The sequence below is a fragment of the Sorex fumeus genome, unplaced genomic scaffold (assembly GCF_029834395.1).
Source record: "Sorex fumeus unplaced genomic scaffold, SorFum_2.1 ptg000045l, whole genome shotgun sequence".
NCBI lineage: Eukaryota > Metazoa > Chordata > Mammalia > Eulipotyphla > Soricidae > Sorex > Sorex fumeus.
This window is the reverse complement of record NW_026606102.1, coordinates 13,181,066-13,441,445: the sequence shown is the minus strand read 5'-3', so window position 1 is coordinate 13,441,445 and position 260,380 is coordinate 13,181,066. Positions and strand designations below refer to the sequence as shown.

The 260,380-nt window shown below is 59.5% G+C and overlaps 4 protein-coding genes across 5 annotated transcripts; 1 reads left to right on the top strand and 3 right to left on the bottom strand.

Annotated features, from left to right (window-relative positions):
- Nucleotides 1–28,801: 28,801 nt before the first annotated feature.
- On the bottom strand, nt 28,802–47,527 carry CDCP2 (CUB domain containing protein 2). Its single transcript, XM_056122271.1, has 6 exons — nt 47,449–47,527; nt 40,001–40,348; nt 34,837–35,172; nt 33,799–34,152; nt 30,133–30,311; nt 28,802–29,128 (listed from the first exon to the last, which is right to left on the bottom strand). The coding sequence occupies exons 1-6, from the start codon at nt 47,525–47,527 to the stop codon at nt 28,802–28,804; spliced, it is 1,623 nt and encodes a 540-aa protein (XP_055978246.1).
- Nucleotides 47,528–63,170: 15,643 nt separating this feature from the next.
- On the bottom strand, nt 63,171–76,172 carry LOC130031040 (NADH-cytochrome b5 reductase-like). Its single transcript, XM_056122273.1, has 6 exons — nt 75,965–76,172; nt 75,627–75,775; nt 72,993–73,080; nt 69,667–69,771; nt 63,592–63,795; nt 63,171–63,374 (listed from the first exon to the last, which is right to left on the bottom strand). Exons 1-6 carry the CDS (start codon nt 76,163–76,165, stop codon nt 63,171–63,173), a joined length of 951 nt encoding a protein of 316 aa, XP_055978248.1. The 5' UTR covers nt 76,166–76,172.
- An 8,334-nt stretch (nt 76,173–84,506) lies between these two features.
- MRPL37 (mitochondrial ribosomal protein L37) lies at nt 84,507–97,599 on the top strand. The gene is made up of 7 exons (XM_056122272.1): nt 84,507–84,887; nt 87,048–87,231; nt 87,317–87,432; nt 90,708–90,893; nt 93,002–93,159; nt 95,846–96,049; nt 97,440–97,599. Exons 1-7 carry the CDS (start codon nt 84,542–84,544, stop codon nt 97,533–97,535), a joined length of 1,290 nt encoding a protein of 429 aa, XP_055978247.1. The 5' UTR covers nt 84,507–84,541; the 3' UTR covers nt 97,536–97,599.
- Nucleotides 97,600–103,544: 5,945 nt separating this feature from the next.
- On the bottom strand, nt 103,545–230,141 carry SSBP3 (single stranded DNA binding protein 3). Of its 2 annotated transcripts, XM_056122167.1 has the most exons (18): nt 229,885–230,141; nt 229,042–229,114; nt 228,759–228,820; nt 226,038–226,122; nt 134,379–134,468; nt 119,206–119,283; nt 118,305–118,364; nt 115,652–115,718; nt 115,488–115,564; nt 111,561–111,625; nt 110,900–110,948; nt 110,559–110,594; nt 110,325–110,379; nt 109,031–109,101; nt 105,979–106,057; nt 105,861–105,889; nt 105,682–105,783; nt 103,545–104,943 (listed from the first exon to the last, which is right to left on the bottom strand). In XM_056122167.1, the coding sequence occupies exons 1-18, from the start codon at nt 229,938–229,940 to the stop codon at nt 104,914–104,916; spliced, it is 1,164 nt and encodes a 387-aa protein (XP_055978142.1). In that variant the 5' UTR covers nt 229,941–230,141; the 3' UTR covers nt 103,545–104,913. The 2 variants fall into 2 exon arrangements, with proteins under 2 accessions (XP_055978142.1, XP_055978144.1); XM_056122169.1 differs by lacking the exon at nt 119,206–119,283 and having other exon boundaries at nt 229,885–230,095.
- Nucleotides 230,142–260,380: the final 30,239 nt, after the last annotated feature.

Here is a 260,380-nt window from a genome sequence, read left to right as displayed (position 1 = left end):
TCAGGAATCACTCCTGGCAGTGCTCGGGGGACCATATGGGATGCCAGGGGATTGAACCCAGGTCGAACACATGCAGGGCAAACGCCCTACCCACTGTGCTATCACTCCAGCCCTTTTTGCGATTTTTAAACATTTTATTTTCATGAAGTAGTTCACAAGAGTGGCCTCCTTTTCTAAGTGTCTCACACCCCTGGCCCCTTGGCTGTTCCGCATGGTGCCTTGGCAAGCACCTGCCTCGGGGACTTTACACATGTGCCATTTTCCTTGTGTGCCTCCGGAACCATGTTCTTTGCATCGGGAGCTGCGTCTACCTGGCCCCTCACTTCATTTGACTCGGCCACATCAGAAAAGTCTTGACTGACTCTACCGACGACTGTCAGCAAAGCCTGCCAGCCGTTCCCCTCCCAGCCATTCCCAAACATTCTTTCTGCTTTGGGTTGTGCTTTGTGGGTATGAGGCCCAAGCTGATCCCTAGCCAAAAAAATTAAAAAGCTTTAAAATAATTGAATAAATAAAAACTTTCTACCTGGCTTTCTTTCAAGTATTTCTCACCCCCAAAGCATTTATTTACTTCTTTGATGTTATCTCCTTGTGCATACACGTTCGTTCTCTCTCTCTCTCTCTCTCTCTCTCTCTCTCTCTCTCTCTCTCTCTCTCTCTCTCTCTCTCTCTCTCTCCCCCCCCAGCCTTCCCCCCAAGAATTTAGGCTGCTGGAAAGTCGCGTAAACCTGGCACGAGCATCATTCTTTAGCAAGAGCATCATTCTTTATTAGTTGAGTGACTCGTGTGGGCATGTGGGAAAGGCCTTGTCACTAACCAGGGGCTGCTTCCCGGAGGAAGTGATAGATGTGCGCAGTCTTAAAGGGCAGAAGTCGTTAATTGGATGGCTGAGGGTAAACCCAGCAGGCAAAGCAGAGGTGGAGCAAGGACCCAGAAAGCTGAGATGCCCAGCAGGTGACGGGGATGGCCAAGCGGGGGTCAACAGGGAGAGCGTGGGAAGAGGCCAAAGCAGGAGGCTTGTGAGGATGCAGTGAAGGCCTTTGGACGGGATTCAGGCAGGCCCGGCTTCATTGCTGTGAACACACTTCGTGCCGGAGAAGCTGGGCAGCAGAGTCTAAGCAGGAGGCTTCATTTATGCATTTAAGGGTTCTGCTAGCCTCAGAGCCCCAGGCAAGCTATGGACGATTTCCTCACTAGCTGCCAGACGTCAGTGGTGCTCCTTGGGAGCACAGTGATCAAGGTGAGCTGAGAGATCCAGAAAGCAGGCAGTGTTATTCGTGGCTGTTTTCTCCATGGTGCGTGTGCAGAATTTCCATCACGCTAACGGAACTGCTCTGTGGTGTGGGAAGGGAAGGAGGCGTGCCACAGCCCTCCCCGGCCAATCAGCAGCCTCTCAGCTCTGGCCTTGTGGAAACCAAAGTCTCCACTCATGTGAGAAGTTCATGAGACCTGAGTTTCCTGCCAGTCTAGGGACCCTGCATGGATCTGTCTTCTGAAAGTGTTTGGTTGCTAGAGAAATTTTGAGGAAATCTAAATACTAGTGGAGACCTGTCCTCCAGCTTATTGGTTTTGTTTTGTTTTGTTTTGGGGCCATATCTGGAAAAGCTCAGAGTTACTCCTTGCTCAGCACTCAGGAATTAGTCCTGGCAGTGTTGTTTTGGGGACTGAATGGGATGCCAGGGATTGAATGCGGGTCCACTGCATGCAAGGCAAGCGCCCTACCCACTGTACTATCTCTGGCTCTTACTGGTTCTTTTCTTGTGGTGGCTCAATTGGAAGTCCCTGCCTTTCGTGTGGGGGGGGCTGAGTATTTTTTTCTCAACACACTGGCATTGCGCATATCTGTCTATATGCTCCAGGGCTCTGCAGGGTGATAGAATTTCTAGCCTTCAGAAAGCCCTGAGTGTGGTAGGAGACAGCCCCATTGGGAAACCATCAGAGCATAACATCCGCCATTTGTATTGAAAATGCGAGAAGACTGGGGGCAGAGCGATGATGGAACAGCAGAGAGGGCGCATGCCTTGCGTGCAGCCGACCTGGGTTCTATTCCCCAGCGTTCCATGTGGTTCCCCAAGCACCACTAGGAGTGATTCCTGACCACAGAGCCAGGAATAACCCCTGAGCATCACCAGGTGTGGCCGCAACACACACACACACACACACACACACACACACACACACACACACACACGAGAAGGGATTCTCCAGCACCATTTCTCAGCAAAAGAGTCTCTACTGAGATTTACTATTTGAACCAAACTTAAAAGACAGGTAGGTTTTGGGTGGTTATTTTTTTCTTCTTTTTTTATTTCACCCACTTCCTCTTTTTCTTCACCATTGTTATTGCTGCTGCAGTGACCAGCTCATGCACACACGCACCTGCACACACACACACACACACACACACACACACACCTACCTCGCTGTGGATCTCATACACTTTGAGCTGCAGTGCTCACGGGATTGTACCCAGGTTGTGGACTCATGCACTCAGCTGCAGTGCTCACCAAAGTTCACATGTCTCTAAGTATGGTGCTTGCATGGGAGTCACACTTCTTAGCCAAGACTCATAAGTCATGGTTGTGGTGTTTGCCATGGGTCTCTGCACTAATCAGACGTGGACTTGCTGGCGGGGGGGGGGGGGGGGTGTCACACTTTCACACTTTCTCACTGTGATGCTTGCCCTTCTTAGTCACAGTGCTCTCAGAAACTGCGTGGGGCCCCGGGGATTGCAGGCAGCAGTACTGTTAGGATCACACTCTGTGTATGTGGGGACACTGGAGATTTGAACTCGTGCCCATAGTCACAGGCATTCTAACCACTTCTTCCCCCTGAACCAGGGGTTCTCTCATATTTTTCTTGTCCTTTCTTTTCTTTTTCCTTTTGTGTTACTGGAGATTGAACCTCCCACATGTGAATTGTATCCTCTTCCACTGAGCTACCTCTGTAGCCCCTGAATAGGGGTCCTTAATGCAAAGCCACAGATGGTTAAGGCCAGTGACGTGGGCTGGCAGACACATGAAGTTCTTAGGAATGAATAATGGCAAGTAGCCAGGAAGGTGACCAGAGCAATAATACAGAGGGTAGGGTATACTTGCCTTGCACGCATCCGACCTGGATTTAATTCCTGATTTATCACATGGTCCCTCCAGCACCACAAGGAATAATTTCTGAGTGTAGAGTCAGAAGTAACTCCCGAGCATCACCAGATGTGACCAAAAAAAAAAAAAAAAAGTCAGGAGGAGCTAGAGGTTCTGTGAAGAGAGTTTGGTGGACTTGACCTTGCCTTCAATAGAAAGAGGCCCTGAGATGGGCTTTTAAGGAGATGAAGGTGCTAGTAGTATATTTTTGTCTTAGAAAGATAAAAATGTATGCTGGAGAGCTAATGTAAGGGTTAAAGTTCTCGTATGTAGCTAACTTGATCCCTGGCATCATGTGGTCCCCAGAGCACCTCCCATCACCACCAGAAGAACTCCTGAGCAGAGTCGAGAGAAGCCCCTGAGTTTGTGGCCCAAACCCCCACCCCTACACCTGGCCAAAAAAGGTGACTCAAAGAGTTGTCTCCGATGGTGGTGAGAGCACAGGCTTTGCCTGCGGGAACCCCAAGTTTGAGCTCAAGCACTTCAAGGTCCCCAGCATTGCTGGGGTTCTCCCCCCCAAAAAAGGCTGAGGAATTAATTCAAAGAGATAGAGCACCTGCTTTGCGGATGGAGGCTCTGGGTCTGATCCCCAGCACCAAGCCAGGAGTAGCCCCAACACCAGCACCCCTGAGTATGGACCAGAAAACAAAAAGGAGAGGAAGAAAGCTAGAAAGATTCCTTACAGGTATTTAAGAAAATGTAAACGCCCAGTGCAGGCAGAGGAAGACACACTTGAGATTCAGTAAATTAGAGATTCTGTTTTTGACAAATGAAGTTTAGAGTTGACCAAACAGATCTCATTAGAGAGTCCCAGATTTGAAAAATGGCAGGAAGTCAGTTAATGCGTTTACTGTGTTCAGTGGTGGAGGAACAGGCAGCCGGCCTTTTTTCATTTCTAGAATATCAGGTTCTTCAACTTGTGCCTGTCAACCCTGGTTTTCTTTCGCTGCAGCCTGGGGCCTCGGAGCCTCACTCTGAGCTTTGTAATGTGCTCTGGCTGTGTTTGTCATGACCAGATGGGGCGAGGGCTCAGTTTGTTACTGCCCATTATCGCGGCTGAGGGGAGTCCATCCAGAAAACGGCTGCGTAGCTGCGATTAGTCTCACAGTCCCGCTTGCTCTCCCAGAGAGAGAGGCAGTTTGATTGGATAACATCGTTTTTTCTTTCAAATCAAGCAAAGTGATACAATTGCTGTCTCGGTAGACTTCCCCATAAACTGAGGAGGCTGATTTCCAAGATCCAAGAAGAGGAGGTTTGGAGATGGGGCTGAGTGTTGGCTTTGCGAGACCCAGTGATCCCCTGGGTCTCAGAATCAGGCCCTGGCACCAGCGCAGGTGACTAGGTGTGTTACCCCAGCCCTGTCACGTTACCACCACCGCGATGAAAATGGTATCTGGTGGATGAAGACCCAATCAAATGCTGGTATCCGGTATCTGTGCACCCAATCAAATGCTGCCTTTTCTCACCACAAACGGATGGAGACCATTGCACCCAATCAAATGCTGCCTTTCGTCTTGTTAGAGTCATCCATTCCCTACCTCATTCCCTACCTATTCATTGCTGCGTCTCTCTTTTTGGGCCACACTTGGCAATGCTCGGTGGCTGCTTCCGACCCTATGCTTGGGGATCACTCCCAGCAGTGCTTAGGGACTGTAGTATCAGGGATCAAACCCAGGGCTCGGGCATGCAAAGCCCTCGGAGCCATCTCCTTGGCCCTGTTGATATATTGAGTTCCTGTATGCCGGGTCTGGGGGTCACAGGGGTAAATAAGAGGGCGCATCCGACCCCAAGAAACTCACAGGAGACATAAAATAAGCCAATATTTTTCCTAGAAAGATGTGAATGATGGGGATCTAAAGCAAAGGAGACCAAAATGCCAGCAGCATTGTAGAAACTGCCCAGTCTGACTGACTGGAGATGGGGGAATGTGCCCTGAAAAGGTGCCTGTGGGGTACGGGGCTCCCCACTGTCTCCACAGTTCATTCACTAGTCAGAGGTGCCCTGGATGTGTGGTGGACAGGGGCAGCAGCCAGGGAGGTGTTCTCAGGCCATGCCGCACCTGCGGCATCCTGGAGCCCCACAACCAGGCAGCGTTTACTTTCCCTTTCCAATCAGGAAGGACCAGAAAGCATCTGCCTTTGCAGCCTTGTGGCCTTGCCTCAGGGAAGAAGACTCGCTCTCCCACCCTTGCCCAGCCTCCGAGAAGCCCGGCACCGGCTGCATACCTGCCGGATATCTGTTGGCACCGATGAGCCTGGAATGGCAGAGTACCGTAGCCTTGGTGAGAAACTTGCACTGCAGAGAGATGGGCCCTTGGCTGGGGATGTGTGGGGGCTTTCCTGCCAAAGGAAAAGGCAAATCATATCCGCTCTCCACACACACCCCTTTCAGAGGGGAGAACAGGGCCAAGGCAATAGCATGGGCGTTGGGCGTAAGGTTTCATGCCAAGAGCCTGAGTCCCCGACACCCATATAACCCCTCGGCACTTCTGGGTGTCACCCTGGAGGCCCAGAGCAGTCAGGGGGGTTTCTTAAGCACAGTTTGTGTGCTGCACCCACAAACACCCCACCAGAAAAAGGACACATAATGCCCAGTGGGCCTCTGGGTTTGGAAGGCGTGCGCGCGCGCGCGCGCGCGCACACACACACACACACACACACACACACACACACACACACACAGTCTATCTCTTGTATTGAGTGACACAAAGGCCGCTAGTTGTGATGAATCTGAAGCAAGAAAGGGCTCCACAGCCGCCCAGACACTAGTCCAGGCCCATAGTCTAAGGCTCGTGCTCTGTGGGGACCGTGATGTGGCTGCCCTGCTGGGGAAGGTGCCTGCTGAGCTGATGACAAGGTCTGGCAGGAGAGATGCAGTGTGTGCCCCAGGGCTCCAGAGCAAGCCCTGCGCCTGCAGCTGGGAGCAACACCCTCCAAACACTCGCCCTGGTTTGCCCTAGATCATGACACGGGGCTTCCAGTGGGCCACCCAGAGGAAGCTGCCCACCGGGAACGGGGTTCTCTCCACTCCTCCACATCTTGTTGTTAGCAAGGCTGGCAGCAGCTGCACACAACAGACAAAGCACATCTGGGAGCGGGCGCGGGGCCGACGGCCTGGCCCTCCACGCCCAGCGGCCTTTCTGCAGTGCCCCTCCCCCGGCTTCCCTGGGCTGCACAGAGCCCCTCCTAGCCAGCGAGAAGAAAGCCGAGCTTTGTTCGTGGTTGGGTCAGCTCATCCTGGGTAAGCAGCCCAAAATAGTCTGTCCCTGCGCTGCCAGCCCACACATGGGGGGTCCTGGAAAGCAGAGGGCAAAACCCTTCCCGTGGCCAGAGCTTTGACTAGGATCCTCATCAGCCAGGTTTAGTGGAAAGAAAAGGGACCCGGACCAGAGAGAGAACCCAAATGGCACGGCATGTGGCCCAGTATGTTTAAGGCCCGGGGTTCAGAACAGTGTGACACTCTGAGCACCTTTGGCTAGGACCCCAGGGACCCCCAATCACTGCTAGGTCTTGTACGGGTGGCCCCAACAGTGAACTATAGGGCCCCCACTGCGAGGAAAAAGAAAAACAACCCAAGGTTAGAATAAATAAAAGCACACCTAGAGCCCATGGGCAGTGGCGAGAGTCCTGGAGAGGAAAACACTGGAGACAGGAGGCCTGGGGGGCCGGACAGGACATCAAGTGTGACTGTCAGTGTCGTGGCAATGCCCGCCAGAGACGGAACACCGAGGCAACACCAAAAGGCTCTGTACCCTTAACAGCGCCAGCCCGGAACAGGGACAGGGGCGCCCACGTGGTGTGGTGGCAAGAGAGAGGCATGCAGCCCTGTGGCCCTCTCCTCACCAAGTCCCATAGCTACCGTGGATGCTGTGTGTCCAACCTGCCGGCTACAGAGACCAGAGCCAACTCTGCAGGAAAACAGCAGCCACTTGGCACATGGATTCTGCTCTACGCTGGGAAGAGCCACGCTCCATTTTCAGGGAAACACAAAAAGCCCACATACGACTTGCCGTGACTCTAAGGGGCTTCATCCTGCACAACGCTCCGAGGGTTTACGTGGTGCAGCCTGCTGGCCCAGGACCCCAGGTGATCCTGCAGTGAGGCGGGAGCCTGTGGGCGCCTGTGCGTGCAGCCCCTCTTCCTCTCTCACTGTGCCTGCTCTTTAAACTGCCAGCTTGGAACTATCTGCTGAAATCCCAATATAGGAGCACCGCCCTGGGACTTTCCCGGGGCAGCTCATCCCCCAGTGCTCAGTGCCCAGCAGGCAGGAACCCAGAGGCACCACAAGATGACTCTCACTTCATCCTCACTCCTGGGAAGCATTTCTGATTCCAGTCCCATGTCTGGATTCTGCAGGGTGGGGTCCTGCTTCCCCAAGGGACATCACTTCCCCCGGAAGAAGCATCCAGAAGACTGTTAAACGTTTAGCCAGGAGTGCCACCTCAGTGAGTGCTTTGAAATCCTTGTGTCAAAAGGCCAGCAGGCAAGAAGGGAGGCGCCGTTCTTCCAGGGAAAATGAGCCCTGCTTGCTGGAATGGACGGACATGGAGGATTAGCTTTGAGAGGGAGCTAATTGATCCCTTTGGAGACCCACTGCTATGCCCTTATTCATTATCAATAGATGGACAAGTTCAAGAGTCACCGCTGGAGAAGAATCGGGGGACTCCCAGCACAGAGCACCTAGACTGTTGCCTCCATATCAATACCGACAGAAAGGGACCCCAGAAGAAACTGTGGAGAGGGAGAGGGCAAGTGTCCATTGCAACCCAGAGACCAGTCACAGGGGCCGGAGGGACCAGGCAGTGGCTTGAGTCATCTCTCAGATTGTGAATATAGTCTCCAGGGCTGCTGCAGACACGAAGCAGGTGACCCCAGAACAACCACAGTGGTTTCTGGTGTGAGCACCACCAAGGGCTGCCACCCCAGCAAGCACCAGAGCCAAGAACTGTGATGCCAGCAAGTGCCCCTTCCTGTGAGCACCGTGGCCAGGAGGCAGGGTCCAGGGGCTAGCTCACGGGGCTGGAGCATATGCTTGGCAAGGAAGCCTGAGTCTGATCCTCAGCACTGTGCCCCCCCCACCCCAAGCACTGCTGGGAGTATCCCCTGATCCCTACTTGCTATGACCCCGCACCAAACCCCAACACACAAGTGAGCACCCCAACTGAAGGATGCACCGTGAGCACTTGTGTGAGCCTCAGTGAGCACTAAGTGTGCGAGCACCAGGGCCTGCTGTCTCTCGGAACAAGCATCACTGCTCAGCTGTGAGTGCCACAGCCAGCCCCATGTGCAACCCTGCTCAGCCCAACGGCAACAGCGATGAGTTAAAGTGGTGAAAGAGGGTCTGAGCTGAGTTCGATCCCCGGCACCGCTGTGGACCCTCAAGCCTCACCAGGAGTGATTCTTGAGAGCAGAGCCAGGAGTAAACCCTGAGCACCACCAGCTAAGCGCCCCCCCCCCAAAAAAAAAAAACAAATGCCCCAAAGTGTTTTCTCTCTTCTCCCCCAGAAAGGAGTACCCAGTTCCAGAATGAGCGGCTCCCGGTCTTGAATGAAGAATGCAGCCGTCCTCCAGGACTGCCCAGACTCCCCCACCCACACCCAGGGCCGGCTTCCCTCCACCCGCAGTCCTGCTGGGGATGCCCTCCCCAAGGCCAGCCCTCCCCTGGGCAGGTGGCTGAAGACTGACTCTTCTGTCCCAGGGCAGGACCCGGCTGCACCCCTGCACTGACAGGTCTCCGTCGGCTCTGCCCTGCTTAGCTTTCTGCCTCTCTCTCTCTCTCTGCTGCTTCACTCCCTCCACCCCACTTGGCAGCCGTTCCAGGCCACGTCCTGGGTGCAGGTCCTGGAGGTGTGTCTCTGTCATAGTCTGTGTCCAGGAACCGGTTCCTGCAACGCTCCTCCAGGGCCGGGGAGACTCTTCCAGCAGGATCTGCCAACTGTCTTAGCCCGGGACGGAGGGTGGGGCTCCCGTGGCAGAGCACACACGTGGCATGGCCAGGCCCTGAGTCGAGGTCTTGACAACACATGCTCACCCAGCCTGTACGGCCAGGAGTGACCCCAGGCCCCTGAATACCGGTCACCGGGGCCACGTTCCATAGTGCTCAGGGCCTTTTCTGGCTTTGTGCTCAGAAGTGGCCCCTTGGGGCTGGAGCAACAGCACAGCAGGTAGGGTGTTTGCCTTGCACGCAGCCGGCCTGGGTTCAATTCCCAGTATCCCATAGGGTCCCCCGAGCACTGCCAGGAGGAATTCCTGAGTGCAGAGCCTGAGCATCACCGGGTGTGACTCAAAAAGCAAAAAAAAAAAAAAAAAGAAGAAGAAGAAGAAGAAGAAGTGGTCCTTTGCGGTGCTCAGGGGACCATACATGCGGATGGGGATTTGAACCAGGGTTGGTGGGATGGAAGGCAAGTGCTTCCCCCTGCTCTTTCTCCCTGACACCCCCCAAAAAATGTTTTAAATAAGGGTCAGAGGGATTCAAGAGATATAGCACAGGGACTATAAGGCATACAAGGCAATTACTTACCTGCTGCACTATCTGACCTTCCATAGAACTACTGACCAGCTGGCAGTGGGGTGCTGTTGACCAGTAAGCCTCAGCCTGCCAGTTCCAGCTCCAGAGAAACATTTTGACATGTGCACTTAAGAGGTGTGTACAAAGATTTAATTATGACATGGTATGGTATAACAATATATTGAAAGTCTAAATATGCACACGAAAAAGAATATTTAAATCAACCTGCCTTTATAGATTGGAGGATGTTGGGGCTGGAGCAATAGCACAGCGGGTAGGGTGTTTGCCTTGCACGCGGCCGACCCAGTTCGATTCCCAGCATCCCATATGGTCCTCTGAGCACCACCAGGAGTAACTCCTGAGTGCAGAGTCAGGAGTGACCCCTGTGCATTGCTGGGTGTGACTCAAAAAGAAAAAATAAATAAATAAAATTTTAAATATATATATATATATATATATATAAATGAGGATGTTAAATAGCAGGGAAAACAAAAGAAAAAAGAAGTAGTATTGGGGCTGGAGCAATAGCACAGCGGGTAGGGCGTTTGCCTTGCACGCAGCCAACATGGCCGACCCAGGTTCGATTCCCAGCATCCCATATGGTCCCCCGAGCACCGCCAGGAGCAATTCCTGAGTGCATGAGCCAGGAGTAACCCCTGAGCATCACCGGGTGTGACCCAAAAAGCAAAAAAAAAAAAAAAAAGTAGTGTAGCAGTAACAGCACCTTCCAGCAGAAATTATGCAATTAAGCCACCTATGTAATTAAAAAAAAATTCCAGTAGAGGATCAGGGATTTTAATTCCGAGGCAGGTGGCTTGCCTCAACTGAGGCCCTCAGTTTGGTCCCAGCAGGCACTGCAAAAACAAAACCAAGAAGAACATACTGGAAGTAACGTCTGAGCATGGCCAAGTGTGGGCCCCAAACACAAAAATGTGATTTTGTTTGTTTGTTTGTTTGTTTGCTTCCAACAGCACATTAAAATTTGTAAAAAGGGGGTGGGAACAGTAGTACATCAGGTAGGGCACTTGCCTTGCACACGGCAGACCTGGGTTCAATCTCCGGCTTCCCATATGGTCCCCTCAAGCCCACCAGGAGTGGTCCCTGAACGCAGAACAGGAGTAACCCCTGAGTATAAAGATTTGTTTGTGAGAAGAGGGCCAGAGAGTTAAAGCACAGAGATTAAGGTTCTCGCCTTACATGGAACTGCACCCATGACAGTGGTTTGACTCCCAACACGACACATGATCCCTGAGCCCTGCCACGTGTGGTCCCTTCGCATAGAGTCACGTGCAGGCCCCTGAGCTCTGCTATGTGTATGAGCCTCCCCTCAAAAAATTGTTAAAAGACAACCGGGTGATAGCCAGAGGCTAGAGTTGGCAGGAACCCCAGTTTCTCTGCCACTGCATAGCTCACTGAGTAACCAGGACGGTGTCCAGCTAGCTTGTCCACACCGCCAGCCTCAGTGTCCCAGTCTGAGAAGAGATGAGACTAGTTCATGAGTGGGCAGGGCGGTAAAGGATGAGTTCTGTAAGTCTGCAGGTGTGCAGAGCTCAGGCTCTTCCCGGCAAGGGTTAGCTTCTCTTATTTATGCTGGAAAACAAACCCAGAGCTGATGGCCCTTGAGATCCCATATAAACAGATTCAGTAGTTACAGCCCCTCTTACAACCCTAAAGGGCTGTCCTGCCCTGCTCTCTCACCCCTCTGGGAGCACCTGCTCCCCTTTCCTGCTCTTTCTCTCCAATGTTCAACCCGCCCCAAGGCCTGGCACTCAAGCCCTGCCTGGGCAGGCATCCCTGGCCCCTGGCCCATGCCCTCTTGGGCCTCCACTCCCCCTGTGCTCCTGCCCCCGAGTGGGACCACTCACGGCTCCCTCCTCTGCACTGGGCCCTGTGTGACGTGAGCCTTGCTCATGGTCAGATCAAGTCAGTGCCCCCTGGTCATGGGGAAAGCAGAGGCCGGAGTGGAGGGCTCTGGGCCTCACTGAGATACAGACAAGAGGATTCCGCCGGGTCTGGAGAAATCAGGAAGCTGATTTGACAATGCAAACGTGAGGTCGAGGAGGCTGCAAATGTGACCCCCATGGCTCTGCATCTGCCATCTTTGGTGCCACAACTAAGTGTGTGGTCTCAGTACACCGTGCCTAGCACATGTCCCCAGGCCCAGCGTGCATGTCCCCCACCCATGTGGTCTCTGGGGCCCAGTGCATGTGCAGAGGAAGGAAAAGGTGGGAGGGGAAGAGGGTGGAAGTTGGGCGGTGCTCAGGGATCACCCCTGCTGGGGCTCAGGGGTCTACACGTGGTGCTGGCTTTGACCCCAGGTCAGCTGTGTGCAAGGCAAGTACCCTGTCCACTGTACTATCTCTCCAGCCTGGGAAGCTAAATATTTTAGCTGACCTTGACGGTTGCTTGATTTGTGGGGTGGGGGAAGTGGTGTCCCAGGTACCAGGAAAGGTGTGTGCAAGGTAGAAAAACGCCAGTTACTGGATCAGGGTCCCATGGAGAGGGCGGCGCCCCAGCGACCGGGAGGTGGGGTGGCCTCACAAGCCTAGAGATAGGGGAAGGCCAGCCAGGGCGTGGGGCCCGAGTTCTGGGCAGAAAATTGAGGGAATTTAGAGTTTGGGACAGGAAGTGCTGAAGTAAACTAACCTCGCTGTCAGGGCCTGAATCAGTGAGTTGCTGGTCCCCAGGACCCAGTAGTCACTGTCCACTCCACTCACCTGTGACCCAGCACATAGTGCAGGACAAACACTGCAAGCATGGTCAACTGAGTGCTTCTGATGACAGGGAGACCAGCCCAGCTCTGCACAGGATCTTCCTCTGTGCTCAACTCAAGATCTCTCTCTCTCTTTCTCTCTCTCTCTCTCCCCCTCCCTATCCCTCCCTCCCTCCTTCCCTCCCTCCCTCCCTCCCTCCCTCCCTCCTTCCCTCTTTCTCTCTCCCTCTGCACAGGATCTCCCTCTATGCTCAAGATCTCCCTCCAAACACAGGATCTCCCAGATCTCCCTCTGCACTCAGGATCTCCCACTGCCCAGTAGTCAGCACTAAATCTGTGACTCTCCCCAAACCACACCTCCCCCTGCCTGCCACAGTGAGCAAGGAAGACTCCAGAGGAAGCGCTCAGGGCTGCTGGTGGCTTTGGAACCAGCAACCACGATCCCTTCGAGCGGAGCACCTGTGCTGGGTAAATCTCTTGCGCTGCATGTGCAAGGGCCTGGGTTGGACCCCCGGCACCACCCCCTGTAAAAGGAAGGCCATTCTCTTTGGACAGGAGACAGAGGTCAAAGGGCTAGAGCACATGCTTCACGGGCGAGAGACCTGGGTTTGATCCCTGACTCAGTATGGCCCCCCAGCACTGTGGGAGGGACCCCCAAGCCAAGAGTCCACCCCCAAGCACTGCCGTTGTGGTTCAGAAACAAAATAAAACATGTGGCGGGTTGGAGTGATAGAACAGCAGGTAGGGTACTTGGGTTGCACGCGGCCAGCCCAGGGTTTGAGCCTTAAAACACCGTAAGGTCCCGAAGGTCCCGAGTGCCTCCAGGAGTGATTCCTGAGCTCAGAGTCAAAAGTAAATCCTGAGCATAGCCAAGTGTGGCCCAAAACCAAAATCAAAGATTAAAAACAACAAAAACCCAGAGGTGAGTGCCTCTGTGACCTGGGGAATGTGGCCTGCGGGCACCCACTGGGGAATTTGAGCAGATCAGATCTGGGGTTTCAGAGGACATTACCTGGGGGCGCTGTGTGGCAGAGGAGGATCAGAGTCACCAGCTTCCAACTCCCAGGAATGAATGAGCCCCTGCGTGATGGGCTCTGCCGGCAGCCCTCTTCCCCCTCCCCTCCCACCTCTCCTGGTGGTACACTCCTCCCTCCTGTGACCAGTTCTCCCACAGCCGCCTGCATGAATGTCACATTGCCCTGCTCTTCCCCATGGCCCCAAGCCCCCTGTGGGGTGAAACTCAGGGCCTTCTCCCTCTTGTCCAGCCGCCCAACCCCAGGCCTCTCAGTTGCTCACACTGCCCTTGGTGGCTGTTCTGGGGAGTGCTGGTGTCTGCTGACCGCTCTGCCTAAGTCACTCTGTCTGGTGTCCCACAGTGATGCCTTGACATTCAGAGAGGTCTTCTGGGCCACCAGCCCCCTAACCCATTCTCTGATGCATCAGTGACCAACGTGGTGGGCACACTCTTTTTTTTTTTTTTTTTTTTGCTTTTTGGGTCACACCTGGCGATGCACAGGGGTTACTCCTGGCTCTGCACTCAGGAATTACTCCTGGCGGGGTGCTCAGGGGACCATATGGGATGCTGGGAATTGAACCCGGGTTGGCCCCGTGCAAGGCAAACGCCCTACCCGCTGTGCTGTCTCTCCAGCTCCGGTGGGCACACTCTTCACTGACTAGTTTCCTCCATTGTTTACTCTCTCTGGGTCAGGGACAGGCTGACCATGAGGGACAGTACCCTCCCCTCCAGCCCAGAGTGCCACGTAGTTGGTACAGGGTTCCTGGGGCCCCTACAGTGCTGATGTCCAGATGGCCACTTCCCCACCCCTCTGCACATACAGACACACACGCAAAGGGGGGTGGCTGTGATGAGTCCGAGGCCCTCTGTTGGGAGGGAAATAACCGAAATACCATCAGGGCAATGGATGAGGTAACATCAGTTACACTTGATCTGTTTCTCAGCCACATTCCAGAAACACCCTCCTGCAGGGTGAGTTCAGGGAGGTCAGAAGAGGTGGACGCAGAGGGTCACACAGAGTCCATCTCAGCGTCTCCTGCCCTCATTGACCTCCAGAGTGGCCTGTGAACCCTCACCGGTCCAGGCTACAAACCCATTACTGCCTTTCACTGCTGAATGGGCTGGAGGCATGCACTTTGGTGCTGGCTGTGGTAGATCTGAACCATAAATACCGGCATAGAAACTCCGTGGTCTATGCTTCAGTCCTAACAGGAGCAAAACTTGTGCCAGGCTGCTGCCTACAGGGCTTACAGGGATGAGGAGGTGACCTGGTAGCTCCCTCCTCCTCCCCTGGGCCCCCCACTCCTCTGCAGGGGACCTCAGCATCCTCCAATCCGCTCCTCCCTGGTTCAATGAAAACCTGAGAGTCAGAGAGGCTGAGACTGGCCCAAGGTCACTCAGCAGCCCAGAGCTGAGGGCAGGGGCAGACCCTTCCTCGCAGCCCACTCTCCGGTACCACACACCCACCAGCACAGACAGAAACTCCTCTGGCCAAGAAGCCGCTTGCCCCAGCCTCTTCCTCTTCTGGTTTGTCAAGGACCGTTTAGCATCTTGAAGGACTCATTTTCCACCAAGAAAACGAGTTCTTCAAAACGGCTTTATAACAAAGTGTGTAATCACCATACTCACATTTGTGGGTGTTGGAGCTGCACTCTGGCGTCATCATGTCCCCTTTTGAGGTTCCATTAGTTAATTTATTTGAGTAGGGAACCTCCTCCCTGAGAGGTGGGGTTATTTTCTGGAGGGTGGGGTGGGGTTGGGATGCTGCTTTTGGACCACACCTGGCTGTTTTCAGCACTTACTCCTGGCCCTACCTGCAGGGATCATTCCTGAAGATGCTCCGGGGACCACAGGCAAAACTGGCGATGGGACCTGGGTGGGCCACGTGCAAAACAAGTGCCCTGCCCGCTGCACAATCTCTCGGGCCCATTTTATGTCTTTTTAAAAAGATGGTGAAAATGGGCTGGCGAGAGACCTTAGTCTTCCTCCTCCTCTCTCCCGCTTGCCGTGACAAGCCCTGTCCCCTGTCCCCTGGGTGTCTGCAGACCCCCTGACCGCTGCAGTCCAGTCTGAGCCGCTCCACAGCCGTGAACCTCCCACCACCAACATCCATTCCATGTCAGGGACCTGACGGCCCCCCAGGAAGCTGCTTCAAGAGGCAGAGCTGAGACTTAACCCCAAGAGGCATTTAGAGCCACACCCCTAGGGAGGTGTTCCCCTCAAGCTCCATCCCCGAGGGGTGTTTCCCTTATAGACACATCCCAGGAGGAGTTCCCCTTATAGCCACACACCCCGAGGGCATTTCCCTTATAGCCACACCCTCGGGTGGGTGTTTTTCTCATGCTCCACCCCCAGAGGGGCAGTCCCCTCATGGCCACACCCTAGGGAGGGTTCCCCAGTAGCCACACTTCTGAAGGGTTTTTCTCATGCTCCACCCCCAGGGGGCGTTCACTCATGGCCACACCCCAGGGGCAGTCCCTCGTAGCCATACCCCAGGGGCCATCCCCACATAGCCACACCCCAGGGGTGTCCCTCAGCCACAACCCCAGGGCATTTCCCTCATAGCCACACCCCAGGGGGCGGTCCCTCGTAGCCACACCCCAGGGGGCGGTCCCTAGTAGCCACACCCCCAGGGGTGTTTCCTCATAGCCACACCTCCAGGGGGGCGTTCCCTCATAGCCACACCCCAGGAGCGATTCCCTCATAGCCAATCCCAGGGGGGCGATCCCTCGTAGCCACACCCCAGGGGGGCGTTCCCTCATAGCCACACCTCCAGGGGGTGTTCCCTCGTAGCCACACCCCAGGGGCGGTCCCTCGTAGCCACACCCCCAGAGGCGGTCCCTCATAGCCAATCCCAGGGGGCAATCCCTCGTAGCCACACCCCAGGGGGGGCGGTCCCTCATAGCCACACCTCCAGGGGGTGTTCCCTCGTAGCCACACCCCAGGGGCGGTCCCTCGTAGCCACACCCCCAGAGGCGGTCCCTCATAGCCAATCCCAGGGGGCGATCCCTCGTAGCCACACCCCAGGGGGGGCGGTCCCTCATAGCCACACCTCCAGGGGGGTGGTCCCTCGTAGCCACACCCCAGGGGTGGTCCCTCGTAGCCACACCCCCAGGGGCGGTCCCTCGTAGCCACACCTCCAGGAGGACGGCGGCGGATGGGCAGAGCGCCAGGCAGCTCCACGTGCTGGTCTTGTAGCCCAGGTGCTGCCTTCGCGGTGGCAGACAGGGAGGGAGGCGGTCCCTCCTGTGTCCCCTTAGCCTCTAGGTCCTCCGTCTGCACTTCGGGGGCGGGGCTCCCACAAATGTAGGACCATAAGGCCGAGGAGAAATTCCCAGCTCTGTCTCTCGCCCCCTCTCTGGTCTCAGCATGTCCGCCTGTAAGGTGGGAGATGACGTGGAGTCTGAGCGGACTGACAGTCCTCGAGTGGGGCAGGGGGGACATGAAGGCCACACGGCAAGCAGCCAAGCCCCTCGCGGATCCCAGCACTGGACCGCCTGCTGCCTGTCCCAGCCCAGGATCATCAAAAGCATCAGCAAGGAGTGGGGAGAGAAAAACTGAACGATAAACCAGGTTGGATTAACCAACTGTGCAATTCAAAGATACCCAGGGATACGGGCGGCAGGACACCGGGCCATTTTCAGTCCGTGGCTTTTACTTTGCCTTCGTCTTTACTATGTCAAGCCAGTGGCAGAAAAGGGCAGAAGATGCGCACCCCACAGCAGAGGGTATCTGTCACTTGTCACTTGCTGGGATGAAAAAGATATTGGAATCCCTGAATATTTGGAGGCCTCAAGTTCATCATTATATAAGCCATGATTAGTCAAAGAGAAAACTACCCCCAAAAGTTATAGGAAATAAGCAACCCTGAACTGACTGATCTGAAATTAAGTAGAAGCCACTTCTAACAAGTCAAAGACCCCCCCTGGAGGTTTGCTGCCCGTATGAGCCAGGACACCTGCTGTCTCTTCCTGCATGGGGATCTTTCCTATTGCCTCATGCTCTGAATCCCAGAGCTGAAGCCCAGCTTCGTGCTGTCAGCAAAGCACACTCCCCACCCCGCTTGGGTCACACGAACATCAACCCACCTGAATTTGAAGTGATTCAGTGTTACTGCCGTGGCCGGGCTCCCTGCCTCTGCCCCCCAGGGGAGTCCCACCCCTTCCACAGCAACAGGTACCCAGGCTTCCCAAAGGGTCCCCCATTATTCCCAGGAAGCCTCAGGAGTCTCCACCGAGCACCTGCAGAGAAACGGCTCCTGGTCCCAGGAGAGACATCCTCGTCTTTCTCCCCGAAGTGTGGCCCTAGGAATGGCACCACTGAGGGCCACGTGAGGCCACGTGCACAAAGTGCTGTCAGTGGTCATTTCCATTCTTTTTTTTTTTGTTTTGGGGCCACACGTGGCCGAGGTCAAGGAAGCCTCATAGTTCTGTGCTCAGAGGTGACTCCGAGGGGAACATGTGGTACTGGAGATTGGACCCAGGCATCCTGCATGCAAAGCGCGTGCTTGCCTGTTGGGCTGTGTTTCCTGCCTTTGTTGTTATTATTATTATTGTTGTTGTTGTTATATAGTTTAAGGAGGGTTCCCCCATACACAGGCCCTAAGAGAAGGATTTGAGGCAAATGGTTTTATTTCTGTGTGTAATCTTTTTGGTCATGGTTTACATAAGATGGCTACAATGGTTATGTTTATGGTTGTGCTGTGCAAAGTTACTGCCACCCCAGCATCCCAAAGTGTCCCAAATCCTCCACCCCATCCCTCTGCCACCTCTAGTCCACCCCTTCATTTCCCCCATCAATCTCTCAAACAGGCGGTTCATCAGTTTTGTAATGCAAGGATTCTATTCCCTTGTTTTGTTTATATCCAACAGATGAGTACGATCATCTGCTGTTTGTCCTTCTCTCTCTGACTTTTTTCACTTAACATAAGGTCCCTCAGTCCCATCCATGTTGCAGCAAACTGCATGACTTCATTTCACTTTTCCTGGTGGCTGCATAGTATTCCCTTGTGCGCATATATATACTGCTGTTTGTCTTTGGGGGGGGCAGAAATATGAAGAAATGGAACTGCTGGTCATATGGAAACTCTACTCTTACTTTTGGGTTTTTTTTCTTTTTTGCTTTTTGGGTCATACCCGGCGATGCACAGGAGTTACTCCTGGTTCATGCACTCAGGAATTACTCCTGGCGGTGCTCGGGGGACCATATGGGATGCTGGGAATCGAACCTAGGTCGGCTGCGTGCAAGGCAAATGCCCTACCCGCTGTGCTGTTGCTCCAGCCCCTACTCTTACTTTTTCAAGGAATCTTCATACTGTTTTCCATGAAGACCCACCCAGACGATATTCCCACCCTTTATATTCCAGTCCCTTCTCCCCACGTCCCTTCCAGCTCTGGTTATTTTCAGTCTCTTGACACCTGCCACTCTCACTGGTGCGGGGTGAAATCTGGTCTTGATTGGCATTGTGCTGATGGCAGGTGGTGATGAATGTTCTTTCATATCCCCGCTTCTTTGAGGAGAGGAGACCAATGGCTCGGGTGAGCAGTGATCAAAGGCAGCATCTGTAGAGGTGTCTTCAGGTAAGATAAGGAACAAGCAGGTGTGTAATCAAGCAAGTTTCTGCTGCAATCAAGCGGGCATTCCAGGAGATGGTATAGATGGAGCCACGGAGATCTGCCCACCTCTGAGAAGGAGCTGGGGAAGGCGCCCACCAGCCATCAGCTGGGAGGAGGATGCCAAGTCCACAGCTTCACTGCATGCCAAATCAGAGCAGCCAAGGCGCAGCAGAAGCTCCGGCCACAGGAAAAGTGGCCAGTCAGGCATTCCCAGAAACGTGAGCACAGGAGGAGACACCCAGGGGAGACGCCTGGGCAAATGCTGGGGAGCGCCGCCTTGTCTCAAAGACCAGCCGCTCCAAGCCCCTCCTTCCCCACAGACTCAGAGGGCGGAGGTGGCTGGGATCCCCCAGCTCTGTCATCTGGGGAACCAGCATGACCTCCTTCCAAGCGCTCTCTGCTCCTCATTTCCTCGGCGGACAAGTGACGAGTTCAAAGCAAAGGGATCTTGAGATCCCAGGCAGCTCACAGTCACCCCACAATTCACCTTTCTCCTTTGATTTGCTGCTCAGGGCATGCCTGGGGGAGAGAGAACAGATAGGATTCCCCGCCATCGCAGAGAGAAGGCAGAGAAGGGAAGTGGCTAGACCAGCAGTTCTCTGTTTGGGGAAGAGCTTCCCAGTGGTGCTGGGGACCACCAGGGCTACACCGGCAGTGTTTGGGTCACCATAAGGTTCAACCCAGTTCCTGTGCACAGTACCTCCATCCAAGCCAGGGCTCTTACCCTCCACGGGTGCAAATCTGCACCTTAGTTTCTAGTTAGAAATGGGAACTCTTGCCCCAACTCTCCCTCCCAGACTTAGGAAACCAGAAACTCTGCTAGTGAGGTCCAGCAATACAGGTCAATTCCTGGTGGTTCTGTTCCTGTGCATGCTCAATTTGGAGAGCCAGGATTCAATGGCACAAAGGGTAGTCTTGTAAGCACAAGTCCACAGGTTTGATCCCCAGTGCTGCCCACATACGTCATCCCAAGCTCACACACACCATCATCCCAACCACACACACACACACACACACACACACCATCATTCCAACCATACACACAATATCATCCCAAACACACACATACACACACATCATCCCAACCACATACACCATCATCCCAACCACACACACACACCATCAGTGCAATCACACAACCATCAGCCCATCCACCACACACACTATCCCACCCCCCACACACACACACACATACACTATTCCCACACACATACCATTTCACACTCTTCAGAACACAGAAAAGCAGCTGCGGCAGTGAGGAAAGCAGGAAAGCGAGCTTCCTCTCCAATAGGAGCAGACACGGGGCTCGTGAGCAAGGGAGGGGGCTCCACTCTGCCCTGGGGGGGTCACAGAATTCCCCAGAGACGCCCGATCAGGGGATCCCCAGCTTTTATGCAAGCACCGGAAACAGACCCCAGGGAGGGGGTAGGGAGCAGGGTATGGGGGCCATGGGGGCAAGGCCAGTGAGCCCAGGCCAGGCTGGAGGGACATAGGCGAGCCCACGGTCTGGATGAGCACGGAGCAGGGGCCAGGGCAGGGCGGCCAGAGGAGGCTGGCTTGCAGCACGGAGCAGAACGGACCTGATGGAACTGAACGTGCGTGTGAGTCGTGGGGAGGGAGGCTGGTGGGGGTGGGTGGACACCCAGGCTGGGGTCATCAAGTACCCATGGGAGGAGGCTGCGCCAGGAAACACTGGGGAGCGGGGCACGGTCACAGGCCTCTAGAACCCTGTGCCGGGCTCTGGACCCCGCCCCACTGCCCGTTGGTCTTCTCTGGCCACTCTCGTTCCTAGTTCCTCGGGGTAGGCCAGTCTGTTGTCCTTCCCTGCTCTCCGATCTGCAGATCTGCAAGTCCAGTGTCCTGGGAACCCTCCCCCGAGTCCCCAGTGGGCCAAGGACAGTGGCCCCTCACTTCCCCTTGGCTTCGGGCTTTGTTCTGTCTCCCAGGGCAGCAATAGGGTGGGGCGGGGGCCACTGGGGCGCAGCAGAGACCAGGAGACCGGGCGGGGCAAGGCCTGTTCTGGAGTGGAACTAGAAACACAGAGAGTTGGGGGGTTCCTGGCCTGAAGATGGGCTGGCTCAGTGGGGTCTTGGTGCCTTCTGCTCTCTGCCAGGAACCTGCTTCCCGCTGTGCCTCTGAGCCTCCGTTGCGGCCCCACAAGGTGGCGCTGTGCCCAATGCCAGGTGGGCAGAGGGACCTGGGGAGCCACTGACCAAAGCTGAGCCCGTTCCCCCACCCTTCCCAGGGCCTGGGGCTCAGAAGGGTCTGGGGGAAGGAGCAACCTCTGCACCCACAGGGCGCCCCACCTTCTCTCTTGCCGGGCACGTAGGCACCCAGACACTCCCCAGGTACCCCCAGGAAGGTGTTGGGCAGAGCCCCAGGGCCCGCGGGAACCTCCCTCATCTCTAGAGACGGAGCCACAGGCACGCCCAGGAGCACTCACGCCCATTCCGCCTCATGGAGCGGGGCCTGAGCCCGCCTCCATGCCACCCACATGCCACTGTGCAGAGACCAGATGTGCAGTGCACTGTGCAGTGCCTCACGGGAGACACGAGGAGCAGGGAGCAGGCCCAGCCAGGGCGGGGGCAGCAGGCTCACGTGTGCCTGTGGCGGGGAACGTGTGTACCATGGGGGTGTATGCCAGTGTGGGAGAGTGTGTGCCCGTGTGTGCCTGTGTGTATCCGTGTGGGGGAGTCTGTGCCCATGTGGGAAAGTGTGTGCCTGTGTGGGGGAGTGCGCACCATGTGGGGCATTCATGTGCCATGTGCATAAATCCATGTGATAAGTGAAGGACTCCCCAGCTGCCCAGAGGGTGTGCGGTCTCTCAAGTGACCCTGGAGCCTGATTCTCAAAGACATCTGTGGCCTTTGCGACCCGTCTCGAGCTTCCTCGCCTCACCATGCCTCAGCTTCTTTGCCTTAACCTGGAAGTTGTGACGGTAGCACAAACACCGGAAGAGGAGGCCGGCCTGGCCTGGAGGGCTGTGAACGGTAGCTGAGGCCCAGGTGCTGCGACTGCCTCTGTGCCCAGCAGCCAGCACTACCCGTCATTCACTCATTCACTCGTTCGTTCCTCCCACTCCGTCTCGGCCTGGCCTGCCGTGCTGGTGGGTGGGGACACACGGTACACTGAAGGATCCTTGATCCCGAGTGGCACCCAGAGATCCAGGGTAGCAGCTCTGCAGGTGGCCCACGCTGGCCGAGCAGGGCGTGAGAGCCAGGGAAGGGGGGAGAGGCTGGCAGGGAGAAAAGGGTGCCCCACGCCCCCACACTTCCCGTGCACCAGCCCTGTTCCCACGCTGCCCCCGTTTTCCTATCTCCAGGGTCCCTCCTCAGCTTCCCCTAGCCAGGACCCCTTCCCTCCCCATCCTGCGCCCCTGAAGCCTGAGCCGCTCCTCCTCTGAGTGGTCCTGGGCTGGGCTGTACCCCTGAACGCAGAGTGAAGACACTCGATTATTCCAGAGCAATCTACATCTTCACTGGGGACTATAAGAAAACCTACCAGGAGCTCTAATTCGTGGTTGCCACTGTGCTCCAACTTCTCCGTCCCCGAGTTAATCATATTCATTAAGCGCGTCCCGTGCGCCAGTCCTGCTTCCGGAGCAGACACGGTTCCAGGAGAGTTGTTGACGACTGTGTGGCCAGCAGCCTTCAGCTGGGAATCCCAGCTCTAGCAGAGCCTTCTGGGGGCCTGAGATGCGTGGCCCCCTCTCGGGCAACAGTTTTTCGCTCTGGAAAATGAGACAGGTGTGAGCATCAAAGGGCGGGATGTGGGTGGAGGCATGGGCACATGGGCACAGCTGGTACCAGCCAGAGGAGTTTTTTGTTTCAGCTCTGGGCCTCTCCTGGGCGCGAGCCAGGGCCGTGCGTGCCCCCCAGGGCGTAGCTGCTGACCCGAGGCTCTGGTGGGGCCAGGTTTCGGTAGGGGTTTGAGTTTGATTTCAAAGACAGGGAAACTCCCCCGTGCAGGTGATGAGGGTGGCACCCAGCCCAGAGTTTCCAGGGAAATCCCGAGAGCGGGTGAGCACCCTACGGTGTGGGCGGAGGCTCCCCCCCAGAGAGGAAGGATTGTCCGGAGACACCCGTGTCCCCGGGAGTCAGGCGCTGCTGTCATCTGGGCAACCGCAGGTCACATGCCTCTCTGCAGATTGAGGTGGAAAAACTGGTGTGCTGGGCTCCGGTTTAGGGAGCTCTTTGCACCCCGGGAGGTGCTGAGGGGCCCCGAGATCACCCAGGCTCTGCGACAGCCAGGCCCCGTCCCCCGGCGTGTCCTGCCCGTTCCCAGCCACTCTGCTGTGATTGTCTGTGGCCCTGGGCTTCCCTCCACTCACTCACACTCTCCAGCATCCCCCGGCCTCTCTCGTTTGCGTCCGCTCAGTCCCAGGCCCTGCCCTGGCAATGCCACCGCAGGGACCCTGCCTGCTCCCAGAAGGTCCTGGGGCTCCTCACCTGCCAGGGCACTCCCCACTCAGGGAAGCCCCCCGAGTGGTGAATCATTACCCCTGGAGGGTCCTCTCAGCTCCAGGAGCCTGGCACCATCTACGGGATGCCGGCAGTTTGGTTTGAAAGAAACAGCCCCCCTGGTATGGTGGGTGGGCCTGGCTAGCCCTGCACCCAGCTGGGTCTCAGTTTCTCAGCTGTGGAGAGGGCGGCTGTGGGCACTGCAGGGGATGGTGGTGGTCTGGGGAGTCAAAGATGGAGGAACCTGTCTACTCCACTGCCCAGTGTCCAAGGAAGCCCCCAAACTGCTGCCAAAGATGCTCCCAGGAAGGCCCCCAACATGGGCACGGCCAGAGTGGCATTCCTGGGGACTAGAGTGATAGCACAGCAGGTAGGGCATTTGCCTTGCACTCAGCTGACCCGGGTTCGAATCCCAGCACCCTATATGGTCCCTTGAGCACCGCCAGGAGTAATTCCTGAGTGCAGAGCCAGCAGTAATCCCTGTGCATCACTGTCACCGCCCCCCCCCCCAAAAAAAAGGGAAAAAAAGACAGTGGCATTCCTGGGCTCCTCTGGGGGACCCAGCAGGGGGCAGTGAGAGCCGCAGATCCTTGGGGAGAGGCTCGAGAGGGGACACTGAGCAAACACTGAGTGGCCCCGGGCCAGCTCGGGCACTGTGTGTTCTGGTGTCTGTGTGGCCGGTTCCTGGGAAGCTCCAGGGAAAGGCCCGGAGCGGCGACAAGGAGCCTGTGCAGCACCGCGGCCTCTGGCTCTCGGGGCCCAGGCCCATGTGGAGCTCACGTGGAGCCCGCTGACCTGAGCTCACCACCAGTGTGCGTCTTCGTGATGCCAAGAAGCGCTGAACACGGAGCAGGGCAGCCTGTGACCGGGCAAGGTGCCTGCCCCTCGGTGCTCAGTCCACTGCTCCGGGTGGTGTCTGAATGACTCCTGCTCTTGGTCTTGGCGTCACCCAATGGAGCCACCAAGCCCCGCCCCCAGCAAGTGTCCAGAGCCTCCCGCATCCGTCCATGAGCCCAGACTCATCCCGGTTCCCCCAGGATGAAACGCCAAATCTGGGCGAGGGGGGCAGTGCTCAGAGGAGCCCCAGTACAGCTGCCCCGGCTCACAGCCCACAGGTGAGCCAGAGCCCGGGCCTCTGCCTCTCTCCTGACTCTCCCTCCTCTCCCTGAGAGGATGGAGTCGAGGCTCGGAGTCTGGGCCGCCTCTGCTGTTTCTCCGAGGAGACGCTCGGTTCCTGTGCAGAGTCCATGAGGAAAGAAAGGCGGAGCCAGGAATGTGGCAGGACACGGCAGCCCACATCCTTCAACACCCCCGTTCCTACTCCCAGCTTGGAAAGGGAGACCGGGACTCGGGGGGGCTGGTGGCAGAGCCAAGACGAGACTCCACCTCTCTGGGCCTGGCCCCCTGACGCAGGTGGAGCAAGAGCTCGGGGGTGCTGGGGACGTGGCAGTGAAGGAGGCGCAGGGGCAGGGAGAGTGGACAGGCCCTGCTGACAGCCCAGGCTCAGCCCCAAGGCTCGGCTCCCTGCATGGCTGTGCAGGACACCCACAGCTCCTCTGGGTGGGGGGCTCTGTCTGGGGAGCTCAGCCACAGCGGGGACATCACGTGGCTGGGGGCCGGGACGCCCTCACACATTGGCCATCCCCACTGTCCTGAGAAGAGCAGGTGCCCGCCACCTGCCTGACCACCATCCACCCTTCCAGACTCACCCCGACCTCAACGGTGCCCCCCACAAGGCCTCCTGCTATCCTGCCCCTTCCCACCCTTCCTGCATCTGTGCCCGGCTAAACCCCCCAGCCACACCCAAACCCCCGCACTGCCCCAGAGCTTACACCACCACCAGAGCTCAGCCCGCACTCAGACCCGTGGTTCTCAGACCCACCAAGATCTGGGGATGCACCTGGCAGTGCCAGGGGCCCAGGGAGTGCGGGCATCAGACCAGGGCCTTGCCTGCACCCAACACACCTGCGAGAGGCAGGTACCTCGTTCCTTACTGATCTGGTCATTCGCCTCCAGACTGATGGCTCCCTCTCCCTACACTGATTCCCAGGAAACTGACCCCCATGACCACACGGACTCCGGGCCCAGCCACAAAGGCCCCCAGGAGACTGGAGGGCAGAGGGACGTGGGCCCACCACTCTTCCTTCTCAGGTCTGAGGGCAGGCAGTTTTCTGGGGTCCTTTCTATCGGGCTCCCCCATCCTGCCTGCGTCTTTGTCCATGGCTCCTGGGGCTCTCCCCTGGCGCTCTCCCCTCCAGACCCCCATGTCACCTGGGGCCTGAGAGAAGAGAGAGCTGCTCCACCTCAGCCCCCCTAACAGGAGGGTGTTGTCCACCTCAACCGTGTCCATGCTCAGGGCAGCTGACCCACCTCCCCTCAGACAGCATCCACCGGTTCCACACAGACGCCCGGAGCTGCAGCCCCTGCAGAAACACTTTCACTGGACGGAGGGGACGCCCTCATCCGCCTTCAGGTGGGGACACACCCCAGGAGGCAAAGGGGGACAAAATACAACCTGACACCCGTGGTCAAGAGGGGCAAGAAGAATGTGCACAGCAGGGTGGGCAGTGCCAGAACATTCCACCCCGAAACCGGGGGTGGAAAGCTTGGCGCGGGGCAGTCTGGGTCTGGGGCAGAACAGCGGGGCCACCCAAGGCAGCAGATAACCCAGCTAGGGCCCCAACTCCCCCTGTGCCATGTGAAAAGGCCAGGGAGGCCGGTGCCAGTCCAGGCTGACAAGCGCCCCCCACAGTATGCCCTTCCCGGGGCTCAGGACCTCGGGGGGCTTCCCCCCTCCCCGCGTCAGCCACAGGCTCGGGTGCTGGCGCTCAGTCCAGGACACGGCCGGAAAGGGCAGCCACGAGGCTCTCCCAGACCCACAGGGACCGGCCAGCGAGGACCCACAGCTGCCTGGGTGGGTGGCACCTCCCAGTCACCGCCCACGTGGACAGAGCTGGGCTGCCCCCGGCTGTCCCCGCAGCCCCCCATGCTCCGCAGCAGGGAAATTGGCAGGTGCGAGGCGCAGACCTGCGGGCAACGCTCGGGCCGGGCGTGTGGCTAATGGGTCTCCCCCAGCCTTTCATTTCTAATAGCCACTGTGCCGCGTGAAGACTGTCATTTCCTGCGGCTCGCGACGGGTAATCAGCGAGCAGGCCGCCCGCATGGCAGGAGCCGGGCACGACCCGGGAGGAAGCCTCCTCTCTCTGTGGGCCCGCGAGTCCTTCCCAGCCCGCCAGGCTTCCCCCACTGCAGGAGAGAGCGGGTTCGGGAGGGTGGGGTCTGGTGTGGGAGTGTGGGGGTCCCAGGTGTGGGAGTGTAGTGTCCCGGGTTTGGGAGTGAGGGGGTCCTAGGTGTGGCAGTGTGAGGTCTGGGTGTGGGGGTGTTGGGGTCCCAGGTGTGAGACTGTGGGCTCTCAGGAGCGAGACTTGGGGTCCCAGGCGTGAAGACCCAGGTGTGAGACTGTGGGGTCCCGGGTGTGGGACTGGGGTCCTGGGTGTGAGACTATGGGCCCCTGGTGTGAGAGTTCCCCCTTTCTGAGGAGCTGGCTAGGATATAGTCAGTGTTGGTTCACACACCCCAGTGCCCCCTGGGCTCAGAGTGACCCCTGGCGGCATCGCTCGGGGACCCTCCGTGCTGCTGAGGATTGAACCATTGCTGGCCACATGCGAGGCAGGGGCTTGACCCCGGTGACCTCTGGCCCCTCGTTTCTTACTTTACAGACTCAATTTTTCTTTCCAGTTTTCCCTGCCGGTCAGCAAGCCCCAGACCCGTCCCCCTGTAACACGCCCCCCACATACTCACCCTCCCGCCCCACCCCACCCCCATATCCGCTCCCTGGTCCCACTGAGAAGCTGGAGGCCAGGCTCTCCTGGGCTTGCTGGCAGCCTACGGCCTGTTACAACAGGCCCAAACTGGCAAACAGGCCCAGGGGCTGTCACTGGGCTGCCGTGTTGGAAACTGGTTCCCGTGGCCAGAGGCTGCTATCCGAAGATCTTTCTGTTACGAGGGAGGAACTGGCTTGCTGGCTTCATTATACAGAGGGGCAGGTGAGCCAGGGAGAGCCGGGGACTGGGAATGTGGGCTCATTTCTTCATTAACGACACTCGCCCCGCTGCCCCGTACCCAGAGGTCTGAGGAAGCCTCCCCTGTTCTGCGTAAGGAGGCCAGGGCCATTCAGGGGAAACTCGCGCCCTGTTCCCAACGGTGAGCTTAGAGAAAGGTGGGCGGCCCAGAACAGGTGTGAGTCAGGTCCAGTGGCGGGAAAAGTCCAGAGTGACCCACGCAGAGAGGAGGGGGCTGGTAATGACCCGCTCTCAGCCCCAGGGATGAGGACAGACATAATCTAGAGCTGCGGCCAGTGGTTCAGTCAAGAAAAACGCCTCTAAAGAAACAGCCCTTGGCTGAGACCCCCATTCCCTGCCTCCAGCCTCAGGACAGGATCTGAGGGCAGAGCTTAGGCTCAGGACACAGGCATGCCCGGGGCAACACACAGCCCTTCCTCAACAGCGACACCAAGTGTCAGGGGCAGGAACAGCAGCACGCGGGCGGGGCGGCGGGGGGAGGGGGGGGCTGAGGACTTTCGCTTCCTGACTGGCGTGAGAAGAAATTCTCAAGGTTGCTCGGTCAGTTCAGGAGAGTCAGGGCCCCTGGATGGACCCTGAGTTTCCTGCTAGTGAAGCCTGGCGTGAGCACTTGAAGTGTCCTTATTTGTCCCCTGACTTAGGAAAGGCCTAGAAAAACTGACTGAACTGTCATCAGCGCTAGCACTGTGACTCCAACTGTCTTCAGAAGTTCACAAGCTTATCTGCCTCCCAAGCCCTTTTCATAAAAAAACTACTGAGAGTCCCCCCCAGATGTCCCCGAGATTTACCCCACCCCACCCCCATCACCCCAGCATCCCCCCACCCCCAAAGTGGTATTGCCCACTCTGGAAAACACTGATCTCCATGGACAAGCAGTGCACACGGGGAGTTCCAGGGAGAATAGCTTTAAAATTAACAACGGCAGAGGTCGGAGTGACAGCACAGCTGGTAGGGCACCACCTTGCACGCAGCTAACCCCGGTTCAATCCCCAGCCCTACATGTGATTTATTCCTCAAGCCCACCAGGAGTGATCCCTGAGCACAGAGCTAGGAGTTAGCCCTGAGTATCACCAGGTGTGACCCCAAAATCAAAGCCAGGGCAGCAGCATTCCAAGAGCTCTTCTTCTGCGTGCTCTTCCCTCATGCTGGGCCCGAGAGAATCAGGGCAGGGACTGTGTCATCACCCACTGTCACCACCAAGTCCAGGCCTGGCCCTGCCGTGGGGTCTCCAAACTGGTCTGCCACACGCCCGGTGCCAGTCCCGCCGGCTCACAGCAGCATCAGAACCACGATGGCAATGACCATGAGGACGCCAGCCAGGATGCACAGGCCCAGGAAGACGATGTCACTGGTGTCCTGAGTTACCACAGCCACGGGGCCCTCCAGCGCCTCCACCTGGTCGCTGGGGGGCGCTTCCTGCAGGTGCTCAGCAGTGGCCGCGTAGGGACCCAGCCAGTCGGAGCCGGACAGCAGGTGCACGGATGCCTCTTTGTGCCGCGGCTCGCAGCGGACCTCGTACTCATGGACGTCCTCCTGCTCACTGTCTGAGAAGTCGATGTACAACACGCTGACAATGACCAAAGTGTGGTTCCTCCTCTGTGGGGCACGGGCACTCACTCACACCTGGAGGGCCGGCCACCCCTGCTTCCCTACAGCATGGGCCCACCCCTCCCGCCCCCTCCTTGTGCAGAGCTGAGGGTCCCCCTCTGTGTCGGGGGAAGGAGGACGGGCTGTCTGGGAGGACAGGATCAGACCTGAGGGGTCAATGTTTGCTCCCACTTTAAGAGGAGGGTGAATTGGCAGGCATGCTCGGGGCTGCTCCTTTGTCACATGGACAAGCCCAATGCAGGAGGGGGGGGATGTGGCTGGTCCTAGAGAGGACCCCCGCGAGGGAGTGACAGACCAGGTGCCGGCAGGCTGTCTTAGCTGTCAAGACTGACCCCCACTTCTCTTCTCCAGCAGAAGGAGGTGGCTGCCAGCAGGCAGAGGAGGTCCAGGGGAGAAATGAAGCAGTCAGCCAGCTGGGGGCGGGGGCGGGGTGCACTGCATAGAGAGGGGACTCCAGGACCCCCAGGGACAGGTCTCGGGTAAGTACATGGATTCTTCCAAGTCCACCTGGCAAATCCTTGGATGCCAAGGCTGGGGTTTCTCTTCGCCCCACCCCCTTTCCTGGCTGGTCCCTAAGAATATGAACATCCGCAGTGCTGGGGCTGCTGTCCAGAGACTTGGGGCGCCCGGACCAGGGTGCACAGACTGCCCCCCACCCCCAAGTCAAGGACGGGAGAGGAATTCATCGGCAACCTTCCAGGGGAGCTGGGTCCAGTTACTTGAAGTCTTTTGTTTCTTGGAGCCCTGGGAGGCCCTGGGGAGAAGGGGCAGGAGGGGTCCTCCTCCCTCTCCCCGCCAGTTATGCTTGTGTCCACTCTGAGCAAGGGTGTTGGGCTAAAGCCAGGGGGCCTCCGAGTTCGGCCTCCAGCAGAGCCGCGGGGGAGGGGGTGGGATGGGGAGCTGATTTTCTGCAGCAGGGCGCAGTCCCCCGTCCCGCCCCCCACAACCCCCACCCCCACCCCCACCCCCATCCCCGCCGCCCCATCCCCTACCTGAGTCTCGGAGCCGCAGGTGTCGAAGCGGGCCTGGATGCGGAAGTTGCCGCCCACCTGCTGGGCGGCGCAGCTGCGGCTGCCCAGGTAGACCTTGGTGCGCGGCAGCGGGGCGAGCGCGCGCGCCGCGATCAGGATCAGGAAGTCGGTGCGCGAGCAGCTCACGTTCATGGGCACCACTGCGGACCGACGGACAGACGGATGGACGGGGAACCGACTGACGGCCTTGGGGGGGGGGGGCAGGCAGGGAGGCCCCAGCCCCAGTCCCCGCCACAGGGGCGGTGACAGGAGAAGCCCAGCCGGGGTGGGGACCAGGGACGTGTTTGACATGGAGCTGTGCTCTCCACCCCTGCAGGACCCCGAGCTCCCCAGGGCGCACGCTCCGGGCCTGCATCCTTGGAGCCGGGCGCAGAGCTCGGCGGGCCAGAGGGAACTGACAGGCCCTGGTTGCACTAGATGCGACTTCTGGATCCCTCTGCGGGTGACGGGCGCTGCCTTCAGCCCTCTAACGAACAACCACTGATGGTCACCCGGGCGCAGGCACCAACCTCAGCGCCAGAGCTCCCAAGTGCTGCCTTTGGGCGCTTCCATCTCCCGGAACCGGAACCGAGAGGCAGTGGAAAAAGGAAAGGCGCAGAAGTGTGGGAATCTGGGGACGGATGCGGGAAGGGGCTGTATCCATGCAAAGGAGGCCAGGAAGCCCCTTCCCCACGAGGACCCCAGGACCCCGTAGGTGGGACGTGCCTAAACCCCCTTTTGACGGTGGGACTCCCCAGCTGTGCTCAGGAGACGTTTGGGACCCTGATGACTCTCCATCGATCTGCTTGGAACCCTTCGGTGCCAGGGATCACCCACGCAGTGCTCAGGGCATCCACATTAAGCACCGAACCAGGGATAACCACAGGCAAGGCCTGCACCTAATCCTGGATGCTCTCCAGCCCCCCTAAATCGTTCTCAGAGTAGGAACCAGGAGCACTGAGAATTGTCGCTCTTCCTGGCACAGAATTGGGTTTTGGGTTTGATTTGGGGCCATGCTCAGGGCCTAAGCTCAGCAATGCTTGGGGCTCACTAAGGAAGTACCGGGGGACAGTGCTGTGCGGGAGATTAAGCCTCAGACCCCTGCATTCACTAGGCCTTTGAGCTGTTCTCCACCACCCGGGGCTTCTGCCCCTCTCTGGGTGCACCCAGCCAGGGCGCCCCAACTCTCAGTGTCCAGGTTTGTGAGAGAGTGTGTGTGTGTGTGTGTGCGCACCTGTGTGTGTGCATGTGTATACTTGTGTGCTTCTGTGTGCATGTCCATGAATGTGTTCATGTGTCCGTGTGTGCAGGTATATGTGTACATGCATCTCTGTGTTCCTATGTGCACACAGGTGTGCGAGGGGTTATATTCATGTGTACTTCTGTGAAAGCATGTGTGTGAGTTGTGTGCTTCTGTGTGCATGCATAAAAGTGTGTGTTCGTAGGCACTCCAGCAGGTATGTTCTGTAGGCGTGTGTGTTCATGTGTGCTTCTTATGGACACATGTATGCAGGTGGAGGCATGTCTAGGTGTGCTTGTGTAACCTGTGCGTGCAGGTGTATATGTGTGCTGCTTGGATGCGTAGATTCATGTGGACTTCTGCACATGTATGTGTACGCCGGTACGTATGTGTGTTCTAGCCCATCTTCTGTGTCAAATGGAGGCATGTAGGTGTGGGAGTGTGTGTTCATGCGTGCTTCTCTATGCACGTGTGTGCAGGTATGTCTCTATATATTGTGCTTCTGTGGGCATGCAAGTGTGTGTACATGTATGCTTCAGTGAGCCTGTGTGCGCGTGTGTGCGTGTGTGTGTGGGCATGTGTGTGTATGTGTGTGTGTCTTTGAGCTTGTATGTGTGCATGTGGGTGCTTCTGTGAGCCTGTGTGTGCTTTTGTGAGCCTGTGTGTGTGTGTGTGTGTGTGTGTGTGTGTGTGCATGCGCATTTGTGTTCAGGGGGACAGCAGGGAGGGAAAGAAGGAGCAGCCAGAGGCCTGGAGCTCTCAGCCCTCTCCGGGAAATGCCTCAGACATTTTTCAGCCTCTGGTGTCTGGGCAGCCAGGATTTATGGGCCCGGCGTCTCCCGCGATGATCTGGTGGCGCTGAACTGTGTCGCCCTGATTGATGGCCAGGCTGGCCTCCTGCTGGGAGGCGGCGGCAGCCTGGGCACAGCTGGGGCCTGCCCAGCACGAGGGTCCTTGTCTGGCCCTGGTCTCCCACAGGGATGGGGTGTGGAGGTGGGGGAGGGGGTGGGGGGGCTCTGCATGGAAGCACCTGGAACAGGAGCTGGGCGGGAGCTGCCTCGCCCGTCTCTGAGGCACCGAGGGAGAAGGCGTGTGTCCTGGACCTTCAGGGCTGAAAGGGACCACTGGGACTTTGAAGATGCTCCAGGGGGAGCCCTGGGCTCGCTGAGCTCCAGGCTGGGTTCTGGAGGGGCCCTTCTCGACGGCTCAGCCTTTAGGAGGGGGCTAGTGGGGGCTGGGGAGGGCCGGGGCCTCCAGCTTGTTGCCTGCAGCTCCACAGCCGCCCCTTGGCTGGGGAGGAAGAGGAAGGAGCTTCTGAAGGCACAAAGGTCTGAGGCCTGTAAGGAAGGAGCCTCCCGGGAAGGGCGACCCAGAGCCAGGCTCCGTCCTGCAGACCCTAATTAGCCCCCCGCATTGCCACCATCCACCCTGACATGGGTCAGTGGGTCAGTGGCAGCATCTGTGAGCCGAGCCTGTGTCTTTCCTGGGCCCTGGAGGCAGCCCTCAGCCTCCTCTGCCTGAGATGTGACCAAGCTCGAGCCAAGGAGACCAAGATGTCTTTTGAAGACTCGTGAACATGCTTTTGCTTTCATAATAAATTGAAAGGATAAGTCACTAGCACCTCCTCTGCCTCTTTTCTGCCTTGACATAGACACAATGTCCGGTGCAGTGGCAGCCATTCTGCAGTCATGTGGCCAAAGGCTTGACAGAAATACCACTGGAGAGACAATTGAGCCAAACCGGCAGGTGCCAGGCTCCAGACTGCTTGTTATGTAAAGAAAACAAATGCCCTTTAAGTCAACCACTATCATCAGGCAGAGACAGACGGGTAGGAACCAGGCGGCAGGCAGTTCCAGAGCTGCCTTCCCAAGGGTTTATCATAAGGATGACTGTCCTGTGTTTGGCCCTGGGTGGGGAGACCCAGGCACACTCAGAGTGGGGAGGCAGAGCCGGGGGGAGGGGAGAATCAGGGCTCTCGGGCCTAATGCTGGAGAGACCCACAGCTGCAGGAGTGGGTGTGGGACAGGGTTCCAGCAGTCTGTCCCACAGGGCAGGACCGACAGAGGCACAGCCACCAAAGGGAGGAGCCGCTAGCAGGGTCAGGGTAAACCAAGGCACTGGGAAGACACCTGGGCCCCTCCCCACCAGCACCCACACACCACCCACGCCCACGCCCTCACACCGCACCCACCAGCACCCACACACCACCCACGCCCACGCCCTCACACAGCACCCACCAGCACCCACCAGCACCCACACACCACCCACACCCACGCCCTCACACCGCACCCACCAGCACCCACACACCACCCACACACCACCCACGCCCACGCCCTCACACAGCACCCACCAGCAGCCACATACCACCCACACCCTCACACGGCAACACCCCCCTCCTGCCCGGCTACCTCCAATGTAGGCAGCAGAGAAGCCGCGGCGGGCGGTGCTCAGGTCCGTGCGCAGCAGAAGCAGGAGCTGGTTCCCACTGGACGTGACAGGCGGCGGCAGGCGGCGGCCACACCAGCTGCCCAGCCCGGGCGCCTCCTCGCTGCCCCCGTCGAAGGCGGCCAGGCGGTCGAAGTCGCAGGCCCGGGTCAGGCTGTTGGGCTCCTCCAGCTCCAGGTCGAGGAAGAAGAGCTTGACCCGGTAGCCGGGCGGCAAGCGGACGGTCCAGTGGCAGTGGACGTTGTTGGGGTAGGGGCTGGGGTACTGTGGGCTGGACAAGTTGCCCCGAAGGGCCGTGTACACCTCCTGGCACTCTCCTGGGGACGGGGACAGGGCACCGAGGAGAGAAGGGCAGAGGTGTCACCCTGAGCACCGCGGACATGAGGCTGGTGCCAGCCCGGCAGACCGTGGGCACCAGGCCGGCAGCCGGAGCCCAGGTCACAGGAATCAGTGCACCCCGCACCCTTCTGCGGGTAGTGTGTCCAGCACCAGCACCGAGTACCGGCCACTCCCCAGTGGACTCTGTGACGTCCAGAGGCTTATCACGGCTTTACCCCTTCACCCTCCCCTTTCTCCTGGCTCCTGCCCTCCCCCCACAGTGCTCCAGCCTACCCTGTGTCTGTCCTCCACGCCTCTGCCCGTGCAGGTGACTAGGCCTTTCCAAGCACTGCTCTGTTCTCCCCACCTCCAGGAAGTCTCCCAGGATTATGACTGTGAGCTAGCACAGACCACACGGGGTCATTGCGGACCAGCTCTCCCACCATCTCCTCCACTAGTTGGTGAACAGCCCCCGGCTTCACCCACCCACACAAGCATTCTACAAAGGTCAGCCCCCCACAAATGCAGTGAGTTCAGTATGGAGACCCAGGCCCAGATAGGGGAAGGCTAAGCCAGGTGTCTTCCTAGTGCCCCAGCAGTGACGGAGCATTCTAGGCAGGCAGTGAGAAGTCGGAGCCGGGAGGCCAAAGGCACCTGGACCCAGGGCAGGCCCCGTGCCCTACCTGAGACGTAGTAAGCCTTGAAGCCCCGGGCCCCGATGTTGAAGTCGGACTTGAAGACCACCTGCATCTCGTGGCCCAGCGACACCAGGGTGGGGGGCCTGGCGTGGCCGCAGTAGCGGTGCCCCTGGGCCGGGCCAGGTCCCCCCAGCACAGCCACGTAGTCGTAGGGGCAGCCCTCACTGTCCTCCACCTGGAAGTCCACGAACACCAGCTTGACGGCCGCAGGACCCGCGGCCCGGATCACCCAGCGACACTCCATGCTGTTGGGGTAGTTGTTGGGGTACTCGGGACTGGTGAGGATCCCAGAGAGGCCCGTCAGGACGCCGCCACACACATCTGCAAGGGAGCCCACTTGGAGTGACCTTCACCTCCCCACAGGGCCCTGACCAGCCTGCCTGGGGACCCAGACCCCCATGCCAAACCGCCCTCCCAAGCGTCCCCCACCCCAGGCCTCCACCTCTGCTGCCACAGGAAGTCAGGCAGACCCTAGAGGCAAGAGAGGGAGCTCAGGAGTCCTTTGGGAGAGAAGGGGGACCCCGGCAGGGAGTGAGAATGCTGTCAGCCAACTGCTGAGCCCCTGGGAGACTCTGGGAGCTGGGAGGGAGCTGGAGCATCTGAACCCCAGAGCTGCCAAAATTCCAGGCCAAGGACACTGTAGGGCGACCAGCTGAGACCTTAGGAAGGGCCCTTAGGCAGAAAGGGGAGTTAAAGTGGAGACCTGCAGGGTCATGGGCAGCGTCCTGACGTCACCTGTGACCACAGGGAGTAACTGCCAGAGGAACTGGAATTGCAAGATTAAAAGATCATACACCATGACCAAGTAGGATTCATCCCGGGATGCAAGGATGGTTTAACAGTTCACAAGTCAATCAACATAATACACCATATCAATAGAATGAAAGATAAAAACCATATGCTCATATAAATATATACAGAAAAGGCATTTGGCAAGATTCAGCACCCATTTATGATATAAAAAAAAAAACTCTCAGCAAAATGGAAGTCAAAGGAACTTTCCTCAATATAGTCAAAGCCGTCTATCATAAGCCCACAGCAAGCATTACTCTCAACAGGAAAAACTAAGAACAGTTCCTCTAAGATCGGGAAAAAGACAAGGTTGCCCACCTTCACCACTTCTATTCAATGGAGTACTGAAAGTACTTGTCATAGCACTTAGGCAAGAAAAGGATATCAAATGCATCCAGATAGGAAAGGAAGAAGTCAAGCTCTCACTCTTCGCAGATGAGCCCTATACTTAGAGAGCCCTAAAGGTTCTACAGAAAAGCTCCTTATATAGTAGGGTGGCAAGTTACAAAATCAACACCCAAAAGTCCATGGCTTCCCTATACACAAATAATGAAAAAGGAGAAAGAGATATTTAAAAAAGCAATCCCATTTACAATAGTGTCTCAGAAAGTTAAGTAACTTGGAATCAGCTTAACTATAGAAGTGAAGGATCTATACAAAGAAAGCTACAAAACACTATTTCAAGAAATGAAAGAGAACACTAGGAAATGGAGGCACATCCCCTGCTCATGGATTTGAAGGATTAACATAGTCAAAACGACATTACTCTCCAAAGCATTGTACAGATTCAGTGCAGTCTCTATAAGGATACCCATGACATTTTCAAAGAAATGGACAAAACACTCCTGAAATTCATATGGAGTAATAAACCCCCACGAATAGCCAAAGCAATCCTTGGGAAAAGAAGATGGGTGGCATCACCTTCCCCAATCTCAAACTGTACTACAAAGCAGTAGTAATTAAAACAGCACGGTATTGAAATAGAAACAGCCCCCCAGACCAACGGAACAGAGTACAGTATTCTGACACAGTCTCTGAAGTATACAATCACTTAATCTTCGATAAAGGAGCAAGAAATGTCAAGTGGAGCAAGGAAAGCCTCTTCAACAAGTGGTGCTGTGAAAACTGGACAGCTACATGCAAAAAAAATGAACTCAGACCTCTGTCAAGGCCAAGCACAAAAGTCAGATCAAATGGATTAAAGACCTTAATATCAGACCTGAATCCATAAGGCACATGTAGGAAAATGTAGGCAGAACCCTCCATGATATTGAAGCTAAAGGCATCTTCAAGGATAAAACACCACTGACTGGTTAAAGAAACTTTGGTACATCTACACCATGCAGCTGATAGAAGAGATGAAATCATGAAATCTGAGTATAAGTGGATAGACATGGAGAGTATCATGCTAAGTGAAATTAGTCAGAAAGAGAGGGACAGACATAGAATGACTGCACTCATTTGTGGAATATAAAATAACACAATATGAGACTGACATCCAAGGACAGTAGACACAAGGGCCAGGAATATTACTGCACGATTTGAAGCCTGCCTCATGAGCTGGGGGAGAAGGCAGCTGGAATAGAGAAGGAATCACTAAGTCAATGATGGTTGGAGGGATCGCTCAGGATGGGAGATGTGTGCTGAAAGTAGACTAAGGATCAAACATGAAGGCCTCTTAGTATCTGTACTGCAAATCATAACACCCAAAATTAGAGAGAGTGTAAGAAAGAATATATCTGGCACAGAGGAAGGTGGTGGGATGAGGTGGGGGGGGGGAGGGACACTGGGAACCATGGTGGTGAAAAACGTGCACTGGTGAAGGGATGGGTACTGGATCATTGTATGACTGATATGTAATCATGAAAGTTTGTAACTGTATCTCACAGTGATCCAATAACATTTATTTTTTTATAAAAAGACTAATTTCAAGATTAATGTGAGAGTAACAGTGAGAATAAACTTGAGAGTAACTTCTTGGAGAGCACTTAGGACAGAGAAGGGAGCACTATGACAACAACTGGAAGTGGTCACTCTGAACAAGAACTGAGTGCTGAAAGGAGGCACAGAAATATACATGATAACCTTTCAGCACCTGTATTGCAAACCATAGTGGTTGAGGGTGGCTTGGAGGCAGAAAAACTGGAGACATTGGTAGCAGGAAATGTACACTGGTGAAGGGATGGGTGTTGGAACATTGTATAACTGAAACCAAGTCATGAACAGTTTCGTAACTTTGTATCTCACAGTGATTCAATTGAAAAAAAAATAATAGAGTAACTGCTTGAGTAACTGCAAGAGTGATTGTGAGAATAACCTCAAGAGTAACTGTGAGGGGCCAGAGGGATAGCACAGCGGGTAGGACATTTGCCTTGCACGCAGCCAACCTGGGTTCGATCCCTGGCATCCCATATGGTCGGTCCCCTGAGCACTGCTAGGGATTCCTGAGTGCAAAGCCAGGAGTAATCCCTGAGCATTGCTGGGTGTGACCCAAAAAGGAAAAAAAAAAAAGAGTAACTGTGAGGGTAACCGGTGAGGGTAACAGAGTAACTGCAAGGATAATTGCAGGAGTAATTGTGAGTGGGGTGGCCAGGCCTTACTGCAGAGCCGTGCGCCTGCGCCTGATTCTCACTGTCCCCTCCCAGCAGCTGGGGCACAGAGTGGGGTGTCCTGGCACTGGCCTGTCCTGGCATCCTCTCAGAGAGGGGCTGTATTTGGGGGAGGCTGTGGAAGAAGAGGGGCCAGAAACCCCCAGGCAGGCCTGCTCTGAGCACTGTGCCCTGGAAGGACACTGAAGCCCCCCGCCCTCACCCTGCACACTTGTGCGGACTGGGAAAGTCCTGAGCCCTGAGGCCAGCCTACTAGGGGTCTCCAGTGGGGCTGATTTTCTTGAGGGACCCCAGCCCCCCGCTGTACTGGGTGACCTGTAGATCTGGTTTGCTGCCCCAAAGTTTCCTCCTTTTTGCTGTGTGACCTGGGAGCAGTGCATCTCTTCGCTGATCTGCCCCAGAGTTCCCTCTTCTCTGTTGTGTAAGCTGTGGGTGGTGCACCCCCTCTCTGGTCTCTGCCCCAGAGTTCCCTCCTCTCTGCTGTGTGACCTGGGGGCTGTGCATCCCCTCTCTGGTCTGGCTGTTGGTGAAAGGAGAGGGGGGTCTGTGACATCCCTTCCACAGGCTGCCAGCTGTACTCAGGGACCTACAGCAGCCCCTGGGGCAGGGTGCAGGGGGTGCCCTCCGCCGAGTGGTCTCCTGCTCAGTGCCCCTCTATTCCGGACTCTCCCCTTCACTTCCCGTTGGCAGCGTTCCTGCGGCGTGGGGACCACGGAGTGCCACGCATGTGATTGTGAGGCATGAGCCACATACTTGAGGCATGGGGGGTTACAGGACAAGAATCACTCCCGGCCTGTGGGCTGGCGCAGGGATCAACCTTGTGACCTCACACTTGTAAGGCAAATGCGAGCCACGCCCCCTCTACAGCTGAGCCACGCCCCCTCTACAGCTGAGCCACGCCCCTCTACAGCTGAGCCACGCCCCCAGTCCCCACCCAACTCTCCTTCAAGCAATTGAAAACAGCATCTGCGGTCACAGAGCTCATATTGTTAACATTTAGCAATTTGGAAACCATCCACATTGGCTAATGCTTTCAGCGATTGGATGAGGATAAGTGAATGTTAAAAATATGAAATTGTCTCCAAATAAATGCCTTACCCTACAACGCTCCTTTTATCTCTTTTACATATCAGGCATTGCCATAAGGTTCCATTCGATACAGGGGTGCTCCTGTATTTGAAAATGTTGGAAAACATCGCCCCATGGTATTTTGACTTTGATGGCTGAACATTCGAAGAAGCTTAGGGTCCAAAATTCCACAGCATGATTGGATCCGTCTGTGGTTCTTGGGTTTCACGGTCTACAGTTCTCACAGGCAGCAGGAATCAGCCACCTTTCGGGGCCCCTTCCCTGTTTGCGTTGGGGTCCCCTCCTGCCTCTGCCATTGTGTGTCACTGGAACTGGCATGAATAAAGTTCAAAGGCTTTGGCCAGGGGACAAGCAGGGAGCCCAAGTGCGGAGTGGAGGAGAGGAGAGAGGGAGGAGGGTGAAGGAGGCCGGAGAGCTGGGGTGCTCCTGCACCTGAGTGTGGGAGACTTGGGGGCTCTCCAAGAGTAAGGGAGAGAAAGAAGGGAGGGCAGACCCACTAGGAATGAGGCTCCAGACAGGTTCCTTTGCCCACAACCTGTGGCCAGGTTGCCCACCCATCCCTCCCCCAGACCCAGATGCTGGAGGTGCTCCCACCCCCTCTGTTCTCTACTCCTCCATCCCGGGGCTGCCCTTCCGCTGCCCTCCCGGGGCCCCCTTGCCTTTCTGGTAGCCGGCGGAGAATCCTGGGCGGGCCACATGCTTGTCCGAGTGGAAGACAACAGACATGACGTGCCAGGAGGAGGTGAAGGGCGGCGGGGGCACCTGCCCACAGAACCTCCCCAGCAGGCTCCCCCTGTCCCCCGAGGCCCCGGTGTAGATCTCCAGGAAGTCGAAGGCACAGGTGTCGTGGTACTCCAGGTCAAAGGCGTGGAAGGTGAGCAGAAGGGACGAGCCCTCGGCCGCCACGATCAGCCAGACGCATTCCGTGTTGTAGGGGTACAGCCTGGGGAAGTTGGGGCTGGAGAAGTTTCCGGAAGGTGCCGAGAGCACCCCCCCACATTTGACGCCTGGACAAGAGAGAGGATGGGTCAGAGTCAGTGCTGGGGTCCTGGGCACGTATCCCTTTATCTCCTTTCAGTACTCAGTTCTTGTCCAAGTGATCATTTCCAACTACCATTGTCCTAGTAGTCTCTTCTCTATCCTAACTGCAGGAGGGCATTTAAAAAACAAAACACTATATCACTGTACCACTGTCCTCCCCTCGATTTGCTCCAGCGGGCCCAGTAACGTCTCCACTGGAGACTTTGTTGTTACTGTGTTTGGCATATCGAATACTCTCGGTAGCTTGCCGGGCTGTCCGAGAGGGGCGGAGGAATCGAACTCGGGTCGGCCATGTTGGCTGCGTGCAAGGCAAACGCACTACCGCTGTGCTATCACTCTAGCCCCTTAAAAACAAATAACAGTAATAAGTGAAATTGAGTCCCATTCATTCTGACGTAAAAAGCACATTGATCTGTGGACTTCTGCACCTGCATTTATATATTTTTTGAAAATGGTGCTGGAACACTGAATATCTGAAAGAACTGTATTATGAGCAACTTTGTAAATCACCACGTTTAAATAAAGTTTCATACGGAAAAATTCAGGGAATTGAAACATATCAAATAAAACGTTATAAAATAATAAATTAAAAGAAATTTGAAAAGAAGGCCAAAGACTTAGAGGTTGCTTGGGCAGTAGTGCCTTGGGGGAGGGGGAACGGGACTGGCATGGAACTCAGAGCTTCACATGGGCAAAGCTGGTGCTCGACTGCTCATCTACGTCACCAAGCCACTAATTCAATTTTTGAAAATTGATGTACAGGAAGAGGATTTTCCTTTCCTGTTATGGCCTATATTTGGGAATAACTGATAAGGTAAATCATAATTTAGACAACCGCACAAAGAATAACAATGCAAGCAGGATTGGGATATGGCTTGTGTGGAAAGTGTATGTCCCTGTGAGACCCTGGATTCAAAGCACCTTCAGCCTTGCCTCTCGGGGGCGCCTAAGCACAGCCAGGAGGAATCACCATCATCACATCATCATCATCTAAAGAATAGTAATAGCAGGGGCTGGAGGGATACTACAGCAGGTAGGGTGTTTGGCTTTCACACGGTTAACCCGGGTTCTATCCCCGGCATCCCATATGGTCCCCCAAGCACTGCCAGAAGTAATTCCTGAGTACAGAGCCAGGAGTAACCCCTGAGCATTGCTGGGTGTGACCCAAAAAGAAAAAAAAAAGAATAGCAGTAACAATAAACCATCGGATGTCTTCGAGCCGGAATGAAGTAACAGATCTCTCACGGTTTGCTTTTGGGTCTTACCAGGTGGTGCTCAGGGATCACTCCTGGTGGACTTGGAGGACCATATGGGGTGCCAGGGGTCAAACCCAGGTTAGTCTCATGACAAGCCACTGTATTATCACTCCAGTCCCAAAAGAATAGATCTTGACTGCATCACTGACGTCTATTCTGATCAATGAGTCCAAAGGGAAGTGAGGAGAAAGCCAAATGGGGAGGGAAATGGGTCTTCCCTGTAAACTTCTCTGGGCTGAGGGAGACAGTCCAGGGCAACCGAGCATACAGGCCCTGGAAACTCAGCAGTTGTAGAATAACATTGGTTTGTGCTTTCTCCTCTGCCACAAGGAGTGTAGGTTTACTGAGTATTACCCATCTCAATGCTCCTGAAGCACCTCCATGCCTCTGCGTTCATTGGAATATAGCTCTAAACATTTTAGAATAACATTGGTATGTCCTGTTTCCCTTGCCACAGGGAGCTTAGGTTTATCACAGTGCTCCTGAGGCATTTCCATTTCTCTGTGTTTATCTGTAAACTCTTCTCTGTGCTCGCTTTCCCGACCGGGTCCATCACCTTCTCCCCCAATCAGACTCTGTTAACTTGTAAGGTCAGATTCCTCAGAAGTCTATGATTTTATATTTGTGAATGAAATGTTGCTTTTCTCCTTCTCTTATGTCCTTTTGCATAGTTTACTTTAAAGCAATGTCCTTTTTGTATAGACACAGGAAGACAGTTAATATTACTTGGGAGTTAATTGACTCGGAATAATATTCACTCTTGGGCATCTGCTTTCTTGACTTACGCCTCAATTGCCCTTACTTCCTAGCACCCCAAAAGCAGGGTTTCGACGAGGGACTGGATGGACCCAGGGCAAGCTGTGAGTTATGCTGGCATCGGAATGGACCAGGCCAAAGCACCACAATATTTAACTGTAAGTTAAGAGCACAGTCACAGACAAATTCTGTAATGATCCAAAGAGTAACAACTGAATTAGGACCCTGCTAGGGTTAGGAAAGACTAATCTGGCCTGAGCAGGGTAGTCTGAGATCTATAGTGAGATGCCCCCAGGAGAGCCACCCTATAAACTTAATGTATCTCTTACTGTGTCCATACAAAATGACTAATATTATATGTTTGTTGGACCAAGGAGAGGGGAAACACACCCATATTTTGCCCTTAGGCCAGTCGTCTTGCTGGATGAGAATTTGTCCTAGAAGAAGCTTCCCCTGAGGGAAGGACCTTCCATTCCTTGACTGTAAGATTGTATCCTTGAATGTGCAATTGTATCCCTTACCCCTCATGCTTTGGGATTTAAGGAAGGTTGAAGAGTGTGGGGGCGGGGAGAAGCAGAAAAAGGAAGGAGCAGTATGAAGGAGCAGTATCCAAGAGTAGGATGAGGGGGGTCAGGGAAGGGGAAGATCAGAGAAGAATCAAGAGAACCCAGAGGAGAATCAGGAGAGAATAAAGACGAGATCAGAATAAACTGCAACTGAGGCGAACTAGCCTGGCCTTCCTTCCCTCCTTCAACCACCCATCGCCATCGGCCAACCCAGGTTGGGGGAAGCGATGCATGCTGAGAGAGAGAGAGAGAGAGAGAGAGAGAGAGAGCGAGAGAGAGAGCGAGAGAGAGAGAGAGAGAGAGAGAGAGAGAGCCGCTTCGGCCTTTCATATTCATTTTTTTGAGTACATCAGCAGTGGTGAATGAATCAAATATCCTCAGATCAGTCCGGGCCCTACCAAAAAGGAAAATTCATTCAACATGGCTAAGTGTTTCAAATTATCCAAGGGCTGGAGCGATAGCACAGCAGGTAGGGCGTTCATTTGCCTTGCATGCAGCCAGCCTAGGTTTGATTCCCAGCATCCCATATAGTCTCCCGAGCACTGCCAGGAGTAATTCCTGAGTGCATGAGCCAGAAGTAACCCCTGAACATCACTGGGTGTGACCCAAAAAGCAAAAAAAAAAAATTATCCCAGTGTGTTTATAGTTTATAAAGAACTTGATAATGGATGGATCAGGTTAATAACCCTCAAGCAATGATCATTCTTAAGGGCAGGAGTACAGTGGGTAGGGCATTTGCCCTGCAGGCAGCCTACCCGGTTCGATTCCCAGCATCCCATATGGTCCCTTGAGCACCACCAGGAGTAATTCCTGAGTGCAGAGCCAGGAGTAAGCCCTGAGCACTACCAGGTGTGGCTCAAAAACCAAAAAACAAAACCCCAAAAAAGCAATGATCAGTCTTAACACTGCAGCAGGTACTGCCTACCTGAACCCCTAGTGAAAACTCACCCACCACCACCTGCAACATGGACTTTAAAAAAACAAACAAGGGCACAGGACCTGAGAAAGTATTTGCATCTGTTTCCAAGTTGCTGTGGCAACAGCAGCTAGAAGGACATTCCGATGGCACTGCAGAGACCTTCCGCCAAGTCAGAGACCTGGGAATTCTAATAACGACCTGACCCAGGCAGCGTCAGCTCTGAGCGAGGCGGGAAAAGGAGTCCCTGATACAGCCCGAAGGAGACTCTGGAGTCAAAAGCCACAGGCCAGGGAGAAAGGGCAGCGAGAGACTCAGGGCTTTCCTGGCTAATGGCTGACCCGGGTTAGATCCCCGGCACCCCATATGGTCCCCCAAGCTCTGCCAAGAGTGATCCCTGAGCACAGAGCCGGGAGTAACCCTGAACACCACTGTGTGTATCTACTCGTGAAGTCCCGCCCAGCAAAAAAAAAAAAAAAAAAAAAAAAGCAGCAAAGTCTGGGCCAGTGTTTGGATGCTGAGATGGTAAACCCAAATAAGATTATTTTTTGCTGTTATTGGAGAAAATAGAACATGAGCTGTGATAAAATGAAGAACTTGTTATTTTCCCATTAGAATGATGTTGGTTTAATATTTACGTCTTTCTCGATTAGAGATCAATTTTTTTTTATTCCCTTCTCGAATCACTGTTGTTGCAAACACACTTGGTTGTGGTGGTCGCACTTGGGTTGTGGTATTGCTGGGACGGCTGCAGAGCTCACACAGTGCTCACTGCAGGGTGCCTCTCCTGCCCACAGTGCTCTTACCTTTCGTTGTTGCTGTTTGGGGGCCACTCCTGATGGTGCTTAGAGGTTACTCCTGGCTCTGCACTCAGGAATTACTCCTGGCAGGGCTCAGAGGACCATATAGGGTGCTGGGAATCAAACCCAGATTGACCATAGGCAAGGCAAACCCCCTATCCACTGTGTCTCTGGTCCCAATGTTCGTACAGTTTTCACTGCAGTGTTGTAGCACCCGGAGTTCGAGAGGGCAGAGTCACAAGGGTTTGTTCTGCCCCTTTTGGTGGTGCTGGGGATCGGACCCATAGCCTCAAGCTTACAAGGCATGTGCTTTTTGCCCCTGAGACATCCCTGGGCCCTAGAAATACAGTCTGAGCTATTTATGGCTGAAATGAAACGCTGCTGAGATTGTTTTTAAATTCCTTCAGATCTCCCCCAATGGAGATGGGGGAGGGATAGAAGAAACAAGGCGGGGCGGGGCAGGGAGATAGCACAGCAGGCTGGACACTTGCTTTGCACGTGGTAGCGCCAGGTTCAATGTCCGGCATCCCATATGGTCCCTGAGCCCCACCAGGAGTGCTCCCTGAGTGCAGGCCAGGAGCAAGCCCTGAGCACCCCTGGATGTGGTCTCCAAACAAACAAACAAACAAACAAAAACCCTACTCTGGGGGCTGAGAATACAGTTCAAGTGCTGGGGTGCTTGGTGCCCATGTGCCAGCCTCCAGCTCTGGTCCTGCATGGGCCCTGAGCACCACCAAGAGGTGCCCAACTGGCCCCCTAAACACCCCGAAGGCTCAGGTGGTGCCGGGAATCAAACCCCACAAGCACCTCAAGCCCTGCGCTTTCTCTTCAGCCCCAAGAGGAGTTTGTGAGCACCGAGAACAGAGCCTCAGGGATTGCTGAGTAAATGAAGAAGTGAATGAGCGACACTCCTCCAGCTCCTGCACTAATGCGCCCCCTCTCCTCCTTCATACAGCAGCCCCTCCCTCTCTGTGCCCAGGTGGGTCCTGCAGTGGCCACTGGGCAGCGCTGGCCCCGCACCATGACCACTGGCCTAAGGGGGCCCTGGTCTTCTAGGACAGCCCAGAGGCTGCCACTGAGTCCTCTTCCTCCCTAGTCCCTAGGCAGAGAGAGACACCCACAAGACACTGTGATCGGGGGTGGAGAGATAGCACAGCGGGTAGGGCGTTTGCCTTGCACGCCGTCAAGCCGGGTTCGATTCCCAGCATCCCATATGGTCCCCTGAGCACCGCCAGGAGTAACTCCTGAGTGCAGAGCCAGGAGTGGCCCCTGTGCCTTGCCGGGTGTGACCCAAAAAGAAACAAAAAAAAAGACACTGTGCTCAGCGTCCCTGACACCCAGACCCACGTGACAGTCGGAACGTCTGCGGAAGCGGCAATCCCTGGCAGCAGGCCTCACTGTGCCCAGCTTGCCATCCCTGCCCCTGCTCACACAGCCCTGCACTTCTCAGCCAGGAGGGTGTCTGTCTCTTGCAACCAGAAGCATCCTGAGGAATACATTTAACCAAAGTTCCTGCAAGAGAAGACACAGTGGGAGCCCGGAGGAACAGTGCCAGAGTGTGGTCATGAGTTCAAATCCCCAGTATCTCACATGTGCTGCACATCGTCCTGGCAGCCCTGCTGACTGTGAGCCCAATGCCGCAATTCACAGCTGGAATCACAGAGGACTGCCCCGTCCACTGTCTGCTGCCTGTCCTCCCCCAGCCCTGCCCGCAGGACGGCACATGTGGTGAGAGCATTGCACCGCTCTCCATGACCCAATCAGGCTCCCTGACCCCCATATGGTCCCCCGAATCTCAATGACCCCCAAGTCATCACCCCAGACCCCTGGGGCCCACAGCTCTTCTCTCTAGCAAGGAGCCAGCAGCCTGGGGGCCTTCACCAGCAACTTCCATTCCTTCTGGGCCTCCATAGGCCCGCAGGGGCCTTTTTGGACCAAGCAGACAGAATCTTCTTGGGCAGGCAATGCTTGGAGTGCCGGAGAGGCCCCCTGCCTCTAGAGACCTATGTGGGAAGAAGTCTTTGGTGACCGAGAGCAGAGCCTCTGAGGCCCGTGCAGGGCTCTGGAAAGCTTCCTGCAGGAGGTGGTCTTTTGACCTGCACCAAGTGTTCTTGGGGTGGGGGAAGAAGTGAAATGGGACCCCTTAGGGTATAAGCCACTCTGAAAGGAGATGTGAGCCTCTGTCTTCAGCCCCAGGCTGCCACCAGGACACAAGGAATCAAGACGGCAGCCAACGCTGGGAGGGCCCTGGGAGCTGGGAGGGGGGCTTGGGGTCCGCGTGGCTGCTCTTGGGGGTGGGGGTGGAGAACACAGACCCTTCCCACCCAGGGACCTTCCTAGTTCTCCAGCCCTTCCCTTAAGAACGAGGCAGAGGGGCTGGAACGATAGCACAGCGGGGAGGGCGTTTGCCTTGCACGTGGCCGACCCGGGGTTCGATTCCCAGCATCCCATATGGTCCCTTGAGCACTGCCAGGAGTGATTCCTGAGTTCAGATCCAGGAGTAACCCCTGTCCATCACAGGGTGTGGCCCAAAAAAGAAAAAAAAAAAGAACGAGGCAGCCCTGCTGAGGTTGTGAAATAAGGGCTAACACTCCCTCCAAGCTGGCCAGGGAATCACACACACCAGGTGGCAGAGTGTCGGTTCCACAGTTCTGAAGCAAACACCTCCACCTCCCAGGTGCTCTCTGCCGCACCCTCCCAGACACTTCCGGAGACCCCGGGGCCAGGGCCTCCCTCGGGCTTTCCTCCTCCAGCGTCCCCAGGAGCACCTACCATTCGTGGTTCGGACCCTGGGGACTAGGCCCAGCAGGGCCACAGCCAACAGCAGACAGAAGCCCCGTCCTGACAGCATGTCCCAGCCAGGGTCCCTCCCAGCCGGGCAGGGCTCAGGACAGGCAGGAGGTGAGGGTCGGGTAGAGAGAGAGGGAGGCTGAGGGCAGGAGTAGATGTGAATAATTCATGGCCCCTCCATCAGTAAACTGACCCCGGGGCTTCTTTACCTCCACCTGAGGTGCTGGATCTGGTGTCTCTGTGCTGTGGCTGCACTGGGAGCCCTGGACCTGGAGGTGCAGAGACGAGGGGCAGTGAGGGGCTGGCACGTGGCAACTGGGCATGAGTTTGGCACCCCAGGTCAGCCTGGGACTCCCCAGGTGACCCGAACAAGGCAGGGATCTCTCCTGGGTCTCCATCAGACTCAGCCGTCCAGTTGTGGCCCCTGGACTGGCCTGGACAGGCTACCGTGGATGAAAAGCGGGAAGAGAAAAAAACAGGAGAACAGAGAAAGAAAAACGTGTCTGCCATCGAGGCAGGCCGGGGACAGGAGGGACACTGGGGACACCAGTGGGGGACGTGGGCAGTGGCGAAGGGTCGGAGCCGGAACACGGTGTGCCTGAGACTCGGTCATGGATAACTTTGTGATTCACTGTGATCAATTAAAGAGAAAAGAGAGGGGCTGGAGCGATAGCACAGTGGGTAGGGAGTTTGCCATGCACGCGGCCGACCCGGGTTCGATTGCCAGTATCCCATATGGTCCCCCGAACACGGCCAGGAGTAATTCCTGAGTGCAGAGCCAGGAGTAACCCCTGTGCATTGCCGGATGTGACCCAAAAAGAAAATAATAATAATAATAAACAAAAAGATATGTGGGCACAAGCTTCAGCGCCCCCATCAGTGCCCACCACGGGCTTGCTGTCCCCTACCCTGCTTTGAACATGAGCCTCAAACCCGGGGAGGAGTCGGGATTGCTTTGATAAGCCCAGAGGGAGTGTGGAGGGTGTGGGCTGCATGGGATGAGGGGAGTGGGGACGTGATGCCCACAGGAGCGGGGCCGAGACGTGCATCTCCTGGCAGCATAGAGCTTCCAGCTGCGGGCTGATTTGTTCTCTCCTTTACTGCATCCAAGCCTGGCTGGACCATCCCCACGGGCCTCTGCTGGGGCTGGCTGGGAGAGCTGGACGAGTCCACAGCCTGCAGAAGGGGGGGGGGTCTTTCTGTTTGCTCTGGTCAGGTCAGCCTGAGGACCCCATGTGAGCAGTCTCTCGGCCCGCCTGTGCCAACCAGCAGCCCATGAGGTGGGCTGGGCTCTGGGGGCTGGACGCACGCATGGCAGGCTGGGGGAGAGGGGTTGAGGGGGTGGCCTGTGAGCCTGAGTGGGGGGATTTGATGAGATAAGGTGAGGGGTGCTAGCCAGGGCTCGGCTCTGCACCCGAGACGGCAGGTCTTTCATTTCCTCCACAGGAGCCCAGGCCACCTCTGTCTGGAAGCCCTCCGGGGCTGGCTCTGGGGCCACCTTCAGGGCCTCTGCTGGCTTCTCCACACACGCCCCCACAGAGGGAAGGCTGGGAGCTGGGATGGTCACTTGGCTTGGGGGCCGCCCCCCGTGGGGCTGGGGTCTGGCGGGCACTCCCCGCAAGGCTGCACCTGCACAGTGCAGACCTGACGTCTCAGTGCTCAGGAGTCACCAGGACCACACCCGACAGTGCCAGGGGGTGGATGCGGGTCCTCACGCCTGCTGGGCATGTCCCCACCTAGTAACCCCAGGACCAGGTTGCTTTTCGTCCAACATTGAGGTGGGGTGTGTGGGAGAGGCCAGAGGCGGGCACCCCCATCACACGTGGCGTGCGTGTCCCTGGCCTTCCACGGGCCCCTGAGGAGGGTCCTGAAGACCACACAGTGGCGTGTGTGCACCCATTCTGGGAGCTGCCCCCAAGAGCACCTGTGACAGGGCTGGGCACAGGTGGGGGGAGGGGCGCGGCTGACCTGTGGGAACCAAGAGGCTCGACCCCACAGACATCCGAGGCCCCACGCAATTCCATGGAGGGGACAGGAAGTGGAATGTTTTTCGCCACCAACTCCCACCTCCAGAGCCCACTGGACGGTGGCTCCCCGCCGTGGGCCGCCAGTGAGTGAGAAGCCCCGAAGCAGGCTTGGGAAGGAGTTGGACAGCCGTGAGTGGGCCAGCTGCCCTAGTGGACAGAACCAGATGGAACAGTCGACCACGCCCGTCCAGCCCGCTCCTGGGCCTTGCCCCTGTCCACCCTCGACTGCCTTTTCTCTCCTTCCTCCCTCCTCTGCTGGGCAGGCCCAGTGAGCCCAGTTCTCCAGGGGCCTGGACTTTCGAGCAGGCTGGCTCCTGCCCCCTGCAGTGACCACTGGGGCCTGTTTACGGCCTCCTGTCCCCCCTCAAAACCCGCACAGCCCTTCTGTGCTTCCACAGACGTTCCCCAGACAGGGATCCCCCATCTCCCCCAGAGCAGGGGCCAGCTGCGGAGCAGACTCCCCTTCCTCTCAGCCCCCCCCTCACCCACTGCTGTCGGAACCCCAACCTGCCTTCTGGCTCAGGGCCACTCTCAGGGACCCCCTCCTGCACACACAGAAGCGTCCCCTGGCTGAAGGGCGTCGCTGGCCCTTCCCTGGGGTCACAGCCAAGCTTCTGGAGGCAATGCCTACTTTTCCTCCAGGTCAGCCAGGCTGCACCCCGGCTCTGGAGACAAACCACCCCCCTCCTGGTCACCCACAACTTCCTGGTGGCTGACTCTTATCAGCGCTCCCTCTTCTTGTAAATAAACCGCCTGCATTCAAACCTCTCCTCAAGGTGACCCAGAATCACCCCTGCCGCTCCCCGAGAGGCCTGGTGAAGCCCCGTGGTCCCACTCTCCATCCTGGGCAAGAAGCACCCACTGCCACAACACAGCTGGTTTGCTCCGCACAGACCCAGGCAGGGGTGACTGTTGGGCTCAGCCGTGTCCTCCGGGGTCCCCAGCCCCCCCCAAACTGCTCCTCCTCTGCTGTTTCTTGTGGAGGAGGTTCAGTATCACCTTGGCATCCGTGGGAGCACCCAGGCCCACCTCACGGGCCCTCACACCGTGTCCCGCCAGCCCTCCAGGTGCCCATGTCACATGGGCACTGACTGGCAGAGACAGCGAGAAGCAACGCCTATCCCACACTGCCGGCACACCAGGGCCCCCAGGACCCCCAGCCCAAGCCACTGTGTGAGCAGATTCAAGCTGCCAGACCTCCTTGGGCGAGTCACCTGGACTCTCGAGGTGTTTCCTGGCCTGGCCCCGCTGCTGGGCATGGTGAGGGTTAAAGGGCTTCAGATCAGGAACCCCGGGAGAGCAGGCAGGGAGGCCCCAGAGCTGGCGGCCTGGCATTCCTGTCTCTAACCATCTCTCCTTGGAGTCCCCTCTGGGGGCCCCCCGCGGGGCCGCGCCCTCCATCAGCAGGTTGGCATAGCCGCCTCCGGGCCCCAGGGGAGCTGGAGGGGAGGGAACAAAGGCACCAGCTGCCCGCCCACTGGTTATTAGGGAGCGCCTGAGCCACCCCAGGCTCCCCAGGTCCTGAGCAGACACCCTCAAACTCGCAGGGGTGCGGGGTGTCCTGGCTAATGCTCCCCGCTGTGGCTGGCTCTGCAGCACCCCGGAGCTAGGGGGCCCAGGGGCTGTCTCTGCAAGGCCGTTGTGAGTAACCCGGGGATGCTGGCTGCCGCGCCCGTGTCTCTCCCTGGGCACGCTCATCACGGCTGTCACTGACTCTGCCCAGGAGACCATCCGAGCCTGGGTCCCTCTGTCGGGTGGGGGAGTGTCCATGTCTGAGCGGGACTCGCCCTTGGAGGCCGGTCTCTGCACGTTCCCGTCCTGCTGGGTGTCCAGACCATCTCTGTCCCTGCCTGGAGCGTGGGTCTGTGAAAGGGCACCTGTGCCCACGTGCAGGCAGCTCTGGGCTTGGAGCGGACCCTGGCACTGACCCTCCCTGGGGGGCCTCGGGCTGCGTCCCGGGCTCAGGCACAGCTGCCAGGGGCACCCGTGTGGGGGGACGCTTCCATCTCCAGGTGTTTTTCCTGGGCCTGAGTGCTGAGGTGCAGGGCGCTTCCTGCTGGGGTGAGCATCTTGGGGTCTGTCCCACCAGCTGGACCCTCCTCACCGACTGACCAGGCATCCCGACCCCCCGCCCGCAACAGAACAGCAGGATGCACGGAAATCCCCCTGTGCGGGAGGCCGGCTGACTAAGGGGGTGGGGGTGAGGCAGGCGCAGGAGGCCTGGGGGGGCCCTGAGTGTGCCCCTCTTGGCTCTGTGTCAGTGGGGGAAGGGGAGGGTGAGTCATGTGGGGGCTAGCGTCAGTGAGGGGTGCATGGGGAGATTTATGTGTGGAGGAAGAAAGGGACATGGACGTGCAGAAGGTGAAGTCAGAGAGAGGGTAGACGCCGGGAGGGGAAGGTGGGCTGAGGGGGGCTGCATGGGGCCCCTCAGGCCCCTGGAACCACACCTCCCCAGCCAGCTTTGCTGAGAGGGGGACCCTGTGCTGCCCCCCTCAGGCGATGCTGTCCCAGAAGAGCAGAGGCCCCGTGGAGCCCACTTCCAGGGAGGCCCCGGACAGGGCCGTGACCTTCACAGCCTCCAGTTTCAGCACCAACAGCAAGAAGGTGACTGTGGGAGGGTTCCCAGCTCTCTCACAAGCCTCCCCCCTGCGGGGAAGCGGGTGTGGGTCCCACAAGCCCATCTGGGAGGTGTGACTGGGGCGGGGGTGGTCAGGACCTCTCAGGGCAGCTGCTCTCACCTGGTTAGAGAAAACGGGGTGGACACCCCAGGTTTGAAAGACACGGTGTCCGCTTCCCCTCTGAGCCTCAGTTTCCCCACATTGAGTGCAGGGGAGGGTCCCATTCCTGCTCTGCTCAGGGAACAGAGTAGGTGCCGGGCCATGCCTTGTACTGAGTGCAGCCCCTGCATTTCCCCAGTGGGGGTGGTGAGGTGATAGGGGGGCAGACTGCAAGCCTGCTGCTCAGTGCCTGGCCAAAGGGGGTCCTGGGGAGGACAGGAGGGGCTGGGGGCAGGGGCAGGGAAGGACGGGGGCTTCAAAGAAAGCCCGCTTCTCCTGCCTGTCCAGTCTGCCCAGCTCTAAGCCCAGCGGGCCTGGCACTAGCCAAGGCGTGTCCACGGCAGCCCTGGCCCCAGGATTCTGGGCGCTCACTCACTGCCACCTCTTCTCTTCTGCTTGCCTCCTTCCTCCCGGCTCCTCACTCACACCCAGAGCCCCGGCCCTGAGGGAGCCCCCCACCCTCCAGCCTGTGCTTGCTCCCTGCCCCCCTCGACAAGAAAGCAGCGATGCTGAGCTCCTACTGTTTGCAGCCACTTTCCTCTCCAGCCACACCCAACCTCCTCGGGAAGTGAGAACTGAAGCGATATTTGCATCGCCCAGAGAAAGTTCTACTTGTTAAAGCCACTAGCTCTGATAATGGTGAAAAAGACTCTAGCACGTGGAAGTTGCATGCACGAAGTTGCAATGTGCTGGAGATTGTCCGCTTGGTTGCGGCACCCGGAATTGTCTGTGGGGTGGTATCAGAGAACAGACTAGCAGCCTCGTACTGCAAGGCTGGCACTCTACCATCGAGCCGCATCCTCCAGCCCCTTTCTGTATCTTTGAGATGCAAACTTGGATCTATGTCCTATAACAAAAGATTATCTCTCTGCCCCTAGATATTTACTTATTTAATTTTGGGCCTGAGCGATAGCATAGGGTGTTTGCCTTGCACATGGCGAGTATCCCACCTGCACAGTAGAGCCTGGCAAGCTCCCCATGGCGTATTGGATATGCCAAAAACAGTAACAAGTCTCACAATGGAGACGTTACTGGTGCCCGCTCGAGCAAATCCATGAACAAGGGAAGGACAGCTCTGACAATGGCAAAAGACTCTAGCAACCCGCCAAGCTGGGCCACCAGCTCTTCATCGTTGGCAATGGAGGTGTTGAGAGAATGCCTCTCACCTGCTCATGTTACCAACAAGCATTTCTTGAGCGCCTACGGTGTGCAGGCGATGAATCTCGCGGTACCAGCTCTGGGGCGAGCCAGGGGCTCGACTGTCCTGGTCGCTGTGTTGCTCCCTGCAGCTGATCTGGGAGGGTGGGCATCTATCCCAGCACGTGGGCAGGTTAAATGCTCTGTTGGAAGCACAGAACCACCTTCGCATAGACGGGAGGAGCGGAAAGCTGCGAGACGTGAAGAGATTTGCCCGAGATCACACAGGCGCTCGGCAACAGCGCTGAGACTCATTCGTTTGAGGGGGAGACCGAATGGTGTGAGAGCTCAAACCCGGGGCTCCCACATGCGAAGCTGCATCTCCAGCCCTTCGAGCCATCGCCTGCCCAGAGCTGAGATTGGCAGCCGCTTCTGAGCAGCTGGAGAACCCGTTTCTGCTGACCAGTGGGAGAGCCATGCTCCACCCACAGACGGACCCTGAGCAGGAGGGCGAGGAGGTCCAGGGCTTCACCTGCCCCCGCCTCTGTCTCGCTCACCTGTGTTTCCTACAGGTCACTGGCCAACCTGCACAGGGCAGCAGTGCCCCCTCATCGGGGCCCCCCTCCAGGAGGGGTCCCAGCCGTGCTTCAGAAAGTCCGGGTGCAGAGTCTGCTGCGCTCAGCCTCCGGGGCCTCCTGGCTGCTCAGAGGCTCACCAGGGAGCTCAAGGTGAGAGGGGGGCCCTGAGAGGGGAGGAGGGGAGCCCTGAAGGGAGGAGGGGAGCCCTGAGGGGAGGAGGGAGAGCTCTGAGGGGAGGAAGGGGAGCCTGAGGGGAGAAGGGGGAGCCCTGAAGGGAGGAGGGGGAGCTCTGAGAGGGGAGGAGGGGGAGCCCTGAGGGGAGGAAGGTGAGCCCTGAGGGAGGAGGGGGAGCTCTGAGAGGGGAGGAGGGGGAGCCCTGAGGGAAGGAGGGGGGCCCTGAGAGGGGAGGAGGGGGAGCCCTGAGGGAAGGAGGGGGGCCCTGAGAGGGGAGGAGGGGGAGCCCTGAGGGAAGGAGGGGGGCCCTTGAGAGGGGAGGAGGGGGAGCCCTGAGGGGAGGAGGGAGAGCTCTGAGGGGAGGAGGGGGAGCCTGAGGGGAGGAGGGAGAGCTCTGAGGGGAGGAGGGGGAGCCTGAGGGGAGGAGGGGGAGCCCTGAAGGGAGGAGGGGGAGCTCTGAGAGGGGAGGAGGGGGAGCCCTGAGGGGAGGAAGGGGAGCCCTGAGGAGAAGGGGGAGTTCTGAGTGGGGAGGGGGTAGTTCCGGGGAGGAAGGAGGGCTGGTGGTGTCCAGGGAGGAGGCCATAGAGGTCCTGCAGCCCAAGAAGACCCTGCCCCGCCCCCTTTTCCTGCTCGGTTTCAGGCTGAGGCCAGAGATTGCAGAACAAGCTAGAACCCAGCCCCCCTCGCCAGGCAGCCCACCTCAGTTAGCACAGCCTGGGGGGCGTGAGAGGGAGGCCTCTCGGCAGGGGCAGCCAGGAGCGCCCTGAAGGAGGGGCTGGACCGAGGTAGCAGGCGCTGGGAAAGGCTGAGCCCGTGCACGGGTGTCAGGGGAGCAGGGCAGAGAGAAGGGAGGGAGGGAGGAGGCGGCTAGCCTGGGGAGGGGGCGGGGAGGCAGCCAGTGAGCACAGGCTTCAGGGCGAGCGGGAGGGACTCTGGGGAAACGTTCTAGAAACCCAGGAGCTGTTCTGAGGGTCCTGAAGCTTCCGGCTCAGAAACTCAGCAGACACTGCCTTTCTCCCAAGGTGACGCTGGGGGGAGGGGACACCCCCACCTCACACAGGAGCAGGAGTTGCCCCTCCCTGGGGCGCTGGCTCACTCCTTGCTCAGATGCGGCTGCAGGGGGGTGGGGTTCAGATGCTCTCAGCCAGGCAGGCGCAGGCGCAGGGCACTTGCCCTCCTGGGTTTGATCCCCCGCACTGCCTGATACTGATGCTAACGACAGTCGTGCCCTTTCTCCACCAATGTCTGCCCTCTTGGACATCCATTCCCTTCCCCATCTATAAAAACAGAACTGAGCCTGCAGAAAGTTCCTAAGGGAACCAGATTTCCTCTGCCCCTGCCTGAGGCTCTGGCTGCCAGGCTGGGCGCCTGATGGGGGGGGATGGGCTGTGCCCAGAAGCCAGCCTTAGGCCCTGTGGGGGGACTCTGTGGGTGAAGGCTCCAGTTCCCCACCCTCCAGCTGCCCCTGCCCTGATCTCTAGCTTCCCGGGGGTGGGGGGCTACTGGCCCACACAGGCCCTGCTGCTGGTCTGGCCCCTCACACCCCCATGTGTCCCTGAAACACCCACCCCGCGCCAGGGCTCTGCCGAGAGTAATCTAGGGCATTGGCAGCCTGAAATAGGCCTAAAGCCCAGCTGGGCAACCGAGAGTTCCCTCCACGCCTGTGTCCACCCTGACAGAACCGGACATCTGCTAGGACGGCATCCCGGCTCCAGCAGAAGCCTCAGCGGCCAGTCAGCATCGTCCAGGAGCAGGTATGGGCCCAGTGGGGCTCAGGAGAGCAAAGGGGATTGGGCCAGGGACCCCAAGCACTGAGTCTCAGGAGCAGGTTAATCTCGGCACAGCCCTGCACGGTCACGCTCGAGGTCCAGGCGCTGGGCAACTTTCCATCCCTTTGTTCCAATTACGTGCCCCAGCTCAGGGTTCGAAATAGAACTTCACGTGTTTTATGCCCAAATCTTTTTCTCTGAGGGCTGGAGTGATAACACAGCGGGTAGGGCGTTTGCCTTGCATGCAGCTGGACTGGGTTCGATCCCTGGCATCCCATATGGTGCCCTGAGCACCGCCAGGAGTAATTCCTGAGTGCAGAGCCAGGAGTAACCCCTGACCATTGTCAGGTGTGACCCAAAAAGAAAAAAAATTAAAAAAAAAAACCCACAAATCTTCTGCTCTGAGACCCCCCCACCCCCATGTGGGTTCTGCTCTTTCCCCTCCCTCGTCCTCTCCTCCCAGGTCCCCTGGTGGTCAGCCAGGCTGGAGGCCAAGTTCCCCTGTGCACAGGCGGAGACGCTGATGCAGGCTCACCTACCCGCGCGGCTGGCCGGGGTCACCTACCACCCGGTCGCCTGTGCCCGTCTGGCCGTGCTGCTGAGCGCCGAGATCCGGGAGCTGGTGAAGGCGGTCACCCCGCCACGCTACAGGCTGCTGTGCACGGTCAGCATCGGCAGCAGGGGCCAGGACGTGCTGGTCTGCAGCCAGAGCCTGTGGGACCCACACACTGACAGCTTCGCCGCCTGCCACTACGTGGGCCCCACACTCTTCTGCGTGGCGCTGGTGCACGCCGTCTACCGGGAGTGAGCCAGGGCCCCCACCTGGGGAGCAGCAGGAATTAAGGAAGAGGCTTGTCCATCGAGCCCCTCCTCCCCCAGGTTCTCCCGAGCCCACCCAGGCCTCCTCTGCCCCCCAGACACTGCTTCGCCTCAGGCTGGAATTATGTCGACCACATGCAGCCCCCCGGCCGGCTGTACAGATCAGAAGCTCTGAGGGGCAGCGTCTCCATGTCTTTGATTAATAAAAAATGGGAGATAAATTAATAATGACTTAATACATGCAATTTGGGATCAAAACCCTCCAAAGCATGGCAGAAATACTAAAAAGTGGAGTTCCTGAGAGTGAAAAGTTTGAGGACAAGTGTCCTCAGAGGCCAGCAGGGGGAGGAGCTGGTGAGGAGGGACTCAGTGAGCCAGGCCCTTCCTCGGGGGGGGGGGGGGGCGCCCGGAGGATGTCCAGTTAGGGGACAAGGGAGCAGGGGCAGGTGCTCACCCCACCCTGGACAGAACAGCAAGGCTCAGCGAGGTTAGGCCACTTGCCCTGGATACTTCCAGCATCACCAGAGCCTGCAGCCCAGGGCAGCCTCCACCAGGAAAACAAAATGAGGGCCGGAGAGAGAGCTCAAAGGACTAGACACAGGCTTTGCATGCGGGAGCCCTGGGTTTGGTCCCCAGTGCTCATGGTTTTCCCACCCTCCAGAACTGTTCTAGTGAGCACTGAGCTGGGAGTAGCCCCCAAGCAATGCCAGGTCAAAAATAAAGATAAAAGAAAGAAAAGAAAGAAAGGAAACTAGATCTCCAAGTATGGCGAGACACTGGGGTTTGGATTCAGGAGAGGATGAGGGACAAGGCGGAAGGTATGAGTGCCCGCGGCCTTCCTGGCTGCATCCAGCCCTGGGCCAGCCACATTTCCCAGGGGTTTCAAGTAAAGACTGAGAAGTTCAGGGGCAGGCAAGGGAATAGACCAGGGCAGGCAGAAGGCATGGTCCTAAGCCTCTGAATGTATTCACTAGGCATATTTTGTCTTTTTTTTTTTTTTTGCTTTTTTGGGGGTCACACCCAGCGATGCTCAGGGATTACTCCTGGCTCTGTACTCAGGAATTACTCCTGGCGGTGCTCAGGGAAGCATATGGGAGGCCAGGGATTGAACCGCGTGCAAGGCAAACGCCCTACCCACTGTACTATGGCTTTGGCCCCCCTATTTTGTCTCTTAAATCAAAAAATAAATAAAACCCTGGGCTGGAGAGATGCAGGTAGAACTTGCCTTGCACATGGCCAACCCAGGTTTGGTCTCCAGAACCCCATATGTTTCCCTGAGCCCCGTCAGGAGAAATCCCTGAGCAGAGAGCCAGGAGTAAGCCTTGAGCACTGCTAGGTGTGGCCCAAACACCGGCTCCCTGCAACTCCCTTTTAAGTATAGAACTATTTCAAATACTTAAAAGAATAAAGCACTCACCACCCGGACTCCTGTTTCCCCCATTCACACTGGGTGTTTTTAGAACAAAATAATGCAGATGGAAAAATACCTTCCCCTCCCCGTGCGCCCCCTCCTGCCCGCAACCTCAGCTCACCACTCTTTCTTGAGCATTTAGCATTGTTTGTGTCTGGTTGTGTTTGGGGCCACACCCAGCAGTGCTCAGGGGATATTCCTGGCTCTGTGCTCAAGCACGATGACCCCTGGGCCATTCTTGAGGGAACACATGTGGTATCCAGGATTTGAACCCGGGTCTGTGGGGCTTAAGGTAAGCACTTAACACCTGGACTATCTCTCCAGCCCCTATTTTATGCTTTTTTTTTTTTGCTTTTGGGGTCACATCTGTCAATGCTCAGGGGTTACTCCTGGCTCTGCACCCAGGAATCACTCCTGGAGGTGTTCGGGGGGCCATATGGGATGCCAGGGATCAAACCCGGGTTGGCCACGTGCAAGGCAAACTCCCTCCCCACTGTACTATCACTCCGGCCCCAGCCTAGTTTGTTTTTTAAACTTTTCAACCATTGGTATCAGACTCTACCTTTTTTTTCCCTATTTGTTCTCAACTGGTACATTGGATGGACTTTGTCCGTGTGGGCAGCTCTCTGGCCAATTACTTTACCTGCTGCATGGCACCCCTATGCATGAAGCTAAAAAGAACAATGCTGGGGATTTTGGGGGTGGTCTGTTTTGTTTCGAACCACACCTGGAGGAGCTCAGAAGTTACTCCTGGCATGGGGTTCAGGAGAGCAGGTGTTGCGGGGGCCTGTGGGACCTCCCACATATAAAGTATGTGTTCCAGCATCTGGACCCATCTCCTTGGCCCAGAGAACAATTTTTTCTGTTCTCTTATTGATGGATATAGTAGGGTTTTCTTTTTCCTTTTATATTTCCTAGTTTTACTTTTGGGGAGCATTTGGGGGCTTGACAGTGCTCAGGCTTTACTACTGGCTTGTGCTCAGGGATCACTCCTGAGGACTATATGGGGTGCCAGGGATTGAACCCAGGTCAGCTACATGCAAGGAAAGCAGTTTACCCACTGTACTATCTCCCCAACCCCTCTGTTGTTTGTTTTTGGCTTGAGGGCTACACCCAGCAATGCTTAGAGTTTACTCCTGGCGATGTTCGAGGGACCATATGGGATGCTGGGGATCGAACCCAGGTGAGCTGTGTGTAAGGCAAATGCCCTCCCTGCTGGACTATCGCTCCAGCCCCCTGCCCTCCTATTCGTATTCTTCTGTGGAGCCAGGGACGGAAGCCAGGGTCTCACACACGCAAGGCAGGTGTTCGGCCGCGGAGCCCCATCCCGGCTTCCCTTTGGGCTCTTTCAAACAAAGCGACAATGAGAAGCCTTCCACACAGCTCGAACACACACTCGGAAGTCATGTGCAACCTTGATCCATTGGCAGCACCTGGGGATAAAGCAATGTTAGGAGAAATATTCAATGTCTCGGCAGCTTAGTCTCCTCATCAGTAAACTGGGGTGATAAAACAGCATACACTGGGGTGATGACTCTGTTTAAGGGGGAATGAAACACTTTTGTGCCATTTGCCAAATACCCCCATGAAAGTTGCAGCTTTATTGTGGCTGGAGCAATAGTACAGCGGGTAGGGGGTTTGCCTTGCATGTGGCCGACTTGGCTTCCATCCCTGGATCCTGAGCACCATCACCAGGAGTGAGCCCTGAGCACAGAGCAAGGAGTAAGCTGTGAACAACACTAGGTCCTGAACCCCATCCCCCCCCAAATGCTGATTTCTGATTTGACATTCAGGAGGTGCAGGGGTGCGATGACCCCGCCATACACACAGGCTCTGGCTGTACAAGCTCAGTATATGACAACGCCGAGTTGAGGGTGGTACCAGCCTTTGCCAAGCACCTTTCAGAGCAAAGGGGACTCGTAAAGGGGACTGTCCGGTGGGAGCTGCCCGGGACCCTGTACATATAGCTGCTGGGGACACAGGCGGGCAAGGCTCACTAGGGAAGTCTGCCCAGCTCTGAACTGCCCAGGGCCTTTTTTCGGTGACAGCTGGACAGTTCATTGGTGCCTGATATATTGAGGCGCTTTGATTTATGATACTTTTTACATTATTTCGAACCCATCACCAGAATCTCAGCATCCCTCCACCCCCGTCTCTAGGTCCTGGCTCGGCCCCCTACTCCATCCCACTTGGCAAACTCTGCCGGCCGACTCTCAGGCTGCTGTCACTGGCCACTGTTAGCTCCTTGCTGTCTCTTCACACTCCACACACGAGCTCATTCAGTGTTTGTCCCCCCTTTGACTCGCTTTGCTCAGCAGAATCCTCTCCAGTTGCACGAAGCGGCAAAATGCAGGTTTTTGTCTTCCTTTACAACTCCCATTGTGTAGGCAGACCGCGACCTCTTGGGCTTCTAATCTGCTCTTGAGCACTTGGGCTGCTTCGGACGTTGGCTGTTGCGCAGGGTGCTGCAATGAACGGGGCGTGCAAATATCTCTCAGAAGAAGGTTTTCGTGTTCTTGGGGTAGATGCCAAGTAGAGGAGTTGTGGGATCACATGGGAGCTCTACTCTCAAGTTTGCAGAAGTCTCCATATTGTTGCCCGCAGATGCCAGACCGATGATGTGGGGGTCCCGCTGCCACCACATCCCAGCCCATGCTGCTGTTTCTGGTCTTCCTGTCCTCACGGGGGGAGGTGATGACTCACTGCTTTAATCCTCATGTCCCTGACGTTTAAGTGATGAGAACTCTTCCACACTCCCATTGGCCGGTCTGGATGCTCAGCATCTCTTCCCATCTTTCCTTGGTGATGGGTTCCCAGGTCTCGGTCCTCTGACAGAGCGAAGGGAGCCCGCCTTCCCTCCCACTCAGCCTGTTTACTCTCATGGCACAGAAACTTTAGTTTGATGGAGTCCGTTTGCTTTCTTTTCGCTTCTGTTTTCTTAACCAACGGCGTCCAATCAGAGTGGGGGCTTCTGAAGTCCACCTCGTGGAGTGCTCGGCCTGTGTTTCCCTCCATGGATGATGTGGATTTGGGTCTATCAAGGTCTTAGTTCATTTTGAATTAACATTTGTGTATGGTATGAGACAGGGACCTAGATTCATTCTTTTAAAAAATTTTATTTATTTGTTTGTTTAGCTTTTTGGGTCATACCGAGTGATGCTCAGGGGTTACTCCTGGCTCTGTACTCAGAAATAACTACTGGTGGTGCTCGGGGGACCATATGGGATGCTAGAGAGCTAACCCTGGTTGACCACATGCAAGGCAAGTGCCCTACCCACTGGACTATCTCGCCTGCCCTTTTTTTTTTTTCTTTTTTGCACATGGCGACCCAGTCTTCCCAGCACCATTTGTGGAGGTTCTTTTTGCTGGACATTGTGCACTTGGCTCCTTTGTCACAGATGAACTGTTCACACATTGGAAGGTTTATCTCTGAGCTCTTGATTTTACTCCCTAAATCCAAGTCTGCCTTTACTCCATGCCACACAGCTTCGATTACTATAGCTCTGCAGTCTAGCTTCTTGGCCTCACCCTTTACAGTGAAATGTAAGATCGGTTTCCTGGATGGCTGCTCCTGTGCCAGGGGTTCGTGGCAAAGGTCCTCTGCAGTGTGCCCATATCTCTCTGCCCGTGGAATTCTGCCTCTAAAAGGTGCTTGGAAAAGGTCGGCACCGCCCTCCACTCTGCACCACCATCATCTACTGAACATGTACGGTACAAAGGTTTAGTGAAACTTTAAGGGCAGTGCAGGGGGAAAAAATCCTTTTTTACAAATAAAAAATAATTCCATACACCCCTCTCGACCCCAGTATACAAATGGCATAAAATTTAGGGCCGGAGAGATAGTACAGTGGGTAGGGTGCTTGATTTGTATGTGGCAGACCCCAGTTTGATCCCTGGCACCCCAAAGGGCCCCTTGACCCCACTAGGCGTGATCCCTGAGCTCAGAGCCAGAAGTGAACCCTGAGCGTAGCCAGGTGTGGCCCCCCAAAACCAATAACAGTAGAACTGGTCAGGCGGAGTGAGTGGGGCGTGAAGACCCTTGTTTTACTGGGGGCAGCTCACTTAGCCACACTGGGCCTGATTTTCCCACGTACAGAGTGAGTCTGTCACAGTGCTCTGGAGCCCTGGGCTATGCAATCTCGTATCTGAAAAGCTAACTCTCCCATCCTGGGGTCCTCGGATTCCCTATCTTCCTATTCGGATTCCAGGACCGCCTATAACCAGTCTGAGCTGGTGCAGCACGGGAGAGCCCAGGCTGCAAAAAGCAGAATTCATTAACTGCAGCACTGCCTGGAGGGCAGGGTCCCTTGGGGGAGGGCAGGGCCAGCGCAGGCTGGAGCTGGGGGTGGGGGGGAGTGGGAGGGGGCTCTTAGTGGGTAGGGCTGGGAGGGACCCAGGCCTCCCAACTCCTGCTCTATCTTTAGCTCTCCATAGCAACCGTCACCAGGGTGGCAAGCTGAGCGCTGCCTGCAGGAGGAGGGGGTACCTCAGCCCGGGGAGGGAGACTGAGGAAAGCACAGGAAGGGTCCAGGGCCCGGACAAAGGAGAGGTTACCTCGGACCCGCCCCACCGGGAATGGGGACGCAGAACCAAGACCTTCCTGGGTCAGCTGGGTGCACTGGAGGTCCGTAAAGCAGCCCCGCTCTCAGAGAGCTCTCAACCGCCCCTAGAATCCCCCTAAATGCTGCAACACCTGACCTGAGCCCCGAGGTCTCTCCAGGGGCTGCCCCAGGAACAGACAACTTCTGGTGGATTCCCAGGGGGGCCCTCAACCAACCCCCGCCATCAGAGGGCCCAGGAAATTCCTCCTCTGCCAAAGCCCACTTAGTGGGGCCCAGGGGGACCTGGCTTCCTCCCAGACCCCCACTCTGTGGCTCCATCAGCCCCTGCTTCCTGCACACAGTGCACCTGCCGGAGGAGAGCTGCCCTCCTGCTGGGATGAGAAGCGGAGGTGAGGATGCCGGTCCAGGGGCCCGGGTGGGGTGCAGGCAGCTCCACGGGCAGGAAGGAGGCTAGAAGAGGAAGTAGTCCTCCTCCTCCAAGCCGGCCCCCTGCAAGCACCCCGCCATGTCCTGGGTGAACTCAGCCGAGCCGCAGACCAAGGCGAATGGCTTCCTCCGACAGGACGCGACCAGCTCTTCCACCAGCTCCTGGGCCAGGCGGCCGAAGCGGGTCTTCTCCTGGTAACTCCAGGGCAGCTGCTCGGGGGAGCTCTCCTGCGTGGATGAGAGACAGGGAGGGGCCCCGTGAGCCTCCCGGGCTGGGGGAACACAGGGAGGAGAGCAGCAGGGGCAGGACTCGGCAGTGCCCTGCTTCTCCCGGCCACGAAGGCACCAACTTCCTTCCAAGGCCACTTCCCGGCAGGCCCCTCAGGACCGGGACCCTCAGACACGGTGCCCATCCCGGTGGGAGCCGCCCCCCACCCCGGCTCACCTGGCTGAGTACAAAGAAGGTGCGCACGTTCCAGAAGCGAGCCTGCTCCTGCAGGAAGGCCTTCAGGTAGATGTCCTCGAAGGTCCTGAAGCAGCCCACCAGGGTGACGAAGGTCTCGTCGTCGGCGTTGTCGGTGATGCTCTGCAGGATGGGCACCATGGGGGCCAGGCCGGTGCCCGCGGCCAGCATGAGGAGCTCACCATACTGGGGGACAGGAAGCAGGTGACCAGGGGAGCCAGAGAGGTCCTCACCCCGCCCACCTTGGGCTTTCCCCTGCGTCTGCCTGAACTGGATGGCACCGCCCTTCCCGCTGCTCTGCCCGTCCGAGTTTCCCTCCACCTCCTCCAGGAAGCCACCCTGGCTTGGGCTCTATGAGATTGGAGTCATAGAAAGCATGGAACTCTGGGGGTTGATAGGGAAACCTGAGAGAGCTCAAGTATAAACGGCGGAGGGGGGGGGCGGAGCAATAGCACAGCGGGTAGGGCGTTTGCCTTGCACGCGGCCGACCTGGGTTCGATCCCTGGCATCCCTGAGCACCACGAGGGGTAACTCCTGAGTGGAGAGCCAGGAGTAACCCCTGAGCATTGCTGGGTATGATCCCAAAAGGCAAAAATAAATAAATAAATAAAAATAAACGGCAGGTTGTTGCCCAAGCCCCCACACCAGCAGGTCCCCCTGCAAGGCTGTGCCCCTCACACTGGGTTGAAACCCGTTCCCCACCATCCCCATCCCGGGTCTGTCCCTTGGCAGCTCCCTCTGCCCCAGGTTGGCCCTGGCGGGACCCCAGGGGCCCCAGGGGCTGTTCCTGAGTCTGAATGGGACAGTCAGCAGTAGGCCGGTGCTTGGCACAGTGCTGGCAGCAGGAGCCAGGCGATCCATTGGAGTCCTCCCCCAAGAGGCCGTGAGAGTCCTCCCCTAAGAGGCAGTCAACCAGAGTCCTCCCTGCAAGAGGAGTCCTCCCCTAAGAGGACATCAATTAGAGTCCTCCCCCAAAAGGCCGTCAGTTGGAGTCCTCCCCCAGGAGGCCATGAGAGTCCTCCCACTAAGGGGCTATCAGAGTCCTCCCCAAAAAGGCCATCAACCAGAGTCCTCCCTGCAAGAGGAGTCCTCCCCTAGGAGGCCATAGCACATTGGGTAGGGCGTTTGCCACTAAGAGATCAATCAGAGTCTTCCCCCAAAAGGCCGTCAACTGGAGTCCTCCCTGTAAAAGGAGTCCTCCCCAAGAGGCCATGAGAGTCCTCCCACTAAGAGGGGCTCAACCAAAGCCCTCCCATAAGAGGCCGTCAACCGGACTCCTCTCCTAAGTGGCTGTCAATCAGAGTCCTCCCCGTAAAGGCGGGTTCCTCCCTGAGCCCAGCCACGCTCCGTCTCAGACCTAGGGGCAGCCCGTGCAGTGAAGTGCTCGCCTCCTGCTTTCTTTTTTTTTTTTTTTTTTTTTAATTTATTTTTTTTTTATTTATTGAATCACTGTGGGAAAGGTTACAAAGCTTTCAGGTTTATGTCTCAGTCATGCAAATATCAAACACATTTCCCTTTACCAATACTTATTTTTTCCCATGAAGAACCCCAATAAAACCCCACCCCTCACCCCTCCCCGTCCCTGTGAGGCAGATGAATTCTAGTTAACACTCTATCCGCTTTGATTAGATTGTTTCAATAAAAGATTCACCACTATTATTTAGAGTTTACCCCCCCCCCCAAATCAGACATGCTGAAAAAGCATTGTGAAGTGATTTGCTTTCTACAGCTGGGTTCAAGAATTAAATGTTGGTTTTGGATTTCTGCTCTTTTACCTATTGACCCTGGAAGTATTTCTACTGAAAGTCAGATAGTTAAGAAATTGGTTTCTGTGTTCTGGAGTCGTGGCCGTGCTGGAGAGCCGCTCGTGGGGGGCAACTGGTGGCCTCGGTAGGGCGTGAAGGGCGGAGCGAAACGCCCCCCTTCCCATGAGGTTTTAGTCGCCCCCACACTCCCGGCTCATACCTGCTGTCCACAAGGCTCCCATGTGGCCGCCATCTTTCTTTCCAGAGAGGAGAGGGCGAATGGGGCAACACCCTTTCCCCTCCGGCAGACTTGATGGCCTGGATCAATGCATAGTCCGTTCACTTTTCTGCTCCAAGCTGCTGGGTTCTGCATTAAGTCCTTGTGCTTCTGGGGCCGTGGCCGTGCTGGAGAGCCGCTCGTGGGGGGCAACTGGTGACCTCGGTAGGGCGTGAAGGACGGACCAGAACACCCCCCTTCCCATGAGGTTTTAGTCGCCCCCACACCCCCGGCTCATACCTGCTGTCCACAAGGCTCCCATGTGGCCGCCATCTTTCTTTCCAGAGGGAGGAGGGCGGAAGGGAGCAACACCCTTTCCCCTCTGGGCAGAAATGATTGCCTGGATTAACGCATAGTCCTTTCACTTTTCTGCTCCAAGCTGCTGGGTTCTGCATTAGGTCATTGTGCTTCTGGGGCTGTGGCCGTGCTGGAGAGCCGCTCGTGGGGGCAACTGGTGGCCTCGGTAGGGCGTGAAGGGCGGAGCGAAACGCCCCCCTTCCCATGAGGTTTTAGTCGCCCCCACACTCCCGGCTCATACCTGCTGTCCACAAGGCTCCCATGTGGCCGCCATCTTTCTTTCCAGAGAGGAGAGGGCGAATGGTCGCCTCCTGCTTTCTACTGCTCAGGCCCTGCAGGCGGCGCGAGTGTCCGCTTGCCGCACTGAACAGCTGCACTGCACACCTCCTGGGGGTGGTGACCCAGTGCTGCGGTCCGGCCTGCTCACTCCCCTCTCCAGCTTCCCCCCTTCTCAGATAGAAAAATCATCACATGCCTAGGAACAGTGGGTGCGAGGAGAGTTCCAGGCTGCCTCGTGGAGCAGGGCCTGTCTCCCGCGGGGGTCCCAGCACTCGGCTGCCAGGCCTGGCCGCAGGCTCTCCTCCTGGTCCTTCCTCGGCACCCCCGCCCTCTGCGCCCCTCCTCACAGCTGCCACACGAGCGGGTGGGCGGGTCTGCCTCCTCATCACACCGCCACCACACGCACACCCCATCACATGGACACCCCAGTCCTGGGGCTGCCGCCCTGGTGCCGACAGACCGCAGGTGTGCGAACAGGCGCAGGGACAGGCCCTGCTAGTGGCCAGTACCAGCGTGGGAGATGCCCTCTCTCCACCCGCTGCGCCGGCTGTCACCTCACTGCACGGAAACGCAGAGCTTCTGGTCCGTGTGAGCGGGGAGGGGCCCAAGGCTTCAGAAAACCCACTTGGAGGGCCAGAGCGCTAGCACAGCAGGGAAGGCGTGTGCTGATCAAAAAACCGGGCTGATCCCTGGCACCCCATATGGTTCCCTGAGCCTCATCAGCCAGCAGTTTCTGAGCGCAGGAAGTAAGTGGGAGCTAGCCCAGAGCACCACTGGATGTGGCCCCAAAGCCATAACTGTCACTGTCATTGTCCTCCTGTTATTCAGCCATTTGCTCGAGCGGTCCCAGTAACGTCCCATTGTGAGACTTGTTGTTACTGTGTTTGGCATATTGAATACCCGTGCGGGCGAGATACTCTCAGTAGCTTGCCGGGCTCTCTGAGAGGCGTGGAGGAATCGAACATGGGCCGGCCGGGTTGGCCACGTGCAAGGCAAACGCCCTACCCGCTGTGCTATCGCTCCAGCCCATAACTAACTAAATATATAAATAAATAAATAAAGAAGAAAAAGGGGCTGGAGCGATAGCACAGCGGGTAGGGCCTTGCACGTGGCCGACCGGGTTCAATTCCCAGCATCCCATATGGTCCCCTGAGCACCGCCAGGAGTAACTCCTGAGTGCAGAGCCAGGAGTAACCCCTGTGCATCACCGGGTGTGACCCAAAAAGCAAATAATAATAATAATAAGTAAGAAGAAAAAGAAAACCCCCTTGGTCAGACCCAGGTGTCTCTTCTGTTCAGAGGGTCAGAGGCTCGGCCCAGTCCTCCCTCTCAAGGGCTTGGAGACTAGGGGACCCTGAGCCAAGCAGAAGACTGAGCAGGAGACGCCACCACACCACTGGCCCCGGGGAGCCCTGCTAAGGGCCGTGGGCGGATTCAGGGGGCTCCAGGCAAGGGCTGAGCCGCAGCCTGGCTCGGAACACGGGCCTCCTGCTTGCACTGGGAGCCCAAGTGCACGCTTGGGAGGAGGCAGGCGGGATGGGGATTCTCGCTTCTCTGGGAGTCCTCGCTGAGATGCCTGCAGGTGTTCTTCCTTTGCCCGTGTGTCTGCTCTGCATCTGCTCATTTGGGAGTAATGAGCACGTACTGCATTTGTAATAAGGAAAAAAAACCAATAAAGCTATTTGTAAAATGAAGCGAAAAGAATAGAAAGGAACGATTCGTTCTTCTCTGTCTTTTTTTTGGCTTTGTTTTCCTAATTATAAAGGTATTAGGTGTTCATTGTGGACGATCTAGAAATTCTAAAGAAGAAAATAAAAATCACCCATGATTCTACCTCCAGAGCAGTCATGGCATGTTTGTTCCATAGTTTTCTGTATATTCATATGCTACGATGGATTCATAATGCATCTCATGTTTACGGCATCATGTTTATAAGCATAAAGAAAATGTTAACATTCATGATGACATATTGTCAAGTCCCTGTGACCCAGTGCCCTTAACTGCCACTGGACGCGTGGCTCTTTCCAATTCCTACTGAGAGAGCCACAATAAACCTATGCAAGAAAGCGAGCAAGCTTGGCCATAGAGCACAGGGGTTAGCGCTTGCCCTGCACAAGACCTACCCGTGACGGCCCCCTGGCTCCCCAGGGCTCCCCAGGCCCCTGTGGGACTGAGCCCCGAGCACTGCCGCGCAGAGCTGAAACTCTCCCTCCCCTTAAAAGAGAGTCAGCATGGTGGATTATTTCCAAGAGTGAAACGGAGGCTTCTTTTCTCTTCCTTCCCAGTGCTGGGGATGGAACCTGGGTCTCACACACGCCAAGAATGAGCTCAGCCACCATGCCCCATTTTCTACCCCTTGAATTTTCAAATTCTTGTTTCAAGTTTTTTTTTTTTTTTATTTTAACTGTTGGGGCTGGAGCGATCGCACAGCAGGTAGGGTGTTTGCCTTGCACACGGTCGATCTGGGTTCGATTCCCAGCATCCCATATGGTCCCCTGAGCACCACCAGGAATAATTCCTGAGTGCAGAGCCAGGAGTAACCCCTGTGCATCGCCAGGTGTGATGCAAAAAATAAATAAAATAAAATTTTAACTGCTGCTGCTGCAACTGTGCAGGGTGCCACACCCACCCTATTCGGACTGGCCCCGACAGGCAGGTCTGCCTCTGGGTCCCATCCTGCCACCCAGTCCTGAAGATCCTTCAGACCCGAGTACATACTGTCAAACTCCTTTCCCAGACATGCGCCACTGCAGCGAGTTCAGGAATCCCCCACGGGGAAGGGGAGGGAAGGATTGGAACTTGCCAGGAAGAGGGGGAGGGGCCCTGGGCCAGACAGGTCTGGGGTGGGGGAGGGGCTTTAAGCATTCAAGCAGCCACCATGCAGCTGTATTAGGGCGCAGCCCCCACTGCTGCTGCAATGTGACATGGAGAGCCAGGGGGGCAGAGGGTAGAGGGGTTCCAGAACTCGATCTGTGCGCCCCTCCCCCACCTCCCGGCAGCCTGGGCCGCTTCTGCAGCCCCACGTGCAGCCCTGAGGGCCAGTTCAGAATAGGCTCAGTCTGGGGGCTGAGCGCGCGTGTATGTGTGCATAAGTGTGTGCATGCATGTACGTGTGTGTGGTGTGTGTGTGCACGTATGTGTGGATGCGTGCTTGCTTGTGTTAGTGTGCTTGTGTGTGCTGTGTGCATGTGTGCGTGCATGCTTGTCTTTGCGTTTGTGTGCGTGTGTTTGTGTGCGTGTGTATGTGTGCACGTGTGTAAGTATGTGTGCATGCGTGTGTGCGTGCACGTGTGTGTGTGGTGCGTGTGTGCAAGAATGTATGTGTGTGTGCTTCCTTGTGTTTGTGTGCAGGTGTGTGTACGTGTGCGTGCATACGTGCTTGTGTGTGCATGTGTGCGTGCATGCTTGTCTGTGTGTTTGTGTGCGTGTGTGTATGTGTGTGAGCATGCACTCACTTACCTGGTTTGGTTGATAGGAGAAGCTTCCAAAAGGTCCCCGCCACAGAGCTGTGTCCCCCGCTTTCCAGGACTCCACGTGCTGGGACATGAGCCCTGTCGGGTAACACTGGGCACGAGCACAGGACCCCTGAGTGGCCCCAGCCCACATGGCCGAGCTGGGTCCCACCCATGAGCATGGTCCTGGCCCTCCCCCACTCCGCTGAGCCCCCCCACGAAGATGCCACCGTCGCTCCCAACTTCCAGACCAGGCCCAGGTCACAGAGGGAAGTGGGAGACCTGGGAGAGTCACAGCACCCCGGGACCCTAGCCAGGGAGGCCCCGCAGGTGACAGACAGTGGGGAACTGGGTGCCAGCGCCCCGGGGGCCTGGGGGGAGAAGAACCAAGGAGGGTAGCGGGGCGAGAGGGCGGACCGGCGGCACCCCTCTAGAGGAAGCCACTTGGCAGAGTCCAACACTTTCTCCGTGAGCCGACTGATGCCATGTCTTCGGGTTTTCCGAGAGAGCAGGAAATCCATACTTTCGTTTTTGAAATGTCAACGACTCATCAGAACATTTTCGAACAACATGCAGGCTCAAACCAGGTACAGCTGCAGGCTGGGGCCGTCGGCGGGCAGCTCGTCTGCCATCTCGGCCTTCCCCATTGCGGCGACCAATGAAGACACAAACACGTGCAACCCCCCCACCCCCATCCCCGTGTCTTCACACCAGGTGTGTGAGCCTGTCACTGCAGCAATCATGAAGGGAAGGGACGGGGGCCTTCCGTGGCGGGCGCGGGGAGGAAGGTGGCGTCTGCCGTGTCTGGGGCTGCCTGCTCCAGCTAAGCCTGTTCCAGGAAGACAACCAGTGCCCGGCCACAGACCAGGCCGAGTTTGGAGCACAGACGGATTCAGGCTCAAAGGGTCCCTTAAGGACCTCCCAGCTGGGCGAGGGCGGGGGGGATTGGGGTAAGTGGGGGGCGAGTTTCAAACATTCTCCAGGGCAGCTGTATCATTCTCTGAGTGCAGGCTCAAACCAGGTACCCCCCTGAGTGATACCACAGCAGGCAGGGCGCTTGACTGGCATGTGGCCGACCCGGGTCCCATCCTCGGCATCCCAGATGGTCCCCACCAGGCGTGATCCCTAAGCGCAGAGCCAGGAGTGAGCCCTGAGCACCACAGGGTGCCCCCCCCCAAACAAAACAACAACAACAAAACATTCCCCACGTGGAGGGCCCTGAGGCGGGGAGTGCTTTCACATGGTGGAATCCAGGAGAGCTTTGAGAGGTGGCATCAAGCCAGCAGAGCCCTGGAGACTCGGCAAGGCCATGGGGGTGGAGCAGGCGGGCAGAGAGGACTCTGGTATCCAGTGGGGGTGGGGGGGTCAGGCAGCTGGGATGATGCTCGGGAAAGCGCATGGGGCGGGTACCAGGAGTGAGGACCTGGTGCTGGCAATGAGCTCAGGTGCCCGCAGCCTACTGGGCACACCCTGACCCACCAGGCCCCTCATCACCAGGCCACAGTGGCCTCAACTGGCCAGGAAGTCTGGCTGGGTGGCAGTTTCCCACCTTGGCTTGCTGGCCCAGCCCTAGGGGTGGCAGCAGCGGCTAGCACTCCCGTGAAAGGAGGGGCCCTCCATCTCCAGTCCCCCCCCTCCCCGTGCTCCCTTGGTCCACTCTGATTCAACAGAAACCGGGCTGTGGCCTCGCCCACTTGAGACCCAGGAAGCGCTGGGATGAAGACCACATCTCTCTTCTCTTCTCCTCTCTCTCTCTCTCTCTCTCTCTCTCTCTCTCTCTCTCTCTCTCTCTCTCCTCCATCCCTTCATCTGCAGGATGGAGTCTGAGGCTGCGGGGAGGAGAGGAGAGCAGGAAGCCCTGCCTGGTGCCCATGAGCTGCAAGGCAGAAGGGCCTCCCCCCACCTATCCCGAGAGGGGCCCTACCGCTCCCCACCTGGGCCAGGATTCCAGCCCTTTCCAACGACTCCGCAACCAACCAGCGGCCTAGGGGTAATTAAGCCCCTCTCTGTGGAGGCGCTTTCTGGTAAACGAAGGAGAGGCTCAGGCCTGCGGCTGGGAGCTAGCAGCCACCCTGAGAACCGTCTCCAGGCTTAGCCTCTCACCAGCAGCACGGCAGACTGGCGGCCTGGGGGAAGCAGGCCATTTGGAGAGGATTTGTGGAATCTCCCAGACAAACAGTTGCGTGGAGCAGGGATCCCTTCCGAGCTTAAGTGTGACGGAAGCAACACTCGGCGGGAGCCGGGGCTGGGAAGGCAGGAGCCGGAGGCACTGCTGCAGCCTGGGGCCTGGCTGCCCCCACCAACCCTGTGACAGTACAATGAGCAGGCGTTTGCCTTGCACAGGGCTGCCGGGGTTCGATCCCGGGCAACCCATATGGTCCTCCGAGCCTTGCCAAGAGTAATTCCTGCGTGCAGAGCCGGGAGCAAGCCCTGAGCACCGCTGGATGTAGCCCCAAACAAAGCAAACAGAGAGAGAACCTGGTGGCAATTCTGACATGCAGGTGGGTGCCAGGATTCAGCGGGGGTGGGGTGAGGGGGATGGTGACAATGACGTAGACTCTAGACGCAACCGTTTCTGAAAGCCAACAGTGCAGACCACGGGCAACGTCAGGGTGTTCTACCTGCGTCCACGGTCCCCCTCGCATACGAGTATGGAGGCACCTGGCTCTGGGGTGGCTTCCAGCCAGCCCGTGACCCGTGTCCTCGCTGCCCACTTCCTCCCGCCACTCACGAGTGTCCTTCATGCCCCCTGTGCCCTCGGCCCATCCCCCACTCCTGCCCCCCTCCCAGATGGGTGACCTCGGCTTACAGGGCTCCGTGTGGCCTGCTGTGTGGGCCCTGTGCCTGCATGCCCCCTTTTCTTCCAGGACAGATGACCAAAGGGCGTCCGGATCGCACTGTGCCCAGCCCGTGCCTCTCCCTCTTAGTCCGAGTGCCCAGGTCAGACCTGCCGCCTCCCCAGCCTGCCTCCTGCAGGTCCACCCACCCTGCTGTGGTGGCATCTCTGTGCTTTTTTTGCCTCCACTTGGATGCCGTACCAGCACACGGGGAGTGCCCGTGACCCTCCACCCACTGCGCAGTGCTCGCTCTTCAAGCTCAAAGGCTCAGCTGGCAACTCTGCTTTGGAATAGGTGCCGGGAACTGCCCTCTGCCCCGGCATCCCTTCCCTGGGAAAGGAGGTGAGAAGGTCCCTCACCTGCCCCGTCCCACCGCGGCTGCTGCCCGGGAACAGCGGGTAGCTGTGATCACACAGGAAGCTGCGTGCAGCCGAGCCAGGCTGGGGTACCCCACTTTGGTCTGCAGTACCGAGTGTCCCCGCACAGGGCAGCTCACCTTGATGAGGACCTCGAAGTAGCCACTCGCATTGGCAGGGCTGATGGGCGTGTAGGCTCTCTGGACATCCAAGTCACCGACCCGAGCCCTGGGACAAACACGGGCACTCGGTCAGGCATGCAGCACTCAGCAGAGCCTGGAGGGAACCCACTGGGTGCCAGGCTGACAAGGGGAGGGAGGCCTAATCACCCCAGGCATCCTCCCCGAGGGGTGGACAAGTGGAGCAGATGGCCGGAGCCATCGTACAGCGGGGAGGGCGCTTGCCTTGCACACATCTGACCCGGGTTTGATCCTCGGCACCCCATACAGTCCCCTAAGTCCCATCAGGAGTGATCCCTGAGCGCAGAGCCAGGGGGAAGCCCTGGGCACAGCTGGGTCTGGCCCCAAAACAAAACAAAACAAAACAAAAACAAAGCATAGCAGAGAAGGAATCTCGGAAGACCACCTGTCTTGGATTCGGTGGCCCCAGGTACCACTGGGCTCTGTGGTGCTGGGCTGATGGTTGGGGCTGCTCAGGGCTGCTGGTGCAGTGGCGGCTGGGGTCAGGCGGGACCGGGATGGGACCTCACCCACCTCACCCAGGAGACACGTGTCCAGCCACGCTGAGCTACCTCCCTGGCTGTTTCTCATATAAGGCTTCATGTCGACATGTGTCAGCTGAGGCCGTATGGCTGCTCCCTGACTCAGGGGACTCAGAGGAAGGAAGGACACACGTGACAGACCTGGACGGTGAGAGCAGAGGCCCACCACCTCCTGGAGACGGGTGAAGTGTCCTCCTGACCTCAGCCGCCGCGGCCTGCGGAGACTCCCAGGGCTGGCCCAGGCCCCCTAAAGCTGCACAGTGACAGAGCAAAGCAACACCAGGCTCTGAAAGTGCCCCGACGGGGGTCTCTAAGGGACAGTGTCGTCTGGGGGCCTGAAGGGGGAATCCGAGGAAAGGGGACGATGGAATCTGTGTGTGTAGCTGCTCTGGGCATGGCAGCGCACCCCGAGAGTGAGCGGGGCAATGGGGTGTGAGCTGCTTGGGGGACATGGGGATGGTTTTTCCCTGATCTCCTCTTAACCACATCGATTGCCTCGAGCAGGCCCCAGTAACGTCTTTTTCATCCTAGCCCTGAAATTATATTCAAGGCTCTTTAGGAGAATGAGACCCATCATTGTTACTGGTATTTGGCATATTTGGTACGCCACGGGGAGTTTGCCAGACTCTGCCCTGTGGGCAGGCTACATTCGATAGCCTGCAAGTTTGTCCAAAGTAGGAATGAGATAATAAGATGTCATAAAAAGATGTCTTGATAAGATGTCGTGCGACCGCAAATGCAGCCGCGCACTTCCGGGAGCTGGGTTTTATAGTCTCTGAGTCTTGGCCGTTGATGGGATTACACGGCGCCAGGGGGCCAGGTGGTGGGTGTGTCCCCTGCCTACTGGAATTTGGAAGGATCTGGGTGGAGGATGCTCGACTTCAATCCGAGTAGGCTTGGAGATCTTGGCCCCGGAACCCGCGTGGATTTGTCCCTCTGCCAGTACCTTCATGTGTGCGGAGAGTGGTCTCAGCATGATGGTGGCTGGTCCTGGAGGTCTTCGGCTGCCAGAGCCCTGGTCGGGGCGGGGAGGAAAGCTCAACCCGCTCCCCTCCAAGGGGCCCCGGCGAGGAACAGCCAGGCGTGGGGGCAGAAGACTGCCTCTTACCACAGGATGACACAAATATACACAACCGTGAGCATTTGCTCAACACCCACCTCCATGCACCAGGAGCACGAGGGCCAGACACGCTCTGAGGTGCCCCAGTGCAAAGGCTGCAGCCATGACATCACCAACGGGCGCCCGTGACACTCCCACCCCAGCAGCCACGCCACAGGATGCGCCCACGACATCCTGACCACGCCATCAGCATCAGCTCCACGGCCTGCGAGTCGATCTCCCACGTCCCAGAACCCCAGATCCCAGGAGGCTCGGAGAACTCTGGGGCATGAGGTAGGGGTGTGCTTACTAAGGCTGGGTGATTCTGGGCGGCCGTTCTTGATGGTATCCTGCCAGCCGGTGCCACCGCTGTGAATCATGCTTCAGGCCTGTGCCTCCAAGTCGGGCTCCAGTGTTTCCAACCTGCATGACCTTGACTAGCTACTGAACCCTTCTCACTGCACTTCCTCTCAAGTATGACCATGGTCCCTACCTCCTCGGACTCGGCGAGGCCGGCAAGAGTCCACGAGTGTAAACACTGTCACTGTCACTGTCCTCCCGTTGTTCATTGATTTGCTCGAGCGGGCCCATTGTGACAATTGTTACTGTGTTGGTATATCGAATACGTCACGGGTAGCTTGCCAGGCTTTGCTGTAAGATACTCTCGGTAGCTTGCCGGGCTCTCCGAGAGGGGTGGAGGAACCGAACTCAGGTTGGCCATGCTGGCTGCGTGCAAGGCAAACACCCTACCTGCTGTGCTATTGCTCCAAGGCAATAAACAAAGTGGTAGCGTGGGGTGTCATTAACTTCAGAACACACATCTGCATGGAGCCCCAGCGCTTGTGAACCCCCTACCACTATGTCAATTCTGGAAACGACCAACAGAGGCGAGGGGGAGGTCAAGCGAGCTGACCAGGGCCCACCCAGGGCTGCCACGCCAGGACCCAAGCCTACCGTAAGATGAGGTGCTGGCCGGGCTGCAGGCCGAGCTGGCCGTGCCCGGGCAGTGCGAAGCGGACACGGTAGGTGTCCTGGGTGAGTCTGTGCACATCAGTGATGCGGAAGGCCGAGAAGGTCTCCATGCTCAGCAGGGAGGGACCGCTCTGCAGCGAGAGGAGATCGGGAGCTAGAAGCCAGGCCTGCAGCCTCCGCATCCTCCCCTCCACCCCCCGGGAGGCCCCTGGGATAACAGAGTGTGCCTCTCTTCGCTTCCTGTTCTAGCTGGCTGGCTCGGCAGAGGTTGGGCCCAGCGTGGAGCCGCTCCCTGGTGCTCTCACCGAACTGGGCCTCACCTGTGGCTCGTCCCCTCGCAGCAGGGCCTTGTCCTTGCTGGCCCGGGCAGCCTCCCACCTGGCCAGGTCTCGGTGGTAGAGGTCGAACACGCAGGGGGAGCAGCCGCCGCCGCAGCACTGGGTGGGCAAAGGTTCCACGGGCTGGAGCTGCAGCCAGGCCTCCTCGTCACTGTCCTCCTCCTGCGCCGCCATCCTCGTCATCCTCGGCGGGGCGCCGGCAGCTCAGAGCGACAACCGGGCTCTGTTCCCCGGGCAGGCCAGGCTCCGGCGCCGCGGGTGCTGGACCCTGGGGTGAGACAGGAGATCAGCAGTGATCAGCTGGGGCCAGAGGCAGAATCAAGAGCTTCCCGCAATGTGCAGAAAATCCCACCGACGGACACTGCAACGATGGTGTCGTGCGTGCGGCGGGACAGGAAGGGGCTCCAAGGATTCTGGTTGAGGAGAAGACCATACACAAGACTCTCACGGCGAGTGAGGGAGGGGCCTTGAGGAAGGAGCTCTGGGTCTGCCGTGCCCATCTGGAAAATGGACATGGTCAGGCCAGGCAAAATCCGCTAGAAGCATCCACAGACACCAAAGTTCGCATCCTGCCAGCCCCTCAGGGCGGCCATCCAGAGCACTGAAGCCCACGTGGCCCCACACAGGAGCCCTCGGGGAACCGTGGACTCAGGCTGGAGCGAGGAGTTGTTCTCTGCAGGAAGGGAAAGTCAGTCCTAACCTGGGCACGGGTAGTCCCGGGCATCACCTTCCCTTGCGGGGAAGAATTTCTGGCGGAGGAAAACAGAAGTGAAGCAGAAGATTTTATTGAAAGAAACGTACTGCCTAAAAAGGGAGGAGAAGCAAGAGAGAGAAAGGGAGGGAGCAAAAGAGAGAGAGAGAGAGAGAGAGAGAAGAAATATGTTTGCCATAGAGGCGAGGGGTAGAGGGAAACTGAGGACTTTGGTGGCGGGAAATGTACACGGGTGAAGGGACGGGTGCTGGAACATAGTATGACTGGAACGCAACCATGACAACTTTGTAACGGTGTATCTCAGTGTGATTCAACTAAAGATTATATACACATATGATTCATATATATTAATTACCCATGACGTATTCGATATGCCAAACACAGCAACAAGTCTTACAATGGAGACGTTACTGGGCCCGCTCGAGCAAAAGCAGTGAACAACGGGAGGACAGTGACAGTGAGTGACAGATTACATATATATAAAAATAAGTAATTTATTTAGAAATGTGAGGTGAGGGGTGGGGCACAGTGCTGCGGGTTGGGTGCTTGCCTTGAACACAGTTGACCAGGTTCCATCCCGGCCACCTATTATGGCCCCCCGAGCACCATCAGGAGTGATCCATGAGCACCCAGCCTGAGGTAGGTCTGAGCACAGCCGGGTGTGGCCCCCCAATTTAAAAAAAAAGGGGGGGGGGAGAAATAAAATAGATGTGAGGGAGAGAGAAAACGAGGAACACGTGTTTGAGAGAATACTGGCTTGGAAGGGCACGCAGGCCTGAAGGGCTTCTGGGAGGTCATCCGCATGGCCTCGGCCTGCGTCCCGCAGTGTCCATCAGGAACGGACCTGGGAAGCCTGTGTGGTCCCTGCATATACTCATCAGCCCTAGAGATTCTTTTTTTGTTTTTTTTTGGGGGGGCCATGGTCGGCAGTGCTCGGGGAGCACTCCTGGCTCTGCACTCAGGGGTCCCTCCTGGTGAGGCCCAGGGGGCCCATACAGAACCGAACCAGGGAGGCTCCTGCAAGGTAAACGCCTTACCCACTGCGCCGCTGCTCTGCTCCACCCCCCGTGGCTTCTCCTTTTCTGAGGGGTCCACCCTCCGTTGGGTGGTGCCTCAGTTTCTCCAAAGCTCAGGACCTGCGTCTCACAGAGCGGTGGTCTTCTTGCCCTTGGGCTACTTCAATACCAGCCCCCTCTCTGTCAGCCTGAATCTCTCAGGCGTGGAGGACCTTGGTTTGCTTTTCTTAGGTTTTTGGTTTAGGGGCCAAGGCTGGCACTGCTCGCAGCTCTGCTGCCTCTGTGCTCAGGCATCATTCCTGGCAGCGCACAGGAAACATGTGTGGGGCCAGGAACTAAACCAGGTCAGCTGTGTGTGAAGCAAGCGGTCAGCTCTGTGCAAGGGCCAGGGTCTTAACGTGTACTATTTCTCCAGCCCAGGGAGAAGGAATCATGCCAGCACCCCTGAGGCCTCTCCCGTGTTCCCTTCCCGACCACCCCCACCCTCAGCCCCAGGCAACCCCCGGTATTTCTGCACCACTGAGAACCCAGCCAGGGCTGAGGATGGGACACCCGCTTTACAGCCGTGCGACCTCCGGCACCACCCTGATCTGGCACAATCCATCCCTTCCTTACTCTTGGTTCCAGCAGCTTCCTTTGTGAGGGCACGATGGGGGGCTCTCACATAGTGCCCAGGAGGGCCGGGGTCACACCAGCGATGCTCAGGGGCTACTCCTGGCTCTGTATTCAGGAATTACTCCTGGAGGTGCTCGGGGGACCATATGGGATGCCGGGGATCGAACCTGGGTCGGCCGCATGCAAAGCAAACACCCTACCCGCTGTGCTATTGCTCCAGCCCCCAGGCCCCGGTCTCGACCATTGTGACTCAGCCAACTCTGCCAGATGCTTCATGCGAGGCCCCAAGGGTGCTATTTGAGCCTGCAGTGCTGGGGATGCGCAGGACACCCCAAAGGTGCTGGGGGCTCTGGGACCCCACCGAGCAGCATTCTGCACTCAGCAGTGCTCTCGGGGCCAGGTGCTGCCAGGAATCGAACCCAGGTGGGCGCGTGCCTGTCATATCCTATTCCCTGTGCTAGTTTTGTTTGTTTTGTTGCTTTGCCACACCCAGCGATGCTCAGTGGCTCTTCCTGGCTCTGCACTCAGGAATTACTCCTGGGGGTTCTCAGGGGACCATATGGGATGTCGGGGATCGAACCCAGGTCGGCCGCGTGCAAGGCAAGTGCCTTACCCGCTGTGCTACCGCTCTGGCCCCTCCTGCCCCAATTTTACCACCTTTCTTTGCCACCGGGCCCCCTGCCCTTCAGCTTTGCCCGTGTTTCCTTGTATTTGAACAGACTGTGAGAGCGCTGGGATTTGTCACTCAGCACGGCTGGCGACACGCGGCCCGGGAGCAACGCCTCATTTACTCTTTCCAACAAGGCCAAGCAGCAGAGGTGTCGTCTCACGGACGGGAGAAGGGAGAGTCAATCACTTCCCCAAGGCTGCGGGCTCCGAGGAGGGCGGTACAGGGCTGGCTCCAGCGAAGCACAGCAGCATCTGGTCCAGGTGAGCTGTGCCCAGGCCTGGCCAGGCAGCGGCGGGAAAGAAATAGGACGGGGAGGGGGTCTGGGTGAGAGGGGGCGATGGGGTGCAGGGTGGCACAGACATCCTGATAACTGCCGCGGATGCTCGGGGAGAAAGTGAGCTCACAAAATGCGGAGCATCAGGGAGGGCTGGGGGAGACCATGGGCTCAGCGCGAGGGAGGCAGGTGGCAGGTGGATTATGGGGGTCTAGGTCTAAGAGTTTGGAGAGGGGCCGGAGTGTCTGCCTTGCACACAGCTGACCTGGTTCTATCTCCAACATCCCATATGGTCCTCTGAGCACTGCCAGGAGTGATCCCTGCATGGCGAGCCAGGAGTAACTCCTAAGCACCTCCAGGAGTGGTACAAAAATCAAGAATTAAAAAAAAAAGGGTAATAACTATGCCGCTGGACCCTGTGCCAGGCTGTTTCACTTGGGGCGCCCCCAGAGGGGGGCGGGTAAGACCCCTTCCCCGCTCCAAGGGACCCAGCTCTGGCAGCTGAAAACCTCCAGAACACAACCGCCGCCATGCTCTCGGCCAAGACTCACCCACGAGTGAACCTTTTCCTGGACCAGGTGCTAATCACATTTGATGGGATTCTAAGTAGGAGGCAACCAATCTTAGAGGGAAATATTGTATTATTTCGATTCTGTTTTGGGGCAGGGATTGGGGTTTGGGATGGAAACACCCAAAATATGGTGGTTGGAAGATGTAATGGTGGTGAGATTGGTATTTGAATATTAAATGTAATCAAGTATCGTGAATTACTTTATGTTTGTAAAATAAAAAAATTAAAACAAACAAACAAAGGACCTGGAGTGACAGTACAGCAGGTAGTGTGTTTGCCTTGCACGTGGCCAACCCAGGTGCAACCCCCAGCATCCTGTACCGTTCCCCCGTGCATCTCCAGGAGTAATTTCTGTGGGGAAAGCCAGGAGTAACCCCTGAGCATTGCCAGTTGTGACCCTAAAAGTCCCCCCTCAAAAAAAACCTTAAATGTTTGGTGAATGAGGGGCTGGAGAGCTAGTACAGGGATAAGGAACTTGCCTTGCATGAGCCCAACCTGGGTTTGACCCCTGAACAGAGTAAGAATAGCTCCTGGGCACCCTGGGTACGACCCAACACACCTTCATCCCCCAAAACGAGCTCGGAAAATGACAGACCCCCAGGGCAGGGATGGGTGGGCCAGGGGAGAGCAGACTCGGGCAGCACAAGTCCTAGAAGCCTGCCTGGCCTCACCCGCCCCCGTGGGCACTGACTGCCCCCTGGCCAGCTCCTCCAAGGTGCTCAGTAAATATATTTCAAAGGGAGGCATCTCTGAGACAGATAGCCAACGGGCACATGAAAAAGTGCTCACCATCACTTACGGTTATGGAAACGCAAATCAAAACTAAATGGGACAGCGGCTCACTCAAGTGTCACTGGCATATACCTAAACTCCTGGAAATAGGCAGTGTTAGGGGATTGTGGTGAGGGAGGAACCCTCATTCACTGCTGATGAGAATGTCGTCTGGTTCAACTTCTAGAAGAAGCAATATGGAAACTTCTCTCAAAAAACGTATGAATATTGGGCTAGAGTTTTAATACAGCAGGTAGGTTATCTTCCTTGCATGCATCTGACTCAGTTTTGATCCCTGAACCTGAGCCAGGAGTAAGCCCTGAGCACTGCCAGGTATGGCCCAAAACAAAGTAAGAATAAAATTCTCATGTTATCCAGTGACACCACTGCTTGGCCTCTACTTCCAAAGCACAAAACCATTAATTCAAATAAACACCTATGTTCATCACAGCACTCAGTACAGTAACCAAGATATAGAAACAACCCAAACACACAGCCACAGACAAATGAATCCAAAAACTGTGGTAGACAAACACAATGGAATATTATACAGCTGTAATAAAGAACAAAATCAAACAATTTACTTCTACATGGACAGAACTGGAGGATATCACGCTGAGTGAAGTCAGTCAGAAGCAAAGGGAGAGACATGGAATGATGGCACTCATATGTGGGACTTACAGGTATACAATGAGGGAGCAACAAAGGGTCAAAGGCAACAACGGAACTGGAGAGCTGGTTCATAGAACTTCCTGCTGTGTTGGGGATGGCCTTAGCAACTTGGTGGAGGGAAGTGGGTGCTCTGGGGGTGGAGGTGCTGTTGGAATGATGACTGTATGAAGCTACCATTGTAAGTTACAATATCTCGATACAGATTAAAAAAACTATTCGAGGATTTCACCTGGTTCTGAATGGCACACTGTGTTCTCTTTTCTCTCTGAGCTGCTTATTCCTGGAGGGTAGAGATCAGCTTTCTAGACATTTCAGTGGCCATTTAAACGTGCTCTGGGTGAATAGGAAGGAAGGAAGGAAGGTAGGAAGGAAGGAAGGGAGGGAGGGAGGGAGGGGAAGGGAAGGAAGGAAGGAAGCTTCAGGGATATTGGATAACAGAACATGACAGATGAGTGAGGAAAAGTTAAATGATCAAGTTTTTTTTTTCCTTAGCTATCTTGGGCCACACCCAGTGGTGCTGAGGTTACTCCTGGATCTACACTCAGGAATCACTGCACTTTGGGGTGTGGGGGCTGTCAAGGTTCTCCATACACGTGTGAACCTCCATGTTCATACAAAGACCTGATAATCTCACCTCTGAGCAAACTTTCCACTTAAATTGCATAGGCCAGTGAAAAAGTGGGCGTGTTTCTTCCAACCTGCCCGAGCATAGAGCTGGGGGTGAGTTGAAGGTCCCAGAACATTATTCGATGTCAGCATCATTCCTCTAAGCTATAACTAGCTCCCTTTCAGAGCTCCAGTCTCTGGCTTCCTCTCTTTCCAGCCTGCCTTCCTGGTGCTGGCTTGGAGGACGGGTTTTCCTCTAAACAGGTAACAAACACCCATGAGAGCAACTGGGTTGGGCAGAGCGATAGTATAGTGGGGAGGGCATTTGCCTTACACACAGCCGACCCAGGTTCGATCCCCAGCATCCTGCATGGTCCCCCGAACACCTCCAGGAGTAACTCCTGAGTTCAGAGCCAGGAGTAACCCCTGAGCATCTCTGGTTGTGACCCAAAAAGCCAAAATAAGAAAAAAAGAAAAGAATAGGGGTCACTTCCTAGGCTGGAGTTTGGGCCAGGCACCTCGTGCGGCCTTACTCAGCGCCTGCAGAGCCTGGGGGAGGGAAGCCAGGCCCTCCTCACTGTACCGCAACACTGGGGGTCGGGGGGGAGTGCCTGGCAAGCGAGTCTGGGTGCTCAGCAGGGTGAGCGGAACCTGCTTCATGCTTCCCCACTGGATCTCACACTTCCAAGAGCCACCGTGAGCATCTTTATCTCCAGTTCCCAGAGCACTGGCCTGACATCGGGCCCGAGGCTAAACCTGCAGGATTTTTGAAGGCCCGCAGGAACTTCTGCAAGGCTTTCATTTTATCCCTGCACACCGTTACAGGCCTGAGGCACAGGCCAAGGGTGCGGGAGAGCAGAGGGGCACCCAAATGCAGGAAGGCAGGGAGACTTGCAGGAAACTCAGGTGGTCCCTTGCTTCCCAGGCCCCGAGACGTGGGAACGTCTCATGGCCCAAAGGCTGAGCGTCTAGTCCCTCCTTCCATCCATCAGCACACTGCCACCCGCTCCGGCCACACCGGTCGCCCACGCAGCAACCAGGACCAGCTCCCCTCAGCCTCAAGATGTGGATGCATGCCTCCCACCAGGGCCCGCAGCGCTCCCTGGCAAAGTCCTGTGCCACCTGCAATGGTAGGGTTGAGAAGGGCAGTCACTCTGCATGCAATTCTTCTTTTTACTGCAGGAAGACCTGATTCTACAGCTCATGAGCTTCACAACATCAGGACGCTCTGGTGGACTCGGGCCCCTTTGTGGGAAAGGCATCCTATTCTTTCAATATTCTACTGTTAGCATAGGTCTGGCATACAGATTGCTCTGGAAAGTGACACATGCACGTTCAGTTTAAAAATAAGGTCTGGGAGCAAGGCACATGGCTAAGGGCTAGGATACAGCAGAGGCAAATAGGATGGTCCGTTAAGTTTGCACCTAGCATGGTATTTTATCACTTTAACCTGTGTTTACTGTGTGCTAAAGACCAGGACGTATCACACGGGAAAGGAATCTAGTCCCCTCTTTATGCCAGCTTCTTACTCCTCAGGGTTTTGTGAGATGGTGTGAGAGAAAAAGAGCTCTGGGGCCAGAGAGATAGTACAGTGGGTAGGGCACGTGCCTTGCATGTGGTTGACCCCAGGGTTCTATCCCTGGCAATGCATATGGTCCCTTGAGCCCCAGTCTGGCACCAAAAGTGTGACCCAAAACCCCTCAGCCCGGAGAGAGAGAGAGAGAGAGAGAGAGAGAGAGAGAGAGAGAGAGAGAGAAAGCTGTGAACTGTGGACAGCTGCCCCAGGAAGAGTCGCAGAAATTAGCCATGTGAGTCATGAGTTTTATTTACCTATTATTATCATTGTTATTATCATTGTTATTTTGGCTTCCTATTCACATCCAGCAGTGCTGGGGGATATTTCCCTCCCAACTCAGGGCTCCAGCGTCCAGCAGTGCTCGGGAGCCCTCCTGCAAGGTCAGGCAAGGAATAAACTTGGCAGGGATCCTGCATGCAAAGTACACACTCTACTATCTCCTTTCACCACCAGTTTCAAAACTCCGATTCATTTATTTTCAATAAATTTCTTTTTTGGTTTTCTGATTTGAAAGCCACACTCGGCGGTGCTCAGGGCTTACTCCTGGCTCTGTGCTCAGGAATCACTCCTGGCGGGCCTTGGGGACCAGATGGGGTGCCAAGGCCCAAACCCAGCTGGCCAGGAGCAAGGCAAGGGCCCTACCCACTGTACTGTCTTTCCGGCCCCCTGCCATGCACACTTCTATCTCTACTTTTACTAAGCCAGGGACACACGGGCGCAAGGGGAGGTGCCCCGTCCAACTGCTCATAAGCACTGGACAGGGCACCGAACTGGAACCGGAAGCGCTGGGCCTCTTGCCCTGGTTCACCCCGGCCCCCTGGCACTACTCACCTACACGGGCGACCGAGCCCTCAGCAGAGGCTCCTCCGGGTTCCGCCCCCAGAGGCGGCCCCGCCTATGAGAACCCGAACGCGGCCGGGGGGTGGGGCAAGACGAGGAACTCCGGCCAGCGATTGGTCAGAGTGGCCGCCACTCGCCCGGCCCGCTCCGGAGCCCCGCCCCCGTCGCTCCCGGCAGGCCTTGCGCGCGGCAAGATGGCGGCGCCCAGGTGGCGGTCCCGGGGCGGCGGGGTCGCCATGGCTCTGGCGTCGGGGCCCGGCCGGAGGGCTCTGGTCCGGCCCGGGCGGGCGGCCCTCGGGGGCGCGGAGGCCCCGAGCCGCGGCGCGTACGAGTGGGGCGTGCGCTCGACGCGGAAGCCCCCGCCCGCGCCCCTGGAGCGCGTGTACGAGATCCCGGGGCTGGAGCCCATCACGTACGCGGGGCGCCTGCACGTGGTGCCGGGGCTGGCGCGGCCGCGCTTCCCGCGCTGGGAGCCGGGCTGGGAGCACCCGCGCTTCCGCCGCCCGCCGCCGGCGCGCGAGCACCCGCTGTACCGGGAGCGCCCGTGCCACCTCTTCCACCAGCGCTGCCGCCTCCTGGAGGGTGAGCCGCGGCGGGGCGGGGCGGGGTGGGGGTGGGGGTCCCCGGGGGCCCCCTGGTCCGTAGGGGAACCTTGTTTTTGCAAGGGGAAGAAGCAGCTTTGACTTCCTTGTTTCTTGGGCTGCACCCCCCATGCACCCCCCAAAGTGCTCAGGGCAGACTCCCAGCTCCGTGCTCGGGTTGCTCCCCGGTGGGCAGGGTCCTGCTTGCAAAGCATGCGGTCCATCACAGAAGCCTTGGCTCCGCCGGGCAATCGCATTTTCAGGCGTCAGGCTACTGCACAGTTAAGGGTGTTTTCCGGCGGGGATGCCACCTGGCTTGCCAGCCAGAGCAGCCCCCAACCCTCTGGCCAGCCGAAGCAGTCACTGAGAGAAGTGACCACGGGCTTCGGGAGCGGCGGCTAGCTGTGCCCGCTTTTCCCTTAAGGACGCAAGTAGACATACGAAAACATCCGTTTGCCCTGGGACACCAACACAACCTGGGATGTGCTTGATTGATTGCCACTTTTTTTTTTCTTTTTTCTTCTGCTGTTGTCTGGAACCCAAGCCTGCAGTGGCGATGAGCCTGTTGGGCATGTTCCGGATACCAGTGAATCATAAGCCATAGTTTTATCCACTTTCAGATTTAAGGTCCAGGCAGAACTCAGATTTCCGCCCCTCCCAGTCTAAGTGCTTTTCTGCTGCACCAAGTTACGTTTCTAAATCATTGTCTTGCTGATGTCTGTGAGCCTTGAACAAACGAGTCTCCCTCATGGCTTTCAGAGGAGGATCTGTGTCTGTGTCAAGGGTGTTTTCCGGTTGGGATGCCACCTGGCTTGCCAGCCAGAGCAGACCCCAACCCTCTGGCCAGCCGAAGCAGTCACTGAGAGAAGTGACTACGGGCTTCGGGAGCGGCGGCTAGCTGTGCCCGCTTTTCCCTTAAGGACGCGCGGGGTTTGGCGGAAAGTGGAACTAGGAATTAGTCCATCCTACTAAAAGGGCTGAAGCTATAGCACAGCGGGTAGGGCGTTTGCCTTACAAGCGGCCAACATGGCCGACCCGAGTTCGATTCCTCCGCCCCTCTCGGAGAGCCCGGCAAGCTACCGAGAGTATTCGATATGCCAGACACAGTAACAACAAAGTCTCCAATGGAGACGTTACTGGGCCCGCTCGAGCAGATCGACGATCAACGGGAGGGCCTTTACCTTTTACCTTTTACTAAAAGAGCTGAAGTAAATTACTACTGAAAGCCTAAGCCAGCTCTGACCCAGGGACCCACACCTTACACACGAGATCTGTCTGGTGGAGGTGCCGGTTAATAGCAGTGATCTACTGTCCAGGGTGGGAGATGCATGCTGAAAGTAGACTATAGATCGAACATGATTGCCACTCAATGCCTCTTTTGCCAACCACAGGACCCAAAAGGAGAGAGAGAACAAAAGGGAATGCCCTGCCACAGAGGCAGCGTGGGATGGGGGATGGGGGGTGGGAGGGATACTGGGATCATTGGTGGTGGAGAATGGGCACTGGTGGAGGGATGGGTACTCGATCATTGTATAACTTAAACCCAAGCACAGAAATTTGTAAGTTTACAACTGTACCTCATGGTGTTTCACTAATAAAAATTTAAAAAAAAATAGCAGTGATCTAGGTTTTGGGTTTTGTTTTCTTTTTCTTGGCTTTTGTTTTGTTGGCCACACCTGGTGGTACTCAGGACTTGCTCCTGTCTGTGGTCAGGGATCACTTCTGGAGGTGCTCAGAAGCCCGCATGCCTTATTGGGAGTTGAACCGCATGTAGGCAAGTGCCTTAACCCCCCACCCCCACCCCCGGCCTATCTCTCTTGTCCAGGATCTAGGTTCTGGCTGGTTGGCATCTGTTGACCCAGTCTCTGTCCAGGGCTTCCTGCTGGATCCCATGGGCAGTAAGACGGACCCTTAGCTGCCAGATGCAGCTGCCCAGGTGGCTGTTTGAATGCTCCTTTGGTGTGCACTAGCTCTCTGGGCAGCTGGTGGCCCTGAGGAAGAAGGCCTCTCCTGCAGTTGAGCTGGGCTCTGCCCCGCTTGGCTCTCGGCTCTGACTCTGCAGATGTCACAGAGCGGAGACCCCATTGCTTGGTCGAGGCGGCCTCCCCAGCAGGCTTGAGCACCTCTTCCTGAGTTGTTTTTCCTGTGAACGGCCCCGCAGGTGTCAAGCAGGCCCTGTGGCTAACCAAAGCCAAGTTGATCGAAGGCCTCCCTGAGAAAGTGCTGAGCCTCGCAGGCGACCCCAGGAACCACCTCGAGGACCAAGACGAGCGTGTCCTCAACGCCATCTCCCACGCGCGCCTCTGGCACTCCACCGAGGACATCCCCAAGAGGAAGTCCTACTGGTGAGTCTCTCCTGCGTCAGGGTCACCCCGGGGCCCGCTCAGCTGCTGTGTGTCGCTCACCCTGTCTCCTCTTCTGTGCCCCCAGCCCTGTCCTCGTGGACAGTCTGATCCAGCTGTGTAAGTCACAGATTCTCAAGCACCCTCCGCTGGCCAGGCGCGTCTTCGCCCAGAACTCCTCCCTGTCCGCCACCTGGAGTCGAGGTTGGTCATCGAATGTTTCCAGAAAGTCTCTTCTCCCAACTTCAACTCATTCCTTCCGCCAGGTCGCATTTCTTCTCCCTCCGGTCCTTCATGAGCCCAGTCCTTGGACACACCCGGGCCTCATTCCCCAGCGCCCTGCCTGTTCTTAAGGCGCTGCTGGCCAAGATTGTCCACGCACCCCGATGTGTTGATGCTTACAAGTGCCCCAGAGGCGACGAGAAGGAAGCGAGGAAGCACCAGCACCCTCTGCCTGCACTGAACTCGGGTTTGGTTGTGGGTGCCCGTGGATGCTTTCTCCTCTCTCCCTCTCTTCCTCTCTCTCTTCCTCTCCCCTCCCTCATCTCCCCTCTCTCTCCCCTCTCCCCCTCCCCCTCCCCCTTCCCATCCTCCTTGCCTCTCTCTTTCTGATTTTGGCCCATACCCAGCAGTCCTCAGGGCTTACTGCCGGCTCTGTACCCAGGGACTCAAGGTACCACGCGGATGCTGGGGATCGAACCCAGGTCAGCTTGGTGCAAGGCAAGCGCCCTCCCCGCTGTGCTCTTCTCCTCCAGATCCGTCCCCACACGGCTGCCGAGGTTCTCTTCTAAAGAGCCCGTCCCCTCACCGCTCCCTTCCTGCTGTCCTCTGGCTCCGAGAGCCGAACCTGTGTGAGGGCAGCCCACGCCCCTGTGCTCTGGCCCCCCTCAGCTTCCTGGTCTCCCCTCCTGCCCTGCCTTCCCTTTAGCCACTGGCAGGTTTTTGGCTTTTGGGTTTTTTTTTCAACCGGGGAGTGGGGGGCCCGAGCTTTTCTACCCATAGGCCTTTGCGCGTGCTGTGGCTCTGTCTGGGCTGCTCTCCTCTGCACTCCTCGTGCTCCTCAGGAGACTCCGCTCGGGTGCCTCCTCCCTGACCACAGGCCGGCCGCGCGCTCTCTGGCCAGTTCCTGTCCCAGGGCCTGTCGCGCTCGTGTGATTCCGAGCCGCTGTTCTGTCTTGGTCCCCAGAACTAAGGGGCTCCGCGGGTGGCAGCACTGACTCAGCTCGGGGATGGTCACGGGTGAATGAGTGCCGATGCCCGAGTATTTCTGGAGGGGAGTTGGGGAACGTGGGATTTCCCTGGGGGCACCTTGGGGCATCGTGGAACCCTTGGGGGTGGTCAGGACGTTGTGGTCATGTTTGTCCTGCCGCCCCTTGAGTGTGGACTTCCCAGCCCCATGACGAGTCATTGGACCTTATTAATAAAGGACTGCTCGACCCGTCAAGACTCACCTTGGACTGAGACCCCCCCCCTTTGGGTGCCGTTGGTGGAGGCTGTGGGGGTGAGAATCCCACGTTAGCCGACGGCCGGGCATGCCCATCCTCACAACCAGCCACGACGAAGCACAGGCAGGCTGATGTGGGGCGCTGGGGCGCGGGGCGTCAGCACAGAGAAAGGTGTGCCCCCAACAACAGTGTCGCCCTTTCACACCGCAGGGGAAGGGTGGGATGACTCAGGGCCAGTGTTGGGGGTGCGCCCGTCATTACAGGCTCATCGGCCCAGTCCCTGGCCAGCTCCCCACCACCTCTGCAGCTTATCCCGCCTGGGGAGATTGTCCAAGCCTGCTGCGGTCAGTGCCGGTCAGTGCCCGCCTGTTCCCGCACACGCTGCTTCTCTGGGGGCTGGACTTGCTGATAGGAGTGCAGTGGCCTCCAGGGTCTGGCCTACCCGGCTGCCTGCCTCAGGAGTCACTGTCTGTCCCTCCCTCCTTCCTCCGGACACCTGTCACTGGCGGGTGTTTCCCTGGAGTCGGCCCTGCTGGGCCATTGCAGGTGGCATTCCTGCCTTTTTTTTTTTTTAATTTTATTTTCATAAATTTGTTCGCAGTAGTTTATTACATTCAATATTTCAATTACCAATCCCACCACCATCGCACCTCCCCACCACCATTATTTCGAATTTCCCCACCACCATGCAAGCCTGCCCCACAGGCAGGTGTTGGATAATTTATCTTGTATTGCCTGTCATGAATAGCATGAGATATCTGGTGGCTGTGCGCTCTTGGAATTCTAAAGTTTTAAATAATTAGGGTCTGGAGGTATCTCTGCAGCGAGCTGCTTGGGTTCTAGATAAATGAATCTCTGGATCGAGGCTGTTAAGGCGCTTAAGTGGCACCCGGAGGCAGTTGGTGGGCGTGACAGCCAGGACCCCATAGGGGCAGGGAGATGGTGAGGGGCACCCTGTTCCCAGCTCTTCGAGGCCTGGAGTTCGGAGTCACTGGTCCCGCGTACCTGGGTTTTTTATTGGGCTCTGGAAGTTCGTGGCTACCGGGATTCCTAAGGGGCAGGTGGAGGGGCAATACCTGTTCTCCTCTGAGGTACCCTGGTAAAATCGCCTGCTGCAAGGTCTGGAGGCATCTCTGCAGTGAGATGCTCAGTTCCGAGTTTCATTGTGAGTTTCTGGCATTCCTCCTTGAGTTTGTCAGGTTTTGGGTGCTTAGGGGACTGCGCAGTGCCAGGGGGCACGTGCTCTGAGCTGCCTCCCGGGCCTGCCACCTCCCCTGGTCAGGAATGTTGGCCTCTCCCTTCTCTGCCCAGCAGACCCTCACCCGTTCATTGGCTGTCGGGAGATCCTGGGTGATGTCTGGAGATGTTCGGGTTGCCCTGACTGGAGCCAGGGTTGGGCGGGGGCAGAAACTCCCTTGGCATCTGGTGAGCTGAGGCTGGGAGTGCTGCCAGGTGCCCCCGGGGTGCCCAGGACAGCCTTCCCGGGGGACTTCAGGTCCCAGATGTGAGTGGGCCAAGCCTGGCCCTCGCACCTTGTTGGGAGACTGACCCCCCCCATCGTCTCCCCAAGGGCGGCTTCCCCATCCCGTGAGCATGTTGAGAGCAGAGAAGAGTCTTGTCTCTGGTCCCCAGTTTGAGCCGTGGACCCACAGAGGCCAGCAGTCCTCGGAGTCTTGGACAAGGGGCACAGGCGGGGAGGGGGGGTGTTGCAAGGTACTCTGGTGAGAGCATCAGGTTTAGCACTTCTCCCCAGGTGGGTTTCTGCAGTGTGACTGGGCGGGCTTGGGAAACGTGGCCGGGCGCAGGCTTTAGACCAGCGCTCCCCAGGGTGGGTGCTCAGCTATCCAGGGGCCCGTGGTAGTCACGGTGCAACTCAGGGCAGCTTTCTGCGTGTTCACTTAAAGGAGGTGGATTTCCCCCACCCCCGCCCCGGAAAGGGGTTGAAGGTCCAAATGGGTCTGAGAGCCTCTGCGTTTCAGCTCTGCTGGCAAAGGCTCAGACCGGGCGGGACTGATGGCGTTTCTTCCCCTCCAGAGTCGATTCTCCTCCAGGTCCACGGGACCAGCGGCGCCCGACTGTATGCCAAGGACCCCCTGCCCCCCGTCGCCTCTAGGGAAGAGGTCGAAGCTACTAAGAATCATGTTCTCGAGACCTTCTACCCCATCTCTCCCACCATCGGCCTTCAGGAGTGCAACCTCTACGACGTGACGGATGACGCAGGTGAGGACTGGCTGTGGAGGGCAGCTGGACCTTCCCCTGGGCTGGTCCTTCCCCGGCTCGGGGGTGCCTGCAGCAGCCCCCGGAGCCAGAGATGGTTAACCCCCGTGTTCCGGGTCAGGAGCAGACTCGGGGAGACACTGTGATTGCCTCAGGCCGACCGCTCTCAGTAACCAGAAGTAACTGCTATGGGGGACATCTAAACCTGGAGGGACTTGGGGCCACTCCCAGCGACACTGGGGCTCACACCCAGGGCTGCCTTTTGAGCCATCTGCCTGGCCTCTGTCAGAGTTGTGATGGTGGTCTTTTTGGGGGAAAGGAGGTTCGGGTCCCACCCGGTGTTGCTTAGGGCTTTCTCCTGGCTCTGTGCTCAGGAATTACTCCTGGCGATGCTTTGGGGCCCATATGGGATGCTGGGGACCCGGTTGGCCATGTGCAAGGCAGGTGTCCCTCTCTCCGGCCGTCTTGGGCGGGCTTTGACCTTGCACTCAGCGTTCTCTCCCACTCACAGGCCCTTTGAAAGCTGCCTCCTTTCCGTGCACCCTGGAAACTGGCCGCTCCTTCTAGGACTGAGGCTGCCCTCAGACTGGCAAGGGTGCTGTTCAGGCCCCGCCAAACCGGGCCCCAGCCTCCTCGCCAGACCGAAACTCAGGTGTCAGCCTTGACCACCCACTGACCCTGCTGTCCACTTCGTTACCATGGGTGTCGCCATGGGCCTGTCTCACAGCTGCGGCCCAGGTCTCCGCAGCCTGTGGCCGTGGCCTCCTCCCGGCTGGCCGCCTGTCCTGGCAGGCTTCCGGAGCACAGACCTGATCCCACACCTCCCCTGCCCGCCTTCCTGTCCTGGTGGGTGGAGCCGGACCCTGTGTTTGTCCCAGGAGCCCACCTGTCTGACCGGGCTCCTCCCTCGGGCCTCATCCTCATCTTCTCCCTCCCCCCGGACCTATCTCATCTTTGCTCACCCCATGCTTTCTGGGCCGTACCCGCTGGTGCTCAGGGCTTACCCTTGACTCTGTGCTCAGGGATCACCCCTGGTGGGGCTCGGGGAACCTTATTGGGTGCCGGGGATTGAGCCCGGGTTGGTCATATGCAAAGTAAGCACTCTGCCTGTTGTACCATCACTGAGGCCCCGATACAGTAGCCCTGCACTGTCCTCCCGTTGTTCATTGATTTGCTCGAGCGGGCCCAGTAACATCTCCGTTGTGAGACTTGTTGTTACTGTGTTTGGCATATTGAATACGTCATGGATAGCTTACCAGGCTTTGCCATGTGGGCAAGATACTCTCGGTAGCTTGCCAGACTCTCTGAGAGGGGCAGAGGAATCGAACCCAGGTCGGCCAGGTCAGCTGAGTGCAAACGCCCTACCTGCTGGGCTATCGTATTTCTTTTAAAAATAATAACCACAAGGGGCCGGAGTGATAGTACAGTGGGTAGGGCGTTTGCCTTGCACTTGGCCAACCCGGGTTTAATCCCCAGCAACCATATGGTTCCCCGAGCACCACCAGGAGTAATTCCTGAGTGCAGAGCCAGGAGTTACCTCTGAGTACCGCCAGGTGTGGTCCAGAGAGCAAAAAAAAAGATCTCAGGACCCTGGTGGTGGCCAAGAAGGTACCCACCTGGCATGGCCCTCCTGAGAGCTGATGCTGGGTGCCGGGTGGAACCCCACAGCTGCAGGCCCTTGTGGGGATCTGCCAGTTTGGTTGACGTGACCCCAGGCCTCCCAGACTGTAACCAAACTAGATAATAACTCTGGATTTTGAGTTATCCTTGTCGTGAATGTAAGAGAGAGGGGCTGGGTCGGCCAGCGGGCAGGAACTGCCCGTGGGGGCTGGCAGGGTCCAGACTGTGGTTCTCCCGGCTCTGTCCCTGGGGTCTCCGTCGGGCCTGCGGGTGAGTGGGCGTGGTGGGGCTGCGGGAGAAATGTCGCTCCCAGCTCCTGGCCAGGGTTGCCGGGCCGGGCTGCTGCCGTGTGCCCTCCCCTGCGCTGCCACCACAGAGCCCGACATCGCTGCGTCTCTGGCCCCTGCACCGAGTGAAGGAGACTGACCCGAGGCCTCAGGGCTGGCTGGTTCGCCCTCTGCAGCCCGCGCCACCTCTTGTGTGCCCCGCAGGATTCCGGGAGGGTTATCCTTACCCGCATCCGCACACGCTGTACTTCCTGGAGAATGCCAACGTCCGGCCACGGCGCTTTCAGCCAGACCAGCTGCGGGCCAAGATGATCCTGTTTGCCTTTGGCAGTGCCCTGGTGCAGGCCCGGCTCCGCTACGGGGTACGTGAGTAGCTTGGCGTGGGGGTCTCCCGCCTTCTCCCGCCTCACGGAGATGGACTAACAGCCCCTCCCGTGGGGGTCACCGTTCCCCCCTCGGCGTTCATTGCGGTCTGCGCCATCTGTGTCCTGGTGGGGGCTGAGCCTCTCCCAGCTCTGCGTGGGGACAGGTGTGCCACCCGCGGGCCCGGGACTGTCATTCTGTTCCACAGCTGCCCCTGCTCTGTCACGGTAGACCCCACGGGGCAGGCGGAGGAAATGAAACCTGGACGGAGGCAGGACCCCGTGGACCCCGTGGCTCTGTTAGGTGGTTGCCGGGAGCCCTCGGCCACAGAGCCTGCCCTGGGACCAGACGGTGCCGTGTGTCGGAGGGTCAGAACTCTCCAGGCTGGAGGAGCGCAGGCGGGCAATGTGTGGGCTTGCTTGCACGGTTGGGGTCCACATCCGGTCCCACACCATCTGCCCTCCCCTCAGCACTGGGTGTGACCCCAGTGGCCCCTGAGCACTCGAGTGACCTCCCCCCCCCAAAAAAAAAGGAAGGAAGGAAGGAAGGAAGAAAGAAAGAAAGAGAAATTGAAGGCCTGGGAGCAGAGGCTCTGGAGGTTGTTGGTGTGGGAGCACCAGCCTCTTGTATGCTTGGGGGTGGGCCAGAGGTGGAGGGTTCTGAGAACCCTGCCTGCCGCAAGGTCCCTGAGAGCCAATGGCCTCCTGGAGGATGATGCAGAATGTTCCCTTCTGCGGGCAGGGCGGGGGCTGTCCCAGGGAGGGGGCGCAAGCACCCTGTGTGGGGAGAGGGAGCACTCACACCCCCTGGGAAGGAGGAGGGAGCACTCACACTGGAGGATGGGGAGTGGGCACGCACTCCCCATCTGGGGAAAGGGAGCACTCACCCTGGCTGGGGAGGCGGAGCACTCACATTGGGGATGGGGAGGACCCAGATGTTCAGGGAGAGGTCATGTCTTCCTGTGCCAGGAAGCGTCCAGGTGTTGCTGCGAGCTGGGGCGGGCAAGCCTGACGCTGACGTGGTGAATCCCGGTAGAGTCCCTGCGTCGCGGCAGGTTCTGTTCGCTTCATCTCACTGGTGGAGATGCCCAGGCTCAGGGTAGACAGGTGACTTGTCCAAAGCCAGCACCGCTGTGACCTGCCTTCCTGTCCGTCTCTGTCCCTGACGACTCTGAGGGCCGGGGTCGAATCGCGGGTGGGTGGGGGAGCAGCAGAGGGAGCCCAGGTCCCTGGCAGCCCTGCTCCCCACTCTGGGCAGAGAGAGTCGCATGCCAGGCCCCGAGCCTGAAGGCTCATTGGCGCTTCTGTGCCAGCTCTTGGCAGTAACGCCCAGGGAGGCTCTGCCTCTAATTGCCACCCAGTTGGGGGGGAAGGAGAGCGTCCCTGCCCCTCCGGGTCCAGATTATTCCTGGGGATGTGAAGTTGAGCAATTATGGGAAGAGTCTCTGTGTAAAAGGTAAAATTGCTGAGAAATTTATGTACTACCTGCAGTTTTATTGATCTGCAGAGAGAGATAAGAGTCAATACGGAATTCTCAGCGAACGCTTAGAGGTACTTTTCTCTTTATTTATTTCTCGTGCCGCCGAGAGCAGGTGTGTCTGAGGCCAGCCATCCCGCGTGGCCGCACCCGGGGCCGCCTCGCTCCTCACCTCAGACTCCGTCCGGGGGCAGAGGCCGGCTGCACCTTGGAGTCGGGGGCTCAGCGTTGCGGGCCTGCTGGTGGCGTCTTTGTCACCATCGGGCTGCCCCACCCGCTGCGGGTGGCCCGGGAGCGGTGGGGTTCTCGGTCGCACGGGGATGCTGTTGGGAGAGACGCGGGCGCGGCCCTGGGGACGGGTGTGAGCGCTGGGTGTGAGCGGGTGGAGGGTGGCCGGGTCTGGTGGCGCGACTGAGGGAACAGTGAAGCCGTCCTGTCTGATGGCACTGCGCCACTGGGCTGAGGGCACCTGGGGAGACGGGGAAGGGCATTGCCCTGGTACCCACCAGGACTGCTAGATGTCACCCAGTAAGCACAGGAGTGCTACCCTGTGAAGCCCTGATCCTGCCACCACTTTAGGGGACGCTTCAGCGCAAACCTTTGACCCGGTCAGGCCTCCGTTGGAGACCAATGGCACCAGGTGCCAGCCCTGAGGAGCAAGACAGGCGGGCTTCCCATCAGCTTTGTGGGCCCCGAGACACGTCCTTGCCACAGACTCAGCCTGTCTGCTGCCTCTGCTGTCAGACGGGACGGGATGCTTGATTCCTGCACCCTCCGCTGTCCGACAGGATGGGACGCCTGACTCATAGACTCTCTCGGCGCCATGACTGTGGGGGGTTTTCTTGCACTGGCACCGTGGCAGTTGGCTCTCAGGGTCCAGAGCCACCGCCCAGGCGGGTGAAGGGAGCAGGCCTATCCCATGGTGAGAACAGTGGATGACAGTGGATTGGTCGACACTGTGGGGACCACAGCTGGCCGTGCGGGAGGCTCAGAGCCTCTCCTGGCAGAGTGTGTTCATGGCCGGCAGTGCCCTTCCCGTGATGGTGCCCAGGGGCCTCTTGTTACCAGAGATGGAGCCCAGAGCCTTGCACGTGCCTGGTGGGCGCCCCTCTCGAGTTGCCGTTTGCTCTCAGGCGGACTGGTACTCAGCCTGGGGCCGGGCCTTGGCTCCTGCTCTGACCCCCTCCCCCCCCGTCCGCTTCCCCGCAGCCTGACGCCAGGGTTTTGGAGCAGCCGGTGGTGGTGCAGAGCGTGGGCACTGACGGGCGCGTCTTCCAGTTCCTGGTCCTGCAGCTGAACACGACGGATCTGGCCTCCGAGGAGGGCGTCAAGAACCTGGTGTGGCTGGACTCGGACCAGCTCCTCTACCAGCACTTCTGGTGTCGCCCGGTGATCCGGAAGAAGGTGGTTGTGGTGAGTGCCGCCTCCCTGGCCTTTGGTGGACTCGGCACCCGGAGCCGCGCTGGCCTGGGGATCGGTGCCCAGGGCCGCTGCCCGTCGCCCCCATCACCCCTTCTCCCTGGCGTGCTGGCTCCAAACCCCCGCCAGCTCCCTTCGGCGCCCACAGCCATCCCTCCCTGCCCCCTCCCCCACACACCTCCCCCCCTGCCTGTCTCTGTCCTGGCATCTGGGAGGCCCTCTGTGATCCCGCACCCCACATCCAGCCTCATCAAGTGCTGGGCACGGCGGGGCTCCCGTAGCCCCCCACCCCTTCCCTGCCTGGCCACGCAGTGTCACTGCCCACCGACAGGCCTTTCTCCAGCAGATCGTGCCCCACGCACCTCCAGGGTGGGCCTGTGGCTGTTCCTTTATTCGTTTCTCACCATGAAGCCGGAGCGTGGCGTGGTGGTCTGGTCACGGTCCCCACCGGGCCCAGCTGACCGTCCAGGCCTCCCCTCCCTGCTGTGGGCCGCTCTCATGGGAATGTCCAGGGCCGCAGCCCTATCCCGCGGAGAGGGCGCTTGCCCTGCCTGTGGCCGACCTGGGTTTGATCCCCGGCAACCCGGAGGCTCCCCCAAGCCAGGGGTAAGCCCTGAGCATTGCAGGGCGTGGCCCGGAACACAAAAAAGTGTTCACAGTAGGACGTCAGAGTGCTCAGCCTGAGAAGGCAGCAGGATTGGGGTGAGGGCCCGTGACAGCCTTGGTTGGGGCCGCGGCTCCTCCTCTCCGCCTAAGCCCGTCCCCACCAGTGCAGGCCTGGCCCCCGCCTTCCGCTTTCCCTGGGCCCCGACGCGGCTGGTCTCTGAAGCCTTCTGCATCCCCCGTTCGACTTGCCCAGGAGACTCTCATTCGTTTCCTCATTCACCCGTCCTGGGTCAGCGCGTTAGTCATTTCCTCCCCAGCTGCCCTGGAGGCCTCCACCCTCCGTGGTCACTTTCTCAGAGCGGCTTCAGTCTGGATGCAGCCCAGTCCAGAGAGACGGTGCCTGCTGTGGGCCGTGGCGAGAGGGAGGGACCCCCGTCCCAGGAGTGAAAGGGGCAGCAGGCCACTAGGGGTGGGAGTGGGGGAGGGGGTGGGGCAGCAGAAGTGAGGGGCCATGGGGAGCAGAGCCCGGGCAGCAGGAGACTGGCCAGGGGGTGCCTGGATGCTTTGTGCCCTCTGCGGCCAGGCCCCACCGCGCCCACTCAGTCTGGGAGGACCCCACCTCACCCGCTCCCCTGGTCTGGGAAGACCCCCACAGTGCCCACTCCCCTGGTCTCTGAGGACCCCCACAGTGCCCACTCCCTTGGTCTCCATTCTTGTGGGCATTTAAAGTTGCTGCCCTGAGACCTCATCGCAGTCTAACGGGTCGTCTTCTTTCCAGGAACCCGTTGGGACAGTTGATTTCCAGCCAGAGACCTTCAGGAAGTTTCTAGCCCTGTACCTGCATGGTGCTGTGAGCCCCGATGTCACCCACTGAGGAGCCGCATCCTGGGCCCGGTGGGGTCTCTGACAGTAGAGCAATAAAGAAGCCTCCTCCCATGCTTCCAGGACCCCGGAGCTGGTGCTTGGTGTGAGGTTGTGACTTTGGATGAGAATCTTCTCCCGGGGTTTCACTGTCCTCCTCTGAGACTTGGGACGAAGACGTGTGTGTGTGTGTGTGTGTGTGTGTGTGTGTGTGTGTGTGTGTGTGTAGCTGGTGCTTGGTGTGAGGTTGTGGCTTGGTGTGAGGTTGTGACTTTGGAGGAGAATCTTCTCCCAGGGTTGTGTGTGTGTGTGTGTGTGTGTGTGTAGCTGGTGCTTGGTGTGAAGTTGTGACTTTGGATGAGAAGACGTGTGTGTGTGTGTGTGTGTGTGTGTGTGTGTGTGTGTGTGTGTGTGGAGCTGGTGCTTGGTGTGAGGTTGTGACTTTGGATGAGAAGACGTGTGTGTGTGTGTGTGTGTGTGTGTGTGTGTAGCTGGTGCTTGGTGTGAGGTTGTGACTTTGGATGAGAATCTTCTCCCGGGGTTTCACTTTCCTCCTCTGAGACTTGGGACGAAGAAGTGTGTGTGTGTGTGTGTGTGTGTGTGTGTGTGTGTGTGTGTTCTGTGTGTGTGTGTGTGTGTGCGCGCGCGCACTCTGCCCGTTCTTGGGGAGAGCTTAGACTGGGGACATGTCCCACCCAGACGCCTCTGGTGTCCTGGCCACAGGCCAGTGCATCCGGGCTGCTGCAGCAACAGGCACCGACCATGCCAGGTCCCTGCCTGTCTCGGCTAGTCTCCAGTGCTATCGCCAGTCCCTGGGATGCCCTGCTATGTGCGGGCCCTGCCGCAGGCCACTCCACGTGCATGTTGGCCTCTGCAGGAAGCACTGTGCAGCGTGAGCTTGGGAAAGGCCAAGGGGGCAGCACTGGGCCGCAGAGACCAGGCTTGGCTCCAGGCTCCCTGCTCCCAGGGGAGCTTCCAGGCCTCTGCGGGCCCCTGGCCGGTCATAGCCAAGCACCAGCAGGAGCCGCCCTGAGACCGGTGCTCCTGTCACCGGGCTTGCTGGTGGCCCTGAGTGCCTGCAGCGTAGCTCTGGGCAGGACTGGGGGCCTGGGTTCACGGGTGTGGCCCGAAGCTCCACGTCAGTCTGTGAGAACATGCTCTTCCTGTTGCCCTGCTTACAGGGCAGTGGCCCAGCTGCCTGCTGGTGGGCACAACCTGCCCGTTAGCCAGTGCCGCGTCCTTGCTCCGTGGCCAGCGGGTGAGCCCGCCAGCTCAGCACCGGGTAAACCTCCCCATGGAACTGCTGAGTCAGAGACTTGGAGAGAGCGAGGTGGGCGTGCTCGGAGCTGGCAGGAGGCCGCGGTCATTCTTGGACAAGGGCTGGTGAGGCCAGGCCAGGAGCAGCAAGAGGAGAGCCGGGCGGCCTGCGGGAGTAAGTGCGCCCGGGACAGGGGGCCCTGGAAGGAGCCGTGTGTCCCGGGCCAGCCCCCCCTCAGCGAGGCTGGCCCTGCTGGCTGGCCTGGGCACCCACTGCCCTTTCCTGCCCTTGGTTCTGAGCGGCCGAGTGAGGGGCCTGTGGGCTTTGCCTCAGGGCCCCTGCAGAGAAAAAGGTGTGCCCCAAGCCCTGTGCTGCCTGCCTCACCCTCTGCTGTCCAGGGCCAGGAGCTGGCCAGTCTGTGGAAGGGGTGGACACAGCTTGCTCCAGAGGGCCCGCCCTGGCCTTGTTCTCGGGACAGCAGGCTGTTTACCGCTGCTCATGTTCAAGTGCTTGGGACCTTCCTCAGGCCTCTCCTGGCGACTTGCTTCTCTTAGCCCAGCTGCTCAGCCTCGTGGCTGCCCTCAGAACCAGCCATGTTGGCTTCAAGCAGGTGGGGCTGAAGGTTTGGCTGGGTGTCGTGCGTTGGTCCTCAGCACAGGAGATACTCCTGCCTCTGAACTCATGAATTACTCCTGGTGGTGCTCGGGGGACCATATGGGATGCTGGGAATTGAACCCGGGTCGGCCACGTGCCAGGCAAACGCCCTCCCCGCTGTGCTATTGCTCCAGCCCCGTTGGTCCTAACTCTTGGCTCTGTGCTCACGGATCACTCTTGGAGGGCTGGGGGACCATATGGGGTGCTGAGGATCGGACCCGGGTCAGCCACGTGCAAGGCAAACACTACCCATGGTACTATGGCTCTGATTTGGCCGGCCGGGGTTTTCAGAAATTGGGGCTTCCTGGGGCTGCACTGCTGTCCCTCAGGCCTTAGACCGCGTCTCCTACTTCCTCCTTGGAGATGGGACCAGACCCCTCAGCATGTGGCTGACCCGTGGGTCTGCTATATGGCGCTGGATGCCCACCCTGCCTGGGCACCTTGCCCCCATGTGCTCCCTTCCCCCAGGGCCCTCATGTAGAGGTGGTGACAGAGAGGGAGGGGGCACGGGTACACCTGAGAGCCCTGAGGCAGGGGCAGGCAGGGGCACGGCGGGCAGGAATATGGGCAGGGGACCTGGGTGGGCAGGGGCACGGGCGGGTGCCCTGGAGACTACACAGCTGGGAGCTTCACAGAAGCTGTTGAGTGTCCCATGGGCAGCGCCTCAGCACCAAGGAAGTGTCTTCCCAGCCCCCAGGGAGGGATGCTGGGCCTCTGGGAGCCCTGGGGGAGTGGCCAGGGGGCGGTCGGGGGAGGAGATGTGCTGGCTCTGAGCAGGGCACCTGGGGTGGGGGCCCCACCTGCAGACCCCAGTGACCTCACCCCCCGGCAGTGCTTACAGGGCTGTGCCAGCTCTGACTCGGGGTAAGCGGCTGAGACCTGAGGAATCCTGGGGGTCCGTCCCCTTTGCCCCTGAGCTGGAGCCCTTGCCCAGGGCCGCTCCCACAAAGGCCCTTCTCAGGGGAAGGATCCTGGGGGCCAGCTGCTTTCTCAGGCCTCCAGGGTGGAACCACACCAAGGGGGTGGAGTAGAACCAGAGGCTCCCCACAGCAGTGCTCTCAGGGGCGGCCCCACGCCTCAGAGAAGCAGAGAAGCAGCCTCACCTGGGAGCCCCCGCGTGGCTGGGGTGATGGTAGAACAAGGTTGGGATCCAGTGGGGTGGTTCAAAGGGCTGAGTGGACACTTTGCATACAGGAGGCATGAGCTGGGACCCCCACATGCTCCCCAGAGAACCTCCGGGCGCCAAACTGAAATGCCTCTCTGCTACCCCAGGGGGAAGCATGTGGCAAGGTGGGGTACAGGGGTGACTAACCCAGAACCCTCTGGGACTAACCTCCACAGAACACCTGCGGGGTGCAGGCAGAGGAGCACCAGCCTGGTGCCCGCACACAGGACCCCTGGCCATGCCTCAGCGAGCCCTGGGCCCTGGGCAGTGTTTGCACTTATGCAGTGTGTGTGTGTGTGTGTGTGTGTGTGTGTGTGTGTGTGTGTGGTGGTGGTGGTGTGTGTGTTGGAGGGAGGGGTCCTGCCCAGGGCCTGACACCTGTGAGGCTTGTGCCCCTCAAGAGTTCACACCTAGCTCCAGGCAAATTGGATTCTTCTAAAAAAAAAAGATTTTATTTACTATTGTGTTTGGTTTGGGGGGGGGGGCACATCTTCCATGCTCAGGGGTTACTCCTGGTGCTGCTGTGGGGTGCGAGGGATCGAACCCGGGCCAGCAATCCTGCTGCCTGCTGCACTACTGCTCCAGCCCTTACAAGCTGACTTTTCCGTGGCCAGTAAGACAGGCCGAGTGGGGGCGCGGCTGAGAGGAGGAAGGTGCTGAGGACCCCTGAGGGTAGGGGGCAGCCTGCAGGGCTGAGGGGCAGCACCCTCTGCTGCTCGCGCCCCTGCTCCCTGCTCGGTGGCTTCTTCCCAAGAACCCCGGGCCCATCCTTGGCGCGGTCTCTCTCCAGCCTCCGCTCTGCCACAGGCACCATGCAAACGCCAAGGCTGGCTCCTGCCCCCACCGAACTCCCTGACTTGCAGGCTCGCCCTGAGCTTGCCCCTTGGGCTTTGCCCGGGGTCTCCCTCCCTGCATGGGCTCCCCACCCCCTCCTGGCAAAAAAGCAGCCCTGTCCTCCTTTGCCTGACCCATGAAGGCAGGTACTTATTGGAAGGGTCCAGGACCACCCCTCATTGCAGGCAGGAGAGAGCAGAGCACTGCTGGGGCGGGGGGGGAGGCAGGTAACCGTGTATGGGGGGTGGGTGGGGAGGGACTGAGCATCCAGCGCCCAGGCGGGCAGGCAGGCAGTGGGGGACACAACTCAGTCCCTTGGGTGACTCTGGTGCCAGTGAGCCTGGGGACGGGCTGCTGGCATGTCTGCTTCCTGCCTGCTCCCCCTGCCCAGTCCCAAAGCCCCAGCTCCACTCAGCCCCGGGCAGATCCCTCCTGGGAGCTGGGCCGAGCTGCTGCCAGCGCCCTAGGGCCCTTTCCTGGCTGAGGGCAGCGAGGCGCAGGTCTGCAGCCATGCCCCCCACTCGGGGCTGGGACGCTGCGGCATCCAGGGTGGATGTTCCCTAGAACAGTCAGACAAGCAGCCGCTGTGCCTGGCGTCCCCCATGCCTGTAATCCTTCCCTCAGGTCCCGCAAGGGGGACCTGAACGGAAGTGAGAGCCCTCCAAGGGGCAGGGGCGACCCCTCACATAGCCCTGCCTCTGGGGGTCAGGCTGCCGGGGGCCAGTCGCGCGGTGGAAGTGACTGTATGTGGGCCTTCCGGCACAGGGGGGCTCTTGTGCTAGCTGGGCCCTAATGGCTGGAGGACTCTGCAGAGCTGAGGGGGCCCGGAGCAGCTGTACAGCAGGGAGGATGCTCGCCTTGCATGCAGAGTCGGGTTCGATCCCCAGCACCATGCATAGACCCTGAACACCACCATTAAGCCCTGGACACCACGGGTTGTGGCCCCCAAACCAAAGGGCGCTGGGCAGGCCACTCACAGCTTGCCACTTGTGTCCACAGAAGTCTGTGCTGAGGTGGGGAAACCCAGTCAGTGTGTGGATGAAGGGTGAAACGGGGTCTCCTAGACTAGCCCTGGCCACCTTCCCAGTCATGCGCCTGGCTTCAGCCCACAGAGCAGGGGTTGGCAACGGCTGCTCTGACCCCTTTTCTCCAGGGGGCCCAGGCCAGGGCCCTGCCACCAACAGGCACACAACAGCCCCACAGCCACCAAGGAGGAAGTGAAACCTTTATTTGGGGCCACACCTGAAGGTGCTCAGGAGCTTGGGCCTCCCTCAGGGACAGCTGGCTCTGCTCCCCAGCCCCTCCAGAAGTCAAAGTGATCACGAGGCCCACTTTGCAGGGGAGGGAGTGGAGGTCACGCAGGACACACAGCAGAGAGGCTCCGAGGCCCCAAGGAGGCAGGAGTGGGAGTGACGGCTGCCGGTCCTGGTGGGGTTGCCTTTGGCCTCCCAGCTGGCAGGGTGCTGGACTGGCCCCGTGCTGCTCCTGCCCGCGCCTGCACCCTCGCCAGCTGGTCTGGCTGACGGTGGTAACTGGGCCCTCCAAGTCATCCAGCCCTCGGACCTCCAGGGTGCAACCTGCAGCCGGTTCTCTGAATTTCTCCTCAAACTGCTGCTCTTAAAAGCCTTCAATGGTCCCACTGAGGAAACCGAACCCTAACGAACCAGTGTCCCAAGGCAAATTCTGAGAGCCAGTCAGGGCAGCTGTGGTCGCCCGGCACCGGGTACCCCGACTCCCAGCAAAGGAGAGTGTCCCCCGGAATTTGGGGCGGAAGCGTCTGCTCCCACCCGCTGCCTCCCACATTCAACTCTGCAGAGATGCAGAACAGGGGGCCCCGTGGGGGGGCTAACACGGCACCCCGCTGCAGGGAGTGCCAGGGTCCCCCACTTAGCCCCATAGCCACCTGGCACCTGGTGGTCAGCACCGGGCACTCCCCACCCGTGTTCCCCCCAAACATGGCAGGAAGGGCTGCGGAAAAAAGATGTCCCTTTAATAAAACGTTATTAACATATATCGTACACAAACTACAATGTCTCATAATTACTTTTTTTTTCCTCTCTTAATTCAGAACCAGACTACAAGGTAAGAAAAACACAGAAACAGCTACGATGTTCCCAATAATCCGCACGAGGTCTTTTTTTCAGGCAGATGGTATGTCACATAATATGATATACATGGATCAGAAAGGGGCAAACAAAGACCAGCTACAGGGGAGGGGGCGGGGGTCAATGTACAAAGAATTGGGGTGTCTTCAGGGCAAGACACACAGATTCCCATCGGGGGCGGTGAGGAGAGGGGAGCTCCGGGGGGCTCCCCTCCTTGGGGGGTGGGGGGCAGGCTCCACCGTGGCAAGGCGGTTTTGGAGAGTAAAAACAGGAGCGGAAACAGCATGTCCGTTGGGTTGGTGGGCCCAGCGCCCGCCCCCCACGGCGAGTCCCGACTCTTCCCGCCAGGCCCCAGCGCGTACAGAGCAATCCTGGTCCATCGCCCATCCTCGAGAGAGAAGGAAGGAGAAAGAAAAAAACAGACAGACAGAGGAAGCCGGAACTCCAGCTGCTTCCGGGGTGCAGGTCTCAGCCTCCCCGCCGGGCTGCGGGCAGCCCCCTCCGTGGGTGGGATCCTCGCTGAGGGGGGCAGGGGGTGCTGGGGCCACAGTCTCCGCCTGGAGGGATCCGGAGAGTGCTCAGGTGTCCGGCGTCGAGCGTTGCAGGCCACTGAATGGGGGTGTAGTTTGTCACGGGTCCACAGGGTCCAGCTGCGAGCACCCCCTGGGCGGGAGGAACTGGGCAAGGCCAGAGCGGGCGCCTGCCCGTCCCTCGCCCGGCCACTACGAGCCCTTCTTCCTTCCCAGAGGCTCCGGACCCGCTGGGGTCCTCAGTCTGGCGTCCTGGAGGGGCTGGGCAGGCAGCAGGCAGCCTGGTGTCAGGGTGGGCTGGGGTTTGGTTATTTTTTTTTTTGTCCTTTTCGTTCATTTTTTTTTGTTGTTTTTTGTTTTTGTTTTTTTTAAAGAAAAAAAGCAAAAAGGATGCTGAGGTGGGTGGGGACTTGCTAGAAGCTTCCATTTTAAAAATCACCCCCCCACCCTGAAAAAACAAAACCCTGAAAACATTGGAAAAAAAAATCCAACAACAGTAAAACCCCAAACGAACAAAACAAAAATAAACCAGAAAAAAAAAAAAACAACGAAAAAGTGTCATGTACATAAAAAGTCCTTCCAGGAAAGGCGGGGTGCGAGGGGGCTTCTGGGCATGGACTTGAAACGGATTTTATTTGCGTTCTGTCCTTCACGTTTTATGGAATAAAAAGTTCAGCCTTTTTATTGCATGAAACTCAAGTTGGGGGAGGTGGGGGAGTGGAGAGGGTGGGGGGCCGGGAGATGCCCCCCGGCTCCTGGGAAGCGACACCTCACGTCTTCTTGCATAATTTCCGGCATCTTCCCGCCTGCAAAGTCGCGTCTCTCAGCGTCTCGGAGAAGAGGGGTCACACACTCATCGTCATGCTCGGGGAGTACTGGGGGAGGAGCACAGGAGGGTGAGCGGGGAGGTGGGGCTGGGCCGCCCTGTACCACCCTGACAGCGCCCGCTCCCACCCCCCGGACCCTCTCTCCTCCCATCTCCTGGTGTTGCTGGGGCAACAGCCAGCCCCGGCAGTCATCACAGTGAGTCTGGCCTGGTCCTCTGCACCGAGAGAAATTCACAGGCTCTGGGACCTTCTTCCCTGGACAGTGGGAATGACCCCCACACACCGTGGCCCAGTCGGTGCAGAGGCCTCGAATCTGCAGGCAACCCCAAGAGGCCCTGGCCGCTCTGGGGAGGAAGGTAAGAGGCCCCTGTCTCCCCAGGGAGGATGATAAGGGCTTTGCATCTGGGGTATGGAAATATCTGATGGGACCACGATGGCCTGAAAGGAACAGTCCCCCAGGTCTGAAGACATGGAAGGGGGACAGAGGGTTCGGGAGGAAGGGGGTGGGATCTTGGAAGTAGGGCAGTGGGGGGATCGAGGAGGAGGGGGGGACCCGGGAGCACAGAGGGGGACCTGGAAGCACAGAGGGGGTCCGGGAAGAGCACAGAAGGGGACCTGGGAGCAGCACAGAGGGGGTTTGGGAGGAGCACAGAGGGGGACCCGGGAGCACAGAGGGTCTGGGAGGAGCACAGAGGGGGTCCGGGAGGAGCACAGAGGGGGTCCGGGAGGAGCACAGAGGGGGACCCGAAGGGCCTGGCAGCGCGGAGGGCCAACGTGCTTCCTTACATTGTCGTTCTGGAAGGAATGGAGGAAGTTCCCTCCTAGCTCGCCGTCGTCTCGCGGGGTGCCCGGAGGATTGCTAATGCCACTTATGTTGTTGGGAGAGTTCTGCGGAGAGGAAGGGGTGAGCCTCCGGCCCAGCAGGGCCCACCCCCCGGGGGAGGGGCGGGAGGGGAGACACTCACTTTGGGGAGTCCGTCGATGTCACCTGACCCTGCAGGAGAAAGCACAGGCTCAGCTTCCGCCTGCCCGCTGCCCCGGCCCCCCACCCCCATGCCCCCCGCCCCCGGCCTGGGCACTCACCTAGAGATCCGTTCATGTGGTGGGGCTCCATGCCGCCCATGCCGCCCATGGGGCCGTCCGAGCCGGGACCCATCGGGAACTGGGGAGAAAGAAGCACAGGGCGGGGTGGGGGCGGGGCTCACGCCAGGCTAAGCAGCAGCTCACACCCCCCCCACCCGTGAGCGCCCAGCAGAGAGGCCTGGATCAGGCCCAGGGGCTCATTCCCGCAGGACACAGCCCAGGGAAGCGAAGGCCCCGAGAGCACAGAGCGGGGGAGTTTCTCGGGAAGCCCCAGGACCTCCTGGGCAGGAGGGCAGGTCTGCTGCAGGGGCGAGGCGGGGACCCCTCCTCGTGGACAGACGGCACAGGGAGATGGCAGGACGGAGCTCTCGACCCTGGCTCAGTCCTATGTCCACCACAGGACTCAGCCCGGAGGAAGCCACGTAGGCCAGAGGCCACACGCACAGCCACCAAGCCCCGTCTGGAGAGCCAGGGCCTGGGGTGCAGCCACGCTGAGGGCAAGGGCAGCGGCTACAGCGAATGGAGGCGGGCTGGCCTCTGAGGCAGAGGTAGGGAGACTCTGCCCGCGGGACAGGTGTGCGGAGTGCTTCCAGAGGGCTGTGCACAGAGCAACCAGAGCAGACTGCCTGGAGGCGGTGGCAGGGCGTGAAGCGAATGGAGAGACGGCAGGGCAAGTGGAGACCAGTCTGGAAGGAGGCCCAGGACCTGCTGGAGCTGCAATCAGGCCTCTCTCCTTAACAGAGGATCTTAGGGGGCCAAGACCAGTGACTAGCCTTGGTGGGAGGGGGGCTCACGACCTTCCAGGGCTGCCACCTGGGAACCAACGTCACATTTTCCAAGTCGGGGGATTTGCGGGTCACACCTGGTGGTGCCAAGGATTGAACCGGGGTTGGCCACACACAAAGACAGGGTGTCCTGTCCTACACCCCAGGACACAGCGAGACCACCCAACAACAGCACGTGTGTGTCGTCGCTGCCACTAAGTTCGCCTGGGGGAAGGGCTACCACTGGGGGATACCTACTTGGGGCCGTGGGGTGGGTTTCTCTTCTTACTGAGTTTTAAGCCTTGGCTCACGGAGCTGGAGAGTGTGGGGGAGTGTGCAGGGGGCCCTGGTTTCATTTCCGACACCATACGGACCCCCAGCACCACCAAGTGGGCGCATCCTCTCTGGGCTCATCAGTGGGGCTGCCCCTCTACGACGCCTGTTCCCCACGCACCCCTTTCTCTGTTTCACAGCTCTCCCGGGGGCACTGGCCTCAAGGCACAGCCGAGAACTGAACTGGTGACAGGCAGTCGGATGCCACCGAACTCTCCTCCTGCACAGCAGGGCAGAGTCCTGCGGGGCCTCGCCGCCCCTTAGCCGTCACTCGTCAGTGTCTTCCGGCAGGCTCGCTTCTGAGGACACGAGTGCAGGAAGGTGGCAGCTCCCAGCCTTAAGACTGTTTTCTCTCCGCCACAAGGAGGGTGTCCCCAGAGGAACTGAGCGTCCCCGCAGGACTGCAGAATCAATCCCAGGTCTCTGCGCCCAAAGTCGCGGAGTGTTTAGCCACTGAGCTGCTGCCCTGGCCTCATCCCCCACCAACAGTGCTCCTCCTCGTTTTCGTTACCGACCTCTTAGAGGGCAGGCCTGCACAACTCCCAGTGTGAAAACCCAGGGGCCAGGACGAGACTTCACGGCAAGCTGCAGGCCCGGCCCGTGGCTTGATCCTCAGAACCACCAAACCAACACCAACCACGTGCCCTCTCCGTCCCGCTCCCCGGGCCCTGGCGGACCCCCAACTCAAATTCAGAGAAAAGACAGAGGCAGCCTCTCCCCGGGGGAGTGCAACACGGAAGGCGGCTGTCCAGGCTGAACTGCTGCAGCCCGGTGCTGCAACCCTGGGCAGAGGCCACAGCGGAGTGACCACTGGGAGCCCGGGGACACACAGGGGCCACCAGCGTGGGGTCAGGGCCTGCACAGGCCGAGGCCCGCCCGTGCTGCCCAGTATCCGCTGTTCTTTTGGCAGGTTTCTGGGTCACACCCAGCTGTGCCCAGGACTGACTCCTGGCTCTGTCCTCACAGATGACTCCTTGGCGAGGCCCGTGCCCGCTCCGTGCCCTCTCCCTCCAGCCCCTGGGGCTCTCCCTCCAGCCCCTGGGGCTGCTGTCTGTGCAGTGCCTCTTGTAGGCATAGCCCATGCCAGCTGCCAAGCCCTGGGTCTCAGTTTCTCTATCCTGGGCTGGACGCTGTTCTGCCCCAACTCAGAAAGGCCTTGTCACGGACCAGACCTTTCTGGGTGCTGGGAAGTCTCTCCCTCGGGTGCCCAGGCCCAGGGTGAGAGACTGGTCTGAGCACGCAGAGAGGGAGGCCAGGGGCAGTTGGGTGGCGGCCACGCTTCCGGTCACCCCCAGGGCACCCCGCAAACCCTCACCCTGGAGCCTGTGTTTAAGTCCTGAAACACTCGTGCCTCGGGGCAACCCTCCAGTAAGACCTGAGCACCCCAAAAGACCACCCTCATCCCCACCTCCAGCCAAACACAGACAATTTTGGAGGTGCCAATTCTCCTGGAAGCCGGCAGAAAAGGGGTCCCTGTGCGGGCAAGGCCGGTGGGTGTCTTCCCTGCAGACAACTCCTTTTGTCCGGGGAGTTCCCAGCCTGGACAGCAAGGCTGGCCTCAGGAACCGTCCCTGGCACCCCTGGGGGCGCTGTGACACGGGAGGGCCCCCGAGAAGCTTCAGGCCCCCGAGGCCTTGGGTGGCGGTGGCCAGGGCAGGGCGGGGGCTGCAAGGCCCGGGCAGGGTCCATCCCCCAACACCCGCAGTCCAGGTCCCGCTGGGCTGGGTCCCCACAGGGAGGCTGTGACCCCACCCCGAGCCCCTCCGGCCCCTCCCGCCCGCAGCCAGGGAACCGGGAACCGAGCTGCCCGGAGCTAATCACTTTCCTGACGGTTTATCTTACTCATCTTTGGTAACAAGTGGCTGAAATCAATTAAACCTGCTTTCCCCTCAGCTGATGAAGTTAATTATGATTTGTTATGGGATCCGCCGCGTCACCGATCAGAGAGCACTCACGTTGGACCGGCTGGCTCCGGGCGGCACCGGATTAATCATTGTGTAGATGTTGTCACTGGAATTTGTTGAATCTGCGGAACAGTGGAAACCCGCAAGTTGGGGTGATTAATTCATTTCTTAATTAAAACAAACTCGTGGCACTTGAACTCGTTCTTTTGTATTTTATCACCTAAAATTCCCTCTAAGCACCACCATTTTCTGCCTAATTTGTATTTAATGAAGATTCACCAAGTTTTTTAATCACAGAAAATTCAAGCCATGAAAACCACTCAACCCCGAAGCGAAGAGTTTCAGGGCGTCTGGGCAGCTGGTGTGGACTCGGCCAGGGGTGCGGGTGGGGTGGCTGCTGGCGGGCCGGGGGGGGGGCTGCTCGTCTCCCCGCTCCAAAGCCAACCTGCTCCCCCGGAGGCTGTCTGGGACGAGAGAGGGGGCACCAGCCCCCCCACCTCCTCACCCCCCATGTCACCGCCTGGCGCAGTCTGCGGTGACCCAGGCGGAATGTAGGTCACGCAGCTCATCAGAATGCGGCAGGAGCAGGAGCAGAGCGGGAGCTGCCTGCCGCCACCAGCCGCACCCCTGCAGCCGAGCAGCCTCCCCGGGTGCTTGCTGAGGGAGGGGGCCTCTCTGAGGAAGGCGTGCGTGCTTCCCGAGGAGCGGGCACCCGCCCCCTGGGCAGGAATCCAAGCGCAGAGCTCAGGACTGCGCGAATCCCGGCGGGTGGGGGGGGCGACGCTATTCTTAGCCGGGCGCAGGCCCCCACCCCCAGGCACGCAGGCCCTCCCTCTGCAGGGGAGACAGGAGCGGGAGCCCTGCGCAGGCCCGGGAGCCAGGACCCTTCCAAGCCCCCACCCCTTCAGCTGTCCACGTGGTGCCTGGTCGGAGTCCGAGGCCACGCACCGACGGGGGGGGGGGGGGGGGGGCACGGTGGGCAGCCCCCAGCCCCTGAGGATGAGCTTGCCAGCGAGTGTGGGGAGGGGGGAAGGGGGGAGAGGTGAAAAGGGAGAACGGGTGTCAGAGGGAGATGTGTGGAGTGTCTACTGAGAGTGTGGGGGAACAAGTGTAAGAATGCACCAAGAGGAAGTGCCCGGGTGTGGGCGTGTGCGTAAGACGGGGTGTGTGTGTGTGTGTGTGTGTGTGTGAGTGCGCGTGCAAGAAGGTGTGTGTGTGTGCACGTGGCAGCGTGTATGAGACTATGGAAAGGAGAACGTGTGCGAGCAGGAGAGGAAGAGGAGGGGGAGGGGGCGAGAGAGAAGGGGGGAGGGAGGAGGGAGCAGCCCCCTCCCAGCCCTCTCACCTGCAGGGCTAGGCATGATGGGCGTTCCTGGAGGGCCGCCTCCACCAGGGGGCCCCTGCAGAGGAGACAGAAACGGCTCAGAACCGGAGCCGAGTCTCCCCACGCGGCCCACACGTGCCCCTCGGTGAGCTCACGCGCGCCCAGCAGAAATGGGGCCCGCTGGAAACCCGCCCCCGCCCTCCGCGTGGGGACTCAGGAAAGGGGCGTGGACACCCCCCCCCCCAGCACACTCACCACGTAGGTGCCGGGTGACGAGGAGGAGTATGGGATCTGCAGAGAGATGCGCGTTAGCCTCGCAGCCCATTCCGCACCCACCTGGCGGCGTGACCCCCACCCAGAACCACCGTGGGCCCCCCTGGGCCTGGGGGGAGGGGGCAAGGAGGGCTGAGGCGGCAGCAAGTCCAGGTCCCAGCCCACTCTGGCTCCCAGGCGAGGCTCTTGTGCCCGGGACAGCCGCAGAGCGGGTCCTGGGAGGCAGCCGGGGCCCCCGTGTGTCTCCTGGGGGGCTCCCCGGGGATGCGGGAAGAGCAACCGGAACCTCCCTAACCCACAGCGGCGCCCTGCCTGGTACTCACTGAGTTAGCACTGTTAGGATTGGGCCAGGGTCGGCCGGCTCCCGGGCCCCTGAGAGAGGAAGAGAGGCAGCCTGTGAGGAAGGTGCTAGAAACGGCCCCAGGGGCAGGACAGACCGAGCAGGTCCTTCAGGGGCTTGTGGGCCGGGGTCCCCCAGTTCTGGGGTCAAAGGGGAGCCAGAGGGGCCACGGCTCACGTCCTGGTTCGGAAGGCCCAGCTCCCCGCTGCAGCCCGGGCCCTGCCGTTAAGAGGGGAGGAGACTGGAGCCACAGGGCAGCTGGGCGGGTGTGGGCCATGCCTGCAGCCAGCCCTGGGCTCGATCCCTGGCATCCCAAAGGGTCCCCCGAGCCACACCAGGACTAATCCCTGAGTGCAGAGCCACGAGTAAGCCCTGAGCATCGCTGGGTATGGCCCCAAACCCAAATGAATGAACGAATCGAAAAAAAAAAAAAATCAAACATCACCCCCCATAAAACCCCAAGCTCCCAGCAGTCACTGGGCTGCACGCCTGCCTGGCCCCGTGGAGCCATGGGCGTGCGGGCGGGTGAGTCTGAAGGGGTCAGGTCACAGCCGCCTCCAGAGGTGACCGCGGAGCCCGCAGAGCCCCCGGCCCGCGAGGCGGCACTCAGGAGCCCTTGGCTGGGGCAGGCCCAGCTGCCTTACATGTTAATCCCGGGCATGGCGGGGCCGAGGGAGTTGGGTGGTGGTCTCATGCCGCTGCCGTAATTCTGCAACGATAACCAAGGGTCAGTCTATGAGAAGGAGAAGGGGCACCAGACAGAAGAGGGGAAGGAGACAGACAGACAGACAGAACAGAAGCGAGAGGGTTAGTCTGTGTGAAGAACCTGATGAGGAAAAATCACATTCGTTAAAAGAAAAAGGGGTGGGGGGAGGGGGAAGGGACATGAACCACAGAGCCAGCACAGAGGGCAGTCACGGCTGAAATGAAGCTTCCGGAACCCCAGGCTCACCCCGCTGGGGAAACACCTGACCTCTGCTCGGACCCCCAGGCCCCTCCCACAGGGCAGCTCCCCTCCTCCGGTGCCCGTGGGCCCTGGGTCTACACTGGCGTCATCCCGACTTAATCCCAGGCAACACAGCTCGAGACTCAGTGGAGACCACAAACAGCCCCCGGAGTGAAAGCCCGAGGCCACGTGGACACTAGGGCTCGGGGCCAGCCGCTGGCCCGACTCTCCGCTGCCTGCCGCCAGCCCTTCTGCCTTGCCGCTGTCTCCATGGGAACCCACAATCCACGCCTGCCTCCTTCGGGATGCCTTCCCTGCCCACTCCTTGAGGGTTCCAGTGCTCACGCCCTAGGTTCCTCCCACCCAGGCCCCAAGCCCACACTGGCGCCAGGTGCCAGCTCCCCGCCCTCTCAGGACCTTCTGAGTGTGGGCACCGTAGCTCGACGGTGGTTAGGGCCACCTGGAGGCCCAGCCTGGGTCCCTGAGGCAAAGGATGGCAGGGGCTGGTCCTCGCAGAGCACGGACACACACACCATGCACGAACATGCCCACACAGGGCCACGGCCACGCACCACACACCGGCTTGGCTGGGCCTCACACGGTGCCTGGGCATGGATCCTGCTTCCTTCATACAGGAGAGTCTCGGGCGAAGGGCACAAAATCCCCTTCAACAAGGGGCACTGCTGGGGCCAGACACACTGGGAGGCCAAACGTGCACAAAGCACCACCCCCAATTCCACACCAAGGAGGACAGGAGGAGATGGGCGGGCGGGGGGGGGGGGGGGGGGGTAGGGTGTGCGTGTGCGTGCGTGCGTGTGTGTGTGTGTGTATGTACCCCCGGGGCACAGGGATGCTGAGGCCTCAGGGACCCTTCACAGGAAGCCTGGAACCTGTGTGTGCGTGCGTGCGTGTGTGTGTGTGCGTGCGTGCGTGTGTATGTGTGTGTGTGTGTGTGTGTGTGTACCCCCGGGGCACAGGGATGCTGAGGCCTCAGGGACCCTTCACAGGAAGCCCGGAACCTAGGCAGGCAGGGCTCTGCATGGGCCCATCCCAGGTTTGACTGCCCTCCAGGGTTCCCGAGCCCGGAAGGAGAGACCCCTCTGAGGACAGAGCCAGGAGAGTAAGTCCTGAGCCCTGCTGGGTGTGGCCCCCAAACACAGAATTCAAAAAGGCCTGGCTGCGAGAACACGGCAGCCAGGGCAGTGGGTAGGACAAGCCTCGGTCAGCGAGCAGAGGGCGGCCCACAGCTCTGGGCCATTCGGGGGCCACCCCCACGCCCCTGTCCAGCAAACAGAGCCCCAGGCCCGAGAACGGCCAGGCTGGCGCGGGCAGCTTTGGGCAAAGGACAGACTAACGATGAGGCCTGCCCGGCTCTGCCTGCCCGAGCGGCCAGCACAGGGCGAGACGCTGGCAGCAGGGACGAAGCACCCGCCCTGTGGGCTCTGGGAGGCCCGGCAGGCCTGAGCGGATCGGGATCGTGCTGCAGAGCAAACACCAAAGCCCTTAATGCGGCCTTAAGCATCCCAGAACCCCGGGTCTTAAAGGGCCCATCGCAGGCCCACGCGCGCAGCAGCTAAATCCTCTCGACAAATCCGCACCGAGCGCGCGCCGCCTCTCCACGCCGCAGCCCTGCGGATTAGAAGGATCTTCCCGACAAGCGAGAATGCACGCGGGCACGCGGGGGCGGCCGGCCAGCTCTGGACCCGCCGCCCCCCAGGACGGCTTCCTGGGGTCAGCTGGCTCCTGCCCCCAACACAAGCTGGGGTGTCAGCCAGGGCAGAACAAAGTGCCGGGTCGGGGGGCTGGTTTCAAGCCTCCTCACTGCAAGGAGGGTCCCCAGGTGGTGATTTCGCCCGGCCACAAGGCCGTGCAGCCATGCAGGAAGGGGCTCTAAGGCCCTGACTCGTCAGCCTCAGGATGCGGCCCCAAGGCACCCGCGGGTGGGGGCCAGAGGCTAGCCAGCTCTCAGCCCCCCAGACCCCTGCAGGCAGCTCAAGGCCCTGTGGCAGGAAGCGGCCATTCAGCTGCTTCACGAGGGAGTGCTGGGGCCAGGGAAAAGGGCGACTGCCCACGAGGAACAAGGACTCACGGCACACTCAGACACGCACACACAACACGGGCACATACACAGCACTCAGACACATACACACAGCATCCTCAGACACATCACCCTCAAATGCACACAGCACCCTCAGACACACGCACACAGCACACTTACAGTGCTCTCAGATACACAGCACACTCAGACACACAGCACTCGGACACACACAGCACCCTCAAACACACACACAGAGCAACCTCAGATACACAAAGCACTCAGACACACAGAGCACCCTCAGACACATAGCACTTAGACACACACACAGCACTCACACACAGCACCTTCAGACACACACACAGCACAGACACACACATACAGCACCCTCAGACACACACAGCACACTGACACACGGCACACTCCAACTCACAGCACACTAAGGCAAGTACACAGGACATGCAGCACACTCAAACACAGCACAGTCAACACACACACAGTAAACAAACACACAACATACACACGGCACACAAACACAGACACACATACAGATATACACCACACACAGACACAGCACATTCAGACACGCACAAAGACATACACTGACACAAAGACACACAGGCACACGGCAGTCAGACACACAGCACACAGCACACACCACACTCAGACACACAGCACAAACACCAAACTCAGACACACACCACACTTAGCATATACACCGCAGAAACACACTCAGACACACACAAATACAAACACACACCCCTTCCACCCTGTTGTGTGACCCCCACAGTCCCAGGACTGCCATCTGCCACGGGAGAGGCTGGGGAGGGCCGTGGGGTGTGCGGTCTAGTGTGTGCATCTGCATCTGTGTCTGTGCGCCTGACCCCACCCGTGTATGTGAGTGGGGGTGGGTGTCCTCTGTCCATGGCTGGGGAGGGGCCCTGACAACCCAGTACTCCAGCGCAGGGGACAGTGGGCAGGGCAGAGAGCAGCCCCAGGGCACCCTTGTACAAACCTCATTCCCCTGGGAGCCCCCGCCCGGACTTCAACTGCTCGCTTCTTCAGAAGAGCCCGAGAGTCCCCAAGGAGGCAAAACATGCCACACTCTGCCCCCCTCACCCCCACGAAATCCAGACATACGCAAGGGCCGTGGAGGGAGAGCAGGCCCCCGCCCCCAAGGCCAGGCGGGGAAATTGAGGCCTGTTGGGTCACTCAAGCCCAAGACTGTGAGCTCCAGCCACAGCTGGAGACTGGCTAGGGCCACTGCTCAGGGACTGTCCCAGGGGCACCAAACTCCCTGGACCCAGCGCCAGTCACCTGCCTCAGGGAGGGGCCCTCAGTGTCCCACAGGGCTCCTCCATGTGCAGACCCCCCTGTCTCCCGTGGCTCCCCAACCTCAGTCGGCCCACACCACCCCTGCCTGCGGGCGCATGGGGCTGGCTCAGCGGTGGGCACAGAGCCGCTGGGGGTAGGCCTGTCCTCCCGTCCACTGCCCTGGGAATGTGGAAGCAAAACTGTGCAGAGAGGAGAGAAGGCGGGCGCAGACGGATGGACGGACAGACGGATGAGGAGGGAGGGTGCGCCTGTTACCTGTGGCCCAGGGCCCATGGGCCCCATGCCTCGTGGCGGGTTCATCCTCTGCATGGATCCTCCCATGTTGGGGTGCCCTGCGAGAGAGGAGGGGCAGTGAGATGCGGGCGGTAGGGGGAGGGGTGAGAGGGCCCGCCCCACGCAGCCCACCGCGGTCGCGCTACCTTGCTGCCGCGTGGGGTCCATGGCATTGGGCAGCAGAGGCTGCGTCCCAGGAACTCCTCCCGGAGGCTGCAAGAGACGCGACATGCTGAGCCCCGTGCTGGCGGCTGCTCCCTGCAGGGGCCTGGGGCTGGGCTAGGGGACTTGACATGGCCCGGCCACCTGCAGCCTGCCCAGTGAGGGGCCCCAGCCCAGTCCTGCCTCCCTGTCCCTGTGAGATGCCTGTTTTAGACGTCCCCTAGGTTGGGGGAACCCGGAGAACCCCTGGCTAGATCCCAGTGCCATGAGAGGCCCCGCTGGGGGCAGCATAGCCACTGCCATTCAGATGGGGAAACCGAGGCACGGAGACCCCCAGGTGCAGTGAGGGTGGCATCAGGGGGGTCTCCTGCTAGGCACACCTGCTGTGAAGCGCATCAGAATGGGCTCACCAGGGAAACCGAGTCAGCTCCAGCCTGACGGGGAAGTGGAGCTGGGGGACACGGATGTTTCTCGGGGCTGGAGGAAACACAGGCGGGGTGGACACAGCCAGGCCCAGTGACCGGGAGCTTCTGGCCCCCGGCTCCCATCTGCCCCTGCCACTGTCCCTCACACACTCCCTGCCCGCTTCCCGTCCCCCGGGCCCAGCTCAGATGCACGGTGTGGGGGGCCCTGTCCAAGCGGGGGTCTGCACTTTCGTCCTTAGAGCCTGGCGAGGGACTCTGAGAGGACACAAAGCCGTGTGCCCTGGGGGACCTGGGTGCAGCAGTGGCTGGGGCCTGCACCAGCCCAGGAGTCTGTGGGCAGTGCTCCCTCCTCCTGCCTGTCCTAGCCCTGCTGGGCGGCCCAGGGCGGGCTGGGGGTGTGCATGGCCGGGGCCCAGGGGTCCGATCTGGAGAAGCGAAACCTCCAAATGGTTTGAAAAAAATTAAAAAAGCTGGTAAAGGGCTGGTGTGGGGCTGCAGGCCTGTGTACAGCCCTTCAGGGTGGGCTGGGGAACACTCGGGGGCGCCCGCAGGACCCTGGAAGGAGGGATAGTCTGTGCCCGTCTGGGCTCCCGCCCTGAACCCACAGCCCTCCAGCTGCCGTCCACCCTCAGGGACGCTGCGCTGCCCTCTGGGGCCCAGATCATGGTACCCAAAGTGTATACACGTCCCCCTATTCTGGGATGTGAGGTGAGCTGGGCCAGTCTGCTGTCTACTGCTGCCCTCGCCCACAGGGAAGGCAGGCAGGGGGAGGGGACACTCAGGGACACGGTGTGCGGTCATCCCACCAGCCAGAGGGGCACCCTGACCGCAGGACGTAACGTTTTTGCATTCAGAGGAGAGCAGAAGCTCAATGCAGGTTTCTCTGTGTCTGCGTACGGGGGCAGGTGCTGGTGGCCCCGCGGCCCCACATTACTGGGCCCCCCGGTGCGGAAGGGCCTTTCCAAATAGGAGTCACCTTGGGCCCAGCCCCAGGGAAAGCTGGAAGCACAGACCCAGGGCCCTGCGCGCGTGTGTGAGAGGGCTCAGGGCCCCCCTCCGGGGTCCTCCTCCACGTGTCCCTTCTTGCTCAACCACGGACTCTCGGGATGGGGAGACTGTGCCTGGGCCCGGGCGGGCCTCTAGCGCTGCCAGTAACGACCCCCGAGCACTGCTAAATGTGGCCCCCAACCCCCGAACCAGCCACAATGAACGACAAGCAAAGAGTGGGTCCCTGTTCTTCCTTTTCACACGTGTCTGTTCCACGTGGAGAGAGACTCGGAAACAAAGTGCTCTGGGAGGAAAGGAGCCACGGCTGAACCTCGGCCCCGAGAGCCTGGCGGAGAGCACTGTGTCGGTCCCTGAGTGGGCTCGGGGGCAGGGGGGCACCCCTGTGGCAGCATCTGAGGCAAGGAGCCCGGCATGGACAGTCCCGACACGGCTGCAGACCGAGCGCCCGGGCCAAGGGCACCGGCTGGAGGCGCGGGCAAGACTGAAGGACTCGAGCAAGGTCATGCTGAGACACTGTGGCGTGACCAGAAATCTTCCTCATCTTTCTAGCAAGTTTCCTTGTGCTGGCCGGTTGTCAAAAGGGGCTATTCACGGAGGCAGCTCCCTTCCTGCCCAGGAGGGCCCAAGGGGGCCCCTGCCTCAGCCCCGCCCCCCCAGACCACCTAGGGCTGCCCCGAGGCAGGCGTCCAGCCCCGGGCCGGAAAGCCCTCCCCGGGAGCAAGCCACTTTTCCAATTACGCGAACAAATCCTGTCTTGTTGTGAGCGGGTCTGGGACGCAGGCAGACATTGCTTAAAAACTCACCAATGTCCTGCTCCGCTGCATCCGGGCTCCTGATCTAAGCATTCCTACGGCCCATTTCTCCCCTTAATAGCAGGATTATATTTACCAGCCTTGGCAATTCTCAAAGCTTCCAGGAAAAAATGCATGTTGTCAATTAACTTCATTAAAGAGGAGGACCTTCTTCCAAGAAGGGGCTGGGAGGGAGGGCCAGGGGCCTGGCCGTGCTCCCCGAGGAGCTCAACCCAGCACCCCCACCCACCCGGGGCCCTCTCGGAGGGGCAGGTGGCGGGCCGAGAGGGGGCCGCACCGGTGCGGGCAACCCTGCGGACACTAAGCTCCCTCCCCCTCCTGACCCTAGCCCCTCGCCCCGTGCCCCCAGGTCCGGCTGGCCAAGGGGCAGAGAGAGAGGAAAAGTACAGTACCTGGTTCCCCATTCGGATCGGGGGCCGGGGGCCGCCTGCGTAGCGCGGTGACATGAAAGGCTGCAATCACAGGACACTTGTTCAGTGACATCCTGCGCTCCCGCGGGGGACAGACGCCGCGGCTGTTCCACGCCAGAGTTGGGGGTGGTGCCCGCGAATCGTCTCCTGGGGGCCTCTTCCCCTCGGGAGGACCTCCTCTGGACAGCAGGAACGCCAGGTGGCCGCCCTGCCCCGCCCCCGCCCCCCGGTCACACGGAGGGCCAGCGTGGGTGGACGCCCGTGGCTGGGGCGTGTGGCAGGTCCAGCCACGCCGGGCCGAGTGCTGCCAGGAGCGTGGCCGGTGTGTGCTGCAGACGCGAGGGGCCCCGCACACGCACGGACACATGCGGGGCGCCACGGGCAGGGGTGTGCGGGGAGAGCGAGGACCCACCCGGGGGTGGGGCGGCAGCGGGCTCCTGGCCGCAGCGGGGGGTGGGCGAGCAGCTCAGCAGCGGGAGTGCACAAAGGCAAGGCCAGATGCAGCTTCGGGCACGAATGGATGGTGAACCAAACTCAAAACCAAACCAAAGGTGAGAGAGGGAAAAATAAAAACGACAACGACAAAAACGCAAAGGCCGCTGACAAGGTCACAGAGATGCTGTTCTGGGGACTGGGTTTTGTTTTTGTTTTGTTTCTGTTTCTTTTTTTTGGGGGGGGTGTCTTTTCCTTTGGTTTCGTCTATATCCAAGCTGGGTGCCGTGTCCAGGGAACAAAATCTATCTTGGCGGGGACAAGGGCACGGTGCTGCCCTCCCCGTGTGTCTGTCCGTGGAGAGCTGGTCTGCTCTGATCCCTTTCTGTCTCCCGCTGTGGGCTCCGTGCTCCGGGAGCCTCGGGGCGGGCGGGGGGCCCAGGGCCATTACCTGACTGTGGGGTCCCATCATGCTGCTGGGATTGTGAGGAGGCTGTGCGTGCGGCGAGGGCTGTGACCCGGGAGGACCCTGTGAGCCAGACAGTAGAGGCAGGTTATAGATCACAGCACATGGAGAAGCGCAGGAGAAGCTTCCGGGAACAAAAACTCAACCAAAACGGAGGTGGGGGGGGCAGCGGCGGGTGGCAGCGGCGGGCGGGCGGGCGGGCAGGCGGCAGGCTTGGGGGGGGGCAGGAACAAAGGGGGGAGGCAGATGCCTGCCTAGGTGAGAGCGGGCGCGGAGAGGCTGATGGACACGTCACGGCTGACTCCCAGGAACGCAGTGACAAGCAGGCTCCTTTGTCACTGCCTGCAAGAGGAGGGCCCGCGACCGCTCACCGCGGGAACCCAGTTTACCATGCTAAATAAGCAGCTGATGCAGGCTGGAGGGCCGGGGGACGCCCAGGGAACTGCCCCATCGGCCAAGTGGCCATGATGTACGGGGGGAGGGGGGACCACACACACAAAGTGGGCAGCAAAGAGCTCCCAACAGACACACACACACACTCACACACTCTCTCTCTCTGGAGCCGCTCCCAGCGGGAACAGAGAGGAACAAACTGGAGGGAGAAGGTGGCACCATCACAATCTCACAATGACCCCTCCGTTGATGCGCCCATTGAAAACAGCCCAAGAGGTGAGGTAAACTGAGTCTCGGCAAAGGGACCCGGAGAGGTAGAGGGCAGCGACATGGCGCCTGCAACCCAGCCTGCGTGAGTGGGTGGGCTGGCTGACCGGTGGGAAGTGGAGGAGCTGAGCTCTGCACTCCTGCTGGTGTCGCCCCCCCGCCCCCCATCCTGCCCAAGCCCAGGGCTAGGTTGACCTCAACTGCCCCGGAAGAGGTGGGCAGGCAAATTCACTTAAACCATGGGGTTGGTCAAACTGTGGTCGAAACCCATTAGCGGGTGGTAAAACCAATTAAGTGGGTTGCAACCTTTTTTCTTTTTTAAGGAAACTACTTGGAAGAGTAGAACTGAGGGCCCAGAGCCGGCTCAGTGGCATATGTGAGGCTCTGGGTTTGATCCCACATCACCAGAGCGCCAGAGGGCTGGTTTCCAGGCAGACAATTGCCGCTCACCTCCACCTGCTCGTGACATGAGCAAGCGTGCACACGCACCCCAGGTCACAAGAGCACCAACCTGTTTTCTACCAGGGTCAAGGTCATGAAGCATGACCCCAAGGTGCTCGTCTGCCCGCAGGAAGTGGACTCTTGAGACCGAGAGACATGCGTGACTGTCTTGTTTTGGGGCGACCCCGGCTGTGCTGAAGACTTACTCCTGGCTCTGTGGTCAGAGATCCCTCCTGATGGGGCTCGGGGGACCGATTGGGGTGACGGGGGTTGAACCCGGGTCAGCGGCGGGCAAGGCAAGCGAACCAGCCCTGGTTCTCCCTCTCCAGCCCCAACAGGCCGGACTGGCCTCTTCCCCCCACGACAGGCTGTTCTCTGGGCAGGAGGCGGCTGTTTTTTGAGGAGGGGGCACGTCGGAGAAACTCGGGCAGGACCCACTCTTCCCCCTCCCTCCAAGCCCGGTCACCGGCCACGGAGGGGGGACACACGGGAGGCAGCGCAGTGGGCATGGGCAGAGGAGTGGAGGACGACGGAGGCAGAGGGACGGCGGCCCCGGCTTCCTGGCCGCTCACTTCCGGCAAGCTCCGCGGAGCAGATGTTCCGTACCTGCCACGCTCCTAATTCCAACAAGTGTGTCTTTCTAGCGGCTGCCAGCAACGGCATGGTTTGTTACCATGAGCAATTTTCTTAATTAACAGACATTAATTAGCCATTTAGCAATTTTGCAAGCATTTGTTTAGCGGCTTTCCTAAACATGAATACCACTGTGATAATGGCACTGATTAGAGGGTCCCCTAATTAACAGTACAGGGAAGGAAAATTGAAATCACATAAATTAAAAAGGGAGGGGAAGTTAATGAAGGCGGGACATATTTGCACCTGCAAGTCTTTTGTACCAGGAAACTTGGGTGCAATGTAAACAAAATAAGATAATTCCGCACCAACCCCCCAAAAAGAGAGCAAGAAAAGAGCAGAGGAGGAGGGTTCAAGGGTGAGGTCCAGCTGCCAAGCGGGGGGCAAACGACCTGCCCGGGGGCGCCTCGGTCCTTGGCAAGAAGCAAGGAGCACCTCCTCCTCCTCCCCGTCCTCTACGTGCTCCCTGGGGACACGAACGGTCTCCGTGGGGACAGCAGCCGGCTCTGGGCAGGCCCCGGCACCTGCACTCTGGTAGCTGGGGAGAGGCCCAGCTGATGCGCTGGCTGACTGGAGACGCACGACCAAGTGGCCCGAGGCGGATGGCACTGCCCTCTATCCGGGGTCAGGAGCTGCTCTGCGTCCCCAGCTGCCTCTGGGCGCTGCTCACGGCCGCCCGGGCCCCCCCCCTCCCCTATGCAGGCAGCCCCCAGCCAGCCCTGTGCCCCTGCCACTTCCTGCCGTGCAGGAGGACGGACTGCAGCAGAGAGACCTCCCTCTGGCGTTCCAAGGAGGAGGAGGATAACTGGGGGAGAGCCCACCCTGGAGGGACCACACTGCGACGCATCCCTGTCCACTCCAGGCCCCAGCAAACCTCGGGGCCTTGCGGGCAGAACAGGTGCCCCTGAGCAGAGGGCAGCCAACACCCCTCCGTCTCGGTCACCCTGGGGATGTCAGGGGTCCCAGACTGTGCCCAGGGGTACTGGGCGGGACCACACAGCACATGGCGAGGAGCAGCCAAGGCTGACCTCCAAGGGCCGCGAGAGGCAGCGGGGAGAGAACACCCTGAGGATTTCGGACCACTACTGGATGTGGGCGTCTCCCCAGAGACCCAGGAGGCAAGCGTGGGCGGCGAGGGGGGTGCCTTAACACCGGGGGCACAGGTCATTCTGCCCCAGCCGAGGTTCCCGTGAAGCCTCCCCGGCTCCCACGTGCATCAAGGCCTTGGACCCCAGCGGCTTTCCATCCTCAGTGCCCTATCAGAGAGCCCCCAGATGCTGACAGGAGGTGCCAGGGGCAGGGCTGGCAGCACCCTGGGTTCCTGGGCTCTGTCCACAGCACACAGAAGGGGAATCTGCAGAACAGCAACTCCAGGCAGCCCCTGCCCACGCTCTCGGGCCCTGCAGGAGTCCTTCCCTCCGCGGGAGGGGACCAGCCATGGCCATGGCATGCTGGACAAGCAGCTCCAGACCCTTAATTATTAATAACAGTGATAAAAGCCATGCACAGAGCTGAGGGCGGGAGGGGGGTGGGCTGAATGGCTAGGGCAGCTATCGAGTGGGCTCCGGCTCCCCCACCATTCCCTCAGGAGAACAACACCAAGCGCTAACACATCCGAAACGCGCAGCGGGAACCGGCTTCCCCAGCCCTTGGCTGTGCGTTCAGAGAAGCTTCCAGGGTACAAATGGGCCTGGGGCAGCCGAGGAGGCCGGGCAGCGGTGGCGGCGAGTGGCTGGGCACAGTGTGGCAGCCCCCACCCTCCGGCTGTATGTAGTGCTCCCTTCTGGGGGCAGACATTTCCCGGGACACACTCCCCCAGAAGAGCTGACGGCCACAGCCCACTACCCGCCAGGCCACACGTGCCCTTTGTCTTCCCAGAGGGGGCCGGATCGACAGTTCAGCAGGCAGGGCGCTTGCCTTGCGGGCGACCCACCAGAATTCGAGCCCAGCACTATGGATGGTCCCGGTGACCCCCGCCAGGACCGGTCCCTGGGAGCAGGGTCAGGAGTGTATCTCCAGGTGTGGTTCCCCCAACAAACAGCAGCAACAGCAACAACAACAAAATCCAGAAGGCCTCACTGTGAGGGGGTTCGAAGTCTGGGGGTTGCCAAGAGGCAGAACACACATTCTGGTCCTCTGGACTCCTGGGTCACTGAGGCTGGAGATTCACGCTCTTGGTGGCCCGCACAGGCCGCCCGGTGGGGGAGCAGCTCTGAGTGTTGAATCACGTTCACCAGACATGGCGGAAGGCACACGACGTGCCGGCAGACCTGCTCCTGGGTCGAGAGAGTGGACAGGAAACACCAGGAGCCCTTCTGGGGAGGGACAGGTGTGGCCGGGCCACCGTGATTCAGCACACCTGCCTCTCCCTCTGACCTCTGTGCCAGGCAGCCATCACCGGGCAGGACGCAAATAAAAACCCTTTCCTTGGGGGCTGGAGCGACAGCACAGCGGGGAGGATGTTTGCCTTGCACACTGGTTCCCAACCCAGCATCCCATATGGTCCCCTGAGCACCCATATGGTCCCCTGAGCACCGCCAGGAGTAATTTCTGAGTGCAGAGCCAGGAGTAACCCCTAAGCATCGCTGGGTGTGACCCCCGCGCCACCCCCCCCCCCACATTCTTTCCTTTCTCAGACTCACAGGTACAGTGCTGGCCGTGGCCTGCAGAGCCATGTTCCTGCAGGGACAGGCCCTCGGGTGCGGGAGGACGCAGGGGGACAGGCTACAGCGGGGGCTGAGGGCCTGAGCCATCACCTGAGCAGTTCCCACCCACTGCACGAGAACAGGGCCCCGGAGAGCTCAGGCGGGGAGGGAGGGGGGCCCAGCCACCGTGGAGACGCACCCACAGTTCTGCCACATGCGGTACCAGGCAAGTGCAATGGGCTTGCCAGGGAGGGGCGCTGGCACAGCAGGGAGTCCCCGTCCAGGGGGCGCAATACCCCCCTCAGGCCACAGCCTCACAAGTGCCTGGAGCCTTCCTGGCCACTCTCTCATTGTTTCAGGCTGCCACGTCCAGCCCCACACCAAGACTGAGCCCCGGAGACGTGGGCTCACAAGTCCCAGGTCAAAATTCAGGCCTCTGCTCTCCACCTGCACCCAGGGTGGAGGCCGGCAGCTGCAAGCAGGGGTGCCACGGGGTGGGCTAAGCACGGTAGGGGGAGGCGGCCAGGGTCTCACTGCCGTCCACATGAATACGGCTCTGCAGGACACCACGGCGTCAGCAGGGGTGAGGAGGGGCCGGGGGAGGCCACACGTAAAGGCCCGATTTGCCCGCTGTCTGCACACTCACAGCCAGGTGGGCCCTGACGAAGGGGCAGTTTCCAAGCCGGTGGGCGTCCCCTCCAATGGCTGGGGAAACAGCGGCACGCTCTTACTCCACTGTGACTCCACAGCTCCCTCAGACACACACAGCAGAGACTAGCCCTTTCCACAGGAAGGAAAAGGACGATCTTGCATTTTCAAAAGTCGTCAGGGCAGTATTTTTTTTGGGGGGGGGGGATCACACCTGGACGTGCTCAGGGGATCGTACACGGTGCTGGGGAGCACTGGAATTGGCGTGAGCGAGGCGAGCACTCTCACCCCTGCACTAGCCCCTCCCCCACTATGGCTTCATTCACTAGAGCCCAGATTTAGCTTGAGGAGGACAAAGAATAAGGCCAGCAGAGTGACATTCCTCGACCCCCACCCAGAGGCCACACTGGCCACCAACTCGGCCCAGATTTCTGGCTGGGTCACCATCTTGAAGCCTCTGACCCTCGGTCACTGCGACACAATGAGCAGTGCCCGTGTGGTCCCTGACTGCCCCTCGCTCTCCTGCAACAGAATTTTGGCCACGTGCTGGTGAACAAGCCTCATCCCCCACCTGCCCGCGCAGAGCCCTGGGGGGGCCTGGGTCTTGCTCGGAGGGTCGACGAGTGTGTGCTGTAACACATGGGGATTCTCCAGGGGGGCTGGTGGCTGCAAGGGGCGGGAGGAGAGAGCGACCTCAGCCAGGGCTGGAGAGCTGGGTGTCCTCTGGGGATATGTGTGTGTGTGTGTGTGTGTGTGTGTGTGTGTGCGTGTCTCCAGACTATGTGTGTGTGTGGCTGTGCGCACTGAAAAGAGGCAGAAGAGAACTGCCTCATTCAGCTACTTGCGTGCGTGCGTGCGTGCGTGTGTGTGTGTGTGTGTCTCCAGACTCCATGTGTATGGCCACGTGCTAGAAGGAGGCAGAAGAGAGCTGCCTCATTTAGCTGCTTGAGATCTGGGAGTCTGTGTGTGTGTGTGTGTGTGTCTGTCTGTCTGTCTCCAGACCTTTGGGGCAGACGGGAGAGCGCATTTACTGGCTCAGAGAACAGCAGCACTCACGTCCACATGTAAACTAAGCGCCTCCCGCACCTGGGTTCCAGCGCCCAGACACAAGCCCGTGCTATAGACCCCCCAGGACAAGCTACCAAGAGCTGAGAGCACCATCACCCAGAAGATCCCTGACTCAGGGAGGCCGGGGGACCTCGGCCTTTGGGAGGTCTCGCCGGGGAGACACTGGGTCTGAGGCGTGGGAACCCCACTTGCAGCACGTTCCTTCCCAGAGACACGCCTGCACCCTCTCCCAAGGTCCCGGAAGGCGGGTGTCAGGGTCCAGGCTGCAGACCCTCACCTCCGCTCCAGCCGGGACCCTGCTCCGTCAGACCTATCCTGCGGGCGAGGGCTTGGGGGGTTTCTGATGCCTTGTCCCAACACCTACAGTGGCAGGCCCGGCACAGCAAGGACGCCCACCTTGCAGAGGAGCATCCCCACCCTTCTGCCCTGCAGACAGTGGGCGCAGGCACCCGGGCTCCTGCCCGTGCCTGAGTACAGTGAGGGTGAGGTGCCACGGGGGAACCCCTCCCTTCTCGAGGCTTCGCAGACCCCAGAACATACATTCCTCCTGCCACCTCCAACGTGAGGCTCTCCAGATGCGGCTGGAGGGGGCACCAGCCCCGGGGAGCGGGTGCACGGGACTGGGGGTCATCCTGGGGCTGCTGGCCCCGACAGGAAGCGGGGATGAGCTGGTTTCTCTCAACTCTGCCTCTCCCGGAAGTCTGGAGAATGGGCCACCCACTCGAGAGCCAGGACTCCCCCGGGGACACGGGGCTGGGGGACCGGCCCTAGGCTGCCTCCCTCGGGCAAATCCACCACGTGGCCTGCCTCTGTGGGAACTGGGGAACAGCACAGGGGACACTGCACACAGCACCCTCGGGAGCCCATGCACCTTGCTCGGTGAGATAAGCCACTGGCCCAGGAGGGGCCCGGGACCGAGCCGAGCACCCGGTCCTCTCTTGGGAACAGCCCTCACCCAAGGGCAGCTGCCGTCACACAGCTGCACCTGGGAAAATCCCTCTGTCTGCTTGTGGAATCCTTCCGGAACCCCCTTCCGCTGACTGAGCTGTTCCTCCGCCCCATGTCCAGGCAGCTGCCCCGGAGACGAGGAGAAGACCCAGGGCCTTTTCCGCCAGCTGTACCCCTGGGTCCGGTCTCCGAGGAACCCTGGATCTCTTCCTCCGGGAAGAACCTGGTGTCTGCGGACCCTGCACCTGCCCATCACGCCCAATGCCCCAGCACTTATAGTTGGGGATATTGAGACCCTGAAGGCCACTGACCACAGCAGTGTGCTGTATCTGAATCGTGGGAGACTCGTCTCCACGGACGAGGCCACGTGGACACGCAGAGGCCACAGCTGCTCGGAGCCCAGGGCAAGGCGGCAGACAGCGGGGGCCGGCAGAGACTGTCCCAAAGAACGGAGGCCACCTGCTCGGTGAAGGACCGAGCAGGCACCATGCCTGTCTGCCCTTCTTGTTTCTTCTGATCTTGGGGCCACACCTCAGTGCTCGGGGGCCACATGGGGTGTTGGGGAACAAACCGAGTTGGCTGTGGGCAAGACGAACACCCTCCTCCCTGGACTACTGCTCTGGCCCCACTGTCCTTTACTTGGGGGAGGGGACCCCACACACGAGCCCCTGCGCAGGTCACCACCAGCGATCCTCGGGGATCCCTGGGGCTGTACCTGGGTGTCTCGCGTACCCACCAGGCAGGCTCCCCGCCTCCCTGCGCTCTGGCCTGACCTCTCATCAATCTGCAGCCCACAGCTGCGGACGCGGGTAGGGCAGTTCCGAGGTCACAGGTGCTGATGCCGGGGTGACAGGCGCAGGGGGCAGAGACCAGGAGCACGGGCGGCCACTCGGGATGGGAGCACAGGGCCCCCTGGCAGCAGCGGGGCCAACTCTAAGGAGCAAGTCCTCCTCGGGCCACAGGCGGTCAGTTGGTCGAGAAAGACCCAGGAACGCTGTAAGCCAGCCAAGACCGGGACTGCGCTCCCCGTCCGGACGCCAGCCAGCGGAGCTGACCGCGGGCACACCCAGGGTGACCGCAGGGGGCTCTGAGGGCTGCCTGCCACCGCTGGGGCTCGCTAGTAGGGTGAGAATGAGTCCCGAGGAGCCAGGCTTGGCTGCTGCACCCCTGGGTGCCCAGGGAGATGTAGAGGGACAGAGATCCAACCGCAGAGGCTCGGACGGCTGGTCCACCCATGCCCAGCGCCAACAGGGTCCTCTCTGGGGACAAAAGCAGCCCCTAAGCACGGGGAGACGCAGTCGGCCTGTGGGTCTTCCCGGGGTCCAAAGCCTGGCAGAGCAGCTGGGGAATCGCAGCTGACCACGGCCAGGAGGGGGCCGCCTCGCACCCTCGCCCTGCTCAGAGGTCACGGCCCCGGCAGCAGGGTATGCCCTTCTGCACCCCTCATTACCCACACACAGCGCCGACCAGGGCCCCAGGACCCGGGAAGCCCCAAGCCCAGCTTGCAGCCAGTCGGTGCCACAAAGCCCTGGCCCTTAGCAAGCCTGACCCACGATGGCCCACCAGGCCAGGCTTCCTGCAATGTGCATCAGAGCCACGGCGGGGGCCAGGCCCAGGGCTTCCCGTGTCCACTCTTGTCCTGGTTTCTAATCAGGGGTCACTCCCCACAGCGGGACTCTCCCCGCGGTGCTGAGGGACCCTGATGCCAAGGCCTGTGCCCGGGCCCTTAGAAGCGTCCCCCGTCCCTGCAGTCCTCACTGGGGGCTGAATTCCTGCAGACCCTCACTCTGTCCCCCGCCTCGTCCTCAGCTCCGTGACAGCACCTCGGAGCCTGGTGCCCAACCCAAGGGGCTGCTTCCTCACTGGGGGTTCAGTCCTGAGCCCCACAACAACAGGGTGACCATAGGGAGCTCCTGGGACACAGCGCCCAGGGAGAGGTACTTCGGGGTACACACAGCAGAGACGGAAGTGGGGGCGGGCTGCAGGGGGCCGTGCCTGAACAGAAACACGGGGGTCCTGCCAGCCATGAGTAGAAGAGGCTGGTGGGGGTGGCACGGGGCTGGGGGGCCAGACAGTTGTCCTGGCAGAGCAGCGCCCACACGGTGCTCGGGCCCAGGATAGGGGGTAACACCCCTTAGGATGTCCTGAGATCTCCCTGATAGAGAGAACGGTGGGGGGAGGGTTTCCGAGGATGCCCACCCCCCAAGTCTTGAAAGAGGGCTGAGGCCTAGACAGGGTGAGGGAGGGTCCTCCCTGGAGGGAGGCAGAGTTGGGAGCTGGGGCGGGCGGGGGGGAGAGATGACATACTGCCCTCCTGGGGCCTTGCTGGGCACAGCTGTGCTTCCCAAGGGGGGGGGGGGAAGGACGGTGGTGTGGTGTGTGTGTGTGTGTGTGTGTGCGCGCGCGCACACAGCCCCCCTGCCCAGAGTGAAGGCCTCCACTCCCTTTCCCTTTTCAGGAGGGAGGGTCCGCCTGGCATGGCAGCGGGAGCAGCCTTTGTCCACCGTTGCTAGGAGCCCCGAGCCGGGCATCTGCCACAGGGCAGGGGGAGGCACCGGGCTGAGTGCGGGGCGGGGAGCACAGCCTGACCTCTTCGGGGGTGCTGCTGGCAGGGAGAACTCCGCCGCCCCGCCCCCCTCTGTCCACAGCCAGGATCGTGGAGAGTTGAGTGGCCAGTGAAGCAGCCTCGGCCCGGAGGTGGGGGGGGGTGCAGGGAAACGGAGCCCCAGGGACACCCCACAGCTCCGAGCAGGGCCCCCGAGGCCCAGGCAGGGTCTCCGGCTTTCAGGCAGCTGGCAGGGGAGCAGGTGCCGGGGGCAGGGGGAGGCCTGCCCCCTGCTCTAATCCCTCTCAGCGGGCGACCCTGCCTTCTGTCAGGCGCAGGACAGCAGGCCCGGGTGGAGGGAGAGAGGGAAGGCCAGTCCCGGGGGACCCACTACGCCCGCACTCACTCGCACCCAGACCCTCCCTCGCCTGTACTCACGCCTGCACCTGGACCCTTCCCTGCACCCGTACCCGCACCGTCATCTGCACCCACCCCTCTGTCCTGCCCACAGGACAAGGCGAGGCACTAGAGGCACCAGATCCCACGGGCCTGTCAGGACGGTCCTCCAGAGCGACCCTTGGCCAGTGTGAGCCTCAGTCTCCTTGCCCAGCGGGGGGCAGGCCGGTCTCCTGGGCTATCCTGAGCAGGCCACAGAGGCCTAGGAATGGAGGGGGCAGCCCCGGGGGCTCGGATGCCGAAGGACACACGTCTCCTCCCACGGGCCCCCCCCCCCCCCGTGCCCCTGCTTCCCGAGAAGGCTGTGTGTGGGCACGTAGGAGCTCCGGGTCTGGGCCCCAGGTCTGGGCCGTGCTGCAGGATCCGAGGCATCCCCGGGGAGCCCCAAACGCCAGCTGCTACGGGCCAACCCCAACCAGGCTGGCCCGAGTCTCCCCAAGGCTCCCTGGGGCGCGGCCCTGCCCACCTCCCAGGTCCTGCCCGCAGCCCTGCCCGCCAGCCAGGCCTCCCGCCACCCCACACTTGCCCTCTCACATTCCCGGCCTGGCACGGAGGGCGCGGGGCTGGCACGCAGCCCTCCCCCGCCCTCCCTGGCAAAGGCCTCCGGCTCAGCTCAGGCCTCGGCTCCGGTGTCAGCCCTCGGGGAAGTGTCCCCAGGCCAGGCTGCCTGGCCCCCGCCCCAGGCCAAACCCTCTGAGGGCAGCAAAGGGCTCCCTGGGGCTGGGGGACTGGGCGGTCACCGAGCCTCAGGGATGAATTGCGGGGACAGGGTTTGAGGTTCAGACCCCTCAATCCGTCCAACGGGACCCCACCACCAAGTCCTCCCCAGGGAAGACTTAGCACATGGGGGCCTTGTCCGGTCCTAGCGCCGGCCCTCTGGCCCCTGTCATGCCACGCCAGCGCAGAGAAGGCCGCCCTGTCCCTTCCGGTCACTGCAGGGGGCAGGAGATGGATGGCGACCCTGCTCTGCCATCCCCGTCCCTGCTGTGCGTGGGTCCTCCTGGAAACGCGCTGCCTCCCCCTGGGGCTCGCGGCCTCCCTGCCTAGTACCACCCGCCTTGGTCGGGGCTCAGGGCGGCCTGTGCTGGTCCTGCCCCTGGCCCCCAGGCTGAGTGTGCGTGGGGCCATCACATGGAGGCGGCCAGCGTAAAGCAGCTCACACGCCCACAGAGCAGGTCCGGGGACGTGCTCCTGGCCCAGCCCATGCCCCGCCTCGGCTCCTTTCGGAACTATCTGCAACCTCCCCACCTCCAGCTCCCACAAACACACCCCTGCTTGCCTCAGGCCAGATCCTGTCTCAGCTCAGGTGACCACTGCCTCCAGGCGGCCCTCCCTGCTCTACTGGGCAGGCAAGGGCTCACGACGTCCTGCTACACGGAGGGCTCTACCTGCTGAGTGCCTGGTTGCTCCTGTGGACAGACTTCGGTGCATTCCCTCTGGCTTGACACCCAGGCCCCAGGCCTCCGTATCAGACGACCACTAACCAGTTCCATCAGCGCCTGGGCTTCCCTTACAAGGGAGCGGGAGCAGAAGCAACACACGCCCCCTGTCAGCAGACACGGCACATCAGTGCGTGCTTCAGCCTCGTGGGGCTCGGAGCAGCTGGCCCCAGCCAGCCCCCCAGGGGCCCCTCACTTTGGGGAAACGGCCCCAGACAATCTGGACAGCGCCTTTCCGTGAGGCGGTCCCAGTGCTGAGAAGGGGCCTGGGCTCAGGAGCCAGTCCCCGGGGCTGGGGTTCGGCACGTACCCCAGGCTGCCAAACGGGCCACGGGGCCTCTGCAGAGAGGCAGAAAGTAAAACGAAAGCACGTGGCCTGTGTAAAAACACTGCGGAGCTGAAAACAATGATTGGAATTTGGAACAAAACAAGAACAAAAACAGCCCGTACTCCAGGCTCTGGAGTCCGTGACCCCTGCCCTCCCGGGGCTCCCCTGCTGGGGCGGAGAAACCCTGAGTGCTTGGTGCCTCCCTTGGAAGCACCATGAGGCCCGAGGCCTGGGAGCTGGGGCCCCACCCAGACCAGAGGGCCGTGTCGAGCCAGGCGGGGCTTGCCAGATGTGCGGGGGGGGGGGGGGGGGGGGGGGGGGGGGGGGCCCTGCACTTGAGCTGTGAAAAAGAGCACGCCGCCTCCTCGTGATGTAAAACCCATCTGGAGGCAGGGCAGAAAATGCACGTTGGAAGGGCCTCCAGGGGCCATCTGGTCTACCACGCTCTGTCCCCCAGGGGGACGGGGGGCTCTGGGGGAAGTGTTGGGACACACAACTTCCACCGGTGGAAGCCAACCAGCACCGGTGACCAAGCAAGACCAGCATGGGCACCTTCAGGCGCCAGTTCTCGGGGTCCTTCTGGAAGCCCACACTGGGCCCTCCCGGTGCCTGGCCAGGACTCTGCGGCTGCCCGAGCTCCACCCCCGGAACACGAGCAACACAAACAGAGTCGGTTCCAACACGTCCCGGTCCCCTGCACACGCCAGCCCCCAGGGATGCCACATGCAGACAGACTTCTGGCAAGGAGCGCACAGAATCCTAACAGCCCTCCAAAGTTCTGCCGAGGCCTCCAGAACCCCCCTGGTGGTCCCAACAGGAAGGTGTGGCCAGGGCGGGTCCCGGGCCACCTCCTCGCCAGTTGACAACTCACACCCAGGCACTGCTCACGCCACAGCACCTGGCCACCCAGGTGCTTATGGAGAAGCAGTGAACAGCCCAGCCTCAGCGGGCGGGCAGCCGGCCTGCAGGGCCCAGAGTGGCCGAAAGCCTGGGCAGGCAGAGGCCCTAGCAAGGCGGGCTAAGTGTTTTTACCTTTTTTTTGGGGGGGTGGGGGCACACCCTGCAATGTTCAGGGGTTACTGCTGGCTCTGCACTCAGGAATTACTCCTGGCAGTACTCGGGGGACCATATGGGATGCTGGGGATCGAACCTGGGTCAGCCGCGTGCAAGGCAAGTGCATTCCCCACTGTGCTACTGCTCGGGGCCCTGAGCTGCTCTGTGAGGAGCAGGGACGAGGGGGAAGCTGCTCCCCAGTCCCCCGTCCTGGAGCTGCCTGCTGCTCTGTGAATTCAGTGCCACCTTTGGGGCAGTCCTAGTCTGAAGATGGGGCGGGTCTACAGAGACAGATGTTGGCCACAGCTGGCCCGGCCAGTGCAGGCAGACTCCTTGGTTCCCTCCAGCCGCTGTGCTGGCCCGGCCAGGCGAGGCCACGTGGGGAAAGGAGCGAAATTGTTGGCGGCAGATAAAACCCTTGATAACATCTCTACTTCCCTGCCTGTATCAGAGTGGCTGCTGGCAAGACAACTGGGGGGCGGGGGGGGGCGGGGGGGGGGTGCACAGCCCGCAATCAATTGCTAATATTCACGCTGGGAACAGCGGCCTCTGAAAGCAGACACCCACGGCCTCCGCCCAGGGAGCGAAAGCGTTTCCCTCCACGGTGACCCTGCCACGCCACTTGGCCTCAGGAACGTCAGCTCAGAAAGCAGAGAGTTCCCCGGCTTCCAGCTCGATGGTCCCACTCTGACTCCCTCCAGCCCAGGGGGTCCCCACTGCTGAGCCACACCCCTGGAGGACCCTGAACTCGGCTCCCTGTGGCGTGGGGAGCGAGCCACACCATGCTCCACCGCAGAGCCCGACCTGAGGAGCCCACAGCAACCACGGCAGCTGGGTAAGGACAGCGTCGGTCTCGGCTGCCGACAAGCACGCCTGGCCTCAAGCCTCAGCCAGGGACCATCAGACCGGGGCCAGAAGCCGGGGGAGCCGCTTACCAGACAAAGCAACAGCTCCTCAACCAACCACAGTGGGCAGGGAGCACCTCAGCCCCCAACACGGCTGACCCTGGGCACTCGGGGACCAGCGAGCAGCCACGTGGCCACGCACGGGAGACATTGCGAGACGCCCTGCGTGGCGGCAGCTGCCTCCTAGGAGAGGGTGGCTGGGTTCACTGCTCGGTCCCCCGGCTAGTGCAGACTCAGGGACGTTTGGGTAGCCATCCCCATAACACACTGGGGCATGAGGGGGAGAGAGGAGGGGGCCAGGGCCAGTGGCTCAGGGCGTGGGCTGGGCCCCGGGTGGAAGGGAGTGGACGCAGTTCCACAGATAAGTGTGCGTTCCAGGCACGTCTGAGGCTCAGCTTGGGGGAAGGCCCAGGAAACAGGAAGAAGGGGCAGAATAACAGAGGGGGGGGGAGGAGAGAGAGAGAGAGAGAGAGAGAGAGAGAGAGAGAGAGAGAGAGAGAGAGAGAGAGAGAGAACCCCAGGAACCCTGGCTTCCGTGGGCCCGGGACAAAGCAGGCTGGAGTCCTAGAGTGGCCGCCTCTCTGCTTCAGAGGAAGCCCCTTAACGTATCTGCCCGGGCCGTGGGCCCTGACCTCTGCTGTCGGCCCTCCTGCTGGGCAGCCTCAAATGGCCCTGACCCACTGAGTTTTCAGGAATCACCTGCCTTTGCAAGTACGGAGGTGAGGGGCATCTTACTCAGCCAAGAGATCGGGAAGTCAGCACTTGGCGGGGGTCGCCCCCACTGAGTTCGCTCAGCCCCACAGGGCGGCACCGTGCCCCTCCCCCCACACCCCAGCAAAGTGGAGATGAAACGTGGGGGCGGGTGTCCTTAACCCTGACAGAGACACACCCGCAACGGGCTCTCAGCCCACACGCGCTACTGGGGGACACTGGCACCGTTCATGCCTGCACCCGGAACCGCAGAGCCAGCCAGTGGGCAGGGGAAGGGAAGGGAGGCCGCGGCCGCCGGGGTGGGGTGAGCGGGGCCTGGTCCGCACGGCCCTGCCCCAGCGTTCATGGTTCGGGCCACACAGCAGCCACTCGGCACAACGGACTTGCTTCCAAACACCAACAGCGAAACTGCTCCCAGACAGCCGTGCGGGGAAGAGTGCTCACAGACGCCCAGGGAAGGGACAGCGGGGCCCAGGGCAGGCGGTGTGGCCCCAGCCTCTGCGAGGGGTCGGGGTGGGGGAAGGGCCGAGCCCGCATGAGCAGCTGCATTTAGACCATGGTAAACCGGAGCGGCCTCCCCCGCTCAGCCTCCTGCCCACCCGCCCGCCCACCGGGGGCCTGGCCTGGAGGGGGTGCTGGTACCCAGGGACGGCGCACGCACGGGGACCCGGCACATACCTGGAAGAAACCGGGTGGGATGGGGCCCCCTGGCATCCCGTCGTTGGGGGGAATGTTGCCAAGCACGGGGCTCGGGGCAGCAGCTGCGCTCTGTGGAGAGGAAGGAGCAGAGTCAGGGATGCCCTCGGCCTCCACGTCCCCGCGAGCCCCCCGCCCCCCTGTGCTCCAAGGCCAGCTCCCCAACAAGGGTCCGTCTCACTGGCAGGACTGGGGGAAAAACTCAGAGCTGCCCTTTCCTTATGGCTAATGGGGGAAGGGGGAGGGAGGCGGTGGGGGGGGCCAAGGCCACGAGCCAACGAGCACGAGACAGCTGCCCCACTGGGGGCCTGGGCCCGGGGGGCCCCTGCGTGCCACGGGAGGTCCTCATGGAGGCGAGGTAGGCCCACTGTGGGGCCAGGACGCTCCTCCAACGCGGCTGTTCTGCCGTTTGCCTGGTACATCTGCCCTGACAAAGGCCCCCCGGGGGCGAGCAGATGCAGCAAGCCCCAGCCTGCCCCCTGCCAGGCAATCTGCGTCCCGCCTGGCACGCGGCCCACATGTCTGTGCCCGGGCCCTGTGTGTGTGTACGCCCCCACCCCCACCCCCACCCACACCAGGTGTGGCCCTGAGCTGAGAACCAAAGCTCTGGTTTCCAAGCCTGCCAGCAGGACCTACAACACGGGGTGAATCCATGAACAGACCCAACAGAAAGTTGGGGGGAGGGAGGCGGGTGTCTGGGCCGAATGGATGGTGCCACAGGGAGGGCACTGGTTGGGCTGGGTTCGATACAGTCCCATGAACCCTGCCAGGAGCGATTCCTGACTGTTAGAGCTGGGAGTGACCCCTGAATACCATCGGGTGTGACCCAAACAACCCCCCCCACCCCCCGCAAATAAGCGGGGAGTTGCATCACTGTGGTGCTGCCGCCAGGGCCCACGGCCAACGGGACACGAGCCGGTTCTGACGAAGGGCAGGAGGGACCCACACCTGGCAGTGATGGGCCTGGCCCCACGGTGCCCGCAGCCAAAGCCCACATTCCGGTCCGGTCATTTCCCAGGCCGTTTTATAAACTGCAAACACGCCCTGAAACTGCAAGCTATGAGAGGCCGGGGGTGCTTGAACTGGCCCCATAAGAAGAATGGGCGGGGGTAGGGGGGCTGGGAGTCTCCGGCGGAGATTTCAGAGTGGTTCTGCCGGCAGACCCAATTCTGCAAAGTCCTACTACAACGGACATCACGTTGACCGTGCGCAGATGGCCCGGGCTCCATGGGCCCACACCCTAAGCAGGCTGTGCCCCCAGACCAAAGGGAGGAGCCGCCACCAGGGTTTGCCGTGGTCTGCCATGAAGACGAAGCTTTTCCAGAAGGACGGCCACCTCGGCAGCAGGAGTCGGTGAGAGCGACATGCACAGCTACCTCTCTCCTGTGAGCTCCTTCACTAAACCAGTTTACACAGAACGCTTTCATTTTTCAAGTACTTTGGTAAAAACACCACAAACTTCAGTTAAAAAAATAATAAATTTCCTACTGAAAATAGTCGGCGGCCTCCGTCTAGCCCCTTCCCCCCGGCTGTGTGGCCTGAATAAAGAATAAAATGTTCGCCAATGGCCAGGAGGCGGTACAGTGGTTAGCGACACGCCCAGGTTCAATGCCCAGCACCCCGGGTTCCCCTGGACAGTGCCGGGGTATGGCCCTATAGCCCACCACAGGAGAGCCTGAGAGTATCGCAGTCCGGGACCTCCTGAGCAGCATTTGGGAGGGTGCCCCCCCCAAAAAAAAGAATTTCCACAGAGGTGGGTCTGTGATAAACCCTTGGGTTCCACCCTGCATATCCCGCCTCCTCGCAACCTCACCATGAGACGTCCACGCTTGGCTTCATCGACACCCTCAGCTTCTGTTTTGTTTTTTAATTGAGGCGCCTTGAGACGCAGTTACAAAGTTGCTCATGATGGGGTTTCAGTCCGGTAATGTTCCAGCACCCGCCCCTTCAGCAGCAGCATCCCCGCACCAATAACCGGCTCCCTCCTGCCAGCCCCCTCCACGACAGCCACTCTTCATCCCTCCCCCTCCCTTCCCCCACACCCACGCTCTGCAGCCCCCTCAGTTCTGGAAGAGATGCTTTCAGTTACTTGTGTGTCGACTTATCCCTCCAAACTTGCAACTGCTGTCACCACGACTCCAGGCGGGGCGGGGGCTGGGCTGGGGCGGGTGGCAGAGTGCGTGCCCTACGTGGACAAGCCAGGCCAGGTGCCTGGACACCACACACACGCACCCCTCCCATCGCCTCTGCCACCCATCTATTTTTGTTTCTAAACAAACTACGAAGCAAGACCAGGAGAACTGACATCTTTCCAGAACACAGGCACAGCCCGCCCAGGCCGGGCCAGGCTTCGCTGCTCACTCACGTCGAGGCTGGGATGGACAGCCAGACACGGCAGGAGGGTTAGGACCACGAGCAGGGGAGGAAGCAGGCGGCAACCCTCAGGAAACCAAACCACACCCCCGCACTGACTAGCTGGGTGTGTGTTTGTGTGTGTGTGTGTGCGCGCGCGCGCGCGCGTGCGCACACATGCATGTGTGTGTGTGTCTGTGCGTGTTGGAGGTTGGTGTGTCTGTGTGTTGCAGGTTGGGGCTGTATGTCTGTGTCGGGGGTTAGGGGGTGTGTGTGCGTGTATGCTGGGGGTTGGGGTTGTGCATGTATTCATGTTAGGGATTGGGATGTGTGTGTGCTGGGGGCTGGGGCTCTGTGTGTATGTGTGTGTTGGGGGTTGGAGCCGTGCAGTGCATGTGTCCATACTGGGGGTTGGGGTGTGTGTGTGTGTGTGTATCTGTCTGTGTAATGGGGGTTGGGGCTGTGTATGTGTCCGTTATTGTGTCTGTTGGGGCCACATGTGTTTGTGTACTGGGGGTTTGGGGGTGTGTGTGTGTGTATGAATCTGCGTCTATGTTGGGGGTTGGGGCTGTGCATGTGTCCATGTTGGGGGTTGGTATGGGTTTGTGTGCTGGCGGTTGTGTGTGTGTGTGTGTGTGTGTGTGTGTGTGTCTCTGACCGACTGACTGACTGAGGCTGGGGTGGGCTGCTCCCAGTCCTTTGCCCCAGGAACATGAGGAACACAAGGTGTCAGGAAGTGAGTCCGCGTCTGTCACAGGCAAAGCAGGCCCCAGGCTATGGAGTGTCCCCCAGCCCTGACAAGGAGTTTTCTCCGGGTCCCAGGGAGAGGCAGGGAAGGACGAAGCTCGCCCAGGACAGGAGCGGCGCAGTGTGGGAGGGGCGTGATTGCACCCTGCGCCCTGAGCCCCCAGCTGGCCCGAGTGTGCCGCGTGCAGCCCCACTGGCAGGCGTCCCTCCTCGTCCCGCAGGAAACCGGCTGTGGAGAAAGAGCTAGACTTTTGCCAAGCTGCGTCTTTAAATCAGCATCGATCACGGAGCATGCGACACTCGCCTATTCCAGAACCCGGCCAAGAGGAAGGGAGTCACTGAGCTGAGCTGAACAGGGTCACAGCCTGTTCCCGTCTCAAAGGCCGAAGGACACAAGCGTGCACTGTGCCTAATGGCAGATTCTTTTCTCTTTCAAACTTCTTCTTCCCTTATCTGCTTTGTCTTTGCTCAGGTCGTAAGTCCTGGCTCTGGTCCCAGGGCTGCTCCTGGCTGCGCCCGCCGTGCCAACGCCGGGTGGCACTGAGCGGGTATCACTGTTCCACCACCTTAACCAGCTTCCAAGCTGCTTGCTGGCTGGTGGCTGCAAGCCATCTATCTCCCTTTGGTGCCGGGTGTTCTGAGCCACCGTCTGCCAATGGTTTACCTGGACTATCTGGAGATCGACCTTCGTGGTAAGACGTACTGTGGGTGTTTGCTTGTAATTAAAAACAAAACAAAGCTTCCGAATGAGAGCCTGAACCTAGGGATGCCACGGGAACGCGAGCAGCTCCTGAGATCTGGGCGGTGGCTGTGAGGTCCACCCGCCTTCGAAGGTCTGGGCTGAGGACCCCACGGTTCTGGTGAGTGGACGCGGGTCCTGGCAGCAGTACAGAGGAGACATGTCCTGTCACTTACAGGTGCTCCCCAGCCCGTTTGCACCCCGGTGACAGGGACGGCGGGTCAGGCCATCCAGCGAGTGCTCCCAACGGAAACTTCCAGATGGGGTAGGGGGAGGCGGACAAGACAGTACAGCAAGTAAGCACTGGCACTTGCCTTGCATGTGGCCAGTCAAGGTTTGATCCCTGGTACCTCATACGGTTCCCCGAGCCCAGAGCCCGGAATCAGCCCGGAGCAGGCTGGGGCTGCAACCCGAACAGAAACGGGGGGGGGGGGGGGGCCGCGGGAGACGGAGGGGGGGAGAGAGGGAGAGAGGGAGGGGCAGGCAGAGTTCCCTGGTTCATGAGCCCTCATACATGAGACCCCCAGAGCGGTGTGGTCCCACGTGGACTGTGGGCCGTCCCCTATCCCCAAGGCCCAGCACAGAGCAGGCGGCCATTAAGTGACCAGGCTTCTCCACAGAGCTCTGCCCCCATGTCAGGCACTGGAGTTGTATGCGAGCTCCCGGGAGTTTCCGCTCTGACCCGAAACCCAACCTGGAAGGAAGGCCACCCCCCACCCCCAGCATTCACTGACGCCTGCACCTGCAGCAGATGAGAAGCGGTGGGGGGCGGTGGGGGGGGGAGGGGGCTCAGGGGCTTCCCCCAGAGGGAAAGAGGCGGGATTCCGCGATGGGAGTCAGCAAACAAGCCCCTTCTTGCTGAGCCTCAGTTTCCCCAAGTGTCGCAGATGTGAGCTCAGAGGAGAAGGCCTCTAGGTGCTTCTTCCAGGCTGCCCCCACAGCCCTGGGGACATGCTGTCCAGGCAGGAGAGGAGGAAGCACAGCCCTTGGGTGGACATCAGCGATCTCTCCCCGCCCCCCCCCCACACCCCACCCCCAACCCCACACCCGGCCCCTCTTGCCAATGCCGACCCACACATATGGGCAAGGACTCCAAAAGCAGAATCCACCGGCCATGCAGTTTGGTCTAACAACTTCTGCCTTTTGAAAACCTAAGTTAAAATTCTTTTCCAAATAAAAAACAGGCCTTGCTTTGGGGGCCATGCCTCCTCTCAGCCTCCAGGGGCAATACCAGGGCCCCCAGCGCCTCCAGATCCTCACCGAGGCTCTCCTGGGACCCCGCAGGCTTGATTTTTGCTCCTAGAGACAACCCCAGAGGACCCCCAATTTCCTCCCCAAAGGGGAGGGTCCCTGACAGCGACAGGTCGATGATGGGCTGCAGGGCCCAGGGCTCACTGCAGACACCCAGCCCTGAGCGGGGAGGGGGCCCAGGGTCAAACTGCACAGCTGACGCTGCACACAGGGTCAGCTCCCAAAGGCCTGGACGCCCGAGCGCCTCGAGGGCCACACACAGAATCGGGACTTCCTCGAGGTCCTGGACAGAGGGTCCCTGCAGAAGGACCCAGCTGCCGAGGGGTCCTGATTCCTGGCCCAGCGTGGATCACCCACTGCCAGGACCACCCACCTCCCCCGGGGGGGCCCAGGGGAAGTGCTGGATGAGGGGCTACAAAAGCCTCTCCCAGCTCCGCAGCCAGTGAGTGGCCAGCCTGGCGGGGACCCCCAGGGACCTCCTGTTTTGGGTCTTGGGATGAGCGAGTGTCCACGCCTCCTCCAGGAAGCCACGAGCATTCTCCCAGAAGCCCGGTTCCCCTCCCTCCTGACTAGGGTACACCGCCCACACCCTCTTACACACTCTTAAAAATAGTCCGACGCACATGGCACGCCTGGAAAATGGACAAAATTGACGTGAACCCCGGGACTCCCGGCAGCCTGGCCAGTCCCTCCCGATGGATTTACCAGGCTGCCAAAGGGCACTTTGTTCTGCAAATCCCCACCCCGCTTGCCCCAGGCCGGCACCGGCTGCAGCGACACGTCCTGAGAGGAAATCACCCAGGGCGCCGGCCTGGATGCTCGTCCAGCACAGGAGGATCATGGGGTCAGTGTCTGGGTACGAGCTGGGCCACAGGGGTCCCTCCAGGGAGCGAGGGGCTCCATCCTGCTGGGTCCGGGTGCCTGGGCCATGCTGCACCCGGGGCAGATACCCCTGGGAAATACCTCCGTCCGCACACACAGGAAGGCTGGGGCTGGGAGAGGCAGGGTCGACGAAGACACCACCCCCAACTCCTGATTCTACACCCAGGCAGAACCTGGCTCTGGGAAAGGCGGCAACACCTGGCATTAGAAACCAGTGGTGGTGGGGGGAGGGGCAGGAGAGCAGGGCCAGCCAGCAGCCCAGGGCAGGAGTGGAGGCTCTGAGCTACAAACATCATTTCCAGACCTAAGCCTGGGTCAGCAGGGGAGAAGACGTCGTAATTTGGGAGTGTCCCCGGTGTGCACATGGCCAAGGCACCCTCGGACCCCCGCCGTGGCCCCAGCTTCCGTTTCCCCGCCAGGACAGAGAGCCCAACCGCCTCCCACCCCTTGCAGCGTGCTGTGTTGGCCAAGAGGATGGCCCTGGACAAGGACAAGTGCCCAGGAAGACCTTCCAGGGGGCACTCGGCCCAGACACCCAGAAAGGCGAAGGCACCCGCCAGCCACAGTCACGCCACGGGGCCCAAGCGAGGCTGCGCTGAGCCCCGCCAGCCCCACCTCACTCTCTCCTGGAGGGGAGCCGCAGAGAGGGGTCCTGATTATGAGAGGGGGGAGCCCGTCCTCGCCACACTCCCGGGGAGACGCCGTCCATAATGGGGAAGGCAACGGACACACACAGAACTGAAGGTCCTGGAGCTCATGTTCGATGTCTGTCCTTCCAGAAGTCTGAATGACACGCCCCACCTTCATAGTCCCCAAGAAGAGTTTGGGGTGCTTTTTTTTCTTTTGGGGTCACACCTAGCGATGCATAAGGGTTATTCCTGGCGTCGCACTCAGGAATCACTCCTGGCAGTGCTTGGGGGAGCATATGGGATGCTGGGAATCGAACCCGGGTCGGCTGCATGCAAGGCAAACGCCCTCCCCGCTGTGCTATCACCCCACCTCACGGGCTGCTTTCTGATGCTGCATGCAGGGCGTCCTGGGGGGGAAGGCGTGCAGACTGTCTCTGCGGCTGCTCCTTGCCCATGAGGCCGAGCTGGCCCTCTCCTCCGAACATGCCTCCCCGAGTCACCTGTGAAAGGCGTGTCTGTGTGCACATACATGCGTGCGCATGTCAGGGGCCGTGAAACCCACGGAAGGGTCTGCAGGCACTAACTGGCCCATGACCCCGGGAAGAGAAGGAGACGCAAGGGAGGTGGACAACTGAAGAAGTCCCGGGTGCTCTGGACAGGTCAGTGGCCCTTCAGCAAACAACACGGTGGCCGGGGCCGCCGGGTCGGCCATGGGGCACCTGAAGAGCTGGGGGTGTGCAGAGGGAGAGGGCAGCAAGGCAGGGATTATGGGGATCAGGGAGGCTTTACGGAAGAGGTGACACTCAAGCCAGGCCTTAGAGGATGTGGGGGGCTGGGAGATGCGGGAGGTGACACAGAGCGAGAGATTACTGTCATCTTAGCCGTCCTGGGATCACCCTCAGACTCTCCCCGCCGGCCGCCGCTCTGCTACCTCCCTCCAGGGACTGACCGGGCCCAGCCCGAGTGAAGCCTCTCTCTGCATCCCTCCCAGGGACCCAGGCAAGTGCTCACAGCTCCGTGGGGAGGGGGTCTCCCCAATGTCACCGACCAGCAAACGGGTGAAAGGGGAGCCCAGCCCTGCTCTGGGCCTCAGCCGTGTCCCTGCTCCTCGGTGGCCCATTTCGTTTCCTCACTTTCTGCTTCTGCATTTGAGGCCACTCGCAATGCAGGCCCGGGGCTCTGTGCTCGGGGCTCACCTCTGGTGGTGCTCAGGAGGACCCGATGTGGTGCTAGGGTGAGAACTGGCCTCAGCCGGGTGCAAGGCAAGTGCCCTGACCCCAGTGTTCGTTCTCTCTCTGGTCCCTAAGGTTTGAGTTCTAAAACTGACTCCTGCCCAGGCTGCCTGGGCAGCGGAGGGCTCTGGGTTCCAGTCCTGGCCACCTCCAGGCACCGGGGGACTTCGTTTCCTCATGTGACCTCTCTGAGCCCTTCACCGTCATCTCTAAAGGAAGGGGTGGGAGGCTCAGCCAACGGGGCTACCTGCCCACAGAGGGCCAGGGCAGGCTATGCTGGACGGCAGGTTCTCCCCTCTAGAAGACCTGGGGGTGTTCTCTCTTCCATGTGCTCTTTCTTCCTTAAGAACACAGCAGGGCCAGAGAGACGGCTCAGTGGGTACAGCACCTGCCTTGGACAACAACTGACGCTGCAGACGGTCCCTGAGCATCGCCAGGAACCATTCCTGAGCGCAGAACCAGGAATAAGCCCTGAGCACCACCAGGTGTGGCCCAAAACACAAAGGGAAAAGAGAGCAAGGCACCGGGTCCAACCCTGCCATGGGTGGAGGAGGGAACTGGGTTGTCTCCCCTAACTCCCGCCTGCCACCCCAGGCCCTGCCCCTCCATCCCGGCAAGTGCCGGCTGCTTCTGGGAATGAGATCAAAGGGCAGCGTGTGTGTAATAGGCGGAGCCCGGGACACTAATACCTGGGCACACTGTGGACGCCGGCCAGGCCGCTCCTCCACGTACAAACCCCTCCCCGGGGCCACCCAGGCCGGGCTGCAGGCCGAGGGGTGAGCACGGCAGGACGCGGAGCAGGAGGGCTTGGAGTCACCCCCGCCCCCCAGACGCATGGTGCAGCGTGGACCAACAGGAGGGCCCAGGCTTGCCCCTCAGAGCACAAGCACATGCCATCTTCAGAGAGAGACTCCCAAGCGCAAACACGTCACGGGAGGGCCGGTGACAGCTCCGTAACGAGCAAGCTGGCAGTCGCGTCTGCGAAAGTGGAAAATTCCCTGGCGTGGCCCTGCGCACACACTCAGTTCCAATGACAACTTAATCCTGCCAGGACGGAGGTGCGCGGAGAACCAAAAAAGCCTGCTTCTGCAAACTATTTTCTTAAGTTTGAAAGAAATCATTAAAGCAGCCTGACGCTCGGAATCCCTGTCAAGGAAGGGAACAGAGAGTCACACTGCCCTTCGCTGCCACCAAACTCAGCGAAGGGGACGGTCGCCCCCTTCCTGACCCAGCTCGGCCAATGGGGGGGGGGGGTGGAGAGAGAAACGTGCCAGGATGCTGAGGTCGAAGCTGGTGGCACTGATGCGTGGCTCGGGGGGACAACGCAGCCCAGGGTCGCCCCGCTCTCTCCGCAGGCCGGGCCGGGAGCAGTTCGGCACACACAGGCCCCGGGCAGAGCAGATGCTGCCTAAGCCCTTAACGCGTGCTAATTGTGCTCATTTAGCCGACGGTCTCTGTTTGGGCCCCCACCCAGTCAACCAGCATCCTTGGGTTCTGCCAGAGAGATGCAAGCTGTTGGCTTTAGTGCTATTTTGTCAGCCATTAAACGATTCGTCGGAGTCATTAATTGATTTATTACTGCTGCCTGCTCAGAGGGTTTAGCAAATAAAGAATGATGTCGGTCACAGTGCGGGAAATCAGACCCAGAGAGGCTGCGAGCGGTGGGGCATGGCGAGGCCTGGCTTGGGCTGCCAAGGGCAGCCTCCGTGCCCACCTGCCCGACTAGACTGCCCCTCAGGAGACGGATGGGACCGCCAGATCCCCTGCCCCTTGAAGCACCGCCAGGTGAGGAGGGGGAGTTCACACTGGGCTGCCAGCTCTGGTCCACGCTCTGCTCCCCAAAAAGGGACAGCCAGGGCCATGCGCTCTCCCCCAAAGTCTGCCCCCGGCCTCCTGGACTTTCCTCCCTTGACCCTGGTCCTCTCAATGCCAGCCACCCCCCAGTGCTCAGAACTCACGCCTGGCGGTACTTGAGGGACCCTGTGTGTTGGGGATCGAACCCTGGTCGGCTGTATGCCCGGCAGGTGCCCTCCCACTGAGCTAGGGCTCCGCCCACCTTGTCCACGGTTAGACCACACACCATGGCCAGCACGAAATGCCCCAAGAATACAGCGACCCTCCTGCCGTGCTCCGGGCGCCTCACCCTGAGCGGGACAGGGCAAGGAGGGGAGACGGAGAGCTCAGCCCCTAAGCCCCCCTCCCCGGGACCCCAACCCTCTTCAGCTTCGTGGTGGGAGTCTACCAGGCAGGGCTCTTGTCACACCCTCCAGGAGTGGGCTGAGCTTCCAAGAATATACTCGGGGATACTCAGAGAGCTGGGTGGCCCCTCCTGGGACACTGCCTGACCTGGAGGTGCAGGGGCAGTGTCCGGGGAACCACACAGTGTCAGGGTCCATCAAACCCCGAGCTCCTGTGGGCCGGGCACACACTTCTACCTCCCGGCCCTTCCACAGTGCCTCCATTCCAGCGAGAAACCTGCCCAAGCCCAAGAGATGGTCCAGGGGGAGGCACGCAGAGCACCCGGGTTCCCCAAACCCCGCCAAGGAGTGATCCTGAGCACAGCTGCATGTGGCTCAAAGAACAACAAAAAAAAGGATAAATGTCCGTGAGAAACCTGCTGGGGACGGGGCCCGGGGCTGTGCGGGCACCCCAGTGAGAGGGACGCTCACCTGATTCTGACCCAGGCTGGACGCAAGCCAGAGACAGGTCAGGATCTCCCAGAATGGGCGGTACCTCTGGGGACACTGGGACCCTGGGGTGCGGGGGAACGACAGAGCAGCCTCAGGACAACTTAAGGGCCGATTTCTTAGGGGTGCTAAGTGATTTTTTTTCCTGTCAAGGGGGCAGAAGGACAGTCATTTGAGGACCACGTTCTACCCTCACCATCAATCCCTGTGGCGCTGAACGCACGAGAGGGTCCCCAGAGTCACCGGGGAGGCGCAAATCACTTAAATCCCCGTGCACAGCAGCAGCTGACAGGGCGCTGCCGACCCCATGCCCAGCACCAGGTGACTGCGTCCAACCTCCCCGCTCACAGGCTGCTCCCCTCCGGAACATTCCCTCCACTCTCCCTGGAGGACTCTCGTCTTCCTGAGGTGCTCTCTCCGGCATCGGTCATGCAGGACACAGCACAGAGCAGCACCGGCTGAACACGTATTCTGGGGGCGAATAAAGGTTTCTGGTTTTGTTTCTCTGGGCCACACCTGGCGGGGCTTAGGGGGTTGCTCCGGCAGGCTCGAGGGGACCAGACGGGAGGCGCCAGGTCCAACCAGGATGGGCCACATGCAAGGCAAACACCCTAACCTGCTGGGTTACCCTCTAGCCCCGGGATGACGGACGCTCTGGCCAACATGCTGCTTTCAGGCAGAGCCCCTGTAACTAAACTCAAAGACTAGTGTCCTACCAACGGGCCACGTGCCTACACCTGCAGCCACTCAGTCCCCCTCCACCGCCCACCACCACCACCAACACCACGACTAACCGCCAACTATGACCAGCTCCCATCATGATCACCATCACCACCACCGCCACCATCACCGTCACTGTTCCCCCCACCAGAACACACCACACGTTCTTCGGACACAACGCTCCAGTGGTCTGTGAAAACCAAACTTTAAATGAAACCAAAATCCATCCTGATGGCTGACACGACTCGGTCCTCACTGGCAAATGATTCGGCGGCCAGCTCCCCCGCCTTCCCCGCCCCTTGCCCCCCCCCCCCCCCGACATCCCTGGTCAGGTCAGGAGATGTGGGTCACGGTGACACCCCTGCCACCCTGCCAAGTCAGCTGCGGCTCATGCCAGGCCAAGTCTCTGCAGGTCCAGGAAGGGGGTGGGCTCAGGGAGCAGCGTCCCTGGTCACTGCCGCTGGGGAGGGGACAGTGGTGGGTGGGCGGAGGGGGCTCTCGGGGTGGCCGAGAGTCGGCCCTCCTCCCTCCCACCGCCCTAGCGGGGCCCACAGGCTGCCCTAGACAGAGGCGGGGATGGGAAGGGGCCCCACAGCTCTGCTGTGTCCACAGACTCCAGTCCACGGTCAAGGGCAGAAGGGGCCAGAGTGAGGGGTCACGGGTGTCTACACCGCAGCAGTGTCGCCCTGAGAGCAGGCTATAAAAAGCGCGCCCAGTTGTGGGCTGTGTGCTCCGTCGGCACAGGGCCTGGCCTCGATCCCACGGACGGACATGACCCCACCAAGGAAGGCCAGGCCGGCGGGCACCATCTGGTGGGCCACGCGGCCCTCTGCACAGGGCAGGAGCAGCCACTGCCCCATGTCACGTCAAGACTATGGGGGGGCCCAGAGCACAGTGGCTGGCCCTTCCGGACTGACTCCACTGTCACCCTGACACCCTCACCCTCCAGTGGGAACTGGAGCAAAGACTCCGGTTGTGCAAAGCCCTTCACCTTGCCAGCCGGCAGGACTGGGCATGGGCAGGTCTCTGCAATGCGAGCGGCACGGCCGGGTGCCACCTCCCACGGCACAGGCTGACGGAGACCGTGGTCCCCGCCCTCGTCCTGTCTGGCCTCTCCCAGGCTCCAAGACCAGCAAAGCAGCCCCAAGACAGAAGGGGGTTGGACGGGTGGGCGGGGTGGGGGGGGGAGAGAGCTCGCCCTGCCCGCGGCTGCCCAAGGTTCAGTCCCTGGCATCCCCTATATGATCGCCTGGCTCTGCACTCAGGAGTAGTTCCCGAGGAACCCCCAAGAGTAGAGCCTGGGCCCCAAACAAAACAAGTAAGTAACTATAGAGTCACAAGCCCCCCCCCCATAATGCACAAACGCACAGGGAAGGGACCCGATGGCCGAGTCCCCAACTGGCTGCACCCCAAGTCGCCTGGGTTCTCCACACCCAGGCTGCAGAAAGCGGATGGAGTGACACTCAGCACCCGGCAGATGGGCCGCCTGCGCCCACCCCCTCCAGCCACACCCCCAGGAGGCCCCCAGTTGCAGGCTGGGCGCAGAGGTAGAGCCCTGCTCTAATGGGCCTCCTAAGCCTTCTAATCTCATTAAAGCTCCTCGGGGCAGGCCAGGCTGGAATTTAATACCCTGAGAGGCTGCCCTGCCCCCTGCAAAGCTGATTAGGCCTGGGGAGGCCGAGAGGCCAGCCAGGGACTGGGGTCCCCGGGGCCCAGGGAGGATCCCCTCAACCCTGCCATGGAGGGGAGCAGGCCAGCAAGGACACAGGGCAAAACCTGCTCACCCACCCGGGAGCCGCCCCACCCCTCCAGAAACACAAGTCAGCGAGCACTTTCGTCCGAGTCTCTTCAGGGGGACAGTCCAGTCCCACAGAAGACAGACGCCCTTCTAGGCAGAGTGGAAGGTCCTGATTCCTCTGCTGCTCAAGCCTGGCTGCATCAACGTCAAGAAGGCTGGGGTCTGAGACACAGAGTCACACAGTCCAGACACCCAGACACACACAGACACATGAGGACATACTAGACACACAGAATGCCGGGGCTTGCTGAGGGCTTATGTGCAGTCGCGAGAGCGGCTTCGAGGGACGATCTAGAAGGTTCCAAAGGGAAGTGGCTCTGGGATCCCAGGAGGCGTTTGGGGGCACAGCCCGTCCCCGCCTGCCCCGGGACTTGCTCGTCCGAGACACTGGCATTTTCCACTGGGCCTGCCAAGAACCAAGTCACTGCCGGGCAGCTCCGAAACCCGAACAAAGGCTCAGTCATGGCGCCACACGCCCTGGCCCAATGCCAGGAGGGAGCCCATGGCCCTGCCGAGAAGGGTGCATCCCTGAGACATGAGCCCCCGCTGTGCCCAAGGGGGGCATGCAGACCCCAGCCCTCCCACACTTCACCGCACTCAGCTGCCAGGTCCCATATCTCTTTTACCTTGGCACACACACCAAGCACCATGGGTCCAGGGAGCCCAACAGGCCTTCCCTTAGGCCCTGGCTACACCTGCCTCTCCCATGGGAGGGCGGTGCAGGGTCCCGCAAGCATCTCCAGAAGTCCAGCAGGCGGGCTCTGGCCCCCTACACTCCTTGAAAAGCATTTCTGGATCAAGTTTTTCCAAAGAAACTTGGAGGTCTCAGAACCAAAAGCAATGAGGTTGTTCAACCCAGTCACAGTCTACTCGAACGAGAGCCAGGCCCAGGAGGACACGGGCGTCCCGGCCGCATGCGCAGTCAGCAGAACACAGTGGCGTGTGTCCGGACCAGCCACCGCCCCAGCAGCGGGTCCCAACACGGGAAGAGGCAGCCGGGGAGCTGGACTGGGTGGTGCCGAGCCCAGCAGGAGCTAAGCAGCAGGAGGACAGCAGCCTGTGGCCACTCAGCGGGGCCAGGGGAAGATCACGGGCGGCTGTGGTGGGGGCGGGGCGTCCCCGGGCCCTGCCGTTTGAGCCGACACCATCTGCTGGACCTTCCGACGGCTCCACACGTGGGGAATGTCCATCTCGCTGGCATGCGGGTACCGGCCCGGGGCATCCCACAGGACGCCCCAGGCCACTCTTCACCAGCCTGCTGTCCCGAGGAGGCCATCACTGCCTCCCCGCCCAGCCCAGCGTGTAGGGCATTGGCCTTGCCCGCAGCTGACCCGGGCTTGATCCCCAGCATCCCAGAGGGTCCCCAGAGCACTGCAAGGAGTGATTCCTGAGTGCAGAGCAGGAGTAACTCTGCTGAGCAGCGCCGGGTGTGACCCAAACAAAACCGAGAAATCTTGGACCACCTGGGGGGCAGGGGGACTTCAAAGAGCTGACATGCAGGCGGCCTGGAATCCAACCCCAGCACTGCAGGGTCCCCTACCACCGTCACTTGTGGCCTTGAAGTGGCAGGAGAGGTGGGGCACAGAGACCCCACTGCCCACAGTCAAACCTCCAGCACCTGCTGTGTCAGGCTGGGCAGAACAGAGAGAGAGAGGGATTGTGTGTGTGTGTGTGTGTGTGTGTGTGTGTGTGTGTGTCGTGCATGTCCATGCGTGTGCATGTTGGGAGTCAGGGGGTCTCCCACTCCAAAGCCCGGGGCCAGCATCATACCTGACAGACAGGGCAACTGAGGTCCCTTAGCAAGGGGGAGGGGGTCAGGACCACGTGGACCCTTGTAGGCCCCTCTGCAACTGCCCACACCATTGCGCGGCTCAGGCCACCGAAGCTGGGCCGGGATGGTTTGGCAGGAATGAATCCACGCCCAGCAAGTGCCATGGCGCAAAGCCACCCCCCACCCAGCACCCGACTCCGGGTCAGCTGCTCCTCGAGGGTACCCTCCCTCCGAGGGACCCTCCCCTCAGCCCAGCTCCTCACACCCGCCCCCCAGCCCCAGTTTCCATAGTGCTCAGAAGCATGCCAGGAGTCCGCAGTCCCTTTCTTGTTCGGAGACTCTCCTCCTCCCACACCGGGGACCCTCGCTGCTCCCCACCCCCCTCCCGCAGGCAGGCGCTGGGGCCAGGGAGAGAACAAACGGCGGGGGGAGCGGGAGGGGCTGCAAAACACACAGGCCGGTAAGCTCCAACCCAAACAGAAGTAATCCATTCAGAGCCGCGGGAGCCGAGCAGATGGGAAGCCGGCCTCCCGCCCCGCCGCCAGCCCGGGTTCCAGGGCCCTCACCGCAGTGTTATAATTATAAAGGGTGACCCAGCCACATGCTCCCAGCAGCCGTGAGCGCCGCCTTCATCTGGTTCGGGTTTAGCTCCGCCAGCCGCACCGTCTACACAAAGGCACCAACAGCCCGGCCCCCGGACAGCCGCTGCGGGCAGGCCTGGGGGCACCCAGCCCCTTCCCCCCTCAGAATTCTGGGGCCGGGGGAACTCCCCCCGAAAGGCTCCCGTGCCCTGCTCTCCACTGGGAGCCTGAGAAGCCCGCCCCCCGGCAGCACCTCTACACATACACGAAGCCCTCCCTCTGCGTGTCTGTATGTCTGTCCGCTCCCGGGGCAAGCGTGAGGACAGAGACGGCAGGCGTGTGCGTGAGGCCTGACCACACGGAGCAGAGCCCAGTGGGGTCCAAGCTCTGCAGGTGGGCATGCAGGGGTGATGCCCACATTTCTACCCCTTCTGACGGGCTCCCCCCACCCCGTAAGCACCCCAGGAGGGGTGAGGAGGGGTGCGGAAGCCCTCCCGTTGGTGCCTCATGCTCCCCCCACAGCCTGCCCGCTACAGGTGCCCCCTCAAGCCTGTGGGGTTGAGGGACGCCGGGCTGAGTGGGAACATCACTGCCGCCAGCCCTTCCGCTGCCCAGGGAAAGGAGGATGACTTGCCAGCAGCCACTTGAGCGGGCCCAGGGCCCGCTGCCCGGAGCATCCCCAGGTGTAGCAGGGAGCCCGGCCCTCGGCGGGCTGTGCAGGAGTGAGGACCCGGCAGGGCGGGCGAGACAGACACACAAACAATCAGCGCCCGAGATAACGGGCAGCCGCTCGGATTCCAGCCCGGCAGAATCAAGAACACAAGGTCCAATACAATGAGAGACAACAGTGAGGCACGCAGCACCAATCACACAGGACAAAGAGGGGGCAGGTGGGGGCCGCCGGGGCGCCCTGGGGTGTCACCAGGGGATGGGAGGCTAGGAGCCGGGCGCCTCCACCTGGAAGCCTCTCCTGATTTCCGTGGCCTCCTCTGGCCCTGATCAGACCAGAGCAGGATCCCTCCTGAAACTGACAACCGGGATGGTCAACACCACGAACCAGGGGTAGGTCCTGGGACCAGGTCTGGGAGCCGCTCAGGATTTACCACTGCAACCTAAACCAACAATCTTGGAGCTTCTCAGGCCACAGGCTCTGTGGGCTGCCTGCCCCTTCCATGCCAGCAGGGACACGGGGTGCAGTTCAGCTCTGAGCGGATGTAGCAAGGTCAAGAGACGCCCCAGGTGTCCTGCCCCCCATCAGAGAGACCGAGGCCCACAGGGCTGTGGGTGCCTGGACTGTGGACAGTTCAGAGCGAGGAGAGCGGCACCCACCAGCTCTCCAAGGCCCCGTGCCGGGGGTTGTCTGCTCATCCTCAGGGTTTCAATGGGGTGATTTTAGGCTTTTTGGGTCACCCCCGGTGATGCTCAGGAATCACTCCTGACAGGGCACAGGGGACCCTATGGGATGCCAGGGACCGAACCTGGGTCGGCTGCGTGCAAGGCAAGCGCCCTCCCCGCTGTCCCATCGGCTTTGATCCTGGCGCCAGGCTCAGCAATTCTGTGGACACACTTGCCCAGTACTGACGTGGAACACGACAGTCCATCTGCTGCTTTCCTAACTTGGGTTTCAGAGGAAACGAAACAATCACCGGCCCAAAGGCAAGCCGGCCCTGGCGTGGGCAGGAGGAGCGGGCGCGGGGACTCTGGGCAGAGCCGCAGCCAAGCTGCTCCCTACGCAGAGGAAGGAGCCAGGGCTTGGTGGGCCGGGAGAGGGACGCTGGCCAGAGCTCCCCCAGCGGCCTTTCAGACTGGGAAGTTAAAATGCTCTGGAGCAGGGCCGAGGGCCAAGGAGATCCTTCACAGCACGCCATGCCAGGGGGCACGGGAGCACCACCGAGACTGTTGGGAGGCAGTGAATGGGAGGAACAGCCGCTATGGGAGGGGGCAACACAGGATGCGCTGGGGGCAGGCAGAGGGTCTCGGGAGACACAGTGGTGTGAGATGGATGCCAGATCTGTGGGTCCTACCAGGCTCAGACTGGGCCGCAGCTCTCAGCTGCTCTGAGCTGTGGACAAGATGCCACAGACCCACCGGTACTCCAACTCCACTCCGGGCTGGCCGTGAGCCGAGAGCTGTGTGGGTCAGGCAGGGAGCGGGGCTGGGTATATACCGCCAGGCGCTGGGCTGGCCCTTGCAGACCAGGAGACCGCGGGGTAAGAGGGAACCCCGCTACCATCCCGGGAGTCAGAGGTGGCATCAAGACGTCCAGGAAATGTGGGTCACGAGCTCGGAACCACTGAGTGCCCTCCCCTCCACCGAGTGCCGCATCCGAGATGGGTGCCCAACACCGGGGTCTGTCCTGGGGCTTGATGGGATTCCAGGGGTCACCTGGCGGTGCCTGGGGTCATCCCGAGCAGTGTCGGGACAACCTCATGGCCTCACACATGCAGAACAAGTGTCCTCTGCCCCACTCCACAGGGCCCTTTCTGGAGAATCAGGAAGTTACCTTAGTGGACAGTTCTTAACCGTGAAAGGACAAGAGTCAGACAGATGGTACAGGGGGACGGGCGACTGTGCACCCCATCAAACAGATCCCAAGAACGGAGCCGGGGAGAGAGTATGAGGCGGCTGAGTGGGGTTCCTACGTGCCCGCCAGGACTGACTCCGAAGCAGAGTCAGGATTAAGCCCTGGACACACCAGGCATGGACCCGGCACCCCGTCCAGTGCCCGGAGCAGAGGCAGGGCATGACCTCTAAGCACAGGGCCAAGAAGAGCCCAAGTGGGCCCAATTCCCCAACACACACCCCAATGCACCCCCCCCCCAAAGCAGCACACTTGCAGCTACACAGTTATTGGCTTCCTCTACCAGGCTGGGCACCAGGAGACATGGAAACGCAGCAAAGGTGCCAAGTGTGGATGACCTAGGCCTGAGGGACCCCCCAACCAGGGCAGGAGGGCGACCTGGTGTGGTGGTGCAGTGCCCCCTGGTGCTGTCCGGCAGACTCCTCTCCTGCCCCAGCTGTCCCTTGTCACCCACAAAGCCTTCCGTCTCCTGCCCAGCAAATGCCATGGGAATGCCGCACTCCTCGGCATCACTCCCGATGCCCTGAATCCCACCCTCTCCCCTGCCCGCCAGGCTGCCCAGAACCAGGAGCCTCCCCAGGCTGGGAGCAGAGAAGGTCATGAAATCATCACCCTGTCTCTCCCTCCCTGCCCCCCACACACACTTGTGATGGGAGGGTGGTGAGACCTCGGAGCAGCCAGCTGGGAGGCCAGGCTGGGGCTGCGGGTCCACACGGGCCACAGCACCTGGGGCACGGGCAGCCACGTCGGCCAGTCAAGAGCAGAGCACGGGCAGTCCGGCCTCCCCGCTTGCCAGCTTTGCCCCTCAACAGTGAGCCACACAGTAAAGGAGAAAAGACGACAGCCTGGGGGTGGACCCGCTCCTCGACATTTCCAAGGAGTAGCTACTGGTGATGTCATGTCCAGGTGGTCAGCTGGCCTACTAGATGTTTCCATGGTGACACTTCCTCGGACCACTCCTTTCTTTGGGTTGGGGTGTGTGTGTGTGTGTGTGTGTGTCCATGTCCTTTGTGTATGTGTGTCTTTCTTTGAGTTTGTGTGTGTGTTGTGTATCCTTTCTTTGGGCTGGGTTGTGTGTGTGTGTGCGTCCATGTCCTTTGTGTGTGTGTGTGCGTGTGTGTGTGTGTTTCTTTAGGTTTGTGTGTGTGTGTCCTTTCTTTGGGTTGGGTTGTGTATGAGTGTCCATGTCCTTTCTTTGTGAGTCTGTGTGGGTATATATGTGTGTCCTATCTTTGGGGTGTGTGTGTATGTGTGTGTGTAGGGCCCCTCCTTTCTGGTCTGTTTCCAGGCCATACCGAGTGATGCCCAGGTAGGATGCAGGGGGCCATATGGGGTGCTGGGGGTCGACCACGGGTCAACTGTGCACAACACAAACGCCCTCCCCGCTGCACTCCCTCTGGCCACAAGGCCACTCCTTTTTCTTTACACTCCAATCCCAGGAAGGACGCAGGACTGGCCTGCTGCCACCCCCTCCCAGTCCTCTACACTGGACCTCAGGGGACATGCAATTCCCCGAACCCAACCCAGTTCTTGCAGGGTCGCCTGGAGTCTGGGACAGGGTTTGGGCCACTCCCTGTCCCCCACCCCTCCTCCAGGGCCTGCTCACGGGGGTCCCTGCTGTCTCTGCCCAAGACCCGCGGCCTCCCTGTGCTTTCACGAGGCAGCTCTCCCACCAAGCTGCCCCCTACTTCTGCCCCGTTTCCTCGCACCCCCGAGGTGCACTCGTCCTTACCCCGCTCCCCACTGTGTCGTGGCCAGTGCTGGGCCCACCCCCCTCAGCGGCGCATCCAGTGACGGACAGGGGCCCTGCTGACTTCTCGCGTCACCAGCGTTCGTGGCGCTAAGTCAGTCACATTTTACAGCCCGTCCTCCCCAACAAACGACATGGAGTCTGCGCCAGAGACCATCAATAACGAAGGGTGCAGAGAGGGGGCGGCCAGTGCAGTGGGCAGGAGGCAGGGCTGCCCCCGGGCCAGCTGGAAAGGGGAGGAGCGCAGGGAACCCGGGCTGGGCCGAGCACCAGCTCCCAGGTGTGGAGTGACTGCAGCCAGGAGCAGAGTCGGCCTGAAGGGGTCCCGCCCGGAGGACCAACGTCCTCAGAGGGCCCCGTACCAAGTGGCTGCCCAGCAGGGCGGGGAGAACGGGCAGTGCCCCAGTAGCCCCACTCAGGAGTGGGCAAACCTGTCTTCCATCAGGTGCGAGTTCCGCCTTGGGGGAGGTTATAAAGTTCCCACCTCCCCCCGTCAAGCGTGGCCCCGGAACTAGGCATCGTTCTGCCAGGGGCCAAACGAGGGCGGAGGACGCCCCAACATGCCCGGTCAAGCCTGTAGCGATGCTCAGCCACCACGGAGGAGCGGGCTGAGCCCGGCAGCAGCACCCCACAGTGAGCAGACGCCAGGACGCGAGGCCGAGGGCAGCGGGAAGGAGGTCACCACCCCGAACAAAACGTGTCCGTCCAACCCGGTGGCCAGCACCCCATGCCGGGAACTCAAAGGGTGGCCCCCTCCCCCCACGCCTAATTCCCCACCTGCTCTGTTGTCAGAAACAATCAAAACTTTTAGCTACTACTGCCCACCCCCCTGCAAAAAAAAAAAGGGGGGGAGGAGGAGGAGGAGGAGGAGAAAATGACAAAATCCCCCGAAACACAGGGAACCCACGTCCGACTCTGGTGCCCAGAGAACAAAAGGCAGCGCAGGCCACAAAGGGGAGGGTCGGACAAAGCCGGGGCCAGGTCACACTCGACAAGGCGTTTTCTTGTTTCCCAAAACAGAACCCTCCTCTGTGAGGGCCCCCTTGTGACTCAGATGTTGACGCGGGCGGGGGGAGGGGGGGCAGAGACCCGGGAACAAAAGGCGAGGCCAGCCGGGCCCGCGCCTGCACACGGCCCAGCCTTTGAGCGCCCGCCATCGGCCGCGCTGGCAGCTGTCCGTTATTATCCCGGCCGCTTGGCTGCGCGGGACCCCGCACCGGGTCCGCGTCCCGAGCAGGTGAACACCATCTGCCCGGCTCTGACAAGATGCCCAGCTCCGTGCCGGCTGCTGCCAGCAGGCCGGGCCGCGCCAGCCCCGGGGACGCCCACTCTCCCGGGGAGGCTCCACGCGGCAGGCCCGGCGCTCGGCGCCCTCCTCTCCGGCCCGGGCACCCGCCACGACCCGGTGGTTATCGCAGAGAGGGAGCTCTTCTGAAAAACACCGGGTCACCTTTTAGAGAGGGTTTCAGAGGCGCGGACAGGCGATCCGTGTGGGCGCGGGCGCGGGGGCTGGGGGGGAACCACCCACAGACACACCTTGCCCGGGGTTCGCTTTCAGAAGGGTCTTTAAGTGCTTCACCAAGCCAAGGAAGCCGGCTACCTGCCTTTTAAAAGGCACTGCCCTGCATTAGCGGAGAAGTTCCCGACACACCCCGGCCCATTTCCGCCCACCCCACCCGGGCCCTTCTAATTGGGGTAAGTGGCTCTCCCTGATGCGAGGCGCGGCAAGCGGGGAGGCTAAGTGGAGAGACGGGGCTGGGCGGGCCGGGGTGGACGGAATCCGGGCAGGGAGAGGGAAGGCTCCGTGTCCTCCAAGTCTTCTCTCTGGCTACATGGCCAAACCATCGAGACCTACCCGTGGCCAGCAGATGGGGCGGGCGGGGGAGTGCCAAGCAGCGCCAAGTTCCACAACAATGCCAGCGCAGGGGGACCCCCGTTCCCGCACCCCCCGCCCTGGGAAGGAGCCCGGGCCTGGGTCCCCACCCATGCGGCTCCAGGGCCCCCAAGCAGTCGAGACTCTGCGGTCTGAAGTCTGCCAGCCACACCTGCGTGGGCCTGCCTCCCGCCCCGCCCACACAGCCGGCTTCCCTGCTCCTGCCGAGGCCGTGCCAGTCGGGACCCGGGACAGAGGCCTCCCAGAGGGGGGCAGCAGAGTGCTGGCCTGGTCCTGGGAGCGCCCCCCCCCCCCCCCCATGCTGGCCTGAAGGGCCACAGCTGCATGTGGCCAGTAGCCCCGGGACGGTGCGCCGGGAACAAAAGGCAGGAAGCAGGGAAAGGAGCTGGGGCAAGATGTCAGCTCTCCACATCTCCAACCGCTTTCTGCCCAGCAACGCTGATGCCACCCCCAGGTACACAAGTGCATGAAATGGACACACACACACACACACACACACACACACACACACACACACACACTCCCTCCCAAAAATTTGTTGATAAAAGTCTTTAAAAAAAAATTAAGACTTCCTGTCACGGGCACACGAAGAACAGTGCAGCGAGCTTGGAAAACCAGTGAGGTATGCGGCTGACACCCCCACACTGGGCCTGTCTCATCAGCGGGAAGGTGCAGGAATAGCGGTCAGAGGGTCCAGGCCACGAGCCTCCTCATCCCACTGTCCCCCCTGAGAAGGTCTGCAAGTCAGCCCTTAGGAGAACACAACTAGAGCCACCCAAAACGTCCCGCGCCCCGGGCAGAGCAACAACCCCACAGCCAGCCAGCCCGATGATCATACAGAACCAGGAGTCCTTCATTGATTTTGAGGGGGGAGGAGGGGAATAGGGGTCCCAAGCAGCACTCGGGGCCCCAAGGGTGGCTCCTAGCAGTCTCAGCCAGTGGCCTGAGGTGCAGCCCGGGCACAGAGCCGCATGGTGCCAAGGATGGAACCAGCATCGGGCACGAGCAGAGTACATGCCCTAACCCCTGGGCCACCTCCCAGGCCCCCGCAAGTCCTGAACGTCACTCGCCTGAAGGAAGCTCCTCTGTGCGGTGCCCAGGTCAGAGCGGCAGAGACTCAGGGACACCCGCAGCCATGAGGCCCCCTGCCTGGCACATCAGGGTTTGACCCACTTGAACCCAGCGCTGCCAACCCTGGCGCTCCCAGGCTGGCCGGCCTCTTCTCGTTCCTGCGAGACAAAGGCCACAGTGACAAAGGCCACAGCCGCACCAGCTTTGTTTTGTGTGTTTCAGAGGGAGGGAGACTGGGGCTAGTCGGCCTAGGGGCTTCCTTTCCCGGGAGGTGCCCCCTTGATGCGAGGGGGGGATGGGAGGCTGAGCACACCTCTTTCTGGCACACAGGGCAGTGCCCAGCTGAGGCCCGAGTCCTTCCTCCCAGCCAAGGTCTCCTCCAGTGGGGGGTGGCCCGGGTCAGCTTCCTGGAAACGGCTGTCTCCCCCACTTTGAATCCACTTCAGAAGGGCAGGCCTGGGCGGGAGGCTGGGAGGGGCCGGGCCGGGGACATCCTGTCTGGGGGTGGGGGGAGCAGGGCCGCCCTGAGCGCCGCCCGCCCGGCTTTCTCTCCTCGCGAGCAGGAAGTGCTCATTCGGCAAGCAAGCCGGCATCTGGGGGTCGCGGGAGGGTTAGGGCAGGGAAGCCAAGCCCTGATTGGCGGACGCCAACCACCCCAGACAACGCGCCCGTGACGGCAGTGGAGAAATGGGCTCCAGATGGAGGCCAGGGCCAGGCATCAGGTCCGGTCGGTCAGCAGTCTTGCTGATGTTTATTCTCTCAAGGAGCTAGGGGAGGGGGGAAAGGGACCCTGTGGCCGCTGCTGCCCCCACAACAGCAGGCAGCTAGGACCGCACGTGACCTCCCGCCATCCGGACTGTCCGGGGGTTCTGTGGTCTCATCGGCCTCGAGGCATCTCGACTCCCCAGTCGGGGTTGTGGGAGGGTGGGGTGGCCACGTCAACCCCAGCCATGTCTCTGCTTAACAAAATGGGCAAAGGCCGGGGGGTCTGGGGGCCTCACTGCCTGGCACCCCCGAGCAGACTCACTCAGGCTTCACACTCAAGGTCAAGAGCGCTAACGGGCAAGCTGCCAGGCTAGGGTCAGCAGGAGCTGGATTCTCCTCCGCAAACCCAGAAGGTATCAGGGTCGCCGAGAAGGAAGAAAAGCCAGAGGGCCAACGGCGCTGGCCAGTCGGCAGCAGGAGGTGGGGGGGGGCACCCACATTTTCCCTTCTTGGGGGGCCCACACCCGCTCAGGTCATATTCCTGGCTCTGCTCTTTGGGCTCACTCTCTCACTCTTGGTGGGCTCAGAGGACCACCCTGGGTGCCAGGGACCAAACCTGGGTCGGCAGCGTGCGAGGCGAGTGCCCTCCCTGCTGTGCTGTGGCTCGGACCCATTCAGGGCGTCTCCCAGGGGTTCGCCTGACACACGGCACCTGAGCGCCAAGGGGTGGCAAGATGTCACACCTGGTTCTCTGCCAGGGCGAGGATGGTGACCACACAGCCAGGGGTGTGTGTGTGGGGGGGGACGGGGACGGGGGGACGACACACTCCAAACTGCAATTCTGTGCATCCTTTGCAGGGCACCAACTCGGGACACGCAAAGGGACACGTCCCAGGCCCAAATAGAACCACCACTCCATGGTGGGCGCACCCAGGCTGGATCCCAACACTGAGATCAGCAAGCTGTGGAGGAGGGGGAAGGGGGACTCGGACAGTGGTGGAGAGTCCGAGAGCCTTGGGGGAGGGTGAAGGTGCAGTGACTTTTTTTTTTTTTTTTGGCTTTTTGAGAGAGGTCACTCCTGGCTCTGCATTCAGGAATCACTCCTGGCGGTGCTCAGGGGACCGTAAGGGATGCTGGGAATCTAATCCGGGTTGGCTGCGTGCAAGGCAAACGCCCTCCCCGCTGTGCTATCGCTCCAGCCCCGGCAGTGACTTTAAAGCCCTAAATGTCAACGCTACTGTAACCATGTCACTGAAACTATGGTTTTAAACAGTTTTCATAAACATGGCAGGGAGGGGGACGTTGTTCAAATTGTGAAATGAAAGGGCCTTGGCTTGCGGTTCTCACAGGCTCCCAGGACGCAACTCTAGGGCCTGGGTTCTTCTTCCCCTCCTTCCGCTGCAGCCACAAGGGGCCCCGGGGAAGTGTGCGAGGGGGGGTAGGGGGGCGCCTGGTCCAGCGAGGCATCAGCCGCTGCTGCCCCGGACAGGACCGTCAGAGCAGGGCACTGGCTCCGGGGTTCCTTCCCACGCTGGACGTCACAGAGCCCCAAGCCAAGGGCCAAGCCCCACACCAGGAGGGCCACCTGTTGATGGGTCCAACCTTCCTCCAGGGAAGGGAAGCTCCCCGCAAACAGTGAGGGGGAGAGAAAGGAGGCAAGAATCCTCAGAACAAAGGATGGGAGCAGCCTGTCACTCGGCCCCCATCATCCCAGGCACCCTCTCCAGCCATCTGTCATGTCAGAGAAACTCCCTGTGTGTGATTCTGCCTGCCTGGAGAGACAGCTGGCGCGGACCCATCTCCCTGTCCCACTGAGCCTGGTGCCCGGGAGGCCCAGTAAACACTGTTGAACAAAACCCTGAACCAGGTGCTCCCAGCACCGTCCTGCTCATATGGATACCTGCAGGCTCCAACCTCGGCAAGCCCCGCATGTCCTGCACCGACATTCCTTGCAGGAGCCCCGGGAAACTCCCAGGCTGTGGGCAGTCAGGTCTGGCCTACCTCTGCTCCCAGCAACCAGGCCGCGGCCTCAAAACGCACCAGGCTCATAGCACTTGGTACCAGAAATGGGAAAAGTCCAGGCTCTAACTTTTTTTTTTTTTAATCTAGAGGGGGGGAAAAAAAAACTTCCTTTAAAAAAAAAAAGTGTTTAATAATTCCCAGTGCCAAGTGCAGAAGCGTAATCTGAAGACCCATGTATCTATTCCCAGCTCGGTATAAATCAAGAACCTCCTTTGCACAATCACTTGGCGTGTCGTTGACTCAGGGATTAGGAAATGAAAGAAAAAGTCCAGACATTCCGACCTCCGTGCTTCACTTGGGGAATTGATTTCAGGGAAATCGTCCAAACTGGGAAACAAAGATGTTCGCAGCGTGTTGGATACAATGGCAGGCGGGGTGGGGCGGGGGAGGGCAGGAAGAATCCAGGAAGAAGGCAGGCGCGGGTTAGAGACGACCTGGGCACCCACGAGGGGGAGATTAGGGAGAAAGAGGCTCATCAAAAGACAGAGGTCCCCTGGGCTGGACAGTGCTGAGTCTCCCTCCCTCTGAGGGACGATGAAGACCCCAGACGTCTTTCCCTCCACACCTCCACGGAGCATGCGTCTGCGGGTGTGTCACCTCCTGCCTCAGGACTTCAGGCCCGGGACTTCAGAGACGGGAGGGTGGTGGGGAGAGTGAGGTGGTGACGACCGGGAATCCCGGGACGGAACCTGGTCTCCAGCCCTACTCCTGTGACGCCACCCAGGATGACATTTAACGGGCACCTTCTGGGAATGCTGAGACACCCCCTAAAACCCAATCTTGGCGGGCGGGTGCGCCACATCCCCGACTCACAGAGGGAGCTAGACCGCCCATCCCCGCAGCGGCGGTGGCCAACTTCCCGCCCCAATCAGCCATCTGGGGCTCAAAGGGAAGGTGTCAGATCGATCACCAGGGCTGGATTTTTTTTTTTGAATTTTTTTTTCTCCCTTCTTAAATCCCCTTAACTGAGAAAGCAGCTTAAGCCAATTCTGCTTTTCTCAGACACCAAACACCCAGCTACAGTTACACCAGCTAACTAGCTCATCCTCACACCCCCGGTGTTTGGGGGGGAAGGGGAGAATGACGCCTTCTGAGCCCCTGCCAAGCTCTACTAGCATCTCACCTCCAGGAGAGGCTGGGAGCACAGGCTTAAAGGTGAGGGCCTGCTGGTGAGGGCCCGCTTCCCTGACCCCTCCCCCAAGGCAGTCCATACCCCCAGACGGGATCTGCCACACGCACTAGCCTGGCTCCTGGAAATGGGGTGGGGGGGGAGGAGTGGAAGAAAGAGAAGAGAGGGGAGAGCAGAGGAAGGTATGGGAGGGCCATCCTCTCCCAGGATACGCTGAATACCCAGCCTCAGGATTTCCCTCCCTCCCTGCTGCAGCCCCATTTTACAGCCGAGTAAACTGAGGCCACAGGCTGTGGGTCTGAGGCTATGTCCTCATTGTTCGAAAATTTCTCTTGACTGCTGCAGACCACAAGGCCTGGAGGAGGGCCGAGGACAGTGCAATTCCCATCCTGACAACACCCCAGACAAAGAGGGCCTACCCCCCTTTCCCCATCCTCCAGATGCAAACACTGAGGCCTGGCCACCTGCCGACTTCCTTCTTGCACAGCCAGAGTCCCTGTGCGCGAGAAAGGGGCTCCAGCAAGTGTCAAGCCCCACCAGGCCCACACCTGGCACCACGGGGCTGTCGGGGGAGCGGAGGGCAGGGCCCGGCAGAAGGGGAGCCCCGGGGATGTCCCTCAAAAAGGGACACGTCCCACAAGGCATCCGACAGAGCAAGGAGCTGGGTGGCGGCCCTGGGGCCCGGCTAAGCCCTCAACCCCACCTGGTGCTCCCTGAAAAACTAGAAGAAAAAAAAACCGAGAAGGTTCCTAACTGCCCAGAGCCGGTCAGGAGGCAGGTCTTCTGCACTGGGCACCCCCAGACAAGGGCCAGCTCCCAGGGAAAGGCCCTGTGGTGGGTTCTGCATCGATTCATGAGGCTGTGAAAAAAAAAAAAAAAGCCCAGAAGAAAGAAAAAGAGAACAGCAGTTCATGGTGGTGCTTCCAGTAATTTTATTGTTCTTTTGTTGGTCCTTGTCTTTGAAGGAGGCGGGCGGTCCAGACCTGGGCCAAGCCAACCGCAGATCGGCGCAAGCTGGGACACTGGTCTCCCCCTCTCCAGCCAGTGCCAGCCACACTCCTCAAGCTGTGCCAGGAGAGCGGAGGGGGGGCCCTCTCTAAGCCTCCAGACCCCGGGGAAACACAACCGCAAGGCAGCTGCTGGCTTTGAGCCCTGTGCTCCGGCACTGGACACCTGCTCTGCCCCGTGCCTGGGCAAGGGAGCTGGACTGCAGGCATCAATCAGACCCCCAGTGCAGTCATGGGGGATAGAGCCAACCCCAGAGAGACCTGAGGCTGCAGGGATGAGTGACCAAGTACTAGGTAAGTCGGAGAAACAGCTGGTTTCTGAGTTGAGACACGCGGGTGCCACATGCCCACCTTAAAGCCCCAGTCCAGGGAGAAGAGAGGCCAGACAAGGGCCACACAGCCCCCAGGTCAGAAGGAAGTGCCGCGATGGCGGGTCCAGGGGGAAGAAGGCGCCAAGGACTGACCGGAAGCAAGAGGCTGGGCCCTCAGGCCAGCAGCCCTGGCTATGCGGTGAGGTCGGGTATTCGGGGGGGGGGGTTCCCACAAGGTTGTTTTTTTTTAAACAGCTGGAGGGGATGCCAGAGGGGGCCTGATTGAGAGGGGGCCTGGTTGCGGGCAGAGTCAAGGGGGCTGGGTCTGTTTCGGGGGGCTCTGCGCAGCCCCTCTGCTTGGGCCAGAGAGACGGGGTGTGGAGGGCAGCTCTATGGAACCTCAGAGGCCCAGCCGGGGAACCCAGCCGGGGAGCCCAGCTTCGAGAGAGAGGAGAGGATTCTGTCAGGCTCATTCAAGAAAGGCCTGGAGAGCACCCTCAGCCCTAATGCCCAGCTGGAGGTCCAGCCTAGGAGCCAGTGACTGCCGGAGCCCATCCCCGCTTCTGTCCAGACACCCAGCCCCATCCCTGCAGCGTCCCCTGTTGGATAACATTGGCTTGTCCTTGCAAAGGTGCCCCCGAGGCACCCCCAATTCCACCAGGCACTAATGATCCTCTATGACTTTTCTCTTTCCTTGATGTCACTTGCATGGTTCAGCAATGTCCTTTTGTATAGACACAGGAAGACAGTACATGCCATGCTTTGTAGCATGGGAGTTAATTGACCCCAAATATTTACTCCTGGACATCCATATTTACGTGACTTAAGTCTGAGTTGCCCTTAGTTCCTAGCACTCCAAAAGCAAGGTCTAGATGAAGGGACTGGATGGACCCAGGGCAAGCTGTGAGTCACCCTGGTATCGAAAGGGGCCAAGCTAAGCACCGGAAGTATAACAGCATGGTCAAGTACAAGAGCATGGTCAAGGGACAAATTCTGTCATGACCCAAAAAGAAGAAACTGAACAAGGACCCTGCTGGGGTTAGGAAAGACTAATCTGGCCTGAGGACTGTGGTCTGGGATCTCTAGTGAGATGTCCCCAGGAAGCGCCAACCTTTAAGCTTACTATCTCTTACTGTGTTCATACAAAATGACTAGGAACACTGTAAGAAGTAAATTTACTATTACTGTTTAAATGGACTGCTAGCTGAGGAGAGGAGCAAGCAATACACCCTGGATGGAATCCCACCCTTGAGCGCATCCCCCGGTAATCTGGAGTGCTGAACCCTCAGATGAGATTTTGTCCTTGAGTTAATCCCCTAGAACTTGCCCTGAAGGAGTGGCTATACCTCTGTTTGTTGATATGACAACGTTCAACCCCACCTATGTGTACCCCCACCCTTCGTGATTTCTATATAGCGATGCTGTAAGGGGAGAGGGGGATGTTGATGACTAGAAGGACTAGTAGAGGACTCTGAGGTCTACGAGAAGATCAGGATGATGGGACTGTGAGGACCGGGACTACAACCAAAACTACGCCTACGATTGTGCTGTAAAGGGGAGACATCGGACTACACTGGGGAGGAGAGTGAGAGCCTGGAGCCCTGCTTCTCCACACCCCCCCCCCCCCACCCAGTCCTTCATTGGTCTGTCATCGTGGGCCGGCCAGGGGAACAGTTCTTGGCCACCGAACGCTCCAGGCCCGCGCCTCCAGGACTTTCTTTGAAACTCACAATCCTCACGGTTCACACTGGACACTGATGCTGTCCCCCTGATGCTGTCCGACCCTCCGGGGAAATCCGTACCAACCAGTATTGCAACTATCGTGAAAAGGCGGGGGTGGGAGTCGAGGCCGACCCCGGGGAGCTGCTGGCTGACCCAGCCAAGGGGCTTTGTGTGAGCTCCACTTTAGCCCGCTGTCTGTCTGGTCACGTGGGGTGGGGAAAAGTGGACAGAAGCCCCTCGGGCTTGGCACCTGACGTGAGGGGGAGGGGAGGCGAGGCACCAGGGAGTCTGCTGTTCCCCACGTGGCGTGGATCCCGAAACAGAAGGGTAGCTGGGAAAGGAGAACTCGAGCCCGCCCAAGGCTGCAGGTTCTGGACCCTGCTGGCTGCGGGACAGGGGAGGGACGCACTATGGACACATGATGTGAGGCCCAGGGGCATGGGGCAGGAAGAGCATGGTGAGAGCGGAAGAACTCAAGGCTTTGAGGTGTCTGGGGTGGCCGGATTGGGGAGGCGAGGACACCCCCCCAAGCTTCTGTCCCTGGGCCAGGAGGGGCTCCCCAGCAAGGACCCCCAGTGAGGCCCCGCCTCCTCACTCCTCACCCCCCACTAACGACACATCCAGCACCACATAAATCCAGGATGCCCCCAACCCCTCAGCAGGAAAGTGCCCGGCCCAAGCTGAGGATTCTGGGGCAGGGGGCCTAAGAAACGCAAGTCTCGTCCCCCAGGATGAGCAAGAGGAAGAACGAGAGGGAAGTGCCGGCCTCCCCAGGAACAAGCTGCTACCTCGCCCCGCTCCCCACCTCCAACAGGCCAGGCCACCCAGGCTGGCCCGGCCAAAACCAACAGCCCACTTAGGTCTCGAGTGTTAAGTCAACTGGCATTAGCAGGTAGTTCTGAAAGTGCAACCCTGCGCCTGGCGTGGGACAGGGACCCAAACCTGCAACGGGTACCGGGGGGATGGCTGGGAATGAAAACAGACAGATGTAGGGAGCTGGAGAGATAGCAGAGCGGGTAGGGCGTTTGCCTTGCACGCAGCCGACCCGGGTTCGATCCCCGGCATCCCATATGGTCCCCCAAGCACTGCCAGGAGTAATTCCTGAGTGCAGAGCCAGGAGTAACCCCTGAGCAGTGCCAGGAGTGGCCCAAAAACCAAGAAGGGGGGAGGGGGGAAACGGAAACAACCAGACTGGATGCCTCCCAGCTGGGCCGCAGGGACCAGCCACCACTTCATCCAAGTCCAGTCTCTGAGCAACCAGAGTCCAGGGGGGCACCCAGGGTTCCAGGCGTCCTTTCCCCTCACCCATCACACTCCGAGAACCTAGAGATCAGCCCCCGTGGCACACTGACCTCCCACAGTCCCTGCACTGCACAGCCTAGGCCCAGGAACTCTGCCTCCGTGGCCCAGCTAACTTTGCAAACTACGGAACAGTCAAGACACAAGCTGGCGGGTTCTTCTGCCAAAGGAGGAAAGGAGACTCGCAGAGGCCCAGGCCAGATCCAGGAACCCAGGAGCGGGTAGGCTGATGGGGGCTCGGGGTCCCCAGCAGGGCAGCGCCACGCCATGTCACAGCAAGGGGCCCCAATGCGGGCCACCTAGGCAGACGCTGTCCTGACAGGCGCTGAGGGCACCGGCCTGCTTGCACTGGCCTGGCACATCTGGGGCGAACAGGCAGCAGGTGGAGCCCCAGTCGGAGAGACAACTGAGGCAGGCGCTCAAGCCCCAGGATGCTGGCAGATCTAGTGTGCAGACACCTGGCCACAGTAGGGCAGGGGGAGGGCCTGACCCGCAGGGAAGGCCCGACTCAGGACCCTGTCAGCAGTCAGGGTGCAGAGGTCTGCCGGGACCTCAGTATCGGTTTCCTCCACACCTGATCTCACCGAACATTCTCCTGAGCGTATGTGAGAATCGACGCGTTGAGTCCCGCATGCGGGCAGCGGGGGCTGGGGTCCTTGCTGCGGAAGCAGTTGGAGGTGCTGCAAGACGGGGAGGTTGAGGGTCTGCTTCCTGTGCTCGTTCTGACTCGTCCGAGGTCCCGGCTCTTCCCAGCCTCCCCCTTCTCGTCCCAACACCCCTGAACACCGACACGAACACTTGGGCTCACATCTCGCCCTATGGGCCCAGGATCCCTGACCCTGGGTTCCCCCTCTCCAGAGAAGGTTCCCCCTCTCCACACACACCCCTTCATGGAAGCGGGTCACCCTAGCAAACTGTGTGCCTGAAGACAGGAGCCCTAGTCCGGCAACCCCATGGGTCAGCAGCGGGTCATCTGGAGAGTGATGTCCAGCCCCAGGACACTCCCGCCGGGAATCCTGTCGGCACTAGCCAGGGAGGGGAGCAATGACGGGGCTGCGTGACGTAACGAACCGAATGAGACCATTTCCCATTACACTGAGCGCCTGTCCGGGAACTCTCAGGTTTCCAGGAGAAGCAAAGTCATGGGCAGGCAGGTGATGGGGCAACCACAGATCCTGCCTGTTTTTGAAAAGTTCCCCATAGAAGTGCCTACGTTCAGCGGCTGCTGTGACGAGGGCGCCAGCTCCGGGGAACAGGCGGGCCCCCCGCGTGTCAGTGAATCTGCTCTGCGAGGTCGTTTCTGGAGGGCAGTTTGTGAGGTACGGTCGCCACGCTGCAAACCCTCCCAGCGGAACCCCCAGTGGGAAGGGAGCAGGGGGGCACACGGGGAGGCTGGCATGCTGCGGGGGGCGGGCGCCTTTACCCTGGGTAAGAGGAGGCCCTCCAGGAGGAGGCCGGGGAAAGTGTCACAGGGCACTCGGGTCTCACCAGGATGCTCCGGGTGTTCGGGTCTCACCCAGGATACTCAGGGCACTAAGGCTCACCCCAGATGCTCAGGGCACTCAGGGCTCACCCAGGATGCTCCCTCAGCGGTGTCAAGGCAAAGCCCAGCGCAGAGACCACCCACACCTCCCCCACTCTGGCACAGTCCCCACCAACAACGCAGGCCACCCTTCAAAAGCCTGAGCTCCGCCCCAGGGGCCTGCAGGCTCAGAGAGGGCGGACAGACAGACGAGCAACTCTGCTCTTGCTGCACAAGGTCAGCTCCCAGGCTCCTCCGGGAGCCAAATGGGGGCAGGGGGACCGTCCCACAACCAGCCCCTAGGGAAAGGTCACACATGCTATAGGCAACCACGGGCCTGTCGTATCGAGATTCTCAGCACCCGGAGTCCAGACCCCAACCATTTCTGGGAGATCGCTGATTACTGGGTTGATAATCTACATTCCGGTGGGTTTTCTGGAGGTTCTTTGACTGTATCTGATTTTTTTTAAATTACATGTATTTTTGTGTTGGTTTTTTTTTTTTCCTCTTTTTTGCTTTCTGGGTCACACCTAGCGATGCACAAGGGTTACTCCTGGCTCTGCTCTCAGGAATTACTTACTCCTGGTGGTGCTCAGGGGACCACCTGGGATGCTGAGATTGAACCCGAGTCAGATGCGTGCAAGGCAAACGTCCTACCCGCTGTACCATCACTCCAGCCCCATATTTTGGGTTTTGGACCATAACTGGTGGTGCTGAGGCGCTACTCTGCGCTCAGTGCTCGGAGGGTGCTCCTGGCCACGCTGGGGATCAAACGCGGGCCTCTTGCCTGCAAAGCGGCAGCTCAGCCTGTGGCGCTATGCCCCGGTCCCCACCTCCTGTCTCTTCATCCCCATCACAGGCCTGGAAAGGGGACGGGAACAGGCCACGAGGGCCGCCCCGCTCCCCTGTCTGCTGGGGCCAACTCCATGGGCACCTCTGCTGCCTCCGGCCTCCCGTCCCTGGGGAACAGAGCGCCCAGGGAGAACTGTCCTGCAAGCTGGCAGAGGCAAAGACGGGGTGGGGCAGGTGCTCTCGGGGTCACAGTCTGTGCCAGGACCCGGGCACGCGGGGTGAGGAGCTGGTGCAGGGAGGCCGGCGGCGGCCATGGGGCAGCGGGGCTTAGAACAGCAGCTTTGCCGCCAATCTCCTCTCCCGGAGCTGTGGGTAATCTGATGATCTCCGTGAATAATTAGTCTCTTATCAAAACAATTAGCGGATGAATGAACAGCCAGTCCCGTGTCTGACACAACAGCACAGCACAGGAGCAGTTGGGGGGGAGGGGGGCGCAGCAGGGAAGAGGAACCCGACTGACTCCACACCCCCATCCCAGCCCACGGACAGGCCTGAGCCTGGGGCCAGGCATCCAGCCTCCCAAGGGGAGACGGCCCCTCTGGGCTCCCTGCTCCCAGCCCTCGGGGGTTTCTGGAAAGCTCCCTGCTCCCCAGGGTTTAGCCCCACTGCTCTGCTTATGGAGATTTCGCACCAGCCCTGCCCTGGAGGGAGGAGCACCCAGAACGTGCCTGTTCTCTCCCTGGCAGCAGCAGGGATGTGCAATCACACCGCTCCTGGCCCCAAGCAGGGGCTCCCTCAAACTTGTGGCCACTCCGTAGGCTGGCCTCTGCTGCCCCATACTGGCCTCGGCGGGGTCCCGGGGGCCTCCCAGGCCCCTCCACCCAGGGTTCTGCCTGCGCTTTCGTCAGCAAATGTTCAGAACGCAGAGGCCCTCCAGGTCCCTGGGTCCCCGCATCCGCCCACAGGCCTGGGGGCCACCTGCAACTGCTCCCCACGTTCTCCAGCTTGGTTGCCAGGACCCCAAGGTGCCGACCAGCCAGCAGCATGGGAGGGACCTGTTAGGAGCACGGGGTGGGGGTGCCCCCGTTTGGGCAGGAGTGGATAACAGCGCTCGCTGGGAGAACCTGGAGGACGGAGGAAAGGGGGCCAACAGGTGGGAGATGCCTGGGCCAATCTCGGGGGCTTCCAGGGCAGACCACACACAAAAGGGACCTCCCGTGAAGCAGCAAAGCAGGCACTCGAGGTTGGGGTATCATCCTGCTCTGGCCCCCGAGCACCCACTGAGGGAAGTGGGGACCCCCAGCCCCTTAGTGGTCCCCAGAGAAGGGAAGGGGGAGAGGAGAGCGTCTGTCTCCCACACAGCCCCTGAGGACCACGAGCGGGACCCCTCACTGTCAGCCTGGCCCCAAGGGCCGGCCTCAAGGCTGGGGGACCGACTTCCAGGTCAGATGCAGCAGAGCACTGCCTGGGTTCTTCTTTCTTTTCTTTCACTTTTTTTTTTTAAATGATTCTGCAGCTGCTGCTGGGGACTCAGGAGACAACAAAAGCGAGGGCAGACGGCAGAATGGGCGGCGGGTCGGCTCCTGTGAGTCACAGCCATTATGACACGGAGCAGCCAAGTATCTTCTGTGCATTTTTAAGTACCCGTCATCCCTCTCCTGCCACTGTCGCAGAGCCGGGAAGGCCAGGGCAAAGGCCACCACACCAGTGCCCTGAGAAAGCCAGGCCCCGGTCGCCCCGTGAGCCGCCCGGCCCTGCACGCACCCCCCAAGTCGGGGTTCACCCTACGCCTTAACTGAAGCGGTGGTCCTTTAAGCACATTTACATGCAAACGACTTCCACACACAAATATAGTTCTGTAAGCCAACGTTTTATTTTTAAACATGAAGAAGAGTCTCCCACAATAAAGCTCATGACAAATGTTATGATCCTCAGAACAGTTCTATGGGGAAGAGAAAGAGTGACGAGAGGGACCGGGAGGGAGTTTGGGGTATTTGGTATCCCCCAGGAGTCCTCATCCCCCAGTCACTGTGACCCTGTACCCAGGCATCTCCCACCTGGACAGGGGACACCCTTGTTCCCCTTCAGCCCCCCGGTCCCTGCACTCTGTGGCATCACAGAGGGGATCTGGTCACTAGCCACTCACAGCGACAAGGGGGCAGTCCTGCTCGAAGGAGACCACAAGGCAGGCGGGACAGGGGGGGTCCTATATGTGCCAGGGACAATGCTGAGCCGGGCACTGGCAGGTGACAAACGCTCCAGCTGGCTCGGGCCCAGGTTCTGTACGCCCGTGGCCACATGCGTGCCCCACGCTGTCACCGCAAAGGCCCCTTGCGGGCTGCAGGCTCCTGTCCCCTGGGCTGGCCATGTTCTCAGCCCACGCGGGCACACCTGATGGCTAGGTTCCCGTCTTGGAAAACCTGAGGGGTCCTCCAACCCCTTCTGGGAGGAGAACGGGGGGAGGGGGTTGCCAAAGCATCATAATGAAAAACCCCACAAGACAGGAAGCAAAAAGCCCCATCCACCCTGAGTCAGCCCTGAAAGGACGCTCTCTTGCTGGTGGGCACAGGCCCTCCGGGGTCCCCCTGCCGAACTGCGAAATGAAGAGGCGCCCCCAGGCAGTCCGTTGGAACAGGGCTCCCACCCTGGGAGCTCCAAGAACGGGGATCAGAGCCCATGGGCCTGGAGGACGGGGATGGAGTCCAGCTGCTCTGAAGCACTGAGCCAAAGGGGTTTCTTCTGTAAGGTTAGGAACCTCCCCCACAAACATTTATTATGTTGCTCCTTTTTGTTTTGGGGGTCACACCCTGAGGGGACAGTGGTCTAAAAGGCCACTTACAGCTGACCCCCAGCCCCCCAGGATAAGGGCTTGTTCACAGTGGTCCCTGGTGACACTGCCCACCAGCTCTGAGCAGAGGCACGCAGCCTTCCGGGCAGGTCGCCCCGGTACAAGCCAGGACGTAACCAACCACAAGCTCCAGCCTGGCACAGCCCCGAGTCTTCCCTCCCCAACCTAAACGCAAGAGCTACGAGGGGAGGAAAAGGTGCTGGAATTCCCCCCACCCCAAGGGAACAGGCAGCAAGCAGCTGGCGCCCTTGCTTTGAACCACACGGTCTCCGCGGGTGCACCCCCATGCTGGTGGGGGATCACCAGGCTCGCGGTGGGGAGGGGGTCCAGGGAGGCCTGTTAAGGCAGAGTCTGGAAGTCAGGGGGAATCAGCTAATTACAGTCACTGAAGGGGCTGTTAAACGGTTTATTAAACTTCACACAGAAAAAGACATCAGCAGGCAGCAGTGCCATGCGCTCAGGTACACCGAGCCCTTGAAAGCGTCCTCACTCGGAGTGGAAGCAGGGGCGACGCCATGCAGAGACGCGCGCGCGCACGTGTGCGCCCCAAGACAATCACCTCCATATGGAGAGGCATCCGTAGGAAAACACAGGTACACGCCTGGCTGGAGAGACAAAGGCGGAGGATACGGGGAAGGGCACACTGGGGCACAGAAGTATGTGTGCGTACACAAACACGCGCACACACACACACACGCACACACACACACACACACACACACCCTTAAACCAGATGCCGATCACTTCCAGATGCTTGGGTCTAGCATCTCCTTTGTTAAGGCAGAGGAGAAAAAGCTTCGCCCTTCATGCCCAGATACTCTGGTTCCGGTCACACCAAACTCCGCGTCCCTCATCTTCACAGCCAAGGCAAAGGGCGAACGAGAAAAAGCACCACAACAGCTACCACCACGGCGAGATGGAACAGAGTGATGCCAGGCCAGGACTAGGATTTGGCTCCTGGCACCCGCCCCTCAACCCCACCAAGCCCCCTGCACTGAGTGGGCCGGTACCTGACTCCACACAGAGAAGGGACATGACTTCTGCCAGCCAGTGGCCCAAGGCCATGTCCACCAGCCGGTCCGCCCTCTGCCAGCACCCTCTACACCCTACGTCAATGCCACAGGCCAGGCAGCACCCAAGTCCCAGCATGAATGCCAAGCAAAGGAGTCAGACGGGTGGGCGCCAAGGCCAGCCCAGGAGAAGTCAGAATGGTCAGGTAGACCCTGTCCCCCAGCAAAGCTGTTCCTGCCGGTCCCCGAGAATGCCGACCATGGCTCCCTGCGGCCTCCCCTGCTGCTCAGGAAAGCGGGGCCACAGGCCTGCAGGGCTCCGAGGCTAGACTCAGACCAAGTCACCTCATCTCCCTGGAAAGACCCTCGGCTCAGAAAGATCAGGCAACCTGCCCCCAAGACCCCACCGCTCACAGGAAGAGCTGGATCAGAGGGGCACTCAGCTAGGTCCTGCCTACCAGCAGCCTGACACCAAGGAAAGGACATCGGAGGGGGTTGGGGGGTGGGGTGACCCGATCTGGGCAGCCAGGCCGGCAAGAACAAAGGAAACTTTGGTCACAGAATCGGTCTGACATGACCCCACCCTGGCCACAGGGAGCAGAGACAGAAGATAAAAAAAAAATTAGGAGGGTACACAAGGAACCAGGAGATATACATATATGCACACACGGACATGCACACAGCACCAGGAGATACACACACGCACGCACACATAGCACCTGCAGATACACACACATGCACACGGCACCAGGAGATACAGCACCAGGAGATAGACACACACTCGACACACATGCACACGGCACTAGGAGATACACACGCACACACACACATGCGGACGGCACCAGGCGGTACACACACACGCGCACACACACAAGTTCCTCCTTGAGCCACCCCTGCCTGCACAGCGCAGCCCAGTTTCCTCATGTGCAAACGCGAGTGCTAGAGAGGCTCTGACTGCCGTGGCCTCCCTCCTTCCAAGTCAGTCAGCCACGCGCCCTGGCTGTGTGGCCTCGGGGTCCCTGACCTGAGACCAGGTGAGAAGCCTCCAGCTCCCCGGGATGAGCCCAGCAGAACGCCGGTGAGCCTAAGGAGCACCCCCAACTAACTCCCCAGGCGCCGGGAAAGGGCGGGCACGAGGGCCACCCCCATGCCCACCCACATTCACTCAGCGCCCACCTGCGGGGTGCCAGGGCGTGGAGGGCGGCCGGGAGCCAGGGAGCGGCAGGACGGGGGCCCGGGGGCATCCACGCAGACACACCCGCCATGCGGCCTCCCACGCGCATTGTTCCCGGGGCCTCGTCAGCGCTTCTGCTGGTGGCACGGCAGGGGCCTCCTAATAAGGCAGGCTGGACCCGAGGACAGCCGGTCACTTCCGCTGCAGTGGTCCTCGGGGACCAGCCGCCGCCTACGGTTGGGGCACATGCCAGGAAAGCGAGTTTGTCCTCCACAAAGAATGTGGGGGGGCCTGGGGCCTCTCCCAACCACCAGGTGGCTTCTTCATCCTCCTACCCCCCCCCCCCCCGTTCCCCCACGGGCGGGCGGACACCTTGGGGGGGGAGGGCGCACTCTACCCCACCTCCCAGGGGAGGAGCCCAGCATCCACCCACAGGCCAGACTCAGGGCCCGGCTCTCTCCGGTGCTCCCCGACCGCCTCCTGTGGAGATCTCGAGGCCTCGAAATGAGGAAGCGGCCAGGTCCTGGCAGGCAGGTCACTTGCCTCAGAGCCTTGGCGTCCCCCCGTGCTGCTCAGGACGGAGCCGGGCACCATGAGCGTGAGTGCCACGTGAGTCAGGGGCCACTGAAACCACCCTCCTGCAGAGCGCTGCCACTTCCTGCCGCGCCCAAACCTCCCCCACCACTGCGGACACCCTGAGCCCGCAGACACCGTCGGGAAACCACGGCTCCAGCTCACCCCGGGGCACGGCAGACTGGCCTGCTGTGAAACCCGCGGGAGCCGCTCAACCCCAACAGCCTCTAAGGTCTTCTCTTCCGAAGGAGGCAGCAGCGGTCTTGGCCGTGCCTGGCCAGCTGGAGGGGCAGAGGAGCAGTGCCCCCCACCCGACAGCCCCTCAAAGCATTCGTGCTTGTCGTCATTCGCTGTCAGAAGCTTCAGGATCTTCCTTCTTGGGATGCGGGGCCTAGCGGCCTAGGGCACCTTGTCCCATGGGGATGCCCACCACGAATTCCACGTCATTCACAGAAAGCTTCTTCATCCCGTGTCCATGAAGTTGGGGGCTTTTATCCCCCCCAACACACACACACACACACACACACACATTCCCAGCCCCCACGGGACTTCACCTTCACGCCTATTAAATTCCATCCTGTTGGGGCTGGAGCAGTAGCACAGCAGGTCGGGCATTTGCCTTGCACATGGCCAAACCGTGCTCAATTCTCAGCATCCCATATGGTCCCCAGAGCACCGCCCGGAGTGATTCCTGAGTGCAAAGCCCCTGAGCATCTCCAGGTGTGACCCCCCAAAAAAGCCAGATAAACAAATGTTGACTTCAGGCTGGAAGGGAGTGGGGGGTGGGGAGGTGGAGGTGAAGATTCATTCTCATCGGCTCAGCCTACCCGGAGGCACTGTCAGAGGAAGAGCCACAGTCTCCGAGACATTCCAGGGTCCGGAGGCGCTGGACACACGGGACTGAGGAGGTGTCTACTGGGGGGCTCTGCCCTGCTCGCCCACCGGCTGGACCTGGGCGGCAGCGCTGACCCTGAAGGCCCCCAGGTGGGGGTGGGGCAGGGGGAACCACGCATGCAGAAATGCAGCACATGTGCAGACCGCTGTCGCCCGCCTGGTCCCTTTCAAGGCCTCCCCTGCGTTCCTCCCCGCCCAGAAATGTGTTTCATTTCTTCAACATAAACACAATCAGATTTATTACATTCCGGCCATAGTTCCCAAAAGGAGATGGAGAAAGCGGCTCTTCCTCGGAACAAAAAGGCACGCCAGAGCACCGGGAAAAAGGAGAGACAAGAGGAGACCCCCCCCCCCCCCACCGACCACTCCAGACCCCAGCCCGGGAGTGTGAGCTGAGCCACGGCCCACGAGGCTGGCACACAGGAGCTGAAGTTCCTCTGCCTGACCAGCACCGAGTCCCTCCCTCCTGCGCCCAGACACAGGGTCCGGAGACCCCTCTGGGGGCCTGTCCTCCAGACGTCGGGGGGACAGGGCAGTGGCAGAAGCAGCCGGGGCTGGACTCTAGCTCGGACCTCCTTCATCTTTCCTACTTGTTCTGGGCAGGGTGAGGTCGCCCCCGCAGAGGGATTCCTGGGGAATCCGGAGAGGAAGAGGAAGCAAGCGGCGGGAGGGGGCGGGGCGGGGGGGGGGCAGGGCAGGAGCCCGAGCGTGTGCTGGCCGCATCCTGGCTCTCGTTCCAGCACTCTCTGTCGCTCCCCACGTGGCCCTGCACAAGCTCCTCAACCTCTCAGTTTAAAAAAAAAAAAAGATTCCTCTGTGGGGTCTTCCGGCACAGACCCCCAGCTCCGGCAGGGACCCCTGCATCTCTGCTGGCTGCTAACTCTGCCGGCGGCTCCCCAGGTCCCCAGAGAATCAGCCCGTCAGCAGCTCGTGCCTGTCCACCCACCGAGGCTCTGCGGTCTGCTAGGCAAACCATCTCGACTAAACACAAGGCACTGCCAGGCCTGCCCCCTCCTAGAAGGACCCCCCACATCGCTCCCAGCCCCGGGGGGTGTCCAAGGTCCATGTCCCCCAACACCAGTGGGCGAGGACGGCCTGGACCCCCAGCCAAGCACAGCTCCGGATGCCCAGCAGGGACTGGGTGGTGGGGAGGGGGGAGCGCCCCAAGGCTGCCCAGCGCCCCCCGAGGGAGAGGACGGCCGCCCTGCAGATGGGCCCGGTTCCACGGCTTCTCAGAGTCAACAGAGTCAGGTTTTCAACCCCTAAAAGGCCTCTCGAGCCCTTTCTAATCTGCCTGCCATTTGGTTGTGTCTGCGCGGCTCAAGTCAAGGGGAACTTGACATTTGGAATACTAACTGCAAATAATCCACGCCGAGGAGGACGGGGACCCTCCCGCACGGTGCAGGGCACGGCAGAGGACACACACGGACAGCCCTGACCAGTGCTGTCTGCTGCCCGCGGCCGGGAGGAGGCAGTACAAAGCCGGGGGTGGGGAGCCCGTGCTCGTCGCCCCACAACCCCGAGGTCTCCCCAGCAGCAGCAGATGTGGGGTGGCCTAGGTGGGCGCTGTGGCGCCGCTGGCACCTGGGATCGGCCTCGGAACCCAGCTGGGCCTCAGAGCGGGCCACAATCCTGCCTTATGGCCTCTGACAGCAGGACACGAGGCAGGACACCCCATGGAGAGTCCGTAGCGGTCTGGCCGGGACCCCACTGTGGGGAGGCCCACTCACCCCAGCCCTTGAAGAGAAAGAGCTCCCAGAAATGGCAAGAGGTCAGCAGCAACAAGGACCTGGGGGTCTCCAGCCCCCGCCTCTGAAGCGACAAGGACCTGGCTGACAATACGTCTCTCCGCAACCTCTCACAGACAGCAAGCAAGTCCTGTGCATACAGAAATAAAGGTCTGTGTCACAGAGCCCAGAAAAAGCCCCGAGCAGGCTGGAGGTGGCCCCAAAGCCAAGCCACGTGCTCCCAGGGCAGGGGAGGCAGCAGTCGGGGGGGTGGCGGCATCTGCGAGACCCCGATTCAATCCTGGGCACCTCGTGCAGGCTGTCCCCAAGCAGAACCAGGAGAAGTCCCTGAGCACTGTCAGATGTGCTCTCACCCCATCAAAATAACATCCCAGGGGCTGGAGCGATAGCATAGCGGGCAGGGTGTTTGCCTTCCATGTGGCCAACCAGGGTTCGATTCCCAGCATCCCATATGGTCCCCCGAGCACCGCCAGGAGTCAATCCTGAGTACATGAGCCAGGAGCAACCCCTGTACATTGCTGGGTGTGACCCAAAAAGATGAATAAGTAAATAAGTAAATAAATAAATGAAATCCCAGAATTGCACCTGAGGTACAAAGGGCCTAACACACACACACACACACACACACACACACACACCCATGTCAGGTACCAAACAAGGCAAAGCCCCAAAGCACACAGCCGAATCCTGGCCTGTTCCAGGAGGTCCTCTCGGGGTCCCATGCCCCCACACCCCTCCCTGCCTTGTGCGTGCTCCACCGCACGTTCGACTTTCCCCTTCCCCGGCAGACCATGATTCCGTGAGGGGCTCTTCCTCCTTCAACTGCACACACTTTGCAACCACACTTCGCCGGCTCTTACCTGGCCAAAGACCCGGCGAGCCTCTCAAACCGAAAAGCCATCTGTCAAACAAACAAGGGGTGGGGGGTTGCTTCCTCCCTCCACCCGGGCGGGAATCGGAAGAGCCCTAGAAAAGGGACACCCTGAAATAAGACATCTTGGAACCTCGGGGGGCGGGGGCACAGAGTCCCCCCGTCCCGTGGCTGGGTCCCTCCACCCAAGACACGCGCGTCCCACGGGCCGTGAGCCCGAGTTTCCATCGGGCCAGGCGGCAGAGGGAGTGCTCCCTTCCCGGCGGAGTCTAAGCCAGCGTGCGGGAACAGTGCCTGCCCCCGCCCTTCTCCCCGGCAACACAAAAGGGCAGAACCGAGTGACACCCCTAACGAGTCTGAGCTTGTTGTGACATGGACGGCCCCAGCCGCCTACATCTGGACCAGCTGCCGGGCGGCTAACAGGGGATTCCAAATTACATTTTAATTACCATAATTTTTCACAGGTATCTGGAAGCAGACCGTGACAGTGGGGGGGAAGGACTCCCCAAGCAGGATGCCCAGGGTCTCCGTGACCAGCTCGGCTGCGCGGTGCCAACTACCCCCCCCATGCCCGCCACTGCAGGGGGCACGCTGCAGGGTACTTTCAGAGGCTTCCTCGCTCCCGCTTAATCTGGATGCAGAGAAGACAGCTGAATTCTGGTCTCCGAAGTGATTAAAATGAAAACAAGGAAAGGGAGGAGAAGGGAGGGGGGGCGCCTTTATTTTTTCTTCTTTTTAAAAAACTTTGGGGCCCACCAAGGCTCAGGGAACCATGAGGTGCCGGGGCTCAAGCCCAGGGACCCACATACATCGCTCCAGCCCTCTGAGCCCTCTCAGGGTCCAAGCTGCCATCCTCAGTCCCCAGGGTGTGTGTGTGTGGGGGGGGGGGGAGTGGAATATTGAATGAGAAGCCTAGGAAGATTGTTGGTGAAAAAGTCCCCAGTTAGGAGCAGTTACGCAGGCAGAGCAGGCGGGTGCCCAACAGCCCCTCATCCTGGGGCTGGAGAGAAGAGCTACAGCGGGCAGGAGGCTAGGCTTGCACACCCAGGTTCAATCCCCGGAACCCCATATGGTCCCCCGAGGCCACCCTGAGTGATCCCGAAGAGCCACGAGAAAGCCCTGAACACCAGCGGTGTGGCTGAAAGACAAAAGAAACCCCAGGGGCTGGAGGGCAGCACAGCAGGTAGGGCGTCTGCCTTGCACGCGGCCTGACCCAGGTTCCATTCCCAGCATTCCAGATAGTCCCCGGAGCACTGCCAGGAGTAATTCCTGAGTGCAGAGCCAGGAGCGACCCCTGAGCATCACCGGTTGTGACCGAAAAGAAAAAGGAAAAGAAACCCCAGTCACCCATTCTCGCTGGGGCCCCTGTCTACACAGCCGGCTGCTGGCAAAGTGAGCAATGAATTAATCCACTAACACCTGAAGCCAGGCTCGGGGGCTTCCGAGCGAGTTTGACCAACCTTCCTGGGCTTGCTTCATGGCTGGAAAGAAGGCGGATGGCAGCAGTGACGTCCCAGGGTCCCGGGGAGTGTGTGAGCCCCCAGCAGAGGCAGAGCTCAGACCCCGGCTCCCGCACACTTCCAGGGGTGCAGGGGCTTGCCGGATCCGGGGATGGGCCAGGGGGAAGTGTGGCACGGGGAAAGGAGCCCGGGACGGAGGGTGTGGCTGGGCTCCGGCTCCCGCCGAGGGATCCCTGCCTCCCTGAGGCCGTGAGCACACGTGGGGCTGCTTTGGGGTAGGTCCTCAGGCCCCTGGCACGTGACCGGCAAGCAACTTCTGCTTGGTCAATATTTACCCAATTAATTGAACAGATTAATTTCTCCCTCTTGCCTCGGTGCTCCCTGGTAATCAAAGAGAAACCACCGCACTGGGCCAGGCCTCTCCCGGCCACGTGGCACGTCTGGGCCGTGGTCATATTTGCAAAGGGAGTTGTGCCCCCTGAAAGTGGTACAGCCCCCTGGCCCCTGGGAGCAGAAACCCCACCCACACAGGGAACGGGGGTCAAGGGCTGGCTCCCACGGAGACCCCAACACACACCTATTTTGAGTGTTCTGCGCCGCCCCCAGCTTCCTATCTGGAGGCTGCTCAGGAGGTTCCAAGGAGGCCACGTGGGGCCCGGGACCGACTCCAGGCTCCCACCCAGGGGACGTGTGCTGGAAAAGGGTGCACCTCCCGCCTCAGCAACCGGGGGGGCCCGGAGACACTGGTAAGGGGAACGCGCGATTTCTGGGACTCTCAGAGGTGGGCAGGAGGGCAGAGTGAATGGAGTGAAAGCAGACCTCCGTGCACCCCCACCCCTGCCTGGCAGAAACCCCAACTGCGGCCACAGCAGCTCGCAGGAGGCGGGGGGGGTCCCTGCGAGAGCCAAGCCAGGAAAGAGGGCGTCATCCTGCCCCCTCGGGGAGGCGCCGGCTAAGGACGAAGATGAGCTCAGCCCTGTGCTGCCTCGACTCCTCTGCAGCCAGCAGCCACGATTCTCCGCACCCCGTGTGCCTCAACACGTTGGGCATTCTGGTGTTCCTGCACTCGAGGGGGCATGCAGGAGAAGCCCAGCACCCGCCAGGAAGCAGCGCCTCCCCCCACCCCCCCGCCACTGAACTGACAAAACATGAACCCCCCCCCACACCTGACAATTCAGATGGGCAAATGCTGATGAGCGAGTGTGTTTTTTTCTCCCTCTCCACCCATGAGCCAATCAGGACCCAAAGGCACCGTCCACGGCTGCCACAAGGCTCTGCTGCCAGCCTGGCCAGTGGCAAAGGCCACCAAGACACAGCACTGGGGGTGTGGGGGCTTGGGCCAGGAGGTTCCACTGGGTCCCCTCGGATAAGCCCCTTGACAGCGTGGCAAGGGAGGAGAGGGGGACAGCTCCTGGCAGGGGGACAGCTGGACACAGACACTCTGAGAAGGCCACGAAGGCCGTGTGGTGTGGGGGGCAGAAGGGGGTGAACGAAGCTGCCCCTCTGAGTGCTCCTTGGGGACACGCAGCCCAGCCCCGCTGCAGAGGGGTTCTGGGAACTTCAGGCCCCGGCACGGTTCTGTGGTGGCACAGGCTGAGCCCACAGGGGCAGAGCAACCTCCACCCCCAGGCTCGGCCTGCTGGACAGACAGTGATTAGGGTTCCCCCTCCAACAACCCTGGATTTCCTATGGTTCTGCTCTTGCCCTGCCCGCACTCTCCAGTCTTCTTTTTTATATATTTTTAAACGGAGCGGGGGAGGGGTGTTGGTGGGGGTGGTAGCCTGCTTACGGTCAAGTTAATGCATTTTTAAAAAGCCTTGAATGTGCCCGGAGCTCCTGCCCTCCCTCCGAGGACCGGGGCAATCGATCGATCGTCCTCTCCTCTCCTCTCCGCGGGCAGGGCAGAGGGGCAGTGGTCCAGCCACTCCCTGCAGAGTGGGCTGAGACCCCTCCCTCGGCACACATCCTCAACCACCCCCCCCACCACCACACACACACAGACACACCTTGCAGCCCCTCTGGCTGAGAAAGCCTGAACAGAATAGTGGCCAGGAGAGAGCCAGCAGTGAGGGGTGGAGCTGGTGTGGGGAGACCCCAAGAGCTCAGCTCGACACTGCATGGCTGCTGCCCTGAATCCTGGACGAGGGGCCGGGCCGATGGCACAGCGGGTGGCCCTGGTTCCATCCCTGGCACTCTGTATGCTCCCCTGAGCCTGGCCAGAATGATCCCTGAGACAAAGCCAGAAGAAAACCCTGCACATTCACTGCTAGGTGTGGCCCCATGCAACCCCTCCCCCCCAATTTTTTTTGTTTGTTTTCTGGGTCACACCCCGTGATGTACAGGGGTTACTCCTGGCTCATACACTCAGGAATTACTCCTGGCAGTGCTCAGGAGACCATATAGGATGCTGGAAATCGAACCTGGATCAGCAAACGCCCTCCCAGCTGTGCTGTTGCCCCAGCGACACCCGCCCCCAATTTTTTTTTAAAAGAAAGACAAAAAGAAATCTTGAGGCGACTCAGCATATGGTATCTCAGTTTGTGTAACTCAAACAGAGAGGTGGGGCTGAGGTGCCGGCATACGTGAGTCCAATGCCCACACTCCAACTCCTTCCTCCCCACCCCGCACTACCAGATACGGCCCCACAAGGGCAGCAACAGCGGAAATTAAGATGACTGAAAGCGTAATCTTGGGCCAGAGAGACAGGACAGCGGGTAGAGCGCTTGCCCTGCATGTGGCCAACCCGGGTTCGATCCCTGACATCCCTTATGGTCCCCTGAGTACTGCCACGAGTAATTCCTGAGCCCAGAGCCAGGAGTAACCCCTGAGCATCACCAGGTGTGGCCCAAAAACCAAAAAATGGGGGACGGGAGGAGGGGGGTGTAATCTTGGTACAAAGGAAATGAGTGGGTCCCAGGCGCCCCCCCCGCCAGGAGCCCTGCTGGGAGCCAGGTCCTCCTCGCCCCCACCCCACCCCCACCCCGGGAGTTGGCATGCGCCGCGCTCCCTCAAGTGCAAACCCTCCCTGAGACCGACAGATGGGGAGTCCTAAAATACAGCGTATGGATCATGTTTCGTGACTAGCAAGACACGCCAGCCGGGACACTCGGAGAAGCCGGCCGGTTTTCAGGAACAGGATTTTACACATTTCCCAGGATTGGCGGATCTGCCGCTCGCCTCCGCCCGCCCGCCATCCTGGGGCTCCGGTGCTCCTGCACCCGAGGGAGCGTGCAGGAGAAAGCCCAGGATCCTCAAAGCCCCTGGCCTGGTCAGCACTGCCCGAGGGCGCTGTGCTCCTTGCTGCAGACCAGGGGTCCGGCTCACGCTCCAGGTTCCCTGCCGGGGTCCGAGGCCGCCCCTTCATATACAATCCTGGGCGCATGCTTTGGCTCTCGGAGCTCCGGGACCTCCCAGTGGCCTCGGGAGTCCTTCCCCTTCGCTGAGTCACGCGAGGCCAGGGTTACCGGGAGCTGTGCTGGTCACAGTCACAAGCACCATCAGGTAACTACCTTGGCCGCCGTCTGTCAGAAGGCAAGGGGCACAAAGAGGTCACAGCGGCCACCAGTGGCGGGGGGGTGGGGTGGACGGTGGGGGGGTCTGAGGGACTTCAGGAATAAAGTCCTGCAAAGCTGAAGGCAGGAACATGCACACGGGGACGGGCAGTGTTTGGAGGGGCGCCTGGTTTCCTCAGCCCCACAGCTCCACGTGACCTTGGGGGTCCAACACACAAGCCCCCTCCCAGAGCTGCTGAGGACCCTGGGCCTTGGCAAGGCCCAAACCATGTCCCTCTCACCAGAACAAGCTACGAGGGGAGGAAGAAGCACAGCGCACTGGCAGGGGTGCGTGCGCATGCGTGTGTATGTGTGTATGCGTGTGTATGCAGGTAGAGGCATGTGTACGCATGTGTACTTCTCCTGGAGAGGAAGCCATGAGTCACAAAGGTCTCTTCCCGGTGACGGATGCTTTCCCTGGTACGACCACCCCACCCCCACCCCCACCCCCACCCCCCGCCTACGTGGTGTAGGGCAGGAACGCCCCCACCCCCCTCCAGGTGCACCTGGAGGGGGAGGGCGCTTTCTGTTCCTTCACTCCAAGATGAAGGTAGAGTTCTACGGGAAACTGAGACATTTTCTTTGTGAAACGGGGACAGGAGGTCAAATACGTTTGAGAGGCTGGGTGTAGTCTCGGCCGGGGTCCTGCAGCTCAGCAAACAGGACGTGGGGCTGGGCGCCACGGCTCTCAGGGTACCACGGAGGAACGGAGCACGCAGGGGCTGGTCGGGCCTGAGGGAGGCCTCTGCCTGCAGGGTGAGCCCCAAGGCCCAGTGGGCTGGCGCCACCCACACTGGCCGGGCCGCGTCAGCAAAGCCGAAGCCAGGCAGGCCCAGCCGTGCTCCTCTCTCCACAGTCCAAGCACCAGAATCTGTTTACTATCTAATTTCCTTCCCAAGTGGGGGGAAAAAACACATCCATGTGCTGCTTTGAAAATGTGGCACAAAACTAACCTACTTCCCAATTCACGTAAAGGACTTTCACTAAAGGACTTTCACTTACTCTGCGTAACTGACGCCTCTGAGTCCTCCCAAATGAGGCTCTGGAGGCCACCTCCAGGGAAGGGGGACCAGGCGACTCGCAGGTCAGGGTCCTCCGGCGGGGACAGGGCCGGGAGCTCCAAGCCTGCATCGGACCCTTCCCAGGGTCCTCTGGGGCTCGTCTGGTCAGGCACAGACAAGGGGACAGACGAGAGAAGGCGGCCAGTCCAGTGGACCCCATGCATTCCGCGACTGAATGATGGAGGTCTTACAGAGAGAAGAGCATTGTGTGTGTGGGGGGGGGGCACCGTCGCTTTTCTCTCTGTGGGGTAGGGGCTTGGGGGGAGTGCAAGAGGAGCGGGGAGGAGGCGTGCGGACCGTGAGCCGGGTGCTCTGGGCAGGTATGTGCACTGGGATGTGCCGTGTTTGGGGACGTCCCCCACTGCCCAGGCCCAGGAGCCGGCAGCCGGCCTCCAGCTCACAGGACAACAGCTCCGAGCAGAAAACGACTACCAGCGCCTCTCCCAGTTTCCGCCAGCCGCGCAGGCTCCTCCGGGAGGCTGTGACGGCTGCAAGAGTTCCCAGAACTCTCGAGGGCCACTCACGCACCATCGCAGCTCTCTCTCTGCTCCTACAGGAACTTGCGCGAGGAAAGGGGGTGGCCTCCGATGCTGGCCCTCAAAAAGAAGCAGGAGCCCATGAGAGAGCCTGGTCGAGCCCGCCAGTGACGGCTGCCAAGACAGACACCCCAAGAGGAGGAAATAGTTCCTCTGTCACTGCCGCCAAGGAGAAGGGGGTCTGGGCACACCGGCACAAGCAGCCCTGAGCATGAGGAGGGGCAGATGGAGACAGACACTCACCGGGGACTGCGGGCCACGAGACAGGGAGGGGAGAGGTGCGGGACAGGGGTCCAGCCGGCCTGCAGACACAGCCCCCCAAGTTCCTGCCAGCACCGTCACCCGGCCCTCAGTCCTGTCCCCATGCAGGGTCCTCACCCCCCGCCCCCGTCACACGGCTGCGCTCCATGGCCCTGTGCCCACAGAGTCCCTGATTCCTGCCCTAGGCCATGACCGGCTGACGGACACAGAGTCTAAGGCGACACGTGGGGAGCCTCATCAGGAAATACAAAGTGGGGAGCGGGGTGGAAACCAGGAAGGAGCCACAGGTAAGGGGCAGAAAGTGGGGACGAGAGCGCCCGCCCACCAGGCAGGCAGGCGACACCCACACAGCTGCTGCACCCTGAGACTCGGCGGAGACAAAGTCAACTTGCTTCCGGTCGGGGCTGGGCTTTATTTGCTCAGGACTTTCAATACCGGGACCGCGGTGGGGCCGAGTCACCAAGGGACGGCCAAGGAGCTGGCCAGGCAGATGGCCCCGTCGGCAGGGAGGAGCACCCACGCCCCCTCCCCACCTCCACTCACAGAGCTGCCCGACCCTCCAGGCCAGCCAGATGGCAGAGGCTACAGACCCCAGTCGTCCCGGGCTCCTGTCTTTGCTTCTGCCCCAGCCTGTCTCGGAGCCGGCGTCCCCGTGACACTGCCAACGGGGACGAGGGAGAAAGCCCGGGCCCAGGGCCTGTGCATCGCGTGCCCGAGCCGGTCACTGAGAGCGAGAAATCCCAGAGTGGGGCGCCCAGCCCAGCTGCAGAGGCCTCAACCACAGCCAGGACAGCAGGGAGGTCTCTAGTCTCCCCGTCCCTCTGAGCACAGAACAGAGAGCCAATACAACCATCCAGTGCCACATCGGGCAAGAGGCAGGTCTGAGAAAGGATCGACCCTCTACAGCAGAGCTAGTGCAGGGGGCAAGGAACAAGGAGCAAGGGCGAGAGTAGCTGTCAGCATCACCCGGCCCAGGGATGCGGGGTATTTCCGGCTGCTCCCGGCCGGTCCCCCAGCACCGATGGCACCTGGCACACGGCGGGCACTCAGATCTCTGTCGTCGGAACCAAAGAGCTGACTGGCAGCCGGCACAGGGGTCTCAAGGACCAACCAGGTCACGCGGTGGGAGGGGGATGTGGCTCAGAGGCAGAACACGCGTCCTGCGCGGGCGACCCAGGGCTGAACCCTGGCATAGTCTAGTCTCCAAGCAACCCCAGGGATGACCCTGCCCCCCCAAAAACATCAGCAACTGTGACACTGAACAAACCAAATGCCACAGCTACTGAACAGCTCACAAATGAGGTCAGAATCTGAAGCCATGACCAAGAGCCCCTGCACCCCAGCCCGGAAACCAAACACACACTCAGGTTCCTGCTGGTCCCCCCCCCCCCCCCGCCCCGGTGTGAAACTTAGTCAGCAGGAGGCGCCAGCACCCAGCGGCCTGCAGGCTGGAGGCGCACTCAGGAGAAAGAGACTGGCCTGGCCGTGGTCCCACTTACTAACGGTGGAAGCTCGTGGCAGCCCTGTCAGGCAGCAGAGACGCTTCTCGGGGGATGCCCCCATCAAGGCATCCTCCAGCCCGCCCTCTCCCCCGGCACCCCCATCTGGCAGACAAGCCTACCTGGCGAGGGTCCTGGAGGGCATCACACAGGCCTGCTGGCACACTGCCACCCCCAACTGGGTCCCTTCCCTGCAGCTCTTCCCCGCCCCGACCAGACCCCAACTCTGGGTATTTAACCAAAACTGCTGGAAGGCTCCAGGCAGCCACCGGCTGTGCTCCCAGCACGGGACCGTTTAAATTCGCTCAACTGTCTGGAGCTAGGGGTTCCCCATCTGGAAAGTCGGGGGTGGGAAGGGGCTGGGGGGAGGGACATTCAACAGGGGGACAGGGGACAGACCTGGGAATCTGGGAGTCGGGGAGGTGATTCGATGGCTGCAGGCCCAGGTTGGACCCCTGGCACTGTCAGGAGTCACCCGTGATGCTGCACCCGGCGTAGCCCATGAAATATCACTGGGTTTGGCCTCCGAGCAAAAACAAAACAGACCTGGGAAGAGACGGCCGCAGGGCCCTTCCTCAGGTACTTGGAGCCCCTCCACCTGACCAAGGGCGGAGCAGACAGTCCAGCCCCCCAGGGTGGGAGCAGGGGCCTTGGGAAGGGCCGGAGCGGGGGAGAGTCCCAGGCGCTTGGCCATGGCTTGCGCCTCCCCAGGGAGGCTGGTGAGCAGAAGTCAGCAGCTCTTCTCAAGTGATTAACAGGTCCCAGGAAGGCTGGACAGCGATTTACGAGGGCCACAGCCTGGAGAGATTTATACACCATGGCCAGCCGCCAAGGGCCGGTTTTCCAAGACAGTACAGCACCCCCCCCCCCATCCCACCCCAGTTCGGCTGTCTGGCTAGCACGGACTCATTCTTGAATTGGTTCATTAGTAGTCCCATCAACCACGAGTTTAAACATACAGGGTCCTTGGGAGGCGGGGTCGGGGGTCCTGAAAGCCCCGTGCAGTGGCTGAGCGACCACGCCCAGCCACAACCCCACAGGGAGATACCAGGAAAACCAGCTCATGCCAGGAAAAAGCCTGAAACCCAGGCTGGTAGCTGGGCCAGGCTGGGTTTCCTAGCGGGTCCTCGGACTGCAAAGAACAGGGAAATGGGGATGGGAGAGACAGCTCAGCGGGCTGGAGCCCACGGTCGGCATGCAGGAGGCCCAGGTCTGATTCCTGGGATAGCATGTCTGTCCCCCCTCCCCCCGAGCACTGAGCTGGGAGTAGCCCACTGAGCACTGTGAGTGACCGCCAGAAAGCAAAATGAGGAAAACAGCCCAAAGGAAACGCTATCCCACTGCGACCACCACAGGATAAAGCCAGTCTGGGTAACAGGGTGAGAGGCAGCTTTTCTTCCTTCCACTGAGCCAACACACTTCGTAAGTGCAGTGATATCCCAGGGTGACCAGGGCTGCGGGCTGACCCAACAGCTCAAATCACTGGAAACCCAACTGTCTCTTGGGGGAGGAGCCAAAATCTTGCCCCCGTAGGTTACAACGTTTCCCCTCACTTGTAAACTGTTGAAGCCGCAAATGCTGGAACTCACAGATCTCAAGGGCAACACTGTATTTAAATCTAAAATTAAGCCCTAAAAACCATCTTCTGGGGTTGAAGCGATAGTACAGCAGGTCAGTCGCTTGCCTCACATGCAGCCAAGCCAGGTTCAACCCCCTGCGGGCCATGTGGCTTCCCAAGCACTGCCAGGAGGGATCCCTGAAGGCAGAGACAGGAAGAAGCCCAGAGGGGTGTGGCCCCAAACAACCAACAAAAAACCATCGTCAGGCTGGAGAGACAGCACAGAAGCTAAGGCTCTGGCCTTGCCCATGGATGACCCCAGACCAATTGCCAGCACCACGCAGTACCCAGAGCCCCTCCAGGAGTGATGCCTGAGCACAAAGCCAGGAGCACTGCTGGGTGTGGTCAAAAAAACTACTTTAAAATTTGTTTCTTTTTTTTGTTTTTTTATGAGGCTGGAGCAACAGCACAGCGGGTAGGGCGTTTGCCTTGCACGTGGCCGACCGGGGTTCAATTCCCAGCATCCCATATGGTCCCCTGAGCACCGCCAGGGGTTATTCCTGAGCACAGAGCCAGGAGGAACCCCTGTGCATCGCTGGGTGTGACCCAAAAAGCAAAAATAAATAAAGTTTGTTTCGGTTTTTAAATCTGAACTGGAGAAGGCAGTACAACTGATAAAGACAGTACAGCTGGCCTGCACGCAGCTCACAAGCGTTCGATCCCCAGCACCACAGAGGCTCCAGAGCCCTGCCAGGAGTGATCCCTGAGTACAGCCAGGAGCGGAGCACCAGCGCATGTGACTCAACATAAATGAAACGACCATCCTTCATCCTCCTGCATTCCTCTCATAAAGGGGCAAACAGACAGGAAGGACGTTCCCGCCCATGCTGTGGCCCGGATGAGAAGAAACGTGACAGCCCCCGAATTCTGGGACCTGCTTACGGCCTGGCCCCAGGGGTGGAGAGAAGACAGGGGCTCGTCGCATGCTCTGCATGTGGAAGCCAAGTCTCACACCCAGCACCACTCAACCCCCAAACGCTAAGTACACACATGCACAGGGCCTTCTGCGGAGCTGCCTGGCCCCACGCGCCCCCGACACGCTCAGCCACCCCAGGAGCCCCCTCCCACCCCCGGCGACCTAGCCAAGTGCACATGCAGCATCTGAAGACAGGTGAGCATGACCCACGCAGGCCCGGCCACGGCCCTGGATAGAGACGCTGCTACGGACGCCGCTCACCTGCTCATCGAGCCCCCTCGCTCTGTGGCCCACCAAGGACACCCACAGAGGCTTAAAGGCCCATGCCGCCTGGCGGGAGCAGCGACACCTGGGAAAGCTGAAGGGGTCCCCCTTTTCTAGATGATTCTGGAAGAACCACGTGTGCAGCGGGCAGCCACCCCGGGGCAGAACCCTCCTCATTCAACAGTCGAGGGCCCATCCGCAGCTCCAGATCAGAGAACAATTTACCCCAGAACCTCCCTGAGACCCTGCCAGGGCCTCTCTCACAAAACCCACACTCCCTGGGGACCCTCAACTACAGCCGACAAGCCGCTGCAGGGGAATTCAAGGGGGCCGGCGGGAGGGAGGCCCCGGGAGCCTCTTCTTGGTGCTGCACCCCCCTCCATGCCGTCTGCCCCACCAGCCCCTTCCAGGCCCTCCGTGGTCCTCAATGCCACATCAGGTAGGTCCCCCTCCTTTGCGAGGGCAGTTCTCGGAGGGGCTCAGCCAATCCCGTGGAGGAAGACACAGCTGGGTTACCCAGGGCCCAGCTGGGGAGCCTGCTTCCTTCCACAGAACCCGTCTGCTGTGAACTGGGGCCGGGCACAGGGAGGTCACCTCCACCCATGATTGCCAGTCTAGAACCCTTGGGTCAGTTGCCTCCAACTGCAAGGCTTGCAAACAGACTACAGGTGCCCAGCGGTGCACACACACGCACGCACACGGACATACACGGACACACATGGACACACACAGGCATGCACAGAGGCGGTCCAGCAGCATCACCCTCAGAGGCGGTTCTGAGATGGTCTGAGAGGGCCTCTGGTGTCCATCCCAAGATCTCCCCTACAGGAACTCAGAAGGAGGATCTAGGCGAGCACAGGGAGGAGGAACCCAGCCCAGCCCACAGCCGGGGGCCCTGGGGCCGCCTGACCTGCCTGGAACTGAGGCCACACACAGCCATGAACGCGTGCTGGACTCAACATGCCCACCCACGGCCACGGAGGAGGCCAACCCCAGAGCCGCCGTCTCCCCAGCCCGCGAAGCCCGTCAGTGCCCCAGCAGCACGCTCTCTGCCAAGATGCTCCTTCTGTCCCCATATGGGCACAGCGCCCTGAGCTGGGAGGAGGAAGAGGAGCAAAAGGAGACAGTTCTGGCCCCTTCCAGATTGGAAGTGAAGGCGCAGAGCCCCAAATCCCACAGGGACAGGGCTGGCCATGAGGCTGCAGGTGCCAGACCACACCCCCCCCCCCACTACCCAGCACCACCACACCCGGGCTGTCCAGCAAGGCCTGAGCCCTGGACACCAGAATGAGGACAACGGGCCCCTACATCCTCCTCCTGGTGAGGAACAGTGCAGAACCCCCCCGCCCCCGCTCCTGCAAACTCGCACCCAGGTACACGCCACCGCCACTGCACAGTGGCAGACCAGTGACACCCACCCGGTGGATGTGGCCTGATTAGTGGAACCCTCAGGGCTGCCTCTCTGACCCTTCTGGCACTCTGCCTTCGCACCCCTCCACAGGGCTCAAAAATGCCCCAACAGCTGGAGCGATAGCGCAGCGGGTAGGCCATTTGCCTTGCACGCGGCCGACCTAAGTTTGAGTCCCAGCATCCCATATGGTCCCCTGAGCACCGCCAGGAGTAATTCCTGAGTGCAGAGCCAGGAATAACCCCTGTGCATTGCCGGGTATGATCCAAAAAGGAAAAAAAAACAAAAAAACCCTGAAAGAGGGAATCCAAGGCTTGCCCCCACCCCACCCCGGAGACCACAGCAACATCCAACCTCACCGCGAGGGAAGCGGAGGAAGGTAGCCAGCTGGAGGTCACTGACCCCAGAGCCAGTGCCCCCCAAACCCTGCATGGAGCACAGGGCTCAGGAGAGCCCGGTGCCCAGCACGGGCTGACATCCGGGGTTTCTGGGCAATCATGGGCAGGAAGAAAAGAGGGAAGCAAGGGCAGCGCCTCTGAGCAACGCGGGTGAGACGTGGGGTACAAGAAGGCGTGCTGGGAAGGAGGCACCAAGCCTGCCCGCATCCCCGCAGGCCACATGGGCATGACGTCAGGGATGGCACCCCGCTCCCCTCCAGGGGCCAACCACATGTGACGTGATATGCACGTGAGCAGAACAAAACCAGGGAAGGAGAGGACACACAGTGGACATGGACACACGCCTCTCCCACCCATGCGTGGCAGCCCCCACGGAAAACTCAAGGGGCTGGAGAGACCGGGCAGGGGTAAGCGCCTGCCTCTTGGGGTCCAGCTCCGAGCCCGGCTGGACACGAGCCCCAGCACAGAGCCAGGGGCATCCCACATGCCCCGCCGGGTGTGGCCCAACCCCCCCTCCCCGCCCCCAGATCAAAGAAGGATCCTGAGCAAGTGAGAGAAATTCTCCAGCATCCCCCAGGACACAGCCCCCACCCGCCTCTCGGGGCCGTGAAGCACAGGGTTCTGCCCACCGGGCACACTGCGCCCGCTCGAGGGGCCCGGTCCGCTCCAGGGCTCCCGGAAGCCAGCTCCCTCTCCGGCACCCACCGCGGCTGGCCAGACACCCCCATTAGCGCCGCGCTCGTGCCATCCACACTGTTGTTTTGGAATGTGCCAGTAATTCTAGTGGCAGGAACAGCAAGCGTTCAGCTCAGCCGAGGAACCAGCTGGAGAGGCAGCCTCGCGAAATAATGAAATGCCAAACCAACCCCTACGTCTTCCCCGTCTCTCAGGTCACCTACCAGATTACAAGGCCTGTTGCTACGGCAACCATATCTCGCAAGTGCCGGCTGAACTTCCCCATAATTTTTAACCCTTTAACCAGCGAGGGGGGGGGGGGGGGAGGGCGGTGTGCAGATGAGTCCGGGCTGGGGAGGGGGCGGGCTCCGGCTCCAGCGCTTTGACAAATTAAAGCCAGAAAAAAAAACAGAGAGGTGGGGGGGGGGGGAGCGCATCTGAGCACAGCGGGAACCTGGGGGCCTGCCCCTCCACTCTCTCCCCAGCCGCCCGGGTGGCAGCAAACTTTCCCTACACCTGGCAACTCGGCACAAGGGCCATGCTGGGGCCAGAGGGAGGGGTGGAGGGGGAGGGGGGTTATCAGGAGGCAACCAAGGCAGGATGCGCCCGTGGCCGCCCCTCCCGGCCAGGCACCGTGGCCTCCCCGCAGACGGTCCGGCCCTTCTGTACAAGCAGAAGGCGGCCGGCAGCCAGGCGGAGGGGACAGATGGCCGGGCAGGCACTGGCACTTTCCAGTTGTCTGATAGGCTCCCTCTGCCAAGCAGCCCCCGGCCGGCCCGCCCCCACCTGGACGCCCAGCTGCTGGTGCTGAGGGGACAGGGACGTGCGGGCTGGCCCCTCTTCTGCAGGGGCAGCTGGGCAGGCGTCCTCCATGGGGGGGGGGGAGCTGGGGGGAGACACGGGCCCACCCCCACCCTGCCTCTTTGTGCTCAGCCACCGGAGTTCACGGGTCCTTCTGGAATAAATCTTCCAAATGACTTTCCCTGGCCGCTCGATCTGACAGCAGAGCCTTAATGAAACCACACTGGGAGTGGGGACCCCCGCCCCCACTCTGTTTCTCCATGGGGGGGTTATGAAGCCCCCTCGCTTCAAGCCTCACTGTGTGGGGGAGAGACGGAGGCAGGGAGGGAGGGCTGGCCGCCAGCCAGAGCGAGGAGGGCAGCCAAAGGGGGCAGGACAGGAGGCAGAGGCGAGGGAGCGCAGGGGTGCCCGGGCGAGCCAGGCTGGCAGCAGGGCTTCGGTCTCCTAGGCGGGCACAGTGGCAGCCCTGACACTCACAGGCACCGACCCCAGCAGCCCTCCTGAGAGACAGGGTGGGGCCCACGGAGAGCTCCAAGGGGGAGTCGGTGCTTCCACTGCACTTAGGGGGCAGGGAGGCCACCCCCCAACACACGCCCTGGGAGCGGACAAAGCCCACCTGGCCCCCAGCTCCTCCGGCCGCCGCCCAGCCCACCTCTTGCCAGGCAGGGCAACACCGGGAGGGCCAGTCCCGGACCCGAAGCCCTACAGCTCTGCCGGGAGCGCGGGGCTCCGTGGGGGCAAGGGAGAAGCCGGGGAAGAGGGGATGGCGTCAGCTGGGGGAGCCCGGAGCTGGGCACATCCCAGTCCTCCTGCACACGCCACACCGGGGCACTGAAGACGTGGCTGGAGAGGGCCCCCGCTCAAGGGAAGACGACCCCCAGAGCCACAACTGGTAGACCCCGGTCTGACTGAGCCCAGAAACGCCCCCGCGCTGGGCAGGTTGCCACCGAATCCATCCAGATCTGGCCCCGTTTACCCAAATCTTTGGTTGCTTCGAGCAGTCATTCCTGGACAGCTGCTGGGGGCCAGCCTGAGAATGAGCCCACGTCCCCATGTACTGGAAGGATGGCCCCCCCACCTCCACCACTCTCTGTTCCTGCCCTGACCACAGGAATCAGCGCCATGGTCCATCCCCCTAAACTCCCTGCAAAGGCTACAAGATAAGAAGCAGCTACAGGAGAACCTGGGCTCGTGGCGGAGGTCCAGCTGACACCCTCTGGGCTTCAGTTTCCCCTGGGGGCTTTGCCCAACCTCATCTCTACAGACAAACAATAAGGATGGTGGGACCGGAGTGACAGTACAGTGGGGAGGGCGTTTGCCTTGCCTGGGTTCTATCCCCAGCATCCGATATGGTCCCCTAAGCACTGCCAGGAGTAATTCCTGAGGGAAGAGCCAGGAGAACCCCTGAGCATCCCTGGGTGTGACCCAAAAAGTGAAAAACAAAAAGCACTAAGGATGATGTACCAGGTGAGAGTGGGGTTGGCCCTCGGGGCAGATGGGTACCACAAGCCACGTCCCCACCCATGGGGGGGTCCGCTGCACAGGGAAATGCTGTCCGCGGCTCTCAACAGCGAGAGAAGGGACACTCGGGAACGGGGCGTGAAGAGGCATGGACGCTGGCGACTGGGAGCAGACTCAAGACTCACCCCAGAGCCCATCAGACCCCATAGAACAAAGCCCGGAGCCCCTCCAAGCTGCACCAAGCCCCACAGTGTGTGGCAGGCAGGGGATGCAGGGAAACGGTGTCCCCAACAGATGGAGCAGTGACGGGGAAGCAAGGACCTCTGAGAGCAAGAGGGACCCTCCCTGGCCCCAGTCCAGCCTGGCAGCCAGCAACACCCAGCAACACCCAGCCAGGCCATGCCCAGCGGCTCGTGACTGCGAAGACCTACAAGCTGTCTGGGTGACGATCCTGCCACTACCAATGCCACCACAGTACTGCCAACCCCAACAGCCAGCACCGTCGGAGCCCCTGCCACCGTGAGCACCACAGCCAGAACACGCCGACCGCACACAGCCAAGGCTGCCGCTGTTGCAGCCACTGGATGCGGTCACGTGTGTGGCCATTCAACGGCCTCCTCCAGGGCCACAGAGATCATGGGTGGGGGGGGGGTGCTTGCCCTGCAGGCACACAGCCCAGTCTGACCCCGAGAAGCACCAGGCCACAGTACCCCCCCTCGGGCCCCCACACTGAACCGCCAGCCCGGCTGGCCAGGACCCAACAGGGAGCATCCCCAAGTTCCCTGACCGCTGTGTGGAGGCGCCCCTCCCCCAGAAAGGCCTTACACCCCCTTCCGCGCGGGCGGCACTGCTGTTCTCCTGCCCGAGGGCTCTCTCTTCTTTTCTCGTGAGAAGAGGGTGCGGACAGAAGTTCTCTTGGGAGAGAAACCCAGGCTTTCTCAGGAAAGGGCGCAAGAAATCGGCTTAGACCTGGCCGGGGTTTCGTGGGCAACATCTGGAAGGCACATCCATTCCGTGGCACCACTGCACTTCTTCAGGGGTTCACCATACCCCACGGCCAGCTTCCATTCCCATAGTGGCCTCAGGGAGCACAAGACCACTGACGAGTGGGGGGACAGTGAGACTGTGAGCGACCAGGGGCACCCTCTGCCTGAAGGTAGATTTCCCGGGGAAGGGGGGAGTGCGCTGAGCTATGTCTTTTCCTGATGAGGGGGTGGGAAGCCACTTAAGTCTGGGGACCTCTGCCATGTGCTCCAAGCTCCCCGAGAACATGCTGGGAGGTGCTGGGAGGGCCCCTAAGCAGGTGCTCCCCTGAGGACTCACTCCAGCAGGGGGGCTCCATACGGTGTGCAGACCCAGCCATGCCGACATGTGCCCTCCCCCAGGCACCAGGGCTGGCTCTGGGCTGGCAGATCTAACAACTGGGGGGTTCTGGACTCGGGTCCCAGCTAAGGCCACAAGTAGCGACCACAGACTCAGTGAGTGAGGAGCCCCTACTCGTGGCCACCCCTGCTCACCCCGATGTGGCCAGGCGAGGGACCAGCCGGCCACCCACTCCCACAGGTTCCTCCCTGCCCGGGAATCACCAGGCCCCGGCAGGCCCCACTCAGGCTCCACACAGACCAGGTAGTCGCCTCTGTTTGCTCAAGGTCTCGTTTGCCTTCTTGAGCTGTCCAAACATTTGTCGGACATGCTGGGCCGCCCCGGGGCCCCACGGCTCCTCACGGCCACGGCTGCATCCATGGCAGCAGCGGAGTGGTCGGTGCTAGGAGCAGCCGGGGCCCGGGAGGAGGTGGGCAAGGGTCTAGGTGGCTCCCGGGATGTGCAGGGTGCTTGGCCAGGCCGGGGCAGGGCCCGGCCCTCCCTGGAGGGCAGCTACTCCCCCACCCCCTCCAGCACCCCCGAGGCGTGCCCGCTGCTGCCTGCGGAGTCACCACTCGCTCCCGCAGGACGCAGCGGCGCCACTTCCGCAGCCACGTGAGGTCCCTGGGCTGGAACGACAGCTGCATTCGGGCTGGTCGGTGCCAGACGGGAAATCGGGACAAGGAGAAGGAAAAGGGGCGCACACGGGGGGCTTCAGCGAGAGGGGGGATAACGAGCCGCTCCCCACCCAGAGGAAAAGCACGTGGCAAGGTGCAAAAGAAACACCTGGTTCAGAGTGAGCGAGCTACAGGGGCTGCAGGCCGGGCTTCCAACGCCACACCACATGCGGTTCCCGGAACACCATCAGCAGTGACCCCTGAGCACAGCGCCGGGAGCAGCCTGAGCCCGCCTGGCGTGGCCCGTCCCACCCCACCCTCCCAGAAAGAAAAGAAAAACCAGCGACTGAGGGGCGAGCGGGACCATAACCCTCCTGTCCCTGACCCCACTCATATATGACCAAACCTTGGCGGGGGCACACCCGTGGAGCCCAGGAGCTGACCCTGATCTGTGGTCAGGGCTCAGTCCCTGCAGGGCTCTCTGGCCCGCGTGGTATGGGCCGTCCAACTGGACCAGCTGCCACATGAGGCAAGTGCCTCCCCCTGCGTGGCCTTTCCAAGTGATTCACGATTGAGTACGATGTTCGACACCAGTCCCTTCACCAGTGACCAGACCAATTTTTCAATTAAAATGAAAGAAAGGAGACAGGCTGAAGTGATAGTAGAGTGGGTTGGGCAGTTGCTTTGCACACAGCTGACCCGGGTTCGATCCCTGGCATCCCATATGGTCTCCTGAGCACCGCCAGGAGTGATCCCTGAGTGCAGAGCAAGAAGTAACCCCTGAGCATTGCTGGGAATGACCAAAATCAACCAATCAATAAAAGACAAAGGAGCAGGGTCTGACCCCCTGCACTCCCCACCTGATAAAGGTGTGTGGAGGGGAAGGGTACAGGAAAGGTGTGTGTTTGTGTGTGTGTGTGTGTGTGTGTGTGTGAGAGAGAGAGAGAGAGAGAGAGAGAGAGAGAGAGAGAGAGAGAGAGAGAGAGAGAACGAACTGCAGTCCCAGGCCCCGACCATCAGGCACACATATAACCGACAAACAAGACAGCCTGATAGGGAGAGCTGGTCACCTACTCTCTAGGGAGCGCTGACAAGCCAGGCCCCCGCCACAAGAGGGGAAACAGAGGCAGACCAGCTTCCTGGCAAGGTCAGGCCTGAAGCGGGTCTCAGCGACTGTCCCCAATTCAAGAAGCATCTTCCCCACAGACACGAGATCATAAGGACAGTCAGAGAGAACATCCTTAAGCTGATGTCGGCAAACTAAACTCTCCGAGAGCCAAATCCACCCGGCCCACTGCCTGTTATCAGTGAAGCTTTATTGGAACAGCCCCACCCAGTCACTTCTATAAGGAAGCCCTGGTAGAGTCACCACAAAAGCTTCCATCCATAGGACCCCCAGAGGCCAGTGTTTTCAATGGATCACTCAACAGAAAAAAGTAGCCGTACCTCCAACTTCAGAGTCCGGCACCCTCGCCCCCATAAAGGATTAAGGAACAGAAAGGTTTCAGAGAACAGAGGCCGCTAATTCAGCATGTCTACTTCACAGACAGAGAAACGGGGTCCTTGAGGAACAGGGTGCCTGCCAGGGCACAGAGATCAAGTGCCCATCAGGCCTTTGGACACTACAGCCCACTCCACACAGAACTAACTTTTCATGGCAAGACATCAACATCTGGGGAAAATACACACAGAAAACCAAACCTTACAAACTGATAGTAAGGCCTGAGCCCCACTTCACATCAGACAGGAAGAGGGGCCGGGGTGGAGCGCTCGCCTTGTCCGTGGCTGACCAGGTTTGGTCCCCAGAACCCCCATATGGTCCTCCAAGTCCACCAGGAGTGATTCCTAAGCTCAGAATCAGGAGTAAACCCCTGATCACCACTGGGAGGGAGGGACGGAGGGACGGAGGGATGGAGGGGGGGAGGGAGGGAGGGAGGGAGGGAATATCCCCGAAGACAGTCATTGAGTCCAGTAAGAATACCCTGCCACACCTCCAACGCACACATGTGAATCCTAGCTCCGGCCGTCGGCTCCAGGCCTGTGGTGGCCCCAAAGCCCAGTCGTCTCTCAGGGCCAGTGTCTGCCACGGGGAGTCCTCCTGGGTTTGCACACCTCTGCCCTGCAGACAGGCTGATGCGAGAGTCTGGTGCTCGAGTTTAGCCCCCCAGCTCACTCAGGCCTCTCCCAGAAAGAGCGACCCGCAGCTCCCCGCAGAAACCACCCAGGCCAGGCATGCATCATGGGAAGATGCTGGAGCCAAGCTCGCTTTCCAGAGCCCCAAGGCCCTCTCGGGGAGCCCAGGGATTGCAGGGGGTGGGGGGGGCGGGCCAGGAGGAAGTGCAAAGGGACCGGCCACAAGGCGGCGGAGACAGCCGCGCCACAGGGCCCATACCGTGCCAGCAGGGCCTTGACAGCCACACGGCCCGAACGGGGGCGCCTGCTGGGCCTGGTCCCCGGTTCTGGGGGCAGAGTGGCACAAGCCCTGGTCGCTCCATGCCTGGCCCGTGCTCGCAGCATGCCGCCGTCTGCAACGGCTGGAGCTCTGGAATTCTTCTGGTTTGGGGCAATAGGTGACAGCCATGCTCACGGGTGACTCCCAGCCTAGTGCTCAGGGGCGGTTCCTGGCAGGGAAGCACTCAGGGAAGCAGGCGGTGCTGGGGACTCAACGCACGGCTGGGGGGGGGGGGCGGGGGCTCACACCACAGCTACGGGATGGGTTCACGCGGGGTGCTTAGGAGGGCAGCCTGGCTCCCCATCCCAGAGCTGGAGGCAGATGCGCCAGGCCCCACCCCCTCCCCAGCTCCCCCACCCCACCCCGGGAGCCAGAGCTCCCCAGCTGCCGCCAACACCTCCCCACCGGTATTTATAGCTTATTTATAGTGTACGCGGTAGTCACGGCTATTTTTATCACGGCTGTCCATCCCCACGACTCGGAGGTAGGCAGAGCGCGGCTGTGCTCACTCCCATCCCCCGCGACCCCGGGTACCACTGGGGCTCACTTTCTGGGACCTTCACTAGAACCATCTACCGGGTTGTATTACCTGGTGGTCTTTCGCTGCACAGTGGCGGTGGGGGAAACTGAGGTCCAGTATGTCCTGGGGGAGCGGGAGGGAGGCACGGACCCACACATACCCCTGCTGGGCCTGAGCACAGAGCCGGCCAGTCCGCCTGGCCAGACCTAGTCTGGCTGGGAGAGGCCCCCAGGCCTGAGCTTGGGTTGGGGACTTCCCTCTCCACCAGAAGCACCCAGTAGGTCAACAAAGTCCGCCCCCCCCCCCCCCCCCCCGCCTCGGTCCAATAAAGAGCCTTAGAGTAGTGGTAGGAGGGACCCACTTGGGCCAGCAGTGCTCAGGAGGGAAACAGAGAGGTAGGGGGAGGGGGGTGAATCAGAGGACTTTCTCTCCTCAGAACAATAAGGGCGGGAAGAGGGGAGGCAGGGAACCACAGGAGAGCTTTGGTTGTTAACGTGATTTAAAATAACAAGAGGGCCAGGGAGAGAGTCAGGGGCTAAAGGCCAACTCTGCCTGCAGGAGGCCTGGACACACAAGATCCCCTGAGCACCAACCAGGAGTGACCCCCGCCCCCCAAAACCAGGCTGGGGAATGGCCCCTGGGCACCGCTGAGCATGGCACAAAAACCATAAAATAAATAAAATAAATATTAAGAAGAATCTGGGGTCAGGGAGATAGCCCGGGGATCAGGGGCGAATGCTTTTCATGCACGAGACCCTGGCTTTGATTCCATAGCACGTAACCCCACCCCCCACCCACTCCCAAGCCCCACTGAGGATGGCCCTGGTGGTCCCAGGCCCCGTAGGACCAAACAGCATCACATCACAGGCCCCCCACACTGAACCAGGAATTGGTTCGCCAAGAACCACTAGGTGTGGTCCCGGAGGGCCCCTCAGCACTGCTTGGGAGGTCCAAAAGTTGTTTGTTTGCTTTAATTTACAAGACAAAATAACCTGAGGCCACGGAGGCAGCTCAAAAGGTTAAAGACATTTCTAGCGTGTCCAAGGCCCAGAGCTCAATCTGGACCACCACACAGTTCCCCTGGCATTGCTAGGAATGGTCGCTGTGGGAGAATTCCATTCTCTCTCTCTCTCTCTCTCTCTCTCTCTCTCCCCCCCCCCCCCACACACACACACTCTCACAATCTCTCACACACTTGCCCTCTCCCTCTCTCTCTCTCTCACACACACTCACACACACACTCTCACACTCTCATTCCAATCTGACGCCATCCCATCGACAAGAGATCTGAATGCCATTCTGACTTCATTCTGGCTGAGCTTTAGAAGCAAAACTCATCTCTCCAGGACAAAGAGCTCAGAATCCACTGTGGCTCGATGGAGACCAGGTGCTGGTCACAATCCTGGCCTGCCCCGGAGCCAAGAGACCCTGCTCAAGTCCCCCGGTTCAGGCCAGGGACGCGCGCACGCTCACCCCTTGGACGGAGGCTCCGCGGGGGTGGAGGGGAAGCTCTGAACACAGCCATGTGCCCAGAAGGACAAGCTTTTAGGAGCCAACCTGAGTCCAGAACCTGGGGTCAGTCCTGCCCCAAACTGCACTGGCTGGGCTGGGAGCGGGAAGTGTCCACAGCCCCGGAAGATGCTCAGGAGTGAGCTGAGAACCCCGCTCCCCACCACACGTGTGCACACACACACACACGCATACACCCCCCATACACACGCACATGTGCACACACACAAGCTCCAGCTGTCCCAGCATCTGTCATCCAACCCGCACAGGCTGAGGGGCGGAGAGGGGGCTGGAAGACCACTGGGCTCTCTCCTGGGAGAAACACCCCCACGGGGAGCCAAGGAGAGGCACAGCGGCACAGAGTGCCCACGGGCCAGCGGCACCAGGGAGAGGGGCCAGTCCCAGGGCCGGGGCCGGGACCGTGCCTCCTGGGAGTCTCCACAGCCGCCCACACAGTTCTTTAGCACATTCACCGGGAACAGCGCCGGCACAAGCCCAACTCGGCTCATCCCGTAAGCCACACGCCAGCGGCCCTACTGGACGCGAGACTTGTTGTGCGTGGCACCCCCTGACCCAAATGTTCTGCTGGCGAAGACGAGCACAGCCGTGGGCACAGATGTTTAAGAGGACAGCCCCCGTGTTGCTCAATATTGGACAGAACCGGAGATCAACTTGATGCCCTGAGGTGGGGGGTCAGGGGGGGGAATGTCCCACCCCAAAATCACACTAGTGGTCCCCAGAGAAGAGGGAAAAACATGGAGAGATGTGGAGGGGCCTGAGGTTCAGGAGAGCCCCCACCCAATGGGAACCTAATGAAAAGGCATGGAAAGGACCAACACGTCAGGCACCCACAGCCCAGGGAGAAGGAATCGTCCGCAGGGGGCCAACTGGACCCAGAGTTGCTGCAGTTCTGAGTCAACAAGAGGTACCCGCACTCCCCCACCACCCCCTGCCCACAGCACTTCTGCAAGGGCCTCGGGAGGCCGAGTCAGTGTGAGAAAGCCTGTTTCACCCACACCCTGCCAGCTAACCCCACCTCTACGATCGCCAACGCACCCAGAACCATCCGAGGTTCCACCGCCTAAGTCTGCTGTATCCAGCATCTCCCGCCCAGACTTCTCACCACAGAGCCAGGGAGCACGATTGGTTGAGAAGGTCCCAGGCAGGACGTCCAGGCTGCTCACTCCCAGAGGGACCCTCACCCTGGAACCCAGGGCGTCTCCCTCCCCACCCGGCACTGGAGCTGGCCAGAGGCGGTCCCCAGCTGAGCTCCCTCCGAGCAGGACACCGTAAAGAGGACGGTGGAAAGGGAGGCGGCCGGCAGGCAGAGCTAAACACCCAGGTGATCCCGGGCTTCCACCTCACGACAAGAAACAGAAATTGGGGATCGTGGCAGCCCCTGCCGCCATCCGCGGGTGCCTTTCGCAAAGCCCCCTCCCCTCTTGGAAGAAAGCCTCTCGGTGGCGGGGGCCGAGCCAGCCTTCGGGAAGGACGAGGGTTCCAGCGGCACATCCTCCCCAAGAGGCGGGGGGCGGGGAGGTGAACCTGGGAGTCTGCCCGCAAGCGGGAAGGCGGGGAGCCGGGGGCCGCCAGGAGATGAGAGGGACCGTGTGACTGAGGGGACGGATGAAAAGCCGTCGTGACAAGCGAGGTCAAGATTCTCCACGTGGCGGCTGACTGCAAGAACACAGCTGGCGTTTGAAGAGTGAGGCGATCAGAAACAGACGCGGGGAAGCGGGGAGGGGGCGGGGAAGGGGCCGGACAGGGCCCCGCCACAGGGCGCGTGGCCCCCCCCAGATGACGAAGGAGCCACGGAGCCAGAGTCTGGCCTGAGCGGGAACCTCACACAGGCTCTAGCTCCAGGCAGGGCGAGACCACAACCCTCTGGGCCCCTGGGCACCCCTCTCCTCCGGGAGAGTCTTGGTGGGGGGTGCCCGTCACGCGTGGGACCTCCCAGAGAAACTGAAACACACGTGAATGGTGGGTCCATCTACAGGGAGGGACAGGCGTGCACGCAAGCCCGCAACAAGGCCACATTCCCGGACCAGATTGCCGTCCCGCGTCCCCTCTGGAGGACCAGACGCTGGCCTTGCAGGGTGAGCACCCTTCATGAAGCCCCAACTCTGCTCTGCCCTCCAGGCCCTCAGGGAGACTGGGCCCCGGGCCTCCCCCAACCCTGCCTCTCCCTCTCCCCTCCAGCTCTCACTGACCCACGACCCCAGGAAACTCACCTGGCATCCAGCCTGGAGGGGGCCGCCCATGACAAGAAACGCAGTGTCTCGCACACAAATGTTACCGGGCTGACCGCGGGCTACAGGAGGGCCGCAGGGACAAGAGTCTCGCTGCCAGGCCACTGGGCCGGGGGCCTCCACTGAACAGCCTCACTCATGTGCCACACGGCGGCTTTGTGAGTCACGAAAGCCACCTACCTGGCTGGCTTCTTCAGCGGCCAGCCAGGATGCTGAGCCTCGGCCCGCCTGCAGGATGGCGGGAGGGTGCCCAGGAGCCGGGTCCAGCGGGCTGCTGTGTGAAGGGCCCCGCATGGGGGTTAGTTTGTTTACGGGATTACGGCTCCACACGAACGCAGCCCTGAGGCACCGTGGGAGCCGCAGCGAAGCAATCGAGAACGGGCAGGCAGGTGGCTGTCCTGCGGGAAGGGGCTCACAGGGCTCCAGCCTGGCCCCTTGGAAGAGAAGGGCAGTTGGGGGCTCCTCCCGGAGCACGAAGGCTCAAATCCCCAGGGGTCTGAGCGTCCATTCCAGTGTGAAGAGGCGGAAGATCACACGGCACAGTCCTGGCCCACAGCAGGGCCAGCGCCACATCCCGCTCCCCCCTACTGAGGAGGGATCCCTGAGTGTGCGCCAAGACGGGCTGTGGGGAGTGCGGGTGAGGGTCAGGGTGCAGGACCTGCGGGCACGAGAGACGGCTGAGGAGTCACCTGGAGCCCACGTAGTCGTGGCAGGGGAGAAGCTGGAGTACATGGTCAGGCTCCAGAGGCATCTCTGAAGGCGCGCACACACACACACACACACACGCACACATATGCATGCATACACATGCACACACACATATATGTGCGCACACACGCGCGTGCGCACACGTGCCCATTTCCTCACTGGGAGTGAGAGCTCCCCAGGAGTGCTCAAGGGACTCAGGACACCCCCAGAGACACTCAGCAAACTAACCCTAAGAAGCCAAACTACCAAACTCAGGTGGCCCCACAATGCATCTCTGCTCTGGGGCTGTGACAGTTAGGGGCCCCCACAGCTACAGCTGACAGTGCTCATGGAGCACATGGGGGGGGTGGCCGGTGGGTCCTGACCCTGGGCCCTGAATGATCTCCCCAGCCCTCCATTTTCAGTCCCGTTCTCCTGACACACTGGCACACGCCCCTCAGGTGCCGGGTGGAATGTTCAGCATGGGACTCTGGACACAGCCCCACCACCCAAGCTGCTCCCCTGCAAGACTGACGAGCAGGCCACGGGTGACCGTGACACCACGAGAGAGAAGACGGAGGCGGGTGCACCTGCTGCTCACAGGGGCACTGCCCAGGTCCCGCAGGCTACCGATTCTCAAACCAGGGTGATGCAAGGGGTGAGGAGACGCCACGCGTGCAGCAGGGTGCGAGAGGCCCTCGGGCAGACCCGCTGCTGGCACCATGGACACTGGTCAGTCTCCATTACTGACCCGAGCCCACAGTTAGCGAGTGAGTACACGGGCCCCAACACACCAGTCTGTGGGGCAGAATATGGACGTGAGTATGTCTGGGAGTGCTCACGGGTATGAGGGCGTCTGAGAGTTCATGCATGGCACACACGTGCGAGTATGTGCGGTGTACGTCTGCAAGACTGGGTGTGGATGGGATGCCTGTGTCTGTGTGAGGGTGTGTGAGGGATGTATGTCTGTGTGTGAGGTTCTGCGCCTGTATGTGTGGTATGTGGGATTTGTGTCTGTGAGGATCTGTGTCTGTGTGTCTGTATGTGGGAGATGTGTGGGTCTAAGTCTGTGTCTGTGTGGTGTGTTTAGGCATCCGGTCTGTGTGTGTGTAGGGGGGGGGGGTATGATCATGAGCATCCGTGTCTGTGTGACAACAGGGAGGTGCCATGGTCCACGTGTCACCTTGAGGAGCTCAGCCCTACACACTGTCTCCTCTGGCCCATAAACGGGTAAACTGAGGCTCCTAGGGGCTGTGATTAGCCCAAGGCCAAACAGCCGGGCCCAGACACAGGGAACATCCTCTAACTCCACCCGCTTTGCCCCCAAGCCCTCGTCTCCTTTCCAAGTCCTTTGAGTGAGGGAGCTTGGAGGTGGGGGTCCCCCCTGTGCGGGACCAGATGGCCCGCACACCAGGTCCCATTCAGTGGGAGCAATGAGCAGCGTGCCAGGAGCCGTGCTCCCCCGACTGCCAGCACTAACCCCCACAGCCTGGCATCCCCCTGCCTCCCTCTCCACCCCCACCCCCACGGCCCCGGAACCAAGAGGGGAAGTTGGTTGCTACTGGCAACAGCCTTGGAAACAAAGTGAGACCAGAGCAGCCCAGCTGAGGGCTGGAGGGAAATTCTCAACTGCCGCTGGGGCCTCTCTCTGCCAACCCCCGCGGCCTCTGCCCACACGGGGCTCCCTTTCCTCTGGGCTAGCGCCAAGGCTGCGGAAGCCAGGGGCTGGCCGCCACTGTCCCATGCCACCAGGAACAGCATTCAACGGAACGTCAGCGCTCAGGGAACTCACTGACCCCCATCACAAACCTGCAGAAGAAAGATGGGGGGGGGGCTGGAGCCATAGTACACGGGGTTGGGCATTTGCCTTGCACGCGGCCAACCCAAGTTCAAATCCCCTGCACCCCACAGGGTCCCTCCCGCCCCACTCCCCTGCCCCACTGTGGTCCCCACCCATTCCTGCACCGAGCCCCCTGCACGCCCCATTGTCCCCCAACCCAGCCCAGCCCAGCCCCTTCCACTCCCCACTGCCGTCCCAGGTCAGGAAGCACCGAGTGTCAGGCCCCAGAAAGCAGCCCAGAGGGGGAGACACCTCCGCAGGGACACAGCCCCCTCCCTTCCAGAATCTCCAGGTGGACAAGATGCTAGGGAACCTGTCTCGGAAAGCACAGAAACGGCCTCTGTCCAGCGCCAGCCTGGAAGAGCGCGCCTCTCCCGCCCAGCCGCCCGCCCGCGGCCTTTATCTAGACCAAACACTCGGCCGGGGCAGCCCTGCCTAGGCCAGGCGGGGGGAGGCCCAGCCCCCACTCCACCACCACTGCTGGAGGTGGGGCCGAAGAGGCAGGGAACAGATACAGGGACAGAGACTTGGTGCTGGCCTCTCCCCCCGCACCCCACCCCGGCAGGACCCCAATCACTCATGCAAACGCTGGAACCATCCCCCCAAGTCTGAGCCCAGCCCCAAGCCCCGCTACCTACCCCGTTCCCCAGGGCGCATTCAATTCCTGCCCCCTCTCTCCTCCCACACCACACTCACACCCACGCACACATGTGCACCCACACACACATGCACCCACGCACACACACTCCCACTGTGGGAGAAGCTTGTGCCCACAGGCCCAGGCCCGTAGCCCTCAAGACTCCACTTAGAGGTAAGTTCTGCTCACCCCAAGCTCCCACCGCAGCTTCTCCAGCCCTTGGTGGGTCTCCACCTGCGGGAAGGGCTGGCCCGGGGACCCACGGGGCCCACAGCAGGAGGGAGGCGCTCACAGCTCCACCACGGAATCCCACCGCCTGCAGGGACACTTCCCGGAAGGGTGAGGCTGGGCGGGCCTACACCTGTGCTCAGTGCAGACCCCCCAGCGCCATCCCCAACCCCCACGGGCCCAGCCTCAGTCGGGACCAGCTCTGAGCCCGGGGGCAGGAATGGGAGGCCGGGGCACTGAGCTCCCCCTGCTCTTTGTTTGGGGTGAGGTCTGCCACTTCTGTGTCCATTTCAAACCGTGACCAGCATCTCCACCATCTACGCTGGGACTCTTGGTGCCACCGAGGGGGCTCGTCACAGCAGCGCATGGTGACTAACAGGGACGCAGGCCTGCCCTGAGTCCCCCAGAGCCCCAACAAGGATGGGGCAGGCATGCAGGGGGACTCCTGCAATGCCCGGGACAGCCATGCCAGGCCTCTGCAGGTGCACACACACAGGACCCTGGTTTCTCACTCACTTCTGCCAGCCCAGAAGAAAGCCGCCGAGTGAGCCAGGGCCTCTGCAATCTGCAAGCCTGAGGGAGCCCCAGGAGGACATGAAGGGCCCAGGAGGTCTCACAAACCCATCAAAGGGAGGCTGCAGGGCAGGGCACTAGCCAGCTGACCCAGGTTCCGCCCCCCCGCACAAGTCGTTCCCAGAAACCCACCAGAAGTGACCCCTGAGTAGGCCTAGACACAGCTAAGTGTGGCCCCAAACCAGACCTGAAAAATAAAATAAAAATATGCGTTATCGAGGCTGGAGCGACAACACAGCGGGTAGGGCATTTGCCTTGCACGTGGCCAACCCGGGTTCGATTCCCAGCATCCCATATGGTCCCCTGAGCACCGCCAGGAGTAACTCCTGAGTGCAGAGCCAGGAGTGACCCCTGTGCATCGGCGGGTGTGACCCAAAAAGAAAAAAAAAAATGCACTATTTGTGGTACAGAGAATCAAGGCAAGGGCTAAAAGCACTTGCCTTGCACATGTCCGGCCCCAGTTCAATTCCCGGCTGCCCTTATGGTTCCCTGAGCCCCTCCAGGAACGATCCCTGAGCACAGAGGCAGGAGCAAATCCTGAGTACTACTCAGTGTGGAAAACAGAAATGGGGGGAGGGGTCCAATAAACGGTCCCAGAGCTGCCCCTTGGTCCCTTGCGATGGTTCCCTGGGCCAGGTCGAGGGTCTCAGTGCACAGCGGTGGGACACATACCCACCCATGTGGCAACAGGGCACTGCTGCAGGCTGGGGGTGCCTGAGGGGGGCTCCACTCTTGTCCAAGGCCCTCGTGGCCACGGTCCCCACTCACCCACCTCAGAACCGAGGTGCCGCGATCAGACCGCACTCTGCCCACCGCAAACACCTAACCTCAAAGCTCCCAGCCCCGGCTGACGGCAAGGATGGGCCCCAGACCGACTCTGAGGGCACGGATGGAGGGCCAGGGGCACCCGCAGTGAGGGGGCTGGGGGAGAGAGGGGCCCAGGCACTGGTGGGAATGAAGAGTCCGGGTGAGCTGGGAGCCAGAGGCACAAGGAAGCCCCCCCCCCCCCCCACACACACACACACTGGGCCCGATCCTGCCCCTCCTGCCCTGCAGACCTCTTGGCCGGGGCCAGGCCTGGCCCTCAGGGTGGAAACCAGGCCCCAAGTTACAGGTGTGTGGTAAAACCAAACCAAACCCATCCTTCCCAGAGTCTCGACAAACCGCAGGAGCCGGAGACCTTCCCCCAGAGTTTGGCTCAGCCCCTCCCTGGAACCCGGGGGGCTCGAAGGGGAGTGTGCAGCACTGCATAGAAGGGGCCGGGGACCCTCACCCCCTAGTTCAAACCACTGGACTAGGACAACCCCCGAGCACTGCGCTGGGAGCAATCCCTGACCACGGCCAGGTGTGACCCAACCCCAACCCCCCACTAAACAAACTGGAGGGAGGAAAGACAGTCAAGACAACCAGGTAGCAAGGTTGGTCCTTCTGAGACGCGCGGGTTCGGGTGACTTCAAGGTGAGGTCGTCATTCTCGGGGTATACGCAGAATTCACAATCAGAAGCACTCCAGGTGGAGATGAGGGCTGTGCCGGGTACCCCAGGGGCCTTTCACTGGGGGCGTCCCCCTCACGCCGCTGCAGCTCCTGACCCCTCCAGTTAGGGCAACAAGCCCACACCCGCCCCCCCAACAATGCTGCTCCCTCCCAAGGCACCAAATCCTGAAAACTCCCTCCCCCTGAGGGACGGAGGGGGTCCCTGGCAGGGAGGGGTCGTCTGGTCCCTGGGCCAGGCCAGAGCCTGCTCCCTATGCAGGGGGGTGGGGGGGGGGGCGGGAACGTGGTCTGGAGGTCGAGGTTCAGCGTTCAGTGAAGTGTGAGTGGCACAAAGGAAGGAACTGCGGGGGAGGGGAGGCTGAGGGCTGGGACAAAGGGGACAGGAGACAAAGGCTCAGGAAGAGGGAGCAGGAAGGACGCAGCCCCAGCACACTGGGGAACCCCCACACCTGTGGGCACGCCACGCGCGGTCCTGCCACCTCGGCTCTCAGGGACCCGCAGCTCACGCGCCCAGAGCCGCCCTCCTGCCCCCAACACTACCTGGAGAGACAAAGAATGACACATGGGAGAGAAGAGAAGCGAAGCACCCCAGGGTCCCTTGGGACGGAGGTGCAGGTCTTCTCGGCCACACCCCCACCTCTCTCTCTCTCTCTCTCTCTCTCTCTCTCTCTCTCTCTCACACACACACACACACACACTCACACTCCCATACAAATACACACATTCATACCATGTACATTCATACGTGTATACATTCATACACACTCACAAGCTCACATTCACACACTCACATTCATACACACACGTAAAACACACACATACATTCACACACGTTCAACACACATCCATACACACTCACACGTGCACACATCCATACATACACAACCATACACACACATACATGTACACACATTCATACAACTCACACACACACACACACACACACACACACACATACACCCAGGCTCTCTGCAGCCTGCATGGCCTGCAGCGCCTGCCCTGGCGACCCGGCCCACCCCCTTAGGCGAGCACCCCAGCAGCGGGATGGGGGTTACAGAGGAGCCGAGAGAACAAAAAGTGGGGGGATAAAGCGAGTCATGAATGTGGGGCCCCACAGGGCCTCCTGCGGCACAAGGAGGAATCTCCAGGGTTTCTGCTTCAGGCCTCAGGCCCAGAGACACACACGGGCCCCCTGTACCCCCCCAACACACACACACCAGCCAAGCGCGTCGGGCCCCACAGCCCCTGCAGGCCTGCAGTGGGGACAGGGCAGGTTCCAGAGGAGGCCGAGGTTGCGAGTTGGGGGTGACAGGCAGCAGAGAAAGCCCGGGCCACCGCGGGCTGGGGGCGCCTCCCTCACGCCCATCCACACCCTGGCTCAGCCACTCCACACACACATGGCCCCCTGCCCGTCCTCTGCAGGCACATCCTCCCCGTGTGCGTCCCTCCCTGCCGCCATGTCTTTCCTCCCCATCCCTCGTAGAGGGCAGAGACGCATCAGAGGGGTGGGTACTGGGTTCAGGGGGGCCAGACCAGAACTGCTTCTCTGGACTGGAACGCAAAATCACAGACCCACCAAACACAGCAGGGCCTGGGGAAGCAGAGACTTCACGGCCGAGCGGGCTGCTCCGGGCCCCATCTGGTCCGTCGCGGGCTGCAGGAGGCCTCGCTGGGGGCGCCCGTGGCTGCTGCCCCCCCCAGACTCAACCTCTCTGTGGCCTGGACAGGAGCCCCGACGGGGACGGCCTCAGCCCCCAACACCTGGGGCAGGACCCTGTCACAAGGCAGACACATCAACCACTGCGGCTGTGCGCGGGGGAGAGGCAGAGAAGGCATCTGTCCCCCACCATGGCGGTGGCACCAGCGCCCTGAGACGCCCATTTCCAAGGAGAGGGAAAGGGAGGGAAGCACCGAGCAGTTCAGACAAGCGGGAGCTGTGGCTACTCGGGGTGGAGTGTCAGGGAAGGGCGGGCGCTACAGCAGCACTCGTGAGCCCAGGAGGCAGCGGTCCACACAGCCTCCCGCCTCGAGGGTGCCCATGGTTCCCACTAAGCCTAGAAAAGACGTCAGCTGTGGCCCGAGAGCAGGAGGCCATGGAGAGCTGTCTCGCCACCCTCGGCCACCTGGCGCTCCTCCTCTGGAGGACATGAGTGGCCATCGGCACATCTGAAAAAGAACTTTTCCAGAACAGCGGACATGGGGGTGCCTCACCCCTTGGCCCTCTCTCCTAGGGACCAGCCTGGCTTCTTCACACGCTGTGCCCGACCGCCACACCCCAAGGACCTTCCCCACCTAAAGCCTGCAGAGTCCCCGGCACCATGGCCAGGCCCCAGGGCAGCTGAGGCCCCACAGGTCACTCAGTCTCGGGAGGGGATGCATTCCGGCATCTCCCAGGGGACAAGCCCTGTTCTACTGGACACCCAGTTTTTATCTTTAAAAAATAATAATAATAAAAAAAAGAGTAAGGAGAGGGGGAGAGATAGCATTGCGGGCAGGGAGCTTGCCTTGCATGTGACTGACCCAGGCTGGATCCCAGCACACCACACGGTCCCCTGGCCACAGCTCCCAGTGTAAGCCCTGAGTACCGCCAGGTGCCAGGTGTGGCTGCCAAGTGACAACTATGCTCCGGGAGACCAGAGAGTCACACGGAAGTGAAGCACCTGCTGAGCCCGTGGCTGCAGCCTCAACCCTGGCTCGAACCCCAGCACCACACAGGTGTCCAACAGCGTCATCAGGTGTGACCCCCCCCCCAGCACAACAAGGAAATAACAAACACCAGGTGAGCGAGAAGAACGGTGTGTAAGACGGGTGAGGGCGAAGAACTGGCCGACTCGTGCCTGATGCCACACTCCACAGGAGGGCCGAGAGCCCATGCGGCCTCTTCCCACCAAGTGGCCAGCTCAAGACTCAGCACCGAGGAAGCCCCTCCCCCAGGGTGTGGCTGGACCCTCCCGGCCAGGCAGATAAGGGGCTGCACACAAAAGGTCCGGCGAGCCCCCCTGGAATCCTGTTTATCCTTGTCAGCTACGCAAACACAGCGTCTCCTCAGATAATGCAAAGGTCAACTGGAGACTTGCCTGGCCTGATAAAAATCACCAGCAGCCCTGAGTGACTGGGGGTCAAGTCGTAAAACGCACGGAGGAGGGAGGAGCGAGTGGGGGGAAAACAGCGGAGCGGGCCGCTGCCCACCCTCTGCAGCGAGCAGCCCCCACCCCGGAGGGACCAGCAGGGGCATTCGGGGACTCCCCGGCTGACACCAGTCTCCCTGCCAAACAGGGACAAAGCCAGGGGTCTGGGGAGACAGTCGGGGACAGGGGACAGGGCACACGCCCAGCATGTGGGAGGCCCTGGACGCAACCCCGGGCCCCTCCCCCACACACCCAAACACGGCGGGGAGCAGACCAGAGGACCCCTGGCTCCCTGTGGCTGTGCCCCCTCCCCCTCATTTTTAAAAAGGCACGTGTCAAAGAGAACAAATGCTGCAAAAGGCTGTTGTTAGGGTCAACAGGACCTGGCCATGAATGGCTGCCCGAGGCCGCTGTTTTTGTTTGTTTGATTTCTTTTTGGGTCACACCCAGTGAAGTTCAGGGGTTACTCCTGGCTCTGCACTCGGGAATTAATTACTCCTGGCGGTGCTCCGGGGACCATATGGGATGCCGGGGACTGAACCTGGTCGCATGAAAGGCCAATGCCCTACGCCCTCCCCGCTGTGCCATTGCTCCAGCCCCAAGGCCACTGTCACAGTCAACGGGATCTGGCCATGAGTGGCTGCCAAAGGCTGTTGTAACGGTCAGCCGGGCCTGGACCTCCTCGCCACTTCCCACCTGCAGCCCCATCCAGGTCAAAGATCTGCTACCAAAGAGAGGCACACACCAAGACCAGGGCTCATGGGGGGACAAGGACAGAAACACACGGGGGTGGGGGGCTCTACCCTGCACTTGGGAGGGGAGCAGCTCCTGCCGTCCCAGGTCACCACATCTGTCTAGGCGCTACCTGCAGGACTCTGCAACCACGATCAGCAGCATCAACATGAGGAACATCCCCACTGTGACTTCACAGGAGGAGAGAGGGCGTGCTCCCTCCGGTGCAGAGGCCCTGGGGTAGGGAGCTGGCGCCTTCTTTCCTTAGGACAGTTTAGTGAGGGGCGGGGTCTCCTCCAGGCGGGTCCCTCTATCCCCATAATAAGGCCTCCCCCATCGTCCGGAACCTGCACTTCACAACACAGAATCATCCCCGAGTGCCCTTGTGGTTTTTCTGATTGGCCATAGGACATTTCTGACGCCATCTGTCCACTCCCTGCTGGCCACCCTTTTCCGTCTCTGCAAGGGCCTGCTCACCAGCAGTTCCGAGGGCCGGTGGTCAACCCTGCTGCCTGTCCGCCTTCCCAGACCAGGCACAGGCAGGCACAGGGGTGTGTGGGGCGGGCCCCCCCAAGGATGCGTTTCCTAACCCAAAGGAGGCCTGATGGGGCCCCAGCAGCAGCACCAGGCTGGAAGCAGGAAGTCATCCCGGGGGCAGGAAGTCTTGGATCATCCCTGATGAGCCCAGACCGCCTGCAGCAAAGGGCATGGGTGAGCGGCAGGGAAAGGAGGTGGGGTGGGGCACGCCTGGGTGGGGGGGCCCTGCACACAGACAGTGCAACCTGACAGGCCCAGCTCCCCCACAAAAGAGACTCCGGGAAGAAAATGAAACAAGTTTACAAGCTTCCCTATTTACTCAAGACTACAGACCTATCAGCAAGGAAGCTTTTAAAATAAACTCTCTCCTCCCGCGGTCACTTCCTCTCTTCTATTTGCTTCCAACCTCTCAAACACACACACACACACACACACACACACACACGCAGGAGCTCACGCACAATCCCCGAGTTTCTTTCCCCCTAGCTGTGGATCCTGAGTCTGCGAGAGGAATTCCAAACTCCGGACAAGGCCCAGCAGCTGGGGGTGCCTGCCCGACCCCCTGCGGCAACCGGGCGCGCATGTCCAGAGCTCCCGGGGATGTTGTGGACCCGCCCAAGAATGCCGGCTTCCCTGGCCTCACTCAGCTCTCTCCTCTCATCCTCCAGTGCTCTCCTGGGTGCCTGCGAGGGGCCCCGCGGCGCGGCCCGCAGGCAGGCCTGGGAGCCAGTTCCCCTTTACAGAGGGGCTCGGAAGCTCCTAGCGAAGTCATGGCACATGGTGCCGCCCTCCCCATCCCGAGTACTGAGACCGCAGGGCACTGGAACCCAGGCTGCCCCCCCAACACCCTGAATCTATCAGACACAGCAAAGCAGCTAGTAAAAGGAGGGGCTGGGAGAGGGGAACATAAGACATAGTACAAAGGTTAAGGCACTCCCCTCACACACAGCAGCCCTGGCTCGATCCCCAAATGGTCCCAGAGACCACCCCCCAGCGCGCGCGCGCGCGCGCGCACACACACACACACACACACACACACACAGAGTAGCCTCTGAGCTCTAAATCAGGAAAAAGCCCTCAGCAAACCCAGGCATGACCCAAAAAGCAAAAGGGGAGAAGAGACGCCTTCTGCATCACAAGCAGCTTCAGCGGTCAACTCCCTCCGAATCCGGGGCGTGGAGGTCCTTCCACAAAGGGCGCTGGGTGTCCTCGGGGCCGGGCTGGGCTCCCGCCCGACTTCAGGGAAAGTCACGGAACCCCGACCTCACGGAAAGGCACAGGCGTGCGGGTTCACTCCGTTTACCCCATTCCGCCCCGTTCTCCCTCCGGGCCGAGAGCTGAGGTCAACCTCCTTCCCCAGCCCCACTTCTTCCCGGCGGCCCCCGTCCATCCCCACCCCCCACCTGCCCATCTGGGCACCGACTTCCCAGTCACTGACGTTCCCCGGGGTACCCAGAAGAGAAAATGCCCCCTGCAAAGAGCCACACACGGTCATTCTCTGCATCGGTGGCAAGGGGCCCGGCCCCGCCTCCCAGGCAAGGCCCTTTTCCGCTGGACTCTGGTTCTCCCGCCGACCGCTTCCTGGGTGCTGGTCCGAGAAACCCCTAAGTGTGTGTGCAGGGGGGCAGCGGGCCAGTGGAGGGGAGAGGGTGGGGAGAAGGAGGCGGGGACCCCAACAAAAAGTACTCCCCGAAGGTGAAAGCCAAGTGCCAGAAGTGGAAAGCCAACGTCTCGTTTAAAAGCGGAGCCGGGCTGCCAAACGCGAGCTCGGCTTCCTTGGAGAAGGGCGGCTTGTCCAACTCCTGCCCTTTCAACTACATCCAACATGGCTCTCGTCGCTGCCGAAATCCCCGCCGCACAGGGGCCTTCTCGGATTACGGTTTCCTTCAAAAAGACGTCTTTTTCCCATGGAGTGTCTTTACTCCCCGCGACCACTCAGAATTGGGGAAAGGCAGGGAGGGGAGGGGGGGCGCGGGAGGGAGGGGGGGCCACACGTCTGTTTCTATTTGAAACTGTCAAAATTAGCATTCCGTAATTAAAAATCACACCCTTTCTCTTAATAACCTAACCAGCATGATACGATCAGGTTGTGCCAACTCTTTAATCTAATTGACTAATTACAGATTTTAATTTAGTCAGTTACTGAACAACTGTTGACAATTTGTTTTCATTAGGGACAGAACAGAATAAATATTTAGGCTTCCAGTCACAAAGACTCCTGTGATCGGCTCTCCGCCGTGACCCCCGACTCCGAGCGCGCACGCCGGCCCCGGCACGGCCCGACACACGCGCACCCGCGGCTCCAGCCCCGGCTCGGCAACGGCGGCGGCGGCCGCCTGCGCCTGCGCCGACCGGCCCACCAGGCCCTCGCGCGTCGAGCTCCTTCCAATGGCAGCGACGCCACCGCTCCCCGGGTGCCGGCAATTCCCAAATTCACACACGTCACTCAAGAAGTGGCAAACACTTAGACGTGGCGAAGAAAAAAATAGATGCCACGCTACATGTCACCGGCTTTTAAGCAACAAAATAAGTTAACAGTCAAAATAGGTTTATCTGCATTCGTCTCGCCGGGAAGCAGACTGTCACCGGCAGTTCTGCCTCTCCTCCCCCCTCCCCAAGTCACCCACTTACAGGTGGCGGAAAGGAGCGGCACTTTCAAAGCACATTCCGAGCCCCCCACCCCGCCCCCACAGCCCCACAGCCATCCGCAAGCTGGCGAAAATAATCGTGACTCATGGGCGAGGAATGGGGCCTGAGGTTCAAATCCAGCGACTTCATGGCCAGGGGCAAAGCGCCTCCCAGCCTCAGTTTCCTCATCCTGGCAAAACGAGGCGATCTGAGCTGAGCTTCGAGGGAAACTGCCCCCTGCACAGCCTGTTCAAGGAGTTACGTGATGCCAAAGGCCATTTCTGGGGCCATAGCGGCACCGCAAGGGACGGGAGTGTGAGGCTTCACACACAGGCTCCGGGTCCAATTCCGGCACTGCTGTGAGTCACCCCAAAGATGAAAGAACACGCAGGGCTAGAGCCGTAAGTCCTGCGGGTAGGGCTTTTGCCTCCGCACACGGCCAAGCTGGGCTCAATCCTGGACACCCCACAGGAGCCCCGCCAGGCGTGATTCCCAAGAGCAGAGCGAGGAGTAAACCCCTGAGCATCCTGGCTGTGGCCCCAAGACGAAACAAACACAAGATGAACACAGAAACTAGAGCAATAGGAAGTGTTTGGTGTCATTGGCGGTCCTAGGCTACAGCAGGGTCAAGTGAGGCCCAGAGCGATGACCGCGGCCAGTGAAGGTCACCCAGCTAGGAAGAAGCTCATTCAGCTCAACAAGAGAAGCCCGGCTAGCTGTCCAGAGGCCACTGCCTCTGAGGTCCTGCACAGGTCTGGAGGGACCGGTCCCCTCAAGCACCTTCTGGAAAGGGGGAGCTTCTCTCCCACTTGAATCTTACTCTCAGGGCAGGGACCGCCCACCCCCCAACTATGGACTCTTCCTAAGGTGGAGGTCTTACCTGCACTGCAGCCGACAACCAAGCCAGCTTGAATTCTGCCCTCTGGTCCGCCCTAAAGGGGGTGAAACACCCTCTCCCTGCACCCCACCTCCACCCCATCCAATCCTGACCATCCCAGAACACAGCTAGGAGCATCCCCAGAGCTCGCTGGGTAGGCATGAACACGCAGGACGGGGTCCCAGGTAAAGAGCCTCATCAGTACTCGTCAGCATTAAGCACAGTGGTGCTCAGGGCGCTGTGTGGTCCTGTGTGCGAAGCCTGCACGTTAGCCCACGGAGCGCTCTCAGACCCTGGCCAACCATCTCGGCAACTTCCTCGTGGACTCCGGAATATCACCGCTATTCACTCTCCACAGTCATCTCTGCCACCAATGAAGGCAAAAACCCAAAGGGCAAAACCCCAAAGGAATGATGGAATTCCTCCATCATGGCTTTTGCTCCCCCTGCCCAGCCAACAGGGAGCCCCCTTCAGCAGGGAGAGCAGTTCCCCTCCCTGCCGATGAAAATAACCCAGAGCACACTGAGACTCCGTGACCGTCTCCAGCCGTCCACAGGGAGTAGATGGGGAGGGGTGTGTGTTTTGCATCAAACAGGGTCTGTAGGGAGAGGAGCTCCCAAGCACCGCCCCAAAGCCACACCCGGTGACTCTGGGATGGACACGGAGTGCAGGGACTGAATTCAGGCCTGGACACACAAAGTGTGTACCTAGGCCACCAGAGAGAGGCAGAGTCTTCTTGAAGGGCCACGGGCCCTAAGCAAGGGGTCTCCTCCCCGGAAAAGGCCCTCGCTCTGCGACCTGACCGCAAACAGAGCACCAGCACCCTGCATGGGGCCTGGGGCACTGCAGGAGACATCACTCACAGCAGAGGAAGTGCCTTAAGAACTTAACCCCCGGGGCTGTATGGCAGGACAGCCCCGACAAACCCAACCAGGTCAGGCTGGGAGCACCCTGGGGAGCTTCTGTGTTATCAGACCCCCTTTGAGGAAAAGGGGAGAACACCCTCCCCCCTGGCCGGGCCTGGCCCAAGAAGGTAAGACAGTCTGTAAAGGACTGTAGCATGTAGTAAGTGCTCAGTAAATGCTAGTGAGCTTCCCGTGCTACCTCACCACCGGTGCATGATCAAATGATCAGCCGCCGAGGCTCCCAAAGGCTTCCCTGCCCACAGACCACCCCCCCCCCCGTGGCAACCGAAAACCAGAGGGGCTGGGGCCCACGCAGTCAGTGCCTTCTACCTGCACTGCCCCTCCACCTTCCCCTGGACGAAACGCTGCCAGCAAAATGATGCCCGAGAAAGTATGTGGCGACAGTCAACTCGCTTAAGTTCATTTTCTCTAGCTTGGGGGTCAGAATCGACTGGAGCGCTCTGGTGATCAAGTTTTCTGCAATTCCCCATCCTGCGGATTAGCTGCCGACGGAAATTCACTGTGGTATTTAAAGTGGCAGCCGTCACAACTAACTCAAATTGTATTGGCTTCCCCGATGCTGAAATGCTCTGCTGAAACCATCAATTGGCCAATTCGGAGAGAAAGCCGCGGCCGAAAGTCCCTGTCAGGCTGTAAAGTCCCCTTCCGCAGCGGTTCCCGGGCCGGAGCCGCGGCCAGGGCGCCTCTTGTAACACAAGCGCGGCCGGGAAGGGTCTGGCCGGCGGGCAGGCAGCGCTGCCAAAAAGCTGGGCCTCCAGGGGGAGGATAACATTTTCTGCTGGAAGCCTTCTAAAAGACGGGGTGGGGGGGGGAGGGAAGGGCAGCGCACACACGCCCGACGCCAGGCCAGCCCACTGGGCCCGCTGCCCCTCGCCCAGCCCGCCCGGCCAAAGCCACAGGAAGCCCCCGGCATCTCCCAAAGCAAACTGCAAAATTCCTAACGGGTGGCGACACGGGCACCGGCGCCAACCTCCTAAGTGGAGGTTTTCCAACGTCGGTGACTGCAGCGGGGCCGGGGCCTGGGTGGCTGGAGAGACGACCCTCAGTTTTCAGGCCTCAGTTTCCATGTTGGTGAAGGGGGGGGGGCTCCTCCTGGATATACGTTCTGTGACTTGACGGTTTCCCCCTCCTCCAAAGAAGGGCGGGTGCGTAATTCACAAGCGAGTTTTAAGACTCTTTCCCCACCCACTCCTGGCGCTGCTCGGGGGACTATATGGGATGCCAGGGATCGAACCCAGGTTGGCCACGTGCACGGCAAACGCCCAACCTGCTGTACTATTGCTCCAGCCCCCTTTGTTTTTATTACTGAGCCACACCTAGTGGTGCTGGGGGGGGGGGGGACCAAATAGGATGGTGGGAACTGAACCCAGGCTGGCCACATGTCAGGCAAGAACCTTCCCTGCTGTTCTATCACTCTGCCCCAAACTTCCTTTAAAAAAAAAAAAATAGGAGTACTGCTATTTATTCAGCCACTGATTAAGCTGATTGACCCACTTCTTACAATTTCTATCCCAGTTGAACAAAGTACAGAGAGGTCACATGGCTTACCCAGAGTCAATCGGAAAGAATCAGAACTTGGAAGACCCAAGAGATAGGAGCCGGGTAAGGCCCTGGTCTTGCATGCAGCTAACCCAAGTTCAGTCCAACGCACCGCACACAGCCCCTGAGCCCTGCCGTGAGTCAGTCCTGAGCAGCACCAAGTACGGCCCAAAACACCCCCCAAAAGTCATACACAGAGGTGCCAGAGAGCTGAGAGCTGCAGGCAGGCGTGCCAGGCTCTGTTCCCAGCCCTGCATGGTACCCCCTCAAGCACGGGCAGGGGCGACCCCCGAGAACTGCCAGGAAAGGCCCAAAGAGGGAAGAGGCCAGGAAAGGCCCAGAACTTGAACCCAGACTGGAGCGACAGTACAGTGGGGCAACAGCTTGCCTCGCACACAGCTGACCCGGCTTCAACCCCCCCGGCACCCCGGATGGTCCCCCCGCCAGGACTGATCCCCATGCACAACCTGCTCTGACCCAAAACAGCAGCGACCAAACACAAGAGCCTGAACCCTAAATTCAAAGCCAGGATTCTCCCCTCTGGGGCTTAAGTCCCCCACACCAACCAGCAGAGGGGGACCTTGAAGAGAACCGGCCAGCCCTGCCGGCAAAGGCCCACTGTGCGCCCCCCAGCCGGCCAGCCCAGGCAGGGTTGGGGTCGGGGGGTGGGTAACACACGCTTTCAAACAGCCTTTTGTCAGGGGGGAGCGGCTCAAAGGGAGGCTTGGGAGCACGAGCGAGCGGCCGGCCGGGAGCAGCTGTGCCCCTGCAGGTCAGAGGACTGTGAAACCAGCACAATGCCAGGCGCCTCGCCCAGACACACAAAGAGTAGGGGACACAAAGCTGCCTCCCGGGGTCTGTGCAAACAGCTGTCACCGGGTGGTGCGAACAAGGGCACTCGAACAAGGGCACTCGGGAGCAGGGGCCATTCGGGTCGGACAGGGATGCCCTGGAACCTATTCCTCCAGATTGTTGCAGCAGTCAAAGCCTAAGCCCCGTTGGTGTTCAGAAAAGTGCCGGGGGGCGCTGGGGGGGGGGGGGTGGCTGGAGGGGGGGGCGCTGGGAGGAGACTGCTCCCACCCCAACTCGCCAACTGCAGGAACTGCAGCCAGCAACGGAGAGCGTGGCATGCAAGCGTGAAGCCCCACCGACCTGGGGGCTTTTATCTGCAATGCCCAAAGGTTAGGCAGTAAAATAGCCTCCCGCCAGCCCCTAGGGGAGCCCCCAAGGCTGCAGCTCAGGAAACGGCCCCTGCAGCTCCCACTGGACCCTGGCCCACGGCCCACGACCCGGAGGGCCTACGGGTCCTTGTCTTCCCCTCCCTGGGCTACTGGCTTTCCGAGCTGGGGTGGAGACCCAGCATCAAACAAACCGCGCATCACAGACCCAGGGAACCGTTCACTCAACGGGCACGCGGAACCCGCGGGATCCCGAAAGAATATTTACGTCTTCTCTGGGGGATGCACCTGCTTCTTTTCTTCGTTTACTTACTTATCGTCACCGCCAGTCCTGACCCACCGAGTCGGTTTAACATCGCGCTAATGGGTCACAGCTGAGAGTTGGCAAAACAATGCGTCACCCCGAGCCCCTGGTCCGTCTCTATTCAAACGTGCGTTTAACAGGCTTCGCACCAGGGCAGGGATCAAAACCGTCTCACCCGGCCAGGCCTAGAGTTCACTCTCCCGCCAGCCGTCCCCAAGGCTGGGCGCGGGGCGCGGGGAGCAGGCGGATGAGAACGCCCGCCCTCCTGCCAGGCCTTCCAGTCTAGGGAGAGAACGGGCGAAGCCACGGCCTCTGCCCAAGTCCCTCCTTCCGGACAGCAAGAACCAAGAGAGAGGCATACAGAGCCATAGGTTCCGGGGCGGGGAGGGCGGGAGGGGTCTCCAGGAGGAGGTGCTGAAGGCAGGCCAGCGGAGGCCCCATCCAGGCCTAGCGTCTAGACTGCGGTGGATGGCCAGGCGGCAAAACAACAACAACAACAGCAACAACAACAACAAATGAAGCCGTGAGTCCAGGGACATGTCAGAGGGCCTGGAGGAGGCTGCAGAGTCCCAGATCCTCGTAGCAAGAGAAACAACAGAGAGAGAAGAGGTGCGTGTCACACAGGCCAACAGCCAGAGGGGCGCCCGACACCCCCATTCTCAAGGGCTGGGGCTAGTCTGAGGCCACATGTGTGACACGCACAGCACTTAACTGCCCCCCCTTCACCCGAAGGTGCTCGAGGACACGGATCCCATCCAGGGCGCTGGCCAGAGGTCAGGGAACGCTGGCCCTGAACTCAAACACACACCTCTCACTGGCCTCAGCTGCTGTCCCCCAGAAAGTCAGGACACCTACACACACACACACACACACACACACAGAGGCCAGGTGACCAAAGGATCACACTGGCTTGTAGAGTGCTCAGCACGCTGAGTGAGGGAGACCTCGGCTGAACCCCAGTAAGCCATGGTTGTCTGAGCACAACCAGGGGCGCCCCCATGCCTCCCCCAAAAGAACACATACAGGGTCCTTGCCGCACCAGACACCGTGTGCATGTGGGCGGACTCACTCCATCCACACGGCGCCCTTCTGAGACAGGCGGCCTCGTTCACCCCATTCCCCACCAGAGGCCACTGAGGGGGAAACAGAAGTTAAACAAGGTACCCAAAGCCACAGCTGATCAGCACACAAGGAAACACAGAGCAAACGCAGGAACCCTGGATCCTCATCAGTCTTCCTAGTGGCAGCGGGCGGGGCCTCAGCTTACCTACCTGTAAGATGGCATGATAACCCCCAGCTCCAACCCCCATGCACGGTCCCCGCCCGAGAGCGAGCGCGGCGGGCAGCACGGGAGGACCTCGCGTTCGGCATCTCCCCTCCCCACAGGGAGAGAAGAGAGCAGCAGGGTGCTGTGACCCAGCTTCCCGCAGCCCTGAGGCTTCCGAGGGCGCCTCTGGGGAACTCCTGGGTGCTCAGAGAACACAAGGGACACAGAGGGGTGTGCCAGTACTGCACGCTCCCTCCCTTCACCAGCGGGAGAGAGACTGCGAGCAAGGGTGAGGGGTGAGATCTGAGTCCACGTCACACACAGACCGGGTCATGAGCCCTGGGGATCCTCCCCTGCAGTCCCGTGGCAGTCACAGCGGGGCAAGGGGCAGGACCACGCTGCCCACCGCAGGTAAGGCGTGCACAACTCGGGGGACACTTATCAGCGCCAGCCTGTGCCAGGGTGTGCAGGCTGAGGCCAGACGGCGACTCCCGCCACCCACGGGGAACCCAGTGGGCAGGGGGCTTCCACTCAAGCATCTGGAGCCCAACACCACTGGCATTGCCTATGCCATATTAAAGCTCCAGGCCTGCCAGAGGAGGACACCACCACCACCTCCCGACAGGACCCCACGCACCCTCCCACCGCACCCCCAAAGGAATCACTGTGCCCCACCCCGCTGACGGGAAAGCGAGGAAGAGAAAGCAGACCAGCCCGGCCCTGCTGGTGGGCACAGGCTCAATTCAGCAGCCCTGCCCCAGGTGAGAACACGACCCTGTCTGTCCAATCCAGAGGGCCCTGGCGAAGAGGCCAGAAGGAACATCCCAAAGCCCACCCACCCCAGAGCAGAGCAGCTGCAAACCTAAACCAGCAGCAGAAGCTCTGTGCTGCTGGGAGCTCTGGCAAGACGAACCCAGGAAGTTTATACGAGGGACTGGATCCACACCACACTGGACAGCTTGTAGTGCACTTGGCCAACCCGGTTCAATCCCCATGTGGTCCCTCCCAAGCCCGCCAGCGGTGATCCCTGAGCACGTCTGGGGCTGGGTGTGGCCCAAAAACAGAGAGAGAGGGAGAGAAAGAGAGAGAAAAGAGATGAAGAGAGAGAGAAAAGGAGAGAGGAGAGGAGAGGAGAGAGAGGGAGGCTTATGCAAGTCATCTCATGCTCTTGTGCCTTGGAGAAAATTACTACCGAGTTAAAGAGATGAAATGATTTTTTTCCAGGTACTCCAAACCCTGAACCCTTTAAGAAAGGAAAGAGCCGGGTAACACTTGTTATCTTGGCTGACAGGCCCCGAAACGTAAACGCCACCAGGCCCATCACCCTCTGGGGACCCAGGCACGAATGCAGGATACACCAAGGGAAGAAGGTCCCCAATACAGATCCCGCATGCCCTGAAGTGCCAGGCCGCTCGAGGTGCCCGCAGAGAGCAGGAGGACTGAGCCCGGGCAGGGCAGCGGCTGGCATACTCACTCGGAGCCAATGCTTCACTAACAAAGCCGGCATTATGCAGAGATGGTGCCCACGGCCGGTCCTGGGGCTCGAGTGAAGTGACCACTGCCAAAAACTCTCTTTGGGCCCCCCCACCCTCAGCTCGCTGAAATAAAGGGCAAGAAGGAGTTGCAATGTGGGGTCTTGCTGCCACTTGAAAACCATTACGGAGGCTGCACAGCCCCGGTTCTGGCAAAACGCAGTTCCAGAGGCTCATTGAGCGTTTAATTAGCGGCCAAGGGGGGAGCTGGCAACCTCTGGGCTGAGCGGCGGCGGCACGCGGGGACACGCAGGAGGGAGCCCGAGAAGGGCTTCACACAGGCTCCGAGGGCGGTGGGGGGAGGCGGGGGAGACGGGTCTGCGTGTGTGGGTTCTCTGCTGATCTGCCACAGAAGGGTGCCCAGGGTCGGAGCCAAAGGCAGCGTGTCAACCTGCCAGGGCCTCTGGGCAGCGCTGGGCCAGCTGATCACACCGGAGGGGAGCGCGCACCCCCGGCTCTGCGGCCTTCCCAGCCTGCCCGCAGGCCAGGAGCCTCCCGTGCCCCTGGCCCCAGAGTTCTGGCATGCCTGGACACACCCGCCTGGCGGGAACTCAGAGCACCGCGTCAAGGAGAGCCCTCTCAAATATCGCTTGGCTATTTCAGACCACCAAGGACACCGGACCCTGCCACGAGCCACAAATACCTCCAGGCCATCCACACCTGGATTCTGGGCGCTTCCCTGTGCCAGCAGTCAGCGCTGCTGGCAACAAAGGTACCCGGCTGCTCGGGACAGAGGAGACGGGCGAGGCTCACGGGGTGCAGTCTTGGGGGAGAACAGGGGGCCCGCAGCAGCAGGCCTGCAGAGCTGGGAAACTGAGGCTGGAGATCCGCCCGGATCGGGGGGACTGCACGTGCCCACAAACTCGCAACTCGAGGGCCTCCCAGGATGTGACCCTGGGGAGCCACTAGGAATGGGACTGGGACCTTCCTGAAATCAGGGAAAATGTCCTTTGAGGGGACACACACGGTTTCTGGAAAAAAAATGTGTCCTCTCCCCGCCCCCGCCCCGTTTCCACCACCCATGTGGGCAACAGGCCGGAGAGGAGGCCGTCCCGCCCCTGGCTGGGGGGACCTCTCAGACAGGAGGCAAACCCTGTTCTCAGAAAAGTCCACTCCTGACACCAACTCAAACTCTGCGGTTGACATTGGGGGCCCTCAGGCTCCTGCACGCTGGGCCCAGAGCACTGAAGTCACCAGGTGTGTGGAGGGGGGCAGGGGGGAGGGTTGGGGGAGCGGGGACGACAAGCGGACTGTGACTCAAATAAAAACTCACCAATTCAGAGAAAGATGAGAAGCCTCCCTCCCTGCTGAACCAGCATTCCCTCCAGATTCCACAGCCTGGCCTTGACCTGGGAGGGACTTCAGAGACTCCTAACCTCTGACCCGGTGGCCAATCAGGCAGGGAGAGCACTGGGCCACAAGCACCCCAGCATCCCTTAAGACCTGAGATCAGGATCTTCTGGGGGCGGGTCCTTTCACATCTAGGAGGAACAGGGATGCTTCTGCTCAGCCCCAAGTGGGGGAGGCAGGACGGGACACCCCAGTACTCCGAAACGCCACACCTCCAGAGAGCAGGCCACTTTCTCTTCGGAAAATGGCTGAGTGTGACTCAGTAAGCCACATAAAAATCACCTGGCTCGAAGGGCTGGAGCAATTGCACAGCGGGTAGGGCGTTTGCCTTGCACGCGGCCAAGCCGGGTTCGATTCCCAGCATCCCATATGGTCCTCCGAGCACCGCCAGGAGTATTTCCTGCGCAACGCTGGGTGTGACCCAAAAAGAAAAATATATATACATATATCACCTGGCTCGAGACTCCCCAGGAAAAATGAGGTCACCATGAGAACATCTTCCATAGGCCGTTCCAGGCCAGGTTACTCACTGACCCCGAATCACCTACTGTTTCCCTACCCCATTGTTCCCGCGCTCCTGCCCTCCCCTCGACGAGCCAGGGTGCCTACTGGGTGCGAGGCATCGTGGGAGCCCCTGCAGGACATTAGCTCACGGCGTCTGGCACGGAAACACTGAACGCGCTGTGGTCGGAAAGATAAACCTGCAGGAACTGTGCATCGGCGCAGGTGTGGCGCAGGGCCCGGAGCGACTGCATGCAGTGAGGACCTGGTCCGGAGCCCGCCTCAGTGGGCCTCCGTTCCCCCAGCCACGGAGGTGCGAGTCCCAGTGTCTCAGCCTGCACCTCTCAGCACAGGGGCTCAGCAGGGACCCACCGAGGCCCTGCACACAGGTGGGTTTTAAAGACAACCCAAAAAAGGTACAGAAAACCACAAAGAAAGTCCTCCAAGGGGCCCTTCTCAAGAGCACGGTGGGGCTTGTCTGGCACGCAGGTGACCCGGGTTCAATCTCGGGCATCCCATGTGGTCCCCTGAGCTCAGAGCCAGGAGTAAGCCCTGAACACCACCAGGAATGGCCCCCCCCCCAAAAAAAAAAACAAAAACAGAAGAGGGGGTGGGGGGAGCAGGGAAGTCCTCCGAGGAGAGGAGCAAGATGTGGAGAGGTTGGGGTGGTCCTCACAGGCTATCGTGATCAAGAGGGCCAAGCTCAGGGTCACCACAGAGAGAGACAGAACAAAAATCAGAGTCTCAGGTGAAGCCAAACACCAAGTCACAGACCCCTGAAGTTGTCGAGTATGTGACTCCCCACGTACTTCTCTGGTCACTCCTGCAAGCCAAGACTTCCCCTTATCCAGGAGCCTGTGCTGTTCCCAGCACCCGGTACCCGGCATCACCCTTCCTCCAGCTCCAGCCCCCACCCCCACCCCCACCCGCGCGGATCCCGTTCCTCCCCCCTCCTCTCTCTGCAGCACCCTCGAAAGGTCCCGGCTCAAACCTGCCTCTTCCCCCAGTAAATGACCAGCGGCAACCCCACAGCACGCCTCCTTCACGGCCACCGTCTTGGGGCAAGAGGGCAGACCAGACCACAAACTACCAAATGAGTCTCAGGATGAGAGTTCTGGGCAAACTGTGTGTGAGAAGGCAACGTCTCTGAATGGGGTTTGGCCAAAGTCAGGGTTCTCCATCAAGAAACTGACTTGAAACAGGCAAGGCCACACCCATCCCCCATCTCTAAAATAAAACCATTTGCATAGCAAAGACTGACCACACAGGAATTGGACATCCTCAGGTAAAAAAAAAAAAAAGTCACGCAAGAGTTTCATTTGATAGAAATGTCAAAGTCACCCACTATTTTGACACGGTGACTGTACCCCCGGCCTCCTCCCACGCCTCCCGCTCAGAAACCCTGTGATCGCCATCGTGGATTTTCCCAGAAGAACCACATCACAAGTGAACCTGTCACCTCCTCTCCTACTAGTAAAAGTTGACTCGTGCCCTCAGCACCACTCGTATCTCCAGGCGCACGTACCACCACTCGGCCGTGGCAGGGTCAAGGGCACCGACTTCTCAAAGCCATTTCATCACAAGGAACAAACCTCAAAACCAGCGGACCTCCATCCGAGTCTCTTAGGCCTCCTGTGACGGGAAATTTGCACCCAGCAGTCACTCACGGCAGGGGGACTGGACATCTTGTGGAAACTCTACCAGCCCGCGGGTACAGGTCACTGTGACTGGTTTCAAACGCAGCGGAGGCATCAACAGGCTGGTTGAGGGGGTGGTCCCTGAATATTTGCAGAGACTAACCCAGGATTCTCGAGTCGGGAGAGCATCCCCACTCCGTCCACGCGAAAGGCCAAGACAACCGAAGCGCCTCTCCTGCCGTATGCACCAGGACAAGAGCTGGGTGCACAAATGAGCACGCACGCACACACACACACACACACACACATATATACACACCTACAAGACCAACATGATGTACGGGCTCGAAGGACACTGGGAAGTTTTTCAGGATCTGACTCCCCAAGATCTGCCCTTGTTTCATCTAATCATCAAGCCTGACTCCACCTCTCGGGGAGGTGAGCGTTCGGCTGACTTCTCCCCAACTTCCCCCCAACTTCCCCCAGAAAGCACTTCACAGGACTTGAAACAATCAGGGGGCGGGGAGGGGAGCGAAGTTGGGAAGAAAGTGCTACGAGCAAACAAATTACCTTCAGGAGGCTACTGACAACACAGGCTTGTGGACCAGCCAAGATCTTCGAAGCACCCGCACCGCCAGTCCGTCCCCCGTCCCCAGGTCCACCCTCAACCACACCCCAAAACAGAATTTGGAAGACGGAAGACGGCATCTTGGAAAATGAGACCAACGGCCCATCTCTCAAAGGGAGGACTCAACACCCCGCCTTATCAGACACGCGTCTTGCAGTGACTTTTATTTCGTGCCTGGGCTCAGCGGTTGGACATTCTTGAGGGCCACACCGAAGAGAGACCTGCCCCCCTCCGGCTGTCTGTCCACCCCAATCACCCCCCTCACGTGGGGCAACGGGGTCTGCACGGGCCCTTTAATTCGGGCAGGTAGGCATCATCGACCCTCTTTTGCATACTGAGGCTCTCTCAGAGGGCCACCGGGAGTGAGGAGAGCAGAGAAGACAGGCCAGGAGACACTGCCAACTGGCTGTGTATCTGCTCTGGTACTAAAGAAGTTGGAGCAATCCAACCCTGTAATTATTGCCAGGATTAAAAATTCGTTACTCACGTAGTCATGAAAGGCCTTCGCTTCGCTTGAATGTTCACAAGTGTCTCGCCTCTCAGGAGCTGCACAGTAAAGGTCCCAAAACACGCTGGGAGTCAAGAAACAGAGTAAGGTCGGGTTACTAATCGGCAGTGGGGTACCCCTCGGCAAGTGCCCCAGGGCGCCTGAGGGTCCATCCCACCTCACCAGCCTTCCCTGGGCAGAGCCCTGCCTAGAAAACAAAATGGACCCACCACCCCCCGCTGTGGCCGGCCAGCCACGGAGCAGGAGAACACTCTCCCAGCAAGCAGACACCTGCCGTGGCCGACCCCCCGGCACACTGCCACACCGCCCGGGACATGGCTTGAGCCCACGCCCGGGGCAATAGGAGCTCAGACAGGCTGGTACGGTGAAGCCCGGGCAGAAAGGCGGTGTGGCAGTGTGACGGAGGTCTCATGTTCACTCCTCTGATGGTCTCCCTTTACCTCCCCCCAAAAAAAGAAATTAAAAAAAAAAGAACACTCAAAATGGCTGCATTTTGTGAAAAGGTTAAATTGTCAAAGTCAGACTGGGACTATGAGTCATAGGCCAAGCTCAGAACTGCATGACTGGTGACGGTGTGCTCGGTCCCGCTCCCCAGCATCCATCCGCAGCCCCTGGCACCCAGGAAACTCCCCCCTCAGCTGCGCTCATGCGAACACTCCTCCTGCCCCCACCCCCAAAGATATCGATGACCTGCGAGAGCTTCTGGGGGGCGCAAGGCTCTGTCCCCTCAAGCTGAGAGCCGGCACCGGTCATCTGCCAGCCCAGCAATGGAGGGACTGGGGAGCCCCATCACACCCCGCTTTGGGAGTCAGAACGATGAGTCCAAAAGGCAGACTGACCCTCTGCCAACCCGAACAGCCCTACACAAAAAGGACGCCTCACTGGCACTCACGAGGGACCTCCCACACCTCTGGAGGGCCAAGGATATGGCTCAGTGGTTAAGGAACAAGCCTCGCATAGCATGTAGGAGACCCGAGTTAGCTACCTAGTACTAAAAAAGAAACGAAAAAAATGATGACGATGAAACACACCCTAGGTCAGGAGCCCAAGGCCCGGGAGAAACAGGCTCGGAGTAACGGGGAGAAAGGTCACCAAAGCACTGGTGACTCCCTATCCAGTGCTCGGGCCCCTCCAAAGAGTCAAGGCAGAAGATGCCATTTCCATCATCAGCTTGCCAGACAAGCCTCTTCCCTAAGGGTGGGAGCCATGACTGCTTCCCACTCAAATGTCATGGTACTGGTACTGGCCGGGAGACAAATCACACAGGCACCTTCCAGGGTCAGACCACAGACCCCCCCAGAGCCGCCACGGCCGGAGCCCAGCCCAACAGAGCCCCCCTATGTCCACGGGGCAGAGTCAGAGTTGGGAGAAGCTGGGGCAACTGGAACTATAGTTCTAAAAGAAAAACTGGGATTCCCGGGGGCTGGGGGAAGGGACACTCCTTTCTGTTGCTCGAAGCCACTCATGGTTGCTTCATGCCTCCATACACACCGACATCTCCACGGGGCAAACTCCCTGCAGGTCAGCCGGGCCAAGCCCTCCACACACCTCAAACCACACAGAAACCCCATCACCCGCTCCTACAGGTAGATCCTTGCGCCACACCAAATGCCTCCGACACGGGCAGATCCCAGGCTAGCAGAAGTAATTAAAAACTCATTTTCCCGGCACAAGTTAGAACACACACTTTCAGCCCCCTGCATTTCAAAGTACGAGGGAGAAGCTGGAGCCTGGGCAGGCGGGCGGGCGGGCGGGCGGGCAAACGCTGTGCTCCCCAGGCAGACTGGGCGCTTGGTCTTCCTAGCCTCCAGCAAGCCAGGATCAAAAGCCCCTCGGCAACTTCCTTTTCTTCTCAAAACAGATCGTCCCACAAAACACAAGGGTCTGTCACTCCCGCTGACCTGCAGCCTGCCTCCTGCCTGCGGCCTGTCCACGCCTGTCCACACGCAAACCAGGAGCCAAAGAGGGGTGGCGGTCCCCCACCAGCAGGGCCAGGGGCCGGGAAGAGGGTGACAAATCCAGGCGCACCCCTCACTCCCCGGGGCAGCCCCTCCGCCCAGGTCCTCCCTCGCCAGTCCAGGTTCTCGCTGGGTAAAATGAGACTCTGTGGTTTTTGGGATGCTGGGGTGGGGGCAGGGCTCCCGGAGGAAGGGACGGTCCGGGCCCTCCGAATGGCTTTTAAAGGAAGTGGCAGCCCCTGAGAGCATTCTATCGGTGGCTGGAAAAGGCCCCAGTAGGTTTTCTTTATTGAGGTTTTGACCTCACAGAAGAAAAAGGAAGGGGACAGGCCAGTCGTAAAACAGACCTGGACTCCCCTCCGCCCGCCCGGCCCTGCCCTGCCCCCACCCCGTCTAATTAAAGCAGCATGCAGAGCTGACAAAAATCCTTCCAGGTTTTCCCGGGGCCTGCGAGGGCCCCAGAGTGAGATGGGAAAGTCAGGAGCTTCCAGCCAACCACCAGGCAGGACCCGGCGGCAGGGGAGAGAGCACCCAAAACTTCGAGCCCCGGCCTCTCGCCCCTCTCCTCCCCACCTCTGTCAGGGTCTCAGGGCTGGTGGGGTCCAGAGGGAGCCCGGCTGAAGGCTGCAGCGGGCAGCCGGGGCCCCGGCTCCAAGCCTCCCGCCTTTGTTCGCTCGGACCCGGGGCTCTCCGGAACAAAAACAGACGCGCGCGCTGGCCCAAAACTCTCGCGCAAACTTACCACCACCACGAGTGCAAAAACCCCGGCGGTTCTCCCAACGTGATGTTCTTTTCCCATCGAATCTGCAAGGCAGAGAGCACAGACAGCTGAGCGGGGCGCAGGGGAGGGAGGGGGCGAGCTCCTGGAGCCAAAAGGCGGTGAGGACCCACTAACAATAAATGCCAAAAGGTGATAAAAATTCAAAATGGTGGCCACAGTGGCTGCTCCTGAAAACAAAGGCTCTAAGGAGCGTGGGGCGGGGGGCTGTCAAGAAACTGGCCGGCGGGGGGGCACGTCCACTCACCTCCGACAAGAAGGTCTGTGCAGATTTCTGTGCTCCTACGTGCAGCAAATACTCGTAGACGTATAAAGCTAGCCTGGAAAGTGGGCAGGGGGCAGAGAGGGAGAGGGGCAGCGTCAGACCCCCGAGGCGCGGGCTCCGGGCCCTTCCTGCGCTGTCCCGCGGGGGCCGGCCCGGGGACGGCGAGCAGCTGGCCCGGCCGGCCCGGCGCTTGAGCGGGAGAGTTAAACTTGGTGGGTGGGGACCGAGGGGACGCGTTTCCCTCCAGCCGTGGGGCTGGGAGCGCAGCCCCCCAAACTTGAACTTCCAAGTGGCGTTGGCGCCCGGCCCGCCTCGGTCTCGCCGAGAGAGAGGTCGCCGGCCGCCCGACCCCGGAGCTCCGCTCCCGGCCCCCCAGCCCGCTTCTGGGGGCCACCCTCTGCCCAGCTGGGAAGGGCCGGGGAGCCCCTGCCCTGCCCCCCCCCCGGACTCGGGCTGCCCGGCGCGCCGCGGAGCGACCCCCGCCCCCCCGGCACGGCCGTGCCCCCAGCCCCGGGGCCGGCACCCGCGCGCCGCGTCGCTGCCCGGCGCCCCGGAGCGCGCGCGCGGGGCCGGCACCGGCGGGGCGCCCGGGCCCGAACAAAGCCCCCGGCCCGCACCCCTCACGCCGCGGGCGGACAAAAGGGGCCCGCGCCCCCCCGCCCCGCGCCCCGGGGGCTCGCGGGCCCGCGCCCACCCCGGCCCCGCGCCCAACAATGGGCTGCCCCCGCGCCGCCCGCCGCGGCCTCGGGGCCGGGGCCAGGCGCGCCCGCCCGCCCGCCCGCCCACCTGCCTCCCGCCGCAGCCCCCCGGGGAACGCGGGCTTACTTTTCCCGAGCCTGCCCGTCCGAGGGCACCGCCGAGCCTTTGCCTTTGGCAAACATGGTTCGCAGAGAGGAGGGCGCCGAGCCCCGCCGCCGCCGCCGCCGCCGCGCTGCCCGCTCGCCCCCGGCCCCCTCCCCGGCGCTCGCCGCCCGCTCGCCCGCGCTGCCCGCGCCGCGCTGCCCGCCCGCGCCCCCGGCGCCGGCTCCGCGCTCCTGCCAGCTGTCAAAGCGTCAGCCCCGGCCGCGGCCCCATCGCCCGGCGGCGGCAACTCCTCCTCCGCCTCCTCCGGCTCCGGCCCCTGCCCCGCTCCGCGCCGCGCCGCCGCCCGCGCCGGCCCGGCCGGGGTGCCAACGCCGCCGCCGCCGCCGCCGCCGCCCGCCGCGCGCCCGCCGCCCGGCTCCGCCCGCGCCGCCCTCCGCGCCTCCGGCCCCGCCGCCGCCGCCGCCGCTCTGCTCCCAGCGCAACCGAACGTGGCTACCCGCGGGCGGGCGCGGGGCGGGCGCGACTGACGGCGGCCGCGGCCAATGGGCGCCGGGGGGCGGGCCCGGCCGGCGAGCGACGCCCTGCCCGCTGCGGCCGCCCGCTCGGACCCGCGCGCCCCGCGCCGCGGGACCTCGGGGGGCGCGAGCGGCCCCTCGCGCCGCGCGCCGCCCGCCCCGCGCCCCGCGCCCCGCCCGCGCGCCCGGGGGCGCCGCCGCCGCGCCCCCCGCCGGACCCCGGCCTGCCCTGCCCTGCCCTGCCCTGCCCTGCCCGCTCCGCGCGCGGGCACCCGGCTGCACCCCGCGCGGCGCGCGGCGGCTCCTTCCCGGGCTCGTGGAGATACTTTGGAAAACCCCCGAGTGGAGCCGCGCGCCGACGGCCCCGGGGGCGCTGCGGGGAGGGCGCGGGGGCGCCGGGCACGCGGGTCTCCCGGACCCCCCGGGGCGGGGGGAGCGCTCCCCGCTTCGGCCGCGCGGCCGGCCCCCCCGCGGCGCGTCTCTGCGGGAGAGGGGGCGCGCCGGAGTCGGGGGGCGGGAGGGGGGCGTCACCTGGGCGCCCGGCGATGCGGAATGCGCGCCACGGCAATCTGCAAACTTCAAATAAATGGAGCTAAATTGGGGGGTGGGGGGGGCGGGCGGGGGGCTGGAGTCGGCCGTGGGGGGAGGGGAGGCCTCCATTGTCAGTGACCCAGGTGTACAATGGGAAATTGAGGGGGGTGCTGGCCGAGTGACCCAGCTATTTACTACCGACTCTCCGAGGCCCACCACGCTCGGGAACCTGGCCGGCGGACACAGCGTGTCCACCCTTAGCCACTCTTAAATGCAGAAGCCAGCCAGCTAGGGGAAGGGACCCCCCCCCCCCATTTTCGGAGTGTTTTTTTTTTTGGAGCGCGGTTCTCTTTAAATGTGATAAAACATTGTCGGCGCTGTCTCTTTAAAAGAGTCGAGCAGAAAAAGCTGTGTAAGCGCTGATTGGCTGCTGGTTTGGATACATCTTTAGGGGAGCCTTGAAACTGTTAGCCTAGGTTGATTTTTTTTTTTTTTAACTGCGCTGTTCCAATAAACAAGTAACGCCCCTCCCCCTAACATGCCTCGCACCAAACAATTAAAGGATAGGTCAGTGTCCTGGGGAAAACACGCTTCAAGTAGGAAAACTCAGAGCTAGGTTTCAACAAAATAAAGAATCATTCCTTCCCATTAAAGTTTGCTTATTTTGGTCTATGCAAGAGGAGAAGAAAAAAGGCTTTGAAAAGAAATGCCCCGCTGCAAACAGATCTGCATTGGTTCAGCAAGGAGACTCCGGGTACATTTTTGGAATAATGTTCTCAGGCTAAGAGCCTCCCTAAATTAGAATACAACCAGGCCCTACTACAGCTGCCTCTGGGCACTCTCCGCTCCCGGCTGGATTGCTTGCGGGGCTGGGGGGTGGGGTAGGGTGGGGAGGATGGGGGAGAAGGCAAAAAAAACGGGAAAATCCGAAGGCTGTTCTGAGCTTGGTCTGTGTGCTAGTCCCAAGTTTAAAGGTGGTTTTGTGAATGAGAGAGGCATGGAGGTTGGGAGGGAGTTGAAATACAACATAGGAGAGAGAAGGAAATAATTACAGCTATTTTTTCCCTTAGGCGGTTTAATTTAATAGGGCTAACTTTAAGGTACCTTAGAGCCCACACTAATTAAATTGGCCTGCTCCTAGCCTTCCCCTGGACTTCTATTTTTGATGGGCCAGGACTGGTCAGAGAGGGCTTGTCAACAGACTGACTCACAAGGAGTCTGACTCATCCTGGGTCTGCAGGTCCCTGCTCAAAGAAGCGCTGTCCGCCCCTAGCCCCCCCTCCCCCCCCACACACAGACACACACACCACCACCACCCCCAGTCTGGGTCCCTCTCAAATAAGTGGTGGTCTCTGGGCCCATCTGGCAAATGGAAAAGGTGTGGTCCAAGAACTTGGCAATCTCTTGAAGAGTCCGATGTTCCGGCCTGCTGAGATGTCTTCTGCCCTTTCTTTTCCTCTGCTCATTCCCTCACTCAGAGAGACTAGCAGGTCCTTCTCAGCAAGGGTGATGAGAAAGGTACAGGGGTGAGGGGCTGAGCACAGGCTTCCCATGTCGCGTGCCTGAAGCTCCTGGGTCTCTCCGGGGCACCCCGTGGTCCCCTGAGCACCAACAGGGAGTTTCCCCCAAACCCTGGTGGAGGTGGGGGAGGAAGACAGGGGTGGTATTTGGGGGAGCCATGTGCCAGACAGTCTGCTCTCAAAGTGGAGCTAAAGGAGCCGGGTCCAGGAAGAGAGCAGGAAGCTGTTGGACCCCCAGCCCAGCCCCCTGGAGAGAAGTGAGCTGGTGGGTTTCCAGGAAGTGGGGCACTCAGCGGCCGCAGATTAATGACCCCCAAATGTGGTTCAAACCCGAGAGAACAGCACTCCGGCCCAAGCCATCTGCCCTGAGGTGCGTCTCTGGAATGCCGCCTGCCCCAGACACCTTCTTTGTCCCTGCTGAGGTGAAGCACCGCCCTGGGGACCACTCGGGGCCACACCTGACTTTCAGTGCAGACCTAACGGAGAGTTGAATCCCGACCAAGCCATGCGCTCCTGCCTGTTGAACCTCTCTTCTTCCTGTCCTTGGAAATCATCTCTATTTTGGCCTGCCGTGTTAAGGTCCTATTCTTGCCTCTGTCTCTGTGTGTGCGTGTTGGGGGAGGGGAGGGGGCAGGGGAGTGTCATTTATGACGGTGCTGGGGATGGAACCCGAGCCTCACACATGTGAAGCATGTGCCCCGGGCCCGGTGTATCTCTCTGGACTGCTGGCTCTTCTGGAAGGGGAACATTCTCTCCAGTGACATCTCCTCCTTGAAGGCCACTCTTCTCTGGAAAACACCTCCAGCTGTCCCCCCTGGGGGGAGCGGAGCCCCCTCCCTCTGGCCCTCTTCAGAGCCCACTGGGCCTGGCTGAAGGAGCTCTCTGCCCTGGCTGCAGCCTTTGTTTGGTGTCTGCCTCCCCGCCAGACTTGGTGGGGGTGGGGGGTGCGGAAATAGCTCTGAGTCATCCCGTCTCGGGCCTCACAGGTTCCCTACCTGTGTGCATGTGAGCGCTTGCTGCGAGCCCCGAGTCCCCAGGGTTGTCCTGGGCCTGCCCAGCAGGGAGATAAGAAGTGGACACCAGGACCTGGCGATTAGATAAGGCTGCCCCCGCCCACCCGAGCTCCAGCCCGGGAGCTACTTTCCCTTCGAGGTGCAGCCGGCCCCCAGCACCCTCCAGCCTGCTCCTCTCTCTCCCCCCTCCCATTTCCTCCTTCCTGTGTTTCCTTTGTTCCAGCCCTTTCCCTTCTCTCTTCTTTTTGGTCCTATATGTGGAGCATCTACTCAGTTCCCAGCTCTGTGCAGGCCCCAGGCAGTAAGCTAGACCAACACCCATCACTGGAGGCTTACCCCTGCTGGGATCCTCTGCCCCAAAGTTTCTCCTGTGACTTGCTCCTGCCTCTCCCACAGCTGGGCACCTCACGAGTGCCCTCTGCACCCCCCTCCTCCAGAAAGCCCTCTAGGCTTCCAGTCTTTTGTTTTGGGGGGATCACACCCAGGAATGCTCAGGGCCTACTTACTTCTGGCTCTGTGCTCAGGAATTCCCCCTGGCAGGGCTTGGGGGACCGACTGGGGTGCTGGGGAGTGAATGCAGGGTGGCCACGTGCAAGGCAAACGCCCTATAGCTCCAGCCCCTGGGATCCCAGTCTTGGCCAGATGTCTCCGTCGCTCCTGGGCCTTCCCAGCCACGAGGACCTGGGATGTCTGTGCGCTTCTCCCGGTGGACAGGATTGGGGGCCAGCAGGCATGAGGAAGAGGTGGGGGTGAGAGGAGAGGGGGAAGGGAAGGGATTCCAGCCCCATCCTCCCTCCCTCAGCTTCCTGAGACTTGGGGCCAAAAGTCCTCTGGAACCAGGCTGTGGGGTGCCCCTTATGGGGGAAGAGGCCTCAGGTGTCCGGCTCAGTCCCTGAGACTGTTCCTGCCAAGGGTGCCCGAGGGCTTCTCACCTTGCCCTGGGTCAGGCCGGGCACTGTGTCCCTGATCGGTTTCCACCCAAGGCATGAGAGAGCTTCCTTTCAGCGGGATGCCAAGACGGTGCTGCGTGCACACCCCACGCCCCCTCTGACTACGGGGCTCTGAGCACTGGGTCCTGGAAGCTCAGGGAAGCGTCTCTGGGCAAAATCTCAGGCAGGGCCCAGGGATAGTTAAAAGGGGCAGGACGCACCCTTGCACACGACCCCGGTTGGACCCGCACTCACTGGCCCCCTGACACCAACTGGCGTGGCCCTCGCGGCCTCTGACAGCCCCACATCACCTGACCCTCAGGCTGGCACTGCCTCTGCACCCAGGAGCCCTCTCTGGGCGTTGCCAAGAGGGACCCTCCAGAGAGGCAGGGAGGGTGGAAACCCAGCACCCAGAAACCTGGCTTCAAAGTTTCAGAGTCTGGATGATGGGGGTACTGCGAGCAGATACACCTTTGAGGTGAAGGCGTTCCTTCCCGTGTCAGGGGGAGGCGAGCATGTATGCATGCGGGTCCCCCCAGCCAGGATCAGCACCCGCTATGAACCAGGGGGTGATGGTCCCTCACCTGCCCCATAGGCGCCTCCGGCTACTTACCTGTGGGCAAGCTGGCACAGCCCGTGGTTCTGCAAGCCACTGAACCATGGTTTGGAGGCTCTCGTCAGAGATGGTATCTGGGGGTCGCTTTGTGGATTGAAAAAGATGATGGCGGGGCCGTAGCTATAGTACAGCAGGTGGGAGGCTTGCCTTGCACGCGGCCAACCCTGGGTCAATCCCCAGCATCCCATATGGTCCCCTGAGCACTGCCAGGAGTAATTCCTGAATGCAGAGCCAGGAGTAACCCCTGAGCATCGCCAGGTGTGAACCAGAAACCAGAGAGAGAGACAGACAGTCAGTCAGACAGACAGACAGACAGTGGCTCTGGAGAATATTGGCATAGCAGAGCCAGAAGGAAGTGGGTTAAGCAGAAAGTCCTGTGGGGTTTTGCATTGTCTCACCATGGCTAGAGCCTAGCCCTGAACCAACTTGTCAGAGCAAAGATGGCTTTCTGTCCTTGAGAGGGCCAGCCCAGAAGCACCTGCAGTGTGCGCCAGCCAGGCACGCTGGGAGTGACAGAGAGAGGACAAAGGGAGGGGAGGGGTTCCAGGAGCAGAAGTTGCTCCCTCCAGAGTGTCCTGGCTCCCACCCAGCCCACCCTCCCTGAAGCCTTCAGAGGGCTCCAGAACATGGACCTTGTCCTTTGCCCTGCCGAGGCCAGCACAGGTCAGCGCACTTGGCTCTGCCTTTTCCCTCTTCCTGAATAGCCGCCCTCCCCTCTGCACCCCTCCCCTCCTCCAGGTCCCCGAGAGGCTCCATGTTCCTCCCTAGCAACAGTCACCTCCGGATTGTTAATGCTGATTTCTTTTTTGTTTTGTTTTGTTTTGTTTTGTTTTGTTTTGGGGTCCCACCCAGTGATGCTCAGAGGTTACTCCTGGCTCCGCACTCAGAAATGACTCCTGGCGGTGCTCAGGGGACCATATGGGATGCCGGGGATCGAAACCCACGTTGGCTGCATGCAAGGCAAACGTTCTCTCCGCAGTGCTATGGCTCCGGTCCCAATGCTGGTTTCCTTATTATTTTTCTTTTTCTAACTTATTTTTCTCACTAGACTTCAGACATGGGGAGAGCTGTGCCTCCACTGTTAGAATAGGTGCTCAGGAAAAAGGTGCTAAATGCCGAAGGAAATGGTTCATTTAACAATGACGTCTAAGTGTGAGCCGGACTTGTGGTCAGGCTGAGGACACAGTAGTCGGCAGGACTGAGGGCCACAACCTTCTGAACCGTGCTCACAGCCCAGCGGGAAGGAAGAGGTTAATCCAGACATGGCCCAGGTCACAAAGTTCGGACACTGTGTCAAGAAGATGATGCTGGAGGGCGTGGAGCAATAGAACAGCAGATAGGGCGCTTGCCTTGCATGCAGCCGACCAGGTTTGGTCCACAGCACAGAGTCAGGAGTAGCCCCTGAGCACTTCTGGGTTTAGCCCAACCACTGCCCATCCCACTTCCAAGAATAGTAGGAGATGCTAGAGAGGGCAAAAAAAGAAAAATTATACTGTGAGAGAGAGGGTGATGGTCAGGAGTGGTGCCTGAGGGTGCCACCTGCGGGGATATTACTCAGCCATGAAAAGGGAGAGGCTCTATGGTCCTTGCAGTCACCACAACTAGAAGGGGAAGGGAGGGAAAGAGAGGGGAGGAGAAGGAAAGGAAGGGGAGGGGAGTGTAGGGGTCTGCCTCAGGCTGGGGGCAGGTGTTGTGGCGTTACTTGCGGTATGTTTCCCTCAGAAAGATGGGAAAGTTCAAGTCCAGGAGAGAGATGACAGTTGTTTGTGCAGCAAGGTGAATATTCTAGAAGCCACCAACCAGGCAGTGACGTGGTAAAAACGAAGCTGTTCATTGTTCTAAGCTCTCTGTTCTGGGGGAGACTGAGACGCAGAGACGAGGCCCATCCCAGCTGAGAGAGTCGGGGCTCCTGAAGCATCCGCCAAGGTAGGGAGGGCATCTGAAAGCAGCCCAGGTGGGGGGGGAGGGGATGGAGGGAATTGGGGAATCTAGAGGAGGAAACTCACGTGAGCAGGTGTGGTGAGAACGGTTTCAGGGAGAAGGGACTGAATCAGTGCCTTCACCCGGCAGACACCGGACCTTCCAGGGTGTTGGGTGTGCTGCTGAGAATCGGTCTTGGACTCAAGAGAGAACGCCACGGGCTATTGCCTGCTGGAGGCCAGGGTCTGATCCCCAGCACCACAGGGTCCCCCAGGTACTGCTGGGAGTGACCCTGAGCACTAAGTTGGGAGTATCCCTTGAGTAGCACCAAAACAGAAGTCTGACTTGGTCCTGCAGGCTGAGCTTTAAGCAAGGGCTGAGCTCTTTGTGCTTAGAAAGAGTTGAGGAGAGACGGGGGCGGGGGGACATGTGGAAGAGGAAAATTGGGGGGTTAGACCCCAAGGGGTTCTGAGGCTGGAGGTGTGGGCTAGAGCGGAGGAACGGGAGCCATGAGGTGTGATGGTGTCAAAACCAACTCCTGCCTTGCATGCGGCCAACCCAGGTTCCATCCCCAGCACCCCATATGGCCCCCTGAGCCCACCAGGAATGACCCCTGTGTGCGGAGTCAGGAGTCAGCCCTGAGCACCACTGGGTGTGGCCCATAATAAACACACAAAACAGCCAATTCCCACCATGGTGCCAGGGCTGCCATTGGAGGGCGGGGGGAAATCTTCCTGCGAGATGAGGTTGAGTCTGGGCTACCGTGGGTTGCTGGAGCCAGGACGGCAGAGGCGCTGCCTGGGGTCCCGGAGAGAACTTTGGCCTGGACATGTGGCCTGGTGAGTATCCGGCCCTGGCCCTGCCTCTCAGACCCAGGGTGGGGCCATCACCGGGGTTACCTGAAGTGCAGCACAGAACCATGAGGCCTGAACCCCAGAGCACCAAGGCCTGAGGCTCCTGGACTCTCCCCACACGGTTCCAGGGACTCCACTACCCACCGTTTCCTTCCTTCCTGTTGATGGCTCCTGCTTCTCCTCTGACGGTTCTGTCCTTCTCCTCCTAGGATTGTCTGAGTCCCCTTACTGCTGAGACAACGCTGCAGAACAAACAGCCCCGAAGTGTAGGAGGTCTGCAGGAAGAGCCATTTTCCATCCACTCTCTGCCACAGCTGACACGGGCACTATGCCGGGGGGGCCCGTGCTGCGCCCCCAAAAGAGTACAGACCGCTGGCATGGTTTCAGGGGGACACAAAAAAAGTGCGAGAGTTCAAGGTATGTGCAGGCAGGCGTGAGCCCCCAGACCCCATGCACACCCCGATGTCAGGGCTAGGGAGCAAGCCTCCACTCCAGAGAGAGCGCCGCCCAGCACACTCCTGCGGGCCCTGGCACGCATCATCCCACAGCTTCTGGGAGGACTCTGGGGTCCGGCCCTCAGGCAGACCCCGTCCCCAGCATCCCCCACCCCAGCCTGCCCACCTGCTTCCTTGTAAAGATGCTTCCAGACCCCGCACCCAGAGCTGGACTCCTCTTTCCTCCTTCGCGCTGTGGCCAAAACCAGTCCCCCCTGCACACGGTGTCCTGGGCTGGGGCCTGTTACCCTGAGCGTTGGTCTGCTCCTCTCCTTCCTTCCGGGGTGACCAGCAGGAACCAGGAAGCACCCCACTTTCTGTGCACTCCCTGCTCCCTGCAGCCCAGTCTGAGATGACCGGACGCATCCCACACATGCCAGCCAGGGGGAGATGGTTGCTTCCGGGCCACCGCCTCCCACTCGCAACTTGGTGGGTTCCCCCACCTCTAGTGAGGGGGAGCCCCAAGGCTCCTTCATGCCCTGGCTTCCGGCAACATCTGCTACCCCCGGGCCTGGGGCTTGGCTGCAAGCCTCCCCGGAGCTTGCAGCTTCAGGGGAGCAGGCCTCTCTGTCTGTCTGTCGGTCTATACCTCTGCTACAATGCTCCGGGTGTCATGGAGCAGGGACTGGCCTCTGTGCAGGTGGCCTGGGGGGGGCTGTCCCTGGCCCCAGGGGAGGAAGGAGGACGCAGAGGGAGAAGTTGGAGCCAGAGCTCCCGCAGTCTGAGAGAGGAGGCTGTTCCCAGATGCCTCTGGGAGGCGCTCTGCAGCGCCGCACCCGGGATGCTGAGGCTCAAGGTCACGGCCGGTGCTGGGTGCCAGCGTGTGGTGGGCAGCCAGGAGCCAAAAGCAGCTCTCAGACAGAGCCCCCCGGAGGCTGGGCGGGTCGGGAGCCAAATCCTGCCGGCTGCGTGGGAGGGAAGGCAGCATTCAGCAAGCGCAGACACCTTTCCGGAGCCTGGCGGCAAACAGGGAGGTGGCCGCCAGCAGCCCAGGGCAAGGGAGACGGGCACAGATGGCGGTGGGAGATCAGCACACAGGGAAGCCAGGGGGCGAGGAGAGGAGGCAGCAGAGGCAGGGGCAGGCGCAGTGTCAGAGATGCTAATGAGCTCAGCTCGGGACCCATGGGGTGGCTCCCTTCCCTGGGGAAGGGATAAGCTTGGAGCTGAGGCTTTGCGGGTTGAATAGGAGTTGGGGTGGCAGAGGAGTGAAGTGGGGTGGGGGTGGGGGGGTCCTAGGCAAGAGGTTCTGCACTGGCAAAGGCCCCGAGTCAGGGGTCCACCTGCAGCCTTGCACTCCAAGCTTGGTTTGGGGCTGGTACACAGGGGGGGGGGGGGGGGGGGGGGCGGGGGGGGGGCACGATGGTGTGGGGAGGGAGCAGGGATTGTGGGGCCTACCTAGCTCAGGCACCCCCAGAGGGGGTGTTGAGGAGGGAAGTGGAGGAGCACTCACAGATGTCTGTAGGGAAGGAAGGATCCAGGGTGGGGCAGACCGACCCCAGGGGCCTGGCAGAGGTCTGGGCTCTGGGAAGGCTCCCAGAAGCCCCTTTGTCCCACAGACCCCATGTTCAAGCTCCCGCAGGCCAGCCTGAACCCGGGCCTGAGACACACCAGAGAGCCCCTTGACGGGGCCGCGTGGCCCCGGCCAGCTGCTGTCCAGGCACCCGCCTCTGCTCCCAGGATCCCGTTTCCACGGAAACAGGCAGCAACAGCCGGCAAAGTCCCTATGGCGTGGCCTCCCCAAGACTCATGCACTCAGGACAGACGCCCCACAGTGAACCCAGAACTCCCCCAACCAGGGGGCCTGGGACCTCAGTTTAGCCAAGTGTCCAGTCAAGGTGGGGAAAGGGACCAGAATTTACTTGTGCTTGACAAAAGTCTGGGGGTCCTGCCAGGTCAGTCGCGGTGGTGGGGTACAGGAGTGAGGCCCTCGGGCAGGGAGCTGGACCCCGCACAGCCCAGAGCACCCAGCACTGAGGCTTCTGGTCTGAGGGGTCCGAGGTGCAACACTGGGCAAGAGGCAGCATGTGTGTGTGTGTGTGTGTGTGTGTGTGTGTGTGTGTGTGTGTGTGTATGGGGGTGGAGGGGCTTGTTGCATCCACAACCTCAGGGACAGCAGGCGGCTACCACTGCCAAGTCCGAATGAGCATTTGCTTCCTAAACCCACATCCAACTAGAGACCTTTACAGGAAAGAGTACCACCAAGGGTGTGTGTGTGTGTGTGTGTGTGTGTGTGTGTGTGTGTGTGTAAAGCAGAAAGGTCTGCAGGGCCTGAGGGGCACTTGGGGAAGAGGGAGAGATTGGATGAGAGACAGAGCAAAGAGACAAAGCAAAAAGGAAGACAGAAGTCAAAAGGGACAGGAGAAACATTCCACTGGGGTGGGGGACAAGTTGGGGAAGGGCACACTAGGACAATGGTGGAGGGGAGGAAGGGGAAAGGGAGGGGGAGGGAAGGCAGGGAAGGGTGGGGGAGGGAGAGACAGTGGAGAGGGGTCCTTCAGAAGGGGCATGGGAACAGAGATTCCCCGCAGACTGGCTGATGGAGGAGTGTGATAACACTAGTCCCCCCATTTTCTTATTTTTCCACACCTGCACCCCCCGCCCTGCACCCCGCAACCTCGCACCCATGTTCCACACTCATCTCGGACCCAGAGTCAAAGCACCACGGACTGTGTCCAGGCCTGTGCCATACGCACATGGTACACACAAACACATGCACGGCACACACATGCCCACATATGCACAGACACATGACACGCATGGCACACACATGCCCACACAGGGCACACATGAACACACGCACACACATGCACGTACGTCATACATACACAGCACGCACGCTGCACAAACACATGATATGCACACACATGACACGCACAAACATATGACATGCACACATGCTCATACAGGGCACACGCAGTACTCACACTGCACAGACACACAGCATGCGTACATGCACACACATGGCACCTGTGCACGGGCACACTCTCCACTCGCCTTCGCTCCAGCATGCTAGTCCTGAGTCCTTGGAGAGAAGACCCACAGCTGCTGCGCAAGGACGCTGCCCTCCTGAGTCTCCCCCCAAGGAGGCCACCAGGACCCCATTTTCTCAACAAAATGGGGCTTCCCCCCAGACCACAGAGCAAGGAAGAGAGGGAGGGAGGGAGGAAGGATGGGTGGGAGGAAGGAAGTGATGAGGGGGAGGAGGAGGGAGGGGAGGTGGGAGGGAGGGGAGATAGGAGGGAAGGAGGAAGGGAGGAGGGAAGGGAGGATGGCAGGGAGGAGGGGAGGGGAGGGAGGAGCCGGGGAGGCTGGTAACAGGCTGTCCAAGGGCACCCTATGCCCACATCCTCACACACGTGTACAGCTGGATCTGGGGTACACGGTCTTTTGTCTTTGAAGCCCCACATTACTGGGCAACAAACTCCTGGAGCAACAGGGTTCCCGCTGCCTGTCGGGGTGTGGGGGGAGCTGTTGACAGCTGTGCTTTGGGGGTCAGGTGTGTGCCTGGAGTCCTCCCTGGAGCAGGGGCTTGGAAGGGGGTGCTCTGAGGGGCAGCAGGAAGGAAGCCGGTGCTCTAGGATCAGGAGGGGAGCAGCAGGGGAGCCGGGCTGCCCAGGGCCTGGTCGGGAGCATAACGGCACCTGGAGGGGTGTGGAGTGAGGGGTGTGGGGTGCAGGTGTGAGGTATGGTATGGGGTTCAGGGTACGGGCACAGAGGGTGGAGTGCGGGATGTGGGGTGTGGGTGCAGGCCTGGGACGTGGTGTGGGGTGTGGGTTTGGGGTGTGGAGAGAGGGGTGGCGAGTGTGGAGTGTGAGGGGTAGGGTGTGGAAATGGGTTGTGGGGTGTGGGGTGTTGAAAGTGGGGTGTGGGGTGTGCGTCCCCTGCTCCCAGCTGCCCTGGTGTCCTGGGGACCCTCCCTCCCTGCCTGGGGCTCTGGTGTGACCAGGAGCAACCAGTTCCAGTTCTCCAGACACTGGTTCTCAGCAGAGGCCGAAGGTGGGGCTTGTTTCACTCATTTCCCGGGAGAAGGCAGCCCCCAACGCAGTGGCAGGGTGAGGACAGAGATTTGCATACCCTGGAAGCCCCCTGCATTTTTTGGCCACACCCAGCAATGCTCAGAGGTTACTCTTGGCTTTGCACCCAGGAATCACCCAGGAATCACTCCCGGATTGAACCCACGTTGGCCAAGTGTAAGGCAAACGCCTTCTTCCCCGTACTATCAACCCCGCCCCCCCACCCCCCCCACCCCCGTCCCCTCGCCCCTATTATTTTTTTGCTTTTTGGGTGACACCCGACGATGCACAGGGGTTACTCCTGGCTCTGCACTCAGGTATTACACCTGGCGGTGCTCAGGGGACCATATGGGATGCTGGGAATCGAACCCGGGTTGGCCGCGTGTAAGGCAAATGCTATACCCGTTGTACTATTGCTCCAGCCCCAAGCCCCTATTTTTGTTTTTAATAGTGAGACATCATGAGGTACAATTACAGACTTACACATTTTTGTGCTTGGGTTTCAATTATACAATGATCAAATACCCATCCCTCCACCAGTGCCCATTTCCCACCACCACGGATCCCAGTATCCCTCCCAACCCCCCCATCCCCCCCCATCCCACCCTGCCTCTGTGGCAGGGCATTCCCTTTTGTTCTCTCTCTCTTACTGGAGCCCCTATTTTTTTAACCACTGTCTTTGTCTCAACATCCTTGTTCCTTCCAGAGCCCCCCAGTTCGGAGGCTGAACCCTGATCCCTGATTTAGCCATGAAGCCACTCTGGGGGGTCTCCTGCTAGACAACGAGGTGATGGAGAGAGGGAGCAGGACCCTGGAATGCAGGGCTCTTGTAGGACCCCCCAGGCTCCCAGACTTGACCTGGGGCAGCTGGAGCTCTGGGCGCTGGAGCAAGGGGACCTCTCAGCACTGCCCCGCCCCCCTGCCTGCTCTCGGCAGCGTCCCTGTGCCAGAGGCTCTTCCTGAGGCATTTCGGGCCAGAGGCTTGGGTGCAGCACCCACGGGTGCTCGGGCCTCTTGGGAGGAACAGACGGGAGGAGAAGTTTGCTTCCAAGAGTGATTCTGGAGAGAACAAAGGCATCTGGAGGCAGAGAAAGGGCAGAACGTAGCCAGACACGCCCTGAGCCTGCCCTGCCAGTGGCCCCCGAGCACCGTGGGGTGGGGTCTGGTCCAAACCCTGAGGAGTAGCTGGAGAGGCGGGACTTTTGTTCAGTCACATTTGGGCCACATCTATCCCATTCTGTCCCCTACCAGTTCTGTCCCGACACTGGGCAGGCCCACGGAGCCTTCTGGGGGTGCGAGAGGGGTCCTTCAGGAAGGGGATGGGAACAGAGATTGCCTTAGAGTCTTGGACCGATGGGAGCATGTGATAACACTAATCCCCCTATTTTTGTATTTTTCCACCTTGTCAGAGTCGTGAGTCACCTAAGCGGAGGGATTCCCACGCCTGGTGACTGGCTAGCAGATGCCAAAGCAAAGACCCAGGAGCAGAGAAGCCCTAGGGAGCCTTGAGCCAGTCCTGCTGATAGAGGCCCTTGGTTCACAGACTCTGTCTACACAGCAACCAGCTCCCTACCCACCTGGCCTTCACCCACCCCTGCCACCCGCAAAGAGAATTCCAGCTCCAGGAGCTTGTCATGAAGGGACTGTGTTCAAAGCAAGCTAAAGAGAAAAAAAATTGTTTTTCTATTTGGGTCACAGCCGGCGATGCACAGGGGTTACTCCTGGCTCTGTGCTCAGGAACCACCCCTAGTGGTGCTCAGGGGACCATAAGGGATGCTGGGAATCGAACCCGGGTTGGCCGCGTGCAAGGCAATCACCCTACCCACTGTGCTATCGCTCCAGCCCCCAAACAGAAAAATATTTTAAATGAATTAAAATAAGTCAAATAAAATAGAAAATAAAGCCAAAAATAGGAAAGCAGAGAAAGAGAGACAGAGAGAGAAGGAAGGAAGAAAGGAAGGAAGGAAGGAAGGAAGGAAGGAAGGAAGGAAGGAAAGGAGCGAGGGAGGGAGGGAGGGAGGGAGGGAGGGAGAGAAATGAAAGGAAGAAAGGAAGGAAGGAAGGAAGGAAGGAAAGAAAGAAAGAAAGAAAGAAAGAAAGAAAGAAAGAAAGAGGGGCTGGAGTGACAGTACAGCGGGTAGGGAGTTTGCCTTGCACGTGGCCGACCCAGGTTTGATTCTCAGCATCCCATATGGTCCCCTGAGCATCACCAGGTCACCAGGAGTGATTCTTGAGTGCAGAGCCAGGAGTAGCCCCTGTGCATAGCCAGGTGTGAGCCAAAAAGGAAAAAAAAGAAAGAGAGGCCAGAGAGATTTTATAAAGGGCATTTATTTGCCTTGCACGCAGCCAACCTGAGTTTGATCCCGGGCATCCTGTATGGCCTTTTGAGGTGGCCAGGAGTAATTCCTGAGTGCAGAGCTTGGAGTGACCCCTGATAGAATCCGGTCTCCTGCCTGGAAAGCATGTGTTCAGCCCTTAACGCTCTCTCTCAGCCCCAGCCTGAGTATTTTGAACTCCTTAAGCTGAAACACCAACAGTGAGCGTGAGACAGTACAGCGGGTAAGGCACTTGCCTTGCACACAGCCACCCAGGGTTCAATCCCCGGCATCACTATGGTCCCCTGAGTACTGCCAGGAGTGATTCCAGACTGCAGAGCCAGGAGTAAGCCCTGAGCATCGCCAGGTGTGGTCCCAAACCACAAATAATAAAGAAAGAAAGAAATAGATACATGGCCATCGGCAAAGGAAGGGAGTCCCCACCCTTCCCCCCATGGTGTTGGCAGAGGCCATGGACAGGGTCAGCAGGAGGAAGGCCTGCACAGACTTAGCCAAAGGAGCAGAGAAGAGTGTCAGCATGTGTGACCCACTGGGTGCCCCGGGTGCTCCATGTGGCGTTTCAATGGTCCCTGCATGGGTCCACCCTGGAAATTGCCAGAGCCAGAAGAGCTGCTCAGAGGGAAGGGGTCAGGAGCAGGGGCTGGGAGGGGGCTGGCAGCACCCCCGAAGGCCTGGGGAGATTCCACAGCGGTGCTGGGCTGCAGCCCCAACACTCGAGTGTCCCGGGAATTGAACCCAACCAGCATCCCTGCGAAGGATTCCCAAGGAGTGGGTCAGACTTCACACGTGCACAGGGAAGGGAGCAGGCCAGGGCCGGGCTGCCCGGACACCCCGGTCCTCTCCCTGGAGCCCCTCTCCAAGGGGACCCCTATCCGAACACGTGACGCGAGAGTCCTCGCTCGGAGCAGCCCTTCGGCGCTCCATGGCTTATCCGGTCACTACAGGCATCCCCTCTCGGGCCAAGGACAGGGGTGGGGCCACAGTACCTGCACCCCTCGTTTCAATCCAGGCACCTTCGAGAAGCCCTCGCTGCCCCTGCTTCTCTGAAGGCAGTGCCCAGCGCTGGCCATTCCCGCCTCCCTGCCTCCCCACAGACACACTTCCCGACTACCCTTCCCATACACTCAGGCCCGCCCCTCTCGCTGCTGGGGAGTGTGTGTGTGTGTGTGTGTGTGTGTATGGGTGGGTGTGTGGTATGTGTTGTGTGTGTTGTGTGTGTGGTATGTGTGTGTTGTGTGTGGTATGTGTGTGTTGTGTGTGATATGTGTGTTATGTATGTTGTGTGTTGTGTGTATATATGTGTGTGATGTGTGTTGTGTGTGTGTGTGGTATGAGTGTGGTGTGTCTATGTGTATGTGCGTGTGCGCGTGTGTAGTATGCATGTGGGGTGTGTGTGTGTGTGTGTGTGTGTGTGTGTGTGTGTGTGTGTGGTGTGTGTGTGGTACCAGGGATTGGCCCTAGAGTCCACCCAGGCCAGGCCACCGAACCTCATTCCCAGCCCTCCAGGGAGGCCAGGGAAGCTGACATGGTGCTAAACCTGCTTCCGGGAGCAGCTCCAAGGCATACCTTCTGCCTCCACTGCCGTGAAGCCAGTTTCTCAAGGGGCTCCAAGTATTCTTGCAGGCTGAGAGAAAGGACAGTGTGTGGCTGCTTGCCCTGCACACGTGGCCGGCCCAAATTTGATCCCTGACTGCAAATGGTCTCCAAAGCACTGCCAGAAGCAATCCCTGAGCACAGAACCAGGAGTAATCCTGGGCGTTGCCAGGTGTGACAATTGCCCATCCCCCCCTCAAAAAAAATAGCATTCTTGCACTAAGGTATAAAGACCTAAGTTTTTTGAGTCTAGGTGCATAGGTGTACAAAGCTCTTCATAGTTGTGTTTCTGGTCTCCAATGTTCCCCCAGATCCTTCCCCAGCATGACCTTCCCTCCACCAATGGCCCCTTTGCCCTCCTGTCCCCCAGCCTCTGTCCTTTACAGGCACATGTTTTTTTTTTTTTGTTTTGTTTTTGGGCCACACCAGCTGTGCTCTGGCTTATCCCTGGATCTTTGTCAGGGATCACTCCTTGGCGGACTTAGGGGGCCATCTGGGGTGCCAGGGATGGAACACACTGCTTACAAGGCGAGCGCCCTGCCTGCTGTACTATTGCCCTTACAAGCACATTTTATTGTATTTTATTTTATTTTGGATTTCTGGGTCACACTGGGTGATGCTCAGGGGTTGCTCTTGGCTCTGCACTTAGAAATTACTACTGGCAGTGCTCAGGGGACCATATGGGATGCCAGAGATCAAACCCGGGTTGGGAGTGTATAAGGGAAATGCCCTACCCACTATATGATCGCTTCGGCACTGGCACATTTTATTTTATTTATTTAGTTAGTTAGTTAATTATTTTAGCTTTTTGGGTCAGACCTGGTAGTACTCGGGGGTTACTCCTGGCTCTTCACTCAGGAATTATTCCTAGCAGTGCTCAGAGGACCATATGGGATGCCGGGGATCAAACCCAGGTCAACCATGTGCAAAGCAAATGCTCTACTCACTGTACTATCGCTCCTAAAGTTTGGTTATTGTAGTTTGGAATTTCATGCCTTCAGTTTCATTGGTTCTATGGTTAAGCTTAGTATTTGATAAATAAGCAAAGGTTTTACATCTGCATAGTCTTTTTAAGAGCAACTTCTGGTTTTCTGGTGTTCTAGTCCTGTGGTCTCAGGGAGGTCGCCCCAGCTGAACGGTGGAGGCAACAGCAGGAGTCTGTGGGCCAGGTCCGGCCAGGATGGCTGTCTCTGCTCCCTGATGCAGGGACCTTGTTGAGAAACTCCAATAGCTGGGACCAGTACTTCTGGAACCTTCTCTCCCACATCTGGTGCTTACACTAAGACGACTCAAAAGTTGGGCTCAGCTGGGATTGCTGTGACTTCTGCAGGGGACGTGGGCATTTCTCTGTATGTGGGCTGGTTTCCAAAGAAAAGGTCTGGGAGCCAGAGTAACAGCACAGCCAAGAAGGCACTTGCCTTGACACGGCAGACCCAGGTTCAATCCCTGACATCCATATGGTCCCCTGAGCACTGTCAGGAGTGATTCCTGAGCAGAGAGCCAAGAGTAATCCCTTAGCATCTCTATGTGTGGCCCAAAAAACACACATAGAGAGAGAGAGAGAGAGAGAGAGAGAGGAAAGAGAGAGAGAGAAGCTGGAAATTACATCACAGTTACAACCTCACTCAGAAGTCACAGGTTGTCATTTCTGCTATGTTCAGAGTCTAGAATGCACCTGAAGGCTGATAGCCTACATCCTTGATGGGAGAGATGTGGGCTGGTTTCAAAAGAAAAGGTCTGGGAGCAACTGGGAGCAATCTGCAAACTTTAGGGGGTCCTGAGGGAAGGGGGAGTGGGATCACATTGCATAATGTTCAGGGGCTACTCGTGCTCTGTGTTCGGGGGTGGCCCCTGGCAGTGCTCAGGGGGTCTGTGGTCCGGGGCTTGGAGCCAGGTCAGCAGTATGAGAATGAAGCAAGCTCTCGGTTCATTGAGCTCTCACTCCAGATCACACTTGTTTTTTTTTTTAAAAAAAAAACACATACCATTCTTTTTGTTTTTTTAATTGAATCACCCTGAAGTTCTTCATGATTGAGTCTGAGTCATACAATGTTCTGACACCCACTTCACTACTATTTTCCCTGTACCAAGGCCCCCAGATTGCCTCCCGCCTCTCAGCCTCTATGGCAGGCATATTCTCTCTCTCTCTCCTCTCTCTCTCTCTCTCTCTCTCTCTTCTCTCTCTCTTTCTCTCTCTCTTTTTTTCTCCCAATTTTTTCTTTTTAGGCACTGTGGTTTGCAATACTGTTACTGAAAGGGTATCATGCACATCACCTTATCTCCTTTCAGCACCCAGTTCTTGTCCAGAGTGATTATTCCAAATTATCATTGTCGTAGTTGTCCCTTCTCTCTCCTAACTGCCGTCTCCCCACTACCCTTTGTAGCAAGCTTCCAACCATGGACCAGTCCTCCCGGCCCTCATTCCTATTGTCTTTGGGTATTATTCTCATACTATGGTTTTATATATATTTTTGTGTGTATATATATATATATGTACAATTTTTGTATGTTACAGCAGTAGGGCCTTTGCCTTGTGCGCGGCCAGCCTGGCCGAGCCAAGTTCAATTCCTCTGCCCCTCTCGGAGAGCCCAGCAATCCCCCGAGAGTATCTCGCCTGCACGGCAAAGCCGGGCAAGCTACAATCTGCCAAACACAGTAACAAGTCTCATATTGAAGACGTTACTGGGCCCACTCGAGCGAATCGATGAACAACAGGAGGACGGTGCAGACAGTGCTATATATATGTATATCGCAAAATCTCCCTCTGAGTCATTTCACTCAACATGATACTCTCCATGTCCGTCCATCTATGAGAAAGTTTTATGACTTCGTTGTTCCTAATGGCTGCATAGTATTCCTTTGTATAGAAGTACCATAATTTCTTTATCCAGTCATCTGTTTTCTGGCACTTGGGTTGTATCCAGATTCTGGTTATTGTTGAATAGTGCTGCAGTGAACATAGGAGGGCAGATGTCTTTTCTGTATTGTGCTTTTGAGCCCCTAGAGGCCTACACACACACACACACACACACACATATATATCACGGTCACGGTCCTCCCGTTGTTCATCACTTGGCTCGAGCGGGCCCAGTAATGTCTCCATTGGAGACTTTGTTGTTACTGTGTTTGGCATATCGAATACGTCACAGGGAGCTTGCCAGGCTCTGCCGTGCAGGCGAGATACTCTCGGTAGCTTGCCCGGCTCTCCGAGAAGGGCGGAGGAATCGAACTCAGGTTGGCCATGTTGGCTGCATGCAAGGCAAACACCCTACCACTGTGCTATGGCTCCAGCATATATATATATATATATATATATATATATATATATATATATGAATCACTGGGTTGGAGTGATAGCACAGCAGGTAGGGCATTTGCCTTGCACGCGGCCGACCTGGCTGACCCAGCTGAACCTGGTTTGATTCCTCTGCCCCTCTCGGAGAGCCTGGCAAGCTACCGAGAGTATCTCGCCTGCATGGCAAAGCCTGGCAAGCTACCCGTGACGTATTCGATATGCCAAACACAGTAACAAGTGTCACAATGGAGATGTTACTGGGCCTGCTTGAGCAAATCGATGAACAACGGGAGAACAGTGACAGTGATATGAATCATTCAAATATATATGTATATATATTCGAATCACTGTGAGGTACACAGTTACAAAGCTGTTCATGACTGGGTTTCAGCCATACGGTGTTCTAATGCCCGTCCCTTCACCGGTGTTTCTTTCTCACCACCAAGGTGCCCAGTTTCCTACTCGCTACCACCACCCCCTGCCCCTTCCAGGAGCGGTATTGCTGGGTCCTGTGGAAATTCAAGTTCTAGTGTTTTGAGGAATTCTCATAATGTTTTCCGAAAAGGCTGAACCAGTGGACATTCCTGCCAGCACTGAATAGGATTTTCTTCCTCCCAGCATAATTCACTGTGCCAGCACTGACTACCATATACCCTTCTTCTCCAGCACTTATCCTGGGGAACTAATGCAAATATGGAGAATCTAAAAGAAAATTTTCTGCAAGCTGTTTATAATGCTATGAAATAGAAACAATTTAAATGGCCAACAATCTGAACAGGTTAGTGTAAATAATATGTGATACAGTGTATCAATAATATGAAAACTATGTAGCTACTACGAAGAAGATATATGATGAAAAAAAAATTTTTTGCTTTTTGGGTCACACCCAGCAATGCACAGGGATTACTCCTGGCTCTTCACTCAGGAATTACTCCTGGCGGTGCTCAGGGGACCATATGGGATGCTGGGAATCAAACCGGGGTCGGCCGTGTGCAAGGCAAACGCCCTACCCGCTGTGCTGTCTCTCCAGCCCCTGAAACTATTTTTAAATAGAAAAAGTTGATTGCAGACAGAATCTATGGTAAACATTTTATTTGAACTTAAAAATAGGGCTTTTGGGGAAATCTGGAGAAATCTGGAGGGTCAAGTGCTTGCCTTGCAACTGGGCTGACCCAGATTCGGTCTCAAGCATCCCATATGGTCCCCCGATTCCCACCAGGAATGATCCCTGAGAGCAAAGCCAGAAATAAGCTCTGAGCACCACCAGGTGTGCCTCCCCCACCCCCACCGCCCGCCAATAGAGTGTTGAAGGGTCCAAAATGGTAGTGCAGGAGATAAGGCCCTTGCCTTGCCTGTAGCTGCGTCCACTTCAACTCTGGTTTGGATCTCTTGAGCACCACTGGGTGTGGCCTAAGACACCCACTTCACCCCATAAAAAGAATAGTTTTTTAACAATGTACAAATATTCAGCAAGTGAACTGAGTTCCTCCAGTGCCAATCTTGAGCCAGGCTCTCGGGCTATGGAACAAATATGGACCAGCTCATTGCTGGGTAAGAGCTTACAGCCCAGGATGCAGCTGCTGGTGGAGGCGGCAACCAGACACACAGGGGAGTTTACCCTTCGTGGCTTTCAGATCATGTTAGAATTGAATGTTGAAATATTAGCCAGACAAATAAGGAGGGCTGGTTTGGCGGCTGGAGGTTGAGCCCTCAGCAGTGACACCGTTCATCCTCTTGCTGGGGATTGGTTTGGGAGTGGTGGTGGGGCCACTTCTGGCCAATGCGAGATGAGAGAGATGCTTGAGGGAGCAAGTGAAGAAAGTTCCTGGTCCTGATGTTGCTGTGTAAGGGCGTGAAATGGAAACCCAAAAGGGATTCAGCTTTATTTTTTAAATTTTTTTTATTAAAAAAATTTTTTAATAGTGAGGCATCATGAGGTACAGTTGCAGACTTACACATTTTTGTGCTTGGGTTTCAATTATACAATGATCAAATACCCATCCCTCCACCAGTGCCCATTTCCCACCACCACGGATCCCAGTATCCCTCCCACCCCCCATCCCCCTCATCCCACCCCCACCTCTCCCTCCCACCCGCCATCCCCCCCATCCCACCCTGCCTCTGTGGCAGGGCATTCCCCTCTGTTCTCTCTCTCCTTTTGGGTGTTGTGGTTTGCAAAAGAACCACCGAGTGGCAATCATGTTTGGTCTATAGTCTACTTTCAGCATGCTTCTCCCATCCTGGGAGGATCCTCCCAACACCTTTATTTGATGTTCCCCTCTCCATCTGAGCTCCCTTTTCCCCTAGTATGTGTGGTTGGCCTCCAAGTCATGGAGCAAAATTTCTGGTACTAATCTCAGCCATTTTGGGGTGTTAGTTTCCTATTTTGTTACTTTATGTTCCCCAGATGAATGCAATCTTTCTATGTCTATCCTTTTCTTTCTGAGTCATTTCACTTAACATAATACTTTCCATGTAGTACCACTTGTATGTAAATTTCGTGACTTCATCTTTTCTAACAGCTGCATAGTACTCCATTGTGTAAATGTACCAAAGTTTCTTTAACCAGTCATCTGTTCTCCGGCACTCAGGTTTTTTCCAAATTCTGGCTATTATAAAGAGTGCTGCAATAAACAGGCAATTGCAGATGTCACTTCAACTATACTTTTTTGCCTCTCTGGGATATATTCCCAGGAGTGGTATTGCTGGATCAAATAGGAGCTCAATTTCTAATTTTTTTGAGGGGATTCAGCTTTAAAATGAATCAGAATCTAGGGTGGCAGAGAAAAGAGAAAGAAGACTGGCTTCTCAGTGTATTGAAGCTACTTATTGAATAGTTCCTGGGATTCCGTGCTGCCTCTCCGCCCAGGAAAATCAGGCATTCCCTCAGTGGGGTGAGGCAGAAGATGGGAATACTGCTTGCAGCGGAAAACAGAAGAGCGTTCCAGGCCCAGGAGTGGATGGGAGAGAATGGCCAGCAGCTCAGGGCTGCAGGGTTCTCTGAAAGGGAGGAGGACTGCCAGAATGGACAACAGAGAGACCAGCGGGGCCAAATCATGACAGATGATGCCACAGAAGGTGCCAGGACTTCAGCCTGAGTGCAATGGGGGAGCTGGCCAATGTTTCAAACAGTGAACTGGTTTATTCCAGTTGAATCTTGGGTGAATGACTCTTTTAGGTAAAAACAATTCATAGGAAAGAAAAGCAAGATCCGTTGGAAGGCTGATATTTATGATCACTTGATCACTTGACATCCCGTTGCTCATCGATTTGCTCGAGCGGGCACCAGTAACGTCTCCATTCGTCCCTGTCGTGTGCTAGTGTAGCCCAATGGCATCTGCTCATTCTAGGAACACAAAGAGCCTCAAACAAGATCGTTCAGCGTCTTGACGAAGAAGTCTGACCATCTCGTAAGTGGGGGGCCACATGATCTTTTGACAGCCCGTGGAATCCAGGCAGTAATGGCTCTAGTCCAGTAGTCAACTCCAAATCTCATTACGTGTCCAGCCCATCTGACTTTCGACGCCTTGGCAAATGAGACAGCATCCCTGATTCTTGACCCTGGACGGAGGTTGGAACTCTGGATTCTTTCTCTCATTTGAGTGAAGCTGATACTCCAAGCATAGTTCTTTCAATATTTATGAAGAGACAGTCAATTGGTTAATCCCAGTGAGGGAGAGAGATGGTTAGCCAATGGCAGTGAGGAGAGAGATGACTAGCCAATGACAGTGAGGGAGAGAGATGGTTAGCCAATGGCAGTGAGGAGAGAGATGACTAGCCAATAACAGTGAGAGAGAGAGATGGTTAGCCAATGGCAGTGAGGAGAGAGATGACTAGCCAATAACAGGGAGAGAGATGGTTAGCCAATGGCAGTGAGGGAGAGAGATGACTAGCCAATAACAGTGAGGGAGAGAGATGGCTAGCCAATGACAGTGAGGGAAAGAGATGGTTAGCCAATGGCAGTGAGGGAGAGAGATGGTTAGCCAATGACAGTGAGGGAAAGAGATGGTTAGCCAATGGCAGTGAGGGAGAGAGATGGTTATTCAATGACAGTGAGGGAAAGAGATGGTTAGCCAATGGCAGTGAGGGAGAGATATGGTTAGCCAATGACAGTGAGGGAGAGAGATGGTTAGCCAATGGCAGTGAGGGAGAGAGATGGTTAGCCAATGACAGTGAGGGAAAGAGATGGTTAGCCAATGGCAGTGAGGGAAAGAGATATGGTTAGCCAATGACAGTGAGGGAGAGAGATGGTTAGCCAATGACAGTGAGGGGAAGAAGTGATTGGTCAATGGTGAAGAGATGATGAATGGGAGACAGTGGGGGAAAGATGACTATCAATGACAGTGGGAAGAGAGATGATTAGTCAATGATGATGGAGACAGCTGCAGAAATTTAAAAATCTGGGTTTTTTTTGCTTGTTTGTTTGTTTGATTTTTGTTTTGTACCATACCCTGCAGTGTTCAGGGCTAACTTCAGGTGGAGCTCAGGGAACCAGATGTGATGCCAGGGATCAAACTGGGTTGGAGGCCTGCAAATCAAGTGTCTTAACCCCTGCACCATCTCTTTGGCCCCAGGTCAAGAATTAAGGAGGCACAGAGGTGAGGGTGGGGTGGGGATCCACTGGCATTGGTGGAGAAAAGAGGGGATGAGGGTCTCTCTTGGCCTTCAAACATCTGGGATGATGATGTCATGGAGTGAGAAAGGAGGGAAGTTTGTGTGGGAAGCAAAGAGCTCAGATTAGCCCTGGTAGGTAGGAGGTGCCCACATTCCGTAGTGGAGGGATGCCGGGCTGATGGGCCATCTATTGCCCTCCTTCCTTCCAGTAGCATCTCCTTTTTTTGTTTGTTTTGCTTTCGGGCCACACTTGGCAATGCTCAGGGATTACTCCCGACTCTGCACTCAGAAATTACTCCTGGCGGTGCTTGGGGAAACATACGGGATGCAGGGGATCAAACCCAGGTTGGCTGCATGCAAGGCAAATGCTCTACCCACTGTACCATTGCTCCTGCCCTTCCACTAGCCATCTTGACCGATTTGGGGGAGCTACTCCAACATTTCTGGGTAGTCTGGGGGCGGGGTGAGCTGTCATCAGTATGACAAAAAGGTTGTCAAGATCCCAATCCAGCCAAGAAAATGCTTTCTTGCATTTACCCGTATCACAAGGTCAATCCCCAGGATACGTTTTTATTTTAATCTCAACTCAGCAGTGCCTAGAGCCCAGGCAAGTGCTTGAGGTCCCAAGGGCATTTGAGAAGTGATTCTGAGGTAGAAGAGAGAAAGTGGGGAGAGAATTTTTGGGAGGTGGGGGCTGGGGTTGGGGCCACACCGGCAATGTTCAGGGCTTACTCTGCACTCAGGAATCACTCCTGGCCACGCTCAGGGGACCATATAGGATGCAGGGAATCAGAACCTGGGATGGCCACATGCAAAGCAAGTGCTTTATCCATTGTACCTCTCCAGCCCTTAGGAACAGAAATTTAATCCAAGGATGATCACACTGGCTGCGCCAGCACACTGTCCCTTCTCGGGAGCAGAGCTTAACTGTGGCGCAGTCTGCAGGGGGTGAAAGGCGAGGGAGGAGTGTTTTCCCCTACACCCCCAAGCTGCTGTGTGTGCAGGTATACCCAGCAGGCTCTCTAGCGCCTCGGTAGTAGCTGTGCAAGAGAAGCGCAGACAGGAAGTGAGAGGCTAAGGCATAGCTCAGTTTAGGATGAAGTATGGTCTGTGTAAACTGGGTCCAACCTGCTCCGAGAAGACTCTGAGGGTGATCCAGGGGAGCCTGGACGGATGCACACACTGCCGACTCCTACTCCAACCACAACTTCTTGTTGTCATTGTTTCTGGGCCACACCTGGAGATACTCAGCGCTTACTCCCAGCTCTGTGCTCAGGGGACCATATGCAGTGTTGGACTCAAACCACCCACAGGGATTTCTGTGGGGCTCTCCATTGCAGTGCCCGTTCCTTCTGCTTAAGGAACTGACAGATGCAGCTGTGACATCAGAGGAAGCAGACTCACAGCTCTGCAGGGAGCATCACCCAACATTTCCCAATGTATTTTTTGAAACATCCTTCAGTACAAGAGGAAGGTAAACCACGTCTTCTGAAGGGGGCGCGGGGGAGCATGTGCACTCCTCAGACATGACCGTCCTCCATCTCCAGCCTTTGCCAGCTGACTCCTGTCCACATCCACTTCCCAGAGGCCTAGATGGGTGTGCTCCGGGCCAAGAGAGGTCCCTGCAGCCCTCTGTGTCAGGACAGGCAGAGGCATCCTGAGATCTGGGCACAGAAGGAAAGATACTGTGATGGATACACAGGCTTGTGTGTGCCTATACACACTCCCACACACATCGGGGCCAGCTTTCCTTGGTCGACAGTATCTATGGCCACTTACCAGTCGTCACTTTCTGGGAACCATGAAGAGAAGGCGCAAAGAGAAGGCAGCTCAGCCCACTGGTAGAATAGACTCACCTGACAGTGTTTCCCCTTTTTTTTTCTTTTTGGGTCACACCCAGCAATACTCAGGGGTTATTCCTGACTTTGCATTCAGGAATTACTCCTGGCGGTGCTCAGGGGACCATATGGGATGCTGGGAATCGAACCCAGGTCGGCCACATGCAGGGCAAATGCCCTACTTGCTGTGCTATCACTCCAGCCCCAGTGTACCCTTTTTTTTTTGTCTCTAAGCTTGGAGATCTGTGCCCTTGAAGAAGCTCCAAGTCTCGTCAAATTGGGACACAAGTTGCAATAGGGAATTATAAGAGCAAGACTGGAGGGGTTTGCTGTGGAGTCTGAGAGAGTGAGGGAGTATTTTATTGTGACAACTCTGGAAGCTTCGTCCCAGCCGGAAGTGCCTGGTGAGTCTTGAGTGGCTAGGGGAGTTTCTAGGCGGGCAATGGGGCTATGGAGACAGGAGGAAAGAATCAGGAGAGGAAGGTCACAGAGGCAGCATATAAGCCCCATAGGGTGCAAGGACCAGTCATGGTGGGGATGTAATGGGGGAGCTTCTGCCTTGTCCAATAGGAAAAGGGAACGGCTGAGGATTTCATTTGGCAATGCCATTTGGGCGTGCACATAGTTTAAATAAAAATCTGTCGCTGTCCTCCCGTTGTTCATCGATTTGCTCGAGCGGGCCCAGTAACGTCTCCATTGGAGACTTTGTTGTTACTGTGTTTGGCATATCGAATACGTCACAGGGAGCTTGCCAGGCTCTGCCGTGCGAGCGAGATACTCTCTGTAGCTTGCCGGGCTCTCCAAGAGGGGCAGAGGAATCAAACTCAGGTTGGCCATGTTGGCTGCGTGCAAGGCAAACGCCCTACCGCTGTGCTATTGCTCCAGTATGATATTAAATTTTCAGGGGGCCAGAGCTATAGTACAGTGAGTAAGGTGCTTACCTTGCATGTGGCTGGCCTAGGTTTGATTCCCAATATCCATATGGTCCCCCGAGCAATGCCAAGAGTAATTCCTGAGTGCAGAGTCAGGAGTAACCCCGAACATTGCAGGGTGTGCCATCCTGGAGGGTGAGAAAGATAGCGCAGTGGGTAAAGCCCTTGTCTTGTGCACCGCTGACCTGGGTTCAATTCCCAGCACAGCATATGGTAGCCTGAGGCCTGTTAGGAGTCATCCCTGAATGCAGAACCAGGAGTAAGCTCTGAGCTTCACCAGACGTGGCACACAAAACAAAGAAAAAAAGAAATTAAAGGGGGTGGAGAGATAGGACAGCAGGTAGGGTGCTACCTAGCTCGCGGCCAACCCAGGTTCAATCCCCAGCGTCCCTTATGGTCCCCCAAGCACCACAGGAGAAATTCTTGGGTTTGACCCAAGAATCACAAACCAAAATAAAAAATAAAGAAATAAGAATGCAGGTACAGGGGCTGGAGCAATAGCACAGTGGGCAGGGCATTTGCCTTGCACGCGGCCGACCTGGGTTCAATTCCCAGCATCCCGTATGGTCCCCTGAGCACTGCCAGGGGTAATTCCTGAGCGCAGAGCTAGGAGTTGCCCCTGTGCATCGCCGGGTGTGACCCCCCCCCAAAAAAATAGAATGCAGGTACAGTCTGGACAGATAATATAGCAGGGAAGGCACTTGCCTTGCATGCAGTTGATCTAGGTTTGATCCGCAACACCACATATGGTCCCTCAAGTACCGCCAGGGTGACCTCAGCACAGACTCAGGAGTGAGCCCAGAGCACCACCAGAGGTAGCCCAAAAGTGGAAAACAAAAACAGTGCAGGAAAAAAAAAAGTAAAGATCCCTGCTTGTCCTTCCTGCCACTTACCCCCTGTCGGATATCTTAACGTGCAGTTCATATTCCTCAGCAGCTGCAGTGTGTCTCAAAGTGCACTCACACATCTATCTGCTGGGTTTCTATTATTAGGAGTATTTTGCAGCACTGAGAGTGGCACCTAGCCCCCACATGTGAAAAGCATGTTCTCTCCCGTTGAGCCACACCCCAGGCCTTGTGCATCTAACAAATGAATTCTTTTTGTTTTGTTTTGTTTGGGGGCCAGACCCGGCTGTGCTCAGGGTTTACTCCTGGCTCTGTGTTCAGGGATCACTCCTGGAGGGGTTCAGGGGTGGAACCGGGATAGTCACCACAAGTGCCTGACCTGCCGTCCTAGCTCTCCAGCCCCACAAATGAATTCTTGTATATTCTGTGCTATAATTTGTTTTGCATTTTACTCCTTTCTTTCTTTCTTTCTTTCTTTCTTTCTTTCTTTCTTTTATTTTTGGGGTGGGGAGAGATGGGTCAACCCGGTGATGCTCAGTGGTCACTCCTGGCTCTGTACTCAGGAATCACTCCTGGCAGTGCTTGGGGGACCGTATGGGATGATGGGGATTGAACTTGGGTCGGCCGCATGCAAGGCAAACGCCCTACCCGCCGTGCTCTCGCTCCAGTTCCTAATCCATCTCATTCTTAACAGTGTCCGAATATTTCAGAGCACAGAAGAACAACTTCCTCTTCAGAATCCCGGGGTCCATTCATACAGCCTCCGAGCACCAGCATTCCAGTTCGACTTCATCTTGGTCAATGTGTTTTTGTTTTATTTTGCTTTATTTTGTTTTCAAGCCACACCAGCTGTGCTCAGGGGTTCCTCCTGACTCTGCACTCAGGGGTCACTGCCGGAGGAGCTCAGGGACCATAGGTAGTGCCGGGCATTGAACCCAACCAGCTTCGTACAAGACAAACACACCCTGCCTGCTCTACTTCCCCAGCCCACTGTAGTTGTGCTTTTCATCTTGACATTCACGTATCTACTTGACAATCTAGACTACCTCGTATTTCATTGTTTGGACTTGCATAGTGAATTGGTGACATTGCTGACTTTTTACTGTTTATTGACCATTTATACTGTTTTTCTGCAAGGCTCCTATTCATACTCTTTAGCACGTTCCTGTTCATTAGTCATTCATTTATACAAATTATTCTTCGGTGAAATTAGACTTTTGTTTATATAATGAATATAATATATATTTGATGCATTAATTATCTTTGACTTTGTTTCCATTGTATCTGCCGTAGGAAATTTAAATTTTTTATATTTTCAAATTTATCATTCTCTCCTTTATTTAATTGCTGATACCTGAAGTTCTGCCTATGCCTAGGTTTTGAAATAGTTCAGAATGCTTTCCTTCAGCACTTTCATGATTTCATCATTTATGTTAGAATCTTAATTTGGCCAGCAATTTATTTTAGATATGTATGACTTGAGCACACACTTTGCTAGCAATTTGCTCTCTTCACAATTCCTTATAGTCCCAATTATTTCTTCTCTTGATTCAATTAGACCGAGATTTTTCTTCATCACAAGAGTCTACCATTTTCTAACTTATGGGTGAGACATATTTTTGTTTTGTTTTGTTTTGTCTTATTTGAGGGACACACCTGGCTGTGCTCTGGGTTTACTCCTGTCTTCATACTCAGGGGTCACTCCTGGCAGGGCTCAGAGGACCACATGGGATGCTGGCGATCAAACTTGCCGGTCATATGCAAGGCCAGTGCCCTCCTCATCAGAATCCCAGGTGAGATTTATGATGGCGGAGTGATGCTTGAATTGCAAAAGTAACAGGGGATTTAGAAACTTGCTCTCATGTCGGTATCTAAGAAGTTTCACACTCCCCACAGAAGTGCAAGGACAAATATGAACTCTGCGTTAGGGGACAGATAGACAAACAGACATTTACTATCCAATAAAATGAATGAGAAATTAGAGGAGAGTGAGCTCAAAGGACAGAGCATGTGATTTGCATGTAGGAGGCCCAAATTTGATACTTGGCACTGCATGGTCCCCAAGCACCACTGGGAGTAGAGTGACCCCTGAGCACTGAAACAGGAGTAACCTCTGAGCATTGCTAGGTGTGACCCAACAACAAACAGAAGAAGTACTGAACCCACTGTCAAACAAATACATTATGAGGGACTGGCGCAATAGTACGGTGGGTTGGGCGTTTGCATGGGATGTGGCTCACATGAGTTTGATCCCTGACACCCCAGATGATCCTCTGAGCCCACCAGGAGTGATCCCTGAGCGAAGAGCCAAAATAAGCCATGAGCACCGCAGGTATGACCCAAAAACAAAACAAAAGTTCTTCATTTAAAAAAAAATGGTTATGATTAGATAAATGAATGATGACCCAATCACATAAGAGAATATTTCGGAAGACATTAACAATTAAACTTTTTTTGGGGGGGGATCACACCCGGTGATGCACAGGGGTTATTCCTGGCTTTGCACTCAGGAATTACTCCTGGCGGTGCTCAGGGGACCATATGGGATGCTGGGAATCGAACCCGGGTTGGCCGTGTGCAAGGCAAATGCTCTACCCGCTGTGCTATTGCTCCAGCCCCAACAATTACACTTTTAAGAAAGAAAAAAGTAATAGACAAG

What these genes read in the sequence shown, in the direction of transcription:
- LOC130031040 (XM_056122273.1), bottom strand. Translation starts at nt 76,165, where the DNA reads ATGACGAGGATGGCGGCGCAGGAGGAGGACAGTGACGAGGAGGCCTGG. An exon ending in ACTTCGAGGTCCTCATCAAG is followed by an intron (nt 69,772 to 72,992) that starts GTGAGCTGCCCT and finishes GCTCGTGCCCAG; the next exon opens with TGTTACCCGACAGGGCTCAT. An exon ending in TCTCCTATCAACCAAACCAG is followed by an intron (nt 63,796 to 69,666) that starts GTAAGTGAGTGC and finishes CCTGTCCCCCAG; the next exon opens with TATGGTGAGCTCCTCATGCT.
- SSBP3 (XM_056122167.1), bottom strand. Translation starts at nt 229,940, where the DNA reads ATGTTTGCCAAAGGCAAAGGCTCGGCGGTGCCCTCGGACGGGCAGGCT. An exon ending in ATCCTAACAGTGCTAACTCA is followed by an intron (nt 110,595 to 110,899) that starts GTGAGTACCAGG and finishes ATCTCTCTGCAG; the next exon opens with ATCCCATACTCCTCCTCGTC. An exon ending in ATTCCTTCCAGAACGACAAT is followed by an intron (nt 104,944 to 105,681) that starts GTAAGGAAGCAC and finishes CTCCTCCCCCAG; the next exon opens with TACTCCCCGAGCATGACGAT.
- CDCP2 (XM_056122271.1), bottom strand. Translation starts at nt 47,527, where the DNA reads ATGCTGTCAGGACGGGGCTTCTGTCTGCTGTTGGCTGTGGCCCTGCTG. An exon ending in CAGGGTCCGAACCACGAATG is followed by an intron (nt 40,349 to 47,448) that starts GTAGGTGCTCCT and finishes TCTCTTGTCCAG; the next exon opens with GCGTCAAATGTGGGGGGGTG. An exon ending in CTCTGCTGCCTACATTGGAG is followed by an intron (nt 30,312 to 33,798) that starts GTAGCCGGGCAG and finishes GTCGGTCCGCAG; the next exon opens with TGGTGCCCATGAACGTGAGC.
- MRPL37 (XM_056122272.1), top strand. Translation starts at nt 84,542, where the DNA reads ATGGCTCTGGCGTCGGGGCCCGGCCGGAGGGCTCTGGTCCGGCCCGGG. An exon ending in GTCCGCCACCTGGAGTCGAG is followed by an intron (nt 87,433 to 90,707) that starts GTTGGTCATCGA and finishes CTTCCCCTCCAG; the next exon opens with AGTCGATTCTCCTCCAGGTC. An exon ending in AGGCCCGGCTCCGCTACGGG is followed by an intron (nt 93,160 to 95,845) that starts GTACGTGAGTAG and finishes GCTTCCCCGCAG; the next exon opens with CCTGACGCCAGGGTTTTGGA.